Source organism: Giraffa tippelskirchi, chromosome 13 (genome assembly GCF_054371585.1).
Source record: "Giraffa tippelskirchi isolate mGirTip1 chromosome 13, T2T-mGirTip1v1.2.pri, whole genome shotgun sequence".
NCBI lineage: Eukaryota > Metazoa > Chordata > Mammalia > Artiodactyla > Giraffidae > Giraffa > Giraffa tippelskirchi.
In genome coordinates this window covers 15,239,147-15,500,461 of record NC_137287.1, presented here as the reverse complement: position 1 = coordinate 15,500,461, position 261,315 = coordinate 15,239,147, and the positions used below count along the sequence as shown (strand labels likewise).

The window sequence follows — 261,315 nt, the reverse complement described above, 5'->3', positions numbered from 1 at the left end:
CCCCCCGACTTAGGCTCATCGAGGCTCCTGAGTCCGGGACGCCCCTCTTCAAACTCCACTCCCCCATACGGGCGCTCCCACCCTCACTCCTCCCGGTCCCCCCCCCACCCCGGCCACCCCCGCACCTCGCTGCTTCTCCTAATCTCCACCCTTCCCCCGCTCTGGGAGGGCTAGGATCGTTGCCAAGGAAACAGCCCCGCCTCCAGTTTTCAGAGGCACCGCCCCTCCCTCCCAGGGAGCTCCGCGATTGGTTGGTGGAGCTCGAGCTCTCACCATCCCGCCTCTTCCCACTACACCAACTGCTAAGCGTTAAGGGTCGCCAGGGAACGCGAGGCACCTTTCTGATTGGTTGCAGGGTGCGCAGGCCGGTTCCACCTCCTCCGTGCTCCAGACGTGCCCCCGGGAGGAGTGCGAGGGAGGTCCTGGCGTCTCTCGTCTTCTCTGACCTGTACTTTCAGGGCTTTTCCCGCCCTCATTTACCCTTCATTAGATTTTATCTTTCTGAAGAATGAGAAAGACAGGGATCTGAGGACAGACTCCCTTGGCTCCCCTCTCTCCCCGTCCCAGCAGTTTTCTTTTTCTCACAGGTTCTCAAAGGGGCCAGTCCGGGGCAGAGGAGGTTGGGGGGGGTGGGGGTAGGGAATCCTGCTGCAGAAAGAAGGTTGCTTTCTTTTCTGTTAACCCTGCTTCTCCCCTCCACCTGCTCTGAAGCCTGAGTTGAACTCAGTCCCTTGGAGCCTTAGTCCCTGGTTCCTGGATTTTCTCACAGGGAGGTAAGGATCCTATGAGAATTCCTTCAGGTGAGGGTAATAGAGTTCAGGAGGGGAAGTGGATAGAGAACCATCTGGCCTTTAAGGCAGTTAAGAATTTTCCACTCCTGTCTGACTTGGATAGAGGCTTCTGGAGAAAGGGAACCTGAGAAACATAGGTGCAGCTTTGAATCAAAGGAAAAGTGATCCTGGAAAGACAGTAGAATCCAATTCTTGACCTTTTTCTATCCTTGCTGCTAAAACTAGTGTTCTTGACAACTAATGAACCACATTCTCCCTTTGTGAATGATGCAGGAGACATAGATTGTTCTCCTGTTGCCTACTCAGACAAAGGAAGGAAGGAAACTGGTTGGGAGGAAAGATGACATCTTCCATTCTCCTGAAAAGAGATGAGAACAAGAATTTGGAGAATTGCAAATGGGCAAAGGCTGGAGAGAAGCAATCTTTCTCAGTAGAGGCTTACAAACAATCACAGACAGACACCTTCCTACTAATAAGGCAGAAGTCCTTTTCTGCCCTCCAAAGGATCAGCTTCCAGCTCCATACCTCTCTCCCATCCCAATTTCTGTCCAAAAAGCTTTGTGGAGAACGGCTCACAGGGTAGAGCACTAGAGGGTCCGCAAGCAGAAGAGCCTACAAGTGCAGTGATTATGGAAAGAGTGGGACCTGGGGCACCTTCTGATCATCGCCAAAGCACACAAAGGACCTTCATGAGACACTTCTCTCTGACCTCCAACCTTCTTACCTACCAGGAGACTCACACCAGAGAGCAGCCGTCCCCTGCAAAGTGTATAGTGAGCCCTCCAGCCCCAGCTCTGACGTGGTCCACTACCTGCACTCTTCATAGCACAGGCCTCAAGCCCCATGAGTAGTAGGAGTGGGTCCAGGGCTTCAGTCGGCCCTGGCACCAGTATTTCCACATGGAAATTCAGTCTCATTAGTATATGACCGACTGCCAGGCAGCCTCCTCCAGCACCTGTCCTCATCAGTGGGCCTTCGAGAGGCAGCCAGCCTCGGCCTGCCACCCGCCATAGCAATGACAGGCTAGAAGCACAGGGAAGGCTCTGATGAGGGTTCCAACTTGACCCTGAGTGTGTGTGTCCTGAGTTGGGCAACCACTTTATCCACAGAATCATCCCGTGGTATGCAGGAGCACCGGGGCAGAGCTATTCAGTGGGCAGCCTGTTTATGGTGGCTTGGCCCATACTCAAGGTAGGTTCTCAGTGTGAGAGGGGCTCCTCTGTGATCTGCTTCCTCCCTGCATGCAACGGACAAACCCTCTGAAAGGCCTTCTGGGGCTTCCCTGGTGGTGCAGTGGTTAGGAATCTGCCCGCCAATGCAGGGGACACGGGTTCGAGCCCTGGTCCAGGAAGATCATGTGCTGAGGAGCAGCTAAATCTGTGTGCCACAATTACTGAAGCCCAGGTGCCCTAGAGCCCATGTTCTGCAACGAGTAGCAATGAGAAGCCTGCACACCACAATGAAGAGTAGCCCCCACTTGCTGCAACTAGAGAAAGTCTCTGCATAGCAACAAAGCCCCAGTGCAGCCAAATATAAATAATAATCAGAAAAAGAAAAAAAACCCTTAAAAAAATAAGTAAAAGTCCTTCTGTCAGATACTACAAGTGATGCCCTGGTATAATCAAGACTTAAGGTACCCAGGAAAAGACCAGTCATGGCACAGGCCCTTTTGGGAAGAACAAAGGAAATGAGAGTCTGTGTGTATGGCAAGGTCATCAGCTGGCCTGACACATTCAGAACACACCCAGAGACCAACCCCTACACTTGTAAAGCTAAGAGCAGCCAGAAAAATAAGTTTTTCTGTTCAGAGCAGTCATCCTCTCAAACTTAAGCAGGCATAAGATTCCATCCCTGGAAATACTGATTCAACAGACTAGGGACAGAGCCCAGGGAGACAGCTGCTTTCTGAAAAGATACCACATGTAATTCTGTGGCAGAAAGGCCTTACTTTGAAAAATACTGGTCTGGGGCAGATTTTAGCCTCTGAATCCTAGTTGTCTTTGCACATACTGTTCCTAGAAAGATACACATAAACAAATATTGCCTCCCCCCGCCACCCCGCCCGGACTTAGGGGGTCTTTGGAGATCAAATCAATACCCTTTACATGGCTTGGACACATTAGGGATAGGCCATGTGGATAGGGCTCAGGTTTTCACTGGTACAGACAAGCATTTCTCCTGATGCACCAAAGAAGCCCTAGAAAAACCCTCTTCCTGGCTCAACTTGCTTCACAGACTGAGCCTCAAAGACCTATGGTAGGTCCCTGGTGGTCCAGTGGTTAAGAATCTGCCTGCCAATTCAGAGGACACGGGTTCAGTCCCTGGTCTGGGAAGGATCCACGTGCCTCGAATGCAACTAAGCCTGTGAGCCACAACTACTGAGCCTGCACGCTCTAGAGCCCATGGTCTGCAACAAGAGAAGCTACTGAAATGAGAAGCCCATATACCACAGCTAGAGAGTAGCCCCCACTTGCTGCAACTAGAGAAAGCCTGTGCACAGCAGTGAAGACCCAGTGTAGCCAATAATTAAAGAGGAGCCCTATCTTTGGGGGGGGTAAGAATCTGTGCCAAGGAGTGAGGAGCTAAGAAGGGGGTAAGACTGAGGCTTAGGTGTTCCATGACACTCAAAAATTGATTAAATGAAGGAAATTTGGGTCAGGAGGGCAGGAAGCAAAGGAGTTGGATTTGGTTTGGGGGCCCTAAGCAAGTCTTGAAAACTTCAAAGTACTCAAGAGAAAGTATTAATTACAATACATTTAATTTGCAAGCTCAGGGCAGGGTCTAGATCTGGCTTTGAGGCCGAGCTGAGAACTGGTATTGCAAGCTGTGCATTCCTCAGGCAGTGCTGAAGGGCAGGATGGCTTCTTTAGGGGATTAAAAGGTAGCTACTACTGCCAAGGTGCCTCTCCTCACGCCCACATCTCCCTTGTGACAGTTGGCAGATTCTCCCAGTGAACTTAAGGCTAAGAGAGGTCTTGGTGGGGCCAATTAGGTTGGAATCAAGTCAGTTCATCAGTTTACCTAAACAGTGTCTTTTCCCCAAATTTTCAACCTCTTCCTTTAGAAGTTCCTTTAGGTTGACAAATCTGGTTTCTTCCTAAGTTAGGCCAGACACAGGGCTGAGTTGTCAGAAGGCAACCAAGGACATAAGCCCTTGCTAATCCTACTTGAGGTGAAAGGTTGTCCTGACCAGTGGCAGGAAAGAGTCTGTCTGTCCATGGCTGGCTGCTTCCATCACCTGGGCAACGCTGGACTCTGACCACAAAGAAATGAGTGGTAGATGAGTAATGGAGTTGCAGGGTGATGGGGAAGGGATTCCGTGCAGAGCTTGAGAATATAGACAAGCACTGTTCCCTCTGGCTACTGACCCCAAATGTCCCTGTTCTGGTTCCCCTTTGCTGGTGATGGAGATCCTAGAGAGTGAAGATGCAAGCTTTGATTTTGTTGGCCCTGGAACTCTCCTCTCAGGCTGGTTTTTCCCTTGCCTTGTTGGCCTTATCACTCATCCTGTACCTGGGCTTCACTGACACTGAGCTGCTCTGTCCCTGTCTGGGAGATGCCTTCAGAACCCTGGCTGAGACACTGGCAAGGAACTCAGGAGTGGTGTGGTAAAGACAGAAGGAAACCAAGAATCCTAGCATCTCTCACCCTGTGTGAGATCTTGGGCAGGTTGCTCAGTCTTTCCCAGTCTGTGTCCCCAACTGCAAAAGGATGGAAAGCCTAAGATCTCTTTCAGTTCAAAAATGTGATGAGGGACTTCCCTGGTGGTCCAGTGGTTAAGACTCTGCGCTTCCTATGCAAGGGGCACAGGTTTGATCCCTGCTCAGGGAACAAAGATCCTACATGCCACAGAGCAAAAGATTAAATAAAATAAAGCCATTTAAAAAAAATGTAATGAGGCCTTCCCATCTGAGCCTAAAATGGCAAAGCCTAAGCCATAGGGGTCTCCCAGGAAGGCCCAAGAAGGGAACAAAGATCCGACATATCACAGGGGCTCTCGGATCCTTTTCCTTCAAAAACAGGAAGTGCAGGTCAGCTGAGAGGTGCTGAGGTGGAGATATCACTTATTTGGGGCAACAGATTCAGTCCTGGAACTTCCCTGGTGGTCCATTGGTTAAGAGTCCACCTTCCAATGGAGAGGATGCAGGTTCAATCCCTGGCCTGGGAACAAAGATCCTACATACAACAGGGCAACTAAACCTGCACCCCACAACTACTGAGCTGGTGTGCCACAACTAGACCCAATGCAGCCAAATAAATAAATATTAAAAAGATTCAGTCCTAACTGCCTCTTCCTGATGATCTGTCCTCTCCAAGCAGGTGCTTCCTTCCATAGGCAATTATGAGGGTGAATTGAGTTGATGGACAAGACAGTCCTTTGTAAACCATAAAATGCAATACGAGCCAAGATCTAACATAAAAGCCTGCTTTTACTTCTCTCCTGCTGCCCTTTCGCAAATGTGCTCTCTACCTGAATCCCTGATTCAAGAACTGAATGCCATAGATTACAGTTTGTAAACTCAAATGACTACAGGAGGGGGCATCCCTAGTGGTCCAGTGGCTAAGACTCAGTGCTCCCAATGCCGCGGGCTCGGGTTCGATCCCTGGTTGGGGAACTAGATCCTGCATGCTGCAACTAAGACCAGCCAAATAAATAAAATAAATACATATTTTTATGTATTAAAAATACATATTTAAAAAAAAATGACTACAGGAGTCCAACAGGTTATGTAAATGAGTAGAAAATGCCAGATGGAGACGGCCTGCTTTGCTAGAGACAGCCATGACAAGTGGCAGCTGACACTGGTCAGGAAGTGCTAAGGAGTTGGCAGGTGGGCTAAACTGAAGAGCCTGGACTCCATTCACAGTGGCCTCTCAGCTCCTGTCAATTGTGGTTTTGTGGGAGCTCAGGTCAAGTGGCCAAATCTTTGGATTTTTTCAAGAGGCCAGAAACTTGTTTGTGTGAAATAGCTTGATTTTTACACCTTAACCAATAATTCGTAACACTTAAAAATGCTGGCTGGTCTAAAAATACAGGTATTGTAAAAGGCTGTTGGGAGACCAGATTCAGTACGTGGCCATCAGTTTTTAAGTTCTGCAGTCAAGTCAGTGGATAAAACAAAATTCTCCACCTCAGCCCTCTTACATGAGAAACAGCCTTTTCCATAGTGGAAGTCTAGGGGGGGTTCTTACCTCAGCCCTGACTCAGCAAAGGGGGCTCTAGAGTCTGGGACCATAGGGGACAAGGTCTCAGATGAAACTGGTGAAGGCCTAAGATAAAACGGTCCTCACCCCCCACGCCCAGGTCCAGCGTCCTCTGGGAATTTTGTGACCTCCCCAGCCTTGCCTGAGTCTGAGGCCCCTGAGGCCATCTTGGGCCTCAGACAATGTCCACATCTTCACCCTTGGCTTTGTCACCCATGAAGCCATCACCCACACTCCTGGAATATCTCTGGGTAATGCTGGAAGCCCACGGGGGGGTCCAGGTCCCCTTGGGCAGAGGCCAGGGGCACAGGCAGCCCACCGGCACCCCCACTCCTGCGCACCCCCGCCCCTGGACGATGGACCCACTGGTGCTTGGCCATGGCTGACTTCTGGCCGAAGCACCTGCCACACTGAGGACAGGCGTAGGGGCGCTCGCCGCTGTGGGTGCGCCGGTGGGCGGCCATCTCGGAGCTCTGCCGGAAGCAGCGCCCGCAGTCTGGGCACGGGTAGGGCTTCTCGCCGGTGTGGGTGCGCACGTGGCGCCGGAGGTCCGAGGCGTGGGCGAAGGCACGGCCACAGTCCGGGCAGGGGAAGGGGGTCTCCCCGCTGTGGACCCGCTGGTGCTGGTAGAGGGCGGAGCTCTGGCTGAAGCAGCGGCCGCAGTTGGCGCAGCGGTAGGGCTTCTCGCCCGTGTGGACCCGGAGGTGGGTGGTGAGGGCCGAGCGCTGGGTGAAGGCCCGGCCGCAGTCCGGACAGCGGTGGGGCCGTTCCCCACGGTGGATGGCCCGGTGCTTGCTCAGAGAGGACGCCTGGCTGAAGCCCTTGCCACAGTCCGGGCAGCCGAAGGGCTTCTCGCCCGTGTGGGTGTAGAGATGCTCCACTAGGGTGGAGCGCCAGGCGAAACTCTTCCCGCACACGTAGCACCCATGCCGCCGGTCAGCTCTGGGGACCGGGGGGTGGGCAGAGAGTGGCGGGCGACCCCGGCGAGGCACCTTCGGTGGCTGCTGCCAACCATAAGGAAAGCCAGCAGAGAGGGGTTTGAGAGCCGTCAGCCGGGGAAGCTGAGCGTCCACAGAAAGGATCTTCCCCAGTGCCTCCCTCCCTCCTCTTTGTCCTTTTTCTGCCTGGTTTCCGGAATCTGCTGGGAGACAAGGGGAGAGCTCAGACCTCAGCTTATCCTGGTCCTTGATGCTCACACCCACTATGGGGACAGAGAAGCCTCTTAGATACAGCTGCCTCTGGGACTCAGCTCGGTACAGGCAGGGGAGTTAGAAGTTACACTTTACCCTCAATCGCACAGGACAGAAAGAAAAACTGTTGAGACAAAAAGAGAAGGAAGGACAGGAGCACGGTACATTCTTGGGGCTGGGGAAATGGGAGTGGGGGGGGGGAAGACAGTTGAGCTAGATCACAGAGCATGAATAGATTAAGTATGCAGCCAGCAGCGGCAACAGCACAAAGAGAGGCATGAAGGGGGCGGACACTGACAAGTTCAAAGGGGCTGGGCACAAGTGCAGCAGGAATACAGGATGAACCAGAGAACAAAACAGTACCAGCCAAGAGAAAGGAGGCTGCAACAAAAATATAACAAAAACAAAGTGAACACAGGAGTTGGTGGAAGAGCTAGAGAACAGGCAAACAGCAGGTGGGGTGATGTGGCGCTCAGAGGAACTTAAGAGACCAGCTAGACGTCAGGGGCTCAGGTTCGGAGGAGCTGGGGAGTGGAGAGGCAGGGATGCCTGGGTCACACTCACGGGCCCTTTCTAGGCTGAATCCAGAAGCTAGGCAGGGATCAGGCATAATAATAGCCTTAGCTGGGAAAGCAATTCAGGCAGGAAACTGATGAGCAGGTAACGAATTGGCAGAGGGTAACATGATGGGTAGGACCCAGAGGAAGTCCCCAGGGGTCAAAGTCCCCACTACTTCACCTGTGTCTGCTTCTGTAAGACACTCTCTCATCTCAGGAGGCCCGGCATCTGGACCCCACAGTTCTGCCTCTTCCTCCACCCAGGAGATGAGGGCTGGCTTGGTGCCTCGGAAGCCTGGAGGGAAGGGGAAGAGAACGCAAGCCTACGCTGCGGGGGAGGCCGCCGCCCACGGTCCCGGCTTCCTGGGGCCTCCCACTACACGTGCAGGATCCAGAGGCTGGGCGGGGTGGACTGGGGTGTGAGCACAGGCGAGCAGGTGGGGCCTCACCGAGCGCGCCCAGGTGGCCATAGGTCTCCCGCATCACGTCCCGGTACAGGGCCCTCTGCGCGGGCCGCAGACACCCCCATTCCTCCGGGGAGAAGTACACGGCCACGTCCGCGAAGCTCACGGGCTCGGATGTCCCCCCCTGGGGCCCGACCCCGTTAGGTTCCCGCGCCGCAGGGAGCGGGGCCGGGGGCGGCGCCATCGTAAATGCCACTCGGGCGGCGGGCCGGCGCCACCCCTACCCGCCGGGGTCCGCGGAGCCTCCGAGATCCAGAACGCTCCCCGGCCGGGCTCAAGATAGGGGCGCGGTCGGGAGGCCGGGAGAGCAGGAACGGCCCCTCGAGGGTCCACGGGGGTGGCTGCACACTGAGGGCAGGTGGCTGAAGGTGCTCTCCTGAGATGGCGGCCACGCGGCCCCACGCATCTCACTCCCGCGCCATCGTGCCCGGATGACGCCACCCGGCTGTCTCCAGGTGGCTTTGTCTTCGAGCCCTTAGCCAACATGGCCGCGGCGGCTACAGGCGCCCGAGAAGGCGCCGCCACCGACCCGGGGGGGTGGGGGTGGGGGTGGTGGTGGCGGGGGGTGGCGTTCTCCTGAGCGCGGCGCCGGGCCTCGGAGGCGCGGCGGCTGGGCTTCCCCGCCGGGTCCCCGCGCCCGCCGCGCTGGAGGCCTCGCCGCCGCCCCTCTCAGGCTTGGAGCAGCGACCTCCAGCCTCGACCCTGGCCCGCTCCGCGCGGTGATTTCAGACGTTAGGTCTTGTGGCTGGCCCATCGCTGGGTAACCGCACGCTTCCCCCAGTGTTGAGGGTAAAAGAATGGAGCGGGTAAAAGAAACTTCTCTATTGGAAACTTGATCGAGCTATAGAACTTCTGGGAACTTCAGTTTCAGGAGATCGTGGGGGCAGCCGGGGGAGGGTAGGATGAGGTGAGAAAGGTCGGGAGGACCCTCTTTCTGTAAGCTTACCCCCTCCCCACGTACCCTTCGGGACGCCTCCCAAACATCCATTTAGCTCTAGCTCAAGGCAAGTTCCTTGAATTCCTGGTCCCAGAGCCACCGAGCCCTGGCATGGATGGCCCACGAACACCTCAGATTTTGCAGGCTCAAGCTGAACTCATCCTTTTTTTCCCTCTGCCTGCCGCTCCTGGGGTCTTGTCTTAGCAAATGGCACCAACTCTCTTCATCATTTTTACCTCCAAGCTCTCTCTCACTGGACACATTTATTGACTGCCTACTCAGTGCTTCCCACAAGCCTTCATAAATATACCCTGCCCTAAGAAGCCTTGATATTTTCCCTTTGGCCAGATAATTCAATCACTGCATTTCACACACTTCATGGACATGTGCTTCACATTTGCTGCTCTGGGGGCTTACTCTGGAGCTTTGGTGTGTTTGCCTCCTTCCCTTCAAAGGCCTCCCTGAGACCTTCGCAGACTCCTTGTATCTGGTGACTGCTTCTCCCCAGGGCAGGTGGGCAAGTAAAGAACTGATCTCTGAACTTCCCTGGTGACCCAGTGGCTAAGACTCTGCACTGCCAGTGCAGGGAGACCTGGTTTGATCCCTGATCAGGGAACTAGATCCCACAGGCTGCAACTAAGTTTGCATGCCAAAACTAAAGATCCCGTGTGCTACCATGAAGATCGAAGATCCTTCGTGCTGCAACTAAGATTCAGCACAGCCAAAAAAAAATTTTTCAACAGAAGAAGGGAAGGGGAAGACATAAACTTGGGAGGGGTCAGCCTGGCCAAAGAGAGAGGCTTGTTGGAGGGTGGACAGTAGAGGACAAGGACTAAGGGCACAGAGTTGACTAGGGGCCCTAATCCTCCTCGCCTCTCAGGCCCCCTGAAAGACAAAAGAGACAATAGAAAATTTCCATTAAGAGTGAAGGCTTTTGGTCACCTGTCAGTGCCCATCCCCATCACACACAGACCTGGAAGAGAGCCCTGGGTAGTGCTAGAAACTTGCAGGGGGGTCTGGACCCTCCTGGAGAAGAGCCTAGGGCAGAGTCTGCTCCCCTAGATGGGACCCTGAGGGCCACGGCACCAGGCTGGTGGGTCCTGTCAGTGCCCATCCCCATCACACACAGACCTGGAAGAGAGCCCTGGGTAGTGCTAGAAACTTGCAGGGGGGTCTGGACCCTCCTGGAGAAGAGCCTAGGGCAGAGTCTGCTCCCCTAGATGGGACCCTGAGGGCCACGGCACCAGGCTGGTGGGTCTACTAGTGGCCTCTGGCTGCAGCACCTTCCACTGTGGGGACAATAGTAAGACTCCTTGCCTGTGTGAGTCAGCAAATAGCATGAAAGGTATGGCACTAGCTGCAGGTGAAGGGTCCCTCTCCAGAATGCACTGGGCCCGGACTCCCCTGGCAGTCCAGTGGTTGAGACTCCATGCTTCCATTGCAGGGGGTCCACATTCAATCCCTGGTCAGGGAACTAGATCCCACATGCTGCAACGAAGAGTTCACATGCCACAACTAAGACCTGGCTTGGCCAAATAAAATAAATATTAAAAAAAAAAAAAAAAAAAAGAGTGCACTGGGCCAAGTTGAAGGTAAAGGTAAAGGATAATTGCAGTCCGGATGGGGATGAAGGTAAGTCCTCAGTGCCAGGTGTTGAAGCTGGGCACAGGCTGAGGGCCTGGGAAAACCCTGACTACAGGAAGCCTTGGCCACAGGCTCAAAGACCACATCAGTGTCTCTGACTCCAGGGCCTCATGACGACTCCCAGATAGACTCCTTCTGCTGACCCCTTCCAAATGTATCACTTTTCTGAATGAGTGCTGGGAAACAAATTCAAAACTTACATTTTTCCCTATTAACTCTCCAAGGCCTACTCATGTTCAGGCTGATAGAATCAAACTTCACGAGGACAGAAGCATTCAGTGGGTACCCAGTCCCTGGAAGCCCCCTTCTAGACTATGAGCCAGTTGAGGGCTTGCAGGTCAGGGACATTTCCACCCACTCTAGGGTCAACAGAGGAGATACTCTCAACCAGAGGAGCAGCTGTTATAGGGACCAGGGACCTGAGAGACAGATATACTGCCTCCATACTAAACTTTTATTTTTTGGCCATGCTGTGGGACGTGCCTTGGGAGCACGAAATCTTAACCACTGGACTGCCAGGGAAGTCTCAAACTGCCTCCCTCCTAAACTTGAATTCACACATGGCCACTGACCTTTGGATGATTCATGAAGTATGACCTAATCATGGGACCAAGGGATGCCTCAGAGCCAATTAAGTGAGACAGAGAAGGTCGAGATTGCAGTCTCCAGTGGGTGTCATAAATTCAGACCAGCAAAAACTAGTAACGTCAGCAGTAAAGAACATGCAGGGGGTGTTTCTTACTCAACAAACGTTTTCCCCTTCCAGCTGGAACTGGGACATCGCTTCTGCTTCTCATCTTTCTGGCTTTCTTTCAGACTTCCTACTCCTGGGAATCCTGAGCATCTGTCCCCCACAGCTGGGTCTCCTGCTCCACCCACTTGATGAGGGTTGGTTTGGGGTCTGGCAAAACTGGGACTCCCTGGTGGCTCAGATGGTAAAGAATCTGCCAGAAATAATGTGGGACATGCGGGTTTAATCCCTGGGTCGGGAAGATCCCCTGGAGAAGGGAATGGCAACTCATTCCAGTATTCTTACCTGGAGAATTCCATGGACAGAGGAGCCTGTCAGGCTACAGTCCATGAGGTCACAAAGAGACACAACTGAGCGACTAGGCACACCACACACTGGGCACCTCATATATGCCAGGCATTGTTCTAGATGTTTTAAGAGGATTCCAGGTAGGAGATTTGCTGGCAAAGGTGCAGAGAGGACTTTTGGGCAGATTGTGCTCAGGGCTAGAGATGGACACAGAGCCGCAGTTTGGAGACTTCCAGTACAGGGCAGAAGAGCTCCAGAAGAAATTTCTTTACTCTCTTTCTTTCCTTCTTTTTCTTTTATAAATTTGTATTGGGAGTATAGTTGATTTACAGTGTTGTGTTACTTTCAGGTGTACAACAAAGTGAATCAGTGATATATACATCGATTCTTTTTTAGATTCTTTTCCCATATAGATCATTAGCATATTGAGTAGAGTTCCCTATGCTCTATAGTAGGTCCCTATTAGTTATCTATTTTATTTATTTTTAAATTTTTATTTATTTATTGGTTGTGTTGCATCTTTGTTGCTGTGAGGGCTTTTCTCCAGTTTCGGTGAGTGGTGGTTACTCTCTAGTTGCAGTGCCAGGGCTTCTCAGTGCGGTGGCCTCTCGTGTTGCAGAGCATCAGCTCTAGAGCGCGCAGGCTTCAGTAGTTGTGACACCTGAACTTAGTTGCTCCTCCGCACGTGGGATCTCCCCAGACCAGGACTGAACTCATGTCTCCTGCATTGGCAGGCAGATTCTTTACCACTGAGCCACCAGGAAAGCTCTAGTTATCTATTTAATATATGGTAGTGTGTATGTCAATCCCAATCTCCCAGTTCATCCCTCTCCCCCCTTCCAAGAAATTTCTTGAAGATGGCAATTGAGAAAGGCTGTGAAGGGTGTGCGAGTTGGAGGGTAGTGTGTAACAGAGCAGAATAGCAAGAACAAAGACTCATTAAGCTAGAAGCACGTCCAAAGAACAAAGATTCTACTTGGCAGGAGCCAATGAGATGGCGTGCTGGTAGAGAAAGAGGACGAGGCTAGAGTGCTATGGGCCTTGAAGGCCGGTACAGGTTCTTCAGTTTTTGCACAAGTCTTGGGGAGCCAGTATTGGTATCTGACGGTGGAGGGTAACTCATGAATTTCAGTCAGACTGATCTCGCGAGGATCCCGGGAACCAATTATCATGAGGCAGGACTGGAGTCAGACACCCGGCCCGACTCATCCCACCCACTACCTTCCCTTTTCGGAGATCCGGGACGCTGTGCGTCACCGTACGCGAGGTGGAGGTTGTTCACCGCAGACACCCCACTCCTCGGGGAAGAAATATAGAGCCACTTTTACGATGCCCGCGGCCTTCTCCCACCTTCTTCCCGCCGAGTCTTCACCGACACCGCTGGGAGCCCATATCGGGAGCCGGGGGTGGAGTCGTACGGCCACCCCCCCTTCTCCCTGGAGAGACTCTAGCGACTCGGCCTCCGGTGCAGGGTAGGGGTGGGCCCCTCCAGGCCCAGGCGACCGGAAGTAGCTTGTGGTGGGGCCCCTCTAGGACGGCGGGAAACGGCCCGTTAACCGAACTCATTGGTCCGTGGGCCGAGAAATGAAGGCGCCCTCAGAAGAGGCGGTGGCACTCTACCGTCCATTTTAGAGAAAGGCATTGATGATCTGGTTTATTCCCCCCTCGAGTGGTCTTCTCTTGCTGTTCCGCCGGTGGCCTTGCAAGGGCCTCTTGCCCATAGTTAAGATGGCCGCAGCTGTTTCGGCGTCCGCGCTCAGATCTGGCGGGTGAAAGGTGAGGCGGATGCGCGGGCGCGCGGCAGTGAGGGACATGGAGAGTGGCCACAGGGCGAGGAATCAGCGGCGGTCCGGACAAACGTCCTCTTCTCAATCCCCGAAAGAAGGCCCATTCAGTGGCCTGGTGTTTAGAAAAGTTTTTTAGCAAACTAATTCATTTCTCAGATTTTTGTTTATTTTTAGAAGGTTACACAAGAATATTCAGTGAATGTCCTCTGCCCCAGCCTCCGCCATACCTCTACTAACGGTTTCTTAAATATTCCTACAGTGATTCTCTACGCCCTACAGAGATATCTATCATATTTTCACACATTTACTGGATCTTACTGAGGACACTGGGACGCATGCTTCTCAGTGCCTTAGAGTTCAGACATTTTACAGAAGAGGAAAGTGAAGCCCAGTTAAGACCCAAGGTCAGGCAGCCGGTTAGTGACTCTGGGTCTTCAGACTCCTAATCCAGCCTTTCCTCCTGGCGCTGCCTCCTTCAGACGCGTTCAAGAAATGCAACATTAACGCTTTGAATTTACGGGCGCCGGCTGACATTGTGAAAACAAACTGGATTCTCAAGTTATTAAGTCATGATTGAAGTAAAAAAGTTAGATGAAAAAAAAAGTTTAAAAATGTGAGATGAATTAAGGGATGACAGGACTCATTTGCTTTCAATGCTCCATCTCAGTGTGCCTCCAATTCCAAGCTCTCCTAAAAGAACAGTAGCCAATTATACAAGAACTGCATTGGAGAAGGAAATGGCAACCCACTCCAGTGTTCTTACCTGGAGAATCCCAGGGACGGGGGAGCCTGGTGGGCTACCGTCTATGGGGTCACACAGAGTCGGACACGACTGAAGCGACTTAGCAGCAGCAGCAGTTGGTTCTGTGATGTGAGGAAGACATCAATAATATTAGCTTACCTTGATCCATCACTTACTATTAATACATGCCAGACTCTGTTCTAAGTGCATTTGCCTGTTAACTCATTTAATCCCTCAGAACACTTCAAAGATAAGTACCCTTCTGGATCAGTAGACCACGGCCCAGGGGAATGACCTTACCCAAAGCCATACAGCTAGTGAGGGTTCTGACTCCAGAACCCATGACATGACGGGTTACTGAAGACACAATCTCAGCAACCAGAGAGAGGTGGGATTTTAGGCCAGGTTACGAAGATGCAGTTGTATGTGAGGTAGGGCAAGAAGCAGGGACCTGGAAGTCAGAAAAACTGCTTCTGGTCACCTATGCCATTACACTGTTGTTCTGTAGTCGCCAAGTCATGTCTGACTCTTTGTGATGCCATGCACCTTAGCACACCAGGCTCCTCTATCCATGGGATTTCCCAGGCAAGAATAATGGAGTGGGTGTGCGATTCTATGCTGTTGTATTAAATGTAGAGAGAAGAAAATAAAATGATGGGCTCTAAATATTTTTTTTATTTAGACATCCTGGAATGCAAAGTTAAGTGGGCCTTAGGAAGCATTACTACGAACAAAGCTAGTGGAGGCAATGGAATTCCAGCTGAGCTATTTCAAAGCCTAAAAGATGATGCTGTGAAAGTGCTGCACTCAATATACTAGCAAATTTGGAAAACTCAGCAGGGGCCACAGGACTGGAAAAGATCAGTTTTCATTCCAACCCCAAAGAAAGACAATGCCAAAATATGTTCAAACTACCGCACAATTATACTCATCTCACACGCTAGCAAAGTAATGCTCAAAATCCTCCAAGCCAGGCTTCAACAGTATGTGAACCGTGAACGTCCAGATGTTTAAGTTGGATTTAGAAAAGGCAGAGAAACCAGAGATCAAGTTGCCAACATCTGTTGGATCATAGAAAAAGCAAGAGTTCCAGAAAAACATCTTCTGCTTTATTGACTATGCCAAAGCCTTTGACTGTGTGAATCACAACAAACTGTGAAAAATTCTTAGAGATGGGAATAGCAGACCCCTTTACCAGCCTCCTGAGAAATCTGTATGCAGGTCAGGAAGCAACAGTTAGAACTGGACATGGAACAACAGACTGCTTCCAAAGCGGGAAAGGAGTACATCAAGGTTGTATACTGTCACCCTGCTTATTTAACTTATATGCAGAGTACATCACGAGAAACGCTGGGCTGGATGAAGCACAAGCTGGAATCAAGATTGCTGGGAGATATCAATAACCTCAGATATGCAGATGACACCACCATTCTGGCAGAAAGTGAAGAAGAACTAAAGAGCCTCTTGATGAAAGTGAAAGAGGAGAGTGAAAAAGTTGGCTTAAAACTCAAAATTCAGAAAACTAAGATCATGGCATCCAGTCCCATCACTTCATGGCAATAGATGGGGAAACAGTGGAAACAGTGAGATTTTATTTTTGGTGGCTCCAAAATCACTGCAGATGGTGACTGCAGCCATTAAATTAAAAGACGCTTGCTCCTTGGAAGAAAAGCTACAACCAAACTAGACAGCATATTAAAAAGCAGAGACATTACTTTGCCAGCAAAGGTCTGTCTAGTCAAAGCTACAGTAATCATGTATGGATGTGAGAGTTGGACCATAAAGAAAGCTGAGCACCGAAGAATTGATGTTTTTGAACTGTGGTGTTGGAGAAGACTCTTGAGAGTCCCTTGGACTGCAGGGAGATCAACCAGTCCATCCTAAAGGAAATCAGTCCTGAATATTCATTGGAAGGACTGATGCTGAAGCTGAACCACCAATATTTTGGCCACCTGATGTGAAGAACTGACTCACTGGAAAAGACCCTGATGCTGGGAAAGATTGAAGGCGGGAAAAGGGGCCGACAAAGGATGAGATTGGTTGGATGGCATCACTGACTCCATGGACGTGAGTTTGAATAAACTCCGGGAGTTGGTGATGGACAGGGAAGCCTGGTGTGCTACAGTCCATAGGGTCACAACTGAGTTACCGAACTGAACTATTTTTTAATTTATTTATTTTTTAATTGAAGGATAATCGCTTTACAGAATTTTGTTGTTTTCTGTCAAACATCAACATGGACTCTAAATATTAAAAGTACATAATAGAAAAAGTGAAAGTGAAAGTTCCTCAGTTGTGTCTGACTGTTTTCAACCCCCCATGGACCATGTAGTCCATGGAATAATTCTCCAGGCCAGAATACTGGAGTGGGTAGCCTTTCCCTCTTCCAGGGGATCTTCCCAACCCAGGGATCAAACCCAGGTCTCCTTTATTGCAGGCAGATTCTTTACCAGCTGAGCCACAAGAGAATCCCAAGAATACTGGAGTGGGTAGCCTAGCCCTTCTCCAGGGGATCTTCCCAACCTAGGAATCGAACTGGGGTTTCCTGCATTGCAGGTGGATTCTTTACCAAAAGTACATAATAGGGTTGTGTTTAGGGGTCAAGTCATGGGAAACGAGTATGTCGTTTGAGTGCTTGGGAGTTATGGTACATGGTAAATGCTTAGCAGATACGTGTTAACTGGATAAACGAGAAAGGGTTGACAACACTTGCTCTGTGCCAAGTGCTGACCTGGACAGTTCCGCTTGACACATTATGCCTGGTTCTGCTCCTCCCTCCTTGGTGGCTCCTCCTCTTTTCAGTTCCCCCCCTGCCGCCCATGACTCACCCCATCCAGTACTGGTCACCCCTGGACCTTCACAGCCTCCCCCAGTGCTTGGGCTCCCTTGCTGCAGCTCTCCACGCTTGAAACCTCTGGGACTTACTTGTTCACAGCTCATGTTGGTCAGTTCACTGAATCATGCAGGTTCTATGACAGAAGTCTCTCAGGAGTACCTTTCCAATTATAAGATCAGCAGACAAGGGCAACTGCAAAGAAAAAAGAAGTCTTGCTTTCTAGCTCGGTCCCGCTGGTAATTGCTTCTACCTGGGAGCAGACGCCCAGCAGATTTCTCATGTCTTATGCCCAGCCTTTTCTCATGGGCCACACTCCACACTGTTTGACAAAGACATATGTATATATGCTGCTGCTGCTGCTAAGTCGCTTCAGTCGTGTCCGACTCTGTGCGACCCCATAGACGGCAGCCCACTGGGCTCCGCCATCCCTGGGATTCTCCAGGCAAGAATACTGGAGTGGGTTGCCATTTCCTTCTCCAGTGCATGAAAGGGAAAAGTGATAGTGAAGTCGCTCAGTCGTGTCTGACTCTTTGCGACCCCACGGACTGTGGCCTACCAGGCTCCTCCATCCATGGGATTTTCCAGGCAAGAGTACTGGAGTGGGGTGCCATTGCCTTCTGTATATAAATTTGGCTGTGCCACAGGGCATGTGGGGTCTTAGTTCCCTGACGGGATCAATCCCTCGGCCCCTGCATTGGAAAGTTGGAGTCTTAACCACTGGACCACCAGGGAAGTCCAGACAAAGACACTTTCTGACAGTTTCTGACAGCAGGAGCTCTGCTCCTACTCAGGGACTTTCTATGGCTCCTCAGTGCCTGCAGGGTGAACCTCAAGATCCCCCACTAGGATCTGTGGTCCTCCCAGATAGGTCCCGCTTCTCGACTGCATATGGTATCCATTATTCTTTACTTTCAGTATTTGTTTCAGTCAAGTGGAGCTGCTGATCATTCCCTATGCATGCCCATCCTGGTTGAAATCTTTCTCATCCTTCAAGGACAGTTGGAAGTACCTCCTCTAGGAAGACTTTCTTGATTCAGAAGACCTGCCCGTGTCTCCTCTTGGTCCTGCTCACATACTATATTGTGTTGTGTTTGAATAACAGCAATAACCAGTGTTTGTTAAACTCTAATGTACAAGGCGTCATCCTGTATTATCTCATTTAATCATTACATCAGTTTTATGAGGTAGATGCTATTATTATCCAGGTTTTATAGATAAAGAAAGTAAGGCATAGAGAAGTGACTTGGAGCAAGAAGTGACTTGCCCAAGTTCACAGTTATAAAGCAGCTGAGTCAGGATCTGAAGGCAGACAGTCTGACTCCAGAGCCCATGCTCCTAACCTCCACTCCACACTGTGTCCATCTTTTATCCTTTCTAGGAAATAAGCCTCCATCGCTACTTCCTCTGCCTGAAAAATCTCACTACAACCATTTCTTACGTAATGTTATGGGAAGCACAACCACTCCTTTTCTTCCAAGTTGCATTTCCTGGCATATCACCAACCAGGATGGTGGTGCCTCTGGACTCCTCCATTACAGCCCCAATCAATCTTTTAAATGTTGGACCTGAGTCAGTGTCCCTGGAGCCCTGCACAAAATCCCACAGAGGCTTCAGATGGTGTTGCTGAATGAGGGCAATTAGTTTTCCTCATCTTGGGATTCCCTTATCACCTGGCAGTGTCTCCAACAGAAGTCATTCAATATGGTCACTAAATGTTGACTTTTTTTCCCTTTTAAGACCTATTTCTTTATTTAGATCATTTTTAAAGTCTTTATTGAATTTGTTACAACATGCTTCTGTTTTATGTTTTGGATTTTTGGCCACAGGCATGTAGGATTTTAGTCACCCCACCAGGAATTGAACCTGAGTCCCCTGCATTGGAAGGCAAAGTCTTAACCACTGGACCACCAGGGAAGTCCCTTGACTGCCCTTTCTCAGTGAAAGGTCTCTGGCCATGGTGGTAGACTGCCTGATAGGCTAGGCTGACTCCCTCACTTCACTCTTACCTGAGCCCCTGCTCTGTGTTCTGCCCAGATCTGACTGCTCATAGGAAGTGGTAGAAATATGTGGGCAGTGCCAGTTTCCAGCTTTGCTGCCTTGCAGTAGTGAAACTTGGAGCCCCGGTTGACTCATCTGGAAACACAGCTACTGATACCCATCCCTGCCTCCTTAGCAGACTTCTTTTCATGATCTGAAGTGGAAAATATCAATAGTCATTTTCGCTCTTTCAACAAATGTTTATTGCACATTTACTCTGCCACACATATTATCTTGTTACAATGTCAGTCTTCACAGTAACCCTTTGAGGTAGATATTATTGATCCTCATTTTACAGATGAGGGAGCTCAGGCTCAGGGAGGGTGGGTGACTTACCAGCTGTGCCTTGAGGGCAAGATACAGAGATGAGATCTGCATCTGGTGCTTCTGTACACTTTCCACCCACTTCACTGCCTGGGCCTCCTGTTGGTTCAGTTACCTGGGGCTTGACCAGGCCCTCCATCTGAGGCCTCCTGCTTGGCTTTAGTCCCCCTCGATATTTACCTCTGCTGCAGATAAGCAGTGGGGATTTTTGTAGACAGTTTTGATCTTAGTCGCACCTGCCACTGAGATAACACTTTGAGAAAAGTCTAGCATCTCACTCTCATTTTTTGTTTTTTTTTAGAAAGATGGGGGGAGAGGGGGTGTCGAGTTTAATCTATTTGAATCTTTACAGGCACTTCTCTTTTTACAAGCTTGGGAACTTGAGGGATCCTTGAGGAAAGCCCAAAGGATGAACTGTGGGTCCCAAAGCCCTGACTCAGGAGCCTCCCTCGGGACCCAGTGAGTCCTCAGCGCCAAGGTCAGGCTCAAACCCTGCCAGTGGAAGCCGCTCACCCGCACTCCTCAAAGATGTCCGGGTAGTGCCGGAACAGCACTGGAGGGTCCCGGTCACCTCGGACTGGGGCCCGAGGCACAGCCCGGATCCCGGGCCTCCGGCCCCGCCGCCCCCCAGAGCAGGAGCGGTGGATCCACTGGTGGGCTTCCACCGCGAACTTCCTCTTGAAGCGCATGCCACACTCGGGGCAGGGGAATGGCCGCTCACCGGAGTGCATGCGCCGGTGGCTGACCAGCAGCGAGGGGTAGGTGAAGCGCCGGCCACAGTCTGCACACACGTGGCGCCGCTGGCTGGCCTGAGCATCCGCGCTGGGTACGGGGGCCAGGGGCTGAGCACCTGCACCCTGGTCCCAGGCAGCTTGTCTGGGTGGCTGTGCTCTGGCCGAGGTTTTGCTGATGGTCGTGCCAGGGTTGTGTTTAACCAGCTCCTCAGGCCTCTCCTTCCCAGGAGCCTTTCTCGGTGCTTTGGCTCCTAGTCCTGCTTCGGGTTCCTCTTCCTTTTTGTTGGGTGTAGCTCCTAGGAAACAGGAATCAAGTTCCTTTTTAAAATACATTTGCTTATATTGTCTCAGGTTATAGGATGCTTTTCCTCAGGGAAGTGCCAGAAAGGTACTTCCCAGTGAATAACACACAGGCTTTGAAAAACCATAAGCAGGGTTCAAATCTCTTAGGTGAGCCTTGGTTCCTCATGTGTCAAATGGGAATCATATAATGCTTTCTTTACTTCACAGGGTTGTTGGGAGGATTAAATGAGCAGAAGCATCACTTAGTAAATGCTTAATAAGCAGTAGCTATAATTTTTATGGTTTCTCAATTTTTTGGTAGGGTTAAGACATTTACAGAGGAGGAAAGGCATTTGCTGGTGAGCATTCTGGTGAGGGCCAGTGGGGAGTGAAGAGCCAAGCTGTCAATTACTGGGTATTTTCTCTTGTACCACTTTGCCTTGCTGGAGGAAAGTAAAAGGCAGACCTGAAGCTGTTTTCATTCTTGTATGCTAAGTTGCTTCGGTTGTGTCCAACTCTGAGACCCCATGGACTGTAGCCCACCAGGCTCCTCTGTCCATGGGATTCTCCAGGCAAGCATACTGGAGTGGGTGGCCATTTCCTCCTCTAGGGGATCTTCCCCACCCAGGGATCCAATCCCTGTCTCTTGCGTCTCCTGCATTGGCAGGCAGGTTCTTTACCTCTTAGGGAGTTTTAGTTGTTCCTGAAAATGAGAGAATGAGCAGCGATTCTAGGAGAAGGAGTCTGGGCTCCTGATTCTTATTCTGTTCTCAAGTTGTCCCGAGTTCTGAAAACTTTGTATCAGGTCTGCCTTTTTTCCTTAGCTAGTATCCAACATCGGTTGGCTCTTTCATTCCTTTAGGGGTGCCGGAGGTGGGGATCTGAAAGGAAACACTGCTAGACGGGAAGCTCTGGAACGCCAGGCAGGGAAGACCTGGGACCATCCCTCACCTCGCAGAGCTCCTCCCAGGCTTTCCCCCTCCTCAGGATCCTGGGCGGCGGGGCTCCAAGCCTCACTCTCCTGTTCCATCCAAGAGATGAGGGCTGGTTTGGGGCCTGGGAATCCTGGGAGAGAACACGGATCATGGTGCTAGCCTGAGAGGCTGCCCTGGGAAGACGGTGTCCCCCGCGTCAGGGTGAGGGCATCTCCTCAAAGTTTAGGCTCAATCTGGACTGGGTCTGCAAGTGCGCCTTCCAGAAGGAAGCGGATGCGGGATGGAAGGACTCCCGAGGGGGCACCTGAAGCGCTAGGGATGGGAGGTGGCTGGTGCTGTTGGTGGGATAGGGCGGGATTAAGGCTTACAATTCTCTGGGTCCTTATTTGATCTCCCCTGTGGACCCCAGTGAAGCAGGAGGGGGGCTCTGACCCGGGGCCTCACCGAGCGCGCCCAGGTGGCCGTAGGTCTCCCGCATCACGTCCCGGTACAGGGCTCTCTGCGCGGGCCGCAGACACCCCCACTCCTCCGGAGAGAAGTACACGGCCACGTCCGCGAACCTCACGGCCAAGGGCTTCTTGCAACCAGGCCCGGTCTCCCCCGGTCTCAGCACCAGGAGCGGGGCCGGGGGCGGCGCCATGGGGCCTCCCAGCCCCGAGCAGCGGTCGCCTGGTCCCCGCGCCCGGCCTCAGCTCTCGTCGTCCACAAGAAGGGATCCCGAGCCCGAGGCCCCGCCCAGCCTCGGCTTCCGTACGCAGCCAAGGGAACCGAAGTAAGAGGGCTGGGATTCGGGATTCTGATGGGGACAAATAGACCTCCTCGGTGTTTATTCACTTCAGGGCAGCTTGTACACAGACACCAGAGTTAAGGGACCCGGAAGGTGCCTCCAGAAAATATGGCGACACCGTGGCTTCAATTCTCACTGTCTGCCCTTAAGGGCGCCGTCCTTTGACCGCATCAAACATGGCGTCCGTCTGGCTTCTCATCGTCCACTTGCCCTTAAATACAGTGGCTGTGCAGGTGGGCTTTCAAGGGACTGGAAGGCAAAGGGTAGTTTTCTTGCCTTCAAGAAAGATGGAAGGCCCCAGGCCTTCCAGCAGTCTCCCTGCCCGCGTCGCACGGCGGCGGGTGATTGGCCGCGACAGCAGGAAGCGGCTGTGCCGCGAGACAGGGGTTGTGGGGGCGTTTTCCCCCGGAAGTTTCGGTGCGCCGGCTGTGGAACCCACCAAGGACCTCGGCGTTTGTAGAGCCCTGGACTGTGTCCCCAACGGCCCCGCTCCACACCTCCCGACCGCGGATCCGGAAGCGGGTCCTGGCTCTTGCGGAAAGACGCACACAGCTGTCCTAACCCTGGGGGGTCGCCGAGGTAGAGACCACGTACAGGTTTACTCTCTTTCCCCCGCCGCGGGGCCCACTCGACTCCTTGCACCAGCGGCTCGGCTCTCTTGGTCTCTGGACTGGAGTCGACGTAGGAAGGTGCTTGGTGAAGCTGGAATTAGGAAGTTTTAAATTATCTGTGTGTGTGTGTGTTTAATTGGAGGAAAAATGCTTTATAATGTGTTGGTTTCTGCTGTGCAATAAGGACTGTCAGCCATAATCTCCCTCTTGAGCGCCCTCCCACCCTAAATTTCGGTTTAAGTTTTTCCAAAATAATTAATGTGCATGGCTTTTAAAAATTAATACAATGACTTCCCTGGTGATCCAGTGGTTAAGACTCGCCGCTCCTAATGCAAGGGGGCCCAGGTTGGATCCCTGGTTGGGAAACTAAGATGCTGCCTGTGTCATTGGCGCAACCACACCATGATAAACATATGAGTGTTTACCATAATATTCTTCATTTATTTGTCTGTGTCGAGTCTTGGCTGTGGCATGCGAGATTTTCATTGCGTCATTCAGGATCTTTCTTTGCGGTGCATACACTCTAGTTGTGGCGCCTGGGCTCAGTAGTTGCAGCGCTCTGGCTTAGTTGCTCTGTGGCATGTGGGATCTTAGTTCCTCAACCAGGGATCAACTGGGAGTTCCCTGGATGGCAAAGTGGATCCTTAACCATTGGACCACCAGAGAAGTCTTACTATAAAGTTCTTTAAACTAGAAATGTCGAAAATTTTTCACACTAAAACGTTGAGGAGGCAGCTCTGCTGCTATTCATTCTTCAAATCATAAAGATATGCCTAGATGCCTTCACATTTTTATCTCAGGCAACTCTGTGAAGTTGACATTGGTCTTATTTTGCAAGTGAGACAACTAGGCTCAGAAATGTTGAGTAATCTCTTAAGGCAAGATGTCCCTGGACGTGGTTAAGAATCCACGCCTACCAATGCAGGGGACAGTGGTTTGATCCCTGGTCTGAGAGGATTCCACAAGCTGTGGAGCAATGAAGCCCTCAAGCCACAACTACTGAGTCCATGTGCTGCAGCTACTGAAGCCCTCGAGCCCTAAAATCCATGCTCCACAACAAAAGGAGCCACCGCAATGAGAAGCCCTCCCACTGCAACTAGAGAGTAGCCCCCGCTCTCCACTAGAGAAAGCCCACGTGCAGCAATGAAGACCCAGCGCAGCCAATAATAAATAAATAAAATGTTTAAAAAATACATGCTAAGGCTACACAGCTAGTGTAGTGAGTTGAACCTGGAATCCAGGTCTACCAATTCAGAACAGGCTATGTGGCAAAGTAAAAGTAACCCTCAGTTCCCATTAATAATCATTTTTGGAAAACATATTCAGAGAAGAAGTCTTTGGTCAAGAGATACCAATATTTGAGCCTCCAGCACCACTCCTTACATGCAGGCATACTTAGTCCCACCAAGCTTGTGTTTATTCTTTTAAGCGTTCCCTGTTCTAAAGTAGGGTTAGCAGATCTCAATGGGTCAGAAAGACCTCTCAACTGTTGATACATACAAACATTACAGTAAAAATAAAGATGGAAGATAACTATGCCATGACTCTAATTACAAGTAATATACTCCTCCTTAAAAAAAAAAAAGAAATTCCCCAGCATATTTCCAGCTGCAGTTCAGAAAGCAGAACACTCTAAGGGAGGAAATAATCCAGAAAGTAAAGCCAGTTAGGTGAATTAGTTTCCAAGTGTGAGCAGGAGCCTCAGAAAATGGGTTTAACTGCTGTATTTAAAATGGATAACCAAGACAGATCTGCTGGGTAGTACAGGGAACTCTCCTCCAGGTTATGTGGCAGCCTAGACAGGAGGGAAGTTTGGAGGAGAATGGATACACTTAGGGGCTTCCCAGGTGGCGCTAATGGTAAAGAACCCCCCTGCCAGTGCAGGAGATGTAAGAGACGCCAGTTCGATCCCCTGGAAGAAGGCATGGAAACCCAATCCATTGAGAATCCCTTGGACAGAGGAACCTGGGGGTGGGGCTATGGTCCATAGGGTCGCAAAGAATCAGACACAACTGAAGTGACTTAGCAGGCACGCACGGATACATGTATATGTATGGCTGAGTCCCTTTACTGTCCTGAAACGATCACAACATTGTTAATCTGCTATGAGACTGAAAGTGTTAGTCGCTCAATTGTATCCCACTCTTTGCGACCCCTTGCACTGTAGCCCGCCAGGCTCCTCGGTCCATGGAATTCTCCAGCCAAGAATACTGGAGTGAGTAGCCATTCCCTTCTCCAGGCATCTTCTTGATCCAGGGATCGAACCCGGGTCTCCTGAGTTGCAGGCAGATTCTTTACCACCTGAGCCACTACAAAATAAAAAGTTAAACAAAAGAAGGAAATGGGTTCAGCCTTGAGGCTGAACGCTAACAGCAGGTGGCTGAAGGTGTCCTCCCAAGAGATGGCAGCAGCGTGGTCCCAAGAGTGCTACTAGTCCCAATTTAGGTGTCCTCTTGGGCCACTGTGCTTCCCTGATAGCTTCCGTGATATCAGGGCTTCCCTGATAGCTCAGTTGGTAAAGAATCTGCCTGTAATGCAGGAGACCCCGGTTCGAAAATCGATTCCTGGGTCGGGAGGATCCCCTGGAGAAGAGCTAGGCTACCCACTCCAGTATTCTTGGACTTCCCTTGTGGCTCAGCTGGTAAAGAATCTGCCTGCAATCAGGGAGTTCTGGGTTTGATCCCTGGGTTGGGAAGATCCCCTGGAGAAGGAAACGGCTACCCAACGCACTCCAGTATTCTGGCCTGGAGAATTCCATGGTCTGTATAGTTGTCTATGGGGTCGCAAAGAGTCGGACACAACTGAGCGACTTTCACTTCAAAGGGAAACACCGGGCTCCGTTGAGAACCCGAGAGGAGAGCTGAGGACTCTTACCCAGTGCCCCACGCTTCCAACCCACTCGCTTCTGGGCACATCAGTCCTCCTCTCCCACAAAGTACTGCGACCTCGCTGGGCCGCCGGGGCCGCAAGGAGCGCGGCCAGGAGGCTTTAAGTCTCCAGCATCATGTTCAGGTTCATGGCCCTCTGCGCAGGCCGCAAGGCACCCCCACTCCTCCGGGGAGAAGTACCCCGCCACATCCGCCGAACCTCCCGGCCCCTCGGTAGATTTCCCTCGTCCGCTGGGTCCCGGCTTCCCAGGGCACATCTGCCACCTTCCACAGGACCAGGGACGGCACCACGGGAAACTCTTCTGTGCTTTGCAGAGAGGTTTCTGGGAAATGTGGAAATGCTGTTAGCTGTTTCCGCCCGGCCTCAGAAAAGGGCCAGAGGCGCCCACAGGCCTGCCCTTAACTAGGATGGCGCCTCTCCGACGTCCACATCCGGGCCTTTTTCAATCTGTCCTCTACTTACCAGGAGACAAACCGGAAGGCTTAACCCTGGCTATAGATAACGTGCGTTGATTGGACAGTGCGTGTCGCCGTAGGAAGAAGGACTCTGATTGGACTTTCCGCGGCGGTTTGTTTAAAAGGCCGAGAGCACAGTAACGGCAGAGCTGAAGGTGGTCGGCATTGAAAGGCCGTGGGATCGCTCTTCATCTGGCTTTTCTGGATCTGGCATCAAAGAGAGAGGTTCTGACGGAGTAAAGGTACTTCTTTCTGCTACTCTCTTGAGATCTCTTGTGGGTATCCGGGAACTGGAGGTGGGTAAAAGCCTAGGGGCAAGATTGAGGCGGGTTCTGGAGGTAAGGGAGTGGAGGGAGGCCTGTCCCAACGCTGTGCCCTGGTACTCGGGCAGGGCTGGCTCCTTGGGCTGTGGAAATAGGTTCTTAACCAGTATTTGATCTGACCCGCGTGCTCCAAGGTCTCAGATGTCTCCTCTTTTACAGACACTGAAACTAAGTGACGGGACAAGTGACTGCTCAAGGGGCAGCAGAGCTGGCTGGATCCAGTCCTTTTCTAGCCCTCGTTTAGGTTGGACTTAAGTTCAACCAAGTGCTTAGGATAGCGGCTTGCACAAAGTACTCAATAAATAGGAGCTTATAGTTGTTATTGTAATTATAACACTAACTGGACAGGCCTCGATCTGAAAACCTGTGTTCAAATTACAGCTCATAAATGACTAATAACACTGGGGAATGAAGCAGATCATCTCTTAAAAATTTTTTTCAGTTTCATATCAAGCTGGTGGAGTAGGCAGATCCTGTGCTCACCTCGTCCCAGGGACACACCAAAACTACAACCACATATAGAACCGCTGCCTCTGAGAACTGACCTGAAGAGTAGCACGACAGATTTTCTACAACTAAAGGTATAAGGGAAAGACCACATTGAGAAAGGTGGGAGGCGCAGAGTCCTGGGCTAGTGAGAACCAACCCCCCCCCCACTCCTGTGGGGCAACCCACAAACAGGAGAGATATCACCATTGCAGAGGTACCCCTGAGGAGCAGGGGTCGAGGTCCCACATCAGGCTCCCCAGCCTGGGGGACCTGCACTGGGAAGCTGAGCGCCCATAACAGCTGACTTTGAAAATCAGCAGGGCTCCCATCTTGGGGAGCCCAGGGGCTGTAGGAAAGGGAAGAGACTCCACTCTTAAAGGACTCACACAGACACTCACTTGCTCCAAAGTCCATCACAGAGGCAGCAGCTTGAAAAACGCCTGGGCCATACAAGAAGGAGAGTCATTGACTCATTGACTAATTTCAGGGCATGCACCAGAGGGGCAGGGGTCCAGTGGAACTTTAGGGATGGAAGTGCTGGCAGACGTCATTTGTTTTTACTTTCTTTCCATGTAGCTGGCCTGGTGCTGGTGAGCACCATTTCTATCAGTCTTCATCAGCTTAACTAACACCACCTGCCCTGCCCCCGCTTTCCTCTGAGAACTCAAGAGGCCAGGCCTACGCATCAGCACCCCCTCCCCACAGCAGTTTCATCCAGGGCCCGTAGACATTTTGGGCCAGGGACCAGCTTGACTTACTAAGGTCATCTGCAGCAGTCACAGCCAAGTCTGCCTGGGGACCAGCCTCACCCACCAACACAGCTGCAACAACTGCTGTCCATCTATCACAGGAGGCACACACAGCCCACACAGGGGATACCCCGGGACACCTGGCTTTGTTGACCAGGGGAGATTGCAGCATTGGATCCTATAGGACACTTCCTACATAAGGCCACTCTTTCAAGGCTGGGCGACGAAGCTGATATACGTAGAAAAAAACACAGAGTTAGGCAAAATGAAGCAACTACAGAATATCTTTCAAAGAAAATCTTTCATACACGAGGATCTCTCAGAAAAACAACTGAATGAAGAGGAGATAAGAAACTTATCAGATAAAGAATTCAGATTAACACTCGTAAAGATGTTCATCAGACTTAGTAGAAAACTGGATGAATTTGATGAGAGAATCACCAAAAGCCTAGATGATTTGCAAGCCTCCTTCAGCAAAGGGCTAGAAACTATAAAAAAGAAAGATTTAGAACTTTTGAATTCATTTACTGAAATCAAAAATACACTAGTGGAAACCAGCAGGAAGTCAGAGAAGGGAAAAAAACAGACCAGTGATCTGGGTGACAAGGGTAGTAAAAGTCACTCAATCAGAATAGCAAAAAGGAAAGAGAATAAAACAAAAAAAGCAAGAATAGGCCCCATGAGGGGTCCCAGCTGCTCTGGCAGGAGAAGGAGCAATCGTGGCCAGGCAGGCCAGCTTCCAGACTCCTCTCCCAGCTCCCAGCACGTGCCCACCCTGCTGCCAGGGTGCCCCAGAGGAAGGTCAGCTCCTCATCGGGGGTGGGGAAGGAGGAGCCCAAGAGGAGACCTGGGAGGTTGTCAACTAAACCTACTCCTGCCAAAGTGGAAACAAAGCCAAAAGGGGCAACAGGAAAGGATGAATCTTCAGATACAAAAGAGAAAAAGGGAGCAAAGGGAAAACAGGTGGAAATGGCCACCCAAGAGACTAAAGATTTACCTGCATCACATGAAGAGACTGAAAACAAGGAGAGCCCAGCCTCTGATGGAGCAGGAAAGAAAGAAGTTACGTGTGATTAATATCACACACCCTAGTCTATCAGTAATCTCTGTCTACCTTCTCATAAAATCCAGAGGAATATTTTTGTCAATTATTTTGTAAATGCAAAGTTTTTTAGTAGCTCTAGTAGTATTTTTAAGAAGGTAGAAATCCTACTTCATCTATTTTTAAAGTGCAAGTACTTTTTTTTTAATTGGAGCATAGTTGATTTACACTGTTGTGTTAGTTTCAGGTGCACAGCAAAGTGAATTAGGTATACATATATCCACTCTTTTTTTAGATTCTTTTCCTATATAGGCCTAAACCAGAGTATTGAGTGGAGTTCCCTGTGCTATACTGTATCTGTGCTATGCTGCTGCTGCTAAGTCACTTCAGTCGTGTCCGACTCTGTGCAACCCCATAGACGGCAGCCCACCAGGCTCCGCCATCCCTGGGATTCTCCAGGCAAGAACACTGGAGTGGGTTGCCATTTCCTTCTCCAATGCGTGAAACTGAAAAGTGAAAGTGAAGTCGCTCAGTCCTGTCCGACTCTTTGCGATCCCATGGACTGCAGCCTACTAGGCTCCTCCGTCCATGGGATTTTCCAGGCAAGAGTACTGGAGTGGGTTGCCATTGCCTTCTCCATCTGTGCTATGCAGTAGGTCTTTATTTGATATATAGTATGTGTCTTTGTCAATCCTAATTTATCCCTCCCTCCCCACTGGTAATCATAAGGTTGTTTTCTACATCTGTGACTCTATTTCTGTTTTGTAAGTTTATTTGTACCATTTTTTAAGATTCCACATATAAGTGACATCATATGATATTTGTCTTTCTTTGACATTACTCAATTTGACAATCTCTAGGTCCATCCATATTGCTGCTGTAAATACTTTTTATTTAAGAGTTGAAATTATTTGCTGGTTGGTTGTTTTTGTTTTCGGTACAACCAGAAAATACTATTATATCGAATTTGGGAAGTTTTGATTGTGTTTGGTGTTGTCTTAATATTCCATAGATGGGTTAGCTTTTATATCTTATGATACAAAGCATATTAAATGGCAGTTTGGAGTCAGTAGTGCATTTAATGTCTTAAACACTTTTTTTTTTTTGGCTGTGACACGCAGCATGAAGGATCTTAGTTGCCTGACCAGGGATCAAACCCATGCCCCCTGCATTGGGAGCACGGAGTCTTAGCCACTGGACTGCCAGGACAGTCTCATTGAACACTTTAAATTTCTTCTCTTTCCCTGTTGTTTTTGGGTAGAATTATTTCCCAAAGCAAACCACTCCTTGATCTTGGCTCTCTGGTCAGAATTTTGTGCACTCTGTAACGTCTTGGGTCACGGTAGTCCAATTTTCCTAGTAACTGTTAATGTGCTATGAACACTTGAAAAACTTTTGAGTATGTATTGTATATGATACTAAATTGTGAATTAGTGGGACTTATGATGTAACAACACAGCAACATTTGAAGATATTGGTAGGTGTATCCTGTTAAGTCATATTCTATTGTATCTATGTACCACATCTGCTTTATCCAGCCCTCTGTCAATGGACATTTACGGTTGCTTCCTCTGCTCCATGTCTTAGCTGCTGTAAACAGTGCTGCAGTGAACATTGCAGTACGTGTATCTTTTCAGATCACGTTTTTCTCTGGAGATATGCCCAGGAGTGGGATTGCAGGGTCATATGGTAGCTCTGTTTTTAATTTTTTAAGGAACCTCCATACTGTTCTCCATAGTGGCTGCACCAATTTACATTCCCACCAACAGTGTAGGAGGGTTCCCTTCTCTCCACACCCTCTCCAGTATTTATGGTTTGTGGGTTTTTTGATGATAGCCATTCTGGCTGATGTGAGGTGATAACCTCATTGTAGTTTTGATTTGCATTTCTCTAATAATTAGCGATGTTGAGCATCTTTTCATGTGCCTGTTGCCCATCTGTATGTCATCTTTGGAGAAATATCTACTTAGGTCTCCTGCCCATTTTTTGAGTGGGTTGTTCATTTTGACTGTTAGATGTCATGAGATGTTTGTAAATTTTGGAGACTAATCCCTTATTGGTCATATAGGTGCTCGTAGTAGTTTAGGATCCTTGGTATTTCTGTGGAGTCAGTTGTAACTTCTCCTTTTTCATTTCTAATTTGATTGATTTGAGTTCTCTCCCTTTTTTTTCTTGATGAGTCTGGCTAAAGGTTTATCAATTTTATCATTTCAGAGAACCAGCTTTTTAGTTTCGTTGATCTTTGCAGTTTTGTCTCTATTTCATTTATTTCTGCTCTGATCTTTTTTATTTCTTTCCTTCTCCTAACTTTAGGTTTTGTTTTTTCTTTCTCTAGTTGTTTTAGATGTAAGGTTAGGTTGTTTATTTGAGATTTCTCTTTGTTTCTTGAAGTAAGGTTGTACTGCTGTAAGTCTCCCTCTTAGAACAGCTTTGGCTGCATCCCATAGGTTTTGGACCCCTGTATTTTAATTTTCATTTATCTCTAGGTATTTTATTTCCTTTTTGATTTTTCAGTGAAATCCATTGGTTGTTTAGTAGCATATTGATTAGCCACATGTGCTTGTGTTTTTTAGAGTTTTTTTCTTGTAGTTTATATTTAATCTCATAGCGTTGTGATCAGAAAAGATGCTTGGTATGATTTCAATTTTCTTAAATTTACCAAAGCTCGCCTTGTGGTGCACCATGTGGTCAGTCCTGGAGAATGTTTCGTGTGCACTTGGGAAGAATGTGTAGTCTGCTGCTTTGAATGAAATGCTCTTTAAATGTCATTTAAGTCCAACTCTTCTAAAGTGTCACATAAGGCCTGTGTTTCCTTATTAACTTTTTGTCTGGATGATCTATCCATTGGTGAAAGTGGGGTAGTCAAGTCCCCCACTATTATTGTGTTGCTGTCAATTTCTCCCTTTATGTTGTTAGTATTTGCCTTACACACTGAGGTGCTCCTTTGTTGGGTGCATGTGTGCGTGCGTGCTTGCATGCTCAGTCGCTTTGGTCATGTCGGACTCTTTGCGATCCTGTTGACTGTGGCCCGCCAGGCTCCTCTGTCCATGGGATTTTCCAGGCGAGAATGCTGGAGTGAGTTGTCATGCCCTCCTCCAGGGAATCTTCCTGACCCAGGGATCAAACCCAAATCTCCTGTGTCTCCTGCATTGGCAGGCAGGTTCTTTACCCACTACGCCATGTGGGAAACCCGTGTTGGTACATATGTATTTATAATTGTTATGTCTTCTTTTTGGATTGAACTCTTGATCATTACATGTAGTGTCATTATTCCTCTTGAAATCTTAAGAAATCTAAGTGATAAAAGCAATCTTATCTTTAAAATTAGTGCGAGAATGTTGTTCATCAAAATTTCATTAGTTTTAGGTTATATTTATCATATTTGCAGTATCATTGAGCTGTATTTTTCATGGAACGTAAGGATAGAAGGAGCTTTAATGGTTTTTTTCTGTGTAATTGTGTTTCTGCTTTGCTCTTTTTTTTACCATTGTTGATGAGGTACTGTTTTTCCTCTTGGTGGAGATAGTTTAGTACTTCAGTTATAGTATATTGTGCATGTAGTATATTGTTTATATCACATATCCTCAGTAAATGCATACATGTAAGTACACTATGATAATAGGGTTTTACGGTTATTGTATCTTGTCATTTATGGCAAATCATGTTCCCAGGTGACTCATTGGCTGCTGCTTGCTAGGTCAGGCACACTCTTACTGGTGATAGCATTTTTCTTGTGACAAAATGAGAGCAAGTCATTTTATGAGTTCAATGCATTAAATTCCATTCAATGAACATTTTTTGCATAGTGGAAAATTTGGATGTGGCATTTCTTCTATAAATGTCAATGGTTAGATATTAGTAAACTCCCCTGATAGGAAGATTTGTGTTAGAGAAACTTAAGCATGGATAGAGTGTAGAGGGGGCTTCCCTGATAGCTCAGTTGGTAAAGAATCCGCCTGCAATGCAGGAGACCCTGGTTCAATACCTGGGTTGGGAACATCCCCTGGAGAAGCGATAGGCTACCCACTCCAGTATTCCTGCCTGGAGAACCCCCATGGACAGAGGAGCCATGGGGTTGCAAAGAGTTGGACACAGCTGAACAACTAAGGACATCCTGTTAAGGAAAACCTGCCTCTAAATTTCAAGCTGGAAAGTCACTGGAAAAACTTCAGAACAAAGAATCAGAGCTAAATGATTTTTTTAGATTTTTAGTATGTACCTTAAGAATTGTGTACAAACTGAAACATCTGTGCACTGATCCTCAAAACAACCAGTAAAATCTCAATTGTAGAAGAAAAGGAAACAGAACAAAAATGAGGATAGTTCAAGGGACCATTGAGGGAACATCAAGCAGATGAACATTCGCATTATAGAGGTCCCAGAAGGAGGAGAGAGAGAGAAAGGGACAGAAAACCTATTTGAAGAGATGGTGGCTTAAAACTCCCCTAGTTTGGTGAAGAAACCAAACAACCAGGTCCAGAAAGCAGTGAGACCCAAACAAGATGTCCCCAAAGAGACCCACACCAAGACACAGTTAAAATGTCAGAAGATCCCACATGCCTCATGGCCAAAAAACCAGAGTATAAACAACAGAAGTGGGCTTCCTGGTGGCTCAATGTAAAGAATCCGCCTTCCAATGCAAGAGTCACAGGTTCGATCCCTGGGCCAGGAAGATCCCACATACCTTGGAGCACCTAAGCCCACAACTATTCAGCTTGTGCTCCAGAGCCCAGGAGCTGCAACTGCTGAAGCCCATGTGCCCTGAAACCTGTGCTCCACAACAAAGGAGGCCACTCCAGTGAGAGATCTGAGCACGGCAACTAGAGAGTGGCCCCTATACTCCACAACTAGAGAAATCCCACAGAGCGTGGAAGACCCAGCATAGCCCCCCCGAAAAGAATTGTGATAGAGGGTTATCTTTTTTGTTTCTAGGGTGCTGACAGATTCTGATTCCTGTTCTAAGTGCTGGTTACTCAGATGTATTCAGTTTGTGAAAATTGAGCTGTACACTTGTGATATGTGAACTTATTTGTATGTGTATCATGCTTCACTTTTTTACCAAAAAAATCTCTCATGTCTTTGCCCTCCCTTGAGGCAACTTCTATAACCAGTTTCTTGTGTCCTTCCTGAGTTATTTTAAGCATATAAAAGCTTACATCTTTTTTTTTCCCACAAGTACCATATGAATCACACTTCACTTTGCTTTTTTTCCCCCTTTCACTTTATATGTCTTGTGAATTGCTCAATTTCAGCACATATAGTGCTGCTTTTTTAAATGGGTCTGGGAGCATCCTCCTAGCTCTGAATTCAAAAATTGGAGGTCTAAAAGAGAAGCAGTTCTCAAAGACATCATGCTGAATGACAGAAGCTTGAGACAAAAGAATACATGTTCTATGATACCAACTATTTGAAGTTTTATATAATGGAAAATGAATGTATGGTTGGGACAAAATTAGAACAGTAGTTGTCTCTGGTGGGGTGTGGTTGGGATTGACTAAGAAAGGGCCTGAGGGAAATTTCTAGGAAGATGGTAATGTTCTGTATCTTGATAGAGGGTTGGGTTAGACGGATGGGTGCATTTGTCAACACTCAGCAAAATACACATAAAATTTGTGCATTTTATGTAAGTTTGACTCAAAAATATGTAAAACAGATACTGAGCTCTAGTTGATGACATGCATGCTGAAATGTTTAGGGGCGAAGTGTACTGATGATGACAATGTCTTTGAAATGCATCAGAAAATAAAATGGACTGGTAGAAAGATGGGTAGTTATCTTATAAAGAATAGTAAAGAATAGAATAGTAAAATGCTAATGAGTATAAACTAGGTGATGAGTATATGGGTGTTCACTGAAAAATTCTAAAACTAAAATGTTGGGAGGAAAAGAGAAAGAGAAGCAAGCTGGGTCTTGCCTGGACAAAACATGATTAACCATTTTAAAGTGTACAGTCAGGTAGCATTTAGTGCATTCACAATGCTGTATAACCACCACCTCTCTAGTTTCAAAGCTTCATCATCATTGAGACTTTGATTCGGGGTTATTCTTTTTATGCTATTGTAAATGGAGTTGTTTTCTTAATTATCTTTTTGGATTGTTCATTGCAACTGAGTTTTGTTTGTTGATTTTGTATCTTGAAATTTTGCTGAATTCATTTATTAGCTCTTAATGTGTGTAATCTTTAGGGTTTTCTAGATATAAGATCATATTGTCAGTGAATGGAGATAATTTTACTTCTTCCTTTCTCATTTGAATGCCTATTTCTTCTTCTTGCCTACTTGCTCTGCCTGGAACATCTAATATAATATTTACTGGAAGTGGCAAAAGTGGACATTGTTCCTAATTCTAGGGGAAAAACTTTTAGTCTTTCACCACTGAGTATGTTATTAGCCGTAGGTTTTTCATGTATGGCTTTTATCGTAGTTTCCTTCTGTTTCTTGTTCATTAAGTGTTTTTATTGTGCAAAGATGTGGAATTTTCTCATTCTTTTATTGCATTAATTGAGATGATTTGGGTTTTTTTTCCTTCATTCTATTAAGGTGATATATCACATTGATTAATTTTTGTCTGTTGACACATTCTCAAATTCCAGGAATAAATCCCACTTGGTCATGGTGTATAAACCTTTTAATGTACTGTTTTGGTTTGCTCGTATTTTGTTCAAGATTTCTATGTTAATATTCACAAAGGATATTTGTAATTTTTTTGTAGTGTCTTTGCCTGTCTTTGATATCAGTGTAAAAGTTTTCAAAATATATGCTGGATGCAAATTGTTTCAGATCTGTGATTTGAAAATACTTTCTCCCAGTCTATGGATTTTCACTCTCTTCAAGGTGTCCTTTGAAGCACAATGTGGTTTTTTAAATTTTGGGGTTTTTTGGCTGTGCTGCATGGCTTACAGGATCTTAGTTCCCCAACCAGTGATTGAACCCAGGCCACGGCAGTGAAAGCACTGAAGTCCTAACCAGTGGACTACCAGGAAACTCCCCCAAAATTTTGATTTTGATGATCAGTTAATCAGTTTTTTCTTTTATTAGTTGTGCTTTTGGTGTCATAGCTTAGTAACCATTGCCTAATCCAGGATTACAAACATACTTATATTTCCTTCGAAGTTTTATAGCTTTTACGTTTAGTTCTGGGGTTCATTTTGAGTTCATTTTTGTATATGATTAGAGGTCCAACTTCTCTCTTACGATGTCCCAGGACCATTTGTTGAAAAGACTGAGACTTGCATTGTCTTGGCTCCTTTGTTGCAAATCAGTTAATCATAACTATTAGGGTTAATTTCTGGAAGAACGTTTTCTCTTATTTAATAAAATTTCTCTCATTTGGATCTCTTAAGAATTAGAACCCTGAAAATTCTAGTTACTTTCCTTCTCCCATACCCAGCCACCCTGCTAAATGGGTGTGCAGGTATATTTGGTAAAGAGTAGGAAAACTTACAACATGTCTTTGCCAGTGTAACAAGGTCCTTCATCACAGGGACCCAACCTCCTCTATCAAAAGGCTCTAGCTTTGGAATTGGCACAAATCTAAGAATTTGTTGAAGACAGGGCCTTGCATTTTTGCATACTCAACAAGATGTGTAGCATCATGAGACCCCCAAGGAGGAGCATTTCCTAACACTGGGTTTATGGAGTTCTTCTATGAACTGCAGATAGGAATGTATATAAAGTGCTTAACACAGTACACAGCACATCATAGATGCTCAACAAAGTGGCTAGAATACTATTGCAATGGGCTAAAGAATGAAGAGTGGATACAGTGAATGCAGACTACTGTTTCAAGAAATTTAGCTGAAAATAGGTTAGGACAGAGGCTAAGGGAAATTTATTGTTTTTAAAGACAGATTTTAGCATGTTTATAGGTTGGTATGTATGTTCCAGAAAAGAGACTCGAACCTAGGACTTCCCTGGTGGTCCAGGGGTCAAGACTCTGCACTCCCAGTGTAGGGGTCCCAGGTTCAATCCCTGGTTGGGGAACTACAGCCTGCATGCCACAACTAAAACCTGGTATAGCCAAATCAATAATGATTTTTTTTTTAAAGGTATGTTTGTACCTTAGAAAAAAACAAGACTCTGAAACGATAAAACTTAGAGAATAATAGATGGAGCAAAGTCCATGAGGTGGCAGAAGTAGAGGAAATCCAGGCATACCTGTATTGGGAAGCACTGTATGAGGGGCCTCCCCTGACAGCAAGTAAGAACAAGTGATCGCACAGAACTTTTGGAGTGACAATATAGAGTGGAATGTTAAGGGAGTTCTTATTTGACACCCTGTTTTCTTAGTGAAAGAGAAGGCAGTCAGTGGTTTAGGACCTATGAAAGAGTCATGTTGAAAGTTCAGCTGAGGATGGAGTGGAAAGGCTGGCTCCTCTCAGTAGCATTGTAACTGTCTTCCTTCATAGCCCACACATAGGCATAAAGACAGATGGGAGATAGACCTATAATGGCACTGTAGATTAGTTCATTCTTTTGGTCACAAGTGACACAGCTCTTCGGAGAAGGCAATGGCACCCCACTCCAGTACTCTTGCCTGGAAAACCCCATGGATGGAGGAGCCTGGTAGGCTGCAGTCCATGGGGTCGCTAAGAGTTGGACACGACTGAGCGACTTCACTTTCACTTTTCCCTTTCATGCACTGGAGAAGGAAATGGCAACCCACTCCAGTATTCTTGCCTGGAGAATCCCAGGGACGGCGGAGCCTGGTGGGCTGCCGTCTATGGGGTCGCACAGAGTCGGACACGACTGAAGCGACTTAGCAGCAACATAACTCTTACTACCAGAAGCAGAAGAGAGAATTACTTGGAAGAATACTAGGATCAACAACTGACTACAGGGACTTCCCTGATGGTCCAGTGGTTAAGAATCCAAGCTTCCACTGCAAGGGTCATGGGTTCAGTTCCTGGTCAGGGAACTAAGATCCTGCAAGCTGTATGGCACTGCCAAAACCAAAAACTCTCCCACTGGCTACAGTTGGTTGAAGATCAACCAGCTGAAGTTGGGATCCTGGGACTGATGAGGAAACCAAAGAACTTGTCTCATCTCAGCCCTCCACAGACCACATACTTGGATCGTCTACCAACAGCTCTGAAATTTTATGAGTTACAATTGAAGTCCAAAGAAATTTCTAAAATTCCTAGGAAAGGAAATAGTTGGGTTAGCCTGGTGAAAAAGTAGGGAAAAGAACCAGTTTTACAACAGAAGGTGAGGCAGAATTCTAATAGGTCTCTGCTAGGGAAGGGCAAGCTTTCCATCAGAACTGTAAAAATGTCTCCTCAGTCAAGGAACTAGATTTACATTTATAAACAATAATCCCACAAGGACATAGTCACTCATCAGACATTTTAATGAATCCCAATCTGTTATAACCCCTGCTTTGGGGGTAGCCCATCAATCCAAGAAGGAACAGTTACAATGCAACTTGCTAAAAACCAGAACAGAGGTAATTACAAACACTCTGCCCCAGCCACACACCCCTGGGGCTGATGGCAGAAGAAATGAGGGAAGAAGCAACGGGTAAGAGGATGACCGACTCCAAGGGTTGGACTGTATGTCATGTTTGGAAATTCCAATTTGGTGCAGCTCCCCAAGGCCAAGTGGTAGGCCTTGTTTATTTAGTTCAGTAAAGCTTTACTGAGTTCCTACTTAGGGATGGGTGCCATGAAGGCTTATCAAAGGTTAAAACATGTTGCTGCTGCCATATGGAGCTTCTGTGAGGGAGGCAGGCATGAACACAAGTTGATGACTAGACTTCTGCCTCATATTCAATTACCTAACTTTCTAACTTCCCTGAATGGCCTCGCCTCATTTCATGAAAGATGCTGACAGAGGAATCAACGCAAGGTTCTGTACTAGTGTCTCCTTATCCTCATGAGAATCAGGGAGGAGTGAGACCCAGTTCCCAAGAAATTCAACGCCACCAGATAAAGTACAAGCTGGTCCTAGTTTTACTTCTTGCAGCTAGACCACAGCTCCCCTGCCCTGCTTTTCCTTAAAATCAGTCTCGCAAAGCTCACTGTGCTTATGTCCCAGACCTACCTTGAACCAAACTTCCAAATGCAGGGTGCAGAAGACTTAGCTTCACAGCATGTGGTTTAAAAAGAAAAAGCTTAGGCATATAGGTGTCTGCAACCCAATAAAGCCCTGGTACACTGTCACCACTCCCAAATCCAGTGCCATCTAGATCTGTTCAAACAAGTACAGACCAAGGGGGTATAGTGCACACTGTGATGCTGGCTTATTTTGTACGACTCTTTAAAAAAGACCAAACAACCAGCACCCACCTGGGGAGAGATCATGTGTGGGAACCAAAAGCCTATCTTTTAGGAATGATTGACCAAAGTAATGCTATTTAACCTAAAAACATGGAAACAATGTATCTGTGATTAAGTTTTCTGAAAGGCTGCCATGTAGATCAAGTTTTAAACATCTTCTGGGCAAGGTTTCCAGGGAAGGAGAATGTAGTACTTAAGGACCTTCTAAAGGTCAGAGCTATGCCACAGTGAAAGGACCCGCCTTGTGAGGTAGTGAGCTGCATCAAGAGAGGTTTTAAAGGGCAGAAGACCACTTGGCAGGAATACTGTCAAAAGGGGGCTAAATCAAATTTGTTTCAAACCTAGCACAGAAGAGGCAGAGGAGGGGGAAGATCTTGCACCCCATGAATGGGATCCTCCTGACTGCATGCACAAACTAGAAAACACAGCCCCTAAATTAGATGGGGAGAACCTTTAGCCTGATACCCCACACACAGCAAGTCCTTTAGGACAGGGCAGGTTGGAAAATTTTTACCGCATAATGTCCCCTCTCCTAACTGGGACTGTCTGTTCTAGACGCATGTATTAAGGCAGCCAGCATGGTAGAATACACTGAAGTTCAGCTCTGTGTAGCAAGAGATGTGGGTTTTAGTTCTGACTGCCCTGTATGATCAGGGGGCTCTTTCCCTTTTCTGGGCCCCCTCCATGAAGTGAAATGAACTTACACAGTCCTTCCCCTTCTAAAGGGCCTGGCCTTTCTGGCTAGGTGCCCCTATGGCAGATCGAGGGCTACAGTTCTGGACCCCGGGGCTACATTTGTGGACCGCCAGAGACCACCTCTGGCGGAAGCAGCGGCCACATTCGAGGCAGGGGAAGGGCTTCTCTCCCGTGTGCAGGAGCTGGTGCTGAGTCAAGTGGCTCCACTGGGCGAAGCGCTTGGAGCACAGGTCACAGGCATAGGGCCGCTCGCCCGAGTGGACGCGCCGGTGACTGGCCAGCCGGGAAGGGTAGGCGAAACGGCGACCACAGTCATCGCAGGCGTGCAGCTTCTTCTCAGTGTGCGTGCTGCGGTGGGTGTGAGTGCTGCGGTGGATGGCGAGTGAGCCGCTCCGTCGGAAGGCGCGGCCGCAGTCCGGGCAGGGGTACGGCTTCTCTCCCGTGTGCAAGAGCTGGTGCTGGAGCAGCGTGCTGCGCTGGGAGAAGCGGGCCTCGCAGTGCTCACAGGCGTAGGGACGTTCCCCGGAGTGCACACGCTGGTGACTGACCAGGCGAGAGGAGGACGAGAAGCGCCGCTCACAGTCGGGGCAAGGGTAAGGCTTCTCGCCCGTGTGGATGCGCTGGTGGATGACCAGGGCGGTGCGCTGGCGGAAGCGCCGGTTGCATTCCAGGCAGGCGTAGGGCTTCTCTCCGGTGTGTACGCGCTGGTGGATGGCGAGCAGGGAGGAGTAGGCAAACCGACGCCCGCAGCTGGGGCACTGGTGGGGTTTTTCACCCGTGTGCGTGGTCCGGTGATTGGCCAAGGACCGACTCCTCCGGAAGCAGCGGCCACAGTCAGGACAGTGGTAGGGCTTCTCGCCTGTGTGGATGACCTGGTGCTGGGAGAGGTTCTTGCGCTGAGAGAACTGCTTGCCACACTGGTCACAAACGTAGGGACACTCCCCAGAGTGTGCCCGCCGATGACTCACCAGCAGGGACGGGTAGGAAAAGCGGCGCCCACAGTCCGGGCAAGGGTAAGGCTTTTTCAGATTCTGGGCACACTTGTGGCTCTGTAGGGCCGGGTGATCGGGAAAGGTACAACCACAGTCAGGGCAGATGGGACCTCCTGAGGTCTGCCGGGGGATCAGGCGGGGTTTGCTGGGCCGCCGGCCACGCTTCCCCTTTCGGGGGGCCTCCTTAGGCGGGAATACTTCCTTCTCTTCATTCTTCTTTCTGGTTTCTACAGGGACACAAAGGAGAAATTAACAAATACTGGGCTTCTACTCTTTCCTATTAATGTTACAGGTTATAAAACAGACTCAATGCCATTTTCAAGGAGTGTTAGTGACACAGACAACCAACCAAGTGGGACATACCGCTCCAGAATGTGGAGGGTATTACTGAAGCCCCTAATCCAGCTTGGAGAAGTCATAGAAGGTTTGTTGGAAAGATTAAGCTGACTATAAAAACTAAAAAGTTTTTGAAGAGGTTAAATTTAAGGCAGGAAATGAAAACAAATGAGGTATGATTTCGCAGTAACTAGGTCATAAGGCCTTCTAAGTCCATGCTTCTCAAATTTTATTGTGATCCTAATCATTTGGAGGGTTTAACGAAACACATTGGGGCTTCCCAGGTGGCGCAGTGGTAAAGCATCTGCCTGCCAATGCAGGAAACTCAGGAGATGAGGGTTCAATTCCCGGGTTGGGAAGAATCCCGTAGAGGAGGAAATGGCAACCAAATTCAGTATTTTTATCTGGAGGATCCCGTGGACAGAGTAGCCTAGTGGGCTACAGTCCATGGAGTTGCAGAGTTGGACACGACTCAGCGACTGAGCATGGACGCATGAAACAGACTGCTGGGCCCTACTCCCAGTTTGGGATTCAGCAGGTCTAAGGTGGGGCCTGGGATTCTGCATTTTCTAATATACTCCCAAGTGATGCTGCTGCTGCTGGTGGTTGTCTGAGACCACACTCTGAGAACCAAACCTAAATATACAGCCAAATCAACTGGGGCTACTGAAAATACACACACACACATATACATCTATATGAATAGTTCTGGGATAGGGTCAAGAAATGTGTATTTTCACCAAATTCCCCAATTGACTTACATATAACTGCCAAACATTTGACAACTGCCTGGGCAAAAACTGAAAAGTTTTAAACAAGGAAGTATGTCAAAACTTAGAAAAATCCCTGCTCTTAGAGAACCTGGCAAAGAAACTCCAGCCCAGAGTTGCATCTGCCCCTGTAGGTGGATCTGGGGTCCTTCTACCTGAATGGCCTTCATCAGAGCCTTGCTTCATCCTGAGGGCTAAAGATTCCTGCACTGATGAGGGTCACTCAGCCAGAAGGGCAAAAAGAGGCCAGTGCACGCCAGACCACTCTTCCCCACTGGATCCTTTCAATCCAAACCCGGAAAACTCAGAGGTATAGGCTCTCTCAGTGTTAGCTGCTCAGTCCTGTCTGACCCTGTGACTCCATAAACCGCAGTCCACCAGGCTCTCTGTCCACCGAATTCTCCAGGCAAAAATCTCCAGGGAATCTTCCTGACCCAGGGATCGAACCTGGGTCTCCTGCATTGCAGGCAGATTCTTTACCTTCAGAGCTTCCAGGGAATCCCTATAGGCTCTCTTAGTGAGAGCCCAATTTAAAACAGGCTGGAGGCAGAGTCCTGGGAAGGAGGCAAGAGGGTGGTGGAGGTGGAGGTTTAGTCGCTCAGTCATGTCTGACTCCTTGCGGTCCCATGGACTGTAGCCCACCAGGCTCCTCTGTCCATAGGATTCTCCAGGCAAGAATACTGGAATGGAGAGCCATTTCCTTCTCCAGGGGGTCTTCCTGACCCAGGGATCCAACCAGGGTCTCCTGCATTGGCAGGTGGATTCTTTACCACTGAGCCACCTGGGAAGCCCCAAGAGGGTGGTAACTCTTTAATAGTTCACTGATCCATTTACACAACAGACAACTGCATGTGGTCAATTTAGAAACTGACAACGGCGATTGGACACCATCAAAAAGACAAAAACCCTGAAGTTGTGAAAATAAACAGTAAATGGAGCATTCCAGTTTGGGTCATAGCTACCCCTCGGCACCGAAAAACTCTGGACTGAGTCATTAGAGGCTGCAAGCCCTCCAGAAGCATTTTTCACTCACTTCTTTGGACTGCTGCCCCTTTTGGGCACTCCTGTGGATCCAGGGCAGCCGGTTCCCAATCATCGGTATTTCGTTCCAACCAGGAGATGAGGGCTGGTTTGGGACCTCCGCACCCTGGGGGAAGGAGAACCAGTCAGGCCCAGCTCATACACAATACTGGGTAGATTGATCCACCCAGTGGCATCATCTGCCCAGCCCCCGTCCGCCTCCCCTGACACAACCTGGTCGCAGGCCAGGACCCTGGACGACCTCTAGACTCCCTGCCTCCTCCCACCCCCAGCTCCTCCATCCCTTCGGGCCCGCGGAAGCAGACTGGGCCGGGCCTCACCGAGCGCGCCCAGGTGGCCGTAGGTCTCCTGCATCACGTCCCGGTATAGGGCCCTCTGCGCGGGCCGCAGACACCCCCATTCCTCCCGGGAGAAATACAAGGCCACGTCCCCGAACTTCACCGCCCTCGGTCTCCTTCCCCTTCTCCGGCCGGGTCTGGCCTCTCCTGGTCCCCGCGCAGGGAGCGGAGCCGAAGGCCGCGCCATTGGACCCGAGAAGCCGGCACCACGGCCTTCCTCGTCCCAGCCTCGGCCTCTGGGCGCTGGAGGGGCCCGGGATTTGGGAGCCCCCGCCGGACCCGTGTGGAGCGTGCCGGGGAGGCCCGGCGGGAACCGGAATCAGCCGCCTGCGGGGCTAACGGAAACCTTTCGCTGTTATTCAGGAAACTCCTGCCCGAACTTGGGTGAAAGGCACCGGAAGATGCCTTCGGGGAAAATGGCGGCGCCGCTACTGCACCGCCTTTGCCTGAAACACAGGCAGCTTCCAGCTATCGATTTTATTGACCGGAGCGCCATGCCGGCTGCCTAACCTCTTTGCCCTCAAGTGTGATGGCGCTGCGATTGGGCTTCACGCCCTTTTTCCGCCCGTTCCACGCGCTCATTGGGCAGCGGCCGAAGATCGAGCATTCTGATTGGGTGATGCCGAAAGCGGCCTGTTTGAACGAAGCCAACGGAAACGTAAGGGCAGAAAAGCTGGACCCTCGGGTCGGGTGACTGCCAGGAGTCTTGAGGCGGAAAGGGGCGAACCCGCCGGGGTCAGGAACGGTCCCCTGTTCCCTAGAGGTGCAGCCCAGCCGAACGAGGGAAGGATTTCAGCGACAGAGCTACTCTGGCCAGCCGGGGGCCGAGATTTCCCTGGATTGTCTTTCCTGGCTTTCTCTTCCGATAGTGGATTAGTTCCTTATTGCCCTTTGGGGAAGGGAATTAATGATAGCGTTTCCTGTGCACGGGTACCACGCGCAACATATTACACATTTCAACTTATTTTTTTGCTATTTCTATGTGAAGTGATGGTTATCATCCTGGTTCTACCGATGAGGAAAAACTCAGAGGGTACTTGCTAGTAAGCAGAAGGCACAAAGATTTTGTGGTACTGAAGAAAAACGCACCAGCTAAAATTTGCGAGTTGAGTTTTATTCAGGGACCTTAACTGAGGACTGTATTCTCTCCGATACCTCTGAGGAACTGCTCCGAGGAAGGAGCCAGTATATATAGCAGATTTTGTTGGAAATAATTTTGGAAATAATATTTCCACAAAAAATATATTTGTTGGAAATATACACATTATATATATATATATATATATATATAATTACAAAATCAAAAGATTATTACTGATCACCAAAAAACCCCGACATTTCAAATTAATAATATTGTGCTTTTCTCTGTTGGAAGAGCGTTGGAACTTGTTGAAATTGTTCTTTAAATATGCAACTTATTGTAACTATCTAGCCCAGTATCTAAAGGATAGAATGTTTCCTGTATTTTTCCATCTTGAATTCCCCTCAGGGTGCCCCTTAAGACAGGGGCAGGGGGACTTGGCGGTTTTAGTGGCTGATGGCTTGATGGTGGGCAACACTTGTGGTTTATTCATTCATTCTTCATTTACTCATGCCAACATTGTGGCATGAATAGCTGGATATCTTCCCTTTCCATAGGACCCCACCCTCTTGGTGGTGGTGGGGTACCCCCTGCCCCCAGGCTTGTTTAGATTTCAGTTGCCCCATCAGGGATTGAACCCTAGCCACAGAAGCGAGAGCCTGGAATCCTAACCCTTGGCTACCAAGGAACTCCCATACAGGGCCTCCTCTTGGTCATAAATTCAAGTAAGGTTTAAGAGGCATTTCATGATCAATTTGTCCCATGGCACAGGGAATTTTCATTCCTAGGTTAGAGGAGGATTTTATTGATCAGCCATCCAATGTGCTATTTTTGGATTAGGCCCAGGAAATGTTTTCCCCTGTTGCTTCTTCATACCTAGAGTCACACTGTTACAATTATTTAATATAGAGTTATATATATGATCAATTGCCTCAAGACATTTAGCCATCATTAACTTTGTTGGAGGCCTAGTTATACATTAGGTAATGCAAGAGGCAACAATCTTATAAAAGAGATAGGCTATAAGTAATACAGCTAGTAATATTACTAAGATTGTAGTACAGCAGAGAGACACAGGGCTTCCTTGTGTCTCTGTCAGGAAAGAATCCTGCCTGCACTGAGGGAGACCTGGGTTCGATCCCTGGGTTGGGAAGATCCGCTTGAAGAGGGCATGGCAACCCACTCCAGTATTCTTGCCTGGAGAATCCCCATGGACAGAGGAGCCTGATGGGCTGCAGTCCATGGGGTTGCAAAGAGTCGAACACAACTGAGCGACTAAGCACAGCACAGCAGAGAGACACAAAGCATACATAATTTGAAAACAACCAAAAGAGAACAAATTTCAGTGATTAGTATAGCTAGTTGTAATTTGGTTATAAGAAGCCATCAAGTCCAGAGGTGAACTAGCTACGCTCAGTCACTCAGTTGTGTCCAATTCTTGTGACCCCACGGACGGTGGCCCGACAGGCTCCTCTATTCATGGAATTCTCCAAGCAAGAATACTGGAGTGTGTTGCCATTTCCTATTCCAGGGGATCTTCCCGACCCAGGGATCAAGCCCCCATCTTGTGTATCTCCTGCATTGGCAGGCAGATTCTTAACCACTGTGCCACCAAAAACAGTATAGCAGTTCCTCAGAAATTGAAAAATAGAATTTATTACCTAGCAACTCCACTTTGAGTATATACTCCAAAGAATTCAAAGCAGGGTCTTGAGGAGATATTTATGCGCACACGTGTTTATAGCAGCATTATCCACAATAGCCAAGAGGTAGCAACCCAAGTATCTGTGGACCAATGAATGAATAATGAAAATGTGGTGTTTACAAACAATGGAATATTAACCAGTCTTAAAAAATTAAGAAATTCTGCAACATGCTACAACTTGGATGAAACTTGAGGACATTATACTAAGTGAAATAAATTTATCACAAAATGATAAATACTGTATGGTTGCACTTATATAAAATATCTAAAGTAGTCAGTTTCATAGAAACAAAGTAGAATGGTGGTTGGGTGATTATCATGGGCTGAGGAGAGGGGAATATGAAAGTGTTTTTTTTTCTTTTTTTCCTCTTCCTTGTTTTCTTTTTTGTTGTTATTCTAGTGGGGTTATAGAAAGGATTATATACCATGATTGGATGGGAGTTAGTCCAGGGGTGCAAGGTTGCCATGACATCTGAAAATTAATTCATATAATACATCATGTGTCAGTAAAATAAAGACAAAGACCACAGGATCATCTTAACAGATGTGCAAAAAGAATTTGACAAAAATCTAACACCCTTTATAATTTATATATACTTATATATATCATACATAATATATATAAATAATATATATATTATTCTCATCACTTATGTTCTATTGTTCTAGGCAGAATTAGGCAAGAATATGAAATAAAAGGCATCCAGATTGAAAAGATGTAAAACTTGTTATATGTAGGTGACATAATATGCAAGCTCCTAAGAAATCCATCAAAAAGAATTAGTAGTCATTTTGTATGACTGTCAGTTTCTTATAAAACTAAACATATTCTTATCATGATTCAGCAGTTATGCTCTTAGGTATTTACCCAAAGGAGTTGATAACTTATGTCCACATAAAAAAACTTGCACATGAATGTTCATAGCAACTTTATTCATAATTGCCAAAGCTTTGGGGCAATCAAGATGTCCTTCAGTAAGTGAATGGACAAATAACCTGTGGTATATTCATACAGTTAAATATTACCAGTGAAAAGAAATGAGCTATTGGGACTTCCCTTGTGGTCCAGTGGCTAAGACTCTGCACTCCCAATGCAGGGGACTCAGGTTCAATCGTTGGTCAGGGAACTAGATCCCACATGCCACAACTAAACATCCTGTCTCCTGCAACAAAGAACGAAGATCTCCCATGCCACAACTAAGACCCAGTGCAGCCAAATAAATGTTAAAAAAAAAAATGAGCGATCAAGAAACGTAAAAAGATATATAGAAACCTTAAATGCAAGTTCCTAAGTGATTACTGTATGATTCCAACTATATGACATTCTGAAAAAAGGAAAACCATGGAGACAATAAAAAGATCAGTGGTTTCCATGAGTTGGGAAAGGAGAAATAAACAGTTGGAACACGGAGGATTTTTAGGGTAATGAAACTATTTCACATACTATAATAATAGTGGATACATGTCATTATGCATTTGTCAAAACTCATAGAAGCGCATGAAAAGTCAACCTTAATATAAACTGTGAACTTTGATAATGATGAGCCAATGAAGGTTCATGCAGTGTGGTGCTCAGTCACTTCAGTCGTGTTCTACTCTTTGCAACCCTATGGACTAGACTGTAGCCCGCCAGACTCCTCAGTTTATAGGACTCTCCAGGCCAGAATACTGGAGTGAGTTCCATGCCCTCCTCCAGGGGATCTTCCCAACGGAAGGATTGAACCCGCATCTCCTGCATTGCAGGCGAATTCTTTACCACTGAGCCACTGATGAAGCCCAATGTAGGTTCATAGATTGTAAAAAATCTACTCCTCTGGTATGGGATGTTGATTGTGGGGGAGGCTAGGGGGAGGGCAGAGGGATATAGGAACTCTCTGGGCATTCTGCTCAATTCTACTGTGAACCCTAAACTACTTTAAAAATAAAATCTATTTTCAAAATGTTAAATAAAGATTCATGCTACAACATGGAAAGATTTTTAAAACATGCCAAGAGTAATAAGCTGAATACAAAAGACCATGTCTTATAATTTCATTTACATGCAATGTCCAGAAAAGGCACATCTACAGAGACCGAAAGCAGATTAGTGGTTGCCAGGAGCTGAGGGAGGGGAGAATGTGGAGTGATGACCGAGGAGTTTCTTTCTGGGGTTATGAATATGTGCTTAGTTGATTGTGGTGATGGTTTCATAACTCTAAATTACTAAAACAAAACAAAACAAAACATTGAATTGTACAGTTTAAACGGGTGAATTATATGGTATGTGAATAATATCTCAATAAAGCCGTTAAAAAAAAACCCAAACAACTATGTCCTAGTCATAGACATAGCAAGATGAGCGTGGTAAATAATTATAAAAGGCTTCCTAGACACTCTCGGACAGCCCTCCCCAAGCTTCAGCTCACTACGCCCTCTCCCCTTCAGGTATTTTGCCGGGTTTGAGTAATCCGAATCTGCGGCTTTCGTCTAAGAACTCGCTTAATTAGGTAGCTGTGAATAGATGAATAAAAAGCAAAAATAGGCATAGGAAGGAGATCACGAAAGGCCCTCACAGAACGCCCCCAGGTGGCCGTTAGGTCTCTACATCACTTTCGGTAAAGAGCCTTCTGCGCCTCAGATTTCACTTCTCCAAGAAGAAACACTCGGCCGCGGCGGTAAAGCTTCACAGCTCACAGCCTCCTCCGCGGGATCCAGGCTCCGGGCTTCAGATGTGGAACGGTGCTGGTGCGGCGCTTGAATTCTTCCAGTCCCCAAGTCCTGGATGCCCCAATCCAAGGGCCACTCTCTTTTCCGAGCCAAGGAGCACTGCCCTGTTAGACCCGGCGTCTGAGCCGGCCCGGATCTGGCTACGCGCGGGGCCAAGCTGCGGCCACAACAGAGGAATCATAGCGTCGTGGGTCACTCTAGGACTCGAGTGAACAAAGGTATCGGAAAATGCCCTAAGAGAATATGGCGGCGACTGCCTTCACAACCATCATTCAAATGCAGCCGGAAGCTAGTCATTCGTCTCCTTCAGATGATGTTATCAAATAAGAGCCAGCTCCAAATATTTAGCTCCAGCTCTTAAAACTCCTAACCCCTCATTAGTGCTTGCGGAGATTAGCTTAAGGACGTGTCTTCTGACAACGCCCAGGGATTGGACTGTTTACATCACTGAAATAACGAAGTCCACGCTGATTGGCCTCTTGGGCCAGACTCCACGACGCTGTTGCTAGGTAACGCCTGACCGAGGGCCGGGTTCGCAGAGCAGCAGCAGCAGTCCTACTATACAGGGAACCCGCGCTGGTCAGCGCCCTCTGATCAGCGCGATTCTACATCGATTCTTCTGTTCTGCTGACCCACAAGGCCTCAGAGAGTGCGTCCTGACAGCAAAATGAACCGGGTTCCTGTCCTGAGAGATGCAAGTTTTATGAAACTGAGCACCTTTATGGAGGTGCAAAAGAGCCTTTTCATTGGAATCATCTAACCCTGAGCAACGCTCCATGTGAGGGCAGGGAGTGTGGTCCCTGTTAAAAGACTCTTTGCAACCCCATGGACTGTAGCCTGCCAGGTCCCTCCGTCCATGGGATTTTCCAGGCAAGAGTTCTGGAGTGGGTTGCCATTTCCTTCTCCAGGGGACCTTCCCAACCCAGGGATCGAACCCAGGTCTCCCGCATTGCAGGTGGACGCTTTACCGTCTGAGCCACCAGGGAAGCCCTATTTAAGAACAAGAACATTAAAAAAAAAAAAAAAAAAAAAGAACATTGAGACTGGGTGACTGGTATCTAGGTCTATCTGGCTCCAAGTCCAGTGCTCTTTCTGACCTAATCACTAGGGCTTTTCCTTCTGAGACATCTTGGCCCTGAGACTGTCAATTTCTTGACAGTTGACAGTCTCGGCATAAAGTCCCTGACACGCTAGCTGGACTTCAGTGACTTACAGAAGATCCCTCTTCCCTTTTCTCCACCGCTCTGAGAGCTGAGTGGGCAAAGTCAGAACTTAGTTTTTGTTTCTCCTGAGCATCTAATAACTATAGTGTAACAAGAAAAACAACCCACACCATGTGCCAGGAACTGTGTGGTTTGGTGGTTTAGTCGCTAAGTGGTGTCCGACTCTTGCGACCCTATGGACTTTCCGGATGGGGGCGCTCAAGCGCAGTCGAGTAAGAACCTCTTTACTGTAACATTTGCGCGTGCTATCTCGCTTCAGTCGTGTCTCTTTGCGACCCCATGGACCATAGCCCACCAGGCTCCTCTGTCCGTGGGATTCTCCAGGCAAGAATATTGGAGTGGGTTGCCATTTCCTTCTTCAGGGGATCGTCCCGACCCAGGGATTAAACCTACACCTCCTGCGGCTCCTGCCTTGCAGGCAGATTCTTTACCGCTGAGCCACCAGGGAAGCCCAACACTGCTAAATTAAGGACCAGCAATAGAATCCAATGTATCTGATTTTGAAGCCCATGTATCCTAACCATTCTGCTGTACAGCTACTCCTGGCACAGCAATTTCTCAAAAATATTGAAATAATGGGAAAAAATTTATTGGCTTTCCCCTTCTTACTGGCTACTGGGGCTACATCTACATTTTCATCACCTGTCCACCTAGGACAAATTCATGCCATCCAGGCTGTTGTCCTACTGTTCTGCTAAAGCAGTTCTCTCCAAGTCTTGCCAACCTCTTCGGTAAAACACTCTGCCACTTTCCTCCAGTGGCTTCTGAATCCCTTTTTGTTTTGTTGGTTTTATTTTTCAGCTCATCTTTCTGTCTTCTTTGTTACATCCCTTATTTTTAAAGTACATTTTCCCAAGGTTCAGGCATCCAACTGCAGTTGAGAAATCCTCCTCTAGGCCTGCACATCTAACTGGCTGCTAAATATTTTCACATGTTTGTTCAGCCGAGAGAGCTTGTTGTTTTTCCTAAACATTTTAGTTGATTATTCAACTACACTTCATTCACGTTGCTAGTATATCAGACCTAAAATCCTGTTATCCTAGTCCTTCCTTCTCATGGCTTTTCCCTACCAGTTCCAGTCTATTCTGTATCCTACAGCTTAGGATAAATCGGTGAAAAAAACAGGCAAAGGTCCTCTCAAGATGCTTACATTCCACAGTGGCAGAATGGTCAATTTCTAATAAACATAGATAAGGGTGGGCCCAAGGGTATCACTTGTCTTGCTCAGAACCAGATAGTCCTGCTCAGGGAAAAACTGTCCTTTGTTCCCCATCATTGTCAGAATGCTCCATGGACATTCATGTAGGTAAAAATAGGCTTGTGATTGTCTGAGTACAGAACCTAAATTTACTTTGTATAGAAGCACAAACTTACAAGTACAGTTTTAATCCTGACTTTTCCAGGAAAGCCTGTGTATATGGAGGGAAGATTGCATTTTGTTTAGTTTGGAATTTTGCTGAGAATTGTTTGCCATTTTGGAAAATCATCGCATAAATGGCTACATTTTAATTTGAATCAGCAACACAACCCATCTGTGACAGCCTGAGTTTGTAGCTGCTCAGTTCAGTTCAGTTCAGTCGCTCAGTTGTGTCCAACTCTTTGCGACCCCGTGGACCTCAGCATGCCAGGCCTCCCTGTCCATCACCTACTCCCAGAGTTTACCCAGACTCATGTCCATTGAGTCAGTGATGCCATCCAACCATCTCATCCTCTGTCGTCCCTTTCTCCTCCTGCCCTCAATCTTTCCTAGCATCAGGGTTTTACAATGAGTCAGCTCTTCAAATCAGGTGGCCAAAGTATTGGGGTTTCAGCTTCAACATCAGTCCTTCCAATGAACACTAAGGACTGATCTCCTTTGGGATGGACTGGTTGGATCTCCTTGCAGTCCAAGGGACTCTCAAGAGTCTTCTCCAACACCACAGTTCAAAAGCATCAATTCTTCGGCGCTCAGCTTTCTTTATAGTCCAACTCTCGCATCTATATGTGACTACTGGAAAAACCATAGCCTTGACTAGATGGACCTTTGTTGGCAAAGTAATGTCTCTGCTTTTTAATATGCTGTCTAGGTTGGTCATAACTTTTCTTCCAAGGAGCAAGCGTCTTTGAATTCCATGGCTGCAGTCACTATCTGAAGTGATTTTGGAGCCCCCAAAAATAGTCAGCCACTGTTTCCATTGTTTCCCATCTATTTGCCATGAAGTGATGGGACTGGCAATGGCGCCCCACTCCAGTACTCTTGCCTGGAAAATCCCTGGACGGAGGAGCCTGGTAGGCTACAGTCCATGGGGTCACTAAGAGTCGGACACGACTGAGCGACTTCACTTTCACTTTTCCCTTTCATGCACTGGAGAAGGAAATGGCAACCCACTCCAGTATTCTTGCCTGGAGAATCCTAGGGACGGCGGAGTCTGGTGGACTGCCGTCTATAGGGTCGCACAGCGTTGGACATGACTGAAGTGACTTAGCAGCAGCAGCAGCAGATGGGACTGGATGCCATGTCTTAGTTTTCTGAATGTTGAGCTTTAAGTCAACATTTTCACTCTCCTCTTTCACTTTCAAGAGGCTCTTTAGTTCTTCGCTTTCTGCCATGAGGGTGGTGTCATCTGCATATCTGAGGTTATTGATATTTCTCCCAGCAATCTTGATTCCAGCTTGTGCTTCATCCAGCCCAGCGTTTCTCATGATGTACTCTGCATATAAGCTAAATAAGCAGGGTGACAATATACTGCCTTGACGTACTCCTTTTCCTATTTGGAACCAGTCTGTTGTTCCATGTACAGTTCTAACTGTTGCTTCCTGACCTGCATACAGATTTCTCAGGAGGCAGGTCAGGTGGTCTGGTATTCCCATCTCTTTCAGAATTTTTCACAGTTTATTGTGATCTACACGGTCAAAGGCTTTGTGGCTGCTGTGTTCATAGAAATTCTACGGAATTCGTTGGCAGTCCAGTGGTTAGGACTTTCACTGCCAAGGGTGCTGATTCAATCCCTGGTTGGAGGACTAAGATCTTGCAAGCCACTCAGCACAGCCTAAATACATAAATAACATTTTTTTTTAATTTTTAAAAATTAAAAAATTTAAGCAAAAAATCCTATTTATGAAGTGTTAGTTGCTCAGTCATGTCTGACCCTTTGCAACCCCATGGACTTGTAGCCCACCAGGCTCCTCTGTTTGTAGAATTCTCCAGGCAAGAATACTGGAGTGGGTCTCCATTCCTTTCTCCAGGGGATCTTCCTGACCCAGGGATTGAACCCAGGTTTTCCCACATTGCAGGCAGATTCTTCACCATCTGAGCCAGCAGGGAAGCCTTACGTGTAGGAACAAGCATATTTCTATATGAACACTTCACTAAATCCTTTGGCAAAGCCTTACCCAAGCATTTACATATTGAGATATACATTTAAAAAATTTTAAAGCATAATATACACAAAGGTGCACAAATCTTAAGTGCAAGCTTAATGAATTTTCATAAAATGAACACACCCACACAACCAGTATCCAGATCAAGAAACCAAAGCATTGCCTAGAAACCTCTTATGCACCTTCTAGTCACCCAAAGATAACCCACTCTTCCCAAAGATAACCACTAGTCCAGCTTCTAACATTACAGATTAGTTTTGCCTCTTTTCGAACATAATACAAATGGAATCATTTTGTACACACACACACATACATTTTAACATCTGCCTTCTTTTGCATCTAAAATTCACTCATTGTTGCCTATAGCTGTAATTTTTATTGTTAAGTTACGTATAGGTTACCACTGGATATGTAGTTTTAAGTTAATGACTTTGTCCTTTAAATTGTATTAAGGGTTACAGTAATTTTCAGAAAATAGGATTGTAGATGGGTTATTTCTCTACTCATTTATTTCATCATAGTAAAAAGAGCATATATTCAACACATTTATTCTAAAAGGTGTGCATTAGTTCTTTTTAAGACATTTTTTTATACATTCATATTTTTTTAAAGATTTATTTATGCTATATTTGGCTGTGTTGCTTCTTCATTGCCCTATGCAGACTTTCTCCAGTTGCCATGAGCAAGGGTTATGAGTTTTATTGTGGTACACAGGCTTCTCATTGCAGTGGCTTCTCTTGTTGCAGAGTTCAGGCTTTAGAACTCGGGTTCAGTAGTTGTGGCACATGGGCTTAGTTACTCCTCAGCATGTGGGATCTTCCTGGACCAGGGATCAAACCCGTGTGCCCAGCATTTGCAGGCAGATTCTTAACCACTGGACTGCCAGGGAAGCCCGTGTGCATTAGTTCTGGAAAGCTGACACCCAAATTATTTGCAGCCTCCTGAGTTTTACCCTCTGCTCCTTTGCACAGTTGTACTGACCCATGCACAATCTTCTCCTCCCCCAAACCTTTTTCCTTCAGTTCTTACATGATTCATCACTTTTTCTGAAAATTGCTCTAGCTCTGCTTATGTCCTTTTTGGGAATCTGTATATAAGCTGAGTTTAGCATTTATGTTACTATGCACCATTCTGTTTGCTTGTCTCTCTGTGGACAAGGACTCTCATTGTCTTGCTTGCCATAGTATTTTTTTGTGTGTCTGGCATGTGGTTGGAGTTTTAAAAATGTGTTGAACAAATAGATGGACACATCATCCCATATTTAGAGCCTTCTTGACCAACCTGGGCCCTTGCCTCCTTCACCTAGGCCTCTTTCTCTAGGGCAAAGGTGTTGGCATATGAGTGTGGTTTTCTTTTTTTTTCAATATTTACTTATTTGGCTGCACTGGGTCTTAGCTGTGGCCTTTGATCTTCATTTTGGCATGCAAACTCTTAGTTGCATCATATGGGATCTAGTTCCCTGACCAGGGAATGAACCCAGGCCCCCTGTGTTGGGAGCATGGAATCTTAGCCACTGGACCACCAGGGAAGTCCCTGTGAATGTGTTTTCTGCGTGTCATGGACCTCCCTGCCCCAGCACTGCCACTGATACCACTATCTCTCTGCCTTCCCACCTATAATATTAGCTGCACCCATTTCTAGAAACCTCTACCTGGACTTGTCTTCTGAGTGTTGTCTAGAGCTGGCTGCCACCTGAAACCACAGGATGCCAGGAATGGCCTTGAGACAACAGGGCAGCTGTCCAGCCCAACATCCTCCACTTTGGTTGAGTCAGCTTCCTCACAGGCACCATCTGTTCTCATTTTTAATTCTTTTTCAGCTGTGATAGGAGTATTCAAAATGCCTTTAAGGAATATGTCCACAATGAAGATTTTAAATCTCTCTCAAAAATGGCCTACTCTCTGAAATATTTGCATATTAATTGCAGTAGGAACTTTCAAGATTCGGATATTCCATTTTCTTTAGTACTAAAACACTGGTATTTTTGTTGGTGATGGTGCAAGTCTGAGTGCAACTGGGAGAGAGAATCCACACAGCAATTTCAACAAAGATGAATTAATTATCAGGAATTCCTTGGTTGCCTAGTGGTTAGGATTCTGGGCTTTCAGGGCTGTGGCCCAGGTTCAATCCCTGGTCAGGGAACTGAGATTCTACACAGCCAAAGGGGCAAAAAAAAAAGAAAATCAACTATAAAAGTGAAGTGAAAGTCACTTAGTCATGAGCGACTCTTTGTGACCCCATGGACTGTTATAGTCCATGGAATTCTCTAGGCCAGAAAACTGGAGTGGGTAGTCTTTCCCTTCTCCAGGGATCTTCCCAGTCCACGGATGGAGTGAACCCAGGTCTCCTGCGTTGCAGACGGGTTCTTTACGAGCTGAGCCACAGGGGAAGCCCCAACTATAAAAGGGAGTTAGAGAAATGAGAGATTGGATTATATATTAGTTTCCTAGGGCTGCCATGACAAATTGCCACAAACTGAGTGCCTTAAGACAACACAAGAACTTCCCTAGTGGTCCAGTGGTTAAGAATCTGCCTGCCAATGCAGGGGTCATGGGTTCGATCCCTGGTCCAGAAAGATTTCACATGCTATGGGGCAACTAAGCCTGTGTGCTCTAGAGCCTGTGCTCCCCAACAAGAAAAGTCACTGCAATGAGAAGCTCTCGCATCACAACTAAAGACTAGCCCCCGCTCTCCACAACTAGAGAAAGCCTGTGGGCAGCAATGAAGACCCAGTGCAGCCAAAACTAAAAATAAATAAATAAATTTTTAAAAAGACAACACAAATCTATTCTCTTCTAGTTCTGGAGACTAGAATTCTGAAATCAAGGCATCGGCAGGGCCATACCCCTTTGAGACCCTAAGTAGAATCTTTCCTTGCCTCTTCCTAGCTTCAGTGTTTGCTGGCAATCTCTGGCCTTTCTTGGATTTGTCGATGCATCACTCCAGTCTCTGTCTCTGTTACCACATGGCATTCTTCTTAAGTGTCTCTCTGTGTATCTTCACATGGCCTTCTCCTTTCCGTGTATCTCTGTTCAAATTTCCTTCTTCTTACAAGGACACCAGTCATTGAAGTGAGCCCCTCTCCCTGCCCCAAATCCAGTATGACCTCACTGATTATAACTGCAAAGAGTCTATTTCCAAACAAGGTCACAGTCAAAGGAACTACGGGTCATTCGGCAGCGCTAGATCTTAATCTCAACTCGTGGGATCTTCTAGTTGCAGCACACAGGATCTTCAGTTGGGTCACGTGGGATATAGTTCCCTGACCAGGGACTGAAGCCATGGCCCCTGCATTGGGAGTTCAGAGTCTTAGCCACTGGACCACCAGGGAAGTCTCTTGAACATATCTTTTTGAAGAATACAATTCTGCCCACTAGGGATAGTAAGATGTAAAGAGAATTCTAAACAATACAGGAAGAGTGGATCTGAGAGCAGCCACTAGGGCTTCCCTGGTGATTCAGTGATTAAGAGTCTGCCCTCCAGGATGTGAGGGCGATCTGGTTGCGACATCTGTCACTCCATTGATCGCCAGGGTTGATTCGGCTGATCTGGCTGGCTAGGCGGGTGTCCCCTTCCTCCCTCACTGCTCCATGTGTGTCCCTCCCGAAGCTGTGCACTCGGTCGAAGAGGAGGACCATCCCCGATAGAGGAGGACCGGTCTTCGGTCAAGGGTATACGAGTAGCTGCGCTCCCCTGCTGGAACCTCCAAACAAGCTCTCAAGAGTCTGCCCTCCAAGGCAGTGGACTCGGGTTTGACCCTGGTCATGGAACCAAGATGCCACATGCTGTGGAGCAACTAAGCTCATGCACCACAACTACTGAGCCCAAGCACCTTAGAGCTGGCATACCACAACTAAAGAGAAGCCAAGCATGGCCTCTAAGACCCGACATAGCCAAGTAAATACATAAATAATGTTTTTATAAGAGCAGCCATTGTCCCTCAGCTGGAGATATTACACCCAAGAGAGAGCCTCTATCTGGGCCTCCCAGGGGCTGAGATCTAGGATTTTGAAAAATATTTATTTATCTATCTATGGCTGCATTGGGTCTTCACTGCTGTATGCCAGCTTTCTCTAGGTGCAGTGACTGGGGACCGCTGTCTTGTTAACAATAGTGTGCCGGTTTATCATGGTGGTTTCTCTTGTTACAGAGCCGGGGCTCTAGGGTGTGCAACCTCAATAGTTGTGGCGGATGGACTTTGTTGTCCCTCAGCATGTGGGATCTTCCCTGATCAGGGATCAAACCCACATCCCCTGCATTGGCAGGCAGATTCTTTACCACTGAGCCACCAGGGAAGCCTGGAGATCCAGAATTTTTTTGGAGAGAACACAGAAGTCACTGGAGTGCCACTCTGGTGGAACTTGCTGGAAATCTTCCCTCTAGGGTACCAGGGAAAACTGTTCATGGGAAGGTGTCTCACAGAGGCACTCCACTACAAACTACCCCAGGGGTGTACCAGGCGAAGTTGCTGGTCACTGGGTGCTTCTGGCTGCTATGCACAGCGGGAACCCAGAAGCAAAGCCCTTTCTTCCTGCAATGTTTCCCCAGCTCTCCACTGATAAAACTTAGTAAGATGCTAGCTGGCAAAGAAAAAGTAGTTCTAGGGTCCAGCTCCATTTTCATAGAGCAGGCCAAAGAAGTGATTTTTTTTTTTTCTGAGAGGTAATAAATGAATAACTGTCACAGTGTTATATGTGTTTCAGATACTAATAGGCAGCTTCCTTCACCCTTTTTTTTTTAATTGGGGTATAATTGCTTTACAATGTTGTGTTAGTTTCTGCTGTACAAGGAAGTGAATCAGCTGTATGTATACATATGTCCCCTCCGTCTTGGACCTCCCTCCCACCCAGCCCCCATTTCACCCCTCTAGGTCATCACAGAGCACCAAGCTGAGCTTCCTGTGCTATACAGCAGTGTCCCACTAGCTATCTATTTTACACATGGTAGTTGTATGTCAGACCTAATCTCCCAATTCATCTCACCCTCCCCTTCCGTGTTCAAATGTCTGTTCTGTCTGCTTTTCTATTCCTGCCCTGCAAATAGGTTCATCTGTACCATTTTTCTAGATTCCACTTATATGCATTAATGTATGATATTTGTTTTCTCTTTCTGACTTACTTCACTCTGTATTACAGACTCTAGATCCATCTCTACAAATAACTCAATTTTGTTCCTTTTTATGGCTGAGTAATATTCCACTGTAAATATGTACCACATCTTCTTTCCCTTCCCCCTTCCTCTCTCCAATCCTCCGAACCGTCTCCCCTCCCCTGACATCTTCCTGATAAGCCCCCTCACTTTACCATTCAGTTTCTCCAAGCTTGACACCTGCCTATCATACCCTCCCCCCACACAAAAGGAGGCAAGGTTAGAAGTGGTGGCAGGTGGTTCTCTAAACCAGGGAAGAAAAGGAGTTAGACCATAGGCAGGACCAATTTCCCCAGGTAAATAAAAATTCTAGGAAGTAGCTGACCAGAGTGGAAGAGCCCCTAGAGGAAGTCTAAAAAGCTCCTCACTAGGGGAATTAAATTGGTGCTGGTACCTGGCTGGACTAAGTACTTCCCAGTGGAGGGGACTGAGGCTGACGGAAGCAATGAAGCCAATGGCCATCTTGTATACAGGCATATAAACTCCAAACTCCTCAGGACGGGCACCTGTCTGTTGCCACAGCATGGCACATAGATATTGCAATTCTGCTGAATGGTTGATGCGAACCAGAGTAACAACCCAAACTCAAAGCTTCCCATCATTTCTCACAAGTGGTTCTTTTTGCTTCTTAATTAAATCTTACTATTTTTGGCTGTGCTGAGTCTTCATTGCTGCGTGCAGGCTTTCTCTAGTTGCAGTGCAAGGGCTCCTCATTGTAATGGCTTCTCTTGTTGCGGAGCACAGGCTCTACCGAGTGGGCTCAGTAGTTACAGCACATGAGTTTAGTTACCCCACAGTATTTGGAATCTTGGCAGAGCAGGGATCGAACTCGTGTCCCCTGCATTGGCAGGCGAATTCTTAACCACTGGACCACAGGGGAAGTCCGCAGGGGTGGTTCTTGGCAAAGGGTTGTAAGTGCATCCCTCTCACCTCAACACCCTGTGGCCACAACCCAACCTAATCCACCCTGGCTGATCTAGAGCTCAGGCTAGACGCTTCTGCAAACAAAGATACTGAGCAGAGAAGCTTGTTTGAGGACCAGAAGGGACAGGGTACTCTGTGAGAAGGAAGAGGCAGGTTTTTTTATCATCCTCTTTTTACCTGCAGCCTGAGACTTAACTTATTTATCAGGCACATTCAGATGTGCCTTCTCACTTGATCTTCTCATTCTGTTTTGAAACAAGTATGGCAGGGTTTATTGTTCCCATTTTACAGTTGAGACCACTAAGGCCAGGACCAGTTAAGCAGATGTGAGACCCAGAGTCTAACAGGGTCCAGGGATTCTGAAGAATAGATACATGGATGTGCCAATCTCCAGCCACATCACCTGCTCCAATGAAAGCTGGGAGGGGCCTCTAATCACTGATCAGCACACACTGGCCTTGCCTAGGGTATGTACACAGGTAGTGGGTAAGGTAAGAGTTGTTGAAACGGTAGTCACAAAGAGGGGCAGGACTGTGAGGGTATGAAGGCTCATCACTGCTGGCCTGGGTTGAGGGCCAAGCCCTCCCCAACCAGATTCTCAGAAACCAGGCCCTTTCTTCAGGCTACTTCCTTTACCCTTGGCATTGACTACTTCAGCAGACTTAGAGAATCAAAACTCAGATCAGGTTTGCTCTGCCCTTGAAAGCATTTCATTAACTTGCAGTCTGGGAAATACCTCTGTGTTTAAGCAGGCAAGTGAAAGCCTACAGGGGGCCTCTCAGTTTACCAAGATGGAGAGAGATCTCTACTTACAGCTGGAAGCATCGTCATACCAGCAGGGACCCTCCTCATGCACCTGTGTAGCCAGCCTTGCTCCAGGGGAAGAGAGAACACTTCTAGTTGAACCAGTTGTTGCTTATTCTCACCAGAAGTCTCATGATGGATTTCCAAAGGACCCAGCCCGCCTTGTACTACAGAGAGTCGCTGTAGTCCTAGGACACCTATCTGGTTGAGTCTTTCATTACAGAGTTGGGGAGTCTTCACGTTCCACACCAACACTTACCAATGCTGCTCTTTTTATATCATCCTTTCTGGGTCATTACTCTTATCACTCAATCCCATGCTGCTGCTGCTAAGTCGCTTCAGTCGTGTCCCTCTCTGTGCGACCCCATAGACGGCAGCCCACCAGTCTCCACCGTCCCTGGGATTCTCCAGGCAAGAACACTGGAGTGGGTTGCCATTGCCTTCTCCGGCTCAGTCCCATAGAAGAGAATTATGTTGGGCCGAGTAGGTCACTCTTCATCTTCATTCAGACCCGATTTTAGGTTTTAGTCTTTTTTGTTCCATCAGGAAAAATAAGTACTAGTTTGTACCAGCGAATCCTGGGGAAGGAGAACTAGTGGAGGCACGGGCTTTGGTGAGGCAGTGAGGGAGCGTTCATAGTCCGGAAGCCAGTACAAGCCCATTACCTACCCCCAACAGCAGGCTCCTGGTTTAAAAGTTTCACGAAGCAGCCTCTCTAAGCAGCAGGATCCCCGATTCCTTACTGCTAAGGATTATTTACACACCCCATCAGCCAGGCTCCTCTCCAGAGTGCTCGTGGGAGCCCGTCCTCTATAGAAACCTCTTCTCCTGCAGGAAGAGGTACACAACAGTCGGGTGAAGTGAACGTCCCAGCCTCCTCCTCACTTTGACTCAGCCCAGTCTCTCCAGGACACCGTGCGAGCAAAGAAGCCTGGGTCGGCACCAGCGCTAATCTCTGACCCCGACCACCCCCTGCCAAACTTTTCCCTGGCAACCTGGTAACTCGATTCAGGAAACTAGAATGGAACTGGAAACCGACTCAATGGGGTCTCTCTAGGAAGCTGGGAATTTCACATATCGTTAGCACTCAGTTCACGTTTATTGGTCTAAGAACGAAAGAACCGGAAGATGCCCTTAAAAAACGTGGCGGTAGCCTAGCTTCACCAGAGTTGCCTCAGTAGCTGAAGAAACTTGCCCTAGACTTCGGCCACCCACCGGCCAGAAAAGAAGACGCCGTCCGGTCCACTTAAGTTCATCGAGGACAGCGCAATCTGCCCTCAACTATAATGGCGGCACTGCCCAATTTGGCTTCTTACCCCTAGGCATAATGGCCGCCAGGCGGCTTCACTTAGTTTCTCACCACCCCGGAAGACCGGGACCGGCGATTGGGCGGTGCCCAAAGGCTCCGAGAAGAAGGCCCTCGGCGGTTGGGCAGTGCTGGGTAAGGCTGGTTTTAAAGGAGCCGGAGGTGGGAGCCGTCGAAGACCCGGGATCCGCGGGAGGCGGCGGTGAGCGGCGCGCGGGGGAGGGCATCGAGCGGCTGGAGAGAGGGCGGGAGGAGGGAGGGAAAGAAACTTTTGAACCATCTGGACCCGGGCTGGGGAGAGCGCTGGGCGGGGATCAGGGAGGGCGGAGGGAGGGGGTCTGTGGGCGGGACCTCCCGGGATTGGAGTGAAGGGGGTATCTGCTTGACAGTGGATCCCCGGGGATCCGGACTGAGTTCGTGATGCTCAAGCTCGGGCCGCCTCTGAGTGTAGCTTTGCGGAGCCGAAAGTCGCAGGGACAGGAGGATCCTGGCGCGGCGTCTGTTTGGAGGAACCGCGCTGGAGCATTGTGTCCGCGGGGATCCAGTCTAGGGGATCAGGTGGGAGGGCGGACTGCCGGCGTGTGCGAGTATTGCTTCGGAGTCCTCAGCCACTCCCCGTGGAGAGATCCGGCGGAAACTCAGCCTCCGAGGACTGGGATCCCAGCTGATCCCGGGGGATCTCAGGGCGAAATCTGCAGGGACAAAGGCCCCAGGAAGCTCGAGCCGTGGGAGAACTGGGACCACTGCAGCCCAGATTCTCGCGGCTCAGGCAGGGCGATCGCCGATCGCCGCGGCGGCAGAGGGGAGACACCCGTTCCCGGTAGCCAGGCGGGGGCGCCCTTACGCGCCCCAGGGCTCCGACCAGTGGGCTACCGGGAGCCGCGGGCGGACCATGAAGGGTGGAGCCCCACGGGAGGGGCTGGCCCTCACTCCCCGCTCCCCCGCTCCCCCCCCACCCCAGGCTGGAACCTGGGATCCCCCAGGGACTCCCCGGAGCCGCCGCTTCCCCCATGGACTTGCCCGGGGACTCCAGGTGAGAGCGCACCCCGCCCGCCTGTCTTGAGCCCGGGAAACGGGGAGCCTGGTGGCTGTACCGGGGAAACCACAGGGCCAACAACAGGCTCAGGCGACCCTCCTCTGCTCTCTCATCCTTCAGCACGCCTGGCCGGCAGCGTCTGTGCCGCCAACCCCTTGCTCGAGCATTATGGGGAGCCAAGAGCCCCAAACGGCCGAAACTGCAGCCTCTCGGGGCCCCTTCGCCCTTGGAAAAAGCCTCTCGGCGGGTCCTGGCCGTGGTCCTGGAAGATGTCATGGCTGCCCGCATGGTGAGCCTCTTGAACTGAGAGGCCCCTTTCTTCATCAGGTCCGCTCAGTAGCAAAGTCAAACTAGGTCACTAATGAAGATCACTGAGGTCCAAACACCTCATTCTCACACACATCCATCAGTCAGCCTCCCTAATGCTAGAGTTGTTTTTTTTTTTTTGGCTTGGCTTTCACTTACTCTAGCCTGGAATTGGGCAGGGTCTCTGGTGCCAAAACCACATCCCCACAACTCTTAAGTGTGAGAAACTCCCCTGCTTTCTTCCCAGCCCAATTTCTAGGCAATCCTTGGGAAGCAGGCTGAGGTCTTTGGCTCCATTGCACAGATTAGGAAAACTGAGGCCCCAACTAGGGCAATGACTCACTCCAGGTCACCCTCTCTTTTTCATTTATGCAAACAGCCTGGGTGACATTACCCAGGCCCCATACCAAACAGCTCGGGCCATAACTGACCTATTCTTTGGGGATTGCAAATGAATTCTAGCCACGATTTCTGTCATCTTGATGGCATAGGGCACTGTTAGGCATAGGGAGGCCCTATTCAGTCCAGCCTCATTCCATCACCTTCCTCTTGACACCTCCTCCTCTCTGAGGTCCCCCTGGCGCCCCAAGAAGAGAATTCCACCCCACGGCACCACAGCAACCGTCGGGATTCTGTTCACAGCCAGCTGCCTGCTTCACCACCCCGGCAGGCCACATGGTCCCCACAAGCCAGGTGAGCATGGCAGAATGGGAGGGAGGAGCTGGGAACACCGCAGAGCCCCACTGATCTTCCCGTTCCCTCTCTAGACCTCCTGACCCACTGCACCTATGCCGAGAGCCCTTGAGCCGTGTCCATCAGCCTCCTTCCACCCCAAGGCGGCGATCAAGGATAACACCTGGCCCAGAGGAGGGCTCTTCACAAAAGGTGGACCAGGCCTCCCAGCCCACCCTGGTGGTGATGCTACAGGACATTGCCAGCTCCAGACCCCGAGCTGAGGTATGGGAACTGCAGGGAAAGATGTCAGGGGTTCAGCTGGGGGCAGGCATGCCAGTCGGCATAGAAGAAAGGTGTGGGAGGACTGTGTCTGGGGTGGATTTTGTTCAGAGCAAGGAGGATGGCATTTTAGATTGGAAGACACTGCCTCAGCAAAGACCTATATGAAAAAGTCTTTAGCGTGAACCCAGGCAGGGGTCTGGAGACTGAGAGAGTCGGGATAGGGGAGCTACGGAGGCCACAGGGGGCTTTCCTGCCTCCCCATGAACACCCCCTGTTTATATCCAGGGCTTTGCTGATGAGGCTCCCAACTTCATCGTCCCAGCGAGAAGGTGAGAGGGCTGGGAAGGGATTATGAAGACGTGTAGGTGGCAGCTCTTATCCAGGCAGCCAAAGCTAGGGGCATCAGATTTTACATGTCCAGTGCTCCCTTGTAGCACCTTCAGAAGCATTCAGGGACAGGGGAGGTCCTGGCTCAGGTGGGATCTGAATCTGAAAGGTTCCTCTGCCTTTAACTTGTCCCTTCACCCTAGAACTGAGCCCAAGGTGATGGTTCACCAGCCAAAGCCTCCGTCCAGGGACCTGCCAGCCCCATCCCATCCATCTGCCCTGTCTGCAAACCCTCTGGTGAGCCCACCACCAGGTAAGGACTCAGATGGATGAGAAGGAGCGTTCTGGAAAATTCTAGCTGAGCTTAGAAGTGTCAGGTGCAGAGGTGGGGATGGGGCTTAACCCCCTCTCAGGGCGGAGCTTGGTGTGTGAAGATGGAGTTTAGACTTCAGAGACCTGAAGCTTAACTTCTGAATTTAAGGCTTGGTATTTTAGAGCTGGGCTTATTCCTCAGTGGGCAAAGGTTAAGTGTTTGGGGGAGGGGCTAAGGCTACTGAAGTGGGGCTTAGACACCTGCAGCTGAGGAATACCCACCTGACCCTCTCCTTTCCTCAGCCCCAGATCCTGTTCTGGAGCCCCCATCGACCCCACCGCCGTCCAGCCTTTTACGCCCCCGCCTCAGTCCCTGGGGCTTGGCCCCCCTCTTCCATTCCGTCCGCTCCAAGCTGGAGAGCTTTGCTGACATCTTCCTCACACCCAACAAAGCCCCGCGGCCCCCACCCCCATCACCCCCCATGAAGTTGGAGTTGAAGATTGCCATCTCAGAGGCCGGGCAGTCCGGGGCTGCTGAGGGCACTGTGGCAGTCAGTCCCCGGCCCCCTATCCACCAATGGCGGGCCCAAGACCAGAACCCCCCAGCACCTCTCACTAAGCCCTCTCTGGGCCGAAGCCACTCCTGCCCTGACCTGGGGCCCCCTGGCCCAGATCCCTGCAGCTGGCCCCCTGTTCCAGCCCTCCCAAGCCGGCCACGGCCTCGGCGGCACACGGTGGGTGGTGGAGAGATGGCCCAAGCCCCACCACCCCCTCGGCCCTGTCTCCGGAAAGAGGTCTTCCCTCTTGGAGGAGTGGGAGGCTCTCCTCCCCTCGTCACATCTTGCTCGTCTACTGCATCCACCTCTTCCTTCTCTGAACCTGCAGAACCCAGGTAGTGCTCTTGATAAACCCTCCTTAAAGCTCTGGCCACAGGAGGGGGCCCAGCCTCCTACCCTAGTATCCAGTGGGCAGGAGAGGGGGAGGTAGCTGGGAATGCTGTTTGGCCCTGAGCCTTGACCTTCTCTACAGGTTGAGCTCAACCAAGAGAAAGGAACCAAGGGCCCCAGAAGACCAGGTGCTTTCAGACCGCGAGACCAAGGTAGGGGTACAGGTGAATGGGGAGGAGACAAGCAGGAGCCTGAGCCCACGCTGCACTTTTTACCCTCTGCCCCATCTTTGCAGACCATCGGGAAGGTTTCTCGATTCAGAATACGCAGGACACCAGCCCGTTCTCAAATAAACCTCACACCAATGGGGCTGCCTCGGCCAGTCAGGTGAGAAGCTTGTCGTGGCATGGATCTGAAGCAGGTGTAGGCTCAGATCCCCTGAGTGTGGCTCTGCTTCCTCTCGGTCCAGCTTGGAGGGGTCCGTTTGATCTGGACGTGGTTTGCATGTAGAACCATCTGTCTGCCTCAGGCAGCACTCCTGGCTCCTGGCAGATCCTGGAAACTGAAATACAGACCAGGCCTTACTTATCCCTTCTCCAGGCCCACTGGCCCCAGGTTTCTCAGTGACCTCTGCTCTTGGCTCGTAGGTTGAACAAGAAGGAGTTCAGCTTGGAAGAAATTTATACCAACAAGAATTACCAATCACCCACAACCAGGAGGTGAGAAACTTTGAAGGCTTAGGGGTGACAGAGGGAAAACTGGAATCAGGGGGCATGCTGGTAACCTGGACTCCTCCCTGCCTGGTCCAGGACCTTTGAGACCATCTTTGAGGAACCCCGGGAGCGCAATGGGACTCTGATTTTCACCAGCTCGAGGAAGCTCCGGCGGACTGTAGAATTTCGGGACAGCAGTCTTCCTCGATCCCGGCGGCCATCTCGTGGGGCCCGGGCTGCAGCTGGAAGGACCCTTCCTCCCAATCTGGCCCCCAGCCCAGATGTAGAACCCCTGCTGCAGCAGCGACTCCAGGAGCTGGACGCCTCACTCGTGGAGGAGGAGGAGGAGGAAGGAGATCAAGATCGGCCCCATCGGACTTAGAAGCTCCATCTGTTTGTCTGTCCATGCGTCCTGGTGGGGGAGTGGAGGGAAGTCTCTGAGGCAGTTTTAATTTTTTCTCTATATTTCTAGTAAAGTTTTCAGTATGTTTCTGATGTCTCTAGCAGAGTTTGAGATTCACTGCCAGTACTGGCTGATGTCTCTACTTTGGCCTGCAAACTGGGAAATGAGGGTGGTACCAGGAAAGACCATGAAGTGGGATATAGGGAACGGGGTAGAGGAATGGTCATTGAAGATACCTTCTTGGGTTGAGAATTTTCCTATGCAGGGGGATACTTCTGAATCTGCTCCAGAAGATACTGTGATTCTGGACCCGGGTCAGGGACTGAGGGAATGCCCTGGTGGTCTAGGGGTTAGCACTCCATGCTTCCACTGCAAGGGCTGCAGGTTCCATTCTTGGTTGGAGGACTAAGAGCCTGCACACTGCGGGGCACAGCCAAAAAAAAAAAAAAAAAGGAGGAGGCTGAAAGTCCTAGAGTGGACTAAAGCCCTGTTCTAGATAGCCCTGAGTTCCTTCTAACACACAGGCCAAGAATCTTTTGTTGGATTCAAGAACTAATAATAATCAGCTATAATTAAGCACCTACAACAACCTGTCACAGGTACTTGACCTACAAATAGCCCTATGAGAATTACACCCATTTTACACATGAGAAAGCAAGCTGTCAGTGTAATGTCCACATTAAAAGGGAAACCCAGGCAACCAGAGAACACAAGCAGCACACTACATCTTTCATAACTTAAAGGTAGAATAGTGGCCAGGAGCACAGACCGGAGCTAAGCTTCCTGAGTAAATCCTGCTCAGGAAACTGAAAGTGTATCAATTCCCCTCTCCTGTAAAATAGGGCTGATGGTAGTACCTTCCTAAGAGACTTCTGTCAAATGAGTTCATATGTGAGAAGGTGTCCGGCACACAATGCAAACTGTTTTTTTCTTGTTAGCACGCAGACCCCAGGCCGGCACTCCTACTGCACTGAGCGATAACGGGACGCGAAAGCTTCCTTTAAGCTCGACTGGCGCTCTCAAGCCGCGTGCTCTAACCACCCGGCACGGCGGGGGATCCCGCTGAGCCGCCAGCCCTAGGGTTGTAGCATCACGCGCGTGCGCGAGAAGCCAGAGAGCCTGTGGACTAAGCCAAGCGGCAGAAAGGGAGCGAAGATATAACCGGCAATCGACTATGTCCTTCCGCGGCCGCGCGCCACCCAGCGGCCAACTGACCTCAACGACAAGCACACTAGATCCAGATGCTCGGCTAGACGCCGTCAGGAGAGTAGCCAATAAACGAAGAGCAGGAAGAGGCGGGGTCATCTGGAGGACCGCCCCAAGCACTTACTTCTAACCAGTTGAGTCACAAGACTTGATGAGGGGCGGAGCTAATCTGACGTATACCAAATCCAAGATTTGAGGGCGGTTACATATTACTCCCTCCCTCCCGCGTTTGACTCCGCCCCTTCGACTTGACGTACACTTCTCAGCCTATCAACGGCTAAGCCTGTAGAGGGGTGAGGGGAAGGGGGCGGAAAGTGGGAGGAGACAGAGAGAGGAAGGAGGCGTAGGCTGAGGAGGAAGAGGGAGGAGGGGCAGGGAAGTCCTGGCGGAGAAGAGGCCCAAGACTCCAAAGGAGACGACAAGAGGGTGAGCTGGAGCTCCCCAGCTGCCCAGCAGCCGTTCCGGATTCTTTAAGGCGGACGTCAGACAGACACGGAGGAAAGAAGGAAGAGACTTTTATGTCGGCAGACAGACAAGCTCTACCCGTCACCGTTGCCTCACATCCGGGGCTTTGGAGGGCTGGCCCCCCCTCGGCCCCGCCCCCCACCTCGCGCCTTTCATGGCGACCGGAGGCGGAGGCTGGCAGAGCTGGGCCTGGAAGAGGCCCCTTTAAATCTCCTTAAAGGGGTGGCCACCGATCTCGGCGGACTACAACGCCAGCCTTTAAAGGGGAAGCCACCGAACAGACGCTGACAAATTGAGAACTGTGCTGTTGGGAGAACTGGAGCGAGTAGGGGATTCTCATCGTCACTTCTCAACGCAAGAAGTCCTTTAAATTCAACTTAAAGGGGAAGTGGCCGTTTGTGGAGGACTAGAAACTAACTCCCGAGCCCTTAAAGGGGCGGCCTGCTGTTTGGAGAACCCTGGACTCCTTAAAGGGGTGGCCTCTTTTAGCCGGAGGACTTGAGGCACTTTTAAAGGGGAGGTCGACGTTTCGGGGCGAGCTTTCGGCCCCTTTTAAAGGGGTGGCCCTTCCTCTTCCTCGGGGAGACTTGCCTCGACCCCTGGTAGGGGGCGGCCACCGAACTAGGCCGGTTGGACACCGTCGGGTCGTCTTAAAGGAGTCAGGGACTGGACAACTTGAGGCCTTGCCTTAAAGGGACGGCCGCCCCGTTTTCGCTGTCTCGGCCCCGCCGGCCCCACAGGGGGGGCTCTCGGGCTTGTCGCCCCGGGGGCGGCGCCGGCTCCCTGGGCCTTGGCCTTGGGGCACGCTCGGGGCGAGCAGATCCTGCTTTAAAGGGAAAGCCGTGGCCCTTTCGTCCCTGTGCAGCCGCCACCGCCGCGCCTGCGATCCCGGGCCTGCGGACAGGCCGCTTCGGGGCCCGCCGCCTCCGGATGCGGCGCTGAGGGCGGTCGCCATGGAGACGGCAGCGGCCGCGGCTCCCGGCCCGGGCTGGGCCGCTGAGGGGGAGCGGCGGCGGCGGCGCTGCTCGCGCCGAGACCGAGACCGGGAGCAGCGGCGCCGCCGAGGTCCCGGCGGCGACGCGCCCCGGGCCCTGTTGGCCGCCCCGCGCGGCTCTTCGTCCTCGTCGTCGCCGCCGCCGCCCGCCAGGCCGTGGTCGTCAGCTTCGTCTGGAGAGCGGCCCGGAGGCCCGAGACGGCGGCGGCCGCGTCCCAGGCCTCGGCCCCCGCGACCCCGAGCTCGAAAGCGGCCTGCTGGCTCGGGCAGCCGCGGTGAGGAAGAGGAGGAGGAGGAGGAGGGGGGCGCAGACGATGGGGAGGCCGAGGAAGAGCCTGAGGAGGAGGAAGAAGAGGAGGAGGACTTGATCGATGGCTTCGCCATCGCCAGCTTCGCCAGCCTCGAGGCCTTGCAGGTGGGGCCTGTTGGGGCTGGGGACCTTTGGGGGGCTTCAGAGGGCCAGAGAGGGTACGGTGCCTGGAGTGGGTGGAGTTGAGGGGGGAATGCTGGCACCCCAAACCAGAGCAACCGGCTCCTCTGGCCAGGCCTCTGCCCCACCCTGGGTGGGAGGAGGTAGAGCTAGTCTCCAGGGACCAACCAGGTTACCCGGCCTGAGAGCCACTTTGGTAGCTTGGTCACCCCCAGAGAGGTGGGGAGCTTTCCTTTCTCCACCATCTACTTTAGTCCCACCTCCTCCTCCACAGAAGGATGCATCTCTTCAGCCCCCAGAGCGACTGGAGCATCGGCTGAAGCATTCTGGGAAGCGGAAGAGGGGGGGCTCCAGTGGGGCAACTGGGGAACCAGGGGACAGCTCTGATCGAGAGCCTGGCCGGCCCTCTGGGGATCGGGCCCGAAAATGGCCCAATAAGCGGAGAAGGAAAGAGGTGAGCTTGTCCCAGATCCTTGTCCTTTAAAACTCTGAGCCGAATGTTCTTCACATAGACCCATTTTCCATCAGCAGTGCTGCTACCCATGGTGAAGTGACCCCAGTCTCTAAGGGCAAAGAGAAAGGCAGATTAAATTTGAGCTCCCACTGCCCCATCCCGGACTGGTAAAGACATGTCCACAGTCAGACTTGCTGGCTTTTGGCTGATACTGGGTCTGCCTCAAACATATTGATAATTCAGAGATGTATCAGAAGGACGTAGTTGAATCGTAAATTAGATATGGTCTCTGTGCCCCTTTTCAAGGCAGTGTCAGTCTAGTAGGAAAGAAATAATCTTTGAGCAAACACCGAGACCAAAACTTGAGAGGCACCAAAAGGTAGAGATCTGGGAGAGATGCTGCAGAAACCCACATGAGGAAGCCACTCGTTCTGCCTGGGGGATGGGAGGAGGGTTGTGGTTAGGGAAAGCCCCCTGGGATGTCTTAGTCAGGCCTTGAAGGATAGTCATAAGTTTGCTGAGAAGAGAAATAGGGCTAAGTTGTTTTGGGCAAAAGCGCAGAGATGTGAGAATCTGGTAGATTTGAAAAGTTGCCAGAGCATTGGGAACTGGGTGGGGAATAGAAGGAGACTGAGAATAGGTCATGAGGGGCCTTCAGTGCCTTGCCAGGAAGCTTAGACTTTATCCAAAGGCCTCGCCACCCAGCCTCCCTTACCTCTGGACTCTGGTCTTTCTCAGGCCTCCTCCCGTCATTCTCTGGAAGCAGGATACATAGTAAGTGCTCTCCACCTGTACGGGCCCCTCCCTGTTCACTCCCTGTCTGAAACTCCCCTTGACCTTGGGCCCCCCTTCTCTTCCCTGTTGTGACACCTCTGTCTTTCCTTCTCCCCAGTGTGATGCAGAAAGTGATCTGGACGAGAGGGTGAGTGGGGCTAGAACTTGTTGGGTGGGCAGTATTACAGCTCATAAAATGAACTATGCCTTAAAGATCTCCTTGTGCAGCAGACAGAGCCTTCTCTTAAGTGGGGAGCATGAATTGAGTTGAGCCAGAAATAGATGTTTGGGGAGGATGGGGGGGGTGGGCGGGGATTGAGAAAGTAAATGACAAGTTTTATTTGGTAATTGGAGCCAATTGACCAAAGAATCAAAGGCCTATGCCTTGCTGTGCTGTCCTTTCCAAAGCACTTGGAGATACCGGTGGTTCTCCACGGAAACCCAGGGTGGCTATGGAACCCAGTTGGTTCTTCCTGCTGGTTATTAGTCTGCTCCTATAGATTAGAGTCTGAGTGTAGACCATAGTCATGGCAGTGAGGATGCTAAACTTTGTACACAGTGTAAGAATATATGCTATAAAGGTGTGTTTCATTTTGTCCTTAGGGCTGATGTGCTAGCTTTGAAAGTGTATTCTAGCAGTTGATGCTGTTCTCCTGTCACTAACTAAATGTGTACTCCCTGATGTGTGTCTTGCTGTAGTTTAAAAAGTTGACAGGACAGGGACTTCTATGGTGAAGCAAATAGTCCTTGTCCATCTGATGGGGGCACTACTGGGAGAGTGGGAGCCCATTGTTACGAGAACCTGAATCTGAGTTTTTATGAAGAATCGCCAGATTTCTAAGTATTCGCAGTTAGTTTAAAACTTTTGCTGACATTTATGGACCAAACAGACCTATGAGCCCGGTAGACAGTCTGGGCCAGCAGTTAGTGATATCTGACATTTTTGTCTTGATTTGCCTGTTTCTCTGTTACTTCAGGACTGCCTCAATTCAGTCTTCCTGGCCTATCAGATGCACAGGCTTAGTTGCTCTACCCTTTACCCCGAACATAGGGCCTCCCAGAGCCCACAGTCTGGTGGATTTCAGCTAAGCTGATGGAATAGACTTGTCACCACTACCAGGGTCTAGCCAACTCCAGAGGTGGTTGGCCTTCCTGGGTGAAGGCCTGACCTGACGAGAACCTGACTGTGTCCCTATCCTTCTTCCCCAGGTCTCCGATGATGACCTCGACCCGTCCTTTACTGTCTCAACCAGCAAAGGTTGGTCCCGAGGGCTGGGGTTGGAGACAAGGGAGGGATATTGGGTGAGCATGGTCCTTAACTGAGTATGTCTGCCGTCCTGCCCTAACAGCCTCGGGCCCCCACGGCGCCTTCAATGGGAACTGTGAAGCAAAACTCTCCGTAGTCCCTAAAGTGTCGGGCCTGGAGCGGAGCCAGGAACAGCCCCCAGGGCCCGACCCGCTGCTAGTGCCTTTCCCCCCGAAGGAACCACCACCTCCACCGGCCCCTCGGCCTCCTGTCTCACCCCCTGCACCCCTGCCGGCCGCCCCCAGTCTGCCACCCCCACCCCAGCCCCAGCTGCAGCTTCGGGTTTCGCCTTTTGGCCTCCGCACTTCCCCCTATGGCAGCAGCCTGGACCTCAGCACTGGCAGGTGAGTGACTGGGGGGGTCTGGCAGGGTCTGGAAAGGCCTGGTCATTTTGGTGCCAACCCCTGCATTCTGTGTCTGGGGACATGGATTGGTTCCTGTGGGATATCACTTAAAAAGGGATTTGGGGGCTAAAAAGTTTGAGAGATACTGTTGGACAAATTTAAAGAGATTACTACAGGACTTCTCAGAATCCTTTATATATTCACTTGCAGAGGAATCCAGTTTGTGCCGTTTCCCAATTTTATTTCCCAAGGTTTTTTTTTTTTTTTTTTTTTTGGCAAGGCACATCTCTTAGGAATAGTGTTGTTTGGAACATACTTTGGGAAATGCTGACATGATGACTAAGAGTGCTGACTTTGACTCGTGGATTCAAATTCTTACTCTGCCACTTAATGGCTGTGTGATTTTTGACAAGTCACTTAACCTCTCTGAGCCTCAATGTCTTCTTTTTGTAAAATGAAATAATAATAGTACCTTTATTGTAAAGCTGTTGTGAAGATTAATTATGAGTTAATGCAGTGTTTCCCAAAGTGTGTACACTCTTTTGTTAGTGGTGTGTGAGAGAATTTTAGTTGGTACGTGAGTAAAATTTTTTCACCTTTGATGTGTTTTAAAAAAAAATACAAGTAGTACCTCAGCCTCTTGATTTTACACATTACTCTTTGGTGAGGCCAAGTGAAAAAGCAACTGAGTTAAGTTCAGAGAACTAAATCGTACAAGGGGTCCCAGGAATGCGGCAGCAGTTGGGAAGGTGATGTGGAATGCTGGAAACTTGGATTAGCATATAAAGCAGGTGACAGCACTTGGCATATAGTAAGTGCTCACTGAAGGGTAAGACTTAATGACACTTCTATGATTGATGCAATTTTTGTTGTTACTGTTATCATCATTATCATTTCTTCCCTTATTGAGAAAACTAAGGCTCAGAGAGAGGCAGTGACTTGCTCAAGGTCACCCAGGGTGTTAATGGCAAGATGGGCCTAGAATTCAGGCCTCCTGACTCCTACACCAGACCAGCGCAGTGCTGCTTCCACTGTCTTCGGGTGGGAACCCAGGTGGCCTGTTGTAATTAAGCGTCAAAGTGAATGATATGTTTTGTGCTGTGATTGAGTCAGAAAAGGGAAAGACCAAAGGCATCAGAGGCAGCTGTGTGGAAGAAGAGACAGGAGGGGGGCGTTGTTGGGTGTGGGAGGTACCTCCGTCTGAGGATGGGTTTCCTGGGTGGGGGGTAGGGGTCCTGGGGGCCGGGTTCTACCACCTTCCACGTTGGAGAACCAGGGTCAAGGTATCTCCCAGGCTTCTGACCCCCTCCCGTCAGAGCTGGCACCTCCCAGCCCCTCACTCATCTCCCCACTTCTCTCCCCAGCTCTTCACGGCCGCCCCCCAAGGCCCCGGCCCCTCCCGTGGCTCAACCTCCCCCCTCATCATCCTCTTCGTCCTCTTCCTCCTCATCTGCCTCCTCCTCGTCCGCGCAGCTCACCCACCGGCCCCCGACGCCCTCACTGCCCCTGCCTTTATCCACCCACAGCTTCCCCCCTCCTGGGCTTCGGCCTCCCCCACCACCCCACCACCCCTCCTTGTTCTCCCCTGGCCCCACCTTGCCCCCACCCCCACCCCTGCTGCAGGTGCCAGGGCACCCTGGGGCCTCAGCCGCTAACGCCCTTTCTGGTGAGTTTGGGGTCCTGGCCGGGGGGTGGGGGGCCATGGCCCTGGGCTTGGGCCCGTTCGATTTGGGGGCATCTGGACCTTAGCAGGCAGCAGGGCTTGAGGAGGGAGTGGCCCAAGGCCAGAAGGGAAGGCCAGTCACTTGGGCCCAAGGAGGCTGCCATGGTGGCTACAGATGTTAAAGCCTTCTCCCCCTCCCCTCCCACAGAGCAGGACCTGATCGGCCAGGACCTGAACTCTCGCTACCTGAATGCCCAGGGTGGCCCAGAGGTGGTGGGGGCAGGGGGCTCGGCCCGGCCCCTGGCCTTCCAGTTCCACCAGCACAACCACCAGCACCAGCACACCCACCAGCACACCCACCAGCACTTCACCCCTTACCCCCCGGGCCTGCTGCCACCCCACGGCCCCCACATGGTGAGCTCCTCATTGGGCCAGTGATGAGGCTCAGAGACCTGGGGGGGAGGGTGTGGCTTCCAGGGGAAAGCCCTGGGTTCCTGGCTGGCAGCTTACTCTTCCCTTCTCTTCCCTAGTTTGAGAAATATCCAGGAAAGATGGAAGGCCTTTTCCGGCATAATGTGAGTGTGTGTGTGTGGTGTGTGGGCATGGATATATCAGTGCGTGTGGCCCTGACTGTTGGGGTTCAGTCTTCAGCTTCCAAAGCAAGAGCCTTGAGCCTGGGAGAGCTCCCTGGGGGAGGGTGGGGTGTCTAGGGTGGAGGCCAGAGGACCGATGAGCAGACCAGACCTGGGCTGCACCTCCACCGCCAGTTGGACTAGTCCCCTTCTCTCCGCAGCCGTACACGGCCTTCCCTCCCGCAGTGCCCGGCCTCCCTCCGGGCCTCCCGCCGGCTGTCTCCTTTGGCTCCCTGCAGGGGGCCTTCCAGCCCAAGGTGAGCTCCCAACCCAGACACCACCACCACCTCCCACCCCTTATAAACCCAGAGACTCCCAGAACCATGTACCTTCTCATTCTTCCCAAACCACGCCCCTCCTCCTGACCTCCCCCTGTGGATCCAGGTTTTTTCAAAGCTGTGCTCCCTCCCTGTCCCAGCCTCTGGCTTGATTCTAGCCCCTTTTTATGCCTGGCATCAGCTCCTCTGACTGATCCCTCCACTCCCCTTTGCCAGAGCACGAACCCCGAGCTGCCACCACGACTGGGGCCAGTGCCGAGCGGGCTTCCCCAAAAGGGGACACAGGTGAGGGGGGTCAAGGCAGGTCCTTGGGGAGCTCGAAGATCTGTTGAGGGAGAGCAGTGTTGACTTGAGAGTGACTCCCTGATCCCTCGCTTTAATACATGATCGGGGGTATCCCTGAGAATCTGAGAAGAGGGAATTTCTGTCGGTGAAGTTTTTCTCAGGCATGAGGGATAGGAATTTTGTGAAGTTGCCCCAGAAATAAGATTACTAGGACAGTAGTTTTTATAAGGGTTTTCAGGTTTTTTTTTAAGTCACAGCATTCTTTTTTTTCAAATGACATCATACCAGGAAGTTCTGTCCTTAACGAAAAGTTAAGCTACACCTTTGTGACAAGACATGGGCAGCAGCCTTAAAGCCCAGGGAACATCGTGAAAAGCATAGGATGTGTTTCCTAAAAGAGAGACTAGACCAGAGGTTTTCCAGCTTCCTTTAACAATTGTAAAGGTATTTTTCTAAAGAAAGTTTAAGCAGATTCTCATTATATGTGACGCTGTCAATCAGAGAGCTACTCTTCTCTGAGAAACCTGCCTGCCCACTAACCCATTCTACAGCCTTCCAGGCAGGGTACCTCCTTGGGGCCAGGTGCAGTAACTTGGTGCTGGAAGGGAAATGCCTGGAGTGGGAGAAACGGGGAAAAGGAGAAGTTTGAGGGTGCCACACAAAGTCTTAGAGAGGTGCTTGGGTGGGCGGGGCATTGGGGACTGTGGAGATGAGGTACCCAGGTCAGTAAACAGGTTTGAACTGCCGCCAATCTCTGCTTTACCCTTCCTAGATCCCTGACCATTTCCGGCCACCTTTGAGGGTGAGTTTGGTGAGGACCTCAGGCTGCATGAGGCTGGGGGCTGGCGTCAGTGTGTTTGTCTGAGGGGTGGGTCTTGCTTGGGAATAAGCCAGAAGCCCAAGACGTGGAGGCAGCCAGATGGAACAGCAGGAAATGAAAGGCTTGCAAACCGCAGGCCTGGGTTCACACACAGCAGGCCATGGGACCTTGGGCAAGACTGTTTTCTCTCTCTGAGCCTCAGTTTCCTAGGCTGTGAAATGAACCTAGTCCTAACCCCTCACTTGTAGGGGTTGACAAATGGGGATGTTGTGTGGCGAGGCTGGGCCCAGGGCCAGGTCTGGAGTGGGTGATGAGTGAATGTTCTTTCCTTCCCTCTCCCTTTGGTCATCCTTCTGGGGCGGCAGAAACCAGGGAAGTGGTGTGCCATGCACGTGCGCGTGGCTTACATGATCCTGAGACACCAGGAAAAGATGAAGGTACTGGGGCCGGAGGGCTGGGGAGAGCGGGCCTGCCTGAGCTCTGGGCATCTACCTTCAGTGGAGCTTGGCAGAATCTTGGCCAGAAACGTCCTCTCCTGTCCCTGGTCACTGCCTGAGCAGTTCCACAGTCAGTACTAGGTTCTCTCGCTAACTTGGGGGTGGTCAGAGAAGGTTCGGAGAGAGGCAGAGGTCTACCCTAGCCCTCCCTTGGCACCAGCCAGCTCTCGGAGGGGGCCTCAGGGTGGAGGAGCAAGAGCGGGACCACACCTGCCTCCTCACTCACTGCCCCTCTCCCTGTCCCATGCAGGGCGACTCCCACAAGCTTGACTTTCGGAACGACCTCCTGCCCTGCCTTCCGGGGCCCTATGGGGCCCTGCCCCCTGGGCAGGAGCTCTCCCACCCGGCCGCCTCCCTCTTCACTGCGACTGGTGAGTCTGGCCAGCCCTCTCTGGGCCTGAGGGTGCCCACCTGTAGCCCAAGGCCCACCTTGCACACACTCAGCCTCATCCGCCTCTCTGCCCCAGGTGCCGTCCATGCTGCAGCCAACCCTTTCACGGCAGCTCCCGGGGCCCATGGACCCTTTCTGAGTCCCAGCACCCACATTGGTAAGAGCCAAGGGCGTGTTGGGCAACCCAGGCCTTGACCTTGACTTCTTGGAGGTGTTCAGCAGGGGATTGAAATTATACCTGAGAGGCAGCTAGAATGGAGGGTAGACCTGGGTCCGCTTGCTTTGTGACCTCGAGCAAGTTACTCTCCCCACTCTGAGCCTTGATCTTACAATCTGTGAAATGGGATAATGAAGGGCAGAGTCATTGCAAGTCCCCATCAGCTCAGTCACTGTCTGAAATAGCCAGGGGTAGTGGGGAGAGACATGTGGAAGAAGGCTGTGCAGCATGGTCCCTGGCTCCCAGTGGTCTCAGCCAGCTTCTTGGGGAGATTTATCCTAGTTTGGATGAACAAGGAGGAATTGAGCCGGCTAGCCCAGGGAAAGGTGTTCTAGAAGAGGCAATTGTGACATTTCCCTAGCTGGCAAGTTAGGTGTTCTCACTGGCCATGTGACATACACACAAAGTCAGGGTTCATTTGCATGCAAGTGGGAGGCAGCTAGCAGAGGTTCTTCAGATGAGTAGCTGGCTGTTGAGCTGGCCTGGGTGGCGGGTATAGGGGAATGTGGGATAAGAGCCTGACCTTGGAGTCAGAGGCCTGGATTAGGGGTACCACTCGCTGGTTAGATGACCATTGATGGGCAAGTCACTTCACCTCTCTGAGCCTGTTTCATCATCCTTAACTGGAAATGATCCCACCTCCCTCATGGAACTTATGCCGTTAAACAACACATTGCACATTAAACCTCAGTACCTTTCCAGGGCCTGCTTGCTGACCAGCCTCTTCTCTGCCAGTCTATGATGCCTGCTCGGAGCCGGCTGCCCAGTGCTCTGACCGTCCCCCCCTTTCTCCCACAGATCCCTTTGGGCGTCCCACAAGCTTCGCCTCCTTGGCTGCCCTCTCCAACGGGGCCTTTGGAGGCCTGGGCAGCCCCACATTCAGTGAGTGCTGGAGGGGATGGGGAGGGATGGGGTGGGGGCTAGGGCGGTGGGTTGCTGTGCTCAAGCAGGGGGCCAGGAGGGTGCCTGAGCGGGCCCTACCACACCTGGCTCCCATCACCTTCTGCTCTGTCCTCTGTCTAGACTCCGGCGCCGTCTTTGCCCAGAAAGAAAGCCCAGGGGCCCCACCAGCCTTCGCCTCCCCCCCAGACCCATGGGGCCGCCTGCACCGCAGTCCTCTGGCCTTTCCTGCCTGGGTCCGGCCCCCTGAGGCCGCCCGGACACCAGGCTCAGACAAGGAGCGGCCGGTGGAGCGGAGAGAGCCTTCTCTCACCAAGGAGGAGAAGGACAGGTGTGGTTTCATGTGCCCCCCACCTGCCCAGCCCTCTGCCTGCCTGCCTGCTATCCATCTAAGCTCCTTCATCCTCTCCTTCCTCACCTCCCTCAGGGACCTCCCCTTCTCCCGGCCCCAGCTCCGAGTTTCTCCTGCTACTCCCAAGGCCCGGGCTGGCGAGGAAGGCGCCCGGCCCACCAAGGAGTCGGTGCGGGTAAAGGAAGAGCGGAAGGAAGAGGCTGCTGCGGCCGCCGCTGCCGCCGCCGCTGCTGCCGCTGCCGCTGCCGCTGCCACCACCGGGCCCCAAGGCCTTCACCTGCTGTTTGAGAGGCCCCGGCCACCCCCATTTCTGGGCCCTAGTCCTCCAGAGCGGTGTGCTGGCTTCCTGGAGCCAACCTGGTTGGCTGGGCCCCCTCGCCTCGCTAGGCCGCCCCGCTTCTACGAGGCGGGCGAGGAGCTGACTGGACCTGGGGCTGTGGCCGCCGCCCGCCTCTACGGTCTGGAGCCTGCCCATCCCCTCCTCTACAGCCGCTTGGCTCCGCCACCGCCACCCACTGCGGCCCCAGGAACCCCTCACCTTCTCAGCAAGACCCCACCAGGAGCCCTTTTGGGGGCACCACCTCCGCTTGTGCCCGCCCCCCGGCCTAGTTCCCCTCCTCGGGCCCCTGGCCCAGCCCGGGCTGACAGGTGAGGGAAGGGGAGGGGCAGGGGCATAGCTCCATCCCCCCTTTCTTTTGACAAGGTCCTAGAGCTGAGGTTTTCAAGCCAGGGCTGGAGGGCAGAGGTCATGACCTCACCAGCCACCTCTGAGGTCATGGAATCTGGGAGCAGAAGGTCCAACCCCCATGAGATCAAGCATCAGTTGGACCTTGGGGTCACTGGGAGGGCAGAGGTCACAAGCCTCTAGAGAGGTGTGTGTGTGTGTGTCTGTGAGAGAGAGTGTGTGTGTGTGTGTGTACATGAGAGTGGGGGTCATTTCAGAGATCACATCTCACGATCTCCTGAGGTGCACCATCGCCCCTTCTGAGGGCTCCTAGGCCCTTGGCCCGCCTCCCCAAGGGCTCACTAAGCCAGAGGCCAAAGTGCCCCCCTCCTCGTCACCTACCACCCAAGTCCTCATGCCCTCTCAGGGCTGGGGGAGGAGGGGCTAAAGGAAGGGGGGTTCCATGTACATATTTATCTCCCCTTCCACATAGCCCCCCAGACCTTTTGTACATTTTTACAGGGGTGCCCCTCCCAATAATCCCCCTTCCTGGTTAATTAAATCCTAAGACTGGTGCTGTGTTCCTAGCCTCTGGCCTCTCTGTGGGGGGAGGGGGAATTGAAGGGGGAAGAGCTGGGAGGGGACAGGCAGGGACCCAGGGCTTATTCCTGGGAATACAGGGACCAGCAGGAGGGGGACCAACAGGGGAAGGGACCTGGGTACCTAGGCCAGAAAGAAGGGCAGATGCTTCCTGCTTGACAGCCCGGGTTCCCCCCGCCTGCTCCTGTTACCTCTGTGCCCCTCCTCCCCAAAGGCGCAACCTCTAAGCTTCATACTCCACCTCTTAGTGGCTTGGTTTCCCCACACACACTCTTATTCCAAGTGCCCCCAGGATTCCTGGGCCCTGTTCTCCAGAACCCTGTCCCTCAGAACCCTGCCCCAGGCTGGGGGTGGGGCCAGAGAAGGTCACCGAGTACCACACACCAAAGAAGGGGGTCGGCCTGGGGGTGGGCTACATAGGCAGCTTCTTCAGCAGCCTCTTGGCAGCAGCCCCAGCCTTCCCAAAGCAGCAGGTGCCCCCAGGCTGGGGCCCAACCTAGAAGGCAGGGGTCGGTTTAACAAAAACATAACGTTGACTTTTTTCCCCGGTGGGGCTTATTCTGTAACATGACTTGCGGATATTTATATAAAAACGAGTGTTACAATGAGGCCCCTTGGCTCCTCTTTGAGTGTGTTTGGATTACCTGGCGGAGGGGGGAGGTATTGGGCTGGGTCCTGGGGTCAGGGAAGGATGAAGACAATACTGCCCATGTCCTGATGAAGGTTTTACCCTCCTTCCCACCTGGGCAATTTGTTATCCCTCTGGAGGGGTTGGATTGGAGTGTTGGGCAATGAAGTTTTTCACACTTTTTGACTTCCCAGGACTACATATTCCAGTTGACCCTTGAACACAGGTTTGAGCTGCACAGGTTCACTTATATGTGGACTTTTGTCAACAAATACTTCTTATAGTACTGCGCAATCAATGGTTGAATCCATGGATGCAGGACCACAGACAGGGAGGGCCAACTATAGCACTTGAGCATCTATGGATTTTGGAATCCGAGGCAGGTACTGAAATCAATATCCCAGGGTTGACTATAAGATTAAAGGAGTACAGAATTTAGTAGTACTAAATTTAGTAGTACTAAATTTCCTGTTCATCTATCAACACACCCAAGCCGCATACCCTTCTAGAGGTAACCACTGTCAATCATTTGGTATTTGTGTTCACTTGTACATGTATATGAATGTGCATAGTAATTAGTGTTAGATAAGATCTATAATTTTTTTAATTGATTTTTTAAGTACATGGTCATCATAAAACAGTATAAATACACAAATACTTAGTACAAAGAAAAAATGCTTTATAATACCATTCCTCAGCGATGGCCACCATTAACTGTTGGGCATATTCCTCCAGTTACTTTACTTGGTATGCTTAAAATATTATGAGAAAATGGGATCCTATGAAATGTACTATTTTACAACTCTCGTTTTACAGTTAATGTTCTTTGGTATAATCATTAAAAAAGCAAGTGACTACTAAACTAAGCTACAAAAGCTGGCTCTCACCCAAACTACCCAGAATTGACTTGTTCCAAGTGTACCTATTGATCACCTTAGGAAAGACAGATCCAGCGTTCTCAGCCACCACCACCCATACCTGACTTCTTGGGAGGACTCAAACCTAGTTCATGCTGACAAGTCAGAAATGGATTGGCCAGGAGAAACTTGGCTTGCACACAAGGTTTCACCTGGTAGTTCTTGTTCTCAGCTTCTCTTGAAAAATCATCTGTTGACACTATGCCTACTCTTCCTATGACTGTCCTTTGAGATGGGGTGTATTCTCTCCAGATTGCCACTGTCCTTTCCAATCCTTTGTTTAGGAACAGGCCATTGTCTTGATTCCTGGCACCTCCCTGGTCCCCATAAGCATTTGGGTGTGGAATTCTCAGGGAAATAATTTCTAGACACGAATATCCAATGTCTCCTAGATCTCTCCCACAAGTACCTCAGATCTCTGATGCTGTGCACCACCTCACCCCTACTCTATTTCCACCTCTGAGAGTTTTAACAGAGCCAAAGTCAGAAACCTCCTCTGTCTGCCTTTTATTCCTTCAACTGCTATTCGCTGCATCCATCATGCTAGGTGCTGAACTAGTACCTGGGGATACAGGGGTAAACAAAACAAAAGCCCAGCATTCCTAGACCTTACATGCTACAGTGAGAGAGGAGCAGTAAACTCATACGAGATGAAAAAGTGAAATGAAAGAGTCCTGATACCTATTATCTTCCATTTACCCATCTCCTACTCTGACCTAACTCGGGTGGCCCTTCAGGCAGAGGTAAAGGGGGAGTCCAGAAAAGACTGTCAACACTGGGAAAGAACAAAACCAAACCATGATCATTCACCATTGAGATGCTGCTATTTGGAAGTGTGTATCTTGCCCTGAATGAACTCAGGAGAGTAGCTGTGTAATCTTAAGGAATGTGCTCATTTTTGTGCCATGGTTTCCTTATTAAATGGAGGGTTTTAAAAACAACAAATTTTGTTATCACTGTTCAGTCACTAAGTCATGTTGAACTCTTTGCAACCCCATGGACTGCAGCATACTAGTCTCCTCTGCCCTCCACCATCTCCTGGAGTTTGCTCAAATTCATATACATTGAGTCGGTGATGCCATCCAACCATCTCATCCTCTGTCACCCTCTTCTCCTGATGCCTTCAATCTTTCCCAGCATCAGGGCGTTTTCCAATGAGTTGGCTCTTCAAATCAGGTGGCCAAAGTACTGGAGCTTCAGATTCAGCCTCAATCCTTCCAATCAATACATAGGGCTGATTTCCTTTAGGATTGACTGGTTTGATCTCCTTGCAGTCCAAGGGATGCTCAAGAGTCTTCTCCAGCACCACAATTTCAAAGCATCAATTTTTCAAGACACTTCTTTAGGTCCAACTCTCACATCTATATTTGACTACCAGAAAAAAACATGGCTTAGACTATATGAACCTTTACTGGCCAAATGATGTCTGCCTTTTAATATGCTCTATAGGTTTGTCACAGCTTTCCTTCCAAGGAGCAAGCGTCTTTAAATTTCATGGCTGCAATCACCATCCATAAGTGATTTTGGAACCCAAGAAAATAAAGTCTGTCACTGCTTCCACTTTTTTCTTTTCTATTTGCCATGAAGTGATGGGACCAGACTGGGAAAGGTCAGTTTTCATTCCAATCCCAAAGAAAGGCAATGCCAAAGAATGCTCAAACTACCACACAATTGCACTCATCTCACACGCTAGTAAAGTAATGCTCAAAATTCTCCAAGCCAGGCTTCAACAGTACGTGAACTGTGCACATCCAGATGTTCAAGCTGGATTTAGAAAAGGCAGAGGAACCAGAGATCAAATTGCCAACAACCGTTGGATCATCAAAAAAGAAAGAGAGTTCCAGAAAAACATCTACTTCTGCTTTATTGACTATGCCAAAGCGTTTGTGTGGGTTGCAACAAACAGTGGAAAATTCTTAAGAGATGGGAATACCAGACCACCTGACCTGCCTCTTGAGAAATCTGTATGCAGGTCAGAAAGCAACAGTTAGAACTGGACATGGAACAACAGACTGGTTCCAAATCAGGAAAGGAGTACATCAAGGCTGTATATTGTCTCCCTGCTTATTTAACTTATATGCAGAGTACATCATGAGAAATGCTGGGCTGGATGAAGCACAAGCTGGAATCAAGATTGCTGGGAGAAATATCAGTAACCTCAGATATGCAGATGACACCACCCTTATAGCAGAAATCGAAGAACTAAAGAGCCACTTGATGAAAGTGAAAGAGGAGAGTGAAAAAATTGGCTTAAAACTCAACATTCAGAAAACTAAGATCGTGGTATCTGGTCCCATCACTTCATGGCAAATAGATGGGGAAACAATGGAAACAGTGACAGACTATCTTTTTGGGCTCCCAAATCACTGCTGATGGTGATTGCAGCCATGAAATTCAAAGACGCTTGCTCCTTGGAAGAAAAGTTATGACCAACCTAGACTGCATATTAAAAAGCAGAGATATTGCTTTGCCAACAAAGATCCGTCTAGTCAAAGCTATGGTTTCTCCAGTAGTCATGTATGGATGTGAGAGTTGGACTATAAAGAAAGCTGAGTGCCAAAGAATTGATGCCTTTGAACTGTGGTGTTGGAGAAGACTCTTGAGAGTCCCTTGGACTGCAAGGAGATCCAACCAGTCCATCCTAAAGGAGATCAGTCCTGGGTGTTCATTGGAAGGACTGATGCTGAAGCTGAAACTCCAATACTTTGGCCACCTGATGTGAAGAACTGACTCATGTGAAAAGACCCTGAAGCTGGGAAAGATTGAAGGTGGGAGGAGAAGGGGACGACAGAGGATGAGATGGTTTGATGGCATCACCAACTCAATGGGCATGAGTTTGAGTAAACTCTGGGAGCTGGTGATGGATAGGGAGGCCTGGAGTGCCGCAGTCCATGGGGAGACAAAGAGTCTTAACTGATGGGACCAGATGCCATGATCTTAGTTTTTTTGATGCTGAGTTTCTTTTTCACTCTCCTCTTTAAACTTCATCAAGAGGCTCTTTAGTTCCTCTTTGCTTTCTGTCATTAGAGTGGTATCATCTGCATATCTGAGGTTGTTGATATTTCTCCCAGCAATCTTGATTCCAGCTTGTGCTTCATCCAGCCTGGCATTTCCAATAATGTACTCTGCATATAAGTTAAATAAGCGGGGTGACAATATACAGCCTTGACGTACTCCTTTCCCAATTTTGAACTGTCTGTTGTTCCATGTCTGGTTCTAACTGTTGCTTCTTGACCTGTATACAGACTTCTCAGGAGACAGTGAAGGTAGTCTGGTATTCCAATCTCTTTTAAGAATTTACTACAGTTTGTTGTGATTCACACAGTCAAATGCTTTCATGTAGTCAATGAAGCAGAAGTAGATGTTTTTCTGGAATTCCCTTGCTTTCTCTATGATCCAACGAATGTTGGCAATTTGATCTCCGGCTCCTTCCTCTTCCTTTTCTAAACCCACCTTGTTCATCTGTAAGTTCTCAGTTCATGTACCGCTGAAGCCTAGCTTGAAGGATTTGAGCATAACCTTGCTAACATATGAAATGAGTGCTGTTGTATGGTAGTTTGAACATTCTTTGGCATTGCTCTTTTTTGAGGTTGGAATGAAAACTGACCTTTTCCAGTCCTGTGGCCACAGCTGACAAATTTTCCAAATTTGCTGACATGTTGAGTGCAGCACTTTAACAGTATCATCTTCTAGGATTTGAAATAGCTCAGCTGGAATTCCATCACCTCCACTAGCTTTATTCATTGTAATGCTTCCTAAGGCACACTTGACTTCACACTCTAGGATGTCTGGCTCTAGGTGAGTGAGCACACCATCGTGGTTATCTGGGTCATTAAGACCCTTTTTGCACAGTTCACCAATTCCTAAGATGTCAGTGTTTGATCTTGCCATCTCCTGCTTGACCATGTCCAATTTACCGTGATTCATGGACCTAACATTCCATGTTCCTATGCAATATTGTTCTTTACAGCATCAGATTTTACTTTCATCACCAGACACATCCATAGTTGAGCATCATTTCCACTTAGGCCCAGCCACTTTGTTCTTTCTGGAGCTATTTGTAATTGCCCTCCACTCTTTCCCAGCAGCATATTGGACACCTTCTGACCTGGGGGCTCCTCTTCCAGTGTCATATCTTTTTGCCTCTTCATACTGTCCATGTGGTTCTCCAGGCAAGAATACTAGAGTGGGTTGTCATTTCCCCCTCCAACGGACCATCTTTTGTCCGAATTCTTCACTATGACCTGTCCTTCATGGGTAGTCCTGTGCGGCATGCCTCATAGCTTCATTGAGTTATGCAAGCCCCTTTGCCATGATAGGGCTGTGATCATGAAGGGGAAAAACAAATTTATATGTTTATATATATATATGTATTCTGAGGGTTTGTACATATAATTTATATGTTTATATATAATATTATGTATTATATATTAATAATATATAATTGACATACCATACAAGTCACCCTGTCTTTTATGACTGGCTTCTTTCACTTAGTATTGTGGTCTCAAGGTTCATTCATGTTGTAGCGTGTGCTGGTACTTCATTCTTTTTTATTGCCAAGTAATATTCTCCGCTGTATGAAAATGCCACATTGTGTTTATCCATTCTTCAGCTGATGGATATTTGAGTTGTTTGTTTATACTATTATGAATAATGCTGCTGTGAATATCTGTGTACAAGTTTTTGTATGAATGCCTATTTTTAATTTTCTTGAGCTGAGCTCAGTTGCTTCAGTTGTTCCGACTCAGCAACCCTATGGAGTGTAGCCCGCCAGGGTCCTCTGTCCATGGGATTCTCCAGGAAAGAATACTGGAGTGGGTTGTGCTGTCCTCCTCCAGGGGATCTTCCCCATCCAGGGATTGAACCTGGGTCTCCTGCATTGCAGGTGAAGTCTTTACCACTGAGCCACCAGGGAAGCCCTTTCAATTTTCTTAGATATATACTTTGTTTTGGGGGGATTTCTTTTGGCTGCACTGGAATTTTCATTGCTTCGCGTAGACTTTCTCTAGTTGTGGTGAGCAGGGGCTACTCTTTATAGTTGTATTGCACGAGCTTCTCATTGCAGTAACTTCTCTTGTTGCAGAGCATGGGCTGTAGGTGCTCAAGCTCAGTAGTTGTGGTGTGTGGGCTTGGTTGCTGGGCTTGGTTTCTTCAAGGCGCGAGCGATCTTCCCAGGCCAGAAGTCAAACCTGTGTCCCCTGCACTGGCAGGCGGATTCTTAGCCCCTGGACCACCAGGGAAGTCCTATGTGTATAATCTGCAGTGGAATTGCTGGATCATACTGTGGTTTTATGTTTAATATTTTGGGGAACTGCCAAACTAGTTTCCAAAGTGGCTGAACTATTTTACATTTCCACCAACAATATATGAAACTGGAGTTTTAATGGTTTTTCTTAACATCACCCTATGAATTCTCCATAAGCACGAAGTTCTGTGCCTGGAACAGGGTACTTGTTCGCAGAACAATTGCTGGTGATGACTTTCTGGTCAGAAACCAAAAGAAAGAACTTAAAAATGTTTGCATGACAAAGGAGACCATAAACAAAACGACAAAAAGAAAACCCTCAGAATGGGAGAAAATATTTTCGAACCAAGCAACCAAAAAGGGACTAATTTCCAAAATATACAAACCGATCATGCAGCTCAATTGAAAAAACAAACAACCTAATCAAAAAAAAACCAAAAAAAACCCAGGGCAAATGACCTAAATAGACATTTCTCCAAAGAAGACATACAGATGGCTAGAAAGCACATGAAAAGATGTTCAACATCACTAATTATTAGAAAAATGCAGACCAAAACTACAATGAGGTATCACCTCATACCAATCAGAATGGCCATCACTAAAAAATCTACAAACAGCCGCTCTCTCTTTTGAAATGGCCCACACTCTGTCTGTAGAGTGTGTTTCTCTCTAAATAAATCCATTTCTTGTCTATCATTTTGTCTTTCACTGAATTCTTTATGCGCCAAAGCACACAGAACCTGATCCTCAGTAAGTCTAGACAACAGTAGGAACTAAGGCCCCCAACCAGGTGGAGGATGGTAATTTCAGGCTGAGCACAAGATCCCTGAAACACCACCCTGTTACCTCACCACCAACCAATCAGAAGAAAACCTTCATACAGAGGAAAATAACAAAAACTCTGACCTCCTCCCCAAATGATCTTCCCTTTTAAAACTTTCATGGTTGAACAAAATCTTTGGAGTTGGCTTCTGGACATGAGGTCACCTTCTCCCTGGGTTGCTGGCCTCCTGAATAAAGAAACGTTTCCTTTCCATTAAAATATATATATATATACACAAACAATAAATTCTGGAGACAATGTGGAGAAAAGGGAACCCTCCTACACACTGTTGGTGGAAATGTAAATTGGTTCAGCCACTATGGAGAGCAATATGGAGGTTCCTTAAAACACTAAAAATAGAGCCACCATATTATCCAGCAACTCCACTCCTGGGCATATATCTGGAGAAAACTACAATTCAAAAAAATCTATGCATCTCCGTGTTCATTGGAGAGCTATTTACAATAGCCAGGACACGGAAGCAACCTAAATGTCCATCAGCAGAGGAATGGATAAAGAAGATATGGTACATATATACAATAGAATATTATGCTGCCATAAAAAGAGTGAAATAATGCCATTTGCAGCAACACAGATGGACCTAGAGATTATTATACTGAGTGAAGTAAATCAGACAGAGAAAGCAAATATCATATATCATTTGTATGAGGAGACTAAATAAGGGTACAAATGAGCTTATCTGCAAAACAGAAATAGAGTTACAGATGTAGAGAACAAACTTATGGTTACTGAGGGTAAGGAGGGGGAGGGATAAATTGGGAAATTGGGATGGATACATACATACTACTATATATATAAAACAGACACTAATAAAAACCTACCATACAGCACAGGGAACTGGGAAAAGAATCTAAAAAAGAATGGTTATATGTATATAACTGATTCACTTTGCTGAACAGCAAAAACTAACACAACAGTGTAAATAAACTCTACTCCAATAAAAATGAAGAAACTGTAAGAAAGAGACTTTTGGAGATCGATGAAAGAGAATGCTCACTTATAAGCAGTTTTTCTGGAGAGGTACATCTTTCAAAATAGGCTTTGGGATGGGCAGCATCTATTGACAGGCATAGAAGAGCGAAGGAGGGGTCTGAGCCAGTGAGGAACACAAGTTCAGAGCCTTTTACATCAGACACATTAGAGTTGGAATCTGGCTTCCACCAACCAAAGCTCTGTGACTTTGGTCTAGTTGCAGCCTCTTTCCATGAAGAACAAATACGAAAAGTGACAGTCTCAGCCCACAGTTACATTGTGATGGTTACATGGGGAGAATTCATGTAAAGGGTGCCCAGCATAGAATTTAGTACACAGTGAACACCACTAAATGAGAATGTTGTTGTTCTTTTTTGTTAAGTATTTATCTCGCTGTACTGGAGAAGGAAATGGCAACCCACTCCAGTACTCTTGCCTGGAAAATCCCATGGACAGAGGAGCCTGGTAGGCTATAATCCATGGGGTCGCTAAGAGTGAGACACGACTGAGCAACTTCACTTTCACTTTTCACTTGCATGCATTGGAGAAGGAAATGGCAACCCACTCCAGTATTCTTGCCTAGAGAATCCCAGGGACGGGGGAGCCTGGTGGGCTGCCGTCTATGGGGTCACACAGAGTCGGGCACGACTGAAGTGACTTAGCAGCAGCAGCAGCAACTGGGCCTTAGTTGCAATACATGAGATCTAGTTCCCTGACCAGGAACTGAACCTGGGCCCCATGCATTAAGAGTGAGGAGTCTTAGCCATTGGACCACCAGGAAAGTCCGTGAGACTGTTGTTCTTGATTGTATAATAGTTGGAAAGATTCAAAATAATTTCCCTATTTCAAGATGAATAAATTGAAGTTGAGAGAAGTTATATGACTTACAGAGTCGGGAAAAGGAAGGAGACTTACTTATTTGGGGAGGTTAAAAAAGAAACTTTATTATTTAGAACAGTTTTATATTAACAGAAAAATTGCAAAGATTGTGTAGAGGGGTCCTATATATGCCCCTCCCTATTCACTCTCCTCTATTAACATCTCACATTTGTTATGGTTCATGAATCAGTATTGATACATTGTTAAGTCCATACTTTATTCAGGTTTCTTCAGTTTTTACCTAATGTCCTTCGTCTATCCCAGGATCATTAGGTCTCCTTAGGGTCCTTTCGAATGTGAGTTTTCTAGGTGTCCTTCTTTTTGATGATCTTGACAACTTTGAGAAGTACTGGTCAGGGATTTTATAAAATGTCCCTTAACTGAGATTTGTACATTAGACTAGAAGTTATGGGTTTGGGGAGGAGGCAAAGTGCCATTTTCATCTCATCATATCAAGGGTACCTGCCTTCAGGATGATATCATTTTTTTTTTTTTAGATTTACAGTTTTTCAGGTCGCATTTATTTATTTATTGGCCACACCTCTCAGCGTGTGGGATCCAACCTGTGCCTCCTGCAGAGTCCTAACTACTGGACCCCCAGGGAAGTCCCAAGATGATTTATCATTGTTGATGGGTAACCTTAATCACCCGAATGAGGTAGTGCTTTTCAGATTCCACTGTGAAATTACACTTTTCCTCCTTCTTTCCATAGTCTACTCTTAAGAAGGAAGTTGCTTGCGCAGCCCATACTACAGGTGTTGAAAAACTATGCTCAGCTTCCTTGAGGGCAAAATATCTACAGAAATTATTTGGAATCCTTCTGTAAGGGAAGAACTTATTTATTCAATCATTTATGTATATTACATTATGATGGATTCGTGGATATTTATTTTATATTTTAGGTTAAACTCCAGTACTACTGTAATCATTACTCTCCAGCTCTCCTTTGGCTCTTGAGTCTCTTTCAACATTAATTTCTATTTATTTATTTGGCTGTACTGGGTCTTAGTTGTGGCATATGGGATCTAGTTCCCTGACCAGGAATCGAACTTGGGCCCCCTGTGTTGGGAGCACAGAGTCTTAGCCACTGAACCACCAGGGAAGTCTCCCTCTTGAGTCTCTTTCATGTGCTTTCATCACTGTGTTTTTTGTTTTGTGGCGGGGAGTGGGGAGAGGGGGTGGCAGTTTAACAGAGACTTACTTCTTATTTATCTTTTAGTATCTTTGGATGTTTGTCTCAAGTGTGTGTAAATACTATCCACTTCTAAAAGTTGAAAACAATGCCTAGTGTAATTAACATTAAAAGTTAGTATCTTAATTAAAAAGGTAGAATAAAAAGTCTTCTTCCTTCCCCTGATCACTCCTCCTCAGCTCCATTTCCCCTTCCCAGAGACATCATGTTGATTTCTTATTTGTTTCTGCATAACAATTCCTTTTTTTCCCCTTCTTTAAAACAAAGGTTTACATATAGTACACACTGTTTAGCACATTACTGTTTTCATGTAGTTATTCCATATCTTATGTGGGTTATTCCATTTCAGCACATAGAGATCCATCTCCATTTTAGCCTCTACATAGTATTCCACTGTAAATCTACACCATATATAGCTTTATTCAACCAGTCTCATATATTCATATACTTAACAAGTCTCCATCAATGGACATTTATACTATTTCTCATCTTTTACTAGAATAAGGAGTGCTGCAGTGAATGCTCACATCTTTGTATCCTTGACCAAATAAATCTGCAGGATCAATTTCTAGACAAGGAATTGCTACATCAAAGAGTATGCTAAATCTCCCTCCACATACTTTTCACGAACTCTCATCTCACCAACAGTGTATGAGAGGACCTGTTATTCCACACCCTTGCTAACATGGAGGAGTAACAAGTTTTTTGACCTTTGTTAATCTGATAGGTGGAAGATGGTGACTCATTGAAATTTTAATTTGCATTTCTTTTGTTATGAGTGAAACTGAACATCTTGCCAGTCATTTACAAGTCACTTGTGTTCTCCTTTTCTGTGGATTGTCTCTTCAGATTCTCTGCCCATTCTGCCTTCCCTTGTCCTTTAGACTTTTTCTGATCTTTGTTTTGTGCCTCAGTGAAAGCTACTCATTTGTTTAATCCATCAGTAAATATTTATTGATTACCTACCGTGTTATAGCAAAATAGTAGTGAACAGAAAGGACAAAGGTATTTTTCTCTGGGAGATTAAAGTTCTAGAGGGGGCAGACAGGGTAAAGAAATAAATTTATGAAATTTATGTCAGTTGGTGTTAACTGTTATGGATAAAGAGTAGGATATGGCTTACGAAGTTCTGAGGGGCTCTTCTTTTCTAAAAAATAATTTTATTTATTTATTTTTTGGCTGCCCTGGGTCTTTATTGCTGTGTGAGCTTTTCTCCAATTGTGGCGAGCGAGGGCTACTCTCTAGTTGCAGTGCAGGGGCGTCTTACTGCAGTGGCTTCTCTTTTTCAGAGCTCAGGCTCTAGGGCACTCGGGCTTCAGCAGTTGCAGCACGTGGGCTCAACAGTTGTGGTGCTCGAGCTTAGTTGCTCCGCAGCATGTGGGATCTTCCCAGACCAGGGATCAAACCTGGGTCTTGCATTGCCAGGCAGATTTTTTTTTTTTTTTTTCACCACTGAGCCACCAGGGAGGCCATACATAGAGTATTTCTAGAAAGATATTTGAGAATTTCTCAATAGGAACATCTAGGGAGTGGAGACAGTTTCACCTTTAAGAATCATGTTCTACTTTCTCTATTAAAAAAAAAAACAAATATTTATAACTTTTATAAAAACATAAAATGTAATTACCACAACAAAAATTAAAAATACAAAAAATTGGGAGAGGAATGCTTTAGGCAGAAGGAGCAGCGGTGCCCAGTCCTTGAGGTGGGAACAGGCTGGGGAAGCTGGAGCCCTCAGCCAGGGGCCCTGTGTGGCGGCTGCCGGCTCCCAAATGAAGAAGAGCCTGGGAGGGTTGTTTGTGGAGTACTTGCCACATGCCAGGCATTTCGTTGTGGGGTTGTGTGTGGGCAGTGGTGGGTAAGACTGACAAATGCCTTCCCCAAGCTCCTGGCTCCTCCCACAGTTGGTGGGAGGCCCTGCCCTGGCTTTAGCAGAGCATCCTCACTTGCCTTCCACTCCCTCCCCCTGCTTCTCCCACCTCTTCTCTAGGACCCATCAAATCCAGAGGAGGCAGGAGCCTTGAGTTGAGTGACCTTGACTTTACCTTTCTGAACCTTAGTTCCTACATCTACAAAATGAAAGCCATAATAAAGCGTATCTCAATGGAGCGGTTGTGAGAATTACTTGTGTTCTAAAAATGGTTAGGATCGTTACTAATGTTAGGCTGCCTCTAGCACCAACTTGCTGGAGTTGGTTATTTAATACTAAGAATATAATGACCCCAAGGCTTGCTTGCAAGGCAGAGAAGACTGGTATGAGTGTCCCCATTTTATACTGCAACCCAAAGATGAAAAGAGCTTATCCAAACTCAGTGAAAAATTCAAGATGGACAGACTTTAGGATCAGACAAAATATGAGCTTGAATTTCTGCTTTGCTAGCTGTTTGCCTGTGAGCTTTGTGATTTTAGGTTAGTTACCCCTCTGAAGCTGAGCGTTTAACCACACCTACCAAAAAAGGGACAAGGCCTTGGACCTCAAAAGACTGGAGGACTAAAAATTGCTGCAAAAGAAAAAGGCCCTGGGCAGCTCTGGGAAAGCAGTCAATGCCCAGGAAATAGTAGCCATTAGGATAATTATTCTGTAAATGTCCTGAATGATAATAACACTTGTGGAACCAGGTGTCAGACTCTATGTTAGGTACCGAGATCAGATGAACTAGGGACGGGGGTCCTGTGGTCTCTAACTCTCTAATACCAGCTCCTGTCCTCCCACGCCCCACTGTGAAAGAAGAGAAGTCCTCAGTGATGCAAATGAGTGTTGACTTTTTTCATAAGCAAAACAAAGAGCCCTTGATGGAAAAGTTTAGAACTTTGAAAAAGGAGAAATATTGGTTAATAACTGTTTGTTGATATACTCATACCCAGCTTTACTGTCAATAAACATTTCCTGAGGCTGGCTGGGACAATCCCCACTTGGAATCCAGTCGAGGTCTCTAAAATGCTGGGTGAACTGGGGCCTCAGTGTCTCAGGATAAAGAAAGAACAACAGCGAGATAATGAGGCTCGCCTCTCAGGGCTGGGCCAGAGTGGGGCAGTGATGAAATGTGTATGAAGCACTTGACACCCCCTAGAAATGAAGCAATTTTTCTTATCTAACAGAATCACTTTATTTAACTCCAAATCTCCCCAACTCACCCTTAGTTTCAGGGGAAGCAATTGTAGATTCTCTAGGGGACCCTGACCCCAATACTTGGGGATCACAGAGCCTCTGTTTGTCTTCTGGGAAGACACAGGAGGAGGAAGATGGTGATGAACAGGGACCAAGAACATCTAGAGCCATCGTGCTGTGTGCAGAACAGGTTAAATATAGTTAGTAATAGACAGAGACTAAAAGCAAAACTGAACACTTGTTCTTTATGTACATGAAGATATTCACTACAAGTTTATTCACCAAAATATTATTTCTAGAGCTAGAGAATGAAAATTGGAGTGTCCAAATTAGGAGATTGATGAACTATATCATTCAATATTCACACAATGGTCTTTAAAAATATAGAGTAGATCCCAAATCTGGGATAATCTTCAAGATTTTATTATTAATAGGCAAGTGGGGTTATCTTGTGTTCACGGATAGGAAGATGATATTGTAAGGATACAGTTCTCTCCAAATTGATCTGTAACCATCAAGGCAATGTTAATAAAGCTTACAACAGGGTTTGTCCATGAAACTCAACAAGCCAGTTAAAAGATATATACAGAGGAGCAAAGGGCTAAGAACAGATAGAAATTTCTAAAGAAGAATAAAGAGAAGAGACTTGTTCAACCAGAATTGTTAAAAAGCTGTGGCGATGAAGGCAAGATAGTATTGGTAGTGATAGAAATTCAGCAAAATGAACTCATGAATATAAAAAAATTTGATAAATGACAGGGGTGGTATGGGAGATCTAACGAAGCACTATTCAATAATGGAGCTTGAAAAAATGTCATCCTTATGGGAAAAATGAAGTTAAATCATTGCCTCACACTATACACAAAAATCAACTCCAGATATAAGGATTTAATTATCAAAGGCAAAAAAAAAAATTATCAAGGCAAAACTTGAAAAGTTTTGGGAGAAAATAAAAAAAAAAAGAAAAGTTTTAGGAGAAAATATAAGAAAATTTCTTTCTGACCTTGTTTGACTAATAAAGAATCTCAAACAACACACATAAAGGTTAGTTATAAAAGAAAATATTCATAAATAGAACTATATTAAAATTAAAACAAAATTATAAGCTACAGATTTGAAGAAGATATGTGTAAACCCAAATAACCATTCAAGGATATATGTTGAAATGATTTAAAGACCATCTATAAGCCAAGAGAGGATAATAAGCCAACAGAAAAATGGGTGAAAGATTTGAATATGCATTTCAAAGAAGAGGAAGCATGGCTAAAAAGCTCTTGAAGAGATTTGCAACATCATTCAAGTAAATACAAATGAAGATCATAATGAGATACCCAGTCTATGGCATGAATTAAAACGCCAAGTATTGGAAAAGAACAACATATCTTCGATACATTGCTGATGGGAATATATACCCATACAATCATTTTAGAAAACAATTTATTGTTTCTTTCTTATAAAATTGAACATTTACACATGTTAAAGCTTAGCAATTCCACTCTTGGGCAAATATCCAGGAACAAGTCTTGCACAAGTGTTCCAGGAGACATGGACATGAATATTCATAACAGGAGTGAATCAATAGTCACTAACCAGAAAGAACCCAAAAAGCCCTTCAATAGGAGAATGGATAAAAACATTGGAGCACTTTGATAAAAATGAAATATTACACAAGAGTGAAATTGGAATTAACCACAGCTACGCAGTATGGACTTCATGAATGGACCATTGAGTGTAAAAACAGCAAGTGAGACTCTGAGGACTACCTACAAGGGGATCAGTTCAGTTCAGTCGCTCAGTCGTGTCCGACCCTTTGTGATCCCATGGACTGCAGCACACCAGTCTTCCCTGTCCATCACCAACTCCCAGAGCTTGCTCAAACTCATATCCATTAAGTTGGTGATGCCATCCAACCATCTCATCTTCTGTCGTCCCCTTCTCCTCCTGCCTTCAATCTTTCCCAGCACTAGGGTCTTTTCCAGTGAGTCAGTTCTTCCCATCAGGTGGCCAAATTATTGGAGCTTTAGCTTCAGCATTAGTCCTTCCAATGAATATTCAGGACTGATTTCCTTTACAATGGACTGGTTGGATCTCCTTGCAGTCCAAGGGACTCTCAAGAGTCTTCTCCACATACCATAGTTCAAAAGCATCAATTCTCCGGCACTCAGCTTTCTTTATAGTCCAACTCTCACTTCCATACATGACTACTGGAGAAACCATAGCTTTGACTAGACAGACCTTTGTTGGCAAAGTAATGTCTCTGCTTTTGAATATGCTGTCTAGGTTGGTCATAACTTTTCTTCCAAGGAGCAAGCGTCTTTGAATTTCATGGCTGCAGTCACTATCTGCAGTGATTTTGGAGCCCCCCAAAATAAAGTCTGTCACTGTTTCCATTGTTTCCCCATCTATTTGCCATGAAGTGATGGGACCAGATGCCATGATCTTAGTTTTCTGAATGTTGAGCTTTAAGCCAACTTTTTCACTCTTCTCTTTCACTTTCATCAAGAGGCTCTTTAGTTCTTCTTCATGTTCTGCCATAAGGATGGTATCGTCTGCATATCGATATTTCTTCCAGCAATCTAGATTCCAGCTTGTGCTTCATCCAGCCCAGCATTTCTCATGATGTACTCTGCATGTAAGTTGAATAAGTATGGTGACAATATACAGCCTTGATGTACTCCTTTCCCAATTTGGAACCAGTCTGTTGTTACATGTCCAGTTCTAATTGTTGCTTCCTGACCTGCATACAGACTTCTCAGGAGGCAGATCAGGTGGTCTGGTATTCCCATCTCTAAGAATTTTCCACAGTTTGTTGCAATCCACACAGTGAAAGGCTTTAGCATAGTCGATAAAGCAGAAATAGATGTTTTTCTGGAACTCTCTTTCTTTTTTGATGATCCAAAGGATGTTGGCAATTTGATCTCTGGTTCCTCTGCCTTTTCTAAATCCAGCTTGAACATCTGGAAGTGCACAGTTCACGTACTGTTGAAGCCTGGCTTGGAGAATTTTGAGCATTACTTTACTAGCGTGTGAGATGAGTGCAATTGTGTGGTAGTTTGAGCATTCTTTGGCATTGCCTTTCTTTGGGATTGGAATGAAAACTGATCTTTTCAGTCCTGTGGCAGCTGCTGAGTTTTCCAAATTTGCTGGTATATTGAGGGCAGCACTTTTACAGCATCATCTTTTAGGATTTGAAATAGCTCAACTGGAATTCCATCACCACCACTAGCTTTGTTCATAGTGATGCTTCCTAAGGCCCACTTGACTTTGAGCCCAGGTTCAGTCCCTGATCAGGGAACTAGATCCCATATGCCGCAACTAAAGCCCAGCATAGCCAAATAAATTAATAGAACAAGTAAATAGCTAAAATTAAACAGTGTATTGTTTAATCATCATAGAGAGGACAAAACTATAAAACTAAAAACAAGAAAACAATAAACACAGAGTTCTAGATAATGGTTTCCTGCTTTGGGGAAGGTGTTGCAGCATGAACAGAACAAAGTGGGGAGCCCATTAGAAGATGTGAATTATTGCAATATGAATAAGTAAATATATACATATATGATGAATAAACAAATAAAAACATAAAACAAGTAAATAAACAGAAGAGGGCTACAAACAGATAACAACCATATGTCACAGATTATAGATTTTAATTAATCCAATTCTTAGTATCTGAAGTCTTTTTCTGGGCTTCCTCCATGGCTCAGCGGTAAAGAAACCACCCGCAGTACAGGAGCTGCCGGAGAAGCACGTTCGATCCCTGGGTTGGGAAGATCCCCTGGAGGAGGCCATGGCAACCCACTCCAGTATTCTTGCCTGGAGAATCCCATGGACAGAGGAACTTGGTGGGCTACAGTCCAGAGTGTCACAAAGAGCTGGACACAACTGAAGCGACCTAGCATGCAGGCTTGAAGTCTTTTCTAAAAAAAAAAAAAAAAACATGTACCATATACCACTGTTTGTGTAAGAAACATTAGTGAAGGAAATATTATCTATGCCTGAAAATTTTACTTTATTTTTGATGTTTTTAAAATGTATTTATTTTTTTTGGCCGCTTGTGTCCCAACCAGGGATCGAACTCATGCCCTGCAGTCGAAGCTTGGAGTCTTAACCACTGAACCACCAGGGAGTTCCCCAGAATTTCACTCTCATCCTACAGGCTTTCACAGGGTGACTAGGTTGGATTGGGTAATGGGCTAGGAAGTCATATAGGGAGACTCTCTTTTTATTATATACCTTTGTGTACTGTTTGGAATGTTTGTTTTATCTTGGGCATAGAATATCTTTCAAATAAGGGTTTGTGTCAAGATTAAAAAATTACTATAAAATCAAAGTTTTTTATTCATTAGAATTGATATTTCACAGCAGATGTTTTAAAAACTTGCTAACTAGTGATACTGATGGGGGAGGCAAACAGGCACCCTTCGTACACTGTTGGTGGCACTAGAAATTGGTGTAGCACCTTAGGAGGGCAATATTTAGCTATCTGTGGAAATCTTAAATTCACATTCACATATTCTTTGACCCAGCAATTCTTTTCCACTTTGAGAATTTACTTGTACAACTCAAGATATAAATGAACAAGGTTGTTCACAACAGCATGATACAAAGGTAGACAGACACCATGTTATATGCACACCGACTATTAGGTAGCTAATAAAAGTATGAGGTAAATCTGTATGTATTGGCCTGGAAAGATGATAGACAGAGATGAAGTGTAAAAAGGCAAGATGTAGAAAAATATATACAGAATGATATCATTTGTAGATATAAAAGACACATACTCATGGAAAATTTGAGGAAATATGAGTAATTTAACACTGGTTGCCTCTGGGGAGTGGAATTAAGAAGGTAAAGGAAAGACATACCTCTTGGCTTATACTTTGGAATAATGGATTTTATGTTTGATGAAAAGCAAACGTGTATTACTGCAATTTAAAAAAATATTTTAAGAGTTCAAAACACAATGTCAATTATATCTCAATAAAGCTGGGGGGAAGTTTATATATTAAAAGGAGGCGATGTATGCTCACTGCAAAAAAAAAGTTTTTAAAGAAAATAGACTATAAAGAAGAAAAGATCAACAGTTTTTGCCTTCTCATCTTCAACAAGATAATCACATTTAACAGTTTGTTATATTCTTCTAAAATTTTGTCTGCTTTTTTGTTTGCCTATTTAGATTTATTTATTCTTAGGAAATGGAATTATATTCTATAGGCTGACATTTTTTTCTACATTTTACCATGTTAGTAATATACACCAACAGCATCAGTTGTTTCCAAAACCATAGATAATGGTACTTTTTCTTCTGATTGTAAAAGCGTGATTCACAAAGGAAATATCTCTGTAACTGTGTTGCTAAATAAGAAATGTAGGTTGTAGAACAACATGTACAGGATCCTCTTATTTCTGTTTAAAAAAGGAAAGAGTGTGTGTAAGCTCTGAAAAATGGACAAGAATAGCCATTAAGCTCTGTTTAGAGTAGTTTTGTGTGGGGAGAGATTGGATTGAGGTGGTATGGATTTTTACAGCATGTTGCTTTTATAATAATGATACATGCCTGTGACCAAATCTTTTCAAAAATTCAGACAAGCTCACAAAAATTTGAAATTATTCCAGATCCTACCACCCAGAGATAATCTCAGTTAACATACTGGTGAGCAAGCTCACATTTCCTTGTCTGCCCATAAGAATATATTCATCCTCTAAATTTATAAATTACGATTATACAAAATACTCTACTCTGTACCCTGCTGTTTTCAATATGTCAGTACTTCATTTTAATGATTGCACATTATGCCACATAACTGCTACACTGTAATTTAATCAACCAATCCCTTGCTGTTAAATTTTTTTAAATTGTAAAATACAACATATACCAGAAGAATATAAAAAGCATATGCACTTCTTAAGAAATAATTATAAAGCAAACATTTGTGTTACCTCTATCCTAGACACACTTAAAAATTGTTTTTAAATTAAAAACAGGTAAGTATAATAAATACCTGTGTACCATCTCTTAGAATTAACAAACACACACTCTGTTCATTTTTTGCTTCCATTTAAATTTCTTTTTTCACTAACAAGATGACAAAATAGGATATATTTTATTTTATTTACCTTTTTAAAAAGATTACAGTACTGTGTTCACTATTCTGTGAATACTTTAGTGCAACAAGCCCAACATTTTCTTTTGGAGGTTTTAATAGTCTTAGAGTTGGCCAGTGGGAGCCCCATTTCCAAAATTCTCATGTCTTTCCAACAAGACTACGTTAATCTTTGAAAACTTTCATGCTTCCTGGCTCTACAGGATGTTCCAGGTTCACCTTGTACCTTTCAGTCCTAGACATAGACTTGGTCTTTTCTGCAATCAGCCGTTGTTAGAGACCATAATCTGGGTGCTAAGGTGCTCTGTTGGCGTGCAGAACTGTTAAATAAAGTGTAACTTTACAGATAATGAAATGGTAATGTTATCACTTTTACCTTTCCCTGATTATTCATGAGGGTGACCATTTTTTCAATATATTTATTGGCGATTTGAGTTTCTTATCTCCCAGCTACTTCTTCATATACTTGTCTTTTGTGTGCGTGTGTATGTGGGGTGGGGTGGAGTGGAGTGGGAATCTTAGTTCACTGATCAGAGATTGAACCCCGGGCAGTGAAAGTGCCAAATCCTAACCACTGGACCACCAGGGAATTCTCTATTTTTCTTTTGTTGAGACTTTAGGTCATGGCCAATTTTTTTTTTTTTTTTTGCTTTTATAAACAGTGCTGTGATGTACATCTTTGTCCATGCATATTTGCTCATTTTTCTGACTGATTCCTTAAATAAACTTCTAAAAGCATAATTTCTGGAGGAAAGAATATTTTTTTAATTAATACTTTAAAAAAAGTCTTTTAAAAGATCCAAATCAAAAAGACTGTGCCCATGTACACTCCCCTCCACCCTGGGGCAGTATGTGTGTGCCTCTCTTCCCATGCCCTTCCTAGAACTGGGCATCATTTTAGATCCCCTCTTTCAGGGTTGTTTTTTTTTTTATTGGAATACAGTGGCTTTACAGTGTTGTGTTACTTTCTGCTGTGTAGCTAAGTGAATCAGCTATATGCATAAACATACTCCCTCTTTTTTGGATTTCCTTTCCATTCAGGTCTCCACAGAGCATTAAGTAGAGTTCCCTGCACTATGCAGCAGGTTCTCCTTAGTTACCTATTTTATACATAGTAGTGTATATATGGGCTTTACCAGTTGGTTCTAGTGGTAAAGAACCTGCCGGCCAGTGCAGAAGATCTAAGAGACACAGGTTCGACCCCTGGGTTGGGAAGATCCCCCGGAGGAGGAAATGGCAACCCACTCCAGTATTCTTGCCTGGAGAATTCCACCGACAGAGGAGCCTGGCGGGCTACAGTCCATAGAGTCACCAAGAGCTGGACACGACTGAAGCAACTTAGCACAGTGTGTACATGTCAATCCCAATTCATCCCACCCAGGTTGGGGATGTTTTTGATCACTGTGTTAAGATGTGCTGGAATCAATCCGTAAAGCCTCTGTGCTTGGCTGTGTTCTCATAAGTTCCCAGTCCCCCCAGAGAGAAGAAAGGCAGCTCACCACCTTCTCCTAGCCTCCTGGGACTTCAACCACTATACAGTTGACTTCCGGAGGCTCCTCTGGAAGGTCCTCTCAGAAGAGTTATTTGTTAAATCTGGCAATTCTATCCCCAGGTTCCTGTTCTACCTAAAAATTTTGATCTCCATTAACCTCTCACTGAGGTTACAGCAATCACCTTCTCATCTCACACTCACAATTCTTTCTCAACACTGGCTTCTGCTCAGAGCCCTCCTGCCACACTTAGAACTCCATCGAAACTCCTTCAGAAAGATCTAAGCTTGACCCTCCTCTTTGGTCTCATCTCCTACTGCTGTCCCGTGCAGCCTCCAGAGCCTCTTGGTTGCTTCCTTTCAGGATAAGCTGGGCAGCCTCTTTGTACCTCTGCTTAGAATGTTCTTCCCCCAAAGCACCCTCTCTTCAAATGTCTGCACTGCAGAGAGGCCTTACCAGACTGCCTTATTCAAAAGAGCACCTCTCTGCCCCTCACTCTCTCTATCCACCCCGCTTTATTTTTTCATAACACATTTTACCCATCTTTACTTTATACTTTTATTTACTTATATATTTGTTCCTTGTCTTTCTCCATCAGGAATATCAGCTCAATAAGAACCTGAATGTTGAGTTTTCTACTGGTTTGTTTTCCTAATACCATCTCCCTGGTGCCTAGAATGATGCCTGGAGCCTCATAGACCTGGCTTTGATAGGCTGTGTTGCATAGCAGTTAAGGGCACACATGTGAGTCAGTCTCTCTGGGTTCGAGTGCCTGCTCTGCTGCGTTCCAGCTGTGTCACGTGGGACAAGTTATTTAACTATCTTTAAAAAACATTTTTTATTTTATAATGGAGTATAGCTGATTAACAGTGTTGTGATAGTTTCAGCTGGACAGCAATGGGACATACACATATACCTGTATCTTTTCACCCCCAAACCCCTTTCCCATCCACAAGGCCACGTAGCACTGAGCAGAGTTCCCTGTGCTCTATAGTAGGTCCTTGTTGTTAACCATCTTTTTCTTTCACCATCTGTAAAAGCAGGAATGATGATCTGCTCAATAAGGTTATTGTGAGAAATAGGTGAATTAACGTGTAAAAACAAAGATTGGTGCTTATAGTGTTTGTTACCCTTACAATTTTTAAATTATTTGCCTGTACCAGGTCTTAACTGTTACACATGGGATCTTTGATCTTTGTTCTGGAATGTGAGATCTAGTTCCCTGACCAGGAATTGAACTCAGGCCCCTGAATTGGGAGCATGGCATCCTAGCCAATGGATCACCAGGGAAGTCCTGTCACTGTTACAGTTTGAGTGAATTTCACACATATGGGTCATGGCCATCATGTACCCATGTAGACATCAACCAGCCCCTATCTTTTGATATTTAGTATATGTCTGTCACTCTCCAGACAATCGGCATAGACACGTGCAGGTAAGTGAAGACGGCAAATGTGGCTCCTCTCTTGCCATGAGCCTTCAGGAAATCAAGTAATTGTTTCCAATGTTAAAGTGCCCAGAGGCAAAAAAAAAAAAAAAGGCACAGAATGTTCAAGTGATATAATGCAGTCAGAGAACCAGGGAAGGATTCTGGAGGCAGCGATGTACTCTGTGGGTTTTGTTTGTTTTTATCTATTTTGGGGGTTGTGCTGGTCCTTGCTGTGTGGGCTTTTCTTTAGTTGCAGCGAGCAGGGGCTACTCTTGTTGTGGAGCACAGACTCTAGGAGACTGTGGGCTTCAGTAGTTGTGGCACGTGGGCTCAACAGTTGTGGTTCCCGGGCTCTAGAGCACAGGTTCAATAGTTGTGCCACTCAGGCTTCGTTTCTCTGCGACATGTGGGATCCTCCTGGATCAGGGATCGAACCTGTGACTTCCACAATGGCAGGCGGATTCTTTACCACTGAGCCACCAGGGAAGCCCCCTACCCTGTGGGGTTTGACTAGGTGGAAAGGAAAGAACCGTATGTGAGAAAGCCCAGAGTGGAGAAAGAGCCTATAGAGGGACATGAATGGGAAGACCAGTGTGGCTGGAGTATGGAGGGCTGGAAGAGATGAGGTTGGAGAATTTGCCAAAGGCTACCAAGCAGAGCGTTGTGGAACTCAGAAAGGAGTATCATGGGAACCATGAAAGGACTTGCAACAGTGACTCTGTCAGCTTTGCAGTTAAGAAAAGTTTTCCCTAGCTGCTGTGTTGGGGAGAAACCTCCACAGGTCTCTGTTCCAATTGCCACCTCACCAGAGACTAAAATGGCACCTCTCCGGGCCCCCATCTCTGTCCCCTCCACCTGCTACACCACATTAGGAGGCCCTGACATAGTCCTAGACTCTCTCATGCTTCTCCTTGGTTTGCCCCCATTGGAACAGAAACCCTGCAGGAGCTGGGACTCCAGCGAGAGGAGAGACCAGCCACGGACAGACTGCTTAGGAGGCTGGTGCAGACAGCCCAAGCCCTGGAATCTTTCATTGCCGGGAGAGTTAGGAGCAGCTGTCTGGCTGGTAGAGGGCAGGAGACCAGGGGACTCTTCTCATCTAGAAGCTTCATTTGCATATCACTTTACATAAGACTGAGAAAACAGTCATTGTCCGTAACAAAGAATAGGGTAGGGAGGCAGTTAGAGATAATGGTAGTGGTGGGGGTGGACTAAAGTCCCAGCAGTGGGACTTCCCTGGCGGTCCAGTGGTTCAGAATCTACCTTCCAGACTTCTCTGGTAGTCCAGTGGCTAAGACTCTGTGCTCCCAGTGCAGGGGACTCAGGTTCGATCCCTGTGAGGGAACTAGATCCCACATTCTGCAGCTAAGACACAGCATAGCCAAATGGATATATAAGTAAAGTAAAAAAAAAAAAAAAAGAATCACCCTCCAAGGCAGGGTGTGTTTGTTCCATCCCTGGTCCAGGAGTTAAGACCCCACATGCCTCATGGCCAAAAATCTAAAACATAAAATGGAAACAATATTGTTGTAACAGTCACTGATTATGTCATCAAGGGCTAAGAGTCGGGTGTGGGGCTGGAGGGAAATGGATAGTAATATCCATTAGAGAGAAATATCTCAGATGTAATGGAAAAAGAATCGGTGGCTGGATGTGAGGTGTGAGGGAAAGAGAAAGTATTTGCTCTGGTTTGAGCAACTGGGTGGATAATGGTGCACCTCAGAGCAGATTTTGTGGTTCAGGTCATGCATGCAGTCACTGCTGCTGCTGCTGCTGCTGCTAAGTCGCTTCAGTCGTGTCCAACTCTGACCTCATGGGCTGTAGCCCATCAGGCTCTCTGTCCATGGGATTTCCCCACTGGAGTGAGTTGCCATGCCCTCCTCCTGGGCATCTTCCCAGCCCAGGGGGATGGAATCTGCATCTCCTGCATTGGCAGGGGGATTCTTTACCATTGAGCTACCAGGTCTTCCCATCAGATCACGAGTTCAGTTTTATATGTATGCATCCAAGGTGTCTGGTATGCCTGCACGAAGAATCCAGGAGTTCAGACCCAAGGATAGTCCTCGCAAGCCCTTGGTGTAAAAGCCGAGGTGGTCATTGGACTGCACAATGAAATCACAGCAAATGACTGGAGCCGTAGGGATTACGGTCTTTTTCTTCTGAGATCTCTCTAGGCAAATTAGCAGGGGTGCTTACATGTCAATGCTTTCTGGTTGCCACCTGACTTTCCCACCTATGTTGCTCTATATAACCCCTAGATACTTCAAGCAATGAAAGGTTCTCTATAAGGCAGGGGTCCTGAAGCTTCAAGGGTTATTACCTTTGGGATATCCACTTCTGCCCTTGAGAACGTGTTGGATGAGAGAAGGCAACTGAGGAAAGAATGATGAGGACCCCTACAGCTGATGGAGGTGTCCAGGAGAAGTGGCCAGTAAGAAAGACTGAGAAGAAGCATCCAGGGAGGTAGGAGGAGACTGGGAAAGGCTAGCCTCACAGAAGGCTAGAGGAACGGCTGTTTAGAGGATCGTTACCACTAGCAATCAACTGTCTTGGCAAGTTCTGCTAATTTTCTCTGCAGTATCTCCCTCCATCTCCACTGCCACCTTCTGGCTAGTAGTCCCCATTACAACTGGGTCACTTCCCCTGCCTCTATCTCCAGTCTTACAACTATTAATATCTTTACAGCCACCCCATTCATTCTGTCGGCTTCTCTTATGGCTCAGTGCAGAAGTGCAGGAGACTCGGGTTCGATCCCTCAGTCAGGAAGATCCCCTGGAGAAGGAAATGACAACCCCTCCACTATTCTTGTCTGGGAAATCCCATGGACAGAGGAGGAACAAAATTCATTGTTAGATTGTCCTTTCAAAAGTGGAGGATGGACCATGTCAATTCCTGCTCAACGACTTTCAGTAGCTCCCTGTAACCTCTGAACGAATCCCCTACTACCTAGCCTGGTATGCTGGGCCTTTGACAGCCTGGCCCCAGTTGACCTATCTATCGCAATCTGCTCTCTCATAAAGAAGATAAGCTGATCAATTCTCCTGTAACCCTCAACCTCACTGAGGCCATGTCATTTTCCTGAAGTACCTACTGTTCGTGACTAAATTTCTCAATGTCAGACTCAGATGGCAACGTCTCTAGGAAGTCTTCCCCACAGGATCTGACAACATTCTTGACCACCGTGGCATCAAAACACTCTGCCCTGACTTTTTAGCAAGCTCACAACTCATTCCCCAATGAGACTAAGTTCTTGAGAACAAGGACTGTATCATCTTCGTTCCTGTTTCTCCCACTCACGTGTAAGAACAAGCGGTCACAGATTCAGCTGCCTACAGCAGCCAGGCAGATATGACAAATGTGTGAAGTTGCCCAGGGAAAGACAATTAAAAATGGGCAGCAGGGCTTCCTTGGTGGCTCAGTGGTAAAGAATCCACCTGCCGATGCAGGAGACACGGGTTCAATCCCTGGTCCAGGAAGATCCCACATGCTGTGGGACAGCTAATCCTGTGCGCCACAATGACTGAGCCTGTGCTCTATAGAGCCCGGGAGCTGCAACTACCGAGCTCATGTATAGCAACTACTGAAGCCTACATGCCCTAGAGCCTGTCCTCCACAAGAGAAGCCACTGCACTGAGAAGCCCTTGCGCTGCAACTAGAGAGTAGTCCCCAGTTGCCACAACTAGAGAAAGCCCACACGAATCCAAGCCCGTGGCAGTGAACTCACCAAGTTCTAGCCATTGAACGCCCAGAATATTCCCAAAGACTTTATTTTTTAGAACAATTTTAGGTTCACAGCACAGCCAAAACTAAATAAATAATTATATATAAAAAGAAATGGCGGGGCTTATGGCAAGTAAGAGCCTTGCCTAAAGTATTAATGATAATACTCAGAATATTAAAATATCATGTAAGGCACATTTGGAGACTAAACCTGAAAATCATGAGTTTGAGACTCTGAAACAGAGGTTTTAAACACACTCTTGCATTTAGCTGGTTCTCTGGAGGTTTCAAACCAATTTTGCGTCAGCAAGTCTATCCCCACTTGTATGGATGAAGCGAGTGAGGCTCCGAAAGTTGAGCTGAGTTGAATCATAAAGATTCAACCCATTCAGACTCTGGCTTGGGCTGAGAATGATGGGGGAGGGTCTAAAAAGATGGGTATCACTCACTGTTTTTTTTTTTTTAATAACATGGAGAACAATAGTTTGACAGTTTTATGCTGTATTTATTTATATTTTTGGCTGTGCTGGGTCTTCATTGCTGCACAGGCTTTTCTCTAGTTGTAGAGAATGAGGGCTTCTCTTCGTTGCAGTGCACAGGCTTCTTGTTGTGGTGGCTTCTCTTGTGGTGGTGAGTGGGCTCAGTAGCTGTGGTTTCCGGGCTTTAGAGCACAGGCTCAATAGTTGTGGCCTCCGGAGTTAGTGGCCCCAAGGCATGTGAGATCTTCTCCAACAAAGGAATGAGCCACCAGGGAAGCCCAATCATTCTCCTTTTTAAAAATTAAGGTTTTTTTCCTCCCTTCCCTCCCTCTTCCTTCCTTTCTTGCCTCGCTGCTTGTGGGCTCTTAGTTCCCCGACCAGGGATCGAATCCAAGTCCATGGCAGTGAACTCACCAAGTTCTAACCACTGGACTGCCAGGAAATTCCTCAAGGCTTTATTTTTTAGAACAATTTTAGGTTCACAGCATTGAGGGGAAGTTACAGAGGTTTCCTATATAGCCCCTGCCCCCACCCATGTGTAGTATCCCCTCATCTTTAACATCTCTCATGGGAGTGGTACAGTTGTTATCATTGATGGACCTACACTGACGCATTACTATCACCCAAAGTCCATAGATTACATTATGGCTCACTCTTGGTGTTGTACATTTTATGATTTTGGACTAATGTATAATGACATGTATCCACCATTATGGACTTCCCGGTGGCTCAGTGGTAAAGAACCCACTTGCTGATGAAGGAAAGATGGGCTCAATCCCTGAGTCAGGAAGATCCCTGAAGAAAGAAATCGCAACCCACTCCAGTATTCTTGCCTGGAAAATCTCATGGACAGAGGAGCCTGGTGGGCTATATAGTCCATAGGGTGGTGAAAGAGTTGGACATGACTTGGCAAGTTAACAACAGCCACCATTATAGTATCATACAAAAATCCTCTGTGCTCCAATTCGTCCCATCTCCCCACCCTCAGTCTCTAACAACCACTGATCTTTTGACTGTCTCCATAGTGTTGCCTTTTCCAGAACGTTATATAGTTGGAACCACACGGTATGTAGTCTTTTCAGATTGACTTTTTTCACTTAGGACTATGTGTTTAGATTCCCTCCATGTCTTTTCATAGCTTGATAGCTCACTTCCTTTTAGTACCCATTGTCTGAATGTACCACAGTTTATTTATCCATTCATCTATTGAAGGACATTTTGGTTGCTTCCAAGTCCTGGCAATTATAAATAAAATTGCTATAAACATCTATGTGCAGTTTTTGTGTTGACATAGGTTTTCAACTCCTTTGGGTGTTTAAAGTGATCCTTTGATCCTTTGGGAGGTTACTGGTTCCTATGGAAAGAGTATGTTTACATTTGTAGAAAAGAAAGAAAGTGAAGTCGCTCAGTCGTGTCCAACTCTTTGTGATCCCATGGACTGTAGTCTACCAGGCTTCTCTGTCCATGGGATTTTCCAGGCAAGAGTACTGGAGTGGGTTGCCATTTCCTTCTCCAGGGGATCTTCCTGACCCAGGGATCAAACCCAGGTCTCCTGCATTGCAGGCAGACACTTTACCCTCTGAGCCACCAGGGAAGCCCAAAGAAACCATCAAATTGTCTTCTACAGTGGCTGTACCATTTCACATTCCAGTAATGCATAAGAGTTCCCATTGCTCCATATTCTTGTCAGTATTTAGTGTTGTCCATGTTCTAGATCTGGTGCATTCTAATAGATATCTAGTGGAATCTCACTGTTGTTTTAATTTGCATTTCCCTGATGACATATGATGTGGAGCATCACTTCATACACTTATTTGTAATCTGTGTATCTGTTTTGGTGAGGTGTTTTTCTTTGACCCAGAAAGATCATTGACTCATTTTTTTAATTGGATTGTTTTCTTATTTTTGAGTTTTAAGAGTTTTTTGTATATTTTGAATAACAGTCCTTTATTAGACAGGTCTTTTGCAAATATCTCCCCTCTCTTTGTGGTTTATGTTCTCCTTCCCCTGACATTGTCTTCCCAGAGCAGTTTTTTCATTTCAGTGATACCCAGTTTATCAATTATTTCCTTCATGGACCCTACCTTTGCTGCTGCATCAAAAAGTCATCATTGCCACATACAAATTCATCTGGCTTTTCTCCTATGTTATCTTCTAGGAGTTTTATGGTTTTGTGCTTTATATTTAAGTGGGTGATCCATTTTGAGTTAATTTTTGTGAAGGGTATAAGAACTGTGTCTAAATTCTTTTTTGCATGTGGATGTCCAGTTGTTTTAGCACCATTTGTTGAAAAGACTATCTTTGTTCTATAGAATTGCTTTTGCTCTGTTGTCAAAGATCAGTAGACTGTATTTATGTGGGTCTGTTTCTGGGCTCTCTATTCTGTTCCACTGACCTGTCCATTCTCCTGCCAGTACTACACTGTCTTGATTGCTGTCTTTATAGGGAGGTTTGAAGTCTGGTAGTGGCAGTCTTCCAACGTGGTTCTCAATACTGTTTTGGCTATTCTCATCTTTTGCCTCTCCATACAAACTTTAGATTCAGCTTGTTGATATGCACACAACAACCTGCTGAGATTTTGATTGGGACTGCATTGAATCTATAGATTAAGCTGGGCAGAACTGACATCTTGACAATATTAAGTCTTGAAATTAGTTTTCATTCAACCAAAATCTCATTTGTCTAACAGAAGAAAAATCTCTTCATCACAGGGTTGTTTGAAATGTTTTTCATACATTATCTAGAGACTATGAACCCTGTGACAATGTCCCTGCTCTCAAGGAGTTCATCTTTAAGTGGGAATGGGGCAGACAATAAATAAGCATACAAATAAATTAATAATTTCAGGTAAGGGTTGTGAAAAAGGCATGTGAGAAAGAGTGACAGGCAGTGAAACAGCTATTGAATGTCAGAGAATTTCTCTAAGGAGGCAACATTTGGACTAAGACCTTCATGAAAAGGGAGAGCTGGCCATGAGAAAGATTTTTTAATTTTTATTTACCTTTATTATTATTATTATCATTACTTTTTGGCTGAGCCACATGGTTTGTGGGATCTTGGTTCCCCGACTAGGGATTGAACTTGCACCCATGGCAGTGAAAGCACTGCGTTTTAACTGGCGGATCGTCATGGAATTCCGAGAAAAAGTCTTAGACAGAGGGAACAATGGAGATGAAGGCTCTGAAAGCAGAAGTGATGGATGTTTTGGAGAAGAGCGTGGTGGCTATAGTGTAGTGAAGGAGAGGTATGTGAGGTTAAAAAAAATGGAAGGGATCATATCCTGTAGGGTTACTTTATTGAAAAAGAAAGTAAAAAATACATGTTGTGAGATATATACAATGTACAATTTAAAAATAATTTTATTTATTTTTAGCTGTGCTGGGTCTTCGTTGCTGCGCAGGCCTTTCTCTAGTTGTGGTGAGTGGGGGATACTCTGTAGTTGCGGTGTACAGGCTTCTTAGTGCAGTGGCTCTCAGGCACGTGGGCTCAGTAATTGTGGCTCCCAGGCTCTAGAGCACAGGCTCGATACCTGTGGCCCACGGGCTTTGTTGCTCCACGGTACGTGGGCTCTTCTTGGATCAGCGATTGAACCCATGTCTCCTGCATTGGCAGGTGGATTCTTTACCACTGAACCACCAGGGAAGTCCTACTTTTTTTTTTTTTTTTTTAGATATATCTTTTAAGATTTATTTATTTTTGGCTGTGCTGGGTCTTCGTTGCTGCGTGAGAGCTTTCTCCAGTTTCAGCGAGGGGGGCTACTCTCTAGTGGTGGTGCTTAGGCTTCTCATTGTGTGGTTTCTCTTGTTACTTTGGGCTTCAGTAGCTGTGGTTCATGGGTTCTAGAGAACTGTCTCAGTAGCGGTGGTTCATGGGCTCTAGAGCACTGACTCAGTAGTTGTGCTGCACGGGTTTAGTTGCAAGTATACAACTTTTACATGGACATTTCAGTGAATGCTTACATCTGTATACACCCATGGATGCGACCTTATCTAGACTGAGATATAAAACAGGAGTCAGCAAATGTTTTTGGTAAGGTGCCATACAGAAAATAGTTTAGGCTTTGTAGGCCTACGGTCTCTGGTGCAACTGCTAAACTCCACTATTACAGGAAGGCAGCCCTAGTTGCTATGTAATGAACAGGCATGGTCTGATTCCCATAAATCTTTAGTTACGGACACTGAAATTTGAATTACATGTAATTTTAACATACCACAAAATATTTTCCTTCTTTTTTCTTCAACCGTTTGAAAATATAAAAGCCTTTCTTAGGACTTCCCTGGTGGTCCGGTGGTTAAAATGCATCTGCCAATGCAGGGGACATGGGTTTGATTCCTGGTCCAGAAAGATCCCCTATGCTGCGGAGCAACTAAGCCTATGCACCACAACTACTGAGCCTGTGCTCTAGAGCCTGGGAGCCACAACTACTGAAGCCCGAGAACCCAGAGCCCATGCTCTGCAACCAGAGAAGCCTCCACAATAAGAAGCCCACAAAGTGCAATGAAAAATAGCCCATGCTCGCCACAACTAGAGAAAGCCCTCACAGCAATGGAGACCCAGTGCAGCCAAAAATAAAAATATTAAAAAAAAAAACTTAGCTTGTCGGCTGTACAAAAAACAGGTGGTGTGCAGGATCTGCTCTTTGGGTCATAGTTTACCAACCTCTGATACAGTTCTAGTATCCCCTTCGTGCATCTTTCCAGTCAAAACCCTTCTCCCCCACTGGTTATTGTTATGATTTTTGTTAATTTTTGCTGCTCTTAAACTTTATATAATCTGAGTCACATGTATTTATTCTTCAGCTCCACATGTCTGTCCTATGGGAATGTTAAGCCATGATACATAATTTTCATGTAAGAGGACTAGGATGCCATTTGGGGATTTTAACTGTGAGAGCATCATGATCTGATATATATGAAAAGGTCACTCTGGTTGCTGTGTGGAGAACAGAGCAAAGGAAAACAGGAGTGGAACTGGGAGGCCCAGTCAGGAGTAATCCAAGCCAAGAGATGATGGCGGCTGGACCATAGTTACAGTCATGGAAATGGAAGACAAATTTTAGACTTGAGCTCACATAACCAATATTAGTTATTTTTTGTTTTTTTTAAATAAAATGTGATAATACTAATAAATTTCCTGAATAATTTTTCTGAGACTGGCATTGAGAATTGTCATGTATAAACCGTGGCCCTACCTTCAAGGCGTTAACAAGAGTTTTGGGAGTGGGGTGCACAGACTGTGAATCCAAATACAATTCATTCAGTGTTTTAAGAAGCCCAGAAGGCTATGGGAACCAGAAGGGGTATTAAACCAGCCCGAGGGTGGTCAAGACAGATCACCTGGGGGTTGTGGCCTTTGAGCTAAATTCTGAAGGAAAAGTCTTGAAAAAAGATTAAAAAAAATTATATGGCAAGGGTAAGAAATCTGAGACTCTTGGAAGCTCAGTGTGGTTCTATGATGGCATCTCAGAGAATACGTAATCTTGGCGTAGAAAAAAACACTTTGAACTGGGTCTAAATAGATGGGCATTTATCTACATTTTCAATCAATCAATCCTGTTTGCTTCTGTGTGCCCTGAGGCTCCAGCAAAGAACAGAGGTAGCAAACTGACAGCCTGAATCTGATGTATTTTGGCCCACATTCCTGTAGGGCAACCACAGGAACAGTGGTTTGAACAGTGGTTATTACTTTTGGACAGAGCTTATGGTCTCCTGTTCCTGGCATTCCTCATTTGCTCTCTTTGCTTTTACATTACCTTCCTGGCCACTCTAGGTTTTTGTTTTCAACCCATGGTCTTTACTGTAAGAAAAACAGTACTTTAAATCACTTACACGGAGAGAATCATCAACTCTTCAAGTAGAATGGGGAAGAGCTAAACTGAGTGAATGAAGAGAAGCTGAATGAGAGCTTTACCCTGGATTTCTAACCTGGCTCCTAGGGTAGGCTTAGGTGGTAAATTTTGTGACAGTGTTTGTATCCTTGTGACTTAGGCTGGTTGGCTATGAATCTTGGTTTTGGGCTCTGTCACTGGTTAATCTATCAGCCTCAAATCATTTGTTAAATGGAGCACTGTTGCGATTAAAAGAGATAATCAGGGCACAAAGTGACCTCAGTAAAGGTCCTGTTATTATATTCCAGAGTGAGGATATCAGATTCTCAAAGCGGGTACTTAACCTAGAAAATTGGCAAACAGTTGGTATAAATGCTTAGGAATTACTGGGAATACTATCATAAAGGCGGCTGAGCGCGGAAGAATTGATGCTTTTGAATTGTGGTGCCGGAGAAGACTCTTGAGAGTCCCCTGGACTGCAAGGATATCAAACCAGTCAATCTTAAAGGAAATCAATACTGAATATTCATTAGAAGGACTGATGCTGAAGCTCCAATACTTTGGCCACCTGATGCCAAGAGCCAACTCATTAGAAAAGACTGGGAAAGATTGAGGGAAGGAGGATAAGGGGGAAGACAGAGGATAAGATGGTTGGGTAGCATCACTGACTCAATGAACATGAGTTTGAGCAAACTCTGAGAAATAGCGAAGGGCGAGGGAAACCGGGCGTCCTGCAGCCCATGGGGTTGTATTGAGTCGGTCACAACTTACGAGACTAAACAACAACCCTTGTGTAAAATGAAGCAGCTCTACATAAGTGGACTGCCAAATGAATCCAGAGGCCCATGCTCCACTGCTAACTAGCTAAAAGTACCTGAGAAATTGCTTCAGCACTCCGGGTGATCTATTAAAGTGGGGCGGACTCATCCGAGTTGGCAGCCGCAATGCAGCTCCAGCGGCAGGTTCCGTAGTGGATAAAAACTCTCCGTCGCGGGCAAGCGCTGTCTCCGCGCGGACTACATCTCCCAGCCGGCCTTGCGCTTCGGGCAGCGCCCTACGCTAGCACGCGAGCTTCCTCGCTCCCCCAACCTCCAGTTACTGTTTCTCGCGAGAGGACGGGCCGCGCCGGCGGTAGCGATAGTGAGCTGTGGTGGTGGCGGTGGTGTTGGTGGTGGCGGCCGAGACGGCGGCGGCCATTTTGGTGAGGCCTCGGAAGCGGCGGCGGCGGTTCGCTGCGAGTAGCGTCTTCCATTTTTCCCACCGACCGCCCGCATCACTGTGCCTCGAGAGGAAGCAGTGGAAGCAAGGCGGTGGTAGTAGCCGCGGGCCCCAAGGGAATTTAAAGGCCGCGAAGGCGGCGGCCAAGAGGGGGCCCTCCCCCCTCCTCGGCGGGAGGGGGGGTGGTGCGCACGCCCCCGAGGACGCAGGTAAGGAGAGGAAGACAAGATGGCGGACGCCCCACAGTTCCCCCTCCCCTGATGGGTGACTGCGCGCGCATCTTTCCGCCACCGCCTCCCCTCCCACCTTCCCGGGATGCTGCGCGCGCACCTTCGGCCGGGGCCCCGGGGCCGGTTCGCGAGGCTGTCGGCGCGCGCCCATAGAGACAGGCTCAGGGGGGCCAGGCTGGCCGGCGCTGGGCCCGGGCGCGTCTCCTCTCCCCTCCCGCCGGTCTGCGCACGCGTGCCTGAGCGAGCGAGCGAGCCCTGAGAGGACGGACCCAGGTGCGCTCCTGCCCGCCCACCAACCCCAGCCCCCTCTCAGGGGCGCGCGGGAAGAGGAAGGGGGGCGTGGGGAGAGTAGTCGGGGCGCGCGCCCACCATATCCAGTCAGGAGCTAGGACCTAGCGGCACTAGCCCTCCCTTAGCTCAGCCTTTCGCGGTCTGGTGGTGGTGGGGGGGAGCTCCCTGACCGGCAGGGATGAAAGTCTGGCTAGCCTTGCGACCCTTGTGTGCGTGGGTTTGGGTTCTGGCGGGAGCCCCCGGGCGGTGCGCGCAGCCGGCTCTCTCCGCCTCCAGGCGCGCACGCGCGGGCCCCTCCCCCAGTCGCTCACGTTGGGTGGGGTGGGAGCCTAGGAGGGGGCGGGGCCATCTTAGGGCTAGTGGCAAGTTGGGGCAGAGGTCAGGGGTCACGCTGGGTCAGGCTGTTTGGACGCGTTGGGAGACGGTAATGAAGCCGGGGGTCGAGAGTTCATACTTCTTGATTCTGGTTGTTAGCGCATTCAGTGACTTGTGGAAGAGGGAGTGAATCAAAGGCTCCGCCGTGGTTAAGGAATTTCCTTAAACACTGGGGAAACACTTCCGGGCCTTTTGTGGGTTAACCCTGCCTATTTCCGGGGTATGGTTCTTTGCTTTTAGGCCTTCCTCAGCTCTGAGTGCTACTCTAAGGTAGCACTAGTTCTGGTGTTTGAGTAAGTGTCTTATGGGGCAGGTGTAGGAGTCGAAGGGCTCGCCTGAGGAAGGGTGGATTCTCCTGTGTTCAGCCCTCACTGGAAAGGAGAGCAGGCTGCCAGGCAGCCAGCACCTTTTGAGCTTCTGGATGTGACAGCTTTTTTGGCTTTGTTAATTTCAGTGGTTGGAGCCTTTTACCCTTCAGCTTTTTAAATTTGTTGTCGAGGCTTCACTTGCCTGCTTCTCCTCCCCAGCTAGAATCTCACATCCCTAGGAAATTCTGTTTTCACAGCGCATGGTTTGTTTTTATTTTTTGGAAATGTGATCTTTTTCTACTACTGTAATTGTCTTCAGCCTTTGAACTGATTTGGGTTTATTAAAAAAACTTCAAAAGTTGGTGTAAAGAAGGCTTTGATGAGTGTTGGTAGATGTGAATTAGTTCCTCACTGCTGTTTTCCTCCATGTCTGTCTGTTTCAGGCGTGATTCCCCTCAGTACGGCGGCACCGTGGAAGTGCAGACTTTCACAGGGGGTGTGGTCTCAGCTCACACAGGTGAGGGCTCAATTACCGCTTCATATACCGATGCTAATGGAGAGATGTTTAAGATAATGATTGTGGTGCAACACAGTACTGGGTCTATGGATAGAGAAAGATCTATCAGCCTGCCTCCGCCAGGGAGAGTAGCACATTCTTTGGTTTTGACATCAGACTGTCTTAGTCTGTTCTCCTCCTACTACTTCTTTACTGTGTGACCTTGTGCAAGTCATTTGATCTATTTGCATTCTGATTTCCTAACTTATAAAAGAAATACTAAAATGTAAGCTCCATTTAGGTTAGCTATCTTTTTTGCGTAGCTCTTTTTTTCAGCATATAGAAGGAACTAAATAAACATTTATCGTGGCTTGCAAAGTATCTGGTTTATAAGGAAGATGTGAGAGTTATAGAACACATCAAGTAAGTACTAAGTGAAGAATTTGACACATAATAGATGCTCAAGAAACTTAAGCGGTAATCACTGTTCAGTTATCTTTATTTGTTAGTGTTATTCCTGGGTTTTAAAAAGATTCTTTAATCTTTCTAAATCCACTTTCTACTGTTTTTACCCTACTTTAGGTGCTCCAGAGGCCGGTGGACCTGAGCGGAGGCTGGGACGCCCTAGTGGGCCCCGGGCCCTGGAAGGCGGGTCCCGGTGGCCGGTGGCCCAGAATGAGGCCAGCTCCCAGCATGCCCTGCAGCCGGACGCCAGCCCCTCGGCCAGCAGCAGTGGTGACAACGACCCAGTCGTTCTTCAGGCATCCAAAGAGGAGCCTGGGAGTGGGACCATGCAGAGCTGCCCCTCCCCTGCTCACCCTCAGCTCCCAATCTTGCAAACACAGGTTCGAAAGTGGGGAAGGTTCCTTCTCTGCTGCTGCTTTGTGGGCTGCTGGCTTTGAGGCAGAAAGAATGTGGCAGGTTTTAGCCATGTTTCCATGATCCTAGCTAACTAGATAGCTGAGTTTGGAGAGTCTTCAATACTCAGGTGGGCTGTCAAGCCTGTTGGATACACATATCCTACTTGACATTAGTGTAATGTTGATCTCTAAGACCATGGAAACTCCTTATTACCTGCAAAAGTTTGAATTAGGCCAGATTGGAAATGAGTGTTGTGACAAAATGCTTTCAAGACTGTGTGCTTTGAGAATAGCTCAATTTCTTTTGGAACTGAAAAGAGGTAAGCTTTATAGATGGGGTGTATTCATCTTTTCTTATATTGAGGGAGTGCTGGAGATTGGGGGAAAAAATCATGACTTTTAAACCTGGACAGACCTAGATTTCTATACAGTAGACTTTTGATGGTTATAGGTTTGATATTTGTAATTTGCCTGGGAAATTCTGACATAATGTCTTTCATAATTCAGTTGAGGTAGGAATTTGAGTGGCATACCGTGAAGCTTGTGTGCCAGAATTTCATTAGTTCCCTCACTATCCGCAATTAAGTCGTACCTTGTTCTCTACTTATTATTGTTTGTGCAGTACCTTGTAATAGGTAGATGTTTGAGAACAGTGACCAACCCTCCCTTTTCCCTCCCACCTCTCCAGTAAAGGAAACCTTAACAAGACTAGTGATGAACATATAGAGGTTTGGGTGATTTGGGGCTTTTTTTTGTCACCTTTTAAATTTGGTGGTAGCTCAGATTTATTTGCATGGATGAATCTGCCATACTTTCTGTGAAAAGGAGGGAAAAATAGGGAGTTGTTTATTTGAGCGAACTCGTGGAGGTTCTGAAAAAATCATTAAGATTTGAAGTCATATGCTATCTTAGTATTCTTAAATTGGGGAATTATGTAAATGTCAGGCTATAATTCCTCTTGCATGATAAGTGTTTACTGGAAACTTGGCTGTGCTATCTTGAATACCTTATTAAAACTATCCTAAATGCTGTGTTTGTAAAAATGAGGTTGATACCCTACTCCAGAGTTTTTTCATGGGAAGATAGAACGAAGTAATGTACTTAAAACCCCTTAGAGTGCTCCTAAGCATTCATTTTATCTCTCATTTCTGTCTTTTCTAGATGGTGTCGGACGGCATGACAGGCAGCAATCCTGTGTCCCCTGCCTCATCCAGTTCCCCAGCCTCTAGTGGGGCAGGCGGCATCTCCCCCCAGCATATAGCTCAAGATTCCTCTTTGGATGGACCTCCAGGGCCCCCAGATGGTGCCACAGTGCCCTTGGAGGGGCTCAGCTTACCCCAGCCTGCTGACTTAGTTAACAGGGGCCCAAAGTGGGAGAAGAGCCATGCTGAAATTGCAGAACAGGCCAAGCATGTACGTATTGGAAAGGCCCGTGAAGCTTCTTGGGAGTTTTCTTCCCTGAACTCCTGTGTCCCATGAGTACTTAACACTTCTCCTTGTCTTTGATTTAGAATATAGGCTCTGCTTTGACTTACATGATTTTGAGCAAGTTGCTTGAACTCTGAGCCTCATTTTGTTTTCTGTAAAATAAGGATGGTGTAATAGCCAATGGGCTACTTAAAAGTTTAAGTTGGCACTTAAACCACTGGTGGTCCAGTGGTTAAGACTCCAAGCTTCCAGTGCAGGGGGTGATCCCTGGTCAGGGAACTAAGTTCCCATATGCTGCATAGCCAAATTAAAAAAAAGAGACTCCACGCTCCCAATGTTGGGGACCCGAGTTCGATCCCTGCTCAGGGAACTAGGTCCCATATACCACAACTAAAGATCTTGCCTGTGGCAACTGAGACCCAGTGCAGCCAAGTAAATAAATAAACGTAATTAAAGAAAATCTTTTTTTAATTACAATAAGTTTAAGTTAAAGGAGAAAATAGACACGAAAGTGCTTTGTAAGCTAAAAAAAAATTAGCTAATTTCTAAAATTTACTGGTTTCTACTTTATATTTGTCTCCTATAGTCTCTGTTATACTTAGCAGAGGTAAATGTGATCTCTGGGCCAGCAATATCAGCATTATTACCTGGGAACTTACTAGAAATGCAAATTCTTCATACGTCTTTTCTTCCTACCCATTTAAAACTCTAGGCATGGGGTCCAATACTCTTAAAAGCAGTACAGATGGTTCTGATGCATGCTCAGCTTTGAGAGGTGGTCTAATATCCATGTCTTTCTTGGTGTTTCCTTGGTGACCATCAGGCCATTTAATTCCCTGTCTCATCTATGGCTGTTAGTTCTTTAACGTTTATCAGGAGAGGACAAAAATAATGAGGGCAGTTGTCCTGAGTTGTCCTAAGTCACTTCTACTAAAGAAAAATTTAAAGTGCTTTCATTTTTCTTAGGAGATGTAATCAGTGTAGAAAGTGTTATAATTTTGTTACACTAATGATTGTTAATCTTTTTGTGTATAATTTTTTAGTAATCTGTACAAAATAAAATAATGTTTTTTAAAAAACAGAATTATGTCAACTGGACTTTTACATATTTGTAAGTATGGTTACTCTTGTGTAAGAATTTTCCAGCCATGAAAATCCCTTGTAGCTAGAGTTAGTAAGGAAGCTTGCTCTCCCCAGTTCTCTGGGAAGCTCCCCTTGAGTTTTGTTTTCCCAAGTCTTGCCTATATTCATAAAGTGTGAAGTGTGAAATAATGGAAAGAGCATGAAATCGGGTGTTTGGAGTCATCGGACCTATTTTTAATTCTCAGTCCTTATCACTTTCTACCTGTGTAGTCTCAAGTAAATCACCTCATCTTGCTGAAATTTTTTTTCAGTCACCTGAAGAGCATATAACATCAACTCTTGGAGCTGGTATTGGTAATGTTGACTCAAGACAAGGATATAACACTCAGTCCAGTCAGTGCCTATATGTAGTCATAGCCCAAGGACTCAGCCACGGTCATGAGATGAAGTATATGTCCAGTAACTTGATTGATCTAACTTTCCCTTGTTAGGAGGCTGAGATTGAGACTCGAATTGCTGAGCTGCGGAAGGAGGGTTTCTGGTCACTGAAGAGGCTGCCTAAAGTGCCCGAACCTCCCCGCCCCAAGGGCCACTGGGACTATCTGTGTGAGGAGATGCAGTGGCTCTCTGCTGACTTTGCTCAGGAGCGCCGTTGGAAACGGGGTGTGGCCCGTAAGGTATGTCTTCAACTGGGCATACTACCTTCCATTTTTATTTCAGGTTTGCTTTTCCTTGATGGTTAGGTTGGTTGGAAGGGAACCAAACATAGTAGTGTAGGCTGCTTACAAATGCCTCTAGTCTCAAGAGGCAAGCTTTGACTCCACTGGATTCTTGGCTTTGATTTTTCTCTTTGCTCTTGACTTGGGGAGAGGCCAGGGATCTGGCCTTGGAGTGTTTTCACTTCATTCCCACAGGTGGTGCGAATGGTGATCCGGCACCACGAGGAGCAGCGGCAGAAAGAGGAACGGGCCCGGAGGGAGGAGCAGGCCAAACTGCGCCGGATCGCCTCTGCCATGGCCAAGGATGTAAGGCAGTTCTGGAGCAATGTGGAGAAGGTAGGCAGCAGAGACTGGGAAAGGGAAATGCTTTGGGTTTAATGGGTGGGTAGCATGGTAACGGAGAAGGCAATGGCACCCCACTCCAGTACTCTTGCCTAGAAAATCCCATGGATGGAGGAGCCTGGTAGGCTACAGTCCATGGGGTCGCTACGAGTCGGACACGACTGAGCAACTTCACTTTCACTTTTCCCTTTCATGCACTGGAGAAGGAAATGGCAACCCACTCCAGTATTCTTGCCTGGAGAATCCTAGGGACGGCGGAGCCTGGTGAGCTGCCGTCCATGGGGTCGCACAGAGTCGGACACGACTGAAGCGACTTAGCAGCAGCAGCAGCACTAGCAGCAGCAGCATGGTAACAGGAATGATCAGAAATTCTCCTTGAGAGAGTAAATAATTATGATTTCCTGCAACTCTAATGACATTTCTGTTGTGTGTTGGACCTTTCAAGCATTGAGTGCTATGAGAAAGAGAGAATTACAGTGGAAAAATACGGGCCCTGCCTTTGGCGATTGTTAATAGGACTTTCTGATCTCTAGGCCATCTGTCCTTTGCAGGGCATTCGGCATGCTTTTTCTAAAACCTCTCTGTCATTTAGCTGCTTAAATAACATCTAAGTTCTCATTAATTGAATTGCTCCCATATATCAACATTAAGTTGTAATTGTTTTTTAAGTATTATCTGGCTTCTGTCTATATTTTCGTTCTTGTATCTTGCCAGTTCCTTTTAAACATTGTTTTGTATATCTGTGGCCATTTACACATGCTTTTTCTGCTGCTAGGAATGCCTTTCTCCTCATTTTCACTTAGGGAACACCTACTTAATGTTTATGATTCAGCTCCAGATACATTTGTAAGTCTTTCCACGTTGCCTGAGACTAAGCTGGCTCTTCTCTCTCCTGTACTTCCTTTCTGCTTTACTCAGAAGCATCCATAAGGTCATTTAGCTCTTTTCTGAAAAGCCAGGGCCTCAGGAGCATACAGGAGGCTTCTCTAAATGTTGAGTAATAGTACAGAGTAAAAGATTATTTTGGTGACCCCTCCATTTCCTGTTTGTGGCAGGTGGTGCAATTCAAGCAACAGTCCCGGCTTGAGGAAAAGAGGAAAAAAGCCCTGGACCTGCACCTGGACTTCATCGTGGGGCAAACTGAAAAGTACTCAGACCTTCTGTCGCAGAGCCTCAACCAGCCACTAGCCTCCAGCAAGGCTGGTTCTTCCCCTTGCCTTGGCTCTTCCTCGGCTGCCTCTAGTCCTCCACCCCCAGGTTCCCGGATGGATGATGAAGGTGTGTGTCCTCTTTAGCTCTGTTACTCTTCCTCATGTACCCTTTCCGGAGCTGAAAACCCACCATGTGGCTTGCAGGGCCCCGTGGACTTTGTGACCTTGTTCTCCTGCTATAGATGGGGACTTCCAACCCCAAGAGGAGGAGGAAGAGGATGATGAGGAGACGATTGAGGTTGAAGAACAACAGGAAGGCAATGATGCCGAGACCCAGAGGCGTGAGATTGAGCTACTTCGTCGTGAGGGAGAACTGCCACTGGAAGAGCTGCTCCGTTCCCTCCCCCCTCAGCTGCTAGGAGGGCCTTCCAGCCCCTCAAGAACTCCCTCATCTCATGATAGTGACACCCGAGATGGTCCTGAAGAAGGCGGTGAAGAAGAAGCCTCTCAGGTGTTGAAGGTATGGCAGAAGGGGATAGAAGGTGGATTGAGAGTAGGAGCAGAGGGAGAGCCTCAAAGGGACTGAGTTCTGGTCTGTAAGGTTTGTTGTGGTTTTCAGGAGTTCTCCCTGGTCTGAGCAATTGGGCTCTCATTTGAGGATGGATAGGAAAGAATCTGGGTTTGGGCAAGTTACAGCCTGAGATGGGCATATTTCTGATGTGTGGAAGAATATACGCACTCTTTGGATTGCTCTGTAACTTTGAAAAACTACATACCTTGGCCCTTGTCACTTCTATGAAATGTCGCTAAATATTCACTTGCTGGTTTGGAGCTGGGATGGTAACCTTGAAGTCTCTTCTGGACCTAAGCTCTGTTTTTCCATGTGTCTGAGTGCATGGGGTGGTTGTTGGGGGCTGTATTTCTCTTCTAGCACTTTCACAGGTCCTCCCCTAGACTGTGGGGCCAGGATTTGGTAGCTGGTGCTAAAATTGAAAACCCTTGATTATATCTTTGCCCTGGGACTGTCAGTGGCAACTGTCAATCGATGGGACAGAGAGTTTTCTGACATCTTACTCAGTGTTGGGTCTTTCTCTTGCTGCTCTAACCATAGACTTTCTCCTTTCTTATCCTCTGCCGTACAGGTAAAGCCCCCACCCTCTGTCACACAGCGCAACAAACAGCCTTGGCATCCAGATGAGGATGATGAAGAGTTTACTGCCAATGAGGATGAAGGTCAGACCTGTTCTCAGTCCTGTTGCTTCTTAGCCCTTGAATCATCTGAACCTGACATTTCAGGCTTTTTCACCTCTTCTACTTGGACTGTATGACCTGAGCTCCTGTCCCACTTGATCTTGTTTCATTCTCTTTCCTAGCGGAGGATGAAGAGGATACCATAGCAGCTGAAGAGCAGTTGGAAGGAGAGGTGGATCATGCCATGGAGCTGAGCGAGTTGGCTCGAGAAGGTGACACCAGATGTTTTACTGAGTATCCACTTGGTCTTTCTGTGCAGAATGCCATAGATAAAGAGATGAATAAGACACTTTTATCCCTCCTGGAGGAACTCCAGATCTAATGACAGCAGATTTATAAGTGAATAGCTATAAATAGAAAATTATGACTGGTTATGATGGAAATTTGAACATAGGGATGTGAGAGCAAGTGGAGGGAAGAACTATGGGAATATGATAGTGGCCTTGTTTGACCTGAACCTTAAAGGGAAGGTTCATCAGATTGATACCATCCTTCCCAGTGAAGGCAGTGCCATCCACGGTTCTGGCCCATGTTAAGGGGCTTAGCTGAAAGTAGCTGGTGCTGAAGGTAAACTCTTTTGCCTCCTCTCTGACCTGGGCCTAGCAGTGTCTGCAGAGCCTGAGGTAAAATGAACTAGCGCCACTCAGACCTCCTCTTCTTCCTCATGAAGCACCTAAAGGCTTACTGTTCACTTCTCTTCCAGGTGAGCTGTCTATGGAGGAGTTACTGCAGCGGTATGCAGGAGCCTATGCCTCTGATGCCTCTGCCCCAGGTTCTGGGAGTAGTGAAGAGGAAGATGAGGATGAAGTCGAGGCTAACAGCTCTGACTGTGAACCCGAGGGGGCCACAGAAGCTGAAGAGGTTCCTCAGGAGGATAGTAGCAGTCAGTCAGGTGAATGTGTGGTCATGAGGGATGAGCTGGGAAGGACAGGTACTGGAGGAGCAGGTATGGTAAACACTAAGCCTTGGTCTTGTGCTTTAGACTCTGCTGAGGAACAGAGTGAGGATGAGGATGAGGAACATTCGGAAGAGGAAGAAACAAGTGAGAGTTCGGAATCAGAGGAATCCGAGTCTGAGGAATCTGAGGAGTCACAGTCACAGAGCCAAGCAGATGAGGAAGAGGAGGAAGATGATGACTTTGGGGTGGAGTACTTGCTTGCCCGGGATGAAGAGCAGAGTGAGGCAGATGGGGGCAGTGGACCTCCCACCCCAGGGCCCACCACCACTCTAGGCCCTAAGAAAGAAATTACTGACATCGCTGCAGCAGCTGAAAGTCTCCAGCCCAAGGGTTACACCTTGGCCACTACCCAGGTATATCTAGGCCTAAGCTTCTGCTTTCTCATATTTTCACTTTCCTGTTTCTCAGTGACAGATGCCTCAGTTCCATTGTAATACCTCTCTTCCTCCCTACCAGGTGAAGACACCCATCCCCTTGCTCCTGCGGGGCCAACTCCGAGAGTACCAACACATTGGGCTGGACTGGTTGGTTACTATGTATGAGAAGAAGCTTAACGGCATTCTTGCTGATGAGATGGGGTTAGGCAAGACCATCCAGACCATTTCCCTGCTTGCCCACTTGGCCTGTGAGAAAGGTAATTAGGCAGGGCCCTTTTTCTTGGGTCTCCCTGGCTGGTTTCCTGGGAAGCTCGTTTAATGACTTCAGCTGCAGCACCATGAAAACCCTCTTGCTGCTAAGTAGCTTTATTGAATCTAATCAGTAATTGTATAGAGAGGTCAGTGTGGGCACTGGGATTCTTTTTTTATTTTCTCCCTCAATTTTGATTTAGTTGATTTACAGTTTTGCGTTAGTTTCAGGTGTACAGCAAAGTGATTTGGTTATACATACATACATAATTCTTTTTCAGATGCTTTTCCTTTTAGGTTATTATAAGACATTGAATGTAATTCCCTGTGTTATATAGTAAATCCTTTTAATCTGTTTTACTTGTAGCAATGCATATCTGTTAATCCCATACTCTTAATTTATCCCTCCTCCTCTTTCCCTTTTGGTAACCATAATTTTGTTTTTTGTATCTGAGTCTGTTTCTATTTTGTAAGTGGGTTTATTTATATTATGGTGCTATGATTCTTAGGAAGGGACATTGAGACAGAATGTTCACAGTTTATATGTGAGAACCAGGGCTCCAAAGTTTGTATTTCTTAACCATCTTTCATCATTTTGAAAATTCCTTTGCCCCAGATTTCTTCAAATCTCTATTTCTTAATGATGTATAATTAACATAACATTATATTAGTTTCAGGTGTACAACGTAATGATTCAATATGTGTATACAATGAAAAATGACAATCATAGTAAGACTAGTTAACATCCATCATCGTACATATTTATAAAACATTTTGGTTTTTCTTGTGATGAGCACTTTTAAGATCTAGTGTCTTGGCAGTACAGTTTTATTAACTGCAGTCACTGTGCTGTACATCTCTTTAATTCTTTTGCTAAACAGGTAACTGGGGTCCCCATTTGATCATTGTCCCCACCAGCGTGATGTTGAACTGGGAGATGGAGCTGAAACGTTGGTGCCCCAGCTTTAAAATCCTTACTTACTATGGAGCCCAGAAAGAGAGGAAGCTCAAGCGGCAGGTTTGCTCCCACATGTGATCACTCCCCTCCACTGTTGATGCCTCCTATGCTTTTAGGCCCTTTCCTCAAATGAGTTTCTTTTCCTTCCTTTTCTGTTATCCTATTCTGCTCCTGGGAATTTTCTCCCAACCTGACTGCTGTCCCTTGAAGACCTTAGGATGTCTTTTTGTTCTTTCTTTTCACCCTACTTTCTGCTACTTTCTCTTGATACTGCAGGGCTGGACCAAGCCCAATGCCTTCCATGTGTGTATCACATCTTACAAGCTGGTGCTGCAGGACCACCAGGCCTTCCGCCGCAAGAACTGGCGCTATCTTATATTGGATGAGGCTCAGAACATCAAGAACTTCAAGTCACAGCGCTGGCAGTCATTGCTCAACTTCAACAGGTGAAGATGGAGATGTCTGGGATTTGTGGGAGAGTTGCCTTGTCCTGAAGGGTGAGATGCTTGGAAGGTGGGACGCTTGGAGGATGTTTTGCTGACCATCCTCCTTCTCATTCCATTTTCCTTTTTGCAGCCAGAGACGCCTGCTCCTGACAGGAACACCCTTGCAAAACAGCCTCATGGAACTGTGGTCTTTGATGCACTTTTTGATGCCCCATGTCTTCCAGTCTCATCGCGAGTTCAAAGAATGGTTCTCTAACCCCCTAACTGGCATGATTGAGGGCAGCCAAGAGTACAATGAAGGTCTAGTCAAACGCCTTCACAAGGTAGGGTCTATACCAGTTTGTCGAGGGCACGGGGAATAATGAACTAAGGTCAACAGCCAGAAAACCCTTAGGGAGAGGGAAGTCAGTGCTGGGCTGAATTTACTCCTTTGTCAGGCTGCAGTGTTCCAGTGACTAACCCATGGCCAGATTGAGTGACCTCATCTTGGTCATCATTCTGCTTGTTTTTTTTGAATGGTGGCATTTCTCTTTTTATTCCTTGAGTAGAATAATGCTGAACAGTTTCTGCTTGGATTTCTCTTTACATAATTTATCACAACTTCATATTTTTGTTGTGTTCCCTTTTTCCTTTTTGGTCTTTTCTGGCACTTCTCCCTTTGTCCAATGTCCAGCTTTTAAATAACACTTCTCAGCATTCTGATCTTCACTTTTTTTGTCTCTCAATTTACTTATCTCCTTCGCATACTCATAATTCCTTGACTCTCTAGACCACTCAACCTATATTTAAATTTCTAATGATGTTTTTAATTGAAAGGTCCTCTTTTTTAAAATTTGTATTTTTGTTATCTGCCCCCAACCCCTTTGATCCCCGTCTCGTGGACATTTTTGTACAGAAAACAATAAATGTTTCTATCTCAGCTTGATGCCACTAGTCTGATATTTTTGGAGTGCAAGAGGGATTTCCCTCTCTCCTTGGCCCCCAGAGCTCACCACCCTGCCCCTCCCCCGGGTAGCTCTTGCCACCCTGCCTGAAAGTTCTTCTTGAACTCACTCTATTATAAGCCAAATATCTTAAGCCTTATAGCCTGTTATTTCTATTTCATTTTGGTCAGTCATACCATTTTTTTGGTAAATCAAACAAGAAACCATTAAGTTTTTCCTTAACTATATCTCCTTTTTAAAATCTTGGAATATTTCAAAAATTATTCCTATTTTATTGAGTTATAATTGACATACAGCACTGTATAAGTTTAAGCTGTACAACGTAATGATTTGACGTATATACATCATGAAATGGTTACCACACTAGGTTTAGTGAGACTATCACTCTTCACTTCTTTTCATCTCTCTCTGAACTTCTTCCATGTCAACTTGATGACTATATCCTAGTCAGGTTTTACCTCCTGAGATCTCAGATTTGCCTTTTGTATTCTGTGCTTCTGTCAGTGCCACAGATTTGTTCTCAGCTTCTCGGCTGGATTTACTTTCATAATCTTGTGAATTTACAGTAACTCCTTCGGAACGTAGTTTGACTCATTTCTTCTGCGTAGTTAGTTGCTCTGTCCTCGGTGCTTCCTTTATCACTTATGTTGTGATTATCATCTTTATGTCTGTTTCTTTCATTATAGTAAGTTCCTTGAGAGGAGGGCTTACATCTGACTCATCTTTGTGGGGTTGGTTCCCGCTTGCTGTATGGCTGCATGGATGTTTACTAATGGGCTAAGCCAGCGCGCTGCTGGTCATCAGGCCAAGACCCAGGTAGAGGGTTCAGCTGGGACACAGTGCCCGCTCTTCTCCTGTCAGCCTCCTGCTTATTTGCTTTTAGGTTTTGCGGCCTTTTTTGCTGCGCCGAGTTAAGGTGGATGTTGAGAAGCAGATGCCTAAAAAGTATGAGCATGTTATCCGCTGCCGGCTCTCCAAGCGCCAGCGCTGTCTCTATGATGACTTCATGGCCCAGACCACGTAAGGGAGGGCTTAGGGTGGGCCTGGGACCCTAGACTGGAGCAGAGATGACTACTAAGATGCCCCATTTGTTTCTCCTTTCTCTCAGAACTAAGGAGACACTAGCCACAGGCCACTTCATGAGCGTCATCAACATTCTAATGCAGCTGCGAAAAGTCTGCAATCATCCAAACCTATTTGATCCTCGACCTGTTACCTCCCCCTTCATCACTCCAGGCATCTGTTTCAGCACCGCCTCTCTGGTGCTAAGGGCCACTGATGTCCACCCTCTCCAGGTGAGCAGTTGTCCCCAAGATTATTGGTCCTACCCAACCCTGCACCTCTTTTCTTTAGGCTGGAGTCTGACCTTTAGTATCATTACTTCCCCTGTCACCTCAGCACTGTTCCAGCTTCATTGTTTTCTAATAACAGTGTCACTTTGGGCAAGGTAACTATTAACTTTTAACCCTGAGTTTGCTTGCCCTTCAAAATTTGGGTTGTAAGGCCTATTCTTCAGTATGTTTGAGAGAATTGTGTTAGTAGTTTTTAGAAGTGCTTTGCATAATAATTCTTAAATATTACTTTGTTTTCCTGCTCCTTCTCTCTTTTTGGCCACTTCCCCCCCAAATTTTTGTTTTTATTACAGTAGAGTACACATAGAAAGTTTTACCATTTTAACCTTTTCTAAGCATATGGTACAATTTCATTAATACATTCACATAGTTGTGCAGCCATCACTATCATCCACCTTGAGAAATTTTTTCATCTTCCTAAACTGAAACTCCATATTCATTAAATTATAACTCCTCATTCTTCCTCTAGTCCCAGCACCTGGCAGTCACCATTCTACTTTCTGTCTCTATAAATTTACTATTCTAGTGTCCATACGTTTCATGGAATCATAAAGTATTTGTCCTTTTGTTGGCTGGCATATTTCACTTAGTAGAATGTCTTCAGGCATGTGTTAGAGTTTCCTTCCTTTTTAAAGTTGGGTAATAATCTATTGTACATGTTTTTGTGTAAACATATATGTCTATGTATGTTCACATTTATGCACGTTGTTATTTTGTTGTGTTGTAGGACTTTGTGTGTTCTGGATGTTAGGCTCTTATCAGACACATGATTTGCAAATACTGTAATTTTGGTCCCATTCTATGGGTTGCCTTTTCACTTTGTTAATAGTGTCCTTTGGTGCAGTCCAGGTTATCAGGTCTTTGCTTTTGCTGTCTGTGCTTTTGGTATGATATCCAAGAAATAGTTGGCAAGTTTCCAAATCATTGCTCCTTTGACACTGCTTTTGTATTCCTTCTTATGTCAGCGGATAGACATGGGTCGGTTTGACCTCATTGGCCTGGAGGGTCGTGTCTCTAGATATGAGGCTGACACATTTCTACCCCAGTACCGCCTTTCCCGTCGGGTTCTTCTAGAAGTGGCTACTGCTCCTGACCCCCCACCCCGGCCCAAGCCAGTCAAGATGAAAGTCAACAGGTACCAAGGCTGAGGAATAAGGGATGGGTTCCTAGAAAAAAGTGGCTACAGCTGGCTGGGGGGATTGGGGTGGAAAGGAAAAAGTTGGAGGCTAGGGTTGGCTGTTTATATGGATGGATGAAAAATGGGGGAGAGAATAACTAGAAGATGGTCCTGGGAGAGGCCCTTGTATTTGTCACTGATTTTTCCACCCCCATCCCCTCTGCTTGGTGCCTTTTGGTTATCGGATTTCTTTCTCTCTTTCTCCTTTGGGGCTTACCTTTCCCTTTTTTGCTGTTATAATCTGCCGGTTTTTCTGCCTCATCTTCCTTATTTATTTCTTTTCCTATTCCTTACTCTCCCTCCTTCCCTACCCATCCCGTTGTTTTTTCCTCATAGGATGCTGCAGCCAGTGCCCAAGCAAGAAGGCCGGACAGTGGTGGTGGTGAACAGTCCACGGACCCCCCTGGGCCCTGTCCCAGTCCGACCCCCTCCAGGCCCTGAACTCTCAGCCCAGCCCACCCCTGGCCCAACCCCCCCCGTGCTGCCAGCACCACTGATGGTGTCAGCCTCGCCTTCCGGCCCCCCACTTATTCCAGCATCCCGGCCTCCTGGCCCTGTTCTTTTGCCCCCACTGCAACCAAACAGTGGGCCTCTCCCCCAGGGTGAGTTGCAAGGGAGCCAGGATGCTGGGGGGTACTTCAGGCAGATTGTTCGGATTGGGGGAGAAGTAATGAAATTTAGTGTTTGAGGAGCTGGGGGGTGTAGTGTTTGATGGGCTATGAGGGATTATGTATGGAGGCTTCTAGAAGCAGGGTAAGGCTTATTGAAAGAAAGTGAAGTCGCTCAGTCGCGTCCAACTCTTTGCGACCCCATGGACTGTAGCCCACCAGGCTCCTCCATCCATGGAATTTTCTAGGCAGTAGTACTGGAGTGGGTTGCCATTTCCTTCTCCAGGTCAAGTTATATCTGACAGGCGTTTGCTTTGTGTTTACAGTGTTACCATCCCCTCTGGGGGTCTTAAGTGGGACCTCACGGCCTCCCACGCCAACCCTGTCCTTGAAGCCGGCCCCACCTGCCCCTGTTCGCCTGAGTCCTGCCCCACCACCAGGCTCCTCCAACCTGTTGAAGCCGCTTACAGTGCCACCAGGCTATACCTTCCCGAATGCTGCTGTCACCACCACCTGCACCACCACGGTCACTGCTCCCACTACGGCAGTGCCAGCTCCTACTCCTGCACCACAACGCCTCATCCTGTCTCCCGATATGCAAGCTCGCCTGCCCTGTAAGTCCCCAGGGCTCTGTGAGTGTTAAGGACTTGAGCTGGGAGGAAGGTCTGTCTGTGTGCCATGGAGTAAGAGAAGAAAAGCTGGGGGCCAGGCAGGTGTCAGATTCTAGGTAGCTAACATATATTAGGTATTTTGCTAGGCATTGATAATTCATAATCAAGTAAGAGCCCTGAAGTAGTTCAGTCTCTAGTTGGGGAGGTGACCCATAGATGAGTAAATTGTGGTCAGCCTAATAGTAGATAATTATTTGGGATAAAAGGGCAACATAGTGGGCGGGGGTGTGTGTGTGAATGATGAGCTCAGGATGGTGGAAGGCTATTAGAGGATGTAAAGGAGATTGCAGAGTAAACAAGCAAGATTGGAAGGAGTAGCATGTCAGAAGCTCGGAGGCTGTAGGTGGAGGCTGAGGTTCTTAGAACATGGTGAATTGACTCGGGGACGGGTTGGAGAAACTGGAGAGTTTTACCTCATGGAGGTCTGAGAAATGACGTTGAGCAGAGTGAGCCCCACGTACATTAAGCCTCTTCTTTATTTGTAGCAGGTGAAGTGGTCAGCATCGGGCAGTTGGCCTCGCTAGCACAACGTCCAGTGGCTAGTACAGGGGGAAGCAAACCTCTCACCTTCCAAATCCAGGGCAACAAGCTGACTTTGACTGGTGCCCAGGTGCGCCAGCTTGCTGTGGGGCAGCCCCGCCCGCTGCAAAGTAGGTAAAACCCACCCCCTGTCCTGCCTTTTTCTTCCTCTTCCTTGTCCCTTTGTTTTTGTGGCTCTTTCCAGATGTCAGCCTTTATGTTTTCTCCCCCTAGCTTTTGGTGGGTGTAGCCGAGGGGAATGGTTGAAGGGGTCTTTAGATCAAGATAGGTATGTGGTTATTCTGGAGAAGTTGCTCCCTTTCTGTTCTTTCTCTCTTCTCTTGCCCCTGCCTCTGCCCTCCTCCGGCTGATAGCTGCTTCTTTCTCTCTTTCTCTCTTCCCTTAACCCAGGGAATGTGGTGCACCTGGTGTCAGCAGGGGGGCAGCACCACCTCATCAGCCAGCCTGCCCATGTGGCCCTCATCCAGGCCGTGGCCCCGACCCCTGGCCCCACCCCTGTCTCTGTGCTGCCTTCTTCGACCCCCAGCACCACCCCTGCCCCCACTGGCCTCAGCCTTCCGCTTGCTGCTAACCAGGGTGAGGCTTCTGGCCTTCCTACTTACTTAGCCCTTGCTGGCCTTGGTCCTTCCAGGCATGCCCTGGGCTACTGTCTGTCTAGCCTTCCCCCAGTGTTGTTTTCCCTTGCCAGTAACTCTGATATCTGTCTGCTACCCTCTCCTGCCCTTGGACTTCTTCCATCCTGTGGGTTTCTTGTTTCTTTTCTACCTTCCCCTCAATGTAGCTTCCTCTTGCAGTGCCACCAACCATGGTGAATAATACAGGCGTGGTGAAGATTGTAGTGAGACAGGCCCCTCGGGATGGACTGACTCCTGTTCCTCCGTTGGCCCCAGCACCCCGGCCTCCGAGCTCTGGGCTTCCAGCTGTGTTGACTCCACGCCCCACATTAACCCCTGGCCGTCTACCCACACCTAGTCTGGGTACTGCCCGGGCCCCCATACCCACATCCACTCTTGTGAGGCCACTTCTCAAGCTGGTCCACAGTCCTTCGCCTGAAGTCAGTGGTGAGTCAAGGTGGCTGATGCCAGAAATTTTTGCTGGGAATGGAGATTGGGTGGCCCAGAGGGTATCTAAGTCAGAATAGATGCTTTCATTATCAGTATACTGATCTGCAGTGGGTCCCTCAGTGGGCTGCTGAGCCCTTGTCTAATTCTAAGATACATTGGTTGGAGTCCTGGAAGGAAAAGAAATGTTAAATTGTTTGATTCCTTGAATCTTGGACCTTATGGTGTGGGAGTGAAGGTCTTCTGGGGAAAGGTGAACCTTGGGGGGTAGGGGAAGGGGTGGGACGGGGTAATAGAAGGAGCAAGAAAAGAATGTGGGGGCTAACTTATCCTCTGTCTCCACAGCTTCAGCACCCGGAGCTGCTCCCTTGACCATCTCTTCTCCTCTCCCTGTGCCATCCTCACTCCCTGGACCAGCCTCTTCTCCAGTGCCAGTTCCCAACTCCTCTCCCCTTGCTAGTCCTGTGTCTTCTACAGTCTCAGTTCCAGTGTCATCTTCACTCCCCATCTCTGTTTCCACAACGCTTCCTTCCCCAGCCTCAGCTGCACTCACCATTCCCATCTCAGCCCCCTTGCCTGTTTCTGCTTCGGGCCCAACTCTTTTGACTAATGTGACTCCAACACTGGCACCTGTTGTCTCAGCGGCCCCTGGACCTCCTTCTTTGGCACCAGTTGGGGCTTCTCCATCAGCGTCAGCCTTGACTCTAGGTTTGGCCTCAACTCCATCCCTGTCCCCCTCTCAGGCACCTGGTCACCCTCTGTTGTTGGCTCCGGCCTCTTCACATGTTCCAGGGTTGAACTCAGCCATGGCCCCAGCATGTTCACCCGTCCTGGTGCCGGCTTCTGCTCTGGCCAATCCTTTTCCGCCAACACCAAATCCAGCTCCAGCTCAGGCTTCCCTTTTGGCTCCAGCACCTACTGCATCTCAGGCTTTGGCCACCTCTCTGGCTCCCATGGTGGCTCCACAGACAGCAATCCTGGCTTCTCCTCCGGCTCCTCCTCTGGCTCCTCTTCCAGTCCTGGCTCCATCACCAGGTTCTACTTCTGTCCTGGCTTCATCGCAGACTTCGGTTCCAGTTCTGGCCTCATCATCTACTCCAGGAACGCCTTTAGCCTCAGCCTCCTCATTGGGGCCAGCCCCAGCTGCTGCATTGGCTCCATCATCAGCTCAAACTATGGTACCAGCCCCAGTTCCATCACCTCTTCCAAGTCCGGCTTCTACGCAGACACTGGCTTTACCCCCAGCTTTAGCATCCACTCTTGGCGGCTCGTCTCCATCTCAGACACTCTCTTTGGGAACTGGGAACCCTGAAAGTCCCTTTCCAGCTCAGACATTGTCATTGACTCCAGCATCATCCCTAGTACCAGCTCCAGCCCAAACACTGTCTTTGGCACCAGGACCACCATTGGGTCCATCTCAGACGCTCTCTTTGGCTCCAGCACCCACTCTGGCTCCAGTTTCTCCGATGGGCCCAGCCCCAGCTCACACGCTGACTTTGGCTCCAGTAGCATCATCTGCTTCACTCCTGGCCCCAGCTTCAGTGCAGACACTGACTTTGAGCCCTGCCCAAGTTCCAGTCCCCACCTTGGGCCCAGCAGCAGCTCAGACTCTGGCGTTGGCCCCAACCTCAACACAGAGCCCAGCTTCCCAGGCATCTTCCCTTGTGGTTTCGGCATCTGGCACTGCGCCCTTGCCTGTCACCATGGTATCCCGGCTACCTGTTTCCAAGGATGAGCCCGAGACACTGACATTACGCTCTGGTCCCCCCAGCCCTCCCTCCACTGCTACCTCGTTCAGTGGTCCCCGACCTCGACGCCAGCCCCCACCACCACCTCGTTCCCCTTTCTATCTGGTAAGTTTTACTGCCTCAAAGGAGAAGGGACAGGAAACTGAATTCTTTTGGAGTATTGCTATAGAGTGGATGGAACAAAATAATGTCACTTTTATCTTGGTAAATTACAAAGCCTGTTTGTTTTGGACCTAATACTTGAGTGCCACTGGACAGAGCCCTCCCCTGGGCCTTTACTCTTATCTGTAAAATGGGAATAATAATTCAGGTCCTACTTTTCACAGAGGAATAGTTGAGGACATAATGTGCTTTTAAAACTATTAATCACTGATGTGTTTAAGGCTTTTTTTTGTTACATTTGGTCTCTTTGGTTCTTGTTTACTCTTGAGTTAGTGTTGGCATATAATTGCTCCATTTTACAGGTGAAACTAGCTCATTAAATGATGTTTTAAAATTTATACAACTTGTGGGAATACAGATGTGCTGACTCTACTGCTTTCTCTTCTGCACAAGAGGCAGTCTCAGAGACAGGAAGATTTTTCTCAGTTGATCACCATCGATATTTGAACTTGTAAGGGATAAAGGACACCATGGAATACAGTTCCCTAAAGATCATGAGCCTTGCTGTAGTGTTTTACCTTCATGGTGATTAAGTGGTCAATAAAAAGAACTTTTTTCTGTCCCTTCATGAGCTTTCTGGTAGCCATTTTTTTTCTGTCATGTATATAGTTCTGTGTATGTTTGGTTAAGTTAAAGTTGCAACACAGAGTAAGTAACCCAGGACCTAATAAGGAGAAAGATCTAGTGAGTCTTTCCAGGTCCTCTTGTCTTTTTCTCCCGCTGATAATAGAGCTGCTGCTTATTCTTTGCCTCAGCCCCAGTCCCCCACCCTCCATCAGTGCCACTGACTCCACCTTTGGTCTTTCTCTAATGCTGCCAGGTTGGTCTGGCTTTTTGGAAGTAGAGAGGAGAGCCTAGATCCTAGCCCAAGGGTGCAACCCCATAATCTGTGTTATACTTTCACTGCTCTGCAAGTATTAATAGGTAGCAGCTTTTTGACACTTTTTTAAAGAAGTTTGAGATATAAATCACATAGCATACAGTTCACCTATTTAAACCATACAATTTATTGACTTTTAGTATATTCACAGAGTTGTGCAACTGTGACCATGGTCAACTTTAGAACCGTTTGCATGTTCTGTAAAGAAAACCCTACAGTTAGCCATCATCCTTAATACTTTCCTTCTCTCCTAGCTCTAAATAACCACTAGCCTACTTAATGTCCTACTTATTGAGTCATATAATATATAGTCTTTTGTGACTGGCTTCTTTCAGTTATTTTAATGTTTTTGAGGTTCATCCGTGTTATGCTAAAACTGAGTTATATGTGTATATACAACAGTACTTCATTTTTTAAAAAAATTGTTGAATAATATTCCATTGTATGGGTATACCATATTTTATATATCTGTTCATCAGTTGATTGGGGGACATATGGTTTGTTTCTTCTTTTTGGCTGTTATGAATAATACTGCTATAAACATTCATGTACAAGATTTTGTATCTTTTCATGTGTTTTATATTGGATGTAACTTTAGAAGTGGAATTGCTGGGGTATGGTAACTGTGTTTGACTGAAGAATTGACAAACTTGTTTTCCAAAGTGTCTGTACCATTTTACATTCCCTAGCACTTGCGGGGGTTCCAGATTCTCTACATCTTTGCCAAAAACTTGTTGTCTGTCTTTTCGATTATATCCATCCTAGTGGGTTTGAAGTGGTGCCTTGTGGTTTTGATTTGCATTTTCCTGATGGTTAATGATGTTGAGCATCTTTTCAGAGGTTGTTAGCCATTTGTATATTCTTCCTTGAAGAAATATCTATTCAGATCCTTTCCCTTTTTTAATTGGGTTATTTTATTTCTTTCTGTTATTGATACGTAAGATTTCTTTATGTATTCTGGATACAAGTCCTTTTTCAGATAGATGATTTGCAAATATTGTTTCCCTTGCTACTACTGTTAGAGCTGGCCTTAATGATTTTTCCCTCTAAGATGCTTTCCTTCCTCACTTAGACCACCAGAAGCCAAGAGGTCAAGCTTAAGATAGCAGTCAGGAAGGGAAATTTGGGACACTGCTTTTTTTCAGGACCATCTTGTAGAGTCTAGTTTTCTTCATTATTTGTTCATTCCAGTAACAGATGTTTATTGAGAGCCTACTTTGTGCTAGATAACAAGCTGAATATTAGATGAATATGGTGAGCAAAATCAGATATTTTTCATGTTATATACGGCTTACAGTTTAGTGGATAGAAGATGTTAAAGAATCATAGCCGTGTAAAACTTCCAAGAGTGATAAGTGCTACAAGAGTTAGGTGACTTGATAGCCTGTGACACTGGAAGCACAAAAGATGGGAAAGGATTGGGTCAGAATCATACAGATTTTCTGCCACCGGGAAAAGTCTCCCCTCCCCTTTTCTCTCTCAGGGTGATGGTACCTAGATGTCTGGTTAGCTGTTCCCATCCCATCCCATTCCAGTCTAACCTCTCACAGAGATCTGCCATGGATTTGATTAGCGTCTCTGCATCTTGCTCAGTGCTTTGAGGAGGGATTTTAGTCATTGTTTTGGATCTACCACAAGAAGATAAATTAGGGTATTCTGGAGTTAAGTGTTTTATGGGAAAATCCACACATATCATCCATTCTATTAGTTTATCAAATATATGTATCTTAATTTTGAGTATTCAGACATCTGCTTTGGTAGCATACAGGGAAGATCAGTTTTCTCTTACAGAGAAGTCATTTCATTCAATGTGGTGAAAAGAATAATTCCCACATCGACAACTTTTTCCCAAGCTAAAATAGTATATTCTTGAATCTTTGGGTTTCCATAAATTATGTTTTAATTCTGGGAGTTACTGCCAAGTTTTCTGTAAGGATGCTGATGACTTTTTCTATGTTTTTAGGACTCTCTGGAGGAAAAGCGAAAGCGGCAGCGGTCTGAACGCCTGGAACGGATTTTCCAACTTAGTGAGGCTCATGGGGCCCTGGCACCCGTGTATGGGACTGAAGTCTTGGATTTCTGTACCCTGCCCCAACCTGTTGCCAGCCCCATCGGCCCTCGTTCTCCTGGCCCCAGCCACCCCACCTTTTGGACTTATACCGAGGCTGCCCGCCAGGCTGTACTGTTTCCCCAGCAACGACTAGACCAGCTGTCAGAAATCATTGAGAGGTTGGCAGGGCTAAGTGCTAATGGGAAGTGGGTCTTGGGGCCTCTGAGTGGATATAGTGGTTAGGGCTGTTAAAGGTGCTGACTTCTGGGGCCATTCAGAGTTCCATATTTTCTACAGTTTGGCTTCTTTTTACAGGTTCATCTTTGTCATGCCTCCTGTGGAGGCACCTCCCCCTTCCTTGCATGCCTGCCACCCACCTCCTTGGCTGGCCCCACGTCAGGCAGCCTTCCAGGAGCAATTGGCTTGTGAGCTGTGGCCTCGGGCTCGTCCTCTGCACCGTATTGTGTGTAACATGCGTACCCAGTTTCCTGACTTGAGGCTCATCCAGTATGATTGTGGTGAGTTCACCGGCCAGTGAGGGTCCCTTTTCTCTTCTCTTGTCTTAGTCTCAAGACAGTTATATCAGAGGAATGCTATACATAAAGCTTCTCTGGGTTTCATTAAACATTAGATAGTCTTTTAGGTTATGCTTATGGGTGAGATGAAATGTAGGCCTTATGATGGATTCTTGGCATTCATAAATTTGACTTTGATGAAAGTTGAAAGTGTTTGCTAACTCATTTACTCAGTGATTATTTTGTGACCGTCTGTTACGTTGTATATCATTTAGGATACAATGGCAAATGAAATAGCACAGCATGGAGTTTTTAGATTTATGGAGAAAAGTGTGTGGTAGTACACGACTGCACAGTAAATAGTAGATTTGGGGGAATTCCCTGATGGTCCAGTGGTTAGGACTCTTTTTACTTTTTTTTTTGGCTTTTACTGCCAAGGGTGCATGTTCGATCAGTCCGGGAACTAAGATTTTGTAAGCCACGTGGCCAAAAAAAACAATGTAAATAGATTTTATTTTGGGAAAATATTTGGATGAGGATTCCTTTTTTTTGGTTAGAATCTTATTGTTTAGAAGGAATTTGGCTGCAGGTAATAAAACCAACCAAAGGTGGTTTAAATCACAAAATCATTTATTGTTTACCAAGTCAGAAATGCTGAGAAAGATGGTATATAACTGGTTTAGCAGTTTACTGGTGTCTTCATGGACCCAAGACTTTGCCTACCATCCTTAGCTTGTATCTTTTTATTCTTATGGTTATTTCCTCGTGGTATTAAGATGATGTTCCAGGGAGCACACCTGTACTCCCAAGTAGAGAGCAAGGGGTTGAGACAAAATACTCCTAGCAAGACTTTGATTTTTTTTTCTTCTGGGAAAAAAAAGCCCCCCCAGTTGAGTTTGATTCAGAATTCACTGACTCAGATAGAACCATATGCTGATTCCTGAGTAATCACTGACATAGGAAAGTCAAAGAGGAACTGTGGCTTATTTATAATGATTCATCTTCTGGGGTTGGTTTGATGCATGCTTTCCTGGGAATCAAGGGATCTCTGCCAGGTGTTCACAGGATTAGTTGGGTTCTGTTAATCATGAATGGTAAGTGAATAGTTTCTGCCGCAGCTCTGCACAGATACTTCTATAGTAACATAAAATTTGGAGATTTCGTAAATGTCTTAGCACAGAAGAAAGGCAGCAGAATTTTTAATAATATGTATTCAGTAGCTATTTTAGTAAAAGAAAATAATTTTATAACATTTGAAACCATTCAGAATAGGTAAAATGAAAGTCTTTGTTGAAAGTGTTTAAACTGATTGAATCAGAAATGTTACAGAAGTTATTTTGTGTTTGATGGTAGGTTGAACTAGATAACCTCGTAAGATCCTGCTTCTGTGGTCTGATCTTAGTGACCTTCCATCCCTGTGAGCTCATGACATCAACGGATTTGTTATTTTGTAAATTGCTTTTTTGTGTTTCAGCTGGTATAACTCAGTGTAGTACTTGAAGGTCTCTTGCTCATACACCATTAAGGATTTCTTTTTTTACCCCGAGGGTCTGACCCTTCCCCTAGACTGAAAGAAGTCAGGTCCAAGACAAGAGCGGACTTAAGAGTAAGAACCCTTAAGGGAAGAAAATATATAATGTTAAATATTTTTGATCCTCTGGGTTAACGGAAACCCTGGTGTAAAACGTTTATCTCTCAAGTACATAGGCTTCCAGTGCTAAGTGTTCTCCTCACTCCAGCTTATAGCTCGTTCCCTGTACCCCTTCGTATCTCTTCAGGAAAGTTGCAAACATTGGCAGTGCTCTTGCGACAGCTCAAGGCAGAGGGCCACCGGGTGCTCATTTTCACCCAGATGACCCGAATGCTGGATGTATTGGAGCAATTTCTCACCTACCATGGCCACCTCTACTTGCGTCTGGATGGGTCAACTAGAGTTGAACAGAGACAGGTAACCCAGGCACCTGCAACCCTTAGAGGCTCGCCTCAGCTCAGTCTCCTTTTCTAGGGCTCAAGAGTCTCATGAGGGGGTCCTACTAAGCCTTGGTCTGTTTTTGGAGATATGTCTCCCAATACTGTTCTTTTTTTTTTCCCCTTTTTTCCTCTAGGCCTTGATGGAACGATTCAATGCGGACAAACGCATATTCTGCTTCATCCTTTCAACTCGGAGTGGGGGTGTGGGCGTGAACCTGACGGGGGCAGACACTGTTGTTTTTTATGACAGTGACTGGAATCCTACCATGGATGCTCAGGCCCAGGATCGCTGTCACCGAATTGGCCAGACCCGAGATGTCCACATATATAGGTGTTGCCTTGTCTCCCCTTACCTTACTTTTCCTTTGCTAATAGGGTTTTATTGATTTATTTGACTGTTTATACATGTCCTTCATCACCCGCCTAGGCTTATCAGTGAACGGACAGTGGAAGAGAACATCCTAAAAAAGGCAAATCAGAAGAGAATGTTGGGAGATATGGCTATTGAAGGAGGCAACTTCACCACAGCCTATTTTAAACAGGTACTAAGATCTTCCAGTCTTTGTAGGAGAGAACTGCTATGTGTATGGGAATTACTGCTGCGTATTAGAAAGGATGCTTTGACCCCCATGTACCTGCCTTTTCAACCAGTGATGCTTCTGATACCACTGATAGCTACCAGCTTCATAGCTATAGACCTGAGACCAACATTCCTTTGGCTCTGACACTCCGTGTATGTTCTTTCCAAAGCAAACCATCCGAGAGCTGTTTGATATGCCTCTGGAGGAGCCATCTGGCTCATCTGTACCCTCTGCCCCTGACGATGAGGAGGAGACTGTGGCCAGCAAGCAGACCCATATCCTGGAGCAGGTGAAAAAAAGAGCGGGCAGGGACTTTCCTGGCAGTCCAGTGATTAAGACTCTGCGCTTCTACTGCAGAAGTTCCATACCTGGTCAGGGAACTGAGATCCTGCCCTGCAAAAAAAGAGTGGACAGTCCCTAGAATAGAGCTGATGGTTATAGTGTGTGTCATCTTTCAGTCTCTTGAGTTTGTCCAAGGGGAAAGAACTATTTCTGATGCTTCCCAGATTACAGTTCACCTTGGATACTTGTGAGTAGATTGCTTATTGGTTCACCTGATTTCATAGATAGAACCACGGTTCTAGATTTGAATTCCAACAGTGCTTCTTGATAGCGTCTGTTAAGCTACATCCATTTAACCCTCTGAGCCTCAATTCCCACTTTTCTGAAATGCTAAATTAGAAGGAAGTAACTGAGGGTTAAATGGCATAGCAGATTAAGAAGTGCTTTTTATGTGGTGTAAAACTCTCTTTTTCCAAACGTTAATGCATACTAGAATCATTTGGAAGGCTTTGAAAAAGATTGATTCCTGGGCCCTGTTTCACAGTCTTTCTACTTAAATCATGATTTTTAAGGGTGAGGTCTGGGCATTTGTAGTTTTTTGGAAGTAGACAGATGTTTAGAAACTACAGATGCGGATTATCATGGAGAAAATTTTCCCTACCAAGTGCATTGCTCTCATGCTCTAGGCTACTTCCCTCAGTGACTTTGGTGTGATCTCCCTGGATATTCATCTCAGGGGAATGATCAGATATTAGTCTGTTGTCTTGAGGCATCTCAGTGCAAAAAAGAATTGTGGATTATTTTGTATTCAAAAAACTGCTGCTTTAAAAAGATATGAGGGTGACCTGAATGGAAAGTAAGTAGAACTAGAGGTCTTGAAAACAGTTATTTTGTGCCTGGTGGGACTCCTGGTTGAATCTGTTCTATCCTTTGTGGACCACTGTGTTGCTTTGGTAATTTGGGAGGCCCAGAAGAGAGTTGAGTTATGGTGTAAATCTGCTTTGGTGTAAATCTGGCCTCAAACATTTGCCAGAATCAAATCACAGGATGTAAAGAAACAACTTCTCATGGTGTTTCTTCTCCACACCCTTGTAGGCATTGTGTCGAGCAGAGGATGAAGAAGATATTCGTGCGGCCACCCAGGCCAAGGCTGAGCAGGTGGCTGAGCTTGCAGAATTCAATGAGAATGATGGGTTTCCTGCTGGTGAGGGAGAGGAGGCTGGTCGGCCTGGGGCTGAAGATGAGGAAATGTCCCGGGCTGAGCAGGAAATTGCTGCCCTTGTAGAACAGGTTGGTGTTGGATCCACTAGTTCTCAGCCTCACCCTCCATATCCCCTTCATCTGGACTCTGTGACTATCTGTCTTCTCTGGTGAAAATAACCACGAGTGATGGGCCCTGGGCACCAGGTTGCTATTTTCATCACCACTGCTCTTTCCTACAGCTGACCCCCATTGAGCGCTATGCCATGAAATTCCTGGAAGCCTCCCTGGAGGAGGTGAGCCGAGAGGAGCTCAAGCAGGCAGAAGTGAGTTTTTCTTGAGGGTGGGGATAGAAGTGGAAAGTGACTGCTTTCCACCTACTCTACGTGCTGCTTGCCTCCCTCTGACCAGCCCTTGGGCTCTGTTTTTGATAGGAGCAAGTGGAAGCTGCCCGCAAGGACCTGGACCAAGCCAAGGAGGAGGTGTTCCGCCTACCCCAAGAGGAGGAGGAGGGGCCAGGGGCTGGGGATGAGGTTTCCTGTGGGACTGGTGGAGGCAGCCACCGGCGCAGTAAGAAGGCCAAGGCCCCTGAAAGGCCAGGGACTCGCGTCAGTGAGCGTCTTCGTGGAGCCCGGGCTGAAACTCAAGGGGCAAACCACACTCCTGTCACATCCACCCATCATACCCGCAGCACCTCCACACCCCCTCGCTGCAGCCCTGCCAGGGAACGAGTTCCCCGGCCAGCACCTAGGCCTCGACCCCCTCCAGCTTCAGCTCCTGCTGCAATTCCTGCCCCAATCCCTGTCCCAATCTCTGCCCCAATCCCCATTTCAGCGCCAAACCCAGTAACCATGCTTCCTGTCCATATCTTGCCTTCTCCCCCTCTCCCTTCTGCACAGATTCCTCCCTCTTGTTCTTCTGCCTGTACCCCTCCTCCTGCCTGTACTCCTCCACCAGCTCACACCCCACCTCCAGCCCAAACTTCTCTCTCATCTCCTTCCTCTCCTCTTCTGCTTGGCCTACCTTCTGTGCCCATTTCGCCGCCAGTCACCAACCTCCCCTTGGGCCTGGGGCCTGAGGCAGAGCTGTGCGCACAAGCAATGGCATCTACTGAGTCCCTGGAGCTGGCTGATACGGCCAGTTCTGAGACTTCCCCGGTTACTCTTGTGCCCCCTAAGGATCTGTTGCCAGTTGCTGTTGAGATCCTTCCTGTGCCAGAGAAGAACCTTTCTCTCACCTCTTCTGCACCTAGCCCAACCCTGGCGGCTGGCAGTGTTCCCAACGGTCAAGAGCAGGAGGTGCCCGAGCCTGCCGAGGCGACCATCCTCTCAGTGCTGCCTGATGGTGAGGAAATGCCCACGTGTCTGAGTGAGAGCAGTAGGCTGGAGCTCCCACCCTCAGCAGCATCTGATGAGCTACTTCCAGAGCCACTGGAGACTGATAAGAACTCAGAAGAGCTGGTGGAGGCCCAGACCCCAACCTCTACTCCAGAGAAACCACAGGAACTTGTTTCAACTGAGGCCACAGCCCCGTCAACCTCATCCTCGGCCACCTCCACACCTGAGGGTTCTTCGCCAGCCCGGCCCCCTCGGCGTCGCACCAGTGCAGATGTTGAAATTAGGGGCCAAGGGGCTGGTCGGCCAGGGCAGCCTCCAGGTCCCAAAGTGCTTCGCAAGCTGCCAGGACGGCTAGTGACTGTGGTAGAGGAAAAGGAACTGGTGAGGCGACGGCGACAGCAGCGGGGTACTGCCAGCACCCTTGTGCCTGGGGTCTCTGAGATTGGTACCAGCCCAGGAAGCCCATCAGCCCGCAGCATGTCGGGGCCAGAATCCTCACCTCCCACCAGCGGTCCCTGTGAAGTTGCTCCCCCATCCACACTGCCCACTCCAACCCAGCAGCCCTTCATAGCTCGCCGTCGCATTGAGCTGGGGGTAACTGGTGGGGGCAGCTCAGAAAATGGAGAAGGGGCACTGCTTGCCATCACCCCTCCTGCTGTGAAACGTCGGAGGGGGAGGCCCCCCAAGAAGAACAGGTCTCCAGCGGATGCTGGGCGAGGGGTAGATGAGGCACCTTCATCCACCTCTAAGGGAAAAACCAATGGGGCTGACCCAGTCCCTGGGGCTGAGACCCTTATTGTTTCGGAGCCTGTCCTTGCACCCCAGCTTATTACTGGGCCCCAGCCTCTCGGACCCCAGCCAATTCACAGACCCGAGCCCATCATCCTATCACCTGTGGAGAAAAGAAGGCGTGGGCGGCCCCCTAAGGCCCGAGATCTGCCCCTTCCTGGGACCACTTCCTCTCCAGGGGATGGCAACTTAGAGAGCCGGACACAGCCACTCCCACTACCACCACCTCTGCCACCACTCCCATCACTCCTATCCTGTCCCACTGCTACTGTCGCCGACACTGTCACCACTCTCACCATTTCAACGTCCCCACCCAAGCGGAAGCGAGGCCGACCTCCCAAGAATCCACCATCACCTCGGCCCAGCCAGCTCCCTGTCTTGGACCGCGACAGCTCCTCTGTCCTCGAGAGCTGTGGATTGGGGAAGCAGCGGCAACCCCAGGGCCAGGGGGAGAGTGAGGGTAGTTCATCTGATGAGGATGGAAGCCGCCCCCTCACCCGCCTGGCCCGCTTACGTCTCGAAGCAGAGGGAATGCGGGGACGAAAGAGTGAAGGGTCCATGGTGGTGGCTGTAATTCAGGATGACCTGGATTTAGCGGATAGTGGGCCAGGCGGGTTAGAATTGACGTCTCCCGTGGTCTCATTAGCTCCAAAACTGCGCTCGACTCGGCTGCGTCCAGGGTCTCTAGTTCCCCCTCTAGAGACTGAGAAGGTGCCTCGCAAACGGGCAGGGGCCCCAGTCGGCAGTGGTCCTGGGCTGGCAAAGCGGACCCGCCTACAGCCCCCAAGTCCCCTGGGGCTTGAGGGTTCAGTAGAGGAGTCCGAGGCTGAAGCCTCAGGTGAGGAGGAGGAAGGGGATGGGACCCCACGGCGCCGGCCTGGCCCCCGCCGGCTTGGTGGGGCCACCACCCAAGGGGACCAGCGTATCTTGCGCAGCAGCGCCCCTCCCCACTTGGCTGGCCCTACCATTAGTCACAGAGGCCGCAAGGCCAAGACGTGAGTGGGCTGCCCTCTTCACCTAGGCTTTCTGCCACAGCCCCTCTCTCTCCATGACCAGGCCTGACTCTGTTAACCACTACTTGAAGTCTTTTGAGGGGGAAATCCTCCAGGGAGACATAGGGGCCTTCTCCCTTCTTTCCACCAAAGTAGGGGGTAGGCATCTGGTTGTCATGGAAACGGGGCTCTTCACACATCCCTTCCCTTCCACCACCCCACATGGCTGGGCAGTGTTAAGGGTGGCAAGATAGTCTCTGTCCCCACCCCTTTGTACTTGATGTCCCCAGCTATCTTTCACAGCCCCCCCCCCACCCTTAGGGGAAGGGGGAGGGGCTTCTCTACAATGAGTTTTTTCTTTTTTTTTTTTTTTAAAAGAAGAAAAAAATAATAAACTTAGTTTCTGTATGAGCATCCGCGTAAGGAGGCTTCTGATTTTCTGGTCTGGTGGAGGGTTGGGTGGGAACTTGGGTATCGTTTTTCTCCTCTCTTGCTAAGACCCTAGTATTTGATCTCTAACCTAGAATTGTGTGTCTTTGAGGCAGAAGTCGCCACCCAAGAAGAGGGAAGGATGGTAAATCTGATCTGGTAGGGTACCTTTCCCTAAGGTTTCAATTTTAAGTCATTCAGATTTGTACTTCTCTTCCTTCTGTTCCCTTGGTTCCTGGACTTCCCATGGGGCTATCTGATGCGTCAGACTTTTCCCTGCTTTAATCCCTCTTGCTCAGGTGCTTTCACTCCCTCTTCAGAAGGCAGGCATCCTACCTCCAGTTACTCCATCCTTTGCCTTCCCTTGCTTTTCCTCCATCTAGCCAGACTGGTTTGAATCAGCCACACCCCCTTCCAGCTTCTGGGGATCTTCAGATGGTGGCTGGCCACCCAACCCCACCCCTGGGCTTGGCTTGGAGCCCTGAGTCAGCTCCATCTCCACCCAAGCCAAACCAAACCTGAAGCAGGAGCCGAAACTCAAACAGTTCCTCAAGGCCTATCGCCAGGTAAGAGTCCCGGATCATTGTTACATTTTCTCTGATCTCTACTCACTGGACCCTCTCCTTGTGTTCTTCTGATGACTATCTGTGTGTACTGAGTCTGAGTTCTTCCCTCACATCCATTCTGCAGCTTTGTGGTACGTGGCATTCTTGGCTGTTTGTCTTCCCTCTTTCTCATCCATTCTTCCTATCCTTTGTTACTTGTGTTCAGAGAACTGCAAATGGTTTCATTCTGTCTAGGGTGTGGGGAATGGTTGAGGGTGAAGGTAGAAAGGTGGTTTGATGCCAGAGCTCTGAGAGCTTGGGAAACAGGGAGATTAGAAATGATTAAGTAGGGCATCATTATTCAGGTTTCTGTGTGGGTTATGAGGTCATTTGGACTCAGTGTTTAACTGATTGTGTTGTGTCACTTGGGTTAAAATGGGGAGAGGAAGTGGAAGGGAGTCTGCATAGCAAGGAAGGCTCTCATTTGGGGGAGGTGAGGTCTTTCTGGTGTTGAGTTTTCTTAGCTATAAAGAGAGCTTAAATGATGCTTTTCCTCTCCTTTCCCCCAACCTCAGGATAGTGTTTTCACGTGAAATGACTGATTTCCTTGAGGTAGAGTACAGGGTTTAGGGTGCCATTCTCTGATCCCTCCTTAATATTTGAGGGCAGCCTCTAAAGAACTTCAGGGCCCTTTGAAATACAGTTTAAAATCACTGGGGTAGACTTAGATACCTAGCAGTCTTTTGAGATACTGTGTTTCTTTACTGCCTCTCAGTGTGTACCTGTCATTTTGCTTTTCCCCACCTGTCAAAACAGTAAGTAATACAGATAATGCTGTGTTCACACCACTTTGCCTTTGAAGGCTGGGAACCTTAGGCTGAGGAAAAGATTCCAGACACACGTTTCCTCTCTTGGTCTCTGAGTCACTAGGGGAATTCCCCAGTAAGGCAGCATTCCTGAGAGTTTGGCTAGGCTACGAAATGATCAGGGAGAGGGGGAGGGTTTGAGTGAGACAGGCCGTGAGTTCAGTTGTTGGGCTTACAAGTGTCTTGACTGTATCTCCCACAGGTGATGGAGGACGCGGAGAATGCAGCAGAGAGCCTGGTGTGCGACACGGAAGCTGCTTGCTCTCCATCCCCCATTCGCTGCTGCTGGCTCCGCCTCCGCTGGTTAGCAGCTACTAGCATTATATGTGGCTGCTCTTGCCTGGGAATAGTGGCCCTTGTGTTTGCCATCAAGGTGAGGAATGCAATTCCTATGGGACCAGGGGTGTGGATGTAGAAAGGCAGTGGTTGTGTATACCTGATCTGTCTACACTGATGAGTTAATAAGTACCTGCCAGAGCTTGGCTGTGGGCCTGGTGCCAGAAATAAGAATAAGACATGGTTCCTGCCATCAAAGGGCCCACAGTCTAGCAGAAGAGATGGATGGCTGTGAAAATGGGTAATTATTAACAGAATGCAGCTCATCTGTATTATGATAGAGGAAGCACAGGGTATTCTGGGCACTAGGAGGATATATGTATGTGATTGCATGTACGTGTATAAGAGTATAGGTGACAGAAAGGCTTCCTACACGTGTGAAAAGAAAGTTAAAGGATGAGTGAATAAGGATAAAAGGGCATCCTATACAAAGGCAACCTGGACTGTTAGTTCAGCATGACTGAACCAGTAAGGAATAGTAAGAGATGAAGCCAGAGGACCTGGATTCCTAGGAGCCTCCAGTGCTGTGTTTGGCAGTTTTAGTTTTATCTGGGAAGTACTAGGGAGCCTCTCAAGGATTTTTGCAAAGGAAAATGATATGCTCAGATTTGTGTTGCAGTAAAATCTACTCTAAAGGCCTATAAAGAGGATGAATTGGAAGGGGCAAGACTCAGGGCCGCTGAGCAGTAATTGGAACAATCTATAGGTACTCGGAAGAAGCTGTGAAGTTTTAGAGTGAGCCTCACCATTGCAAAACATCTGGCAGAAACTGCACATGTACTTTTTGAAAGGCCACACAGGCTAACTTAAACATCATACTGGCATTTCCTCTATCATACTTGTATTTTTATCAGAAACTATTTTCTTATCATCAAAATAATTTGTGGGTTTCATTAGGGCAAAATCGTAAAAAGAATCCTTAATGAAAAAGATGAGATTAGCCATTGTGCTAATGAGAATGGAGTGTTGTTTGATTGGACATGAGTGAAATACTCATAAGATTGCTCACTGTTTCTTGCCAAGAATTCCAAATTCTGAATGAAACTGAGATGAGTAGAAAAGGATGAGGAATAAAATGATTAAAAAGTACTTTGCCGTATGTGATCTGAGCTAACAACAGCCATCCTGAAAAGGAGGCAGAGCAAAGTTGGGTACCTTACTTTGCAGCTGAGACACGAGGAAGAGAAACTGGAAAGGGAGGTGGAGTGTATGGGTGTGAGATTCTGAGCCATAACGAGGATGTAGGATTGGAATGGGGCAATGGGCATTTTGGGGGAGAAGCAGGGGGAGAACCTAACCAAAAACCTGCCCCCACAGGCGGAAGAGCGGCATAAGGCAGGCCGGTTGGAGGAGGCAATGCACTGGGGGGCCCAGGCCCGGAGGTTCATCCTGGCCAGCTTTGCCGTCTGGCTCACTGTCCTCGTTATGGGCCCCCTGCTTCTATGGCTGGTCTCCTACGCCATCGCGCAGGCTGAGTGACCCTGGGTGGCCTTTGCTGAGAGCCGAGACATCCTGGATCCTCCAATGCAGTATTGTGAGGGTCCAGTGCCAACAGTGGTTACTTCCTGGCTGGAAGGATAGTGCCTCTCTCAAAGGGCTTTGGAAGAGCTCTTTAGCCTTTTCTAAAAGGCAGCAGCTGAGACTGATGAGGGGAAGTCAGCCTGCTCTATTCTTTCAGTGCCCACCAACCCCTATTCCCCCCAATCTACTCCATCCTAGGGGCCTCTAGGAGGGGAGGTTGAAGACCAGGCCTGATTTTATTAGTATTTGTTTTGTAATAAAAATCTTTTTAGTGGTGAAATGTTCCTGTCTAATTGTTGTTCCCCTGCTTTTCCCTGGGCCCTTGGTGAGAGCCAGACTGAACATGTGATCATGGCAGAAGCCTGAATCTCCCCTTACCTAGGAGTCTCAAGAGGAGGAAAGGATCCTCCCCCCTCCCCCCACTTTTTCCTTCTTCTAGAATTCTCCCTTCTTGGAAAGCCCCACACTTCTCTCTTACCTATCAACAGACTGTGAGGCCAAAAAGCAAGAGTCGTAGCAGCAGCAGCTGTTCATCAAGTGCTGACTATATTCCAGGGTGTGTTCTTCTTCACACTTCAAAATCACTTAATGGTAGGTACTATTGTTTATTTTATAGTTGAGGAAATAGGCACAGATTTTCCAAGGTCACACAGCTAGTAAGTGGCATATGTGGAATTCAACCTAGACAGTTTAGTTTGAGAGCTGAGAGGAGTGAAAGGATTGGATAACAGCAACCACCACCCAATATGTGGAGACCTGTATGATTATAATGAATTTTCATATCCTTTATCTTGGGTCTCATGATAATATTTTAAACATTTTTAAAATTGTGAGGTACATAAAAGATCCAAAATAAATATACAACTTCGTAAGTTAACACAAAACATCTGAAAAAACCACTATTCGGTCAAGAAGTTAAACTTTGTCAGCACTCCAGAGCCTCCTTTCTACCCCTCCCCATCACTCTGCCTTCCTTTCTTTCCACAGGTAACTTTGTATTGGTTATCCACAGGTATTCTGACTTCTAACAATGTCATTTGCTTTTGCCTGCATTTGAATATGATATAAATGAAATCAAATGTATTCTTTTTATGTCTTGCTTCTTTTACTTAACACTGCTTGTGAGATTCATCAATATTTGGTGTAACTGTAGTTTTTATTACTCTATAGTATTCCATTATATGACTCCCTGGTAGCTCAGTGGTAGAGTCCATCTGCAAAGCAGGAGACCCGGGTTCATTCCCTGGGTCAGGAAGATCCCCTGGAAAAGGGAATGGCAACCCACTCCAGTATTCTGGAGAATTCCATGGACAGAGAGGAGCATGGTGGGCTACAGTCTATGGGGTTGCATAGAGTCGGACACGACTGAGCAACTAACACACATTCCATTATATGACTATATTACAGTTAACACATTTTCTGTTAATGAACTTTCAGAACATTTCCCATTTTAGGATATTATGAACCATGTTGCTATAGACAGTCTCATACATGTCTTTTGAAGTACATATACCGTGGGAATGGAATTTATTTCACCAATAGAGACCAGCAGAGCACCTAAAGGAATTATTGATGTTGTACACTGAAGATTAAAGGGGAAAGGGGCACATGATTGTGTTTTTCATTGTTCCAAAGTGTTTCAGGAAAGAAAAGTGAAGGAACTCCATTGTCCAGAGATTAGGACTGTAACAATGGGTAGAAGCTATATACACAGCAGGGGTTCTGAATCTTGAATTACAAAATGTAATCTGGGCAGCCTTAAAAAGTAACTTATTCCTGAGCTTTATCACCTGCTCCTTCCCCCCATGTCCCCCCATGTCCCCCCCCCCCAGTCCTGAGATTCTGATTTAATTCATGTGAGGCACTGCCTGGGCATCAGGAGAACTCATTTTAAGGAGATTTTTCACACAAAAAAATTTAAATCTAGTATTTGATTAATCAGCAGCTTCAGTTTACTAGAATATCCTATTCCCCCAAACTGATTACATGAGATCTTGCTATTTTTTAACTCTTTATTTTGAAAAAATTTCAAGTCTATAGAACAATAAAAGAATAGTACAATGAACTCTTGTGTAGCCTTAACCTAGATTTATAATTTTTAACAACTCAACCACGTTTGCTTTGTATCTTTCTAAATATCTTGTTCAGTCACTAAGTCGTGTCCAACTCTTGTGACCCCACGGACACAGGCTCCTCTCTCCATGCGGATTCCCCAGGCAAGAATACTGGAGTAGGTTGCCATTTCCTCCTCCAAGGGATCTTCCCGACCCAGAGACGGAATGTGTGTCTCCTGCACTGCAGGCAGATTCTTTACCCATGAGGCACCTGGGAAGCCTCTTTCTAAATACTCATAATTGTTATTGCTGAACCATTTGAGGGAAATACGTTGTGGTCTGTATCTCCTAAGAACATATTTTCTCACATAACTATTGTACAATTATATTTAATTCAGAGAAGTTTAACGTTAGTACAGTATTATCTTCTAATAGTCTATACTCAAACTTGCCAGATGTCCCAGTAACATACTTTACAGCAATTTCTACTTAAGAGTCCAGTGTGGGAACATTGATTGCATTTAGTTTGTCAGCTCTTCAGCATTCTTCAATTTTCAGTAGGTTCTCATCCTTTCTTTGTTTTTCATGACATTTTTGAGGTGAGGCCAGTGTGTAGAATGTCTCCCAATTTGGGTTCTTGTGATTGAATTCAGGCTTACGCATTTTTGGCTGAAATATTACATAAGCTGTATGCCCTGAATACATCACATCAAGAGGCATGTGTCAGTTTGCCCTTTTATGGCAGATGTAACACTGACAACTTGGTTCTAAGGTAGTGTCTGTCAGATTTCTGCAAGGTAAAGATAATTTTTTTTCTTTGTAATTAAAAAGTTATCTGTTTAAATACCTAACCAAATTTTTACCAATAACTTTAATGCCTGTTTTGCCCAAATCAATTATTACAAGGCTTACAACATGTTGATGTTTAACTTTATCATTCTTTCTACATTTATTGGCATTCTATTATAAGGTCTTTTTCTCCTTCATTTATTTATTTACAATTTTTAGTGTCAGTATGGCCTTAGATTTGTTTTTAAATTCAATTTATTATACCCATTACTACCATTAACCTTCTTAAATAGTTTTGTTGAGGTAAAATGGCATGATTTACTTACAGTACACAGATCTTATTGTGTCAATAGGTGAATGTTTTTTTTTTATTTTTTATTTTTTATTAAAGGATAATTGCCTTACAGAATTTTGTTGTTAAAAATATGGAACGCTTCACGAATTTGCGTGTCATCCTTGCGCAGGGGCCATGCTAATCTTCTCTGTATCATTCCAATTGTAGTATATGCGCTGCCGAAGCGAGCACTAGGTCAATGTTTTTGCGTGAACACGCCTGTGTAATCAGGTGACTAGAACATTTCTAGCACATGAGTAGGCTCCCTCAGAGCTCTCTCAGTGTCATTATCCTTTTTGTCCCTGATTTCAACCTGGTTCTTGTGTTTAAGTTCCCATCTTTCTTCACTTACTTTCTGGCACAGATTATTCCAGGCTCATCTTGTACTCTCTCTGCCCTAGCCTGGAAATTGGCCATTTCTCCCAAGGAGCCCTGGTTCCTTTTATTGAGGACTGTTGCTTTGAAATCAGTATTTAGACACTAGCTGTGCTCACTCTACTGGACAGGCTCTATTGGTCTTTGGCCCCTTCACAGATTAGAGCTAGAAAGTAGCTAATGTTACCTATCTTAAATCATTCTTAAAATCATACTTCCAATTTCAGTCATAAGGTTCTCTCCCATTCCAAATATTCCCACAGTAAGAACCTAGACTCCAACTACATCAGTGTGTTTATTCACTTGCTCAACTTCAAAATAATTGTTCCATTATACTACCAAACAAATCTACCAAGTAAAATACAAGATTTCTTTGAGTTATTCTGTCTTTAGACAAATTGTATAAGGTCAAAGTATTCCATTAAAAAGTTACTTGGATTCGTTTTTCTCTTCATTTGGTTGCAATCCGAAAGTTATATTTCTCTTAAGATAGCTGTTAAAAAAGTAAATGAATTAATTCTCTGCCTCTATCTGGAATATAACCTCCACAAGAGTAGGGACTTAATTTTTTTCTGTTGCTGTTAGTCTAACGCTTAGATGCCCAACAAATATTTGTTGAATGAGTAAGTGAATGCCAGGGTTGAGCTGCACTAAGAAAACTTACGGAGCAAGTCGCTCCTGGCAGAGTGATAACCTGGTAAGCTTAGAACAGAGAGCAAGGGACTCTCTCGGTAATCCAGTGGCTAAGGCTTCATACGCCCAATGCAGGGGGCTCAAATTCAATCCCTGGTCAGATAACTAGATCCCACATGCCACAGAACAAAGATCTGGCATGCTGCAAAGACCAAGGATCCGACACGCCACAACTAGGATCTAGCGCAGCCAAATAAATAAAAACATTTTTTTAAAGGGTGATATTCCTCAAGGCTTTGGGGCGGGGGTGGTGGGAAGCCGGAAAAAATGGTCTTCCAGAGAGTGAGCACTAGGGTTTTGGAATCACCAACTGAAGAGATGAGTTTGAGCAAACTCGGGGAGATGGTGAAGGACAGGGAAGCCTGGTGTGCTGCAGTCCATGGGGTCGCAGAGTCGGACACGACTGAGACCCTGAACAACAAGGGATTTGGAGGCATCCGAGTCAGAGCATCCACAGGATGAGAAAGCCTCTTCTGGCAGAAAGGCCATGGCTCATACAAGTAGCCAAGTTCAGCTCCAGGCTGCGTGCGCCTAACATTTTAAGGGCTTAAGTCTGCCCCTCAAACTAGGCGCTTTGGACCAGGCTGCTAATATTTTTAACAGTGATTTTGAGTGACTGAGGAGACCGTGCCCAAGTCCGGGAGGGAGTCGGAAGGCCAAGGAGGTCAGCGTACCAGGTACCAGGAGGTGACACTTACCGGTAAACCTCACTTCCGGGTCTGTTTTCAGGCCTCTAGCCCTGTTGCTCAACAAGCTCCGCCCTCTGCTAGTTCCAGCAGATACCGTGCCCTGATTGGCCGTATCTGAAGCCCCGCCCTAGCGTCACAGCCTTAGGTAACTCAGAGCTCGAACTCCCGGGCCAGCCTCGGGATTCTCGGCTTCCTATTGGACTACCAGTTTCCAATCCGAAGGATTTTTGAACTTCAGTCTTTGGTTGACTCTGGCCATTGGCGGGCAGAATGGGGGCGGGGCCTGAGGTCTTCGCCGGCACAGCCTGTGGGTAAGGTAAGAGGCTGGGGGCTAACCCCGCGACAGGGAGGCCCGCTGATCGACTCTGGCTTCTCTCTCCGCCCCCGCTGGTGAGCCCGCGCGAGACCCTGCGCCCCTTCCCAGAGCCCGCCCAAGTGCGCCTGCGCAGCAACAGCCGCCCGTCCGGGTGCCCCTTCTCCTCTTCCTCCGTACCTTTTCCCTTCCCCTCCCCCGCCCCCCCCGCCTTGCCACCCCATCCCAATCCCTAAGGCCCTTTCTTGGGGTCTCCCCAGTCCCGATCCTTCCCCCACCCCGTCCCCACCCCCCAGGATCCTGGCTCCCCAGCCACAAGGGCTGCGCCTCCGCGAGCCGCGATGTGCGTCCTCTCAGAGCCTGTGGGCCTCCCTGCTCTCACTGCCTTCCGTTTCCTCCACACAGGCCCCCACCTCTTTCAGAATGACACTGGACGTGGGGCCAGAGGATGAGCTGCCCGACTGGGCTGCGGCCAAAGAATTTTACCAGAAGTACGACCCTAAGGACGTCATTGGCAGGTAAGGCCACGGCTAGGGAAACAGAGGTCCAAAAAGGTCAGGTCCTAGTCAGGATACACATTTCCCTTGCTTGCTTTAGTCACTAAGTTGTATCCGACTCTTGCGACCCCATGGACTATAGCCTGCCAGGCTCCTCTGTCCATGGGATTCTCCAGGCAAGAATACTGGAGTGGGTTGCCATTTCCTTCTCCAACACATTTCCCTGGAAAGTTCTAAATGGGAAGATTCAGTGGTGAGTGGAGAAACATTTGGTGACTAGACTCTTTTTCTGAGTCACCCCGTATTTTTTCACCTGTTCATTCATGTATGTGTTCAACAAACATAATTCAAGCACCTACTGTGTGCCGGACACAAAGGTAAACATGGGGAGGGTAGAAGAGACGTTTTTGCCCTGGAAAGTGAAACTGAAAGTCACTTAGTCCTGTCCGACTTTTTGCGACCCCATGGACTATATATGCACTGGAGGTGCTCCAAGTAAAGTGACTGAAAGAGACACAGGAACATTCAAGTAGTATCAGGCTGTGTAAAAAGTGCTGTTGGGTCACAGAAAACCACAGCTTCCCAGAAGGAGTGATATTTGGGTCTTGAAGAATGAATAGGAGTTCAGCAGGCATCACATAGAAGGAAAGCTTCGCCTGTAGAGGCAGTGACTGATACGTTTATTCATCAGGGTTTCCAAAGCATGTACAATGTGCTGGGTGTACTGGAGATGTGAGACCCATATCCTACATCTTATAAAATTTCTCTTCTCCTGGAGTTTATATTTGAGTGGTGGAGAGAGACAATAAACATGAAAACAAGTCAAAGTTCAGTGTAAGTGCTAGGGAGAAAATAAATAAGGTGATGGAACAGGAGTAATTAATGGAGCTGAGACTTGAAGGATGAGAATGAACAGATGATACACTGAGGCAGGATATATTCCGGGCAGAGGGAAGGGTAATGCAAAGGCTCAGCACAGCGAAGAACCAATGCAAGCAATAGATAGAAGATTATAGTGGCCAGAGTGTGTTAAGAGTGGAAAAAGTTGGAAGAGGGCCTACCCACCTGGTGGTTCAGTGGTTAAGACTATACTCACAAGGTCATGATGACAGGGATGTCTCTAGGACCTCGGGAAGCAATTCATTCAGTAAGACATGTTGGCCTGATTTAGAGAGACATAGGGGTGGGGGTAGGGGGAGGTTCCTTGGTGGTCTAGTGGTTACAATTCTGGACTTTCACTACCATGGCCCAGGTTCAATCCCTGGTTGAGGAACTGAGATCCCACAAGCTGTGTGATGTAGCCAAAGAAAAAAGGGGGAGGGTAGCATCTGGGCATGAATGTTGAAGTCATGGAAGTGGATAAGATTACTGAGAGTGTATATAGCCTGAGAACAGGAGGGCCAAGGATGGGATCTTGAGGAAGTCTTTACATTTAAGGGGTGGGCAGGGCTTCCCTGGTGGCTCAGACGGTAAGCAATCTGCCTTTAATGCAGGAGACCCAGGTTCAATCCCTGAGTCAGGAAGACCCTCTGGAGAAAGAAGTGACTACCCACTCCAGTATTCTTGCCTGGAGAATTCCATGGACAGGAGCTTGGTGGGCTGCAGTCCATGGGGTTGCAAGGAGTTGAACATGACTGAGTGACTAACACTTTAACTTTCATAGAACAAGGTACTAGGGTGTATCAATAGGAAAAGTTTGGAGTTTGAGTCCAAAGACTCAGGTTTTCCAAGTTGGTAGTCATGACATGTAATAGGAAGGCTTAGTTAAAAGGGAATGCTCCTATAGGTAAAATACTGTAGGATACCAGAGAAGGGAGTAGTCCCTTCTTCCTGGAGAATAAACGAAGAATTGGTTGACATCGCATTTACTTTGGGCCTTAAAGCAGGGTTTCTTCAATGAATGGCTTCAGAGGATCTTTGACCCACCTCCTGAAAGTGTAAAAATGTTAGGTATGTGTGGCAGAGGTCTGCAGCTTTTCACAAATTCTCAGAGGTTCATTGAAAGATGAGTAATAACTAGACCAAGGACCTGAAACTCCAATGCCCTTAGTGTTTGGGCAGGAGATTAAAACTGTGAAGTGGCCAAGAGTAAAAGAGTAGAAAGTGGTTGAGCCTTGTGGCAGCTGGAGGGTTCTCAGCCGCCTAAGAGATGTGAATTCAGATTTGTAAAGAACAGTGCCCTTGCCACAGTGTAATGTATTTGTGTTAGGCTGGAGGACCAATAGTTTGCATCCATTGATTGAAGCAGAGAGGTAGGTGAGAGGCATTTCAAGCAAAAGAGTTCCATAAATGCAAGGAGGCCCTGGGAACACAGAAATGAGATTATGTGAAGGGCAGCCAGGGAACCAGAATGTGAAGTGTGGTATGAGGACAGATTCTGGAGAGATTTGCACCTTAGCCTGAAGTACTTGTAGGGTTATATGGAGTTGGTGACAGAGCCCAAGCCAGGAAATCCCTGTCTAGGACTTCATCTCTTTTCTTTTCTTTTGGTTGTGCTATCCGGTTTCCAGGATCTTAGTACCCTGACCAAGGATGGAACCTGAGTCCCCTGCAGTGGAAGTGTGGAGTCCTAACCACTGGACCACTGTTGAATTCCCTAGAAATTTTTTTTGACTGCACTGGATCTTCATTGCTGCACCTAGACTTTCTCTTGTGGCAGAGCACAGCCTCTGGAGCATGGGCTCAGTGGTTGTGGCACCTGGGGTTAGTTGCCCCATGGCATGAGGGATCTTTCCAGAGCAGGGATCGAACCTGTGTCCCCAGCTGTAGCAGGTGGATTCTTAACCACTGGATCACCAAGGAAGTCTCCTAGGGGTTTTGTCTTTATAAAGCCAAATGGGCTTTCGTGTCTGTACCTCATTAATGCCTTTCAGCATCCCTTCAGGATGTTGTTGGCTACATTTTAGAGCTGGTGAAGTGGGAGCCCAGAGACCTTATGTCAAGGGGTCACTTAGAGGTTAATCCATGGCAAATTTGGGGCCTAAACCCAAGATCTGCTTCTCAACTTTGGTCTTTCAGTCAACGGCCCAATGTTTATTTCACCTGAGGTATTGTAGGGGAACTTTGAGATTTAGATGGGGTAACCATGGAAGTGGGTAAAATCTGGAGGGGGCCTTAGGTCACTTCTCCCTGCCTTCTCCTTGTGGGGTTCAGGGGCATGGGGCAGGTTTTGGGGCTCAGTGTCTGGGCTCACCTCCAGAGGGAATGGCAAAGCCTGGAACCTGGGACCCCTGCCCCCCTGCCCTGTGAGCTCTATGTTGCTCCTTGCTGGGTGCCCAGGTCTCTGACTGAGGCTGCTGTGAAGCTCCCGTAGGCCAAGGTGAGCTCCTCAGGAAGTCACCTTGTCTAGCTGGGTCTCTGGAGTCTGGTGCAGAGGATATGAGGCTGCTGAGGCTCCACTCTGCCTGGAAACAAGAGGGCAGGAGCCCCTGACTCGTGCGTTGTCTAACTCTGGCAGAGGAGTGAGCTCTGTGGTCCGCCGCTGCGTTCATCGGGCTACTGGCCAGGAGTTTGCGGTGAAGATCATGGAGGTGACAGCCGAGCGGTTGAGTCCTGAGCAGCTGGAGGAGGTGCGAGAGGCCACGCGGCGGGAGACGCACATCCTTCGCCAGGTCGCCGGCCACCCCCACATCAGTGAGGCTGCTTTCCCCACTTCTGTTAGCCCAGCCCACCGCCCACCTGCCCTAGCACTGCCTCCACTCTCTGCTCCCTTCCTCCTGGCTCCGCTGCACCTCATCAAAGTGTGGCCAGCCTTTGGGCCCCTCCTGCCTCCTCCGGTTCTCCTTCCTTCCCAGGAATGGCCCCCTGCTGCCTCAGAGTGGAAAAGGCCCTCTGGTGTGCATCTGCTCCTTTCCATCTCTGTCTCTCTGCCTCTCTGCCTCTTTCCCCAGTCACTCTCATCGATTCCTACGAGTCTTCTAGCTTCATGTTCCTGGTGTTTGACCTGTGAGTATCCCCCCTCCCTGACCGAAAAGCCTCTTCCTCTCCTTCTTGCACTCCCCCAGCCTTACAGCTCAGTGGGCTGAAGACCACCCTGCTCAAACCTTCCTCTGCTCCAGCTCAGACCTGCCAGCCCAGGGCGCCAGCCCTTCTTCCTAGGTGCCCTGATTGAGGCAAGTTCTTCGAGCGTCTTAGTAACCAGCTAAATATAAAGGGTCTTCATGAGACCCTGTTTTAAGAGGAAGGTGTTCATTCGTGAGCTGACCACGTATAAACAGACTTTTCCCTCACCCGTCTCCCAGTGTTTAACATCCTCCACTGGAATCTCTCTGCCCATCGATTCTTTTTCTGGTTGGTCTGAATCTGAATGTCAGGTGTTATAAGGTGCTATAATGCAAACCAGTTACAAAGGAAATTCAAAAGAGAATGGTTTGGATACCAGATATTTAAGAGAGGCACTTGGGAGAAATTTACAGTCTCCAGACAGAAATGACCTCTGCAAAAGTGGAGGGCAAGTAGGGAGTATCTGCTTCACCATGCAACAGTGTTGCAGAACCTGATGTGTTCTGTATTTCAAGGATTGGTACAGAGTTGCAATTATAACCTCAGTTTTTATAGAGAACATAAAGTAAACAAAATTCAAAGTAAAGTCTTAATTCAACCTTCTTGCTACTATTAACTGTGAAATTTTGGCCCATGGTCTAAACAGGTTCACTTCAAAAGGCTTTTTTTTTAGTATATTCTCGGGTAACAGGGACTTCCTGTAATGATCATTTATTCTTGCTAAAATAGCCCCCTCCTGGCACAATGCAGTTTTTTTTAATGTGGCCACGCTATGCGGCTTGTGGGATTTTGGTTCCCTGACCAGGGATCAGACCTGCAGCCCCTGCACTGGAAGCACAATGTCTGAAGCACTGAACTGCCAGGGACATCCCACAGTGCAGAGATTATGACCGCTGGCACATTGGACTAGACTGCCCCTGACGTCTGGTTCACTCTTGGAGTGCTTTGTCTCGAGACCCTTTCATCTGCTTACAGAGGGATCTTCCTTGACTGACCTCTTCCGTGGTATTTGTTGTGAACACTGGCTTATTTTCTCAGCCTCCACTGTGAGGTGCACCCATCTCCCAACCCCTCCTGTCCCTTAGGATGCGGAAGGGAGAGCTGTTTGACTATCTCACAGAGAAGGTGGCCCTCTCAGAAAAAGAAACCAGGTAATGGCTGAGCCTGAAGCCCCTGGGGTGAGCAGGGTGTGGGGCGGGGCAGGGAGAAGCAGAGGAGACTGCGCCTCCCCCAGGTCCATCATGAGGTCTCTGCTGGAAGCAGTGAGTTTTCTCCACAACAACAACATTGTACACCGAGACCTGAAGCCTGAGAATATTCTCCTAGATGACAATATGCAGATCCGACTTTCAGATTTTGGGTTCTCCTGCCACCTGGAACCTGGAGAGAAGCTTCGAGGTGAGGGGACCTGGTGCTCTGAGGGGCTTGGGAGAGATGGAGGCTCAGGCTTGGGACTGGTTGGCTGGGTCTGAGAACTGGGTCCCACGGAAAGTCAGTGAGCACTTGCCAGCTGCCCTCTGGGTGCAAAGCCTAGTGTGCAAATGGAAGTGGGCTCCCTGCCCTGGGGAGGATGGAGTGAACAGACCATGGCACACAGCAGGGAGGGGACCATGCCGGAGAGCCAGGAGGAAGGAGCACCGATTCAGATGTAGGGACCCACAGAGGAAGGGGCTCGGACCTGGGCCTGGGGAGGCTGGGCTTGTCATAGGAAGAAAAAGAGAGGGAGCAAGGGACAGCGGGGCTTCCCAGGTGACTCCAGTGGTGAAGAACCCACCTGCCAACGCAGGAGGCATGGGTTCGATCCCTGGGTTGGGAAGATCCCCTGGAGGAAGGCATGGCAACCTACTCTAGTATTCTTTCCTGGAGAATCCATGGACAGAGGAGTCCGGCGGGCTGCAGTCCATAGGGTCACAAAGAGTGGGACACGACTGAAGTGACTTAGCACACACACAGTGACAGAAGGGCTCAGCTGCACCTTTGGGGTCTGGCAGAGGCAGGGCCACGGTGTGCTGCTCAAGTGCCACGAGGAGCCTGATGTGGCCTGACCGCGCTGCTCACTTGATGCCTTGGGACTCAGAGTCCCCTCACGTTAACACATTTGTTGTGACAACCATTTCTAATGCAAGTGGCAAACTAGACAAAATTCAACTGCAGGACTCCCCAGAGCCTTTAATAGGCCACTTCCTCTCCTTCAGTGGTCCTGCCCTGGGCTTCTTAACAGCTAACCTTCACTGGTTAACCTTCATGAGTTTGAGCAAGCTCTGGGAGATTGTGAAGGACAAGGAAGCCTGGTGTGCTTCAGTCCATGGGATCACAGAGTTGGACTCGACTGAGCAACTGAACAACCACCACCTTCACTGGGCACTTGCTCTGAGTCAGGCAGCACTGACTTGTTTCTCTAGATCCTCTTAACAACTCTGAGATAGTATCTGTGTCTCTATTTTATAAATGGACTTAATGAGGTGAAGTGACTTGCCCAAGGTCATGTGTGATTTGAACTTGGGCAGTATGACTCCAGAGCTCATGCTCTTACTCTGTGGACTTACACATCTTCCACATGCAGGGATTTTTCTCCCTTTGGGCTCCCACACACACTTCTCCATTCTGAATCATTTTTGCCCCTGCCCACTCCACCATCTCCCCTGGCTTGGGTAATTCAGTTTTTACTTGAAAGCTCGAGGTCAGGGTAGAGCCACTGCTTTTTGCTCTTAGATCTCCCCCACTTCATGATACACGTCTTATGCTGTTTATGTGCTTCCTGGTAGATGGTGATGCCCTTGCTAAGGGCACGTTGAATTTGCCATTGTGTCTAGTATGGTGCTTGGCACACAGTAAGTGTTCAGTAAATAGTTTGTCTAGGAAGGAATTTGCCAAGAGAAAGTCAGTTCAGGCCTCTTAAGACCTCTTGGAAGTGTGCCATGGATTACAGTGTGGCAACTGCTGGAGTGGAAGAACCGGTGCCAGAAATGGTAGAGTAAAGTAAAAATACAGGCTTTGATCAAGTCATGGAAGCCTCTGTGCTTCAGGAATCTAAACTTGACCCTAAGGCCATGATGGAAAGCCAGGGAAGGGCTTTCAACAAAGGACATACCCAGAATGTGCCTTAAGAAATCCCATATTCCTACACACTCCCCTGGGTTGAGTGGTGGTTCCACTAACTGCAGTAGAGATTCTAGGAGGAGGATTAGATTTGGGCAGAAAGGAATGCAGAAAAGATTTAATTTCTGTTTTCTATGTGTGTATGTATGTAAAACATGGTAATAAGTTGTGTGAGGTGAGGGTTGGTGGAGGAGGCAAATGATACAGTTGGATAGTGCTTTGAAGTCAACCTAAACATCAGGTTTTCCCAGGAAGGCCACTAGGAGCCTTGGTAGGTACTTGTTCACCAGAGTGAGGCTCTTAACACTGAGACTTAGCAGAAGGCTGGCGGGTGCAGGATGGAAACACTTGTGGCCCTGGTGGTGGTGAGGCTCCAGCAGAGGTCTGGTGTGAAGGGTCCTTGAGGGGGCTGGTGACATCCCATCCATTTCAGGCCTCTCTCCCCAGAGTTGTGTGGGACTCCAGGGTATCTAGCACCAGAGATCCTTAAGTGCTCCATGGATGAAACTCACCCAGGCTACGGCAAGGAGGTCGATCTGTGAGTTTCCCGTCCCCCTTCCCTCCTCCTCTGTGTACTGTTCTTCAACACCTTTGCTCATCACCTGGTCCCCCCATCCCCACTCCTCTTTCCCAGCTGGGCCTGCGGGGTGATCTTATTCACACTCCTGGCGGGCTCCCCACCATTCTGGCACCGACGCCAGATCCTGATGTTACGTATGATCATGGAGGGCCAGTACCAGTTTAGTTCACCCGAGTGGGACGACCGTTCCGACACTGTGAAAGACCTGGTGAGCTGGGGCTGTGAGTGGGCAAGGAGAGAGGCCCAAGAGCTGCTCCTCATGCTCTGGGGTTTCCCCTAGATCTCCAGACTGCTGCAGGTGGATCCTGTGGAGCGCCTGACAGCTGAGCAAGCCCTACAGCACCCATTCTTTGAACGCTGTGAAGGCAGCCAAGCCTGGAACCTCACCCCCCGCCAGCGGTTTCGGGTAAGCCTGTCAGGGTGAGCGTGTCAGGGTCTGGGCTTGCTCCTCTTCCCAGGATTTTTCTTATGGTGACTGTGCCAGTGGAGCTCACACCACCCCCCTTCCTAGGTGGCAGTGTGGACCGTGCTGGCCGCTGGACGGGTAGCCTTAAGCGCCCACCGTGTCCGGCCACTGACCAAGAGTGCACTGTTGAGGGACCCTTACGCGCTGCGGCCAGTGCGGCGCCTTATCGACAACTGTGCCTTCCGGCTCTACGGACACTGGGTGAAGAAGGGTGAGCAGCAGAACCGGGCAGCCCTCTTCCAGCACCGGCCCCCAGGGCCTTTTCCCATGATGGGCCCTGAAGAGGAGGGGGACTCGGCTACTATCGCCGAGGATGAGGCCATGCTAGTGCTGGGCTAGCATGTCATCCCGGAGGATGCAGAACTCTCCAGAAGGATCTTTATCATTCCAGCCCCTCTGGGCTCTGGACACAGGCCGCCATTGGCCAGGCCCGCCACCAATCATACTATCATAGAGACCAGTGTGGTACACCTACCCCCACCGGCCAGGGCTTTGAGATCAGAGCTGGGGTGGAAGAGAGCCACCCAGGGTGCCACGCCTGGCCTGATCTGTGTTGCCTGCACCATGTATGCAATAAAACCTGATACACACCAGAGAGAGCCAGTCCCCTGTGTCTGGTGTCTGGCTTCAGCAGGGAAGCTCAGAAGGTGCTCAGGAGGGGGTGGGGCGGGGCATGGTGGGGCCACTTTGGCCCAGGCCTTTATTGGGGAAAATGCAGGGAGTCACTTGGTCTTGTTCTTGCCTTTGCCTGGAGGTAGCTGGAGGGGCCGCTCGAGGGCGGTCAGCTTGCTGCTGAGCCTTTCCTCACTGGCTTTGAGCCGCTCCTCCACCAGTTGTTGGAGCTGCCGCAGCTCCTTGTTCATCTGGGCCTTTATGTAGGCTCGTAGGATAGAGACCTGGCCTGCAGGGGCGGGGAAGAAGGGGCAGGTCAGAGGAGAGGCCATGGGGCTGAGGGACCGCCCCCTAGCCAGGCATGCACGACCTTCAAGGGGGACTATCCCAGGAGTGACCCAGATGGCAGTGTTTCTTCACTTCAGGAAATGTCAGCCAGCCCTTCTGGGAGAGTAAGATGGGCAGAGGGTTTATGTAGGCTGCATTTCCCAATTGCTCCTTTTAACAGCTGTGTGACCTCAGGCAGGTGATTGAACATTTTTATGCCTCAGTTTCCTCCTGTGTAAAATCCAGTGATAATACCTAGCTACTAGGATTGAGAGAGGATTAAATGGGTTAATATGTGTAAAATGCAGGAATTCCTTGGTGGTCCAGTGATTAGGACTCCATGCTTCCACTTGGGCCACAGGTTCAATTCCTGGTTGGGGAATTAAGATTCCACAGGCCACTTGGCACAAGCAATATATATATATATAAAATGCTTAAAACAAGGCCTGCCTAGCACATAGTAGTGCCAGATGTGTGCTGGTTGTTACTGTCGTTGGTTCTATAATCCTTTTCTGGAGTTCCTGCCTCACCCCCAGCAGCTGTGCTTTTATTTTGTTGCATCTTGGAACATGCATTTTCCATAAGGAATCATTTGGAAAAAGGACACCATGACTAAAACGAAAAATCTGAAGTCCTGATGTGATCTAAACCCTTTATTTCACACCTGGCCAAAGTCACAGGGAGCCCCAACCCCTCCAGGTCCTCACTTGGCTCTGGCTGGACCACTGTTTCCGGTTCCAGCTCCTGTGCGATGACTGCCTGCTGTTCCACCTCTTCTCCCTTTTCTTTCTCTGTAAGCCAGAAGCAGGAGAAGGCTTCAGCCCCAGCCCCAGTGCAGTCCAGCCCTCGCCCCGGCATTCTCCCTTACCTGTCTCATCCTCTGACGAGAGGCTGGGTGGCTTTAGCCCCATGTAAGTCAAAGAGAGATCCAGCCGCACCTGGGAAGAGGGAGGAAATCAACTGCACTGGGGAAAGAGGAGAGACGAGGGGCGGCCTCTTGTAGCCCCTAGCCCAGTACCTGGGGTGTGAAGACATATTTGTAGAGCTTGAAGTGGCGGAAGTAGGTGTTCACCACATAATCCGCCAGGGCCAGCAGCTGTTCTTCCTTAAAGAGGTCGATACTGAAAGGGGGGCGCTGTGGAGATGATTGGGAGTTAGAGGACTGACCACCTCCCGAAGCCATCACCTTTTCTCCAAGTGCCTGGCAGTCCAGGAGCAGGAAGAGCCCACTGGGGCCTTCAGAGGAAGATAAGGGTAATGAGTGTGAGAGAGGGTGGGAGGCTGGGCTGGACCTTATGGGGGTGAGGGGATGGGGAGAATGAAACTGACCCTGACTCCGTGGCAAAAAAGAACACTGGTGAAGTAGCGGTAACATTCCTCCACGTTGCCCAAGGGGGTTTCTGGGAGGGAAAGCAAGATGTGACGTTGAGTCCCCTCCCTGATGATCATTCATTTTACTCACTCAACAGCTACTTTGTGATCATGAGCTTTAGAAGTAGACAGATCTAGGCAACAAATATTGAGTACCCACTCTGCACTGTTCTAGGCACTAAATAAGACAGACAAGGTCCTGCCCTTAAGAAGTGTATATTTCAGTGGAAGTGACAGTAAAGCAAGAAATACATAATTTAGCTCTCATTAAACATTCTGTAGAAAATGGGTTTCAGGCATAAAGAGCTGTTTTATTGAGCACTGTGCATATATTTACACATATTACACATAATGTTTCTCAGAACAGTTTAATAACCTTAGTGTCGTAATCTGATTATAGATAAGGAGATAAGAGGATTTCAAAGGTGAAGTAACTTGTGTGTGATAACTTCTGTTAGTGGTGACAAAACAAAAGATTCCAGGTGGTAATCCTGCTGTTACTTCCCCTGATCACTTGTGCCAGCCTCCTTCTCCTCTGCCCTGGACTCAGGCCCTCGGGGAGCCCCCTCCTCTTACCAATACAGGCCTTGTGAAGATCTTGGAGCAGGGCACAAGCTGTTGAGGTCTGCTCCAGGGAGAAGCCCTGCTGGCGGCAGAAGATGAGTGCATGGGAGAAGAGGTCCAGAGTGATTCCATCCCGCAGGCTCTTCTCAGGAGAACCTAGCCCCAACAGCTCAGCCAGCACCCTTGGGAGGGAGACAGAAAGGAATCAGTGACAACTAGAGTCTCCCTTCCCTGCTCTACACTAGTGCACAACAGGCTTTGGAGCCAGGCATTCCTCATGCCTTCCCAGCCCACCTCCCCTTCAGCTGTCCCCAAAAGCTAGCTCTTCCCCTCCCTACTCCTCCCCACCCATACTCCCTCATCTCCTCAGTGCTGGCTGTCTTCTCCAGCCTGTGCATAGAATGGATGTCCAGGTACTTCCTGTCATAGGAAAAGAAGGAAAAACGTGTTGGTGTCCATCATGCATTAGTTTGATGATATGACTGTGGTGGTGAGTGCATTGGACTGGGAACCAAGAGACCTGAGTTAGAGGTTTGGCCCTTCCACTAACTTGCTGTGTCACTTTAAGTAGGTCACTTCCCTCTTTGGGCCTTACTTTCTCCATCTGTAAATGGAAGGTATGGCTTAAATGAACTCTTAGAATCCTCTTCACTTATAAAACCTAGAGTTAGGAAACTTGAGTTCTGGTTTCTGCCTCTCCTGTGCTGTTTAACTGGGCAGATTTCCCTCTGTGAGCTTTGGTGTCCCCATTTGTACAATGCTCCATAGAGGCAATGATACATTTACATTCTCAGTCTTTGGCTACCTTCTTCTCACACTCTGTCTTTGGACTGGGGCAGCAGGAGACCTGGCTTATAGTCATCTTGAGTAATTGCATCTCTGGGCCTCAGTTTCCTCATCTGTAAAATGGGGATGCCAGTGCTGCTTGACAGGATTGTTGGGAAACCCTAAAGGAATAATACAAGTGTGAAGGGTAACTTTCCCCCAGAACTCTTCATACTCACCATATACAGATCCGGGGCTGGGGCAGCGGCGGCTGCGGAGAGAAAGCGAATTGGGAAAGGCAGGGCTGTGGTGTTTCTGGCCCCTAGTTCTTGGCCCGTTGCGAATCTCTATCGGCCTAAGAACGCGCTAAGTTGCCTTCTCATCTTGAGGACTAGATAGGAGCAATGCTGGCGGGCTGGGCTTCAACGATCCCTAAGTACTATTCACGAGCATATAAACAAGCGGGGTCACACACCCCTGCCTCCTCACCAAGGCAGCCCGGGGAAACTTCTTAAACTTTAGTAAACATAACGTCGGGTGGCGCCCTGACGGGGAATCGGATCACTGTCCCGTCCTCACCGGGAACAAGTTGGCTGCAGGATCGTTACCGACATCCACCGAAGCCACGGTCCCGGATTCGGTCCGCACGCCTGTTCCCATACACGTGGCCGATTCATCCAATGAGCTGAGGTCTTTTTCGGGTTCTCGCCGCAGTTCGTAGTGCTGTACAAGCTCCGACTGCATTTTTAGTCCCTGGAATTGGCTGGACTTCCGGCGGATCATCTTGTCGCTCTTCTGTGCTGGGGGTGACCACAGGATCTGTCTTGCCTCGGTTCTGGGACAGCCAGTTCTCCGGCAGCCACTGCCAAGGCCTGGCCCTCTATCGACGCTTCAGCCAATCTGCGTTGCAGAGATGCCCGGGGCACCCAATCCGCTGGCGGCGTCTCCCTCGTCTCAAAGGTGACCGTTGCTAAGGGAGTTCCTGGAGCCGTGGTGAAAGTGTACAGCTCTCTCCAATCAGTGAGAAGAGAGTGCGCGTGCGTAATAAGATGCAAGCCCCGCCCTCATGGCCTCCTTTCAAAGTTGCTAATCTGGGGCAGGCGATGTCTTTAGAACTGGAAAGTAGACCTGTGTTATCGGTTACCATGGGAACTGTTTACTGCCCAATCACGGAGAGAAAAAGAGTCCGGAAAGAAACCCATACAGACCCGAGAGGCGGGACAAAGCGAGACCAATAGAAACAGGAAATGAAGACGATTTCGCCACATCCGGACTGCCCCTGGCGCCTGCGCTCTGTGCTGGGGAGGCCAGTGACGTCCGGTGGAGTCCAAGATGGCGCCCGTGAGCTGATCCTGCTGCCGGTGAGGGGCCCAGGGCCGGCGGGGCGGGGACCCTCTGGTAGGTGAGGGGGAGTTGCATGGTTGCGGAGCTCCAGCCGCCTCCACATCTTTGCGCTCTGTCTTCTACAGGTGAGAGGAGTGCAGTCTCCGCCTGCCTGACGTCCCTCTGGAGACCCTGCTCCTCTCTTCGCTGCCGCGGCCATGTCTGGACCCGGCAACAAACGCGCCGCTGGGGATGGGGGTTCGGGGCCCCCAGAGAAGAAGTTGAGCCGCGAGGAGAAGACCACCACCACGCTTATAGAGCCCATTCGCCTGGGAGGCATCTCTTCCACGGTTCGTGGGTTCCCGCCTCAGTCCTCAAAACTTGCTAGAAGTCCCATCTGTTTTCCGTCTACATCGTCCTGAACTTAACTCCCAATTCCCCAAGCTTAGCAAGACCCACTTTACAGAACACTCTGTTGAAGGAAACCGAGGACACGACGTCAGCCTTCCCTTTACAGATAGGAAAACAGGTTCCCACTGGGCGTGTGGCTTGTCAAAGACTTAAGTAGGAAGAGGCAGAAGCAGAACGTGATCCGCCTCACAACCGAGACGCTTTCTCTGTGGGTGTCTGAGCTTCGTTAAATCCTAATGGCAGTTCGTCTGGGGAAGCTCCCCACTCCCGTCCGTTGCATTTGCTTTTCTTGTCTTCCTCTGTGATTGGGTTCTTGGGCCCTGCTTGACCCTCTTCTTGGCCCCTTTGTTTCCTTGGTAGGAGGAGATGGACCTCAAGGTTCTGCAGTTCAAGAACAAGAAACTTGCAGAGCGTCTGGAACAGAGACAGGCATGTGAAGACGAACTCCGAGAACGAATTGAGAAGCTGGAGAAGCGGCAGGCCACAGATGACGCCACCCTCCTCATTGTCAATCGCTACTGGGCCCAGGTGGATGCCGCTCTTCTTTCGAAGACCTGGCCTTGATCCAGCTGCCAATCCTCATACCCCTCTACTAGGAAAGGAGTATCAGGCTGGGAAGCACCTGAGGGATTCATAACATTTTTGGTGCTTTCTCCCTTCAGCTGGATGAAACTGTGGAAGCCCTTCTCCGACACCATGAGAGCCAGGGGGAGCTGTCTTCAGGGACAGAGGCACCTGGGACCCAGGAGGGCCCGACACGTGATGAGACCCCTCTCACAGAGCCAGGGACTTCGGAGCTGAGGGGTAGGGCAGAGCCCTAGGATCTGGGAAGCTTAATTAAGTTCTGGGAAAGGTCCTGGAAAGGAGGGAATTTGATATTAGGCTGTTTGGAGGAGACAAAAATAACAAAAACGAGATAACTTACTGCCCCAACCATTAGGGAAAGAAGTGATTAAAACCGCAAGAAAAGGGGGAGGGGGGGCACTGAAAGGGAGTTAGTGTCTGTGCACTTTAGTTTGGATAGGGGAAGGCAGAGAAGGCTTCTCTGAGGAAGTGATTTGGTAGTTCTCTGGCCTTAGGGACATTACCTCCCTGAATTTCTGTTATTTCACTTTTAAGATGGGGATAACACCGTACTGCACGTGTTGGTTATGTTGATTCAGTAAGCTATAGAGTGCTGAAGGGCTCAGTCTAGAACTTGGTACAGAGTGGTGGTGACTGTTGCTGTTGTCCTCACGAGGGTCTGTCCGTCCCTCCCAGAACCCCTGCCAATGCAGCTGCGGCCCCCTCTCAGTGAGCCAGCCTTGGCTTTTGTGGTGGCCCTTGGCGCAAGCAGTAGTGAGGAGGTGGAGCTGCAGCTGCAGGGCCGCATGGAGTTCTCCAAGGCAGCTGTGTCCCGTGTCGTGGAGGCCTCTGACCGCCTGCAGCGCCGGGTGGAAGAACTCTGTCAGCGAGTATACAGCCGAGGTTAGTTTTTGTGTCCCCACCCCAGAAGTGCCACAACTTCCGTTTACGTCTTCATGGTATTCCCTCCTCAGTGCCCCTAGTCCAGAGGCAGCCACAGTCCCCCAAGGGGTAAATCAGCCATGTTCTCAGGGGAAGGGTTAAACTGTCAGTGGGGGATCTGGCTTTGATTTCTGGAGTTGAGGTCTAGAGAGATGGGTGGAAGGAGTTGTTGATACCGGGGGAGGGGTCCTCCTCCCTTGGGGCTGGAGACCTCTTGGGAGCACTTTTCAAAAATCTCAGTGGTAGTTACTGATCCATCCAAGGCATAGCAGCAAGTGCCCAGCCTTAGTTCTGTCAGTCCCTCCCGAGTGTCCTGGGCAGATGGCTCTCCTCTCTGAGCTGGTTTCCTCCTTTGTACAGTGGGGATAAAGACTCCTGGCTTTGTCATGAGAAAGTGGCAAGACAGCTGGTCGATCACACTGGGCACATAGCAGACTCCAGAATGAGTCAGTACTTTGATCCACTGCCCTGGACTTGGCTCTTACCTGAGCCCTACCTTCCCAGGGGACAGTGAGCCCCCCGGTGAGGCAGCTCGGGCACGCACCCGGGAGCTGGGCCGTGAGAATCGGCGGCTACAGGACTTGGCCACCCAACTGCAGGAGAAGCACCACCGCATCTCATTGGAGGTGGGAGTTGGGATTTTGGGGTGGGATTGGAACCAGGACAGGATTTGGATTAGTTGGACACCCAAGGATCTTGGGGAGCCAAGTCTGTCATCTAAGCTTCTGTCCCCTTTATTGTCCCCAGTACTCTGAGCTCCAGGATAAAGTGACATCTGCAGAGACCAAAGTGCTGGAGATGGAGACGACAGTAGAGGACCTGCAGTGGGACATTGAGAAGTTACGGAAGCGGGAACAAAAACTTAATAAGCACCTGGCAGAAGCCTTAGAGCAGGTGAGGCTCAGGCACTGGGTCACATGGAGCCTGAACAGAGTACTTGGGGCCCTAACTTCTCTTCTCCACACCCATCTGTCCATCTCTTCTCTCCACAGCTCAATTCTGGCTACTATGTGTCTGGGAGCTCTTCAGGCTTCCAGGGGGGCCAGATCACACTCAGCATGCAGAAGGTGAGCGGCAGCATTTTTCCTGGTCCCTCCAGCAACTTTTCTCTACTCTACCCTTGAACTTCCCCCTTAGAATTAAGGACAAACATCAGGTGTGGTCTTGGTGGTCTTTCCCTGTCACTCACAGTGTTCTTTGTTTTATTGTTTCATGTCTGTATTCAGCAAATAATACTGAATGTTAGGTACTGTGTAGAAAGCAGTAATTTTGGAGAACAAAACAGAAACCTGTCATGGAGCTTAAGTTCTAGTTGGGGGAATTAACAAGTAGGTAAATCATATATCAGTTGATTAAAAGTTCGTCAGTCAGTTCATTCGCTCAGTCGTGTCCGACTCTTTGCAACCCCATGGACTGCAGCACACCAGGCCCCCCCGTCCTTCACTAACTCCTAGAGTTTAATCAAACTCATGTCTGTTGAGTCGGTGATGCCATCCAATCATCTCATCCTCTGTTGTCCCCTTCTTCTCTCAACCTTCAATCTTTCCCAGCATCAGGGTCTTTTCAAATGAGTCAGCTTCAGATCAGGTGGCCAAAATATTGGAGCTTCAGCATTAGTCCTTCCAAAGAATATTCAGGACTGATTTCCTTTAGGCTGGACTGGTTGGATCTCCTTGCTGTCCAAGGGATTAAAAGTACCACTGAGGAAAGAGGTGTTGGTTGTGTTGGAGGCATTTGGCATTCTCGTCGTGTAACTGAGAAAGAGCCTTGCTGCCACTGTCCCATTCCCTGTCCTGCTTTTGCTCTCTCACTTCTTGGTCACTGCACATTTTTTTTCTTTTTTTTTTTGGTGCTGCGAAGTTATTGTTCCCTGTCCTCCTTTCCTCAGCTTGCTCTTCAGGTCTTCCAGAAAGGCTTCCCTGACCCCCTGTCAGATACAAGCCTTGGTTCCCAGCACTGACCATGCAGTATTACATTTTCTCCTACTTGACTAGGAACACTTAGGAAAGTGCCTGGATCTGGCTTGTCCCTGGGCCTTCAGAATCCATCACTGCTGCACATAGGGGAGCTAGGGCAGAGCATATGGTGGGGCTGTGAGGGACGCATGCCTCATGCCCTGGCCCTGCCTCCCACTGGCCTCCCCACTCCACAGTTTGAAATGCTGAACGCGGAGTTGGAGGAAAATCAGGAATTGGCCAATAGCCGCATGGCAGAGCTGGAGAAGCTGCAGGCCGAACTTCAGGGGGCCGTGCGGACCAATGAGCGCCTCAAGGTGAGTTGGGTTTCGGGCTGGGAAGGCCTTAGCCTGCAGGGTGGGCACTGAGCTCTCCTTCCTTTTGCTGAGTGAGTTCAGACATCCTGCCCCTAGGTAGCATTGCGGAGCCTTCCTGAGGAGGTGGTCCGGGAGACGGGGGAGTACCGGATGCTGCAGGCGCAGTTCTCACTGCTCTACAATGAGTCTCTGCAAGTAAAGACCCAGCTGGACGAGGCCCGCGGGCTGCTGCTGGCCACCAAGAATTCCCACCTGAGGCACATTGAGCACATGGAGGTATGCCCGTGGAACAGGGGTAAGGGTCAGGCCCTCCGGGTCAGGTTGTTCCTGGGTCAAGGGTGTCAGAGCCCCGGGTGCCTGCCAGGGATCTCTTGGGGATAAATTCTTCCTGAGCCACTGAGGTCTGAGGTTGAGGGTGGGCTTGCCATGAGGCCAGGGCTTGTGTGAGTCCTTAATGCCTCACCTCACAGAGTGATGAGCTGGGGCTGCAGAAGAAGCTACGCACTGAGGTTATACAGCTGGAGGACACGCTGGCCCAGGTTCGCAAGGAGTACGAGATGCTGCGCATCGAGTTTGAACAGAACCTGGCGGCCAACGAGCAGGCGGGTATGTGGCGAGGACAGGGTTGAGGTGGGGCCTTTTGTGGGATTGCTGGGCCCTGGTGTGGCCAGATGCTTGTCCAGAGGTTAAGTCCCTTCCTTTCACAGAGCCTCATCTCCCTCTGGAAAATGGGGACCCCACCACATGGCTCAAAGGTGCATTGAGGCTTATAGCTGCCTGAGGTGGCTGATGGTGCCGACTCTGCCATAACAGGAGCTGTCAGCCCCATCCATGATTCTCTTGGCCTTTAGGGTGCCTCTCTACTAGTTCATTTTACAAAGGTTTATTGAACACCTCTTTTGAGCCAGGCTCAGTTCTAAGCTTTGGGATTATACCAGTGAACAAAATACAAAGAATTCCTGCTGTTGTGGAGCTGTGTTACAGGGAGGGAGGACAGACAACAAAGGAAGGGAAAATTGAACGTGTATGTTAGGTAGTGACAAGTATACCAAGGAAAGTAAAGCAAGGAGGGAAGATGAGGTATTAGGAGAAATGTCAGGGACATGAAACGAAGATGACATTTGTTTAAAAAGCTAAAGGAAGTGGACTAACTTTTGTGCATTTACAGTTATGTGTTCCTTTGAAGGAAATGTGGAAATATTTTCGAAATCTGCATTAGCAGAAATAACACACAGCATCAGATTATGTTTGGGTGCATTTTCTTGTTATCTGCTGAGTTCACTCTCTGTGTAAGGCTTCAGTTGTCCTCTCTTTTGTAGTGAAAGTGACGGCTCTGGCCCTGCCTCTCCCCTCACTGAGGGGTTGGGCCCCTAACCCAGGGACCAGTCTGACCTTGGTTTCCTATACTCCTCCAGGGCCCATCAACCGTGAGATGCGCCACCTGATCAGCAGCCTCCAGAACCACAACCACCAGCTAAAGGGGGACGCCCAGCGATACAAGCGGAAACTGCGTGAAGTGCAGGCCGAGATCGCCAAGGTGAGGGGTGGGCTGCCTGGGAAGGCCATGGCTAGGCCTCAGTGAACATGTCTGACCTCAGCCCTGTTCTCTCTCTGCTTTGCAGCTCAGGGCCCAGGCCAGTGGCTCTGCTCACTCCATCCCCAGCCTGGGCCACCCAGAGGACTCCAGCCTCGGTGCCCCAGTCCCAGGGAAAGACGAGGGTGGGCCAGGCCCTGTTGGTGCCCCTGACACCAGAAAGGAGACGGCGTCCATGCCTGGCGCTGCCGTTACTACCTCGTCAGCGAAGAAGGAAGACCTGGTGCCCTCCGAGGAAGAGACCCAGGCCCTGACCCCCGGGGCCCAGGGACCCTCCTCCCGGGGCCGAGAACCTGAGGCCAGACCCAAGCGGGAGCTTCGGGAGCGAGAAGGGCCTGTTCTGGGACCCCCGTCTGTAGCCTCGGCTCTCTCAAGGGCTGATCGGGAGAAGGCCAAAGTGGAAGAGGCCAAGAGGAAGGAATCAGAACTCCTCAAAGGTCTCCGAGTAGAGCTCAAGTGAGGCCCTGTTCTTTTCTCCCTCCCACCTCTGCCCAGTGGCCTCCAGCCGTACTCACCCAGCCTTCCTCCTGTGCCTCCCCCAGGAAGGCCCAGGAAAGCCAAAAGGAGATGAAATTGCTGCTGGACATGTATAAGTCTGCGCCCAAGGAACAGCGGGATAAAGTGCAGCTCATGGCAGCGGAACGCAAGGCCAAGGCTGAGGTGAGGGCAGGCAGGGTGCGTGGGATGTGCAGAACGGCTGCCCCAAGGCGGGGGGGCAGTGACAAGTCCCTGGGTCAGCAGGAGGCAGTGATGAGAGAGCTCCCTCCTGGTGGTTACAGGTCGATGAACTACGGGGCCGCATCCGGGAGCTGGAGGAGAGGGATCGGAGGGAGAGCAAGAAGATCGCGGACGAGGATGCCCTGCGGCGCATTCGTCAGGCGGAGGAGCAGATCGAACACCTGCAGCGCAAGTTGGGTGCCACCAAGCAGGTGCGACCCCACCCCCCACCCCCAGCTTTGAATGTTGACATTCCTTAAACCTCCTGGTATAGCACGCAGCCTGGGTCCACTCTGTGGATCTTCGTACAGCCATGTTTTCCTGCGGTTTCCCCACAGTTGATCTTGTCCGTCTCCCACGTTCCGTCTTGCCCCTGCCCACTTGCTGCAGGAGGAGGAGGCCCTGCTGTCAGAGATGGATGTGACTGGCCAGGCCTTTGAGGACATGCAGGAACAAAACGGGCGGCTGCTCCAGCAGCTGCGAGAAAAGGACGACGCCAACTTCAAACTGATGTCAGAGCGGATCAAAGCCAACCAGATTCATAAGCTGCTGCGGGAGGAGAAGGACGAGCTGGGCGAGCAGGTTCTTGGCCTCAAGTCCCAGGTAGGGCTGCCCCCAGCTTGTTAGGATGGAACTGGAGAGGCAGGGGCTCCCCAGCACTCAGTCCCCACTCCTGTCCTCAGGTGGATGCCCAGCTGCTGACCGTGCAGAAGCTGGAGGAAAAAGAGCGAGCTTTGCAGGGCAGCCTCGGGGGTGTGGAGAAGGAGCTGACACTGCGCAGCCAGGCCCTGGAGCTCAACAAGAGGAAGGTGAGGCAGATGACCTGGGCCAGAGCCTGGCTTCACTTCCTTACACAGCCCCGTTCACGTCTCAGACGCTTAATGTGTGCCAGACCCTGTGCTGAGGACTTTCTCTGGTGGGTCATGTTTCAGCCTTAAAATAATCCTACAGCAGTTTTTGTTGTTATCTACTTTTCTGTAATGGAGAAGGCTGAGGTTTAGGGTGGTAGTTGACTCGCTCAAGAAAGAGTGGAAGTGGAATTTGGGCCCAGGTCTCCTTCACTCCACAACCCATGTCCTGACCACCGCACTGTTTAGCTGTCTCTGTCACACAGTTGTGTTAACTCTAAGAAATGTCTCTAGCTTGTGGTAGTTGTTCTTCTGAGTCAGGAATGACATCACTCCTCCAGTTCATGGTAAAGGCTTAACATTGACTTTCATCTTTTTTCTCCTCCTGGACTTTTCTCTATTTGGTTCATTCATTTAAGCAGTGTTCGTCGTGCTCTTGTTGTGTACCAGGACCCGCACTGAGTGCTGGGGAGATCACAAGAACAAAACATCTGCTGGAAGTGGGAGCTTCCAGTTATGAGGGGCAGAGAGCAAGCCAATAATCCTACAGATTAAGTAACACTATTTCACATCACAACGTGTCTTTTTTTTGTTTGTTTGGCTGCACTGCATGGCTTTTAGACCACGATAGTGAAGGCCCGGAATCCTAACCATGTGGCCGCCAGGAAACTCACAGCATGTCTTATGGAGGAAATAGAAGTGTATGAAAGAAAAACAGGAGAGCCTTTCTCAGGAGGTGACATTTGAACTGAGGCTTCAGGGAGCTGCAGAGAGAAAGTCTGTGTGTTGGGGGAGTTGAGAGGAGCAGAGAACCCTGTGGAGGCTCAGAGACAGGAGAGAGGGTTATGCAGGTGAGGAGCCAGAAGTGCTGGGAATGAGGAAGACGAGGAGGTGAGGCTTGTGGGGTCAGGAGACAGAATCAGTTCCAGTGAAGATCCTGTACTTATCCCAAAAGCAGGAACCACTGGACAGTTGACATAAGCATCTGTCGGCCATGGCTTCACATGCTTGATTCCCCAGGCTCAGGCCAACTGTGCCCCTCCTCCCCATTCCACCCACCTCAGGCCGTGGAAGCAGCCCAACTGGCCGAGGACCTGAAGGTGCAGCTGGAGCATGTGCAGACACGGCTGCGAGAGATCCAACCTTGCCTGGCTGAGAGCCGGGCTGCACGTGAGAAAGAGAGCTTCAACCTCAAGAGGGCTCAGGTGTGTGGCCGGCAGCGGGTGGAGGCGGGGGCGGGGCCAGCAGGTTTGGATTGAGGACCCTTGCACTCAGCTTCCCCCACTCCTGCCCCAGGAGGACATCTCCCGGCTGCGGCGCAAGCTGGAGAAGCAGAGGAAGGTGGAAGTTTACGCAGATGCTGATGAAATCCTCCAGGAGGAGATCAAGGAATACAAGGTAGGGCTGTGGAGCTAGGCCGTGCTCCATGAACCTGGGAAATCTCAGATTGGGGGTTGTTGAGAGCTCCAAGGGGTAGTCCAGGGAACCTAGAAATAAGGTAGGATAGCAAAACCTGGGCAGAATCCATTGTGGAGAATCAAGACAGCTCTCAAGTGTGGTACACATACTCCATGCCAGATAGAGTGCTGAGTGTGGGAGGACTGGGACCTATACCTGGTCTTGGGTCTCTTGAAACTGACAGTCTGGTGGAGGAGGCAGCCAAGTAATTCTTTCCTCTGAGTGATGAGAAGTGTGATGGCAGAGGCCAGAGGGGTTGGGGGCAGTCAGGGGAGGCCCTTAATAGCCCTGGGCGGGAAAGGGGGAGGGGGGCATGATCAGCCGACTTCCTGAAGGAATAGCCTCCAAAGGAAAACAAGATGTGAGTCAGGGTTGGCCATGAGGAATGGAGATGAAAGGGTCCCAGCAAAGGGAGAGGCAGAGGTGGAGGCCCCTAGTTGAGAGAGGCATGCTGGAGGACACAGCTGGACAGTGGTAGCTAAGAGGACAGAACATGGGCTTTTGGTGAGTCACAAGCCTGGGGGGTGGAGGAGGGGTGGGCTGTGTCAGATCCTGAAGGTAAGTGAGCCAGGTTGAGATTCTTGGCTTATTCAGTAGTCATTGTGGAGACATCCAAGGGTTTTAGACCAGAGAGTGACTTCTCAAGGATATTGAGGATGAGGTACTTATTCATGGAACTTCTTGGGAGGCTGTCTGGGAGGACAAAGCAGAAGGGCTGGTGTGGAAGACAGATGCTTTGGGGGATTGTCAGCAGAGGCGAAGGCAGAAGCCACCTGGAACTGGTCACCCAGGGAGGGCCTGTGGCCTGAGACGAAACAGGGATCATTTTTCCTAAGCAACCTCAAAGCTTAAATAATGGACAGCGGAGGGATTTCCCTGGTAGTCCAGTAGCTAGGACTCCACACTCGCAATTCTGGTGTCCTGGTTCAATCCTTGGTTAGGGAACTAGATCCCGCATGCTACAACTAAGACCCAGCACATCTAAATAAATAAATAATATTTAAAAAAAAAAAGAAAAGAGAGCCGTGTAGAGGGAGATGACTGGGGAAGAGTTTCAAGGAGGCAGGGGTGAGTGAGTCAGAGCTGCCAAGAAGGCACATGAAGCAAGTAATGAAAGATACCTTTTGCATTTGACAGTCTTGGTGGGAATGGTTATTGGGTAGAGGTGGAGGTCAGATCACCTAGACTCTCACCTGGAGTGAAGAAAGGACGGAGGGTGAGTCAGTAAAAAGACAACCTTTTGGAGCAGTTTGGCCTTGTAGGGGTGGAGACAGCTGAAAGGGGAGAAGGGAAGGACTTTTGGATAAGTTACAGACTGTGGAGCCTGTCAAATGCTGGTAAGTAGGATTCTGAGAGCTAGAGAAGAGGTGATACTTGTGGGGAGTGGCTGAGGTGGTGGACTGGGCTGGGATTTCAGGCAGGACAGAGGAAGATTATTGGGAATGCTGAGTGAAGGGAATTTCCTATCTGGAGTAGGAGGTGAGGCCTTTCGGCAGGTGGGAAATTTCAAGATAAGAGAGGAGATTTATAAAACCTCCATAGAGAGAAATGAATCAAGTGACCCCCAGCAGGATCTCTGGGCGGCACCAGGGATGGGCCCAGTTGAGGGTTGAGAGCAGCAGATTTCTAGTGGCACTGCCATGCCCAGCTGTGACTTAGCAGGTAGAAGGTAAACAGTCAATTTAAGCCAGGATTGGGGTTTTGCCAAAGAATGCTAGTAGGGCAAGGGATGAAGCTCCAGGGCAGAGGAGCTCAGGCTGCAGCCTGTGGGTCATTGACCTTTAGCAGGGACTTGTGACCACTGGCCATCACCACCCAGGTTAGAGTCTAGACTGTGTTACTGTCTAGTTTTGAAACCTGGGCTCCCTGGCCTGTTTCCTCATGTGGAAAGTGCTTATCCCTACCTCCCAGGGCTATCGTGAGAGTTAGGTGCAGCCTGCTGTGGGGTGGTCTGAGTCTGAACCAACTCTTGCTGTCAGCTTGGGATCTGGGGACTGTCAGGGCTGTTCCTGAGTTGACCCCTTTGCCCGGCCCAGGCGCGGTTGACCTGCCCCTGCTGTAACACCCGCAAGAAAGATGCCGTCCTTACCAAGTGCTTCCACGTTTTCTGCTTCGAGTGTGTGCGGGGCCGCTATGAGGCCCGCCAGAGGAAGTGCCCCAAGTGCAACGCTGCCTTTGGTGCCCACGACTTCCACCGCGTCTACATCAGCTGAATACGTACCTCAGGGGACTTTGGAAAACCATGGACCCTGGGGGCTGTGCCTCCAGTCTCACCCCACCCCACATCCAGTGTGCCCCACCTTCCATTCTGGACCCTGTGGGCCCAGCCCCTCCCCACATGGTTGGTTCAGGGGCCCTAGTGCATGCTAGTGGGTGTGGGATTAGCCAAGTTCAGTTTCACCTTTTCCCCAAGGTCGGAACTCCAGCCTAGGGGGTACTTGCCCTGCAGGAAAGGTCTGCTGTGAGAGCCCTAAGGGGCCCAGAGCACTCAATGAAACATGCTGGCAGCTGGCCCTAACCCTTCTCCAGCTTTTTCCACAGGCCCATCCCAGCCAAAAAGTGGAAATTCCCCCAGCTCTGACCTCCCACACAAGTAGAGGCTCACTACCTACTTAACACACCCACAAGTTAGGACCAGGGGTGGGTCAGGTCCCCAGCTCCTTGCTCTGAGACTGGGTCCTGGGGCCCAGGGATACTTTCCTTCACCCTCTGCTCCCCAGACCTGAGCAGACCTTCCCTTCTGTGGAATTGCTTGGGCTCTTTGGTCTGGTCTTATGCTAAGAGCATCCCCTTGGTGGGAGCACTGTCCTTTTCTGGGAGGCTCCAAGTTTGCTGCAGTCACCTTGCACTCATCTGGGGAGTGCTCAACCAAGATCATCAATTTCTATCCTAATCAGATCCCTCCCAATCTCTCCTCCCTTCCCAGGCCCGACATAACACCCACGTCATGCTTCCCAGGTCTCCGCTGGGTCCCTCACCCTGACCCTGTTTTCATCCCTGTGGCCTTAACTTTAGTGGAGGCAGAACTTCCCATGGGGAAAGGGACAGACTAGCCCGCTGTGCCAACTTCCAATCATTCCAGGTAGAAGAGCTTCATCTAATGCCCTGTGACTGAGCCTGTACCTGTATGATGCTTCCTGTACTGTCTGCCCAAGCAAACTCTATGGGCTGTAAGGGCAGTCGGAGGGGGCCCGGGAGGCGGAGCTGCTGGCAGGTGCAAGGGTCCACTCTGACCCACAGCTCCTGCTCTAGAGACGTCTTGTATAGGCTGTTTTGAATAAACGTCCAACCCTCAGCCTATAGTCCGGAGCCAGGCTTCCTGCCCTAAACGCGGATCCCGGATTTTGGCTGTTAAAACTTACTCCCAGCGCCTGCCTGGCTGGCGAGTGAACCTAGAGGGCCTGCACAGGTCAGGCCCGGCTCCCGGCACCTTATTATACTGTCGTCCGTGGTCCCATACTGGGCCCGTGGGCGGTGTATAACTGCAAGGAGATAGCGTCGTGGTCAGCACTCCGCCGCCAGCCTGCTCTCGTGTTCCCACCGGGGAGAGCTGACGTTCCCTGGATCTCCGCAGCTCCGGCTTGCCACGCCCCGCCCCCCCGCGATTATTGGCCGCAGGGAAGCCGGGAGTCCCGAGCTGCATCCTGGGAAATGTAGTCCCATGTTTTCACCTGGTGGCAGGTCCTCGGAGGAAAGCCGGGCCTGTACACCCAGTCTGGGCCATGTCTCCCCAGCGGCTTCGCCCACCCCTCCCCTTCGGATGGACAGACAGGACACCTCAGCGAGTGACTTTCTTCATTGGGACTTGCACCGTCCTCTGGCCACGTTATCGGGAGCCGTGTCTAACGGCGCTTGTGGGTTCCGTGTGCTGTTGGGTCCGCAGCCGGACCCTTCACCGAGGCTGTGCTGGGGCTCGCGCTCGGGACGGTGGTGACCAGGCTGGGTGTTGACGCTGGAGCTGGAACTGGAGGCATGGGCACGGGAGCGGCCGCCGGTGTGTCAGCAGTCACCCCCTTGCGCGACCCCACGGCCTTATCAGGAGTCGCATCTTCGCTGGGGCTCGCGGCCTTGTCAGCCTTCGGGATCCACCTGGCGCCCGAGGTTTCGGCGGGGCCGCAGCGGCTGGTCCAGGTCGGACCCGAGACGGAGACGCGGGCTACATTGACTTCCAGCGCAGGGCTGGCGGCTGTGGGCGCGCTCGCCGAGGCACGAGCCACGGCGGGGGATGGCATCGGGCTGCCGAAGAAGTGTTCGCGGCCCCCGGCAGTGGTGGTCAGGGTAGGAAAAAAACGCAGCATATTGCATCATAGAGATGCCCTCTGGCTCAGAAAGGAGCGCTGCGCCCTGGAGCAGATCGGGGTCAGCCAATCCTCTGTGAGCTCTACCCTCTTTCCCAGGAGTCACCTCTACGTGGGCTCCTTACCAAATCGAAGTGACTCCGTCACTTCCCCAAATATCTCTCCTAAGCAGTCTCCATATCCAGGGGGTGTCTAAAAACGCTGAGTCCTCATGCTTAATAGACACCAAACCACTTTCTCAAGCTTGCGCCCAAGGGAGTGGGATAAAAATCCCAGAATTTGTGGGAGGAGCAAGCACTGATGCTGCAGGAGGAGTAGTAACTTCTTCACAAATGTTGGTTTTTGGATGAGCCTGCCTAATACCGGGAGGATCTGCTGTAGGAATTGGGCAGGCCCTTCCCCCTCAGTGTGCTTGATCCCTTCCAAGCACCAGTAAACTCAGTGTCTGCGATACCCTGGGCTCTTGGGACGGGGAGGTCAAAGCTCCTCCTGGCCCAGTCCTGACCTTGGCTGGCCTGTGTGGGTGAGTAGATGTTGGCCTTAGTGGCAAAGGTACCTGTTTTAGACAGGTTCCAGTGAGATTGGCCAGTTTCCAGTGGAGCATTTGACTTCAATCACTCTTCTTAAAAATTCCCTTGGTGGAGAAGGGAATGGCTACCCACTCCAGTATTGCCTGGAGAATTCCATGGACAGAGGAGCCTGGTGAGCTACAGTCCATGAGGTTGCAAAGAGTTAGATGCGACTGAGTGACACACACATATTAAATGTTTACATCTGAAAAAGAGCAAAGCTCTTTGAAACTTGATTGGAAAAAAAAATAGCACTTCCCTTGGGCTCTCTGGTGCTACACTCTCCTGGTGTTCCTTGTATCATTTACCAAATCACCACCATTCGTGTCCAGGGTTGGAGGATGGGGGTGAGATCATGTCACTCTCCTTAATTCCCTTCCCTCAATGGTGTCCTTATCCCCAAGTTACTCCAACAAGGTACTCCACAGTCCAGCCTCTGCTCTCTTGCCTTTTCTCAGTTCCCACCTCACTATGCTCTAAGCTGACATCTGTTATGCATCCTCTATCCCCCACCCCACCCCTGACCCCCACACTTGACATTTCCTGTTCTGCAGCCCTCATCTTTCAGGTCACTGCCTCTAGCCAGTTTCCTGCTCCTCTGCTGTGGCAGGTACCATGCCTGGATCCAACCCCTTCTGCTAAGTAAGAACCAATGGGGGACTTGCCTGGTGGTCCAGTGGCTAAGACGCTGCACTCCCAAGGCAGGGGGCTCAGGTTCAATCCCTGGTCAGGGAACTAGAGCGCACATGCCACAACTAAGAGTTTACCTGCTGCAACTAAGACCCAGTGCAGCCCAATAAATATTAAAAAAAAAAAAAAAGAGAGAGAATCAATGGGCTCCAGTGTCTGTTCTTCCTCTGAAGTCCCCTCATTTTACAGAGGACTCCTGTGCTGATGAACCTCAGTGTCTCTAGGAAATATAGAATAGCCTTCATTACTCGCTTCTTCATGAAATGCAATTCCCTCCTCTCTTTCCCCCTTCCCCACCCCTTGATTTCCAGATGGAGAAGGGAAAGGAGAGACAATTGAGCCTGCCTTGGGAGTTGGGGTTAGAGAGGCAAAGGGAAGGTGTGGAGACAGCTACCTGGCTGGGGCAGGAGGCCCCCAGCAGACTGGGGCAGAGGCAGGCACTGGGTTAGAGCTGCCTTAAGCAGCCACTCGGGCCAGGGCAAGGTCTAGGCCCAGGAGATAGCGCTGAGGCAAGCCTGCAAGGAGGATTCAGCGGCGCATCCCCGCCTGACCCAGACAGTGTGGAGCCCAGGCCAGGCCCGGGCAGGCCCAGTGGTGGGGGAGGAAAGGTTTGGTTGTATGCAGAGCTTGCTCCTGGTCATTCTGGCTTCCCTCACCACCTTGCAGTAGATCTTAGGTAAATGGCAGCCTTCTGTTAGCCTCAGCCTCTCCACACGTTGGGGGGTTCACGGGCTACATCCTAAGAGTTAGATGATGAGCCAGGTCTCCGCCCACCTCTCCTCAGGGTCTAGGAGGCTCTGGTCCAAAGGAAGGGCTGGGCCCAGTCCAGGACCCAGGAGAACCAGGGGAGGCGGCTGCCAACTTCTGGAACTAGATCTTGGGCACTGCCTCGTAGCAGTCTGCAGAGGGTGTGGGCGTCGTGGCCAGAGAGGGCTCCCTGGGGCAGCAGAGCTGGCCCTGAGCCAGCCAGTGCGAGTCACCAGGCTGCCACTCAGAAATCAGCATGTTGTGCTGCTTGGCTCTGCCACCTTCTCAGCACATTTCTCCCCATTTCCCAAGAGGATAGATTTTTAAACTGTAAACCCTCAGGCTCCCACCAGCAAGCACTGGATGGAGATTTCCGGCCTCTGGGAAAAGGGCTGGGCTGAACTTTTGAGTTACATGTGGACCCTGCCCTGGCAGAGAACGGGCTCTCTCAGCTTGCTCTGGGCTTGAAAGAGAAGATAGAAAACACCTGGGAAATCTTATTCCCTTTATTCTCTTCAACTAATCAACACGACCACCGCTGACACAACACTGCTATTGACACACAATACTCAAAAGTGGGGCCTTTCTTCACTCCAAGGGGACAAGTCAGATGAGTGGGGGCAAAAGAGTCGGGGCTGCTCACCTGAGGGGCAAGTGTGATGGAACCCCACCTCTTGGTTGTGATGGTTTCGAGCTTCCCCACCATTCAGGATTCACGGCAAGTTCTCCCGGGCTCCCTTCTGACTTCCATATCCATAGCAGTTTAAAGTTTCACCCTAAGCTCAGATCAGTTTCTACTCTCCCTTCTGCTTTCACCAATGATGCTGTGACCCTGTGTTGTGCTCTTCCATGAGGGCCTGTCTAAAGAGTCAGGCTTGCGTGGAGTTGGACAGGAGGGTTTGGCTACACTCTGCCTTCACGACTCACTTCCGGTGGGAAAGTGCCACGATCCCCTGGGCCTGAGCTGGTCAGGACTCGACACTGCCGCCTCCCCAAGCCTACTCCCTGCTTAGTTCCTCCCAAGATGTAGCTCACTCTGGGAGGAAAGCAGCTGGCTAAAGGAGTTTGGGGAGGTGGGCAACAGAGAACCGGTCACACCCCAAAGGTCTCTGACTCTGCCCCCTTTCTTGCTATGAAACCCTAGACCCCAACTAATTGTGTCCACATCATCCATTCAGTACCACAGCCAAGACCCCTGGCCCTCACCCTATGACATGCGAGCATCCTACTACGTATGCTACACCCTAGTCCTCGATAGGTCATCGGTCAGCCCTGACCACCCATCTTCCCCCCAGACTGGCCCTGAGCCCCAAAAGCTGCTCTCTTGGACCCTTCTGGAGACTGATTCCTCAGGCCTATTTCCAAGAGGATCTGCTTCTAGTTTTACAAGAGGTTTGTCTCTACAACTGAATTTTCTTTCTGCTGCCATCTTAGAGGAAAAAAAAAAAAACCTGCTTGGAGAATGGTCTCCTCTTTCTCAGAGGGACACCTCCTTGGTCCATGCTGTCAGTAGAGGCGGGCAGGCTCCTTCTCCCCTCCTGGTGGTGCTTTCTGACCTGGCACTTGGGTGGGTGGGGCTTTATGCAGATATTAATCAAAGTCGCCTCATAGTCCCCCAAGACCTGCCTTTTCCTTCTCCCCAGCAGGCCTAGGCTTTTCCTCCTACAGTGTTCTAGATTTCAGTCTTTGAATTTGAGGGTCATCCCTTTGAGAACAGGACAGACGAAGGGTGAAGGACTTTCACCTTTTGAACTTTTAGGTAATGGAATCAGAGGTCTCTTCCACAGGTTTGTAGGAAGCTGGGTCGCCCTCTCCAGGGACGTGACTCCCCACCTGGCATCTCAGTTCTCTTACTTGTACCACAGCGAGTTACTGGGGCCAGCGTGGTGTCAGTGGGCACTTCCTCTGGACCCAGCTCAGGACAGGGAGTCCTGTCCTTCTTTAAGGGTCTCTGGGGTTAAGGGGTGGGGTTCTTGTTATGGATGTTTCAAGAGTTTTGGCTCTTCAACCATTTCAGAGGACAAGTCTTCATTCCCCGCCAAGGGAGCGGGTTTGGCAGGGTTAATGAAAGTATGTCACCGAATGTGGTGTGTGAGTACAGGAGATGGGCCTGGCCAGGGAGTGTATTTCTCATCATTCTGTCTCCCTCTGAAGGTTTCTGGCTAAGAAGGAGAGAAGCCAAGTGGGTGGACTCTGTCTTCTTTCCAAGGCCACAATTGGGCTGGGCTGCTGCAATCTCAGAAGGCTCCAGGTACTTGGGTGAGGAAGGCGGTCAGGTCTCCATGTACTCTTCAGGGACCCAAGGTCCAGTCTGCGGGGCATCTGGACACCCATCACTATGTGTCCTCTTGCTGGCTCGTCCTCTTGCAGCCTTGCTAACAGCTCAGATGAGAGAGTGAGGTTAAAAATCAGGTTGCTGGCTAATCCAGGCTCTCGATTCTGTCCATTCTGCTGTCCCTTGTTGCCAGAGAATCAAAGATGGTGCTCTTGACTTAAGAAAAGTCTGGCCAGGATTTGACCACACACAGACCTCGTGTCTCTGAAGGGCTTTATTCTTTGGAGGTCGACTAGCAAGGATTCTCCCTCTCTGAGGACAGAATGTAAGGAAACGGGCTACCACAGCCTCAGGACTGGTGGCAGTTAGACTGCAGGAGAAGCCTCCCGACAGTGAGACCTGAGAATGTGGCAGGAGGGACCCTCCATCCCTGGAGGCCTCACAGCGAAGATGTTCCCTAGCTGGGCTGGGGAGAGGGGAGTCCTGCCTGGCTCGAGGGTGCAGGGAACTCTGGTGGCCTGAGCTAGGATCTGCTTGTACTTGCAGTTTGACAAGCTTCTGAAACAGGGAGAACTGGGCAGCCTGGGGTTTGTTGGGTTCCATCTGAACGGCTTCTCCACCTTGGTTCACTTTCCTCAAAGCACTCTTAACAAATCACCTTACTCTTCCCTCCTAATTTTTGCGGTGGTTTCCTAGTCTCCTTACACTTAAAGCTTTTATGTACCCCAAACTTTGGCCTTTAAACAGGCTGGATGTGTTTTTTTCTTCCCCATTTTGGGGGTTCTTTCTGATCAGGAGTTCCATGGGCCTCTTCCTCTCTCACACACAATCATCTAAGACTGCCCTCGTCCCCCACGGAACCCCCAGTGCCTTGAACTGGACCTTCTCTTCCTAGTTCCTGGGTCATTTCTCCTCTGGGGAATCTGAGGCTTCCTCCTCATTCCCACGCTCCTCCCCCAGCCCAGCATTTTCCTCGGTGTCATTGTCCACGGTTCTGGCAGATGGGCTCCCTCCCATACTCTTGGGGGAGAGAACGCTGTGGAGTGAGTTCATGGGAGGTCCTTCTACACCTTCTAAGGGTCACTCCTCCCAAGTTGACGCCATTGTCAGATTCCCTGTGCTTCCCCGACCCTATAGTTTCACTAGGTTTTCGATACAGTTTTATAGGGTTGTCTAGAGACATATTGGGACCTCTTCCTACAATTAATAGGGCTTTTATCCACTATGGTTTATAGGGTTTTTCTGCTACAGACTTAAAGGGCTTTTTTTTTTCCTACATATTTATAGGGTTTCTAACCCAACAGTTTTTCTCTACTGCCTTATAAGTGGTTCCCACCAACAATTTTAAAGGGTTATTCATCACTGATGTAAAAGCACTACTTTTACCCACAATTCTTTATCCTCTGCTTCTCTACAATCTGATAGGGTTTTCCTCCTTTCCCCACATAACTTTTGGGGAGACCCAGTGTTCCTCTCAGGAGAGAGAGGCCTCTGGTCTCCAGACCCTGTTCACAGGGTGACCCCGGGGTGGCAGCTCCTATGGAGGAGGAGGGCTGAGACTTCTGTGAAGCCATCTCCACACTCGGGGCACAAATAGGGCTTTTCTTCCAAGCTGGTTTTGGGGCTTCCCCCTTCCTCATGGCTGCTGCTCTCTGTGGGTGCGGGGGCCTCTCCCTCACCTTCCTGGCTTGTGGACAGGGTGGCTGGCTCTGGGAGGGGGTCTTCGGGTGTGGGGGACTTTTCTCGGGTATGGGTCTCCTGATGCCGGATGAGAGCCAGGCGATCGAGGAAGGAGGCCCCACAATCTGAGCAGCTGTAGGGTCTGGCCCCCAGGGGGCTCCTGAGGTGCTCCAGGAGGACGGAAGAGCTCTTCCCCAGCTCTAAACTCTTCTGGGCTTTCCCGCCTGCATGGACTTTCTGGTGCAGCAGCAGCTCTGAGCTGAGGGCAAAGCTTTTTTTGCATTCGGGGCATTTAAAGGGCTTTCCACTGAGGAAGGGACTGGGCCCCGCCCCTTCCCCGAGGCCAATCCGATAATCGGGAAAGAGAAAGGGCTTTTCGTTGCCGTGGGTGACCTGATGCTGGAGGAGCACCGAGCGATCCAGAAAGCTCTCGCCACAGTGCGAACAGATGTAGGACTTGGAGGAGGGCAGCCCCAGCCTGTGGCTGAAGCTCTCCTGCCCATCGGGCATTTTAAAAGGCTGTCCGGGCGGGTCGGCTCTGCCCTCCGCAGCACCGGGAAAGGAATTCCCTCCAAAAGGGAGCCTGGGGGATCGGAACTGAGGCGGCTTGGGGGCAGGGTGGACAGGGAGGCCGTCTGAATTTTTGTAGGGGTTTTCGCCAATATGGATCCTCTGATGCTGCATGAAGATGCCCTCGTCGTTGAACCCCTTCCCACAGACCAGACACTTGTGGGGTTTGGCTCCGGGGGGTGGGGTCAGCAGGGCAGGGTCCCCGAGCCCCAGGAGGCCGTCGCCCTGAGCTCTTCGGGCCGGGGTCTTGCCCCTCTCGTGGATCACCCGATGCTGCTCCAGCTCATGCGCCTCCAAGAAGGCCTTCCCACAGTCGGAGCACACGAAGAGGTTCTCGTCCATGTGCGTGCGCACGTGCGTGATGAGGTTGGAGCTCTGGCTGAAGCTCTTGCCGCACTCGGGGCACTTGTAGGGCTTCTCGCCCGTGTGCGTGCGCCGGTGCTGGATCAGGTGCGAGCTGCGGATGAAGCTCTTGCCGCAGTCGGAGCACTTGTAGGGCTTCTCGCCCGTGTGGATGCGCTGGTGGCGGATAAGGGTGGAGCTCATGATGAAGCTCTTCCCGCAGTCGGCACAGATGTAGGGCCGCTCGCCGCGGTGGATGCGCTGGTGGTTGATGAGGTTGGAGCTGACGCTGAAGCTCTTGCCGCATTCAGGGCACTTGTAGGGCCGCTCGCCCGTGTGCGTGCGCTGGTGCCGCAGCAGCGTGGCGCTCAGCGTGAAGGTCTTGCCGCACACCGGGCACTTGAAGGGGTCCTCGCGCAGGTGAGTCCGCTGGTGCTTGATGAGCGTGGAGCTGTGGCCGAAGCTCTTGCCGCACTCAAGGCATTCGTAGGGCTTCTCGCCCGTGTGCGTGCGCTGGTGCTGGGTGAGCTCCGAGCTCTGGATGAAGCTCTTACCGCACTCGGTGCAGCGGTAGGGCTTCTCGCCGGCGTGGATTTTCTGGTGCTTGAGGAGGTTGTGGTTCTGGCCGAAGCGCTTGCCGCACTCGGGGCACTTGTAGGGCTTCTCGCCCGTGTGGGTGGCCTGGTGCTGGATGAGGTCCGAGCTGCGGTAGAAGGCCCGCCGGCACTCGCCGCACTTGTAGGGCTTCTCGCCCGTGTGCGAGCGCTGGTGCTTGATGAGGTTGGTGCTCTGGGTGAAGGCCTTCTCGCACTCGGTGCACTTGTAGGGCTTCTCGCCCGTGTGCGTGCGCTGGTGTTGCACCAGGTTGGAGCTCCAGCTGAAGCACTTGCCACAATCGGGGCACTTGTAGGGCTTCTCGCCCGTGTGCGTGCGCTGGTGCTGCACCAGGTGTGAGCTCTGCGTGAAGCTCTTCCCGCACTCGGAGCAGGTGTTGGGCCGCTCGCCTGTGTGGATGCGCTGGTGCCGCAGCAGCTTGGACCACTGGCTGAAGCTCTTGCCGCACTCGTTGCAAATATAGGGCTTCTCGGCGCCGGCCGGGCGGCCTTGCACCAGCTCCCGCAGGCTGGGCTCATTGGCTGGGACCACCGGGGGGCTGTTCCAGGTGGTCAGAGTCCCCCACTGCCAACTGGCCTCACAGGCCTTGGTCCAGTCAGACGGGGTCGGGACTACCTCGGGGGTGGGGGTGTCCAGACGGGTCTGGTGGTCCGAGGGGTTGGAGTGACCCAGCGGGGCCGGGGCATCCTGGGGGCCGGAGGCATCCTGGGAGGGTGTCTCCAGGGGCATCTCTGATGGGTCCTTGAATTCTGGGCTCTGATCTGGATCTCCCAAGATGACCTCCTCTCCAGAACTTTCCTGCTGAGTGCTCTCCTCTTCGTTCCCACTCTCTGCACCTACAGAGAGAAAGGGAGTCTCCAGCCCCCATCTCCTTTCAGAACCTGGGGCAGGCCTCACTTCCCTCCCCCCAGGGTTTTCTGGAGTCTGTGCCCCTCTCTGAATGGGGCCACTCTCTCGTCAGGACCACCGCCCCTTCTTGGGTCCCTCACCTGGGTGAGCATCGTCGGGGCTCTGTCCAGGATCCTGCAGATCTGGGCCCCAGAGCGCCGTCTCAGGTTCCATCCCGGAACTCAGGGCTGTCCAGTGCTCCAGGGACCCTGGGGGTCCGGGAGAGAACACACCGCGGGAGATGAGCTCCGGCCTGCCTTAACTCCCCCGGCCCCACTCCCCCATCTGCCCCATCCCCAGCCCTTATTCCTCCTGATGTGAACTGCAGTCTCCTACCTCCCCATTTTTCTGCGCCTCGGTTCTCAGCGCGACCCTCTCCCCCTGCAGGCCTGCGTTCTGCTCCAGAGCTTACCATCACCACTAAGCAAGTAGGTGAATTTAAGAGTGTAATTAAAAGCTCATCAGTCATAACCTTTTGAACCCAGACTGGGGGCTGGAGAGGCATCTGACACCCACGGGAAAGGAAGCTCTCACCCCACCCCTCGGATGCCCAGAGGCTGGGAAACCTGTTATTTTGTTAATCAGAGAAAGCTCATTAAGAGTCTAATTTTCCTCCTTAATGGGGCTGCTAATTGGGACCAATAAACTTTGCTTATGAGCCCCACAGAGAACCAAGACTAGCTGGAACACTTAAAGAGTTAAAAAAAAAAAAAGTAATAACCACCCCAATTTCCCTGAGGGGACAGACAGGGCATTCCAAAAGACTGGAGCACTTTCCCGTTATCTAAGCACAGAAAGAAAGAGGAAGCTCGGACTAGAGGTAGGGAGAGGGGGCAGTTTAAAGCCATCAGGGGCTTCTGCAGAAACTACTTTGAGAGGGAAATGGAAAGGAAAAGACAGACAGGATGAATGCGTGAAGACCACGTGGCATGTGACAGCAGACACAGTGCCTGCCATGTGGTCCTCATCATCTCACCCCCAAGTCCTCTGAGGAGACCTAGGAATCAGGTTGTCCATTTTCCAGATTAGGAAACCAATGCCAGTGAGGTTTCTTCAAGGTCACAGGCTAAGAAGTGGCAGAGCTAAGACCAGAAATGCAAGATTCTGTGTCTGGCATGTCCTGGTCCCTAAGAGAGGGAGATGACCTTGAAAGTCATGTGAAACTCACAAACGTGGGCAGATGGGGAAGGACAGCTCAGTCAGAGCCTGCTGGCCACGCGAACAGGCTGGAGAAATTCCTGGGACCAGAACGTTTCCCTGGCTATGAAAGAAGGGGTTGGATCCTGACAACCTGGAGCTCTGAACAAGAAACAGAACACTCCCTGCTAAAGCCTTCCACTATGGTTCCATCCTGGCATCCCTTCTTTTAATCCATTTTCTCTTTTGTTGCTGCTGTACCCCATCCCTAACATGTACAAGGTGTTCGATAAATTCTGGATGAATGAATGAGATGCCCCTTGCTCCTAGAGAACCTCTTTGGTCCAGTGCTTTGGAGAGGATGGCAGCAGAGGAACAGGAGCTCAGAGTGAAACACAGGCAGCTGTCACTCCCAAAACGGTGATACGATTCCCGGATGAGGGAACAGGGCCACAGGAGCTAAGTGCAAGGAGAACTCCCCACAATGTTTAGACCCTTAAGAGAGACCCTGTGGGGGCCTGGGCTTTGGGTGCAAGGACCCCAGAGGAGGCTGCGGGGTGGTAACCAAACTGAAGCAGGAGCTAGCTGAACCCAGGAGAGACAGGAGTTAGATTTTAGGAAGTAAATGAATTTCTTCATCTCTGCAGCTTCTTAGGCTCTGAGAATCCCCCACCCCCATCCATAAGTGTCTGTGGGGAGGTGGCAGCCAGGACTTCTGCCAAGCTGGGGGCTGCCTGCCTATTTTGAAGAGGCCTGCTGTGTTTGCTGAGGACAGGTGTGAACTCATGTACCTTGATCGTCTCTGGAGAAATTCAAACTCAGCCGTCCAGGATAGAAGGGAAAGGGTTAATGACAAGGCCGACTTGGAGCAGGAAAGTGGGGAGACCGAGGGAGGTGAGAGGTGCTCAGGCCTGCACAGGCCTCGACCTCAGGCCAGCCCCACTGCGAAGGGAGAGGGAGGGCAGAAGAGGAGGAGGCTGCCTCCCAGAGAGGTGTGGAGAGCGGCCCAGGGTGACCCTGACATGGAGGCAGCTGTGGGAATGCAGCCACCCTGGCCACGGTCCCCCCACGCCTGCACCGGCCTAGACCCTAGACTTCGGCTCCAGCCGGTCCCCGCGACCCTCCTTCGTTTCTCCAACCCCGAGCCCGGCATCCTCCCTTCCCCCGCCCCCCGGGGGCACCCCGGATTCCCGGCTCCCCCGCGGTGCCCCAGCCCCCGGCCCGCTGGGCCGAATTCCCTCTTCCCAGAATGCTCACGCCCTCCCCTCCCCCACAGCCAGACCCTCGCGCTCTTCCCAGAATCCTCGGCCCTCGCGGCCCCTGCCCGGCCCCCACCCCTACCCCGGGCGGCCGGGGGGCGGGGGAGGGGGCTCACGCCCGGGCCCGGGCCCCCGGCCTCCCGCGCCCCATTGTTCCCCGGCGGCCGTCCCGGGCCCTCCGGGCCACCCCCCCGGGAACCCAGGCGTCCCCCACTCACGGCTCTGGGGTCTGGGAAAGGCCGGAAGGCAGGATCCAGCCCCAGGGGACTTAACCCCTTGAATGCCCTGCCTCGGGGGGCGGGCTATATGCCGAGGACTCTAGGGTCCTTCTCAAGGGGTGATCCCAAGCTGAGGACCCGGGGACCAGTTCAGGGTGACTGGGACGGAGCAGGAAGTGACCCCAGCTTCCCGGGCCCCTCTAGCCTGGAGTCAGAGCATCAGCTCTATGGGATTTAACCCTTTGCCTCCCACAGCCTGGGAAAAAAAGGAGGACGGGGAAGCCGGGAGGTGGCGGAGACGGCGCCCCTCTCTCCGTCTCCAGTGGGAGCTGGTTCTCGGGGAAACCGAGATGCCAGTGAGGGGCTCTGGATTTCTGGCCACCCTGCATCTCGCAGGGGCTCCGCCTGCCGCTCGCAGAAAGCCTGAGCTCTGATTTGGTGGCTGCTGGCCCCCTGCGGCCTGCCTTTGTTGGGACTCAGACCCACGAAGGGGGCTTGGATGCCTGGGTTATGGGGTGGGAGCAAGGGCTGGCCGGCCACACCTGGAGATGGAACATCTACAGATGACAAAAACGGCTTAGCTGAAATAAGTCGCTGCAGCAAGCATTTGGGCTAAGGGGACCAGCACAACCAGGAGGGATTTGTGGCAGCCTGTGTCCCTAGCCCCAGCCTCCCTGGCAAGTGTGTGCCCGCCCCCTCGGCCCCAAGTAGCTCCCCTTAGAGGAGGAAACTGAGGCCTGGTTGTGGCAGGAGGGAGGAGGGCCAGACCCTTTCCCAGTAGCTCCTGGGGCACGCAGCTCAGAGCAAGAGAAAAACCCAGGTGGCCTCCCAAGGCCAGTTTATGCGGGCTCCCAATGTTTATAGCCTTGATCTCTTTTCCTCCTCACTCCAATCCACAATCATCCCCATTTTACAGGACAGAAAACTAAGGTGTGAGATGTGAGGCCATGCCATTATTTCAATTTAACACATTTGTATATGGAAGCCTATTACCTCTGGGCACTGTGGGGAACAGAAAGGTGGGGAGACCTCAGAGTTGGACAAAAAATGGGCTCTCTACCCTCAAGAACTCAGGAGGTTTGAGAATGTGTGTGTGTGTGTGTGTGTGTGTGTGTGTGTGTGTGTGTGTGTGTGTGTGTGTGTTAAACACAAAGGAATTACAGGAGAATGTGAGTTCTGCCTGTTCAGAGACGTGAGTGAGCTGGAGCCAGGGGAGGAACAAACGGTCAGAAATTGCTATAGTGGACGCAGCTTCTCTGGGCCTACATCTGCTGTTTTAGAGAGTGTAGCCAGCAGGACAAGAGGCCCCGCTGGGCCTGCCTCTGTTCCTTATCAGCACTGTCACCTTCCGCCTTCCCTAGCAGCCATATCTCCATCTTATCCTTGGCTTCCGACACCTTTGACACCTCACTCTCACCTCAGGGTCTGTGCTCCTCCTGGGCCCCCTTCCCCTGCTATGTTTCTCGCAGCATGTTTCACCCCAACACTATCAGCCCCTCCAGCACGCACAGGGGTTAAGATCAGCTCCATCCAGGCAGGGGCCTGTCCTCTTGTCATCACTGCACCTAGAACAGTAACTGGCAGGTAGTAGGTGCCCAGTGCATGGAATGAAGTCATCCTCCTGCCTCTTCCATCTGTTTCTGGATCAACCCCCAAGCTAGACAGATGGGGCAGAGGTGGGCAGAACTGCCAGGGCACAGTCACATTCATTCACAGACATCCCCACTCTCGCCCCCTCTCTCTGAGGGACGTGTGAGAGGGAGGCCGACGTGGGATCAGAAAGGCTGGTGGGCAGATCTGACCTCCAAGGCTCTCTCCAGCCCTCCCAGGGCTATAAAAGCCTGACTGGGCCCTGGGGCGGTGGTGGACAGGAAAGCTGTACCCTAGAGGCTTACAGAAAGAGGTGAATTTGACCTACAAGATTTTTGTCTCTCTCTTTTTTTAACTGAATAAATTGCCACCTTTAAAAAATTGGTACATTTCAGGACTTCCCTGGTGGCTCAGTGATAAAGAATCTGCCTTACAATGCAAGAGACACTGATTCGATCCCTGATATGGGAAGATCCCACACTCTGTAGAGCAACTAAGCCCATGTGCTGTAACTATTGAGCCTGTGCTCTAGAGCCCGGGGCCGCAACTGCTAAACCCATGTGCTGCATCTATTGAAGCGCCCGCGCCCTAGCCTGTGCACCACAACAGCAGAAGCCACTGCAATGAGAAACCCACACACTGCAGCTAGAGAGGAGCCCACACAGCAACACAGACCCAGTGCAGCCAAAAATAAATACATTTTTAAATGATTACCCCCAAATTGGTACATTTCATATACAAATTTGAATTTTGGAAAATCCGAAGAGGTGGCAACATCACCCAAATTTTCACATGGCGACAACTGGCTGGGTGGCCAGGTCCTTCTTTAGCAGGACACTGACTTTTCAGTTTGTCACAGTCCTTGTCACTCCATTGTGTCCCCAACCGTGAGACTGAAAGGTAGTTTCAATATATGAATCATCTTTCATTGTTGATGCTCCAGCACCCATGTAACAGTAGCTATTAATTCTGTACCCCTTGCTCTAGATTCACCAGGTTCAGAATAATAAAAAGGATGATATCTGCTGACGTGGTTCCATTGATGATGCCAAGCACTGTCCCAAGGGCTTACATATAGTAATTCCGCAAACCTTCACAACAACTCATGAAACCATTATTATTATTTGAGGATAGAGTGAGTCACTGGGACACAACTTTCTAGGGATGAGATGGATTCAAACCCAGGCATGCTGACTTCAGAAACATCATGGCTCTTAACCATGACCCAGGTTGGCTGTGTGTGTGTGCACCCCAGGCACCTTTCCATGAGGACACCTTTCTAGCCACAAGCAGAAAGGCTGCCAGACGCTGCCGCCAGAAAAGGATGGGCCCTTCTTCCCCCAAGATATGCATGCTGGAGGCGTGCGGGGCCCTGGGGGGCTCCTGGGCACCAAGCCTTTCTGTGTCTCCCACTTCTTTGATTACAGCAAACAGCCTTCATTCAGCCCCCATGACCTTCCCTCAGTTCCAATGGGCAGATTCAAGCAGTTGTTACTTAGGAAAGGGAGGCAATGGGAGACTGAGGAGAAGCGCTCATGAGCAGCCTTGAGAGCACGGGCCTGTTTCCCCATCAAGCTCTGCTTGGGGAGCAAAAATCCCCAAAGTCGTGCAGCCAAACAACAACAACAAAAAATTGGGTGACATATATTCTCAGAGATGGTCCTTGAAGTTTTACGTGTAAGAGTACAAAATTGAGGCAGTGTAAATATTCAACCACAGGAAAAATAACTCAGCACAATATTAGTATAGGTGGTAGATATGGAAGGAATTGTACATACAGCTATTAAAAGTATGGCTGTGAAGGACTTCCCTGGTGGTACAGTGGATAGGAATCCGCCTGCCAATTCAGGGGACACAAGTTCAATTCCTGGTCTGGGAAGATTCCACATGCACAGAGCAACTAAGCCCGTGCGCCACAACTCCTGAGCCTGCGTGCTGCAACTACTGAAGCCCGTGTGCTTACAGCCTGTACTCCACAACAAGAGAAGCCACCGCAGTGAAAAGCCTGTGCACCGCAAGGAAGAATAGCCCCCGCCTGCTGCAAGTAGGGAAAGCCCATGCACAGCCACAAAGACCCAGAGCAACGAAAAATAAATAAGTAAAATCATTTTTAAACTATATGGCTGTGAAGATAATGAAGAAACAAAAACTGACAACTATTTTTTTAAAGCTTAGAAAAACAGAAGAAGGAAATATAATAAAAGGCAAAAATGGTTGACCTAGGGGCAGGTAAAAAATGAGTGAGTTAATTTGTTAACTGAGGTACGGTAGACTTACAATATTGTGTGATTTTCAGGTGTATGATTTAATTTTCACATATTTTCTTTAGTATGGCTATACGACTTTTCTAGTGCAAAATCCCAAATATATTATTTCTTGCCTTTTTGATAATAGCCACCAACAGGCATGAGGTGATTTCTCACTGTTGCATTGATTTGCTTTCTGTTAATAATCAGTGATGTTGAACATCTTTTCATGTGCCTGTTGACATCTGTATGCCTTCTTTGGAAAAATATCTGTTCAGCTCCTCTGCCCATTGTTTTAATTGGTGTGGGCTCTCTAGTTGTGGCACACAGGCTCTGGAGTGCTGCATGCAGGGTTAGTTTCTCTGCAACACGTGGGATCTTAGTTCCTCCGTGTGTGTGTGAAGTCACATTAGTTGTGTCTGACTCTTTGTGATGCTATGGACCATAGCTCTCCAAACTCCTCTGTTCATGGGATTCTCCAGGCAAGAATACTGGAGTGGGTTGCCATTTCCTTCTCCAGAGGATCTTCCCAACCCAGGGATAGAACCCGCGTTTCTTAAGTCTTATGCATTGGCGGGCTGGTTCTTTACCACTAGCACCACCCACTAGGTATCAAACCCACAACCTCCACATAGGAAGGCAGATTCTTAATCACTGAACCATGTAGGTTGTCTTTTCATTGTATCGATGGTCTCCTTTGTTGTGCAGAAACTCTTTAGTTTGATATAGTCCTATTGCTTTATTTTTGCTTTTGTTTTTCTTGTCTGAGGAGTCATATCTAGAAAGATATTGCTAAGACCATGCGTGACACCTTTTAGACCAGGGCTCAGAATGAGTGAGCACTGTGTCACTGTCAATCCCTATTCTTGTATTCACTGGGTAAGTGACATGAGCATCACCTGGCTCTATGGCTCTTTGGGGGCTCCTAGTGATCACCACTTTCCTTTGGGAACCTTAGGGGTTGAGCTTTGTAAGGTTATTATCACTTGACTGATGCCCTCTTTTTTTTGGCCATGCTACATGGCATGCAAGATCTTACTTCCCTGACCAGAGGTTGAACGCAGGAACTCTGCAGTGGAAATATGGAGTCCTAACCACTGGACTACCAGGTAAGTGGAAGTCCCTAACTGATGCCTTTGGACTGCTGAGAGATCCTTGTTTTGCTCTGTAGTTTTGTTTATTTCCAAATACTGCTTCATGTGGAGAACTGTGAAGTCAGATATGTAGCCTTTCTCTAAGATTTATGGCCTCAGATATTAAAACGACATATGTTTTAAGTTGGTACCATAAGGGTTGTTGTTATTGTTCAGTCACTAAGTCGAGTCCAACTCTTTTCGACTCCATGGACAGCAGCATCCCAGGCTCCTCTGTCCTCCACTGTCTTCCAGAGTTTGCTCAGATTCATGTCCATTGAGTCAGTGATGCTATCTATCTGTCTTATCCTCTGCCGTCCCTTCTCCTTTTGCCTTCAGTCTTTCCCAGAATCAGGGTCTTTTCCAATGAATCAGCTCTTCACATAAGGTTGCCAAAGTGTTAGAGCTTCAGCTTCAGCAACAGTCCTTCCAATGAATATTCAGGACTGATTTCCTTTAGGATTGACTGATTTGATCTCCTTGCAGTCCAAGGAGGTGACAGAATTCTAGCTGAGCTCTTTAAAATCCTAAAAGATGATACTGTTCAAGTGCTGCACTCTATAATTCAGCAAATTTGGAAAACTGTGCAGTGGCCACAGGTTGGGAAAAGGTCAGTTTTCATTCCAATTCCAAAGAAGGGCAATGCCAAAGAATGTTCAGACTACCATACAGTTGCACTCATTTCACATGCTAGCAAGGTTATACACAAAATCCTTCAAGCTAGACTTCGGCAGTACGTGAACCGAGAACGTCCAGATGTACAAGTTAGGTTTCTAAGAGACAGAAAAACCAGAGATCAAATTGCCAACATTTGTTGGATCATAGAGAAAGCAAGGGAATTCCAAAAAAAATCTACTTCTGCTTCATTGGCTATGCTAAAGCCTTTGACTGTGTGTATCACAACAAACCATAAGGGAGATAAGGGAATCTGGCAGTTGTGTTTGTTTCTTTATTTGTACCTTGCTTGGTTTCAAAAAAGGACTTGAAGCATTACAACAGGTGCCTGGCATCTAGTAAGCCTCCCAGCCATTAAAATGCTGGCCATCATTACCAATTGTAGCTGTGGTAGCAGAGTATCATGATCAAGATAAAAAATAAAATGGCAAAGGGAAAATAAGGGGAGAAATGATAACATGAATCCAGGCTTGGTGTACAATACATACGTATAAAGCTCTGTTTGTACAATTGCTCAAAGTGGGTTTTAATACATCAACTATACTCCAATAAAAATGTTTTTTAAAAGTGGGTTATAGATTTGCTGAGTTTTCTAGAGGCCCCAGCAAATATTGGTTACAAAATTCATATGAGGACTTCCCTGGTGGCACAGTGGATAGGAATCCACCTGTCAGAGCAGGGGACAAAGGTTTGATCTCTCCTCCAGGAAGACTCCACATGCCGTGGGGCAACTAAGTCCATGGACCACAACTATGGAGCCTGTGCTATAGAGCCTGCGAGTTGCAACTACTGAGCCTGCATGCTGCAACGACTAAAGCCAGGGTACCTAAAGCTTGTACTCCACAACAAGAGAGGCCACCGCAATGAGAAGCCCTTGCAGCACAATGAAGAGTAGCCCCTGCTTGCTGCAACTAGAGAGAAAGTCTGCGCTCAGCAATGAAGACCCAGAGCATCCAAAAATGAATAAATTAATTTTAAAAAATTCATATAAGGTTTGGGAGAAAGTTCTCCTGTGAGTTCTCATCAAGATGACATTTTATGATGCCAAGGGTCATATCCTCAACCCATCCCCTAATTCTGGATCCAGTCCAACACAGCGACAGATGGCAAGCAAAGCCCCAGTGGGGCAGGATATGCAGCATGGCTACTGTAAATTCAACCAGTTTTAAAGACACTGTTACAGATTACACATCCCAGTCATAAATAATCTCAATAAGGGGATTAGCTACAACATGTGCCTTTCGGCTCTTTGGGGTTGGTAGATAAATGCACAGTAATATCTCTTCCTTGTCAGTTCCAGGGGCCATACACAAAGAATGAAATGGTGGCCCCAGAAATACCTAGCATCCAGGGCTTCCCTGGCAGTCCAGTGGTTAAGACTCTGCGCTTCCACTGCAGGGGGGCTCAGGTTCAATCCCTGGAGGGGGAATTGGGATCCTGCATGCCATGCAGCTTGGCCAAAAGAAAAAAAAAGAAATACCTAGCTGATAAGCAGATGGCTTTTTAAGTAGTTATTTATTTATTTGGCTGCATCGGGTCTTAGTTGCCTCAAACTGGATCTTTGTTGTAGTAGATGTGGCGCACAGATTTAGTTGTCCTGTGGCATGTGGAACCTAGTTCCCCACCCAGAGATCAAACCTTCATTCCCTGCACTGAAAGGCAGATTCTTAACTACTGCACAATCAGGGAAGTCCCTTGGAGGTTTGTTTTGTCTGATTTTTCACACTTGAGGTCTGATCACTAGATTTGGAAAAAGATTGCCTTTTACAGGGGCAATCAAGTTGTTCTGGTTTCTAGCTACTTAATCTCCGGCTTATCTGTCCAGCCTTTTTCCTCTTTTCTCAGATGTCTAGGGCTCAGGTTTGACCTCTTTCCTTCCATATTAACATAATATGCTTTTTTTTTTTTTTTGGCCACACTGCATGGCTTGCAGGATCCTATCTCCCTGACCAGGGACTGAACCCACGATGGCAGTGCAAGCTCCAAGTCCTAACCATTGGACTGCCAGGGAACTCCCAAGAGTTGGCACAGAAGTATTTCCATGAGTTATTTTAGTTTTTGCCATTGTTCTGGCAGGTGGCCATGGTTGCCCCTATTTTATGCTGAAGAGGTGGAAGTTCAAAAATATATGTGGTAGCTGCCCAAGGTCACCTGGTTAGGTGAGAGCTGTGATTATTGCAGCCTGATGGGATTCAATGTCTTTCCTCTTCCCTACACCATGCCATTTTACTCACAAGTCATCCACTGGATGGTCTGATTGAGAATTCCAGCTGAGTTAAACATCAAGACTGCTGGCCTTTTGTTTGTATTATTAACATCTTTTCCCTTTTTTGAAAATTGTGATTTCATTTGTCTATCTTTTGTGCCTCCTTCTCCAAGGAATCAGGTGGCTTAGAGCTCACTGGCAAATTTTCTCATTTTCCTTGTCCAAGTGGGATCAGAAGATGTGACTTAGTTCAAAGCAGCACAATGCTTTCTTAAAATCTCATACCTCCAATGTCACATTTCCATTTTCTCTTGCCACTGTTGGTTATAAAACAAATTTCATAATGCAAATAAAAACAACCGTGAAACACTATATTTTTAACCTAAGAAATCTTCAAATATAAATAGTTTGATTATATGATTTGTGGAGAAGCCGTCTCAAACATGATTAGTAAGAAAATCCATCTCAGTGCCTCCTAGGAGGAAGGGAAAATTGGCTAAACTGATCAAAATTCAAAACACCCACACCCTTTGACCCACCAGTTCCATTTCTAGATCGTACAGGCTTGGTGACACATGCGGCATGCAAAAATGTAGGCACAATCATATGGATTGAAATGTTTCTATAGCAAAAGACTGTATATAGTCTACATGCCCAGGACTTCCCTGCTGGTCCAGTGGTTAAGAATCCACCTTGCAATGCAGGGCACTCAGGTTCGATCCCTGGTCAGGGAACTAAGATCCCACATGCTGCAGAGCAACAAAGCCAGTGAGCCACAACTAGAGAGCCTGCGCGCCACAACAAAAGATCCAACGTGCCACAACTAAGACCCAATGAAGCCAAATAAATTAAAAACAAATAAAAAAACAAAAACCTACATGTCCACCAATAGAGGAGCTGATTAAATAAATTATGGCCTAAACATATAATGGGGCTTCCCTGGTGGCTCAGTGGTAAAGAATCTGTCCACAAAGCAAGAAACCTGGGTTCAATCCCTGGGTGGGGAAGATCCCCTGGAGAAGGAAACGGCAACCCACTCCAATGTTCTTGCCTGGAGAATTCCATGGACAGAGGAACCTGGCAGGCTACAGTCCACAGGGTCACAAAGAGTCAGACACGAATGAAGCAACTTAGCAAGCACCCTGTTTGGTTTCCTCACTGGAGAAGGTGTGTGTCGTCTTTGAATCGGTGTGGCTTCACACTCCTCTTCCTGCCTGGGGTACATGAAGTGAGAATTCATATCCTGTTCTGACTGAAGAGTCCTGACTAAATCACTGACTCGTAGAGTGATCCTGGGAAAGCCCGGCACTTTCTCACAGAAATGACAAGATGGGCGCTGATGTCCAGCCCTCTCAAACCTTCAGCCAGGCAGAGGGAGCAGCGTGGCTAAGGACATGGTAGGGGAGGGGAAGAAAGATGGCGCCTGCTAACTCTGGATCTTCATCTCCCATCGCCCCTCTCCCCTTTCATTCACAGCTTCCCGACCCACGCTCTCCTGGGCTGCTCTCCTGCACGTCTGTCTAATTGCTACATCCCTAGGGAATGAAAGGACAGCTGCCCACTTCCTCCAGGCTTCCACACTCTCCAAGGACCTTTAGTCCGACTAAGCACTAGAGCCCAGTGAAAACCGCCCAGAGGGACCCTGAGCAGGAAGAAATGGCCAATCAGACTGGCCCCTGAGGTTTCCACTGGGTGTGTAAAAGGTTGGGCTGGATGGTAATAGTTTTTGAAAGTAAAAACATGGTTTTAATTTATCCTTAAAATGTATACTCAATGCCTTTCTCTCTTTGGATGTCTGCAGCTTGCTGCTGCTTTCTTTTTTTTTAACTTGCTTCTTTTTAAGGTCACAAGAGCCTTTTCTTCAGGCGAGGATGGTGTCCGTCCTGGGAGGAATTAGGTGAATTTGCACAGCCTCCTCAGCCCTGGACTCTCTAGATATTCATGTCTGTGACATCATACACATGGGTTTAGTTTTGATGGTTTCCATGCTTTAGTTTGGAATTCCCAGAAAAAGTTTTCAAACTCAGAGATGCAGTGTGAGGAGAAGAGGCACGTGACCTGGGGCTTTGAGGGCTTTGATTTCAAATCAGACTCTGACCTACATACACTCAGTTACCCATAAAATGGGAAGAATACTCCCTTCACAAAAGTGCCCCCCAGCCACTGAGATCAGGTCTACAAGGAACCTAGCAAGAAGGTCCACAATCAACAGCAGCCCCTTACTATCCTCTCTATGGTGTCCCTGATGTTCCTGTCACAGAACTGACCTTCTACCAACAGCCATTTAAAAAAAGGAAGCAGTAAGGAATTGGCTGGTGGACCAGAGGTTAGACCTCCGCGCCAGTTCAATCCTGGGTCGGAGAACTAAGATTCCACAAGCCATGCTACCAAAACCACCACCACCACAACAAAAGGTAGCACTACAGACAAACAAACACTAGCATTTATTGAGCACTTATTATATGTCAAGCGCACTTAAGGGCTTGCATATATTAATTCATTGAATCCTTACAGAAAGCCTTTGAGCTAGCTCGGTTACATTTGCAAAGAAAGCCAAGGCTCAGAGAAGAGAAATAACAGCCGAGCTGGTTTAGAAACCCGGCAGTTGGGCTCTGCTCCCCGCCCTGATCTGGGCACCAGAATCATCAAAACGTCCCCCAGAGTGAACACTAGACAACTCGGCCGTTCTCAGGGAGCAAGGGAACTAAACCCTCCAGTTGGAGCTTTCTGCCGGGGTCGAAGGGGTTATTCCCACTGAGACGCCTGCACCCCGAGCTCCTAGAGAGGCCGCGTTGGGGGCGGGAGGAAACTTTGCTTCCGGCGGTGCGGGGGTTTGGGAATCAGGAATCCGGCGCGCTAGCTACTGGTTACGGCCCTCTGCCCCGCCTCGCCCGGAGCCCCACGGTGGGGCAGATGAGCCCTGGGCGGCCGGAGGGGCAGGGCTCTCCGAAAGGCATCCCTGACCCCCTGGGATCTAGAAGGGGGGGACTCTTGAGTTGGGGTGGCGAAGGCGTGCCCCTCCAGAACAGAGGTCCCCCCGGCGTGCGGGGGAGACGCCGGTGAACTTGGCCGCCCCGGGAGGCTTCTCATCTCCCCCCGTCGCAGGCTGTCACGGGGAGGCGCGGGGCGGGGGGCCGTTTTTCCCAGAAGTGCCAGCCTCCCGGTCCCCCGCCGGCCCCTCCCCGAGACCTCGAACCTTCCAGAGCCCCGGGTAAGAAAGCGCTCGCTCGTTCCTCCCCGCTCCCTATGCTGGCCCGTCCCCCTCCTCCTTAACTCCACAACTGCCCCGAGAAGCCGGTGGTATCGGCCCCATCTTGTAGGCGACTGTTTTATAAAGTCAGTTTATAAACGGGCTTGTCCCAGACCCTCGGGGTCAGGAGCGGAAGCAGGAACGCGCGTCGTGCTGCTCAGGCCCGCGGGCTGAGTACCCAGTCAGCTGGGGCGATGGGTTAGCATCCGGCTACCTTCTCTGAACCAGGCAGGTCTGAAACCAGCCCCGTAGTCCTATTTGCGAGATGGCTGGGTCATTCTAAGTCAAATTGGAAGCCCAGTTATCTTTTCTCCTGCCACACCACTCTGCTTCCCTCATCTTCTTATCAACTTTGTCTTTTTCTTTTTTTAATTGATTAAACTAAAGCTGGCTATGGACTCAAGTCAGATCTCTGTCAGCATGGCATTCAAGGCCAGTTGAAACTTGGCTTCAGCCCGTCTATGGGGTCGCACAGAGTCGGACACGACTGAAGCGACTTAGCAGCAGCAGCAGCAGCAGCATCTGTCTAACCTGATTTCTCTTGGTTCCCTAAGTAGAAGTTACAGACTGATAGCTACAGTGGAAAATGTTTCAACCAGTGGGCTGAGTTTCTTTTCAAAATTCGAATTGATATTTACTTTAACATTGGGAGACTTCATTAAACACACACACACAGATTACCAGCTTATGATCCATCAGTAGAGCTGCAAACAGCCGGCCCAGGTTCTTGTCTCCAGCATCTGGTTTGAACCTAGCAGTGCCTGCCCCCTTTTAGATAGGGCTCTGTTTCCCTGTTTACTCTAGTCCCATCCACTCTGAGTCCTCTCTGTTTCTGAGCCAGAGGATCAGCTGTTGTGCTTGCATTGATGTTTTTCCTAGAATTGAGATGCAGGTTTTTGGCTTCTGGGACTCTTATCAGTTCAGTTCAGTTCAGCTTGCTCAGACTCATGTCCGTCAAGTCTCTGATGCCATCCAACCATCTCATCCTCTGTTGTCTCCTTCTCCCACCTTCAATCTTTCCCAGCATCAGGATCTTTTCCAAGGAGTCAGTTCTTCGCATCAGATGGCCAGAGTATTGGAGTTTCAGCTTCAGCATCTGTCCTTCCAATGAATATTCAGGACTGATTTCCTTTAGGATGGACTGGTTGGATCTCCTCGCAGTCCAAGGGACTCTCAAGAGCCTTCTCCAACACCACAATTCAAAAGCATCAATTCTTCGGCGCTCAGCTTTCTTTATAGTCCAACTCTCACATCCATACATGACTACTGGAAAAACTATAGCTTTGACTAGATGGACCTTTGTTGGCAAAGCAATGTCTCTGCTTTTTAATATGCTGTCTAGGTTGGTCATAATTTTTCTTCCAAGGAGTAAGCGTCTTTTAATTTCATGGCTGCAGTCACCATCTGCAGTGATTTTGGAGCCCAAGAAAATAAAGTCTCTCACTGTTTCCATTGTTTCCCCATCTATTTGCCATGAAGTGGTGGGACTGGATGCCATGATCTTAGTTTTCTGAATGTTGAGCCTTAAGCCAGCTTTTTCACTCTCCTCTTTCACTTTCATTAGGAGGCTCTTTAGTTCTTCGCTTTCTGCCATAAGGGTGGTGTCATCTGCATATCTGAAGTTATTGATCTTTCTCCCAGCAATCTTGATTCCAGCTTGTGCTTCATCCAGTCCAGCATCTCGCATGGTATACTCTGCATATAAGTTAAATAAGCAGGGTGACAATATACAGCCTTGATGTACTCCTTTCCCGATTTGGAACCAGTCTGTTGTTCCATGTCCAGTTCTAACTGATGCTTCTTGACCTGCATACAGATTTCTCAAGAGGCAGGTCAGGTAGTCTGGTATTCCCATCACTTTTAAGAATTTTCCAGTTTGTTGTGATCCACACAGTCAAAGGCTTTGGCATAGTCAATAAAGCAGAAATAGACATTTTTCCAGAACTTTCTTTCTTTTTTGATGATCCAGGGGATGTTGGCAATTTGATCTCTGGTTCCTCTGCCTTTTCTAAATCCAGCTTGGAACATCTGGAAGTTCACAGTTCACATACTCTTGAAGCCTGGCTTGGAGAATTTTGAGCATTATTTTGCTAGCATGCGAAATGAGTACAATTGTGCAGTAGTTTGAACACTTTTTGGTGTTGCCTTTCTTTGGGATTGGAATGAAAACTGACCTTTTCCAGTCCTGTGGCCACTGCTGAGTTTTCCAAATTTGCTGACATATTGAGTGCAGCACTTTCACAGCATCATCTTTTACGATTTGAAATAGCTCAGTTGGAATTCCATCACCTCCACTAGCTTTGTTTGCAGTGATGCTTCCTAAGGCTCACTTGACTTCACATTCCAGGATGTCTGGCTAGAGTGATCACCATTGTGGTCATCTTGGTCGTGAAGATCTTTTTTGTACAGTTCTTCTGTGTATTCTTGCCACCTCTTCTTAATATCTTCTGCTTGTGTTAGGTCCATACCATTTCTGTCCTTTATTGTTCCCATTTTGCATGAAATGTTCCCTTGGTACCTCTAATTTTCTTGAAGAGATCTCTAGTCTTTCCCATTCTATTGTTTTCCTCTATTTCTTTGCATTGATCACTGAGGAAGGCTTTCTTATCTCTCCTTGCTGTTCTTTGGAGCTTGCATTCAAATGGGTATCTTTCCTTTTCTCCTTTGCCTTTCGCTTCTCTTCTTTTCTCAGCTATTTGTAAGGCCTCCTCAGACAACCATTGTGGCTTTTTGCATTTCTTTTTCTTGGGGATGGTCTTGATCACCGCCCCATGTACAATGTCGTGGACCTCCATGTACAATGTCGTGGACCTCCGCCCATAGTTCATCAGGCACTCTGTCTATCAGATCTAATCCCTCGAATCTGTTTGTCACTTCCACTGTATAGCACCTAGAGCCACTGATTCTTTGTGACCCCCATGGACTGTAGCCTGTCAGGCTCCTCTGTCCATGGAATTCTCCAGGCAAGAATACTGGAGTAAGTAGCTGTTCCTTTCTCCGGGGGATCTTCCCAACCCAGGGATCGAACCCAGGTCTCCAGCATTGCAGACAGATTCTTTACCAGCTGAGCTACCAGGGAAGCCAGGGTCTCTATCAAAAGGACTCAAATCGATAGTAAACCCAGAGGCACCTGTGTGCAAAGAACACAGAAAGGGACCTCCCTGGTGGTCTGGTGGTTAAGACTCCCTGCTGCAATACAAGGGGCATGTGTTCAGCCCCTGGTGAGGGAACTATGGTCCTACATGCCACATGGTGCAGCCAAAAAATAATAAAGACAACAGGAAGTATGCGCCTAGCCTCCTTCATACTTGTCCTTTTCTTTCTTGGACTCTATTTCCATTTGAATTTTCCACTTGCCCTACAGAAACACTCATATCCAGCTAGATTGCCTCACAGGCTCTCAGATGAACCATATCTTTGCAGTATCTTCTCCAGTGAGTAGATTCTGTTTAGCAATGTCCACAGCTAGTCCTATTCCGTGAAACCTTCCCCAACAACCAAACCCAACCACCTCCATCCATCTCATCAGTATTTCTGGGCACTGGGTTAGATGAGTATGACTAAGCCACCACCGTTTCTTCTCTAGATTTCTATGGCTGCTCCTGAATCAATGTCTTAGACAGCCTCTTGCACATGGTAGGTGATCAGTAAATAATTGTGCTTGTGCTTAGTTGTGTCCGATTCTTTGTGACCCCATGGACAGTAGCCCACCAGGTTCCTCTGTCCATGGGATTTTCCAGGCAAGAATACTGGAGGGCGTTGCCATTTCTTCCTCCAGGGGATCTTCCCAACCCAGGGATCAAACCTGAGTCTCCAGTGTCTCCTGCATTGCAGGTGGATTCTTTACCTGCTGAGCCATCAGGGAAGCCCTGATAAGTAATTATCAGCTAATAGATGGCCCAGTCACTTATTCCCCTGGTTGAACTGTAGGATCTTTGAGGATGGGGTCTAAATGGGATCTATCTTCACTGCCCTAGCAACCATTACTGTTCCTGGCACACAGCAGACACTTGGTTATGGCTAAGGAAATAAGTGCCATAAGGAGATGCCCCAGACAAAAAAATTAGTATCAAATTTCAGCCCAGTCCCAAGGCTGGAAGCAGCACCCCCTGCTCCCCATGTCCTAGTGCTGCAGAATAATGGAGAGGCAGCCCCAGAGAAGAGAGAACAGAGGCTTACTCAGTCCTGACAGCCAGGAGCGCGTCACAGACCCCTGGACCAGGAGGCTCTGCTCGAAATTCAGCTAAAGTTACATCTCTAACCAAGCTGTATCCATGTGACCTTGTGAGTGAAACCCAACCTGATTCTGATTCTGAATTCCAAGCTCTAGAATTAACAACAATGGTTCACATGTACCGTAGCTCCCCACGAGTCAAGCCCTGCCTCGTGCTTCACACCCATGGCCTTCCAGCCCCACTAGGGTCATGGCATCAATACTGTATCTCCTCTTTACAGAGAGATGGCAGAGGCTCTAATGCCTGTTTAACTCGCCTGAAGCCACACGGTAACAGGCTGAGCCAGGAGCTAAGTCCATGTGGGCTGATTCCAGGGCTTCTGAGCTTAGCACTGTGCTCCTTCCAAACATCTGAGGCTTTATTTAATACCACAGAACTTTACACTTGGGTATAGTTAAAATGGTAAATTTTATTTTGTGTGTAGTTTAACTGAGTTTTTAACTGAGGAACCCAGGGACTTAAACAGATGAAAAAGAACACCAGGGACATCCCTAGGGGTCCCTAGTGGTTAGGACTCCACACTTCCACTGCAGGGGGCATTGGTTCCATTCCTGGTAGGGGAACTAGGATCCCGCATGCTGCACAGTTCAACCGAAGAAAATTTTTAAATTAAAATAAAACCTGCCCTCTCAGAAGTTAAAGTCTAAGGAACACATAAACAAAGTAACAAAGTGGAGAAGGGAAACTAGGAAGTGTCCTCATCAGGGAACTTGTTGCTCTTTTGTAGAGAGAGGCCAGGAGTATTTCTCTGAGAAGATGAGCTTTTATGTAAAAAACTGACAGGAAGCAGATGGGTAAAACTGCCTGTTTTCTGCTCCCTCCAAAAACTCCAGAAAGAAAACGATCTAGACTGAGGAAATCAACTCAGGTGCTATTTGCTAATTCTTCAAGCATTCCAGGAGGGGAGAAAAAACAACTTCCAGGAGAGGTGAAGTTGATTCTTTTTTTTAAAAAAAAAATATTTATTTGGCTGTGCTGGGTCTTAGTCGTGGTATGTGGGATCTAATTCCCCGACTAGGGATCGAACCCAGGGCCCCTGCTTTGGGGGTGTGGAGTCTTAGCCAGTGGACCACCAGGGAAGTCCCAAAGTTGATTCTTTTCCTTCTCAACCTTCCTTTGTTCTTTCTGATTTTGCCCTACATCCTTTCTCACTTCTCCAATCTCCTGCAAGGTTCACCTCTATTCTGACTTGTCTGTCCTTCCCTTGTCTGGCCAACTCCATCCAGAGTGGCCATGAAATGAGGTGGTAGAGGCAGTGGGTGAGCAAGTGGTCAGGGGAACTAGCCTGCTTCCTTGCATGATAGGGAGCCACGCAGAGCGTGAAGGGGAGGTGGGGGCAGGAGGCGGGCAACCCTGGAGGTGACACACTTGGAGATTCAGGGAACATCTGCAGGGGCAGATGGCCCGGGACAGTGGTCCAGATCCCCTCAGAGCAAGAGGATTAAACACACAGAACCTAGAGAAGAAGCAAAGGCACATGTTGGTTTGTTTTGGTTCTTTTCTTGGTATGTCTCTTCTGACAGCTGAATTGAAATAGAATTCACATACTGTATACTTCACTTACTGAAAGTGGACCATTCTGTGATTGTTAGTCCAAACACAAAGTTGAGCAACCATCACCTTAAGTTTAGAACATTTTCATCACTCCTCAAATCAACTTCATATCTATCAGGAGTCACTTCTTGAGCCCCTGCTCAACCTCCCGCCCTGCCCTTTCACTCCCACCCCTCACACCCTGACCCCCTCCACTCTAGGTACTCACTCATGTACCTTCTGTCTCCGTAGATTTGCCTGGTCTGGACATTTTGTGTAAATGGCCCGCATTGGTTTTGGTTTTAGTTGGGTTTTTTTTTCTGCCTTTTTTTTAATTGGAAGGTGGGTGGGTGACCACCAAAGAGTCTTACAAAGGTGGGTTTTAGAAGTTGAGAAGCTCTTTTGGGGAGACAAAGGTGACAGAAAGGAAAAGCAGAAGAGAGAAATAATTTGCATCTGTTTTGTTTTTTAAAATTTTATTTATTTATTTTTCTGCTGAATCTTCATTGCTGCACTGGCTTTTCTCTAGTTGCAGTGAGCGGGGGCTACTTTTCGTTGTTTGGTGCAAGGGCTTCTCATTATAGTGACTTCTCCTGTTGAAGAGCAAAGGCTCTAGGGTCCACGGGCTTCAGTAGTTGCAGCACGTGGGCTCAATAGTTGGGTTACTGGACCCCACAGCACAGGCTCAGTAGTTGTGACACATGGACTTAGTTGCTCCTTGGCATGTGGGATCTTCCAGGATCAATGTCTCCTGCACTGGCAACCAGACTCTTTACCATTGAGCCACCAGAGAAGCCCTGTTTTATTTTTTATTGCTCTATTCTTTTTTTTTAAAGTCACCTCAAATGTCGGGAAGAGAGAAAACCTAAGTAAATGAAAGGGAGGAATGCTACAAATTAAATTGCTTTTATTTCTGTGAACAATTTCTTTACCTGTTTTTGCAAAGTTATGCCTTCCCTTTGCCAATACTGTAACATGTAAAGAGACCAATCATGGAGTCAAGTCAGGAAACCTGGTTCCTCCTATTATTAGCCTGACTCAGCTACTCTCAAGTTCTCTCTTCTGTAAAATGAGGGGGTTAAAAGATTATTTCACCCTTTTCTCCAGCATTATCTCCTGAGTGGCAGGCAATCAGCCTTTTTGGTATCTGTTGATAGTCCCTATGTTCTTTTTAGGTGCCATCATAGACTTTTTCTCCATTCCTGGAATTTCTAGGTACAGAATGTAAGGAGGATGAGAAGATAGCAGTGTAACTTGCTTAAAATTTATATACTAGGTCAAACCTTTATGAAAAACTTTACACGTGCTACTTGGGCTGTTTCACAGCTAGTAAGGAACACTAGAAAGGACCTTAGAGAACATCTAGTCTAATCCCTTCACTTCAGTGTACGGAAACAGGCCTAGAAATAGGATATAACTAGTGAGTGCCAGAGCGGGGCCCAGTTCTGTAGCTTCCCAATGCCTATTCATTTATATTAGAGGAAGTCGGAGCCCAGGGATTTCCATGAAGAATAGGGCCTATCAATCGAGGTAGCCTCGTCGATCACCTAGAGTCCACTCCCTCTTTTAACAGCGGTTTAGAAGAGGTGCAGCCCCGGCCAGTATTCTCGAAATTTACTGGATCTGGATCCAGACCTCCGGGCTTGCACTGCAGCATGAATGAATGTGATCGTAGTGGTTCTGCCAGCAGAGGCACCTCTCCCTGCGTCAGGCCCGGGCTATTACTGCGGAGTAGGATTAGGTGTCCTGGACTTTGAGGTTCCCTTCCCAGGCAGGCGTCTTCAAGGTCCCCGCGTAAACCCAGCTTGGGGTGAGGCGTAGTTGGGTTGGGGGCGTGGCCCGACAGCTGCGAACCAATCCCAGGCCCCATCGTAGGTAGGGGCGGGAGGTCCGCTCCCCGCCCCGCCCATTTTCCTCCCGGCTGCTGGAATGCGGGGTGGTGACCTAGGCAACCGCCTTAGCTTGGCGCCCACCTGCCAAATCCGCTTCGTCCCGCCCCTCTTGGGACAACCAGTCGGAAAACGAGGTCCTTTAAGGGGCAAAAGAAGAAAAAGGACGGCGATTTTGATTGGCTGATTGGAAGAGTCAAGTACAATCTCTGGCTTGACCCTGGGGCTGAGGCTCCGGGATCTCGCCCAAGTTGGAAAAGGTGAGCTAGGGACATACACTTTTGAGCCAGCAGAGAATGAGCTTTGGAGAACTGAAAATTCGGTGTTTCCAGTTCGAGATAGCTTCTCTCCTAGGTGTAGGAGAAGGTAGTGGGAGTCCAACAGCCACCTCGTATTGTTAGTTATACTTCTTGGTAGTATTGCGAGGAAGATAGAGATTTAATGTTTAAATTTAACATTTATTGAGCACCTGCCGGGTGCCAGACACTGGTCTAAATGAACAAATCAGTTTCCTGCCTTCTTGGAGTTTGTATTCTAACGAAGATAACGGCAAGGCAATATGGGGGAAAAGTAGAGCAAGTTAAGGGAGCAGGTTGGGGCTTCCCTGGTGGCTCAGTAACTCAGCAACTACTGATGCCCCTGCGCCCTACAGCCCGTACTCTGCAAGCAGATAAGCCACCGCAGTGAGAAGCCCACTTACTGCAACTAGAGAAAAGCCCTGGCAGCAACAAAGACCCAGCACAGTCAAAATTAAATAAATAAAATTATGTTTTTAAAAAAGAGGGAGCAGATTACATCGTTAAATAGGTGGCCAGTTTGGACACCGGTGCCAAAGTGAGATCTGAACAATGAATTGAAGGAAGCAAGAAGGTAAGCCAGTGGGCTATCTGGGAGAGCATCCAAGGCAAGAGGGAACATCTGACTGGTGTTACTGAAAAACAGCCAGGAGAAGAGTGTTGCTGGAATGTGAGTGGGAGGAGAGTGGGGGGAAAAGATTGAGGGGCAAGAGAGTGCAGATCTTACAGGGTCTTGTGTGCTTGGCTTTTGTTTTGAAATAGGGAGCCACTGCAGGGTTTCTAGCAGAAGAGTACCATCACGTGGCTTATATTTAAAATAACCCTTCTAGGGAATTCCCTGGTGGTCCAGTGGTTAGGGTCCTGAGCTTTCACTGCTGAGGGCAAGTGTTCAATACCTGGTTGGGAAAATAAGATTCCTAAGATCCCTTAAGCCGAGAGGCAAAAAAACTTAAACAAAACAAAACAATTTTGGCTGCAGTATCGGTAACCAATCGAAGGGGCAAGGATGGAAGCAAGGAGATCTGCTAGAAGGTAACTGCAATAATGCATGTTTGTGTGAAGGAGATGATGACAGTTTGGTCTGGACCAGGGTAGTGGTGGCACAAGAGGTGACTAGTGGTCAGATTCTGGATGTATTTTGTAGGTAGAGCCCAAAGAATTTCCCAAAAGACTAGAAATATGAGATAAAGACAGGAATTAAGAATCACTCTAAGGATTTTGGATTGAATGACTGAAGGAGGACGTGCCATCAGTTTACATAGAAAAAGCCTGGGGTGGAACAGACTTGGGGTCTTGGAAAAACCAGTATTTACAGATGGGGTTTTTCAGTCAGAGAAACAGGTGTAACCAAAGCACGTAACAGAGTTCCTTAACTCAGTCAAGGGTCAAAAAAGCTTCCTCTCATAACCTATGATGGAAAATAATTTAAAAAATAATATATGTGTATTTGTATAACTAAATCACCTTGCTGCGCACCTGAAACATTATAAGTCAACTATACTTCAATAAAATATATTTAAAGAATGTCCTGTGGGAAAAAAGCTTCTTCTCACCCCAGTGATTCTCTAGTGAACAATGAGGTCATTAGGATCACTTGGGAAATCTTTTTGCTCTAAACAACTGAGGCAATCTACTCCACCAAATCTTCATTATGGTGAAGGGCAGGGGAAGAAGTGGTGGCTACCAGTCAGTCCAGCAAGGAAGGACTGAGGCTCATAAGGCAGGAGGAGGGATGGGTATCTACTCTCTAGTAAAGAGCTCGTCTTGTGGAACAACTGTTTCCTTCCCTCAGGTTGTAATTTGGCCATTAGGTGATAGGAGCCCTAACCACTGGACCACCAAGGAATTCCCCACAATACCTTCCAAAGTTCTGCATGAAGAAGCATTCTGTTTACCAAATGTCTACTGGACAGAGAAAAAGAAAGAGGTTCTTAGAGACCTTTTCTCCACAAGAGAGGCCTGCAATGCCAGGAATGGTCAGCCAGGCAACATAACAATGATTATAACACTGAATTCTGGCTTTATTGAGCACTTACCTTTTTCTAAGCAGCATTCGAAATGCTTTCTATTCATCAACTCATTTAAGCCAAAAACTATACAAGGGACAAGGGAAATACCTTTTTTTTTTTCTTTAAAGTTTTACTGAAGGGCCAACCAAAGAGAGCAACCAACAGAAAACCAAAGTTTTTTAAGCTTTTGCTTAAAAAACCTGAACTTGAAGATACCATTATTAGCTCCATTTTGTGGTTTGGAATCTAAGCTGAGAGATGTTGGTTGGGGTGTGAATCCAGGTTGTCTGGACTCCAGAATGTGAGTGCTTAACATCACTCTCTGAACACCATAGTTTCAGACTTCCCTGGAGGTCAGGTGGTTAAGAATCTGCCTGCCAAGGCAGAGGACACGGGTTCCATCCCTTATCCCCCATGCAGAGGAGCAACTAAGCCCACACGTGGCAACTACTGAAGCCCATGAGCCCTAGAGCCTCTGCTCCACAACAAGAGAAGCTGCCAAGATGAGAAGCCAACACACCACAACTAGAGAGTAGCCCCTGCTCACTGAGACTAGAGAAAGCCTGAGTGCAGCAATGAAGACTCAGAACAGCCAAAAATAAATAAATAATTTTTTAAAAGGTACAGTTCTACAACATAGTAAATCAACTATACTTTGATAAGAAATTAAATAAAAAATAAAAGTGTGTTTCACAGTGAAGAGGCTTAATTTCTTCTGTGTTAAATAACAACAAAGATCCATTCAATAAAATATTTAGTAATACAAGAAGAAACATGAAAAATGGTTTTATTGGATATATTCTAACACGTTTTCTGAACAAATAATCAAAAAATAAATAAGGACATAAAAAGATAGGAACATATGAAATTTTGACCTTGAAAACAAATAGTGTACCTTCATTTCAAGTTTCATGGACAGTGACACACTTCAATAAATATTAAACTACAGAGAATATTTTGGTAAATTTTGAAAAGTGGAAATTCTAGAAGTCAGTCTCGGATCAAAACGCAGTACAACTAACAGTAATATAAAACACACCACTCAAGAAACTGAAAACCATAAATAACATCTCAAATTACCCTTAGGACAAGAAGTAAATCAAGGATAAAAAGCAAACTATTTCAGAATAATGATAATCATAATAAAAGGATATAGTCAAAGCTACCTGCAGAGGTGAAATTAATAGCATTCAATGCTTTTAGTGTCAAAAAAAAAGAGAAAGAAACAAACGAATTAAGCATGCAAGTTGAGATTTCTGAAAAGATTATAAAACACTCACTCCCCTACTCCCCAAATGGGAAATATTTGAAATAGAAAACAGAAAAAAAAGAATGCCCAGAAGCCTAAGAGGAGGAGAGATGTACCTTCTGGCCTGTGGACAGGGAAGCACCTTGCGGCGTTCCACGTGAAGTTGGTCCTCTGACCTGTGCCCTTGAACATCCCCCTTCTCGCTCTGCCTGACATGCTCATCCACTCCCAAGGCCTCAGCTCCCTTCAGCCCTTTCTCTGTGTCAGCACCGCAGCTCCTACGCGTTGTGCCTCTCTGGTGGCATCTACACGTGCCCTACAATAAATTCTCTCCACCCGAGACCCCCTTTCTAGCAGATGTGAGGTCTTCGGAACAGGAGCATGTCCTCCTCATCGTCACATCCTCAGGGCCTGGGATGTGGTGGGTCCTTGGCTGAGTGGAAGTGTGAGCAGGGGGGCTCAAGCACGGATTCCCGAGTTGCATTTGGTCCCAAGCTGCTTCTGCTCCCCCTGCTGCCCCATCACAGGCCCCAAGCCTATGTCATGAGGCCTGGAATGAATTATTCCCATGGTCAGAGGACTAACAATGGAGAATCTGCCTGCTGGGATATTTAGGCAACCAACAATGACTGTATTGACAATGTCAACAAAACATGAGGATGTGGGACTTTGATTTATTTTTTCTTATTTCTTCTTTTTCACTGCATAATCCTCTAGCCTCAAGGCCCGATTCAAACACCATCTTCCCCAGGCGGACCTTTCCTGACTTCTCCAACCAGAAACAATCTTGCCTTTTCTGCGCTTCCAGGGCACCTGCCCCTCCCTCTGGTCTCTTGAAATGTCCGCCTTTGGTTGTCTGTGTCTCCATCCAAATGGGCAGCTGACACCATCTAGGCAGAACTGCAGGTCCTCCGCACAGCACCACCCCTGCTAAGAAGAGGACGCACTGAGATGATCTTCCAGGCGCAACCCACCTCCCCCTGCTTGTGCGGGGGTGGAGAGGGAACAATACACCAGTTTAGATGGGCGGCTTGCCTAGGTGACAGAGACCATACTAAACGCAAAGCAGACTCCTACAAACCTCGGGGACCATCCCCTGCACATTTTACGCTGTGCCTGGCTCAAAAGGTTCACCCCCACCCTCACCCCCAGCAAGAAAATCTCTCCAGCCAAAACGAGGCAAGGAGATGGGAGTTTGCTGTCACGTTACCCGGGGGTTGCTCGGAGCAGCTGGGCAGATGTTTTGATCATCTTGTTTGTGCCCAGATGGACAAGGAGAGGGCCTTCAGGCACAGGTCTCCATCTGAGTGAGCTCCAGGGGCAAAAGAGAAGCCGATTTACTTTAGAAAGAACCACAGCATTAGCTACAGTCACAACCCTCCAGCGCACCCCCACTTGGCTCTCGGAACAATATTTCTAAAACTCGATCGTTCCCTGTCACTCAGACCTCTACTTGGAACCCTTCAGTGCTTCCCAGGAACCTTCAGGATATGGCCTGACATTCCAGCCTCCATGGGATCTGACACCACGGACCCATCCACTGCCATCTCCAGCCATGCACTCCTCCAGGCCCCCAAACAGCAAACTCCCTCAGGATTCCCCGGTCTGGTCCCCCTCTCTCCTCCATGTTTCCCTCTCACAGCATTTCATCCAGGACTGTGGATTCAGAAATCATCCATCTGTAGCAGTGCCAGATTTTCTTCTGGTCTGGACTGCTCATGTCAGCTCCAGAACAGTATAAGCCATTGTCTACTGATATCCTCACTTAGATGTCAAACACATCTCAAGCTCGACTGTCTAAAACACCCTTTCCACCTGATCCCCTTACGCAGCTTGTCTTCCCCGCATCAGTAGACTCCATCATCCACTCAGCTGCTTTGGTCACTCCTGACTCCTCTTTCTCTGATGGCTCACACATTCACTCCACCGCCACCCCACTAAGTCCTGTGGATTCTACCACCGAAGTTCCTCAAACATCCATCTATTCTTTCCATCCAATATGTCACCGGCCCAGTCTAAGCCATATGTCCCTCCTGGATCACACAAGAGTTTCCCCACAGGGTCTCCCTACGTCTGAGCCCCTACAACACACAGTCACACACTCAAAGGTGGTCATCTGTGTAAACAGAAGCATGTTACTCCAGTGAAGTGGGGATAACAACCAGGCTTCTAGTTTTAAGGGGCTCCCACTGGCCAAATCTGGGGCAATCTGAGCACCAAGATAGGTAAGGCTCATAACTATAAGATTATTGGAAAATAAGAGAAATCGTAAAGTCCTTACTGATAATAAATATTAAATAAGTAGGCAGAAGAATATCAAGTGGAAGGAGTCCTGGAGTTGAAGTTACCATTTTGTAACCATTGTGATAAAGACTGATCTGATTCAGGTAAGAATCAGAAAGAGATAGTCAATCTCATCTATTTAATAACCTAGGGAATAGGACATCAGCATGGTAGTCATGCAGGCTTCCCAAGTGGCTCAGTGGTAAGGAATCTGCCTGCCAGTGCAGGAGACATGAGTTTGATCCCTGGGTCAGGAAGATCCCCTGGAGAATGGCAACCCATTCCAGTATCCTTGCCTGGGAAATCCCATGAACAGAGGAGCCTGGTCTATGGGGTTGCGAGAGTTGGACACGACTTAGCAACTAAGACAACAATATGGTAGTCATGTATCTCCCTGATGGCTTATCAGTTACAAGGGAAATTTTTTTAACTTGAGATTGGAGAAATAGGACAAAATTAAAATCACTAAGGAGGAGCAGACAGACATTGTATGCCTCTTGCTGTCACACTGAGAAGGAAACAACATTTATGCAGTCTTCCAGCCAGGAATTCTTAACCCATGTATGATCATGAAGAAACAGTAGACAATGCTCAAGTGAGGAACATTCCATTAAAGGAGAAGACTGCATTTTTCCACCATGTCAATGTCATAAAAGACAAGGCTTGGAGGTGGGAGGGAGGTTCAAGAGGGACGGGACATATGTATACCTATGGCTGATTCATGTTGCTGTATGGCAGAAACCAACACAATATTGTAAAGCAATTATCCTTCAATTAAAAATAAATAAAAAAGAATTTTTAAAGATTAAAAAAAAAAAGACAAAGGCTACTATTCCAGATTAAAGGAGACTAAAGAGAAATGACAATTTAATACAATACATCGTTTCTAACCTGGATTCTGGACTACAGGGGAAAATACTACATCAAGGACATTATTGAGACAATCGACAAAGTGGATGGTAAATGAGATACCATATTGCATCGATGTGAAATTTAGTGAAGTGGATAACTTTACTGCACGGAGGCAGGAAACACAAAGTATTTAAGGGTAAAGGAGGGCTTCCCTGGTGGCTCAGAGGTAAAGAATCCACCTGCAATGCAGGAAACTTGGGTTCCATTCCTGGGTTGGGAAGATCCCCTGGAGAAGGAAGTAGCAACCCACTCCAGTATTCTTGCCTGGGAAATCCTATGGACAGAGAAGCCTGGTGGGCTACAGTCCATGGGGTCGCAAAAGAGTCGGATGAGACTTAGTGACTAAACAACAACAACCAGGGTAAAGGAACAAGATGTATGCAACTGATTCTGAAATAGTTCCGAATAAAAGTCCCATGTATATACTATATAGAGAAAAAGAACAAGTAATTTTAACAGAATTTGGAGTAAAGGACATACAGATGCTGTTACTTTTCTGTAACTTCAAAATTATTTCCAAATAAAAAGTTAAACCAAGAAATCCAGCCTCCTTGCATGGCCCACAAGGCACCTGCCATCGTCCCCAGTCAGCCAGGCCAGTCTTGTGTCGGCCACATGTCCCAGCATACTCAGCTCCATAGACACGAGTTGCCTTTCAGTTTTCCCAATGAACCAAATTCTTGCCCACCTCTGGGCCTGTGTGCAGCACCCTACTGTTACTTCTAAATGGAATTCTCTTCCCTCAACTCGATTCTCAGGAATATAGTAACTGTCCCTTTCTCAAAATGGCCTTTGAGCTCCCCACCCTCAAACCCAGTGTAGAGTTACCAAGTTCTTTCATAGCATCCTGAACATTTCCTTCATGATAACTGTCACAGTTTGTAAGAGTTTGTATTTGGGGAGAATTGCGTGAGGTCCATCTTCTCTAGTGGCCTGAAAGTTCCCTGAAGCTAGGGATCCTGTCTGTTTCATTCATGAATGTATCCTCCACTTCCATTACTAGACCCTGCCAACTGCTAGGCACTAGCAGACAGTTGATTAAATGATGCATTCCACCCTCTAAGTTCACCCCCAAACCACTGGCACCTCTCAGAGAACACACCTCATAGTCTCTCTCTAGCCCCGAGAACCGACTCAAGAGGCTTTGTCTGGGAAGGCTTCTGGGGTTCTTCACCACCACAACAGCGTTTGAAACTAGGAGGCCATGGTAAGAAGGAAGGGGAACTCAGGAGGAGAGACATGGTAAGGGGGAGAGATGAATTCAGTTGGGAGCCTGGAACATCAGAGAGGATATCAAGGAATTGGCTACATCAGGTTGGTGCTCAGAGGGGCAGTCTGCATTAGAAGGAGAGATGAGGAATTCCCTGGTGGTCCAGTGGTTAGGACTCTGCGCTTTCACTGCCGAGGGCCCAGGTTCGATCCCTGGTCAGAGAACTAAGATCCCACAAGCCACATGGCACAGCCAAAGAATTAAAAAAAAAAAAAATAGAAGATATGATCGGCAGTTGAAGCTGTGGACTTAAAGATCTCTCACAGTTCTGTACAAAAGAAAGAGTCCAAGGATGGGGCCCAGAGAACCTGGACTTAAGGGCTAAGCAGAGGAAAACATCTCTGGAAGCAAAGAAACAGTGTCCAGAAAAATAGGCATATCACGAGAGTTGTCACAGAAGGCGAGAGGAGGCCCCTTGAGGCACTGAATCCCATACATCTGTGTTTCCTTCTTCATGTTCAAGCTCAGCATCTGGCACCTGGTGAGCTGAGGAAGCCTGGCAGAGGCTAGGGGTTCGGACTGTCTGAATCCTGACTCCACAACGGCTGTGTGACTTTGGGCAACAGACTTAACTTTCCCAGACTCCAGGCCCTCAGCTGCAGAGCAGGACTCATGCTAGTATTTACTTTATGGGGCTGCTCTCAGAATTTCCCAAGATCATCTTTGGAGAGCCCTTTGATCCATGTTTGGTCTACACAGCAGGGGCAGGGTGGCTGGTTCTGGCTAACAGGATTGTTTCTTAAGTTCAGCCAATAACAGGGCTTCAGACAATGGTCAAATAGCCCCCTCACCACTTTCTATTACATGTCCCTATCTCTTGATTTGATCCCTATTAAACAAACCTAAGGTGGGTAGGCTCTGTTTAATACTGTCCTCTTTCCAAAGCCTCCTTCCGAAAACTGGCTTTCCCTCCAAATCCCTATCAGATGACGCTGGAGTTTGCCTACCTGATTGCAACTAAACCTTCTTTTTCAGGTAACCATGGTGATACCGCCTCCTCAACACAGCTACCTTCTGTGGGTACAGGTAGGTATTCTCGGGCTCCTTCCTGGGAGAAACCACTAAGGTCTGCCAGTAGCTTCTGGTCATCTCATCTCTGAAGGAAAGGCGAGTGGATGACCATTTCACAGCTTAGAAAGCACTTCCACACTGTAACCTCCCTTTCATCCTCACAACTGCCCTGTGAGGTAGATACAGCAGATAACAACTACACCGGTCCACACGTATCAAGCATTCACAGCGTACCATGCTCTGTGTGAAGTGTTTTCATAGATGATCTCATTGAAACTCCCCAAAATCCTATGAAATGGGCTCCATCAGTTTTTGTTTTTGTTTTTGTTTTTTTGCCATTTTACAGAAGAGAAAAAATGGGGCTCAGAGTGGTTAGACCTTGCCCCGGATCAAAGAGGTAGTAAATAATGGATTCAAACCTCAGCCTGTGTGACTCCAAAGCCCCATTGTTAACCCTCCGTCTTCAGTACTGCCTCACAAAGCAAGAGGATTATCTCCCAGGTATCGTTCTATCCATTAGATCGAAGCTCAGAAAGGTAAAGTGACTTGTCCAAGGTCTCACAGCCAGGAACTGGCGGAGCTGGAATCCATAACTGGCTGTTCTGGCCCTGCGGCTCCTGAAAGGATGAAGCTTCATGAGTGGACTTTACCATATATGAGATAATTATTTCTGCAGCAGATCTGCCTTGCCAGTCCCGCTCAGCTTAGAAGAGTATTTCGATGCAGGAAGTCCTTCCCAATCACGTGAGAACAAATGCTTGACAATAAACATCGAGGCATTCCTGGTTTGAAGATCTCCACTGGTGTCAAGTAGAAAGCACGAGAAGGAAACTCTGACAGAGCCCAAGGTTAAGGTAGATTTCTGGAACTTGGGATGGGAGTACATAGGAGAGAACGGGTCACAGTCTAATGACGTTTTTTTTTTTGGTAGCTGTTGCCACATTAAAACATATTTGTGGGAATTCCCTGTCGGCCCAGTAGTTAGGACTCCACGCATTCACTGCCGTGGGTCTGGGTTCAATCCCTGGCAAGGGAACTAGGATCGCACAAGTCACTAAAAACAAACAAAAAAAGGTATTCATGGCCCTATCTGCTGTTATCAGTGAGACATTCTCACAAATTAAAGTAAATATTTAACCTGTTTAAGTGTATTGTATATCCTATACAAATCCTGTGAATGATGTGCTGAGAAAACATTTTAGACACGAGTCTTTAAATCAGCAATTTCAACACATGATTCGGTGTAGTGCAGTTGATCTTGTTGAAGGTTTAAAACATTTTGTTATCCTAACCCTACCTAGTAATGTTCTCTGGTACTTTCCTGGTTTTGAATATTTGCTATAGCCTATAATTCTTTGGAACTGCTACTAAAAGTGTATTTCTTATTTATTAAAAAAAGATATAGAAAGTTAGGAAATATATAGAATGATATGATTTCAGGAGTTCCTAAGATTTCCAGGTTTCCAATCCCCAATCCTAGATTGATATCTGTCAGGAATTTGGAAACTTTTAGGCCAGAGAAACTGGATGAACGTCCTTAAGCAACTCAGTGGGATGAAACACTGGGGAAAGGCCATCTTCCTTGGCCTCCAGGAAGGTTCCACCCAGGAGATGGTCCAGGGGCAGAGCTTCCCTGGTCACCATCCTTCCGAAGGCAGAGGTCTGAGAAGAGGGCACCTCAGGTAGCCAGGGGCTGACTTGAAGCGTTGGACTTGGCATAAAATTCCTCTGATGTCACAAGTTGCATCTCAATTGCTGGTGCAAATGTTCACTTGAGTGAGTGAGTAGCTGCTCACTTTAGTATAAAAAGTGTTTTATATAATCACCAGGAAAAAAATGGATGCTTCACAAGCAGATGCCCTGTCAAACCGGCACCCCTCACTCATGTGCCAGCAGGAGAAGCGGTGCCCTCTGTCGGGCTGTGGGGTCAGGCAGGCAGACCGCCAAATGCTGGTTCGGCCATTCTGGCTGTGTGACTTTGAGCTGGTGCTTTAACCTCTCTGAGACTTAGTTTCTCCTTCTGTAAAATGCTGATAATGAGAACACCAACGGCCCAGGGATGTGGTGAGGATTGAATGAGATCATTCCCATAAATCGCAAGGCCTGGCACGGGGTAAGCCCTAATCAACCAGAGATGTCGACGTTTCCTAGGACAGGCCCAGCAGTGCAGCAAGCGAGCTGCTCAAAGGGCTCCCTCGCCCTGGGCCTTCTCCAGGTGGGGATTTTCCGGGTCCGTTGGGGCTGTGCCAGAAGCTTTGGGCACTCCCCGCCCGCCCAGGTCGGTTTCCTCCTATCCACGTGGGCCTGCGGGGAGGCTGGCCCCGTGGGGAGGTCTTGCTGCAGGGATGAACCCGCCCGCTAGCTTGGCCTCCGGGGAGGCCGGAGGGAGAAAGTGGGGAGGGCATGTGGCACAGGGTCTCCGTACACGGCCTCCGGGGGCAGAGGGGGCGCGACCCGGGCTGCCCTTCCGGGGATGGAGGCCCAGCGCCCCGCCCGCACTCCGGGGCCTCCGGCTGCGATGCGTCCTCAGGCGCTCGACGGGGTCAGATTGTGCCTGGAGGCTTTCCCGCACTTGGGGGGTTGTTGATCCTGCTCTGTGCGGGTGTCGGTGGTGAGCCAGACGGGTGCTGTGACCTGAGGTTCGGGGCAGGCTGGGGCCGCGCGCCCCCGATGATCCCGATGATCCCACGGTGGCTGTGGAACTGGGAAGCTCTCTGCGCCCTCAGGGGGAGCGGGTGGGTGGCTGGATCTTGGGACGGCCAAGGGAAGCCTCAGGGCCTCGGCTTGCCTGGGGAGCCGGCTCACCTCCCCTTCCCTTGGGGGATCGTCCGGGGTGCCCTCGGGGCCTTGCTTCCTCCCCCGGGAGCTCTGGGCTCAGGCGGCGGCAGCCCCGCGGAACTGGGCCGGGCGTTTGTCCGGAGGCCTCTCCTGGGAAGAAGCCGCCTGAGAGGCTCTGTTTTCAGGCCTTTCTCGTGAAGGGCTCTCCTGGTCACCCTCACTCCCGAATCCTGCAGGGAGGAAAGAAGAATCTGTTGTGTTTTCTCCGCAGTCCACCTGAGATTAGGAAGACCCTGCCTTGGGAGCCCTAAATCGGGCAACTTAGTGGACACTCTGGAAACGACCCATTTCTGACAGCGGGCAGAGGGTGAGGCTGGGTCCTGTGGGAGCTGTTTCTAAAATCGGAAAGAACCAGGCAGCTCTACACTTACTTGCAGTGTAATTTTAGGTAAGTTACATAACTTTTTACAAAGCCTCAGTTTGTTCAGCGATCAGGTGGGGATAATAGTACGGGAAGCATCTTGGGAGCCACAGGCTGTCAGGAAGGCAGGGCCTGGCACCCCTTTGTTAAACTGGAAAGATCAATATAAACCTGTAAAGGGTAATTCCCCATTTGTCCAATGGTTAGCACTCTGCAATTTCACTGCCAAGGGCCTCGGTTCGAGTCCTGGTCAGGGAAGTAAGATTCTACAAAAAGAAAGATTTCTCCAAAAAGAAAAAAAAAATCTCCATATGAAAAGTTTTTTTTTTTAAAGCATACAAAACAAAGAGAGAGGAAGGAAGATAGAAAGGGAGGGAGGGAGAGAGGGATGGAGGAAAGGATGGACTTAAAAGCTCCCTGTACTTGGTTGCATGCTTAATCGCTCAGTCATGTCTGACTCTTCAGGACCCCATGGACTGTAGCCCACCAGGCTCCTCTGTCCATGGGATTTTCCAGGCAAGCATACTGGAATGGATTGCCATTCCGTTCTCCAGGGGATCTGCTGGCCCAGGGATGGAACTTGGGTCTCCTATACTGCAGGTGGATTCTTTACCGTCTGAACCACCGGGGAAGCCCAAGAAGCTCCACAAGTAACAGGAAAATCTTTACTGTGAACAGGTGCTGGGGCTAATGAATGGTTAGCTTAGGTTTGCCTCTTCAGAACAGTGTAGCCTGGTCCTATGTCTGACTGGAACTTGCAGCCTTGGCTGATTCTGAGACAGTTGCCTTTTTCTTTTGGATTGAGTAGGATTACCCAAAAACTCCAAGAAGGTATAAAAATAATAACTGATAGAATTACTGATACTCTAGAAAGCTTATAAAACTGGAACCTCAAGAAGGTGTCAGAATAAGGATAGGAAAAAGTTAAATCCATAGTCTTAGCCCTTTTATAACCCGATTTGATGGTGGATTTTTTAGGCAAGTGGCATGTGGGATCCTTCTGGACCAGAGATCAAACCCATGACCCCTACATTGGCTGGCAGATTCCTAAGCACTGGACCACCAGGGAAGTCCTGATAATGGGTTTTAATAAATTCTGTTGTTATTGTATTTGTGTATCCTTAAAGCATATGAAGTAATCAAAAGAATCTTTTGACTACTGAATTTGTTTTTGCAGTTTAAATTAGTTAAGATAATTTAATTGGTTAAATTTATAATCAAAGCCTAAATCCCCTATAAAAAAATGGCTTTCAGTTTTTTCCTTTTTTTGTTTAATGGAGTCTAACAAATTGAGCATTAAAGTAGTGGATATTTCTGCCAGCCCAGAAGCCTCCTGAAATATGAAGTAATCTCATCATGCAGCTTGTTCCCCAACCAGGGATTGAACCCCGGGCCACACCAGTGAAAGCCTGGAATCCACACTACCAGACCATCAGGGAACTTCCTGGTTCTTACTTCACTTTAAAGGAGAAAATGTAGATAAAACACTTGCCACAGGGCCTGCAATCTAGGACCGCTTTCAGATCCAGTTCAGATGCTAATTTATTGGGAAGGGAAGAGGTTGGTAGCAGGAGCAGACGCCAGAAAGACAGAGCACAGAGAGGAACTATCACAGGCATGCTGTCACAGGTGGCTATTCAGTCATAAACTGTGGGCCAACAAGGTGCCAGGCATGGGAGATACCCTGGTGAACAAGACAAAGCCTACCATCTTTCCTCCTTCCAAGCCCCACTGGCCATTTCTCTCTTGTAGCCACAAACTACTCACTACCACCCTTTTCCCTGCAGGTCATCCCTATGAATACATATGTGCGTGCATGCTAAGTTGCTTCAGTTGTGTCTGACTCTTTGCCACCCCGTGGACGGTAGCCTGCCATGCTCCTCTGTCCATGGGATTCTCCAGGCAAGAATACTGGAGTGGGTTGCCATTTCCTTCTCCAGGGAATCTTCCTGACCCAGGAACTGAACCCACATCTCCTGCATTAGCAGCCATAATTTTTTTTTACCACTGAGCCACCTGGGAAACCCTTCCTATGAATACAACTAAGACATTCCGCCTGGCCTCTTCCCTGTCCCAGATTGGGCCACTGGGCTCACCAGAGAGTAACCGTGGCTTTGATGCAAGAGGCAGAGAGCAAAGGCCTCGATTCAGGGCACAGACACTCAGCTAATTTCCACTAAGTGGTTAGGAGCATGGACTTTGCATCAATCAGATGGCATAGATCTGAGTTCTGACTCAGCTTCTTTTCATCCTTAACCTTGGGCAAGTAACCAGGCCTCAGTTTTCTTGTCTGTCTGGTGGGGATAATAATGTAATGCCTAATTGATAGGGTTCCTGTGAAGGTTAAATGAGGTTATGTGTGTATATGAGTGTGTGTGCGTGCATGCTGTATTTATATATCCAATCTATATCTATACATATGTATATAGATATGGGCTCTGAGTAACAGTGGTTTCTGTTTTCACCTTAATATTGCTATGACTTCAGGGTTTGTTCCTTGGAAGTTCTTGGCTATTTACTTATGGATATGACCAAACAGTTTAGATCCAACCAGTGGATAAAATAATTTTTTTTCTGAGTACTAATTCATCACCCTATTCAGGTCAACTGATGACCATTTTATTTTGTATTTCCCCCAAATCATCAACAGATAAAAATAAGCCAGTGGAACTTCCCTGGTGGCTGGGAATCTGCCTGCAGATGCAGGGGACACAGGTTTGATCTCTGGTCCAGGAAGATCCCACCTGCCGCAGAGCAACCAAGCCCGTGTGCCACAACCACTGAGCCTGCGTGCCCTAGAGCCTGTGTTCTGCAACAAGAGAAACTACTGCAATGAGAAACCCATGCACCACAACTAGAAAAAGCCCTCAAACAACAACAAAAGACCCAGTGCAGCCAAAAAATTAAATAAATAAAAATTAAAAAAAAAAACACACAATGAAGAATGTCAGAAAGAAGTGTTCTGGGAAAAAAAATGTCTCTATGGACAACAGCTGGAGAAGGCAATGGCACCCCACTCCAGTACTCTTGCCTGGAAAATCCCATGGATGGAGGAGCCTGGTAGGCTACAGTCCATGGGGTCGCTAAGAGTCAGACACGACTGAGCAACTTCACTTTCACTTTTCCCTTTCATGCACTGGAGAAAGAAATGGCAACCCACTCCAGTATTCTTGCCTGGAGAATCCTAGGGACGGCGGAGCCTGGTGAGCTGCCGTCTATGGGGTCGCACAGAGTCGGACACGACTGAAGCGACTTAGCATAGCATAGCATATGGACAACAGCTAGTGTGGGCAAGTGGTTGGGAAATGCAGTGTATCTGATCCCACTGGGATTTAGGCCACTGCTCATAGCAGTACATGTTGTGCACTGCACAACTCTTAGGGGATACCACTCACATTGTGGTGAACAGAGATCTGTATAAGGAAAGGGCACCTTTTTCTAATTCACACCAAGTTGCTAAGAATTTATGAACCAGCTGAGGAGCTGACTGGTCTCTCCAGAGGAGCACATGGCCCACATTTTCTTATATTTGGTGTCAGGTTAGGATCTAAGAGGGCTTCCCAGGTGGCTCAGTGGTAAAGAATCCGCCTGCCAAGCAGGAGACTTGGGTTGAATACCTAGGTTATGAAGATCCCCTGGAGAAGGAAATGGTAACCCACTCCAGTATTCTTGCCTGGAGAATCCCCTGGACAGAGGAGCCTGGTGGACTACAGTCCATGGGGCCACACAGAGTCAGACACTACTTAGCGACTAAACAACAACAAGGATCTAAGAAGCCTCTGGCAGAAGGGGACGGTTTTCTCTCAAGGTGTTGGGCCAAGACGGGGATTCCTGTCTGGTAGACAGAATTCTAAAGATAACCCTCTAAAATTCCTGCGCCTTGGTTCTTCAATCAAACGCTAATCTACGTTCTGCTATGAAGGGATTTTTGGAGGTGTAATTAAAGATCCAAGTCAGCTGAGGTTAAGATATGGAGATTATCAACCAATCGGGTAGCTGTTTAAGAGAGTTTTCTCCAGCGGGTGGCAGAAGAGGAAGTCAGAGATGTGAAGCATGCGGGGGACTGGAGCTCTTGCTAGCTTGCTGACGAAGGGACCCATGTGATGAGGAATGCAGTGGCCTTTTTTTTGTCCCTGTGGGATCTTAGTTCCCTGCCCAAGGATCCAACCTAGACCCCATACAATGGAAGCGCGGAGTTCTAACCACTGGACCGCCAAGGGATTCCCTGTGGTGGCCTCTGGAAGAGTTGACTCCCACCCTCCACCCCGACAGCCAGCACGGAGACATCCCACACTGTAAGGAACTGAATTTGGCCAACAAATGGAACTCACATGGAAGTAGATTCGTCCCCACAGCTTCTAGGTAAGAGCCCACCTCAGTCAGCAACTTGACTTGGGGCTTATGAGACCCTAGGCTTCCCTGATAATGCAGTTGGTAAAGAATCTGCCTGCAATGCAGGAGACCCTGGTTTGATCCCTGGGTCGGGAAGACCCCCTGGAGAAGGGTAAAGGCTAGCCACTCCAGTATTCTGGCCTGGAGAATTCCATGGATTGTATAGTCCATGGGGTCGCAAAGAGTCAGACACAACTGAGCCACTTTCACTTTATGAAACCCTAAGCTGAGAACCCAGCCAAGCCCATAGTCTCTGATCAACAAAAATGTGAGATAATAAATGAGTCTCACTTTAAACTCTGAGTTTGGGCTCATTTGTTACGGAGCAAGGGAAAATGAATACACTTGGTTTCATGAAAGAATCTGGCCAGTGGGACCTCCCTGGTGGTCTAGTGGTTAAGACTTTGCCTTCCAACACAAGGGGTATAATTCAGTCCCTAGTGGGGAAGCTAAGATCCCACAAGCCTGGAGGCCAAGAAACCAAAACATAAACCAGAAGTAGTATTGTAATAAATTCAATAAAGACTTTAAAAATGCTCCACATAAAACAAAAAAAATCTTAAAAAAAAAAAAAAAGCCTAACTAAAGAGGTGGGAATCCTTTCAAGGACTCCCTCTTTCTCGCCTTCCTTAGGAAAGAGCTTCCCTTGTGGCTCAGCTGGTAAAGAATCCACCTGCAATGCAGGAGACCTGGGTTTGATCCCTGGGTTGGGAAGATCTCCTGGAGAAGAGAAAGGCTACCCACTCCAGTATTCTTGCCTGAGTCCATAGGGTCGCAAAGAGTCGGACATGACTGAGCCACTTTCACTTTAGGAAAGAGAAATTATGTATCTATATTCCAGTTTCTTGATGTTTTTCCACTTGGGAGTTCTGCTTTACTCCTCTATATACTAGGTTTTACAAGGGGAGGCCTGTCATGGTCTCGTCCTACCAGTGACAGTGGATGGATAAATCATGAATTCTGGGGTTTAGTAACATGGCCTAGAACTCAGGAAGAGGGGCATCATGGGGGCTCCCTCTTTTCCCCCCTGACATACAGCCCCGGAAGAGCCTCTCTAGTCTGCTCACCTCTGAGGACCTGGAAGGGAGCTGTATAGGTAGACTGACTGAAGAAGATGGCTGCCAGCACTAGAGGAGCCCTGTCAGTGAGGTTTCCTCTTCTTTACGTATTAGCAGCAGGATAAGGGTCTTCAAATTTGTTCAGTACTGGTTCCTAAGGGCTGAATTGTGTAACCCTCTCAAATTCATGTGCTGAAATCCTAACACCTGCAAGAAAATACCATGGACGGAGGAGCCTGGTAGGCTGTAGTCCATGGGGTCGCTGAGAGTTGGACACGACTGAGCAACTTCACTTTCACGTTTCACTTTAATGCATTGGAGAAGGAAATGGCAACCCACTCCAGTGTTCTTGCCTGGAGAATCTCAGGGACGGCGGTGCCTGGTGGGCTGCCGTCTATGGGGTCGCACAGAGTCGGACACGACTGAAGCGACTTAGCAGCAGCAGCAGCAGCAGCAGCAGCAGCAGCAGCAGCTACTTCAGAATGTGAATCTGTTGGGAGATAGGGTCTTTTAAGAGGTAATGAAGTTAAAATAAGGTCATTAAGGAGGGCCCTAATCCAACATGACTGGTATCCTTATGAGAAGAGGCGATTAAGAGACTTCCCTGGTGGTCCAGTGGTTAAGACTCTCTGTTTCCACTGCAGGGGCCGTGGGTTTGATCCCTGATCAGGGAACTAAGATCCCACATGCACATGGTATGGCCAAATAATAAATAAAACAAATTCATTTTTTTTTTAAAGAGGAGATTAAGACACAGACAGACAGAAGGAAGGTCATGTAAGGACACAGGGAGAAGGTGGCCATCTACAAGCCAAGAAGAGGAGCTTAGGGAGAAACCAACCCTGCTGACACTTAGATCTCCAGCTTCTGGCCTCTAGAATTGTGAGAAAATTGGAGACTTCCCTGGTGGTCCAGTGGTTAAGACTCCCCGCTTCCACTGCAGGGGGCATGGGTTTGATGCCTGGTTGGGGAACTAAGATCCCACATGCCTTGCTGCATCACCAATAAATAAATAAATAAAGCTGTGAGAAAACAAATTTCTGTGGTTTCAGTCACCAGTCTGTGGTACTTTGTTATGGCAGCCCAAGCAAACTAATACCCTGGCCTATTCAGGAGAACATTGCTGTCTTATACTACTTGCCTCTGTTTGAGAGAAGCTAAAATGCTGTTCTGAGTAGTCAGAGGAAATAAACTCATGAACAGCTAAAGAGAAGCTAACAATCCATTGAAGAGGACTAAGGAACCAGAGGAGAGAAGACAAAGCTGGACCCCTGAATGAAGTGGCTCCAACTGAAGTAAAACTGATTGAGGGAGATTGTTAAAAGAAGGGCTATAATGGACTTCCCTGGTGGTCCAATGGTTAAGACTCAGGCCCCAACAAAGGGGGCCCGGGTTCAATCCCTGGTCAGGGAACTAGATTCCCCATGCTGCAACAAAGCACCCACATGCTGCAACTAAGACCCGGTGCAAAAAATAGAAGGGCTATAAGGACTCAAATTTCTTGTCACCCATCTTCCAATTCTGTTCAAGATCCTGACCAGCCAGCCAAACCTTAGCAACTGTCCATCAATTAATACAGGTCCATACTTCTGGTCATTTCACCCGCCAGACATAGTGAAGAGCCTGCAAGGCACTGCTCAAAGTTCTGTCCACTGTGAGGATTTTTCTTCACTGGTGTCCTTCAGGTTCACCCAGCTGGTGGGGGTTGGCTGTGGCTGTCCACTGACAGCTCATAACAGCCTATCAGCCAGAGTCACCTGCAAACAGGCTTGAGTCTTTTCTTCATCAGTCAGCTGGGTGTAAGGGACACCCCAGAAAGGCACAGCCAGTGATGGAGGGAGAGAAGATCATGCAACAGAAACCACCTGCTCCTGTAAATGGCTCATAACTTCTGGACCTTTCCAAGCTTGGTCTCTTACCTCAGGTGATGATAGATTGCTGTTGTGTACATGGTTGGGTTGGTCAGACAACACCCTTTTATGATGAGTATCTCAGGTTGCTTGGTCACCCGATATCTGCTGGCTATGTGTTCAGTTCTGACCAAGTCCCAAGAGCAAGCCAGAGACTGTTTCTTTTTTAAGTTACAGATTAAAAACAAAATATTTATTTATTTGCTCTGGGTCTTAGATCTAGTTCCCTGACCAGGGATCGAACCCGGATCCCCTGCATTGGGAGCTTGGAGTCTTAGCCACTGGACCACCTGGAAGTCCCTTAAGCTACAGATTTTAAAAAATATTTATTTGGCTGCATCAGGTGCTGTGCAACGGACTCTTGAGTTAAGGCACATGGGCTCCGGAGTGTGTGGGCTCAGTAGCTCTGCTGCATGTGGGATCTTAGTTACCCTGACCAGGAATTGAACCTGCATCCCCTCATAGCAAGGCTGATTCTCAACCACTGGACCACCAAAGAACTCCTCAGAGACTGTTTCTGAAAAGTAGAACAGTTGTCTATAGGAAAGAGCCTACACTTATCAAAAATCCTATGAGTCTGTGCTTTGATTCTGCTCTTGGTGTTTGCTGGATCGTCACTGGCTTTGCTGGATCGTCACTGGCTTTGCTGGATCGTCACTGGCTTTGTTGGATTGTCACTGGCTTTGCTGGATCATAGGTACAGAGACAGGGCACCTTGAAAGTGTTACAGAACCTTCTCTTGCTCTGCTCTCTACTCAATACTGGCACCTCCTAGGGGGCTTTACTGACGAGCTACATTGCCTCCAAAATCCATACATGCCTACCCAGCACTGTTCCTCTTTGAGGGGGAGTAGATTGTATGAGAAGCAACTGGTCATTCACCTTGGAGGAGATATCTTTACATACTCTAGGCCACTGAATCTCCAGAAACTTCACTAAAGTGACAGTCCCCTGAATCTTTTTTTTTGGCTGTGCTGGGTCTTCATTACTACACGTGGGCTTTCTCTAGTTGTGACGAGCGGGGGCTACTCTTTAGTTGTGGTGTGAGGGCTCCTCATTGTAGTGGTTTCTCTTGTTGTGGAGCATGGACTCCAGAGCATGGGCTTCAGTGGTTGTGGTGCAGGGGCTTAGTTGCCCTGCAGCATGTCGAATTTTCCTGGACCAGGGATTGAACTCATGTCCTTTGCTTTAGCAGGTGGATTCTCAACCACTGAACCGCCAGGGAAGTCCCCCCGAGTCTTTAGAGGGCGTTTATCTCCCACCTTCTAGTTTGCATATGTCTTATTAGGACAATTAAGGTACTTGTTACTTGCTGCTCATCAGATCCAATAATGTTCTCAATATAATGGACCAGTGTGGTGGTCTGTGGAATGTTAAGATGATTGAGATCTTTGTAGACTATATTACGGCAGATCAGAATTGACAGATCCCCGGAGCATCCTGAAGATATACAGTGGCGTTGCCAGCTAAAAAGGAAACTGCTCTGGTGGACCTTGCATGTTGGTATGGAGAAAAAGCCAAGTGTCTAGTCAATTACCAAATACCAGGAGAAAGGTACTAAATTTGGGACAGCAGCTGCAATTGGATTCATCACCCGATTCAGTTCATGCTGGTCCACAGTTATTCTCCATCTGACTTCTGAACAGGCCAGACTGGTGGGTTAAATGGGAATGTGATATGTCTCACTACCCCTGCTTCTTTCAATTCTTTGGCATGAATTTCTGCACTTCTCTCAGGGATGTGGTGTTTTTACTGGTTTGTTGTCTTTGTAGCAAGTGGGACTTTCACTTCGCCCGTCTTGCTATATTGGTCCCCAGTCTGTGGGTCAGAGAGACTATGTGAGGATTCTGCCACTCTGACAGTTTTCAAGTTATTGCCTCTCAGCTCCAAATTCACGCTTTAGTATTTTCTCTGAGATACTGAACTGGACTATGGACACGTTTCTCCTTGCAGTGAACACGAAGTTAAGCTTTGTCAGTAGAGGGCGCTGGAGGGACATTGAAAGAGGAAGGAGATGCTCTTCCTGGTTCTGGTACTGTTGAGGGTTTTTTCTTGCTCCTGTTGCACAGTTTTGCAAGGGCACATGTATGTGGGCATATCCAGTGGTTCCTTTCCTTAGAGGTGAGAGTGAGGAGTCCTTAGATGAGCTCACAGCTCCCAACTTGTAACCACATTGCCTTACCTCTCTACTTCCACGCGGACACCACTGACTCCAGACCACATGCTGCCTTTGCAGTGACTGGACTCAGCGCTTAGCCTCCTTTTGTACACCACCAGTCCTGACCCTCACACAGCTTTCTCCCACACTGATCTGCAGAGCGTGCTTTTTCCAACACTTAACGACGGGAGCAGTCTGATTTCCTCCAGCCCTGTGTTCTTACCGAGCTCACTTTCTCTAATGTTGACAGTGCTTGATACCTTTATCAGTGCTGTTTTCTCCAGCACCAGGCTCTCACTGAGTGTATATTCTCTACCATGTGACTCCACAGTGGCATGACTTTCTACCGTGCTGATCTCGGTACTGATAAAGCTCTCCAGCACCCGGCTCCTGTAGAGAACACCTCCTGTGATCTTGGTTCTAGCAACGTGCCATGATTAGCAGCTTCACCTGACACCCCAGAGGGCCGATTTCCAGGAAGTCACATAGGTAAGGCCGTCAGCAATTTGTCTGCCAGGTCCTTTCAAATGAAGTCTGATCTCAGCCTGGTGGGAAAGGGATCTTTCTTGGGCTCTCTACATCAGTCCTAGTGATAGTAGCTGATCTTAACATCTAATTCTGTATTCTTTAGAATTCTCTTTAGCTCTTGTTAGCCATTTCCCTATTATTCCTATCAATAGTTCTTTATGTTAAACTTTCCCATGGTGGCTTCTGCGTCCTGGTTGGACCCTGACTGATACAATAATTGGTTCTGGGAGTGGTTCTAGGAGAAAGACCCACAGAGATGGGATTTTGCAGTGATATGGTCACAACCTTGAGTGCTGAGCTCTAGTCAATGGGAAATGGGATGCTAATAAACCACACTATGCAGTTGCATCACAGTTAATCAAACTATCGACTGTGGCTGATTGTGATGGGGTGCCAACTAAAGCCTATGCCTTGGTAGTCCAACTGGCTGCTTCTCCTGGCTCCTATGGCAGTAGTAATAACCCTAGACTGTGTGGCAGGATGGATTCTTTGCAGTGCACTTGAGTGATTAGAGAGAGAAAATGACAACTGAATTCACTGTCTTAACAAATTTGATATGGGAAATCTAGGGCATCAATCAGGGAAGAATAGGGTACAGAAATTTGGAAGGGTGCATCTGGTTAGAATCAGACAAAGGAGACAATATTGAACTCCCAAGTCATCCTGAGTCTCTTTTGCCATTGGAAGTAGCTTGCTCTCCTGTGTCTGATGAAACTAACTTTTCTCTGTTTGAAAACCCTGTGATAACTTTACCTGGGGCAAATGCCTTGAAAAGGGGTGCTCATTCCACTCAAAATTCATCTCCCCTGCTGCCTATAAGTCTTTCAGTTCAGCTCAGTCATTCAGTCATGTCCTACTCGTTGCAACCCCATGGACTGCAGCATGCCAGGCTTCCCCATCCATCACCAACTCCCAGAGCTTGCTCAAACTCATGTCCATCGAGTCGCTGAGGTCATTCAACCATCTCATCCTCTGTCATCCCCTTCTGCCTTCAATCTTTCCCAGCATCAGGGTCTTTTCCAAGGAGTCAGTTCTTCGCATCAGGTGGCCAAAGTATTGGGAGTTTCAGCTTCAGCATCAGTCCTTCCAATGAATATTCCAGACTGATTTCCTTTAGGATTGACTGGTTTGATCTCCTTGCAGTCCAAGGGACTCTTAAGAGTCTTCTCCGACACTACAGTTCAAAAGCATCAATCCTTCGGCGCTCAGCTTTCTTCATAGTTCAACTTTCACATCCACATATGACTACTGGAAAAACCACAGCTTTGACTAGATGGACCTTTGTTGGCAAAGTAATGTTTCTGCTGTCTAGGTTGGTCATAGCTTTTCTTCCAAGGAGCAAGCATCTTTTAATTGCATGGCTGCAGCCACCATCTGCAGTGATTCTGGAGCCCCCAAAAAGAAAGTCTCTCATTGTTTCCCCATCTATTTGTCACGAATTGATGGGACCAGATGCCATGATCTTCGTTTTTTGAATGTTGAGTTTTAAGCCTCTAACTAGGGTCAAATCTCAACATATTCCAGGGGAACACGTACACATTATGATCCAGGAAGGAACATCTTATACATTGGAAGAATTGTGATACATTGCTAATATGTTGACAGAAACCTAAGAAGTGCGTGAGAATGGGTTTTAAGGGTGTTAGAGCAATGAGGGTAGATCATAACTCTAGCTAGAGCCACATTCATTTATGGGTATATTTACTAAAGATCCCAGATTTAATGTGCTAAAAAGTTGGCACTAAGAAATTACTTGGTTAGCTAACTGAATTTTGGACCTAATGGCAGTCTACACTTAGTGAGGTCAAGATGCTACAGTGTTCCTGGTATCAGAGTGTATCCTGGTATCTTCCTTTAGAAGAGAGAATCTAAAGACTTAGTGTGATAGATTAGATTTGTCATGGCTATCTGTCAACTGTATTCAGTGAGAGGACCCAGAAGACAATTTCTTTGCTTTTTGAAGGGAGCACCTCCATGCTTTAAGTGATTATTCTCTTTTGTAGGCCAGGTATGACTATAGAGGATATCACTATTTGATGAGGGGCTCCTTAATATCAGTGGGTATGATGGGATCTGGGCTTTACTGGTGGCTCGGACCATAAAAAACCTGCCGGCAATACAGAAAACCTGGGTTTGATCCCTGAGTCAGAAAGATCCCTTGCAGAAGGGAATGGCTACCCACTCCAGTATTCTTGCCTGGAGAATTCCATGGATAGAGGAGCCTGTCGGGCTACAGTCCATGGGGTTGCAAAGAGTCAGACACGATTGAGCAACTAATACACACATGAGGGGATCCAGACAAGGTAGACACATCAATTGCAAAGGGCAGCAGGGAGCACCAGGCAATCTGATTTCTTGGCTAGCAGAGGTCTTTGGCAATGGTACTTGACCATAGTTCCTAGGAATGAAATAGATAGGAAACCTACTCCACTATTGTTGGATTTGTTTCCTTTCTGATCTTCTGTCTAGTTATTTTATCCATTGTCAAAAGTACAGTATTGAAGTCTTCAACAATTATTATTGAATTGCCTATTTCTTCCCTCAGTTTTGTCAGTTTTTGTTTCAGGTATTTTTGGGTTCTGTTTTTAGGCACCTACATGTTTGTAATTATTATGTCTTCTAGATAGGTCAACCTTTTTATTATCATAAAATATCTTTTGTCTCTAGTAACAAGTTTTGTTTTAAATTCTGTTTTGTCTAGTAATGAGCATAGCCACTCCACATCTCTTACAGTTACTCTTGTATATCTTTTTCTCTTTTTAGTTTCAACCTATTTATGTCATTGATTATAAAGATATATAGTTGGATCATGTTGGGTTTTTAGAATTAAGATTCTTTAAATCTGCCAAATCTGTATCTTTTGACTGCAGTGTTTATTTACATTTAATGTAATTGCTAATAGATAGGATTTACATCTGTCATTTTGCTATTTGTTATCTATATGTCTTTCACTTTTTGTTCCTGTTTTCCCACTACTGCTTTCTTTTTGTGTTAAATATTTTCTAGTATTCCATTTTAATTCCCTTGTTTCTTTTAGTCTATTATTTTGAGTCACTTTTTCAGTGGTTTCCTTGGGGATTACAATTAACATCTCTACTTAAAGCAATCTAGTTCACGTTAATGCCAACTTAATTTCAGTAGTATGTAAAAAGTTGCTCCTATATAGCTCCCTTCTCTCACACCTACTTTGTGCTATTATTGCCAAACAGATTACATCTTTATTTGTTATAAGCCCATAAACCCCACTTTACAATTATTGCATTTTGCAGTTGTCTTTAAAACATAAAATTATAAACAAAATGTATTTATACTGTCTTTTCCATGTACTTACATAGTTTCCTTTACTGATATTCTTTATTTCCTCATATGGATTTGAGTTACTGTCTAGTCCTTTCATTTCAGCTTAAAGGATTGCCTCTCTATTTCTTGTAGGGTAACTCTGCTAGGAACAAATTCTCTCCATTTTTGTTCATCTGGGAATGTCTTAATTTCACCTTTTTTTTTTTTCTTTGAAGGATTGTTTTGCTGGGTATAGATTTCTTGGTTGACAGTTTTATTCTTTCAGCACTTTGCATATGTTATCTCACTGTTTTCTGGCCTCCATAGTTTCTGATAGGAAGTTAGCTGTTAATCTTATGGAAGATTCCTTGTACATGATGATTTGCTTTTTTCTTGCTGCTTTTAGTATTCTGTCTTTTGACAGTTTGATTATGATGTGTCTAGATGTGAGTCTCTTTCAGTTTATCCTACTTTGAATTTTATGGCTGTATAGATTAATTTTTTAAAAAAATCAAATTTGGGAAAATTATTTCTTCAAATACTCTTTCTACACAGTTCTTGTCTCTCCTTCTAGGACTCTCATTATGTGTATATTAGTACACCTGATGATATCCCACAAGTCTCTGGGGACACTATTCATTTTTTTTTTTCATTCTTTTTTCTTTCTGTTCCTCAGACTGAGTAACCTCAATTGACTTGTCTTCAATTGTGTTGATTCTTCTGCCAAGTAAAATCTGCTACAGAGCCCTGTTAACTGAATCTTTCATTTCAGTTGTATTTTTGTACTGTGAAGCTCCAGAACTTCTATTTCTATTTGATATGTATGTATCTATATGTCTCATAATTATTTTGTTGTTATTGAAAATGACATCTCTTTTTTTCGGCTGCACTATGTGGCTTGTGGGATTTTAACTCTTCAACCAGAGACTGAACCCAGGCCCTCAGCAGTGAAAGCATGGAATCCAACCACTGGATTGTCAGAGATTCCCAACAGTGACATCTTAAATATTATAATGTGGCAACTCCAAAAGTCAGATTCTACCCCTCCTCAGGCTTTGTTGTTGTTCTTGCTGCTATTTATGAACTTTCCTAGGTTAATTCTGTAAAGACTGTATTCTTTGTGCATGGCCACTGAAGTCTGTGCTCAATTAACTTGCTTAGTGGTCAGCTAATGATTGGACAACTGCCTTCAACTAGTAAATTTCCTAGTCTTTTCTGAGGGACTGTGTGTATGTGTGTAACACTGCTTTAACTTCCACTTCTTGCTTGCACAGAGCATTAAGGTCAGCTAGAGGTGAGAGTTAGGGTCTTCTCAGGTCTTTCTACACATGCTTGTGACCTTCTAGGGATACCCTGTAATGTGTCAGAGTTTTTCAAAGCCCTCTATGAATATTGTATTCCCTAGTTTTTCCTTTTGAACTTTTTTGGTTCAGCTTCTTTTTAAAAAAGTTTTTATTTTTTATTATATTGGCTGTGCCACATGGTTTGCATGATCTTAGTTCCCATAACCAGGGATTGAACCCGTGTCCCCTGCACTGCTATGAAAAGTTGGGTTGAGATGCCAACTCCTGGGCCCATTGGGGATTTGAGAGGAAAGTGAGGGTGTCATGGCATTTGCTCAGAAGGGACTTTACTTAGAAGAAACTGCAGATGCAGCTGCCATGTGAATTAGGGGGACACCTCTCTAGTACAAGGTCTTGAATTCCTCAACTGGAATTTCTCCCACCATGGAATTAGAGTCTCCCTGGCACCAAAACACACACACCACACCTCTAGTTATCCAGGCAACACCTCTTGGATTCTTGTGTGCCCTTGAGAGAGGAAGAAAATCCCAACATTGCCTCAGATGGAATTTCTGCTTAGAGTCACAAATTACAGTGTGTGTGTGTGTTTTTAAAATAATTGATTATTTGTTTGAAGGGGCTTCCCAGCTGGCACAGTGGTAAAGAATCTGCCTGCCAATGCAGGAGATGCAAGAGATGTGGGTTCACTCCCTGGGTTGGGAAGATCCCCTGGAGTAGGAAATGGCAACTCACTCCAGTATTCTTGCCTGGAAAATTCCATGGACAGAGGAGCCTGGTGGGCTACGATCCATGCAGCCCCTAAGAGTCAGACATGACTGAGCACACACGTACTTTAAAGGTGAACCCAAAACAACTTAACCAGCCTGGTCCCCACACGTTTTGGTCTAGTGGCTAGGGTCCTCTCTCAAGTCTGCTAGTCCATTTCTCACCCCCAGTTTTACTTTCAAACTTGGTTAAAAGGTGGTTGTTGGAATTAGACCTTGGGTTAAAGCTAGGTTCTGTCACTAGCTGTGTGACCTTGGAGAAGTTACCATAGTTAACTTTGCTGTTTCTTCATCAGTAAAATGATGCACTTCTTCTGAGAAATTGTTAGGAGAGTGAAATGGAATAATAGGGTGGTTTTCCAACTATATCCTGGAAAGCCTCAAATCAGACAATCTAGTGTTTTCCAAACTTCATTCACATCCCACCTTCCCAACCTTCAGACATTCATACACCATTTCTGCTATTTGCTTCATCTTGTCATTTAAAAATAACTTTCAAAATGAAAACACATTTATTCAAGAAGGACACTACCACAAACAGGAACTTACCCTAAAGCGGTAAAAAATAAATACAACAATGTCAAAATGATGGTATCTAATTCTCACTGGCTATGGTTATAGGCCAAAGCTCTGAGCTCAAGGCCTGGACTTTAAGAAAGGGTATTATCCCAGTCATAAAAGGCTTTATATGGCTGTATATGAAATGTCCAGAATAGGCAAATCTTTATAGACAGAACATATAATAGATTAGTGATAGTCTAGGGCTGGAGAATGGGATGATTGCTAATGGGTATGGTTTGAGGGTGATGAAAATGTTCTAAAGCTGGCTGGTGAGAGTTGCACAACTCTGAACATACTTAAAGAACCATTGAATTGTCTATTTTAAGTGGGCAGATTGTATGGTATATGTTGTGGGACTTCCCTGGTGGTCCAGTGGCTAAGACTCCGCACTCCCAATGCAGGGGGCTGGGGTTTAATCCCTGGTCAGGGAACTAGATCCCACATGCCACAACTAAAGGTCCTGCATGTGGCAACAAAGACCTAAGATCCTAAGTGCCACAATTAAGACCTGGAGCAGCCAAATAAGTAAATATATATATATATGTGTGTGTGTGTGTATCTTTTTTTTTTAAGAGAGAAAGCTGCTAAATTTTATTTATTTTTTCTCCTTGAGGTAAAGGATGCAAAGATACCTGAACCAGGACCACTATTATAACTCACTATTACTTAACTCAGCCAGATCTGTGAGTACCACCCCCCCATCATCTCCCTGTGGTAAGCTTTTGCCCCTTTATGAAAAGATTCTAGTTGTAAGCACTCAATATTAGTTAATATTCCCTCAAACAGATCTGCCAGTCAAGTCGCAAAAACTTAGTTTATATCCTCCCTACTCCGCCACCGTCGTGCATCATGACTGTGAAGAAAATCGCCCTGAACCTCACTTTTCTTATTTGTAAAATGAGAACACGCTCCCGAAGTTTTGGTATGCAGGGGAAATATGCTGGACTGAGGATAATGAGGATATAGTAGATTCCTTGGGGGTAAGTAATTAGAAATAACCGACTGTGATCGGCTAGTCCCGGGATCCTCATGCCGGCATTACAGCCATGGAGACTAAAGGCCCAGAGTGTCTCACATGCTGCCCCCCGGGAGAAGATGCTGGGCAGGAACTCGGAGGAAGGGCACACGTCGGCACGGCTTGGCCTCGGTGACCCTGATCTGCCGCAGCTCAGGCAGAGAACCGGCCACACACACACACCTTCGCTGATTCCTCGCAACCCAGTGAGAAACCGCGCCCAGAGCGCCGGCACCGGAAGTCCGCCCTCGGCCTCTCTAGGATGCTGGGCTTGGCTCTCTGTGCCCTTAACCCTTGCGACGCCGCAGCGCGCTTTCCTGGCTGTCGGCCGTTTGGGAGGCGTGCTGCCGTCCTTTGTTTCCAGGAAGCTTCACCAAAGGCAGTGAGGCGAGCACGGCTTGTGGATCCAATTCTACACACAAGGCGACTGAAGTCACCCGGCAGCTGAACCAGACCCCGGTGCCCCATTTAGGGCTATCTTCATTGATTCCAACCGCCTCGCTCCAGTTCCCTCACCATATCTTAAAATAGATACAGTAAAACCTCAGCTCAGGTTATTATCGCTACAACGGACTTTTACTTTCTTTTCTTCCGCACGGCATTTCCTAGAGTGCTTGCAATCCTACCAGTGATTTTAAAACTTAAAGGTTCGAAATATTACTCACTTGACAAAAATTTGATTTCTATATAGCTTCTCAGGGTACATGATCTGCACTTGGTTCACTCTGCTCCTGGTATATATATATATAGTAAGTCCTCTACATACCAACCCGTTCCTTAGGAGAGCTCATTCATAACTCCAATTTGTTCCTAAGTCCAACAAAGTTAGCCTAGGAACCCAACTAACACAATCAGCTACAGTAGTACTGTACTGTACTGTACCAGGTTTTTTTATACTTTTCACATACATAATATGTAAAAAACAATCACAAAAAAATAAAGCATTTTTAATCTTAGAGTACAGTACCTTGAAAAGTACAGTACAGCAGCTGGCATCCAGGGGCTGGCATCCAGTAAACAGGCAGGAAGAGTTACTGACTGGAGGAAGGAGAGGAGGTGGGAGATGGTGGAATTGAAGGATCGTCAGCAATAGGAGATGGAGAGAACAAGCTGCAATTTCACTCACGCCTGACGTTGATGGCGCAGGTTCTGGTTCCTTGCTGGATTCAATTCTATCTACCCTCTTGAAAAAAAAAACAATCCAGTGATGGACTGGGTAGTAGCTCTTTTTCTCTCATTATAGATGACACAGTAGTGCTGGATAGCATTCTGAACAACATTCATGTACCATTCTACGTTCAGGTCCTATGCCTCAAAAACTAAAACTGCCTCCTCAAATAAAATCATCTTGTCATTTCCAGCATCGTGAATCACTTCAGTTCTTCTGTATTTCTTCTTCCTCTTGTCTCTCTTTGTCCTTCCTCTGGGCCTTCAATTCCATCAGTTTTTCATTAGTACAGTACAGTACAGTAATTTCTCAAAGGGTTTCAGGAAGTTCCCAGGCAGCTACCATATCTGCACTCGTGGCCTCGCCACTTTTCCGTTGTGAAGGTTGACTGTAGCCTTGAACCAGTGAAACTAGTCATGGCTGGCATTAAAGATGCGCCCTCTGATTCTTTGCCCTGTTTCTTCTTCAAGCCTTCATAAAGGCTTTTTAGCTTTCTCTTGAAGCAGCATTAAGCTGAGCAGGATTTGACACTGATGCTGATCCTGTATCCATACTCTGAGAAGTTTCTCCATCTCCTCCATCAATTTTCCATGCTTCTTCGACATTATGGTTGACATCATTGGCACAGCAGACTTTACTTCACATGTTCCATGATCTTGTTCTTGAGAATCCTGCTGATGGTTGAATGATTCATGTTTAAAGAATAAGTGACATCTACCATCTTTTCACTTCGCTCCACTCTCTCAATTATTTTCACTTTTGTTTCCATCGTTATCACTTGGTGCTTCTTAGCAGCTGTATTGCTGCTGCTTTCACACTTGCTTCTGGGCATCCTGGGCTTGGAATAAAGATACTGTTCTACTGTACTCTATACAGTACTGTACAGTAAAATAGACAAAAGCACAACCACTTGTAGAAGATGCACGTGACAGTGTACACCAGACACATGAACTAACTTATGTGACTGGACATACGAACACATTTGCATCGTGCAAAGTTCGCAACTTGAAGGTTCTCATGTAGGGGACTCACTGTACATGGAAAAGATAATATTGGCTCCATGTATCAGATGAGACAACTAAGGTCTAGATAGGGAAATGACTTGCCCAAGATCATACAGTACAAATCACCTGAATCTGGAATACCTCCATTCCTATTCTGTGTCCTGAGCCCTTCACACCACCACAGCTGCATTCTAGAGCTGACTGGAGCAACAAAGGAGGGGACAGGCAGCAAAGGCATTGCCAACAGACAAATATAAGAGAACAGAGTAAGTTATTGTGCTCTGCCCTTGCACTTGCCCTGTGCAGGGACGTGGGGGTCACCAACCAGTTACAGCCCTGCTTTCAACTGACATGGAGAGTCCACCCGTTGCTGAGTATGCCAATTCCAGATATGCATTCTGAAACTGGGCAAACAACCACAGGATGGGTTTGGGAGCCTTTGAGCCCACTGTGAGAAGGACCTGAGCTAAAACTCAATGGATCATTTGATCTCAATAAAGTTATGGGTCTCCAAGAGAACAGAGAGCTGAATGCTATAGTAGAAATGTAACAGGAAAAGGAGTAGGATTTGCCAATGGAGAAAGGGAGATGGTCTTTCGTTCACTGATCACTAATGAACACCTACTACTTACCAAGCACTACAGAAGGCCCTGCAACAGAAATGAACAACGTGGTCTTAACTTTAGCACAGGAAGTGAGATGTCAAGTGAAGGAGGAAGTATGGTGACTAACCCAGAACCTGACTGAGTCTGAGGATCAAAGAATCTCCCTGAAGGAGGTGAGTGCTAAGCCAAGGCCTGAAAGATAAGTAGGCATTGGCCAGGAAGAAAGAGAAGAGGAGGAAGAGAAGGGTTTCTCTGGCAGAGAGAAGAGCAAGGGCTAAGATGGGAACTAGCTTGGTTAGCTTCTGTGTGTTCGTGGGTCAGATGGTAGAGAGCTCAGGCAGAGGGGTGAGAGAGGTGGGTGAGTGAGGGAGTGAAAGTCGCTCAGTCGTGTCCGACTCTTTGTGACCCCGTGGACTACAGAGTCCATGGCGTTCTCCAGGCCAGAATACTGGAGTGGGTAGCCGTTCCTTCTCCAGGGGATCTTCCCAACCCAGGGGTTGAACCCAGGTCTCCCACATTGCAGGCGGATTCTTTACCAGCTGAGCCACCAGAGAAGCCCAAGCGAGAGAGGTGGGCTGGGGCCAAATTGAGCAGGGCCTGGTCTGCCACGACAAGGAGTTTGGTGGGAGAACTGCATGGGCAAAAGTAGGTGGGAAAGAGCACCACGAGGCCCATGTGGTAGGTCAGGAATGAGGTAAGCACCCTGGAAGAAGAAACGAAGAGGCTGAGGAGGTGAGCAAGAACCAGGCTGGAGAGTTCAGACTGGCCTGCTGGCCATGCAAGTGAACATGAACAAGAAGAGCAAGGCGTGGAGGGGTGATGGGGACTGAAGAACACATGCTTTGCCTCCATGGACAGCCAGCCCTCTGTTCCCCTGGGTGATGACCACTCTTGTTAGCAGACTCTAAGTCTCGGAGCATCTGCTTTGTCAAAGGAGGCTGGGAGTCCAGATTTTTATATGAAATCACTTGATTTTAAGCGCTGGCAACATGTTCAATACCACGTAAGTCAAGCAAGTCCTAGCCATAGGCCACTGGTTCCCAAACTTTGTAGGATATTAGCATCACCTGTGGAGCCGATTGGAGAAGGCAATGGCACCCCACTCCAGTACTCTTGCCTGGAAAATCCCATGGATGGAGGAGCCTGGTAGGCCACAGTCCATGGGGTCGCTAAGAGTCGGACACGACTGAGCGACTTCACTTTCACTTTTCCCTTTCATGCACTGGAGAAGGAAATGGCAACCCACTCCGGTATTCTTGCCTGGAGAATCCCAGGGACGTCGGAGCCCGGTGGCTGCCGTCTATGGGGTCGCACAGAGTCGGACACGACTGAAGCGACTTAGCAGCAGCAGCAGCAGCAGTGGGGCCGATGCCCAAGTCATGCCCTATACCACTGAAAATGTCTGGGGCTAGAAGCTAGGCAACAAAAGTTCCCAGGTGGTTCCAATGTGCAACAAAGTTTGAGAACCACTGCTGTAGGCTGAGGATATCCTTTGGGTTGCAAAGGACAAAGCCATGGGGAGCCATGTGAAGTTTTAGAGCTAGGGAGCAGCAGAACGGTTTGGAGTATAAGGAAAATCAGTCCTTAGAAGGAAGGATGTGTAGTGTGGAGTGAGAAAGGGCCTGGGGCTCAAGGGGCAGTGGTGGGATCCTGCTAGGGTGACCAACCATCCCAGCTTGTCAAGGACTGAGGGATTCCTGGGAATGGCACTTGAAGGGCTAACATAGGGGAAAGTCCTGGGCAAACCAGAATGCTTGGTCACCCTAGATTCTACCTCTGATAGAGTTCTGTCTGGGGACTGATGCCCCCAGATATTCTAGAAAGGGCCCTGAGAAAAGGCTATCCATCTCTCTATGATGTCCTTATCCAGGGCTCTGAGCACCAGCCTTGACATACTTGTACAGGGAGCTAGAAACAGCAAGAGGACTTGGAACCATCTGCTCTCTACCTGGCAGAGCAATCCTGGTCAAAGCCAAGTTATAACCCAGCAATAGGAAGGAACAAACCACTGATCCAAGCAACAATGTGGACGACTCTCAAAAACATTATGCTGAATGAAAGAAAACAGACACCAAGGAGTGCCTACTATAAAATTCCATGCATGTGAAGTTCAAGAACAGGTTAACCTAATCAAAAACAAAATTAGAACAGTGCTGCCTCTAGGGAGTTGGGGACAAGTAAGAGCCAACAGGAAACTTTCCAGGGGGAGACAGTGATGTCGTTGATAAGGGCTTGCATTATGCAGATTATATATTTGTTGAAACACACTGAAACACAGTTAACACCTGTGCATTTTGCTATATGGATAGTTTGCCTCAAAGGAAAAGAAAAACCTGGACTCTAGTCAACACCGGACTCTAATTGACATATATGCTGAAGTGTTGAGAAGGAAGTATACCATTTTGTGCAGCTTATTTTGAAATGTATAAAGAAAATAAGAAAGATGGGTGGATGGGTGGATAAGGATATGTGGTACAGTAAAATGTTAGAGCTAATCTAGGTGGTAGGTGTTATCAGTGTTACCTGTACAATTCTTCCAATTTTGCTGTAAATTTTAAAACTCTATAATAAAATATTGAGGAAAAAAAATCCTCTAAATCTGATCATGTTACTGCTCTGCTCACACCCCTTCAGTGGTTTTTCATCTCACCGACAATGAAAGCCAGGTCCTCACAATCGCCTCCAAGAAGGATGACCTTACACTCTAGTTATCCCAGGTTTCACCTGTTATCTGGGTATAACTGTTAATACTGCATTGGCCAAAAAATTCATTTGGGTAAGATTCATAATCCGTAACATTATGGAAAAACTCAAACAATCTTTTTGGCAAACCCAATACATCTCCTTTTATCCTCAAAGTTTGAATGACACGTTATGTGCCTGACTTGCCTCTGAGGCCCTACCTGACCTGACCTCACTTCCCACCCCTCTCTTCTCCCATCCCTCCACTCCAGAGGCACTGATCTCATTTCCAGCCACATGTCCCCTCAGGGCCTTTGCATGGGCTATTCCCTCTTTCTGGAATGTTCTTCACCCAGGTAAGCGCAAAGCTCTCCCCCTTACTTCCTTCAAACTTTTTGTCAAATATCTCCTCCATAAGGCCTCCCCTGAATTTCTGATTTCACAATTGCTGTCTCCTCTTTCCCCACCTCCCTTACTCTATGTTTTCTAAAGTACTTGTAATTTTCTATATAAGATCTAATTTACTGAAGATAAGGTCCATGAAGGCAAAGATTTATTTTCCATTAAGTCTATGCTGTATCCCCAGGGCCTAGAATAGTGCCAGGCAAACAGTAAGTGCACAATAAATACATGTTGCTATAATTAGCAGCTGGGTGGATAGTGGATGGGTGGTGCGCAAGAGCAAAGCAGAGAAACTCACTGAGAAGTACCAGCAAAACACTGGGACCCCAAAGAAAGGGCCAGAAGGGAAGATTATTTAGAACAGGGACTTCATGAGACAGAGTGCCTCATCGAATGTTGACTCTGAATCTGGGTGCTCCCACCTTAGCCAACTCCTGGGATTGTGGGCCATTTCTGGGGAATCCTGGGGGGGGGGGGTGCTGGGAACAGGTTGGGAGGAGGATGAGGCTGAGGACCTGCGGGGCATCCCAGGGGAGATGCCTTGAAGGCATGTGGCCCTGAGTCTGGAGGTGGGGGCATGACTTGAAGACCGAGACTTGGGAACCTTAATTCAAGGAGTAGGTGGAATCTAGCAAGGAGAGTTTTCATGAAGAAAAGAGCTAGGTCAGAGAATGTTCATGAGGGATATTTTAGGGGTTAGGAAAAGGAGAGAATGACATAGAGAAAAAGAATGGTGGGGCACTGGAGGCTAGGGCCCAAGAGCCAAGGGTGAAGAATTTCCAAAAAGAGAGTGTGGACGTGGGGAGGGGAGAGGGAGGGCATGGCAAGGTGATGGTCAGAGGTGTGGCTATGGAAGAGGCGGCTTTTAAAGTTACAGAGTAGTTACCGAGTAGACTACAGAAAGGGTGCGGGCAGTCTTGGGCTATGGGACAGATGCCCAGAGCCTGAGGCCTTGGGCCACGAGAGGGATAGGAATGGGGGAGACTCAAACTTTAGCCTTTCAAGGCTACTTGGAAATAGCTTCTTTCCCAGTCTCACTGGCAAGTGAATCTCTGCCCTCTACCCCTACTGCTGAACATCCTCATCTATAAAATGGGGTAATAGGGAAAACAAAAATCATTTATTGAGCACTTATTATGGACCAAGCTGAGAACTCTCTCTCTCCATGTATCCCTTCATTTAATCCTCACAATCATCTCACCAGGCTGATATTACTATTATCCCCATTGTACAGATAAAGCAACTGAGGCACAGAGAGGTTAAGTCGCTTGCTCAAGGTAACAGAGAGAATGAATGGAAACGCTGAGATTCCAACCCAGAGCCTGAATTCTGGGCCTTAATACTGTACTAATCCATACAAACCACTTTACAGAGCACTCTTGTTACCCTATGGGGTGATACATGAGATGACCCACACACCCCCAAAACGGTTGAGATTATTACCACATGTGCTGGGCTGAATCATGGCCCTCCAAAGATGTCCATGCCCTATCTCTGGAACCTGTGATGATGTTACTTTACATGGCAAATAAGATTCTGCTGATGTGATTAAATTAAGAATCTTGAGATGGTAAGATTATCCTGGATTATCCAGTAGGTTCAAAGTAATCACCAGAGTCTTTAATAGAGGGAGGCAGGAGAGTCAGAGAAGAAAAGGTGACAATGGAAGCAGAGAGAGAAAGAGAGTTTGGAGGATGCTACTCTTGCTGATGGATTTGAAGATGGAGGCCGGGGCCACAAGACTTGCAGGTGGACTGCAGAAGCCGGAAAAGGCAAGCACACACATTCTCCCCTATAGGCCCTGGAAGGAACGAGCCCCTGCTGACACTTTTATTTTAACCCACTGAGAGTAATTTCGGAAATCTGTCCTCCAGAATGCTAAGGTAATAAATCTGTGTTGTTTTAAGTCACTAAAATTGTGATAATTTGTTAGGCGACAATAAGAAATGAATATACCACATCACTGCACACCTGGCTCCCCTGGCCAGCCCGGTTCAAATACTATTACTACTGCAGCTGCTATCAGGAAATACCCCTAAATTTTTTAAAAAGTTCTTTAAAGTTTCAGTGTGGTCTTCTCTGAACCTCAGTCTCTTCCTTTGTTAAAAATAGGGTTAACACACCTAACTCTGACTCTCTAGCAGGCACAGAGTGAAGGTTCCTTATGTTATTTGAAGGTTCCCACAAACCACTGGAGCGGACGAGGCCTAGCTATTGTCCCCATTGCTCAGATGAACAAACTACGGCTCAGAGAGGGAAAGGAGCCCAGCATAGAGCCATAGGGCTAGTGAGTAACAGAGCCAGGACTTCTGACTTCAGATCTACCATGCTGAGGTGCATGGCTCAGAGTCCAGCTCACGTGCCACTTCCTCAGAGAAGCCTTCCTGGAGAGCCTCAGCTCATTCATTCATTCATCAAATAGTTACTATGACTGTTCTATGCCGAGTGTGCTGCTAGGCATGGCTGGGACCAAGTTCTGCTCTCAGCGGCCCACAGCCTAGTGGATGAGACAGATGCACAAACCCATCGTCCCTCAATACCCTGATCAATATGGAGACAAAGGGAGAGAAACACACGGGGTGGTGGTGTGGGGGCCCAAACGGTGGGAGAAACTCACTAAGCCTGCAGTCAAGGAAGGCTTCCTGGAAGAGGTGGCAATTGAGATGAGGACAAGGAAGATTCCACTAGGAGTGTGGGCAGAGGTCCACTGGAGGAATGGCTGACCAGAGGCAGGGAGGCACCAGACTGTAGCTTCCTGGGGGCAGGGAACAGGTTGGGTCATCGCAGGCCCCCAAATCCAGCTGGGCCTCCATGTTCCTGTGTGTGAATGGGAACCCAGGCCTAGCAGCCCAGAGCTTTGGTAATTGCTGGGCCTGGGCAGGGCTGAGCAGGAAGAAAAGGGGTCCTGGGGATTCCCACGAGTGGGACAACCAAAGGCAGGGTCAAAGGTAAGGGGGACAAGACAGAGTGGAGAGAGGGTGGGGGAGGCAGGGTCCTGGCTTGAACCCCCCTTCCATATCTGACTCAGGGTGTAGCTATAGGTAGATCCTCTTAGAGCCTCAGTGACCCTCTCTGAGAATTGGAGCGTGAGACAAAACTGTCTCCAAAGACCCTCCCCAGCCCTGACGGGGAAACGACATGACACAAAATTACAAAAGGGTCTTTATTTGTAAAAAGCCAAAGGGGCCCCGGGGGCGACAGGACAGGCAGGCCGGCTTCTCAGGGGTCAGGGGCATTTGGGTAGATGCGCTTGAGTGGGGGGGCGCCCTCCGAGTCCTCGGGATCACCCTGGGCTGCCTCGGGGACAGATGGCACGGGCTCAAAGACGGGGTAAGCTTCAGGGGCCTGGAGAGGAAGGGTGGACAGGCGTGAGCTCCACCCCAACCCAGGAGTGCAGGCTCCTAGCCCTGCCTTCTCCAAAGCCTCCACTCCACTCCCTTCCCGGACTTGGGAGTCTAGCCCAGGGCTGGGGCCCCAGGACGCAAAGCGTGTCTATGCTAAGTTGCTTCAGTTGTATCCGACTCTGTGCGACCCTATGGACTATAGCCCACCAGGCTCCTCTGTCCATGGGATTCTCCAGGCAGGAATACTGGAGTGGGTTGCCATGCCCTCCTCCAGGGGATCTTCCCGACTCAGGGATCGAACCCACATCTCTTTTGTCTCCTGCAATGGCAGGTGGGTTCCTTACCGCTAGCGCCACCTGGGAAGCAGACTAAGTAAGGCGCCGGAAACGACACTGGGGGAAAGAAGTTGATAATTCTGGAAAACGTATCACATGGTAGTCCTTGTAGGAAAAGTCAGAAGTTCGTGGGAGACTTTTTAAAGCTAAATTACATACTTAGGATTAAAAAAAAAAACTTAAAGGTGCACCACAATCTTTTCAGGTTTTTAATGGTCTCAAGTCAGCCCTCATCCAGCCTGCAGGATTTTGTTTCTCAAACACCCTTTTCAAGTCCCAAGAACCCAGCCTAGAAACCTTTAGCTGTATCCAAGGCCTACATTTCCCACCTTGACCTTAAGAGTGCAGCCCTCAAGCTTTTAGTGACCCCACAGCTCCCCATTCCCTCCAAGACCTGGGAGTCCAGGTGGCCACTCTCACCTCAGCCTCCAGCAATTCTGGAACAGGCTCCTCCTTGGTCAACATGGGGGGTTCATCCGTGCTGCCCGCAGGTATGCCCCCAGGATCTGAAACATGAAATTAACAGACGTTCCCTGAGCCACTGCAGAGACCAGGAGGGAAACCCACGAGTCGCATAAGCCTGTGGGCTATGGGAGCACTGAGTGGGTAGCCAGATCCCTGGCTGCAACCCAGAAAGAAAACACAGGAAGGACATGTAGGTGGGATCTTGATGGGTGAGTAGATTTGATCAGGTAGACGAATGGGGAGCTGGAGTACATTTCAGGTAGAGGCAACAGGAGCTTGGCAAGCACAGATCCGGGTGTTGAACTCTGTGAGTGCATGCTAAGTCGCCTCACTCGTGTCTGACTTAGTGCAACCCTATGGACTGTAGCCCACGAGGTTCCTCTGTCCACAGGATTCTCCAGGCAAGAATACTGGAGTGGGTTGCCATGCCCCCATCCAGGGTATCTTCCTGACTCAGGGATCAAACCCGCGTCTCTTTATGTCTCCTGCATCGGCAGATTGGTTCTTTACCACTTTACCAAGGTCAAATTCTGACCTTGGGCAAGTAACTTTATTTGTCTAAGTCTGTATGTTTTCCTGTCTGTAAAATGGGGATGATTTAATGACTGGGTTCCCTGATGGCTTAGCGGGTAAAGAATCTGCTTGTAAAGCAGGAGGCACAGGAGATGCCGGTTCAATTCCTGGGTGGGGAAGATCCCCTGGAGGAGGACATGGCAAGCCATTCTAGTATTCTCGCCTGGAGAATCCCCATGGACAGAGGAGCCTGGTGGGCTAAAGTCTAAAGGGTTGCAAAGAGTTAGACACAACTGAGTGACTATACCACATGCATAGTAATTACCACAGGAGACTGTTGTAAGGATTAAATGAGACAGGAAAAGCCGTTAGCACAGGGCCTGGCACATAGTAAGTGCTCGATAAATGCAAATTATTGTCTTTATATTAGTAAAGGTACAAAAATGTGTGGTATGATCTAGATATGGAACATAGGCCAAAATCAGGGTGTTCTTGGATGGGAACAATGAGGTCAGCAGGGGACAGTTCATGAAGGCCCCAGAGTGCCAGGTTGAGGAGTCAAAGGTCAAGGGAGTCACTGAAGGCTTTGCAGCAGGAAAAGAACCTTGTCAAACTTGTGCTCTGTGGGGGTGCGACTGGAGGAGGGGAGATCCCAGAGGCTGGAGCCAGGTGTGGGTGGGAGAGATGACAGAGCTGGGGAGGCAGGGAAAGGCAAACACGCGGGGGAAGTGAATCTGACCAGACAGGGGACTGACTCTAGAGGAAGACACATGAGGAGGACTCATGCCCAAGATCCTAGCTCATTGGCTGTGTGTGCTTCGATAACTTACTTAACCTCTCTGGGTTTTGGTTTCTCATCTATAAATAGAGATCATAACCCTCATAGGGTTGTAGTGAGGAATAAATGAGATAAAACATGGAAAGTGCTTAGAAAGGTGCCTAGCATACAGTGAGAGCTCAGTAAATATTAGCAGTTATATTATCACTTATTATTAATCACTCTTATGATTACCACAATTATTTTATCGTGCATGCATGTTCAGTCGTGTCCAACTCTTTGGGAATCCCATGGACTGTAGCCTACCAGTCTGTCCAGGAGATTATCCTGGCAAGGATACTGGAGTGGGTTGTCATTTCCTTCTCCAGGGGATCTTCCCCACCCAGGAATCGAACCAGGGTCTCCTGCATTGGAGGCGTATTCTTCACCAGCTGAGCTACCAGGGCTGTTGTTGTTCAGTCACCTAGTCATGTCTGACTCTTTGAGACTCGATGGACTGAGCCACCAGGGAAGGCCCAGCAAATACTTACTGAGCACCTACTATGTGTTCCATGGTGTTCTGAGGATAATATCAGTGAACAAGGTCAACGTGGGCCCAACAATCAGGAAGCTGACATGAGGTGGGAAAGAAAGCTATTTAACTATTACAAAGCTAAATCTACATGAAAATCTCAGACGGTGATAAGCTAGCCACAGAAACTAAGCAGCCAGAGAAGGAGAAAGACAGTCCCTAGAGGAAGGGCGGTGACTTTCCACAGAACTCAGGGAGGCAACTTAGGAGGAAGGGCTGGCAGAGGGGCAAGCTGGTGGCTTCCACTTTGGAGGGGAGAAGGCTCAGAAGAGAGGGCTCCTGGGAGGCACCTGGTCCTACCTCTCTCCTGGCCCAGCTGTGGGGGCTGAGCATCCTCTGGGACCCCTTCTGGTGGTCCGGCAGGTGACACAGGGCGGCTGGGCTGGGGCGTGCCCCCAGGGCTGGGCTCAGTGCCCTTCTGCAGGGAGCCTTCCGAATGGAAACTCTGGTTACTGTTCTCATCTGTGGGGGAAAAAAGCCAAAAGGGTTGGCCCTGAGGCCCCAGTCGCCTCCCTTAATGCCCACAGCCCCCCACATCCCAGGATCCCTACCTACCATTGAGATCCAGCAGGATGAGAGGGCCACCCCCTCGGGGACTGGCGCCCCTGCCCCTCCGCTCCCGGCCTCGGGATCTCTCTGCCCCTCCACCTGCCCTCCGGCGCTCCTGGGGGTTAGAGGGCTAAGGGTCAGAGGCAGCTTTCTGGTTAGCACTTGCCAAGCCCCCACTGTGCAAATAAAGAAACTGAGGCAGAGAGAAGCGGAAGGCCCCGCATGAGGTGACAAGTTGTGCACGCTGGGTTAGGTCTTGAACAGGGGAGGTGGGGGCGGCGGGGGACCGAGGTCTGGTGGTGGGGGAGGGGAAGAGGCGGAGTTGCTATTAATTGTTAACATCTGTCTTGTGCTCCTGAATTTGAGCTCTGAGTGGAGACTGGAGGTGGAGGCCAGGGTGGGGAGGGGCTTGCCTGAGGTTACACAGAAGAAGGGCCTGGGACAGGGTGGGGGGGAGGGGGGAACTTGCTCACCTCCTCCTGGGGGTCCACCACGGGCACCCACTTGAAGATACGAAGGGAAGTGTCGCCCACAGTCACCCAGCGCTTCTCCCTGTGGGACAGTGGGGGGATTGGGTCAGAGGCCTGAGGGGAGCGCCACCCCGGGAGCGGGACACATCTGGGGATACACCGAGATGTGGGGGTGATGCCCTGATGGGAGGGGCACTTTTGCTAAGAGGACATAGTTAGAGGGAGAAACCCTGCAGACCCGAGGGCACCGATTGGGGGGGGGTGCTTCTAGAGAGAGTGTGACTTGGGGTCGCGGCTCTGCAGACCCCTGGGGTATACACATGGAGAGCTCGGACTCTGAGTCCGGCTGGGGACCTTAGCAATGTAGGTCCCCGGGCACACTCGCGGGAGGAGTGTCAAAGCTTCAGGGGGCGGGGCATAAATGGGGGCTTCAGCTTCGGGAGGGCAGGACTGGGGAACACGCTTTGTAGACCCCAGGGTGTAGCCAGAAGGAAGATAGAGCCCCGCAGCTCCGGCGCGCAGCTGGGCCGCACACCTAACAGCTGGGGGCCACAGCTGGCGAAGCGGGGGTAGACTTATCTGGGGGAGGAGTGGCCCACCGGGTCCCGTCCCTGGCCCCAGGGCAGCGCTCACCATCTCCGGACCTTCTCGATGGTCGCCATCACCTTCTTGATGTCATCCTTGGCCCGGCTCCGGGTCTCGGCCCGCACGGTCCGGCCGGCCATGCTGGCGGGGCTGGGGCCCAGGCCGAGCCCGCGGCTGGGCCGCCTCCCGTCTGGCGGGCTCAGGCTCGGCGCCAGGCCGGGGCGCCGCTCTCTCGGCCCGTAGTCCCTCCGGGAGTTGGTCGCGCCCTCCCTCGCTCCCCCAACGCCTCCGCGAGTCCCCGCCCCGCTTCCTGCCGCCGCGCCCCGCCCCAGCCCGTCCCCGGAGCGGCCGGGCGGCGCGGGCGGCCAGAGCCCAGGCCTGGAAGTCGGCCGGCCCCGCCCCAACCGGGCCCGCCCCCTCGGGGCACCCGGACGCGCAGCGCCCCCTGCCCGCCGCCAAGAGGCAGGTCGGGGGCAGCTGGGCGACTGGACGCGCGCGGCGGGGCTGCGGCTGTGCGTTCAAACCACGTGGGCGCCAGGGGGCGCGAGAGGGTCAATGTCCCGTGTGAGACCACTGTCCCTGGGACTCGTGTGTGTGTTTGTGTGTGTGTGTGTGTGTGTGTCCCTCGCCAGACTATCAAGTTCTACACTGTTCTACTACCCCTTCATCCATTCATTCAACAGTCTATTAACTGAGTGCCAATTACGTGCCTGACGCTGCATATAACTGATTCTTCACCCACCAGAACGGCTAGAATGAAAACGACGAAACCTACCAAGTGGAGGCGAGGAAGTAGAGCAACTAGATCCCTCATATTTCTGGGGGAGTGTAAACTGTAGAGATACTACCTCGAAAAGCTGGCGGTTTTTCAGCGAAACTATGATCCAACAGTTCCACTCCTAGGTCGTTAACAGCCAAGAGAAATGCGTGGGTATGAGCACCAAGGGGCCTGTACTGGAATGTTCATATCTCTGTAATAGCCTCAGACTGGAAACAACCCATCGACAGGGGAGTGGAAAGTGAATTGTAGCCTGTTTACACCATGGAGGACCCAGCAAGAAGACTGAGGTCCTGCTACCCCCAACAACGGGGACAAGTCTCATGAAAGGAGTAGGATACAGGAGCATACATTGTATGGTTTCATTTACATAAAGTTCAGAACCGACAACATCAATTAATGGTGTGAGAAATCAGGAGGGCGGTCACCCATGGGACTGGGAGGGGCTAAGAAGGGGGTTCTGGGAACGGGTCATGCTCTGTTTCTTAATCTGGTGCTGATTCCCAGGGCATGTTTACTCTTGGAAAATTCGTTGAGCTGTACCCTTATGATGGTGTGCACTTTTCCCTACTTGAATGAAAAGTTTACTTAAAATGAGTATGTCTTGGTTGATTTTGTTTGAAGCTGTGTTTATCAGCAGACATGCTAAATTTGTGCCGCTATGTGTGTATGTATTTCAAGGATGTGGCTACTGTGTCTGTGTGTTTTCCAGTGACTATGTTCAGAGGGATTAAGGTATAGGAAGGTGGTTATGTCAGCATTTCTGGAGCCAAACTGCTGGGGTAAAATTCTACCTCTGCTTGTCTAGTGACCTTGGACAAGTCACATCTCTATTTTCTCAACTACAACATGGGAATGAGTTAATGTGTGTATAACTCTTAGAACACTGCCTTGCACACAGTAAATACCCAATAACAGTCTCTGTTAATAAGTGTGATGGCCTCACCTGCTATGCCCTCTGCCAGTTCATCCCTTTCTTCCTTTATTCTGGCAACTGTCTCCTCATGGCAGTATACTCCCACACTCACAGGTCTCCTTCCCAATTTCTTCATTCACAAACCCTACATGCTGTTGTCTATGGTCGCCCCATCAGACTGTGAGCTCCTTAGGGGGCCAGAGACCAAGAATGGATCATCATCTCTGGGTGCCAGAGCCCAGGACAGAGTGGGTTCTTGGGAACCACGTGTGGGGATAAGTAAATGTATAAAGACCCTACAGCATTTTGCTGCATCAGGTTAGTGGGTTGACCTTTGGGTATGACTCCCTGTACCTGTCTTTTTAAGCTTGTTTCTGTTTGAGAACCCTTCAGGAGATGCAGGTGTGTCAGAAGTTCTCTTACTGTGTCTGGTCAGGTGCAGCGAGTAGTGCCCTAGTAGGTGTGACTGTGAAGGCAAGGGCAGAAGGCATCTGAAACAGGGCAGGAGTGTATGTCCTGGCAGGTGTGGTCTAAGCCTGAGGGCCCCCACCTTGGCCTCTCAAGCACCCGTTTCTCCCCTCCCCCAGACAAGAGGAAGGGCCAACACATTCCTGTCCTGCCAGCTGCTCCCTCTCCTACCCGCTCCCTCCCCTCCCCTCTCCAACAAGCTTTCTCCGAAAAGCAGCCCGGGCCGCAGATCGGAGCCTGAGCCTTCTCCTCCCATCGGACCTAAGGGCTGCCTCCAAGGCCCGGGCACCCCAAGCCTGAGGTCCCGAGTCCACCCTTCAGACAACCCGCTGCCCTCCTCAGGTCCCCTTCGCGACTAGGCCGAGTGAGCAGAGAGGTGAGCTAAGGGCCAAGGAATCCTGCCTGGGACGGCGCGGGTGGGGTGGGGGGGTGTGTGTAGAGGGGGGTAGATTGTTGGGGTCTGAGCCCTGATTGGCTACGCCCGGGCCACGCCCCTACCCTTTTCCCCCTTCTCCCCCCCTCGTAAGGGGGGCGTGGAGGCAACCAGGATCAGCCAGGGGCCAGCATGAGCCGGAGGGAGGGAAGTCTGGGTAAGGGGCTGAAGGGTCGGATGCCGAGCGCCCGCGGGAAGCAGGGGTCAGAAGGGCTGGAAGCTGGGGTCCGGGTCACCGCCACCCCTATGTCGGGGAAGGGAGCGGCCTGAGCGGGGGAGAACAGGGCAGCGGTGTCAGGTAACAAGCGGGTGAGTTGTGGGTGAGCTGTGGGAAGGGGCAAGGGCTAGAGTTTAGAGGAGGCTTGGGGCTGTGCCTTCAGAGACTTGGGCTCAGGAGATAGATCACCAGTTCGAGTACACCCTGGGAGAGGACTGGGATCGTGGCTGGAGCAGGACGCCGGGATCCTGAGTATCGGAAAAGAATCAGAACTGGGAGCCAGAGAGAGGGGTAAAGTTAGGGGAGGAAGTCTTTGGGCCACAGGGGTCGGTGAGTGACAACAAGAGACGAAAGTTGAGGCTGTTAAGGAGAGGGACCCGCGGGGCAAACTCTGGCGGGGGGCGGGGCGGAAGTTGCCGGGCCAGGACTACATTCCCCAGTATGCCTTGTGCATGCGCGCTAGGCATCTCGGAAAATGTAGTCTTCCTTCCGGAGCGCCAACCTCTAACTTGTGATGGTTAAGGCAGGTTACGGATTCACTGATGGGGCCCAGTGCCCCGCCCACGGTCTTGCACTGTAGGGCTGTCTGGGAAGGAATGGGGCGTCAGTCTCCTAATCTGTAAAATGGGCTTAAAGGCTCGTTTCAATTTGAGGTTCTGTGCTTTGATGATGCTGAATTCCACCAACAATCACTGAGGTACAGAGACATGAGAGCCCTGAACTCAAAGGGCTCCCAGGCTGAGGCAGAGTCTCCTAGATAAAGGAGCCATTAAAAGAACCACCTTGGAAGTATGAACTAATGGCCCTTAGTAGAAAGAAGTTAATTTAAAGGAGTGTATCTAGAGGCTACACTGATGAAGCCGTGTTTGAATTTGGCTTTAATAGGATTTCAACAATGGTTTGGGGACAGGGACTGCATTTCAGGTGGAACAACCGTTTGGCAAATGTCTGGTGCCCTATTCTCCCTCAGTTGGAATGGGACAGAGCCTGCCTGGCTTAAAAATTGGAGAATTCAGAGTGGAGCCTCTGGGTTCAGGAAGAGCGAGTCTGGAAGAAGTGGTCAAGAAGCAAGGGGTTGGGGTGCCCTCATTCCTGCCCTGCTTTTCCCACCAGAGGACCCCCAGGCTGACTCCTCAGCCTCACCCCTTCCCCACTTGGAGGCCAAGATCCAACAGACACACAGCCTTGCCCGCCTCCTCACCAAATATGCTGAGCAGCTTCTCCAGGAATATGTGAGTGGGGTTGGGAGTATGGGTACCATGGGCCTGGGAAATGGGGAAGTACAGATCAAGGGGTCCTTGACCACTCCTTTTCTCAACCTCTCTTCACAACTGCAGAAATTGGGGCTCCCAAGAGGGGTCAGTAACTGGCCATTGGTCATCCAGCAAATTGGAGGAGGACTTTCTCGGAGCCTCAAATGCCCCTCCATAGAGGGTCCCTCCTTGGCAACCTGAGAGAGTGAAGGGAAGTTTGCCCTGGGAGTCCGAAAACCTAGGTTCTAGGCTCTGTGTGATCTTGTCATCTCACCTCTGTGAGCCTGGATCTCCCAGGCGTCAAAGGAGGCAGTTGAATAAGAGGAACTCTGAACTCTTCTATCTGTGTTATGCAGACAGGCCATTTCAATCTAGGGCAGGGGAATGCCATCCCAAGAGGGCACTTTTACAGAGGAGGGGGGTTTGCCATCACCTTTGGTTGACCGGAGAACCCTGACCAAGGAACCAAGGTGGTTCCTCAGATTACTCTGGTGTGGTGGAGGGAGCCTGTAGTTTTGAATCAGACTACAAGCCTGCCAGCTGGTGACCTTGGGCAGTGATGATAACATTAGAAGTAATAACTTAATAATTATGACAGCAATAGTAGGATAATAAAACTAGGTTTGTAGTCCTGCCAACCTTGGTTCAGCTTCCAGCTTCTGCCCCTTCCTAGATCTATGACCTGGGACAGGTCAGCCTGAGTATCCTCATTTATGAAATCATCACCATTGTCAATACATCCATTATTGGGAAGATTAGGAATAGTGTGTTTAAAGCAGGAGACACAGTGCCTGAACCAGAAGCAACATGTTAGCAAAGGATAAATGGTATTGTTATAGCATCTTTACAAATTACAGGTCACCTTTATCTTTTCATTTGTTCATTCTCATGACAGTTACTCATGGAGTCCCTGGCTGTGTGTTAAGCAGGTGCAGAGGTGGGGGAAGATGGGGAAGGGAGTGGAACGGCCTTGGCCCCTGCACTATCTTCTGTGATTCTCAAGAGGTCCCTGGTAGGAAGGCAGGACAGAGAACTGTCCCTCGTCTTATAGAAGAGACCACTGAGGCTCAGAGAAGGAAAGCGTTTTGCACCCAATTGCACAGCTAGTGAGTGGTGGAGAACAGATTTGAACCTGGGTCTGTAAGATAGCATTAATAAAAGAGGTAACATTTTTTTGTGCCCTTCCAATGAGTCAGGACCTGCCTTAAGCCTCTTAGCACGCATATAACTACCTTCAGAAGTGGATACGTTTATAATCTCTATGGAGGCGATGAGAAAACAGAGGCCCTTGTGTAAAGTCCAGGGTGGTTCTTGTTGTTTTGTATTCTCTCAAACACAGCCGTCCTGTTGGCAGTGTGTCACTTGTGAGACTGGGGACACTGAGGCCCCATGAGAGGGGTGAAGGGCTGAGTTCCCAGCCGAGGAGCCGCCCTGACTGCCTCGTCTCCGCAGGTGCAGCACCAGGGAGACCCCTTCGGGCTGCCCGGCTTCTCGCCCACGCGGCTGCCGGTAGCCGATCTGAGCGACCCGGCCCCGGGCCACGCGGGCCTGCCCGTGCCCGAGCGCCTGCGGCTGGACGCGGCGGCGCTGGCCGCGCTACCGCCGCTGCTGGACGTCGTGCGCCGCCTCCAGGCCGAGCTGAACCCGCGCGCGCTGCGCCTGCTGCGGCGCTTGGAGGAAGCGGCGCGCCAGGTCCGGGCTCTGGGCGCCGCGGTGGAGGCCGTGCTGGCCGCGCTGGGGGCCGAGAGCCGTGGACCCCGGCTCGAACCCGCGGCCGCCGCCGCCGCCGCCGCCGCCACTGCCTCCGCGGGCGTCTTCCCAGCCAAGGTGTTGGGCTTCCGTGTGTGCAGCCTCTACTTCGAGTGGGTGAGCCGCACTGAGGCTGACCTGGGCCAGCTGGCACCTGGGGGCCCGGCCTGAGCGTCGGGCGCGCAGCCCAGCTCGCGGTCCCTTCCCTGGCCGTCTCCATCTCTCCCCATCTCTGTCAGCGTCTCTGTGTCCTCCAACTGTTTCCGTCTCTCTGTTTTCTTTGTACGCTTCTCCATCTCTTTTTCTCTCTGGATCCTTCCTGTCTCCCTCTACGACTTCCCGCATCTGTCATGTCCTTGCTCCCCCCAATTTTTCTCCATCGCTCGGGTCTGCCTCTCTGAGCATCTCTTTGTCTTCCCGTCTCTTGTTTCCTCTTGGCCCCCTGTGAGCCTGTTATCTCCACCTCATCTCAAGGAAGGGACACCTGTCACTCTGTTTGCCTCTGTCCTTCTGTCTGTCGTTTCCTGGCCAGGAACATGCCTGTTGGCCCTGTGGTGGAAGGGCTCCTCCAGACACATTTCAGCCACCTTGCCCCAAGGTCACTCCACCTGCTGCTCTCCCCGTCCCCCATCCCACCCCTTGTGGCCTTGCACCCTCTCCCTTTGATGCCCTCCACCCCTTCCTCTCCCTCTGCCCTAATCCTACACCTTCCCTTTTCCTCAAGTCAGGTTTATGGAGACAAAAAAAAAAAAAAAAAAATTTAACGCCTTTGAAGAGTTTTATTTACGAGAATAAATTAATTTTTTGTAAATAAAATGTTTAAAAATAAAAATACCATTGAATTTACCAGTACATATAGTCGTTGAAAATGGGGAGGCACATTTAAGGAGAATAAGATCCTTGGGGTATGGCCTGGTCCCCCCAGCCATCCGCAAAAGCCACACTATAAATAGGTTCAGGAGAGCCCCAGGCCAGGGATGCCATCTGTCATCCCGAAGTGGATGTGTCCTGAGCAAGAAACAGATGTGACTCGAGTCTTTAGCTTTTCAAGAGTCAGACATCCATTGAATAGGAAGTGAAGCACCTTAAGATGGGAAGTTGGAGCAGTGGCCACAGTCAGAGAGGTAGTCTAGAGGAGGAAATGAACTCCAGAGAAAAGGGAGGCCTCATTGCTCAGAACGTCCATATCTTCATAGAGGAAGTGAGGTAGATAGAGACAAGAAGGCAGTCCCTGGACCTCCCCTAAATGGCAGGAAGGGGACCAACTGTACTCCCCCTGTAGAGTGGGAAGTGAAAGTGAAAAGTGTCACTCAGTCACGTCCGACTCTTTGCGACCCCATGGATTGTAAGTGAAGCCTCTTCAAAGAGCTATTTCTTTCCACCCAGGAAGTGAGCAACCAGTCCCACTGGAATGGGAATTCATGAGATGCTATCCATGGAGTCCCACCCAGATCTGGAAGGGAGGCAACAGGATGTGGGCAGGAAGGCCCAGGCATAAGGACTAGAGGCCTGGTCCCCAGGAAATGTTCCAAATACATGATACACAAGCCCTGTCTGCTAGACAACATGTATCTCCTTTCTAGCCAAGAAGCAAGGCAGAAAAGAATCCCTTGTGAAAAAAAAAAAGGAAAGAATCATCTGTGAAAGGGAAAGGGCTGCAGCCTCTAAAAGGAAGTCCCACCTCCTCTATTGAGAGTATCTGGCCTTGAGCTCACCCAAGAAAGTCACAGCTCGGTCTGTCCAAAAGCTGTAGTCCCGGATTATCACATACCCTCGACACTTCCTCTGGAAGGCTGAGTCCCCCAGGGGGACAATACCGAGGGGGGTGTTTGCTGCGGTGGTGGGCAGGCCCAGGGCAGTCATGATGGCAGCCAAGTTGCCCGCTAGGCCTTTGGCCTTGAGTCTTGCTTCCCCAAGCTGATTGAGCACGATGGAATTGCCAGGGCTTAGGTGACTCTGGTCATCCTTCACAAGCTGGAGGTGCTGGCTGAAGGACCAGAAGGCCTCCTGGGTGAGGCTCAGACGTACTCCATCTTCCAGGTTATGCCAGATCTCGAAGGGCATGTCAGTTGGAGGCAGGGTTCTGAGCGAGAGCCCGGGGGCTGAGAAGCCGGGATTACTAAAGGGACTGCCTTGGTGCTGGAGCTGCATGAGAGACAGAGACAGATGAGAGTGAGGGGACCCAAACGCTGCCCTAGGGTGCCCTTGAATTAACATCTGCCTTCCATGAGACTGGCTTCTTCCTAGGGGGAGTCTCCATTCCCTGCCTCTCAGGGAGTGGATGAAATGTTCTAGCCTAGAGCCCCAGTTCTGTTAGGCTTCAACTCAGCCTCCTCCACATACAAGCTGTGCAACTTTGAATCAAAGCTTCAGTAATTCCCACATGGTCCTGTAATGGTGAGGATGATAAGATGTAATAGACATAAAGCACTTAGCACTTGGCATACGATTAGGGCATTAATATCATTCACTAATGATATATTTATATTAATATCATGAACACTGATTATGTTACTTATTACAGTATTTTCAAGCTAAATATATTATTGACAATGTGGTTAAAGCAATATTTCCTTTTTATTCATATTCTTCAGTGGTTAATGTTTGTTCATTTGTAAATAATCATTAATATGCAATTATTAATATTAAATTGAATTATAATATTATTTAGTTAATGCCTTCTCCATTAAATTTGTCACCTCCACAAACCTAGACCCACTGAATTTTAGTGCGCACCGATAAATTCTGTAATTGACAGATCACCTAGTCCTACATCCCCATCTTACCAATGGGGAAACTCAGGGTCCTCAAAGCTACCCAGAGGGTGTTGGCAGATATGAGACTAGAAATTAGAGGAAGGGACTTCCCTGGTGGATCAGTGGTTAAGAATCTGCCCACCAAAGCAGGGGACATGGGTTCCATCCGTGCTCCAGAAAGATCCCCGATGCCGTGGGGCAACTAAGCCTGGGGACCACAACTCCTGAGCCCTCACTCCTAGAGCCCCTGCTTCCTGACAATAGAAGCCACCGCAATGAGAAGCCCAAGTACCACAAAGAAGAGTAGCCCCCGCTCGCTACAATTACACAAAGCCTGTGCACAGCAGCAAGGACCCAGCAGAGCCAACAAGAAAGAAACTAGATTTGAAAAAAGAAAAAAGAAACTAGGTTAGGTAACTTCACATGGACCTAGAATGTAGTGCCGTTGAAGAGTCACAAAGTCCAG

The 261,315-nt window shown here is 48.4% G+C and overlaps 14 protein-coding genes, 5 long non-coding RNA genes, 3 other non-coding genes and 1 pseudogene across 63 annotated transcripts in view; 13 read left to right on the top strand and 10 right to left on the bottom strand.

Moving 5' to 3' along the window:
* Positions 1-3,532: 3,532 nt before the first annotated feature.
* LOC145531214 (zinc finger protein 764-like) lies at positions 3,533-11,826 on the bottom strand. 5 transcript variants are annotated; one of them, XM_081553033.1, is made up of 4 exons: positions 8,193-8,660; positions 7,925-8,038; positions 6,669-7,137; positions 5,204-6,416 (listed from the first exon to the last, which is right to left on the bottom strand). In XM_081553033.1, exons 1-4 carry the CDS (start codon positions 8,389-8,391, stop codon positions 6,221-6,223), a joined length of 978 nt encoding a protein of 325 aa, XP_081409159.1. In that variant the 5' UTR covers positions 8,392-8,660; the 3' UTR covers positions 5,204-6,220. The 5 variants fall into 5 exon arrangements, with proteins under 5 accessions (XP_081409158.1, XP_081409155.1, XP_081409156.1 ...); XM_081553034.1 differs by having other exon boundaries at positions 6,669-7,134; XM_081553032.1 differs by lacking the exon at positions 8,193-8,660 and adding an exon at positions 11,531-11,826 and having other exon boundaries at positions 3,533-7,134.
* Positions 11,827-13,082: 1,256 nt separating this feature from the next.
* LOC145531218 (uncharacterized) lies at positions 13,083-16,628 on the top strand. The gene is made up of 2 exons (XR_014072284.1): positions 13,083-13,603; positions 15,039-16,628. It is a non-coding gene; the product is annotated as an uncharacterized LOC145531218 (long non-coding RNA).
* ZNF688 (zinc finger protein 688) lies at positions 13,759-22,357 on the bottom strand. 3 transcript variants are annotated; one of them, XR_014072278.1, is made up of 7 exons: positions 21,949-22,357; positions 21,521-21,634; positions 20,275-20,583; positions 19,199-19,383; positions 17,282-17,384; positions 14,378-14,478; positions 13,759-14,304 (listed from the first exon to the last, which is right to left on the bottom strand). XR_014072278.1 is itself a non-coding variant. In XM_081553035.1 (3 exons), the coding sequence occupies exons 1-3, from the start codon at positions 22,142-22,144 to the stop codon at positions 20,063-20,065; spliced, it is 831 nt and encodes a 276-aa protein (XP_081409161.1). In that variant the 5' UTR covers positions 22,145-22,357; the 3' UTR covers positions 19,409-20,062. The 3 variants fall into 3 exon arrangements, 2 of the variants coding, with proteins under 2 accessions (XP_081409161.1, XP_081409162.1); XM_081553035.1 differs by lacking the exons at positions 13,759-14,304; positions 14,378-14,478; positions 17,282-17,384; positions 19,199-19,383 and having other exon boundaries at positions 19,409-20,583; XM_081553036.1 differs by lacking the exons at positions 13,759-14,304; positions 14,378-14,478; positions 17,282-17,384; positions 19,199-19,383; positions 21,521-21,634 and having other exon boundaries at positions 19,409-20,583.
* Positions 22,358-22,707: 350 nt separating this feature from the next.
* LOC145531216 (uncharacterized) lies at positions 22,708-35,619 on the top strand. Its single transcript, XR_014072279.1, has 4 exons — positions 22,708-22,870; positions 26,257-26,488; positions 27,012-27,150; positions 33,782-35,619. It is a non-coding gene; the product is annotated as an uncharacterized LOC145531216 (long non-coding RNA).
* Positions 28,199-28,972, top strand: LOC145532158 (non-histone chromosomal protein HMG-14 pseudogene; annotated as a pseudogene).
* A 2,557-nt stretch (positions 35,620-38,176) lies between the features above and the next one.
* On the bottom strand, positions 38,177-43,820 carry LOC145531213 (uncharacterized). 2 transcript variants are annotated; one of them, XM_081553028.1, is made up of 4 exons: positions 43,281-43,820; positions 42,953-43,066; positions 42,195-42,200; positions 38,177-41,040 (listed from the first exon to the last, which is right to left on the bottom strand). In XM_081553028.1, the coding sequence occupies exons 1-4, from the start codon at positions 43,483-43,485 to the stop codon at positions 39,845-39,847; spliced, it is 1,521 nt and encodes a 506-aa protein (XP_081409154.1). In that variant the 5' UTR covers positions 43,486-43,820; the 3' UTR covers positions 38,177-39,844. The 2 variants fall into 2 exon arrangements, with proteins under 2 accessions (XP_081409154.1, XP_081409153.1); XM_081553027.1 differs by lacking the exon at positions 42,195-42,200.
* A 17,148-nt stretch (positions 43,821-60,968) lies between these two features.
* On the top strand, positions 60,969-66,588 carry PRR14 (proline rich 14). 5 transcript variants are annotated; one of them, XM_081553019.1, is made up of 12 exons: positions 60,969-61,757; positions 62,517-62,588; positions 62,712-62,880; positions 63,540-63,590; positions 63,665-63,854; positions 64,140-64,183; positions 64,385-64,494; positions 64,797-65,385; positions 65,523-65,592; positions 65,676-65,767; positions 66,028-66,099; positions 66,190-66,588. In XM_081553019.1, the coding sequence occupies exons 1-12, from the start codon at positions 61,577-61,579 to the stop codon at positions 66,473-66,475; spliced, it is 1,926 nt and encodes a 641-aa protein (XP_081409145.1). In that variant the 5' UTR covers positions 60,969-61,576; the 3' UTR covers positions 66,476-66,588. The 5 variants fall into 5 exon arrangements, with proteins under 5 accessions (XP_081409145.1, XP_081409146.1, XP_081409150.1 ...); XM_081553024.1 differs by having other exon boundaries at positions 61,633-61,690; positions 63,469-63,590; XM_081553021.1 differs by having other exon boundaries at positions 61,689-61,757; positions 63,469-63,590.
* LOC145531217 (uncharacterized) lies at positions 65,627-70,867 on the bottom strand. 4 transcript variants are annotated; one of them, XR_014072282.1, is made up of 5 exons: positions 70,761-70,867; positions 69,852-70,154; positions 66,733-66,916; positions 66,247-66,505; positions 65,627-65,942 (listed from the first exon to the last, which is right to left on the bottom strand). It is a non-coding gene; the product is annotated as an uncharacterized LOC145531217 (long non-coding RNA). The 4 variants fall into 4 exon arrangements; XR_014072281.1 differs by lacking the exons at positions 69,852-70,154; positions 70,761-70,867 and adding an exon at positions 67,712-68,261; XR_014072280.1 differs by lacking the exons at positions 65,627-65,942; positions 69,852-70,154; positions 70,761-70,867 and adding exons at positions 67,354-67,622; positions 67,712-68,261 and having other exon boundaries at positions 66,044-66,505.
* FBRS (fibrosin) lies at positions 67,948-79,749 on the top strand. Its single transcript, XM_081553018.1, has 18 exons — positions 67,948-69,576; positions 69,866-70,045; positions 70,784-70,819; positions 70,938-70,967; positions 72,029-72,077; positions 72,169-72,469; positions 73,834-74,135; positions 74,341-74,546; positions 74,663-74,707; positions 74,926-75,021; positions 75,259-75,327; positions 76,100-76,129; positions 76,513-76,584; positions 76,895-77,015; positions 77,112-77,192; positions 78,051-78,134; positions 78,276-78,483; positions 78,580-79,749. Exons 1-18 carry the CDS (start codon positions 69,121-69,123, stop codon positions 79,154-79,156), a joined length of 2,943 nt encoding a protein of 980 aa, XP_081409144.1. The 5' UTR covers positions 67,948-69,120; the 3' UTR covers positions 79,157-79,749.
* Positions 79,750-93,530: 13,781 nt separating this feature from the next.
* LOC145531209 (uncharacterized) lies at positions 93,531-114,131 on the bottom strand. The gene is made up of 2 exons (XR_014072276.1): positions 113,484-114,131; positions 93,531-93,732 (listed from the first exon to the last, which is right to left on the bottom strand). It is a non-coding gene; the product is annotated as an uncharacterized LOC145531209 (long non-coding RNA).
* SRCAP (Snf2 related CREBBP activator protein) lies at positions 113,727-144,620 on the top strand. Of its 4 annotated transcripts, XM_081553008.1 has the most exons (34): positions 114,705-114,772; positions 115,475-115,548; positions 116,110-116,372; positions 117,549-117,800; positions 119,390-119,575; positions 119,813-119,953; positions 121,015-121,237; positions 121,353-121,630; positions 122,253-122,343; positions 122,484-122,573; positions 123,065-123,253; positions 123,344-123,672; positions 123,776-123,953; positions 124,827-124,963; positions 125,180-125,349; positions 125,480-125,672; positions 127,177-127,313; positions 127,402-127,588; positions 128,611-128,780; positions 129,159-129,424; positions 129,757-130,044; positions 130,587-130,751; positions 131,032-131,217; positions 131,436-131,702; positions 132,048-133,555; positions 136,456-136,721; positions 136,858-137,060; positions 138,836-139,005; positions 139,163-139,359; positions 139,456-139,570; positions 139,779-139,898; positions 140,987-141,181; positions 141,334-141,417; positions 141,526-144,620. In XM_081553008.1, exons 3-34 carry the CDS (start codon positions 116,319-116,321, stop codon positions 144,214-144,216), a joined length of 9,726 nt encoding a protein of 3,241 aa, XP_081409134.1. In that variant the 5' UTR covers positions 114,705-114,772; positions 115,475-115,548; positions 116,110-116,318; the 3' UTR covers positions 144,217-144,620. The 4 variants fall into 4 exon arrangements, with proteins under 4 accessions (XP_081409131.1, XP_081409132.1, XP_081409133.1 ...); XM_081553005.1 differs by lacking the exons at positions 114,705-114,772; positions 131,032-131,217 and adding an exon at positions 113,727-114,036; XM_081553006.1 differs by lacking the exons at positions 114,705-114,772; positions 131,032-131,217 and adding an exon at positions 114,152-114,330.
* LOC145533609 (small nucleolar RNA SNORA30/SNORA37 family) lies at positions 122,038-122,166 on the top strand. The gene has a single exon (XR_014074196.1). It is a non-coding gene; the product is annotated as a small nucleolar RNA SNORA30/SNORA37 family (small nucleolar RNA).
* On the top strand, positions 144,187-148,186 carry TMEM265 (transmembrane protein 265). Its single transcript, XM_081553017.1, has 3 exons — positions 144,187-145,204; positions 146,252-146,422; positions 147,703-148,186. Exons 2-3 carry the CDS (start codon positions 146,255-146,257, stop codon positions 147,862-147,864), a joined length of 330 nt encoding a protein of 109 aa, XP_081409143.1. The 5' UTR covers positions 144,187-145,204; positions 146,252-146,254; the 3' UTR covers positions 147,865-148,186.
* Positions 148,187-151,168: 2,982 nt separating this feature from the next.
* LOC145533651 (U6 spliceosomal RNA) lies at positions 151,169-151,275 on the bottom strand. Its single transcript, XR_014074231.1, has one exon. It is a non-coding gene; the product is annotated as a U6 spliceosomal RNA (small nuclear RNA).
* Positions 151,276-153,118: 1,843 nt separating this feature from the next.
* Positions 153,119-162,392, top strand: PHKG2 (phosphorylase kinase catalytic subunit gamma 2). 2 transcript variants are annotated; one of them, XM_081553015.1, is made up of 10 exons: positions 153,119-153,156; positions 153,559-153,671; positions 157,108-157,283; positions 157,541-157,595; positions 158,738-158,803; positions 158,887-159,050; positions 161,199-161,289; positions 161,386-161,539; positions 161,612-161,737; positions 161,843-162,392. In XM_081553015.1, the coding sequence occupies exons 2-10, from the start codon at positions 153,577-153,579 to the stop codon at positions 162,134-162,136; spliced, it is 1,221 nt and encodes a 406-aa protein (XP_081409141.1). In that variant the 5' UTR covers positions 153,119-153,156; positions 153,559-153,576; the 3' UTR covers positions 162,137-162,392. The 2 variants fall into 2 exon arrangements, with proteins under 2 accessions (XP_081409141.1, XP_081409139.1); XM_081553013.1 differs by having other exon boundaries at positions 153,126-153,230.
* Positions 162,393-162,469: 77 nt separating this feature from the next.
* Positions 162,470-166,392, bottom strand: CFAP119 (cilia and flagella associated protein 119). The gene is made up of 9 exons (XM_081553016.1): positions 166,016-166,392; positions 165,676-165,707; positions 165,026-165,091; positions 164,684-164,853; positions 164,066-164,136; positions 163,755-163,871; positions 163,605-163,674; positions 163,444-163,527; positions 162,470-162,698 (listed from the first exon to the last, which is right to left on the bottom strand). Exons 1-9 carry the CDS (start codon positions 166,217-166,219, stop codon positions 162,520-162,522), a joined length of 993 nt encoding a protein of 330 aa, XP_081409142.1. The 5' UTR covers positions 166,220-166,392; the 3' UTR covers positions 162,470-162,519.
* A 353-nt stretch (positions 166,393-166,745) lies between these two features.
* On the top strand, positions 166,746-178,860 carry RNF40 (ring finger protein 40). 4 transcript variants are annotated; one of them, XM_081553010.1, is made up of 20 exons: positions 166,746-166,797; positions 166,906-167,109; positions 167,531-167,698; positions 167,833-167,974; positions 168,431-168,637; positions 169,181-169,302; positions 169,424-169,570; positions 169,669-169,743; positions 170,829-170,948; positions 171,045-171,224; positions 171,419-171,554; positions 172,364-172,485; positions 172,571-172,998; positions 173,085-173,202; positions 173,322-173,471; positions 173,650-173,862; positions 173,943-174,068; positions 175,172-175,312; positions 175,407-175,505; positions 177,602-178,860. In XM_081553010.1, exons 2-20 carry the CDS (start codon positions 166,978-166,980, stop codon positions 177,776-177,778), a joined length of 3,003 nt encoding a protein of 1,000 aa, XP_081409136.1. In that variant the 5' UTR covers positions 166,746-166,797; positions 166,906-166,977; the 3' UTR covers positions 177,779-178,860. The 4 variants fall into 4 exon arrangements, with proteins under 4 accessions (XP_081409136.1, XP_081409135.1, XP_081409138.1 ...); XM_081553009.1 differs by having other exon boundaries at positions 175,404-175,505; XM_081553012.1 differs by having other exon boundaries at positions 175,172-175,316; positions 175,383-175,505.
* Positions 178,861-182,360: 3,500 nt separating this feature from the next.
* ZNF629 (zinc finger protein 629) lies at positions 182,361-206,261 on the bottom strand. Of its 4 annotated transcripts, XM_081552990.1 has the most exons (4): positions 206,133-206,261; positions 192,271-192,418; positions 188,341-188,448; positions 182,361-188,187 (listed from the first exon to the last, which is right to left on the bottom strand). In XM_081552990.1, the coding sequence occupies exons 3-4, from the start codon at positions 188,411-188,413 to the stop codon at positions 185,654-185,656; spliced, it is 2,607 nt and encodes an 868-aa protein (XP_081409116.1). In that variant the 5' UTR covers positions 188,414-188,448; positions 192,271-192,418; positions 206,133-206,261; the 3' UTR covers positions 182,361-185,653. The 4 variants fall into 4 exon arrangements, with proteins under 4 accessions (XP_081409116.1, XP_081409114.1, XP_081409115.1 ...); XM_081552988.1 differs by lacking the exon at positions 192,271-192,418; XM_081552989.1 differs by lacking the exons at positions 192,271-192,418; positions 206,133-206,261 and adding an exon at positions 190,854-191,045.
* Positions 201,532-244,174, top strand: LOC145531203 (uncharacterized). Of its 3 annotated transcripts, XR_014072275.1 has the most exons (5): positions 201,532-201,914; positions 218,605-218,655; positions 221,690-221,866; positions 238,407-238,476; positions 243,456-244,174. It is a non-coding gene; the product is annotated as an uncharacterized LOC145531203 (long non-coding RNA). The 3 variants fall into 3 exon arrangements; XR_014072274.1 differs by lacking the exons at positions 238,407-238,476; positions 243,456-244,174 and adding an exon at positions 231,689-231,846 and having other exon boundaries at positions 201,535-201,914; XR_014072273.1 differs by lacking the exons at positions 238,407-238,476; positions 243,456-244,174 and adding an exon at positions 228,030-228,326 and having other exon boundaries at positions 201,535-201,914.
* BCL7C (BAF chromatin remodeling complex subunit BCL7C) lies at positions 212,669-252,676 on the bottom strand. 13 transcript variants are annotated; one of them, XR_014072270.1, is made up of 9 exons: positions 252,328-252,676; positions 251,698-251,776; positions 251,231-251,339; positions 250,976-251,137; positions 248,769-248,854; positions 221,446-221,648; positions 218,577-218,725; positions 214,375-214,476; positions 213,824-214,094 (listed from the first exon to the last, which is right to left on the bottom strand). XR_014072270.1 is itself a non-coding variant. In XM_081552994.1 (8 exons), the coding sequence occupies exons 1-7, from the start codon at positions 252,417-252,419 to the stop codon at positions 218,587-218,589; spliced, it is 870 nt and encodes a 289-aa protein (XP_081409120.1). In that variant the 5' UTR covers positions 252,420-252,676; the 3' UTR covers positions 212,669-214,091; positions 218,577-218,586. The 13 variants fall into 13 exon arrangements, 10 of the variants coding, with proteins under 10 accessions (XP_081409120.1, XP_081409121.1, XP_081409125.1 ...); XM_081552994.1 differs by lacking the exon at positions 214,375-214,476 and having other exon boundaries at positions 212,669-214,091; XM_081552995.1 differs by lacking the exon at positions 218,577-218,725 and having other exon boundaries at positions 212,669-214,091.
* TRNAE-UUC (transfer RNA glutamic acid (anticodon UUC)) lies at positions 217,721-217,793 on the top strand. Its single transcript has one exon. It is a non-coding gene; the product is annotated as a tRNA-Glu (tRNA).
* Positions 252,677-254,976: 2,300 nt separating the features above from the next.
* On the top strand, positions 254,977-258,925 carry CTF1 (cardiotrophin 1). Of its 4 annotated transcripts, none has more exons than XM_081552987.1 (3): positions 254,977-255,031; positions 256,205-256,323; positions 257,797-258,925. In XM_081552987.1, exons 1-3 carry the CDS (start codon positions 255,007-255,009, stop codon positions 258,262-258,264), a joined length of 612 nt encoding a protein of 203 aa, XP_081409113.1. In that variant the 5' UTR covers positions 254,977-255,006; the 3' UTR covers positions 258,265-258,925. The 4 variants fall into 4 exon arrangements, with proteins under 4 accessions (XP_081409113.1, XP_081409109.1, XP_081409111.1 ...); XM_081552983.1 differs by having other exon boundaries at positions 255,977-256,323; XM_081552985.1 differs by having other exon boundaries at positions 254,977-255,172; positions 255,977-256,323.
* Positions 258,926-259,779: 854 nt separating this feature from the next.
* LOC145532349 (cardiotrophin-2-like) overlaps positions 259,780-261,315 on the bottom strand; it is a 3,291-nt gene continuing 1,755 nt past the window's right edge. The window contains exon 2 of the mRNA XM_081557144.1: positions 259,780-260,238. Coding sequence (XP_081413270.1) covers positions 259,780-260,238 — 459 coding nt within the window. The remainder of the gene's footprint in view (positions 260,239-261,315) is intronic.

Bases quoted from the DNA above. Each gene is read 5' to 3' on its own strand.
- LOC145531214 (XM_081553029.1), bottom strand. From the start codon at position 8,391: ATGGCGCCGCCCCCGGCCCCGCTCCCTGCGGCGCGGGAACCTAACGGG. The intron at 8,039-8,192 runs GTGAGGCCCCAC...CCTTCCCTCCAG, and splicing joins TGGCCACCTGGGCGCGCTCG to GCTTCCGAGGCACCAAGCCA. The intron at 7,138-7,924 runs GTGAAGTAGTGG...CTTGTCTCCCAG, and splicing joins TCTTACAGAAGCAGACACAG to CAGATTCCGGAAACCAGGCA.
- ZNF688 (XM_081553035.1), bottom strand. From the start codon at position 22,144: ATGGCGCCGCCCCCGGCCCCGCTCCTGGTGCTGAGACCGGGGGAGACC. The intron at 21,635-21,948 runs GTGAGGCCCCGG...GTTCTCTCCCAG, and splicing joins CGGCCACCTGGGCGCGCTCG to GATTCCCAGGCCCCAAACCA. The intron at 20,584-21,520 runs GTGAGGGATGGT...CCTGTTTCCTAG, and splicing joins CCTGGGAGGAGCTCTGCGAG to GAGCTACACCCAACAAAAAG.
- LOC145531213 (XM_081553028.1), bottom strand. From the start codon at position 43,485: ATGGCGCGGCCTTCGGCTCCGCTCCCTGCGCGGGGACCAGGAGAGGCC. The intron at 43,067-43,280 runs GTGAGGCCCGGC...TCCTTCCCCCAG, and splicing joins CGGCCACCTGGGCGCGCTCG to GGTGCGGAGGTCCCAAACCA.
- PRR14 (XM_081553019.1), top strand. From the start codon at position 61,577: ATGGCCGCCAGGCGGCTTCACTTAGTTTCTCACCACCCCGGAAGACCG. The intron at 62,589-62,711 runs GTGAGAGCGCAC...CTCATCCTTCAG, and splicing joins GACTTGCCCGGGGACTCCAG to CACGCCTGGCCGGCAGCGTC. The intron at 65,386-65,522 runs GTAGTGCTCTTG...CCTTCTCTACAG, and splicing joins TCTGAACCTGCAGAACCCAG to GTTGAGCTCAACCAAGAGAA.
- FBRS (XM_081553018.1), top strand. From the start codon at position 69,121: ATGGAGACGGCAGCGGCCGCGGCTCCCGGCCCGGGCTGGGCCGCTGAG. The intron at 72,470-73,833 runs GTGAGTGACTGG...TTCTCTCCCCAG, and splicing joins CTGGACCTCAGCACTGGCAG to CTCTTCACGGCCGCCCCCCA. The intron at 77,016-77,111 runs GTGAGTCTGGCC...TCTCTGCCCCAG, and splicing joins CTCCCTCTTCACTGCGACTG to GTGCCGTCCATGCTGCAGCC.
- SRCAP (XM_081553008.1), top strand. From the start codon at position 116,319: ATGCAGAGCTGCCCCTCCCCTGCTCACCCTCAGCTCCCAATCTTGCAA. The intron at 131,218-131,435 runs GTGAGGCTTCTG...TTCCTCTTGCAG, and splicing joins TCCGCTTGCTGCTAACCAGG to TGCCACCAACCATGGTGAAT. The intron at 137,061-138,835 runs GTGAGTTCACCG...GTATCTCTTCAG, and splicing joins GCTCATCCAGTATGATTGTG to GAAAGTTGCAAACATTGGCA.
- TMEM265 (XM_081553017.1), top strand. From the start codon at position 146,255: ATGGAGGACGCGGAGAATGCAGCAGAGAGCCTGGTGTGCGACACGGAA. The intron at 146,423-147,702 runs GTGAGGAATGCA...CTGCCCCCACAG, and splicing joins CCCTTGTGTTTGCCATCAAG to GCGGAAGAGCGGCATAAGGC.
- PHKG2 (XM_081553015.1), top strand. From the start codon at position 153,577: ATGACACTGGACGTGGGGCCAGAGGATGAGCTGCCCGACTGGGCTGCG. The intron at 157,596-158,737 runs GTGAGTATCCCC...CCTGTCCCTTAG, and splicing joins ATGTTCCTGGTGTTTGACCT to GATGCGGAAGGGAGAGCTGT. The intron at 161,540-161,611 runs GTGAGCTGGGGC...GGTTTCCCCTAG, and splicing joins CCGACACTGTGAAAGACCTG to ATCTCCAGACTGCTGCAGGT.
- CFAP119 (XM_081553016.1), bottom strand. From the start codon at position 166,219: ATGATCCGCCGGAAGTCCAGCCAATTCCAGGGACTAAAAATGCAGTCG. The intron at 165,708-166,015 runs GTGAGGACGGGA...TTCTCTCCGCAG, and splicing joins CTGCAGCCAACTTGTTCCCG to CCGCCGCTGCCCCAGCCCCG. The intron at 165,092-165,675 runs GTGAGTATGAAG...TTCCTATGACAG, and splicing joins CAGCCCCGGATCTGTATATG to GAAGTACCTGGACATCCATT.
- RNF40 (XM_081553009.1), top strand. From the start codon at position 166,978: ATGTCTGGACCCGGCAACAAACGCGCCGCTGGGGATGGGGGTTCGGGG. The intron at 173,472-173,649 runs GTGCGACCCCAC...CACTTGCTGCAG, and splicing joins AGTTGGGTGCCACCAAGCAG to GAGGAGGAGGCCCTGCTGTC. The intron at 175,313-175,403 runs GTGTGTGGCCGG...CTCCTGCCCCAG, and splicing joins TCAACCTCAAGAGGGCTCAG to GAGGACATCTCCCGGCTGCG.
- ZNF629 (XM_081552990.1), bottom strand. From the start codon at position 188,413: ATGGAACCTGAGACGGCGCTCTGGGGCCCAGATCTGCAGGATCCTGGA. The intron at 188,188-188,340 runs GTGAGGGACCCA...TTCTCTCTGTAG, and splicing joins CCCCGACGATGCTCACCCAG to GTGCAGAGAGTGGGAACGAA.
- BCL7C (XM_081552993.1), bottom strand. From the start codon at position 252,419: ATGGCCGGCCGGACCGTGCGGGCCGAGACCCGGAGCCGGGCCAAGGAT. The intron at 248,855-250,975 runs GTAGGACCAGGT...TTCATGTTTCAG, and splicing joins ACAGCTGGGCCAGGAGAGAG to ATCCTGGGGGCATACCTGCG. The intron at 214,477-221,445 runs GTGAGCCGGCTC...TTGCCCCTGGAG, and splicing joins ATCCCCCAAGGGAAGGGGAG to CTCACTCAGATGGAGACCTG.
- CTF1 (XM_081552983.1), top strand. From the start codon at position 255,007: ATGAGCCGGAGGGAGGGAAGTCTGG. The intron at 255,032-255,976 runs GTAAGGGGCTGA...TGGCTTTAATAG, and splicing joins CCGGAGGGAGGGAAGTCTGG to GATTTCAACAATGGTTTGGG. The intron at 256,324-257,796 runs GTGAGTGGGGTT...TCGTCTCCGCAG, and splicing joins AGCAGCTTCTCCAGGAATAT to GTGCAGCACCAGGGAGACCC.